Raw genomic sequence first — 240,283 nt, forward strand, 5'->3', positions numbered from 1 at the left:
TCTTTTCTTTTTCTTGCTCAAAATATCCTTTTACCATTAACGCATAATCTTTCTCATCTACACCTCATTGCAATACCCAATTCACCATGGCTGACTCCGATGGCGAGTTCGTCGCCGACATGTCCGACGACGACATCATGGATCATACCGTGACGGACGGCGACCCGAGCGCGGCCCGCACCAAGGGCTCGAAAGTGTCCAAGAAGAAGCGCGACCGCAACGCATCCAAAGCATGGGAGCAGTCCAGGCGAACGTGGGAGACGGACCTCCCCGAGGAAGACGATGGCATGCTCAACCTGGCGGGCTACGAGGCCGAGCGACGCCGGCGGCTGCTGCGCGACACGACGCCTCTGCAGCGGGGCATCATACGGCATCTGGTGCTGGTGCTGGACATGTCGTTTGCCATGGCGGAAAAGGACCTGCTGCCGACGCGGTATCGGCTGACGCTGAGCTACGGGGCGGCGTTTGTGCGGGAGTACTTTGAGCAGAACCCGATTTCGCAGCTGGCAATTGTGGGCATGAGGGATGGCGTGGCGGTTCGGGTCAGTGATATGGGAGGGAATCCCGCGGAACATCTGGAGCGGCTGCGGGAATTGGAAGGGCAGGATCCTCAGGGGAATCCGAGCTTGCAGAATGCGTTGGAGATGTGTCGAGGAGCGTTGTTGTGAGTTGTTCCCAAGCCATCTACTTTTCAGATTCGATACTCGATGTGCTAACTTGATGTTGGATGATAGCCATGCTCCTTCCCACGGCACGCGAGAGGTCCTCATCATCTACGGCGCCCTGCTCTCGAGCGATCCCGGTGACATTCACGACACAATCAGCAACCTCATTGCCGATCGAATACGGGTATCTGTGGTTGGATTGTCCGCCCAGGTCGCCATCTGCGCGGAACTCTGCTCTAGAACAAATGTGGGGGACGACTCACAGTACAATGTCGCCATGGACGAAACACATTTCAAGGATCTCTTCCTGGCGATAACAACGCCGCCCGTGAATCGGACCAAGGAACAGAGCACATCTAGCCTGTTGATGATGGGCTTCCCCTCACGGACGCTTGCCCCCGGCGGGACTACGAGCTACTGCGCTTGTCACAGTAAACCTTGCCGAGAGGGATATCTCTGCACCCGGTGCGGCGTCAAGGTGTGCAGGTTGCCTTCGGAGTGCCCCGCTTGTGGCCTGACGCTCATTCTATCAACGCATCTTGCTCGTTCTTATCACCACCTTTTCCCCTTGCGGAACTGGGTCGAAGTCCCTTGGGCCGAAGCCCCGCGGTCGACAGCTTGCTTCTCCTGCCAGTGTCCTTTCCCCGAACCCCCAAAGCCAAACAAGGAAAAGGGCAAAGACGAAGCGCCGGCAAAAGCGCCGGCAAAGGGTGTCAGCGAAAGCGGGAGGTACAAGTGTCAAGTGTGCGGCAATCATTTCTGCATTGACTGCGACGTCTTTGCTCACATGGTGATACATAACTGCCCTGGATGCCAGAGTCAATCCCTCACTGCTCCGACCCCTGATGGGGTGCCGCCTGTGGAGGCAAATGGGAATGGGTACACGAATGGCGGAGTCATGGCTATAGACGGATAGCTATCTGCTTGAGACTTTGTGGATGGCATTCCCGAGGCTGATTTTTTTTCTTTCTTTTCTTTTTACTGCAAGAAGCGTCATGCGGGGTGGATCTTCGGATATCATTGGATATTCTTTACAATAATGCCGCCTCTATTTATTGTTTTATTAATAGGCGTTTAGATGTGAGCGTATTACGGAGCGTTACGGTTGGAACCCTATTGATGGGGAGATACCATTCCAGCTGCCTCTACTCAAGGTAGTGTCATTTAAAAAGGATGAAAAAGGGGAAAGATGTACAAGATATCACAATGGAGAAAGCCAGTGAGCTTTTTGAAATATATTCAAAATTTCATTTCAGCATGATTTCGTAATCGTGGCTGCTAACTACCTGAATGCTCCCATTTGCATCATATTGGATGCCCGTTACATAAAACTCCCGAAGCTGTGTAGTAAGACATATAGAAAAAAAAATCCATAGATCGGCGGCTTCTCTTTCACGCCGTTCCTTTTAGGTGGTGGGTATTACAAGAAAAAATTACAAGTTTCCTCGCTCGGCCTGCTCGCGCTCAATGGCCTCGAACAAGCTCTTGAAGTTGCCGGCGCCGAAGCCCTCAAAGTTGTTTCGCTGGATAATCTCAATGAAGACGGTGGGGCGGTCCATGAGCGGCTTGGTGAAGAGCTGCAGGAGATAACCGGCCTCGTCGTAGTCGATGAGGATGTTGAGGCGCTGGATGGTGTCCAGGTCCTCCTTGAGCTGCCAGTTGCGCTTCTCGGTCTTGAGGCGCTGGCGCATGGTGTCGTAGTACGTGGTGGGCACGTTGATGAACTCGACGCCGCGGGCGCGGAGGGCCGAGACGGAGGTGATGATGTCCTGGGTGAGGAGGGCGATGTGCTGGACGCCCGGACCGGAGTTGAAGATGACGTACTCCTCGATCTGGGACTTCTTCTTGCCGGGGGCGGGCTCGTTGATGGGCATCTTGACGAGGTTGTTGGGCGAGGCCATGACGATGGAGTTGAGGGCCGAGAACTCGGTGCAGATCTGGGAGTCGTCGACGGACCAGAAGCGGTGGAAGGACAGGCACTGCTCGTAAAAGGCGCAGGCCGAGACCATTTCGTTCCACGACTGGTTGCCGACGCAGTGGTCGATGCGGGCAAGGGGCACGTTGGGCATCGCCACGGACGAGGTGCGCTCCTTGCCGGCGCGGAAGCCGGGCAGGAAAGGTCCCGTATAGCCCCGGCGGTTGATGAGAGTGTGGGTGGTGTCGCCGTAGGTGCAGATGACGGCCGTGGTGACGGAGCCGTGCTCATCCTTGGTGGATGTCGGGCCCTGGACGGCGATGGCGCCCTCGGCCACGGCCTTGTTGTAGACGGCCTCGACGTTGTCCACCTCAAAGGCAACGTCCTTGACGGCATCGCCGTGTCTCTCGAGGTGAGCGTGAATCTCCTTCAGGAGCTTCCGCTCGGAATCGGAGATGGTCTCATCTTCGGGGAGGTGAGCCTCCGACCGCAGGGGCGAGGTGAAGACGAAGCGGACGCCATTGTTGCAGACGACATACGAAGCGAAATACCGGCTTCCGGTCTCGAGGCCACGATACGCCGTGGTCTCAAAGCCGAAGAGGGAAGTGTAATAAGCGGCCGCCTGCTTGGCGTTGCCAACCCACCACGTTACGTGGTCATAGCCGGTGAAGTCGGCGGGAGGCTGGATGGCGAAGTTGTCGGGGGTGGTGCCGTTGTTTGCAGGTCGCTGCTCTGGGGAGTTGCTGATAGCAGAAGGGGACATTGCCACTCAGAAGGTATTTGGGGGTGAAACTGGGGGGAGACCCGGTTTGTGTATAAGTGCTTTGAAGCAAGTTGTGTTGACAAGTAGGTAAGAGTTGTTGATGTATGAGACTCGAGGGTCTTTGAATGGTGTGCTGGCTGTTTGATATATATCAGATTTCAGGTGTCCAATGACCAGGCCTGTGTGCCCCGAAGAAGGGCAACGCCGCTGATTTATGAATCCAAGCGACAACTGTTTCCAAAGTTACTCGCGAGCCATCGGAAAGCTCCCGCACGCCGAGCAAAGCCATCCAATGGATTCAAGCGGCTTTGCCCCAAGGTTTGAGAGGCGGCTTACGTTGGTTTCGCAGGGCTATTCCTTTATCCTGCCGTTAGCCCCGATCCCATCCCAATCTCCCATAAGCCAGCGCTCTCACTGGCTGCGATGCCCATGCGGGGGCCACCGCCTCGATCGCCCACTGCGCCCTTGAAGCTCCTTTTTTCGCAGCATCACCGGCCGTAGCGCCGGGATACAGATACGCTGACTGCCGTGCGGAATGATGCCGCCCCGGCGGTGCCAGCCGAGGAGAGCCGACAATGGCCGCCCCACCCGAGCCCGGCTTAAGTTCCGTTGCCACCGCCTGGGCTGGGGGATGACGCTGGGACTCCCTACAATCTACCGGTTGAAGCTTAGGCGATCGATCAGACGAGAAAAGTTTCCGCTGCGGTGTGACTTTGGTTGCTGATAAGCTCCGCTGACTGCCGAAGGGCCTGGTCGTAAACTTTTAGCCAAAGCGGAAGAGCCCAGTCACTTGACGCGGCTACTCAAGGTAATCCCAGACACCGGATAGGCTGTCCCGATTTCATATGAATTCTTGTCTCTTCCATGTCCATTTGATTTGACAGTTGCTCAAGTCATCTCATCATTGTGAAGCCTGTCTGCAAGTAATATTTGATAATTGATATCAACTTGCATTGATCATCATCTCCTCTTGTCTACCACAAACAACAACACCATCGCCAAAATGACGACAGTATCGCTGAGCCGGCACGACATCAACGTGCTCGAGAAGATCAAGGACCCCGAGTCCAACCCGGCCGCAGGCGTCGTGATTGACTCTGCGCTGCCCCGTGATCCTCAAATCGTCGACCACAGCGTGTATGAGAGAGTGGTGGAAAGAGAACGCGCCATCATCCGCACTCTTCAAGCCATCGAGATGCAGCTCGGCAGCTTCCAGAGCGAAACCGACGCCGACAAGGCCATTGAGAGCTACAAAAGCTGCGTGTCAGACTTTGGCAATCTCATTTCAGATTATCCTCTCTATGCTAGCGCCAGAAACAACCGCGCACAAATCATGCGGCGGCTGTATGGAGATTGCATGCTGCTCAACTACACATCGACCATGCCCATGCCGCTGATTCCCCAGCCAGAGCAGTCGGAGAAGAGAAAGGCGGCAAAGGATGCACTTGAGGATATGGAAACTGCAATCCGGCTGCTCACTCCACCTTCGCCAACAACTCCCATGTCTTCACAGGCTGCGCGGACGTTGTCCATGGCGCACACTCAACGAGCGGCCATCTACCTGAGAACCGCCAAGCTCTTGTCAGATCGCCAGTTGGACGTTGACGACAGCCGCGAGGAAGCCACTTGGTCCCGCATTGAATTCGAAGAAGCCGCCTCAAGAGACTTGGCTCTCGGAGGCAGATATGGAAACCAGATTGCAAAGGCTTTGGCCGTCAGCGTCAACCCAACGGCGAAACTCTGCGGCCAGATGGTTCGAGAAGCGATGAAGAAGGAGTATGGTCCCGCGTTTGAGATGTAAATTATGTGTTCCCCCCCTTTTTTGTTTGTTTGCTTAAAGAGCCAGCTGGGTACATGAGGTCCTCCTTGAGTTTATATGTCAGGAGGAAACGGATGAATTATGAAATTTAGCCAACCAGGGTCAGCTTTGAGCCCCGAATATGGCGTTTTTGTGTATCTAGAGAGCATGGAATGGTGGCGTTTCTTTGAACTGATGCCTTGAAACGGCGATGAAAAATTCTACTTCTTGGAGAGCCCAATGCGTCTATAACAAAATAAATCAGCGCACACGAAATGTTGTAGATTCCACCCGTGTCTGTCTCATACCGTAGACCAGTCTCTATTGTCTCATTGGTCGTCTTTCCCTTGGCCTTTTCTTCACGGTTGATCCTGGTTACCGCCGCCGATAATCCAATCACGACAGCAAAGATGGGGTCAGCGACCCGAGAAATGATGTACGTCGGCGCAGGCATTGCTTGGGAACTGAATGTGCTCTATTGCCGCAATCCGATTGAGCTCAAAAGCGGGTTATAACGCTCTTTTTATCTTATCCCCAAATATTCATCTGGATGGACACCCAGGAGAGCGAATAGGGAGGGGCTAATTTTTTTTGTGTGCACGGACCACCTCGGATAAGGAAGCGCAATCACCACGTGACATGGCACCTGCGAGTCGCTTGCCCCAAATCGTCAGCCCACAAACCCCAAATTTTGCACCAAATTCCCGATCACGGTTCTACGACGAAATCCTATTCCTCCAGCACATACCGACCACCCACAGGCAGGACAAAATGAAGTTCCTCAAGGTCGGCCGAGTCGCCATCATCACCCGAGGCCGATATGCCGGCAAGAAGGTACGAAACAATTACGAGTTTCTTCGCGCGCCCTCCCAGCTCAGTTCTCAAATTTGCATCGACGAGTTCTATAATTATTTTTCTTCTCTTCCCATTTTGGACGGCTCGCTTGTTGTTGTTCTTGTTGTTGTATGGGAAGAGGGAGGAGTATAGAGGGAAAAGAGAAAGGCCGAAATCGATTTTGAGAACGAGCGCTGTGGAAATTTTTCATCCTCATTTTTGCGAATTGCAAACTTCACAGTTTCCATACAGAAGTGCTGACACGCATTCTTCTTCTTCAGGTCGTCATCATCCAGCCCGTCGACAACGGCAACAAGCCTCACCCCTTCGGCCACGCCATCGTTGCCGGCATCGAGCGCTACCCCTCAAAGATCACCCGCCGCATGTCCAAGACCCGACAGGAGAAGCGCTCCAAGGTCAAGCCATTCATCAAGGTCATCAACTACAACCACCTGATGCCCACCCGATACACCCTTGAGCTCGAGGGCATCAAGGGCACCATCTCCGCAGACACCTTCAAGGAGGTCAGCCAGCGGGAGGATGCCAAGAAGACTGTCAAGAAGGTTCTGGAGGAGCGATACACCAGCGGCAAGAACCGATGGTTCTTCACCCCTCTGAGTATGTTTTTATCTTCTCCCGTCCCAATCCGGTTCCCCATCGATTCATCCCAAGGTGGCACGACACAATGGAGAATGCAGAGAGAGGAATTCCAGCAGCGATTCAAGAGCTAACAGTGTCGTTTCTTTCTTTTTAGGATTCTAAATTAAAAATCGTTTTCTCCATCACGGTTTGGGAGTTGGCGGGATGTAAAGAGCATCGATTGGTACTTTTAAGGAACCACGGTCGGTTCATGGGCTCAATATGAAGTTCATTATCAATTATTCACACAATAATTTCTTTACCACGTGAATGTCTCGTTGCCAGTGACGTGGGACTCGAAAGCGACAAAAACAAAAATTGAGCTCGAGGGAAACACGATCTACGCCAGTGTCCAAACCGACACTGCTCATGAATGGCAACGACGGAGGAGAGAAAGATAGACCGTTTGGCTTGTAGCTACCCCAATTGATTTTTTCTGCATCCTAAAATGACCATGGCCATGAACCAGTGCCGTTTTCCCCTTCGCGCGCAGTGTGTATGGGAAGGAATATTCAAAGCAGTCACGAGAGCTGATCCAATTGCTGAATTGATTGATTCTCAATCTAAAACTATTAAAAAGTTTTGTAGTGATTTCATCTCTACATCTCTCTATGAACTCGTCTCTCACGCCGTCTAAAGTACATCAGATTAGACCTTGGCGCAAAACAAACTTGATTTCGAGCAGCATCGACCTGGAGTGCCGCTCGACGCTCTATAATTATACACCAATAAAAAAAACAGGTCTCAACAGCCAAAGAATTGCATAGCCCCCCTCTTTGTCTCCAAGTTAGGGGGGGCTTCTTTTTTGTTTGCTGGTTTTTGGCGCGAAGAATGAAACAAAGCGCTGGGACCTCCTCAGGGCCCGTCGCTCACAAGAAACAGAAGATTGACCTTTTAGATTGTCTGTCCTTCCAACCAAACAACGCCGTTGACGCAATCGTACTTCGTTTTACAGTTTGGCCCTAAAAGAAGCCATGGTTTCATTCATGTGACGTCTTACTCGGCTCCCGCGGCGGCGGCGGCAGCAGCATTGCCCTTGAAGTGGTTGGTAACTTCAGTGGCGAGCTTGGAGGGGTCGTACTCAGGGGCGTAAGTGGGAGCCAGGCCACCAAAGACGACGAAAATGAAGAGCACAGCCATCACGATGATGGACAGCTTGCGGAGGATAGGCTTGCGAGCACCAAACTCGGCCCACTGGCGGCCGGCCTCACCAGCGTAGCCTTTGAGAGCCTCGAAGCCAAGCTTGTAGTAAACCATGCCGCCGAGGGCGATGGAGTAGCCAAAGAACTGGAGAGCAGTCACCTGGGTGCCCCAGATCATCATGGAGGCAACGACAAGCATGATGTCCTTGAGAACACCGCAGAGGGTGAGGACAACAGCAGAGGTCTTGCCAATCTGTATAGAAAAGGACCAGGTTAGCAAATCTGAAGCTGAATACACTTGATGCGGTGTAGACGAGTGATTTAAAGGGTGACATACCAAGAAAACGACGGAGACGTTGAGCATGAAAGCGCAAAGACCGTTGAGGAAGAAGGTGAAGAACCCGACGTTGTACACCTCAACCATGGAGACCTTGGGAACCTCCCAGATCAAAGCAACCACACCGTTCATCACGGCGCAGATGGGAGCGAAGTAGTACAGAGACACCAGGGGGTCCATCTTGAAGTCGGCAGAGCTCAGCAGTCTCTGGACCATGGTGAGTCGGAGAGCCTCAAAGATGACACCGGCAATCTGGTACATGACACCAATAACGACAAAGTGGATTTCGCCCATCGACGCAATGATGACACCAACAACGATGGCCGAGACATTGAGGAACTGCTTCAGGTTTGGCTGAGACACACCCAGAGCCCAGCCAGAGATGAGGACAGCAACGGGCGTGGTAGCCTTGAGCATCTGGATGAAGGCGACCGAGAGGTAGAGGTAGGTCAGGTTACCGCAGATCAAACTCAAGCTGAAGAAGATACCAATAGGCACAACAGCTCGCAAGTATACGCGGCCCGTCATCTTAACCGTCTTTCGGCCATCGAGCATAGTCGTCCAGCGGGCCATGACCTGGGTGACGACGGTGGCAAAGGTGAGGTGGTAGGTCGTGAGAATGACGGGATAGCCTGGCATCAGGGGCATCAATCAGTACACGCCATCACGAATTGGAACTTGGGGGGTCAAAGAGGGAGCAACATACGGAAGTTGAGCGTGTCCAGGAGCCATTTGTTGAACAGGATGACGGACGAACTGAAGCCGATCCATGTGCTGCGCGCGCATTAGCCAAAAGAATCCCATCACGTTCGCTCGCGATGCAGTTCCCAACTCACACAACGTAGAAGACGGGGTGTAGAGAAGCCTTTGCGGGAGCGGGCTTGTCGGCCGCGGGATTGATCGTGGGCAAGACAGGCTCGGAGCGAGTGATGTCGCCCGAGACTCTGGTTTTCTCTTCAGCAGACATGGCGGCGGGCAGCTGATTGCAATTCGCAGCGTGTATCGAAAGATAAAGGTGGTTGCGAAGGCAATGCTCGCAGGTTTGCTTTTTGAGGTTTAGGGGAGAGACGCGCAAACGAACGAGCGGACGGACAGACAGGCAGTCCTTTTTTTAGCAGGCAGGGTACGTAGCCTCAAGAAGGCGACAAGGGGGCACCGCAAACCAAGGTGGGAAGAAAAAAAAGAGTGTGAGGGGCGTCGAATATGCAATAAAGCGAGGGTTCGTATCAAGAAAGAGGAAAACAGGGACCGCCCGGAAAAAGAATGGTCTTGTCTTGCGCAAGCAGCCAACAAGTGAGAATTAAGTAAGCCGGCGCTTTCGGCCAAGACACGAGGAAGAAGTCAATATAAAGAGAGAGAGAGAGACGGAGAGAGAAAATACGAGTTGCACGAAAAGTAGGGATGGTGTGCTCGGGAAGAAGAAAAGAGGAAGAGACAGAAAGCAATGGCGTCGTGAGAGGGAAGGGGGACGTCAAATAGGGGACTAGAGAGAAAATCTAATGGATGCTACCAGACTACGAGCACAACACAGCCAGCCTGATTGACGGCACATCACATCGAGGCAATTAAAATCAATCCGACGCTTGTCCTGGAAATTGGCCCAATTCCTGCGTGCTGAGAGCGGACGTCGCTGGCCTGGCGCAAAGTACAGGTACGGGGCGTCCAACCACGGCAGCCGGCGCGGTCCAGGTACAAGAACCGATATATCAGCTCAAATTCAATGTTTGGCCTGGCTGGACTGGACGCTTCAGGGGGTTTCGCAGGGCCCTGGCACAACTTGGAAGAACAGAGGGAGCGCTACAGGGGGGGGAGGCGCCACTATCCCTCAGACCCCCTGGCGAATCAATCCACCCACGTTTGAGAGATAAGAGCCAAAAGATCATCTATGGAGTAACGGGGGTGCCAACAGAGTGCATCGCCACAGCCCTAGCCGTGTACAAGTACAGAGCGCGACGTGCCAGGCAAGTATCTGCCCTGTGAGAGGTCGTGCCGCGTAGGGATAATTTTAGTTGTGGATGGGTAATGGTAAGCTGGGGGGGGGGGGGCGCCGAGCTGGATACGGTCACATCAATAGAGCCTCTCTCTCATAAGCTAACGTCGAGCAAATTTCATCGTGTTCAGTAGTGAGGTGAAATGAATACCTGCTGTGGAAAAGAGAGCACAGAAGAAATCACGAAATAGAATAGGGCCACCCCGTTTTTTTGCCCTCGTATCAATCAATTTCCATGTCGGTTTCGTCTTATGCACAGTGCTGCAGCACAGCCTACGAGTAGGTACGGCACACGTAAGTACGAATAACTCGTATTGTCGCAGCACAGCCTTTTGAGATTGGCTTGGGTATTTTCACATGTTGTCTGCAAACAGCGCAAGTTCTGCACCCCTCCGCCTCGTCCTCTCTCTTCCATTGACAGCCCCGGACGCAGCAGCAATTTGGTCTCGACTGTTGTCATTCAGTTGCTTGTTTGTTTGTGAGGCGCTTCGCTTCGTATCGGATTCGTGCCAGAGGCGGGGCCGAAAAAGGGTACATGTAGAAAAGATAAAGATCGCGGGGATGCCAAGCGGTCTGGTGATGCGCCGCAATCCCTTTTTTTTTTTTTTTTTGCCGCGATGCTTTTATCTGATTGATGCCATTGAGGCGGTAACTTTTCTCCGCCAACTGTTGAACCTGGTAGGCCACGATGCGAGGTGCGCTAGGAGAAAGCTTGGCGCTGAGCTTCCTTCCGGTGGCCTTGCCGGGTCCGTTTAGCTTACAGGTCCGAGTTACAAGTGTGATACTGTACGGCTTCTATAATAATGGTCGTGATTCTGTCTAAATTGTTGATTTCCACGACAGTCTCTCAATCGTTTGTCCAAGCAGACATGGAATGTCATATAGACTGAAAGTAAGTACTGTACAATGAGGGCATTGCCGCTCTTGATCTTCACACTGTATTGATGTGGACCCAGCCGGTATTGAAGAGAAAAACCCTGCCTCTTGCTACTCCCTACGGATAGGTACCTGAACATGTATCATGCATTGGACGTGTACAAGTACCTACCTCCTCCTAGATGTACCTAAGGTAATACCTGTACCGACGATCCGTCAGGAGCCGGAGGCGGTATTCACATACAAGAGTACGAGTAATCGTCAAATATCCCGTATAAGTATTCCGTGCTAGCAAATGCCGTGCATCTGGAATGCTCCGTTGGGTCATAGATGGGATACATAGCACCAACCGACTATGACGCTCTCGCATCCCTTGAGAGCCTCCTTTGAACAAGCCAAGCGTCCATAGCTACACGGGTCCTCTACTCGGCTTTCCATCATCTCAGCCCAACGGAGCAGAGGACAGAATATTCATTCTCCTTGTTCATCGTGGCATCATGGTGGTGGGTCTTGTGTAAAACACGCGATTAATGCTCAGCGCTGTCTCCATCCACAGGACGCACGGCGTTTGGAATAACTACAAGACCTAACCTTACTTGCACTACCTCCCAAAACAAAGTCCTATATTCTAGTATTGAGTGCGAAGTGGTGCACCCTATGTACCCTTCGAAACTGCAGCCAATTAAAGAGCCAAACTTTGAAGATTCTCCCTCGATATAGAAAAGTGCACCACTTCGCACTCAATGGGATTGTATCCAGAATTTCAAATGTCTCTCTTGTTAGGTACCCCCAGCAAGTCTCCGTATGACAACCGTTTACAGAGATTTCGGGCGTGTTACGGAGCACGGAGCAGGTCGATCTTGATCTGCCATTGTTTCAGGATTAATACGGATACAAGAGTCGTGCAGCAACTGTGGAAACTAGGCTGCTTCTAGAGAGCGGGCCAGTTGATCTCACAAGGAGGCCTGGGATCCAATGACGTCGGGGGGGGCTCCAGAGAGGGTGACGACGCATCGCTCCGAGTCATCGAAGCTGAAGGGTCAGACTTCTGGGTCGAGGATCTGCAAATCTGACTGGAACTCACCGTCTTCTGGCTCAGGCACACAGAGATGAGCCGGCCGGCATCTCCTGGGCCTCCCTGAAGATCATTCCTCCGGCTGGCAGAATCTGCAAACCTGTTTGCCATTGTGGGTTTGGCACGAGCACGAGTAAATACCGTGCTTGTAGATCTATCTAAGCCAGGCCATCTGTACCGAAAGACGGCGACCGAGGGCGGCAACTAGCCTCTCCGGTATCACCAGCTGGATAATTGATACCGTATGTACGGAGTACTCGTACCAGTACCTGTGCTGCGAGCTTCCCTTTCCGTTGTGCCTCCTTTCCAGGAAGACGTAGGCCAATCAATTGCCGCTAGTCGCACGGCTGCAACGTTTGGTACATGTACATGCGGTTTGCGGTGAACGGGAGCTCAACGCAAACGGCCATGGACATATATTGCATTTGATTCGAATAGATTGCATTGGATAACGCTGCCCTCGCCCATTTGATAACGACCACGCAACACCATTACAGTCAAGCTTGTCCCGTGCAACAATGGATGGATTAGGCTCATGTCGCTGTGAAGCAGGTGGAGCGACCATTACAGATGGGTGATGGCATCAGCATGTTTGAGGAGTCCCCTGCTGCTGTGCAGCTTATTAGCGCCAGCGGCTTATTTGCAGCCATTGGCTTTTATCTTGACTTGAAATTGCGATGGCTTTGTTTGTGGATGCTTTTTGCTCGGAAATGGAGACTTTGTATATTTGGCCTGGTTAGCGCCCAAAGCTGTAATATTGAGTGAGGTGATGAATATAGTACCCTGTAGTACAAGTGCGAGTACAGTAGCTCGTGGTACAGTATACTACCAGGCAGTAAGGTACACAAATGATGCCCTCACAATCACGAACAAGATCGAGTCCCCTTGAGCCGGAGACCGTACGCGTGTCCTAGGTGAGCAAACCATTCATCTGCGTGTCCATCAGCTCGAATGTCATTCATCAGCCATCCAATATATCAGATGGAAAAGGCCCATTCGGTGCTCTATGGCGGGCCGCGACAGGCCCAGGAACGGCGTTGAATGTTGCGCGCTAGAGCAGTGGCCAAGACATGGAGCAAATTATGGATTCATCTCATACATAGGTACGGAGTACATGTGGACATCCATTGACCAGAACAGTGCAGAATGTTGGTTGCAATCAGGCAATGCTACCGACAGTATATATTCTCAATAGTCTTCAAAACCTCAATTAACCGGATACAGACAGTATGCAGAAGCGCCGCAAGCACCGTGGCTTCGACCTCGACTCGGCGGAGCCCCGAGTACTGCTACCTCTGCCTCGTAGCTCGCTCTCGTAATGGACTGGCCCAAATCTTTTTTTTCTCTCTCTCGCCTCAATTCTCTCGCAAACGGTCTCCAACACTGGCAGTGGGACCCTCCACCACGCCTCTTTTTTTCTCATTACCACTATCCCCCCTGGCCCCTCCAAGTGGCGGCTTGGCCACCCGCCGTTGGTCGAGGCTGGTGATACTAACGCCGTACGCGTGCTAGCACTTGTGCTTGTGAGTGGGATGGAGGGGTGGGGGATCGGGCTTGCCAGGGTCTCGAGAGGCCAGGTAAGGACAAGGACAAGAAAGGATGGGAGAAAATAAGAAAATGGGTGGGTTGGGCGTCGTGACAAGCCCCTGTCCCGTACTTGTACTGTACGAGTAGCCAGAACCGCTCCAGCCCCTCCATCACCGACTCCTTTCCCGGTTGCAACAGGCGTTGAAAAGCAAATTGCCTTGCTGCTGCGAACCATTGCCTCTCTCTCTTGTTGCTCCTCCATCCTCTCGCAAAGGCATCGTCTAATACCCCTTCTTCGCCTCTTGTTTTTGGCGTGTTTGCGGCTCTGTCCTGCATCTTCAGTTTCCAGCTTCAGCTTCTTCTTTTTTTTCCCACCAAATTTCCCCCACCATGCCTGCCGACATGTGCGTATTGCCTTTGCTCCCCCCTATTCAGCGCGAATAGCCAACGCCTCCTGCGATGCTACTCGCGTCCGAGGCCATCTGTGTAACGAGTTGCTGACCCAATTGCAGCAACGTTGACGTCCTCGTCATTGGCATGGGACCTACTGGTCTCGGTGCTGCGAAGCGTCTGAACCAGATCGTGCGTAGCTCCTTTCACCGCCAGGTTCTGGTACCCCGCGATAAGCTTCTGTTGATGCTAATATCCTCGCCAGGACGGTCCTTCATGGTTGATCGTGGACTCGTCTGACAAGGCTGGTGGTCTTGCCGGTACCGACACCACTCCCGAGGGCTTCGTAAGTCTCCATCTCGCGTTTTTGGGAATCTCGCATGGAATCGTTGCGCTAACAGCTGCTGTCTTTCTAGCTGTACGACGTCGGTGGCCATGTCATCTTCTCCCACTACAAGTACTTCGACGACTGCCTGGACGAGGCTCTCCCCAAGGATGACGACTGGTTTGTCCACGAGCGTGTCTCCTACGTCCGCTACAAGGGCCTCTGGGTCCCCTACCCCTTCCAGAACAACATCTCCATGCTGCCCAAGGAGGACCAAGTCCGGTGTATGGATGGCCTGATCGACGCCGCCCTGGAGCACCGCGTTTCCAACACCAAGCCCAAGGACTTTGACGAGTGGATTCTGAGAATGCAGGGTCCTGGCCTCGCCGACATCTTCATGCGACCCTACAACTACAAGGTCTGGGCTGTTCCCACCACAAAGGTAAGAAAAGGCGTTCTAGCCCGTATGCGTTTTGTCCGTGTCTCCGAAAACGCTGACATGGTTCTACTTTCCAGATGCAATGCCAGTGGCTCGGCGAGCGAGTTGCTGCCCCCGATGTCAAGACCGTCACCAAGAACATCATCTTGAACAAGGTCGCCGGCAACTGGGGTCCCAATGCTACCTTCCGATTCCCCGCTCGGGACGGTACCGGCGGTATCTGGATCGCCGTCGCTGACACTCTCCCCAACGAGAAGAAGCGCTTCGGCAAGCAGGGCGAGGTGACCAAGGTTGATGCCGAGAACAAGACCGTCACCATGGCCGACGGCACCACCATTGGCTACGGCAAGCTGGTCAACACCATGGCTGTCGATCACCTCGTTGAGAAGATGGGCAACAAGGAGCTCGTCACCCTGTCCAAGGGCCTCTACTACTCTACCACCCACGTCATTGGTGTTGGTATCCGCGGCGCGCGCCCCGAGCGCATCGGCGACAAGTGCTGGGTAAGATGTCCTTTACACACACGCAACAAATCATTTCCTAGGTTCAGATGCTAACCCCAATTCCGTAGTTGTACTTCCCCGAGGACAACTGCCCCTTCTACCGTGCCACCATCTTCTCCAACTACTCCCCCTACAACCAGCCCCAGAAGGGAGAAAAGCTGCCCACCCTGTACCTTGCCAACGGCGACAAGGCTGCCTCGTCTGAGGCCAAGGAGGGCCCCTACTGGTCTATCATGTTGGAGGTGTCACAGTCCACTCTGAAGCCCGTGGATGTCGACAACCTTCTCAAGGACTGCATCCAGGGTCTCATCAACACCGAGATGCTCAAGCCCGAGGACGAGATTGTCTCCACCTACCACCGTGCCTTTGACCACGGATACCCCACCCCCACCCTGGAGCGTGAGGGTGTCCTCAAGGAGCTGCTGCCCAAGCTCCAGGATCTCGGCATCTACTCTCGAGGCCGCTTCGGCAGCTGGAGATACGAGGTCGGCAACCAGGACCACTCCTTCATGCTGGGTGTCGAGGCCGTCGACCACATCCACAGCGGAGCCGTTGAGCTGACCCTCAACTACCCCGACTTTGTCAACGGCCGACAGAACGGCGAGAAGCGTCTGGCTCAGGCCTTTAGCTATGGCGCCCAGCCCCTGCCCACCCGGGAGAGGAACTAAGCTTCCCCGACATTGTTATGAAATTGAATAAAACTTTTAAAGGGCGCGCGTGTGCGCTGTAATTTGACGTGTACCTATGAGGGAGCAGCCATCAGAGTGGATCTTAGCTATCTTTGGCTTGCTATGGATGGGATTCTCAGGATCTGGAAATTCATGAAACGGCTCGAATGATTCGAACGCCCAGGGTTGTCTATGGGCAGTCGGGCATAGTATAGATTTTCTCGCTACTTAATAGCGAGACATGGTTACGATAGAAATAAGGAGAGCTGACCAGCTCTTTCAACAAATAAATGAAACTTTTGTTAAAACACATTCTCTCGTTCTACAGATTATCTTGATGTTGAAACAGGCATTGGAGGACACGAGAAGCCGGAACTTCATTGTGCCGCTACGCACATGTACTTGGACCCCGAGCATGTGCCGAACGTGCTAATTTGGTTCACTTGAAACATCGGGTACAGCTGCTGAAGATTTGTATCAACTGTGTGGTTTTTAGTGGGTTAAGAAACTCGGCTTGGCCACCTACATCATTCCATCTCAGGCACCAGACGCCAAAGGCGCTAAAAAAAAAAAGAAGATTTTTTTCTCTCTTCTTCCTGTCTCCATGGGAATAACACAGGAACGGGAATGAGTCAAAAAAAATTCTGGGTTTGTGCCTGAGTAAGGACAGCTGACGAAACCATTTGCCCAATTCCAATTCTAGGGTATCCATTGTATCATCATTGCCGTTTTCAGACGTGGTCAGTGCACTTTGAGATAGGATTGGGTTGCCAATGTCCGAAAGGTAACAGTACTTTGACGGCATTTTGATGAAGAAGAGCAGAAAAAGAAGAATGAAGAAGAGAAAAAAAGCCACGTGAAGCAACGTATGTCATCCACGGCGGGAGTATATGTAACTTACGGGTCAGATCCGACTGCTATACCGTGTGTCTACGCAACGCAACGTGCTTGTTGGTGTTTTTGTGGCTCAGAGAAAAAGACTGGCATCACGAGTTGGGTGGGGACCATAAGGTTAGGTAGGCATTTTCTCTGATACCTTGGCGCCTGGCAGTCGACGATCAGCAGACAGGCCCGATATGCCAAATTTCCCTCAGATGTGTCCGGAGTGATGTGGGCTTTGGGCTTGGGCTTGCACCGCGGCGCTGTTGGATCTTTGCACAGGATCCATAGCTACTCGTACATACATACATGTAGCCTTTGCCCTCAGCGAGGATTACATACCTGTACTCCGTAAGTAAGGCAACAATTTCATCCACCAGCAGTTTGCCAGCGGATCACCCGACGATGCCAAGGGGGGGCGATTGGCGGGGTTATATAACTGGATGGAGTGCTTTTGCGGGCAACCAGGCCCTTTCGCTCTGTGCTAACTGAAGGCACCGATCAAATTGCTGTAGCGAGCTAATGAAGGCGCGTTAAACTCGATAAAAGACGGAACTTGGGCGGTCTGTTAGCGCCTCGTTCTGGGATTTTCCCGCCGAATTGCTTTGCTCAGGCCCAAGCCGCAACGGGGCACAGCGTCTTCCGCGTTGCCGTTCCTTTTTTGGTGCGAGTTGAAGATATGGGCTGCGTGGCCGGGCAGATGACGGACCCGTTCAAGCAAATCACTCGTCCCCTCTTCCGGCAGAAAGCTTTTTGGCGTTTTGGCTGTTGCTCTGGCCTTGGAGGGGGATAAAATCGTGAGGAAAAGGAAGAGGAAACAGGCTGAAAAAGGCGGGAGACGTGCAGAGGAGGAGAGAGATTCAACATTCCAGCCCGGGGTTTTCTGATTCGATGCTTGGCCTGTCCGCCCTTCTGAGGAAGCGCTCGCCGATTTGTAAAAGTTGAGCTTGTATGTACCGTGGTAGTCGCGCGGGCTTCAAAAGAACCAGAGGTACCCTGTATTGGAGGCGCAGTACCTGTAGCCGTCTAGTGCGGTACCTGAATAGACCCTGTGTCGCAGCGGCAATCCACTAATAACTGCGGGCAACCAGCAGGTATCTGCATATCCACACGTCGACAGCGCAAGGTCGCTGAATCCGCGTATCAAGTACTGCGGCAGCCTCAAGCCGGGCGCAGTACAGAATGCGTCAACTCTGGTACCTGTGCCATACTCGTAGCCTCTGCCAAACAACCTACCACTTGCACCACTTGCACCACTGCGTCCGCTGCAACCACCAAGGCCGGGCCCCAGTTCTGCCAAAACCTCACACCCCGACTTTGCCAGCCCGCACCGACAACGCAGAAAATAGCAAAATTCCCAAAATTCCCACCAAAAGGTAGCCGGCCGCCCTGCCATTACCGGTCGCTGCGCTGCTCGCCGCAATAGCCATCCTCCGTTTGCCGATACAGCCACCGGGCCGACGATGGGCGCTGCGTGCGGGCTTGGATGACCGTCGACCAAGTGAAACGAAGCCGAGCATCTCCCCCTCCGCCAGAGCAGCCAGCTTGGGGGCTTCTCTTTTCTTCCTATGACCGCGCGCCATCATGGACGGTCCAGCCCTCGTGCCCGACGATGTGCTCGACCCGCCACCTCCGCCGCCGCCGCGGCTGTTCGAACGTCTTCGTCAGATAGCTGGGTATAGCTGGGACGAATCGACGCCGCCCTTCCACTCAACATATGACTTTTGGTGAGTCGCCCTTTTCTATCTTGCGGGCATCGCCGTGCGTGGTGCATGAATAAAAGTGGAAAAGCAAGGGAAAGAGGAGGATGAAAAAAAAAGTAAAGGAAGAAAAAAACATGACGAGATGGAATAAGAAATGCAGCGGGAACAGGAAGAAGTTGGAAGGAGGGTATATGCTGGAGATGATGACAGCAATCGCAACAACGACAACAACTTCCCACCAGATGGCCATATTGAGAGGCTAACCTTTGGCGTTTCTCCCGTCTCTCTAGGCACGTCTTCGGCACCCGATATATTTCTCCCTCGCTGCCCCCCTCCACCTCATCGCAGAACGCTTCCAGCCCCGGCTCCGTATCCAAGCTCCAGTCAGGTCGCCCAACTCCCTCCGATCATGGCGGCCCGCTCTCCAGCTACAGCTTTGGCTACAGCAGCGAACCCCCGGCCTCTCCACAACCTACCGCCCACTCCAATCCCCTCGCCTCGCCATCTACCGATGCAACATATATCGAAGAGCCCGTCGTGGCGCGCGTGTCGCACCATGCCCTCCGAGAGGAGAGGGCCTTCCAAATCGCCAAGAGCGTCTCCAACACGGCCGACCCCAACGGCGACCATATAGTAAAACCCCTTGATTTGATCCGGCTGAGCCCGGTGGCTGGCGACCGCGGGGCTATCGTCGTGGCCATATATCAGCACCCGGGCAACAATTTACTGCTTGATCTCTTGGACATGGGGCCCGCCTATTACCTTGCGCGCAAAGACGGCGATGCATACCGAGCTTACTACAGCAGACCGACCCTTCACCCCCCCATAAAGCTTGAACTCTTTCTCGACTTTGCGATTGGTGCGGCCCAATGCCTAGAGATTCTCCACCACAGCCGAGGCATGGTTCACGGGGAGATTCGGGGAGATGCGTTCCACTTCAACGCCGAAGAAAACAAGGTCCGGGTCTTGTCCTTCGGATCCGGCGTCCGGTCTTTCGAACATGGCTTGACAAGCACCGGCTGGTCGATGCTCTCGAAAGAGTTGGGAGGCAGGAACAAGCTGCTCTTTATCAGCCCCGAACAAACTGGTCGCATGCCCGCCGAACCCGATACCCGTACCGACATTTACTCGCTCGGTGTTCTCTTCTGGTCCCTCCTCACTCAGCAGCCCGTGTTCACCGGCGAATCAGCTCTCGACATAGTCCAGGCAGTGCTCGGCCGCAGAATCCCCAATGTCGCGACTGTGCGAATGGATATACCGGATGTCATTGGGCGGGTTATCCAGAAATGCACCGCCAAAAATGTTTCTGACCGCTATCACTCGGCCAGCGGGTTACGCCACGACCTAATCAGCATTAAAGAGTATCTTGAAGATGGCAACTCAAAAGCTCTCAAGGAGTTCAAAATCGGCACGAGCGATGTCTCATCCTTCTTCATGCTCCCGACTTCCATGATTGGTCGGCAAGAGGAAAAGGCCGCCGTTCTCAGGGTTATCAACCGCCTTGCTAGGAGCCATGCTGCCCTGCGTAAGGGCCCTACCAGCAGATTCTCGGACGGAGCTAGCCTCACCGAGATGATGGCGTTTGATGACATCTCCAGCGAAGGCGGCGCCAGCTCGGTTGATGGCCACAACCGCAGGAGCGGATCGTTTGCCCAAACCATATCGTCCGAGACTAGAGCAACGAAGAACAGCTTCTTCCCTACAGTTATATCAGAGACCATGACCTTATCAACTGATACCACCTCTTCGTCCCAATCTACTGCTGCCGCGTATCCCAGATTCACGAGGCCATGGGAACGATGGGAACGACATCAGTCTATTTCCTTGGGCTCGCTAGACTCCTCAAGCATGGTTGATAGCCTAAATGTGGAAGGACCCCGGGGTCCGCTCGACATCGGTGCGTCCAGTTTGTCTCGGCAGCTTGGCTCGTCCAAGTTTCGGCGTCATGGGCACTGCGAAGTCATCACCGTTGAGGGTGCCGGAGGCGTAGGAAAGAGCATTTTTGTGCAGTCAGTGCTGGCTGACGCTCGGCGCAATGGCTACTGCGCGACGGCCAAGTTCGACACTGCAAAGAGGACGCCCTTTGGACCGTTGCTGAAGCTTTTGTCGTCACTTTTCAAACAGGTGTGGGGCGAAAGGGATACGAATACTCAGTTCCACCAGGGCTTGAAGCAGTACATTCGTCCGGTATGGCCAATGCTGCACAGAATCTTGGGGCTGCCCGAGTTTCTACTTGGCCCACCCGACATGAATCTTGCACGGCCAATCTCCTCGTCTCAGAGCTCAGGTTCGCGCAAGGATATCCGGCCGGCGCTAAAGCGCAGAACGTCATCCCCTGGAATCGAATCTCCCGGACCATTGCAGCGGAATCTGGCGGGAGGCGGATCCCAATCCTCTCAAGACTACCTCCGTGCTGGAGCCTCAACCAAAACCATGCGTCTGATCAACACCATCCTGGACGTGCTCAGGGTCTTCACCACTCACAAATTCATCTGCTTTTGTCTGGAGGACCTGCACTTTGCCGACGACGAATCCCTGGAGCTCATCTCGCAAATCATAGCTGCTAGGATGAAAATGGTTGTCATCGTGACTTACAGACCAGAGGAACTCCCACCTGCCAAGCTTCAGGCTGTTGTACAGCCGATAGAAGTAGACGGTGAATATGCTGCTTTTCGCCCGGCCTTGCTAGATGCTGATTCCGTGGCAGAATATCCTCGCAGCTCACGGACACAGGTAACGAGAATCGTACTGAATCCCCTTAGTGAGAGTGATATTCTTCAATACGTGTCAGCAACCCTTTGTAGACCTCAAGACGAAATACTTTCCCTTGCTTTAGTTATACAGTCCAAGACAGCCGGCAACCCGTTTTACATGCGAGAGATGCTCAGCGCCTGCCACAGGAAGAGGTGTATCTGGTATGATTACCGCGACAGCCAATGGCACTATGACATGGATAGACTATTCGCGCAGTTTCGGGGCGAGAAAGATTACGACGTTTTGGATACCGCGTTCATTACCCACCGATTGGGCGAATTACCGTCAGCTGCTCGAGCGGTGCTTGCTTGGGCGGCTCTCCTCGGGGGCTCCTTTTCGTTTGAGCTGCTATGTCGGCTCATGAGTGGAGAGTTTGAGTATCATGATGAAGACGAATTTCTAGCCTGTCCGAATCATATCACCCAGCGCTCCTACACCGAGGGAGAGGCCATTGCAGGCTTACAAGCGGCCATTCAAGCTTATATCATCGTGCCGACCGAGTCAGACGACCGCTTTCGTTTCGCTCATGATCGATATGTGCAGGCTTCTTCGGCTTTAAAGGAGTGCAATGCCCGAAAAATGCACTTCATTATCTCACAGACTCTATTGAAATACTACGCGGTAGAGGCCAGGCAACGTGACAGCACTGCTTCGCATATTTGCATGGCCGTGGAAATAATCAAGCGCCGTGTACGCCGCCGCCGGGAGTTCCGCAAACTACTCATGGAGTGTGCTCGGGCTGCAACTGAAAACGGGGCCAGGCCTACGGCGGCGAAATACTACAAGGCCGCAGCCAGGCTCTTACAGGATAATCCATGGTCTGACGATGTTGAAGACGCATCTTACGACGAGACAATCCAGCTTTATCTTCGGTCGGCAGAGTGCCATCTATACATGGCCGAGGTGACCGCGGCTGGCGAACTCCTTTCCATAATCTTCGCCAACGCCAAAAGCCCGGTAGATAAGGCACCGGCATATGTCCTGCAATCGCGGATATATGCTCAGAGCGGCAACTCACCAGCGGCATTGGTTTCTCTGAAAGAGTCGTTGGCCTTGCTCGGCGTCTCGCTCGACGAAGAACCGACATATGAGAAATGTGACGAGAAATTTCACAAGATTGTTGCGCAGATACAAGAAATAGATCGACAAGAACTAATCGCCCACAAGAAGTCAAGCGATCCCGACATTGCATCCATCGGTGCTGTGCTTGCCGAGGTAACTAATGCCGCCTGGTGGAGCGACCGCTTACAGTATTATCATCTCAGCCTGGTCATGCATGATATCCATCACGATCGAGGGTCGTTTCCACAATCCGGGATGGTGTTTCTCAACCTGTCCGTTATAGCACTGGCGCGTTTCAACATGGTTCCGTTTGCCATAGATCTTAGCATGCTCTCCCAGGACCTGCTCTTCCAGGCCCGCGATGCATACTCGTTGGCACGGGGTGAAATGCTGCATCAATGCTTCGTTGGACACATGCACTGCTCCATGGGGCTGGCCATTTCTCAGATGGAGGACGCAATCGAGCTGGCGTCTGTTGCCGGCGACAGGATGTCGACTATTCACAGCTATGGACTGGCTGCGCAAATCAAATTCTTTGCGAGCGAAAACTGCACCGAACTCGAAGCATTTTGCGAACTAGCCTGCGAGGAAATCTTTAGATGGGCCTGTGATAGTAGGGGTGGAGTGATGCTCATTGCTGTCAGACAAGCTTGCCGAGCGCTGCAAGGCAAGACGCGCACCCATAACGCCCTGGAGGTCATGACGGACGAAAAGCACAACAGCGCATCGTATAAAAACTGGATGGTGGAACGAACAGGAGGCAGCAGTCGTCCTATGCTTTTCTATGAAAGCTTTGAAATCGTCGTGCTCTTTTTGTATGGTCACTACGACCGAGCCATCGAGATTGGAGAGAGATGTTTTGACCAACTCGCCGATTTGTGGTCAGCAAGGAATACGAGGATGATCATCTTCTTCTATGGATTGGCTCTTGCTGGGCGTCTGCTTCGACAAATGCAGGATCCGCGCAGTCAACCTGGAGATTTCACCGAAGAGATCGCGCAGGTTGTTGAGAAGCTCACTGGATTTTTGAAAATGATTAACGATTGGGCAACGGTGTCCAACGTAAACTACTTTTCATGGGTGAAGCTTCTGGAAGCACAAATGGCTGAACTATCCGACCACCATGGCGAGAGTGTCCAGGGCTACGAAGAGGCGCTGGATCATGCTGCCGAGCATGACTTTGTGCTTGAGGAAGCCCTTGGCAATTACCTCATGGCAGGCTTCTTTATCCGACGCAAGGCACGGCGATCTGCTCGGGCCGCTCTTCTTGACGCTTTGAGCTCGTTTAGACAAATGGCAGCTTCTGGTGTCGCTCATGCCATCGAGGACGCGCATTCTCTTCTCTTACACGGGCCGACTAGGAATCACCGTGTGGCTGATATGGGGGTGCAGACCGATTTCGTCACCGATGCACCGTCGGTTCCGTACCGACCCGTGGATGGAGAGGATGATGACGCTCTGACCCAAATTCCCTCTAATGCTTTGACTGAGTCCAAGGGGGAGCAGATTGGGGCATGGAGAAACTCAATGCACATGCAGCCGGAAGACAGCGGCGGGCTCCCTGCTCTCGATATGATCGATTTGCATGCGATCCTCAAGTCTTCACAAGTCATCTCATCACTGCTACAAGTGGAAGAGCTGCTCAAGACCATGTGTGATGTGATTCTGCAGACTTGCGGCGGCTCAGCTACCAACGCTGCCATCGTGGTTGATACTGACAGCGACGGCTGGTGTGTAGCCGCCAGCGGCGACCCGGAAAAGGGAGCTTCGGCGCACAAGCCAGCCTTGCCCCTCGCGAGCACGCCTTTGATTGCCGAGAACGTGGTACTGTATTGTACGCGATTCATGGAAAGCGTCTTCATACCGGATATCGTGTCCGACGAGAGATTTGGCAACGTTAGCGAGTCCTGGATGCAAAGGAACCCGACAAGCAAGGCCATCATTGCCATTCCGATTCGTCATGCGAACAAGCCGCTGCTAGGCGTCCTGTATCTCGAAGGCGTCCCTGGATCCTTTACAGACCGCAACGTGACTGTTCTTCAGCTTCTGGTTAACCAAATTGGCATCAGCTACTCCAACGCCCTGTCAATAAAGGACAATGAAAAGATCTCGGCCGAAAACCTTGCCATGTTGGATGTGCAGAAGCGCGCGCTGAAGAAGGCTCTCGAGGCGGAGGCAAAGGCAAAGGATGCGGAAGCGGAGGCAAAGCGAAACGTCAAACTGGCCGAAGAGGCCGCCAAGGCTAAATCCATCTTCCTGGCCAACGTCTCACATGAATTGCGGACACCTTTGAACGGAGTCATTGGAAACTCGGAACTTTTACGCGACAGCAACCTGAACAGGGACCAGCTTGAAATGGCAGATTCGATTAGGGTTTCGGCTGACCTTTTGCTCACCGTTATCAACGACATTCTCGACTTTTCCAAGATGGAAGCAGATAAGATGAAGCTTTACAATATCGCTTTCAACCCAGAAGAGATGGTTAGAGAAGTCGTCCGGGCAGTTTCCTATAGCAACAAGGAAAAGGCGTCCAAGAAGAATGTCAAGATCATTCAGGATATTAACCTGCCTTCCATGCTGATCTACGGCGACCCGATTCGCCTTCACCAGGTCCTCGGAAACCTCATCGGCAACAGCTTGAAATTTACAGAGGACGGATCCATCACTATTGGCGCGCGTCTAGACGAGGAAACCAAGGAGAGGGCAACTCTGACTTTCTGGGTTCGAGATACGGGAATCGGCATCCCACCCCAGCAATTGGCCAATCTGTTTCAACCATTCAGCCAGGCGGACGCCAGTACGGCTAGGAAGTATGGTGGAAGCGGCCTAGGACTGAGCATTTGCAAGTCACTCATCGAGATCATGATGCAGGGCAAGATTCAACTCGAGAGTGAAGAAAACCTCGGCACAACTGCCTGGTTCACAGTCTCCTTTGAGAAGGCCAAGCCAGATGTTGCTGCTGGGGATGCTCAATCACAAACCTCAGCCCCTGTCGACAGATACACGGCCAGATCTGCCGCGTTCGTGGAGCGAGCGGCCTCTCCGAACCCCTACCTTGACCTGACCAGGGTTCCCAAGGAAGACATTCGCATTTGCGTGGCGGAGGACAATCCCATCAACCAGAAGATTGCCATCCAGTATGTACAGCGTCTGGGATACACCAGCGTTAGTGCCTATGAAAATGGGTTGAAAGCGGTGGAGGGCCTCCGTCAAAAGGCCAGAGAGGGTATTCCTTACCATATTGTTCTCATGGATGTCCAGATGCCGGTCCTTGACGGATACGAGGCCACCAAGCTCATCCGAAATGACCCAATTGACGAGGTTCGCAAAATTCTGGTGATTGCCATGACCGCATCGGCAATCCAAGGCGACCGAGAGAAATGCCTGGCCGCTGGTATGAACGATTACCTTGCAAAGCCCGTTCGCGCCGAGGTACTCAAGCGGAAGCTGGATGCATATATGAGCAATTCCAGGCCGAGCCCTCCGTCTTCTACCCCTTCTCCTTCCAACGCGTTGACGTATCCGAATACGATGAATGGATACGCCAGCGAAACTATCTCGAACGTTCCAAAACTGCCACCGCCCCCGAGAAAGCCGCTTCCTAGTAGCGCGTCTAGCACAAGTTCTGAACCGGTGATTCGGAAACCGGTTCCTATCAGGTCGGGGTCGGGTTCATTGCACGAGTCGCTGTTCGACGGGCCTCACAACTCGGAGGATCTGGAACACCCTGGAAGTCCCATCTTTGACGTCGAAGAACTGGAGACTCCGTACGGGGATGATTCAGTAGCCAGCCAAGCTGATACCAAGAGCCCCTCGACAAGCAGGACCTCGAGCGATCAGGAATTCTCCGATTCTGGGGCAAGGAGAGGGTCTGGCCCGGGAGAGAACCACCGGCCTCGAAAACTGACCAAGAGTCGAGGGAACAGCACCACCGCCACCACCGAGGTCAAGATGGAGAACGGTGTCCACGAGAAGGGGCCTATCGTCAGAGAAGCCTAGGAATTATTTGCCCATCCTTGGTTCCGATTTGTCTTGTTGTTTCTCACCGTTATACTTTACATTTCTCTATTTCTTTCTTTCGCATCATATGTTCGACACATCAGCTACGGATTGGGATAGACGGACGATTTACGGGCGTTTTCCCACCCAACGCCTATGAATTTTTTGGGGGGGCAATCAGGGCCAGGCCAAATCAACGGATGAATGAAGCACTCTCGAGTTGACGGGAGCACCTCGAGATTCCCACACTGCTTCATCTCTTTTTGGCTTTCACGCATTGGTTGATTTCTTCTTTCATGATTTTATTCCTTCTCCCACCCCCTTTTTACTTGACTCTTTTCTTACCCCTCTTTTTTCTCTTTTCACTTCTTTGGTCTCTTCTTTATTTTGCCTTCGTTAGTCGCGTTTGGTTGATGCTGGAGTCCAAGAGAGCAACCGGCTAGCGTTACTCGGGGGCATGACATGAACATTTGATACGAAATGATATGGATGGAAACGAACTAAGGGAAAAGGGGCAACTGAAACAAAGAAAAAAAAAATGGCTTTACGAGTTGCTGGAGCTTGACGATATGAAACGATACAAAGTCGGACGAAAAAAGAAAAGATTTAACGTCAAGAAAAAAAGTATTTTGGCAAAGGGAAAATGGAACAGTTTGATGGCAAGAAACATTACGGAGGGGGGGGGGGAAGGGGGGAAGCGGACAAACAGCAAATCGAAATCAGGATGAGCTTTTTTCTCTTTATTTGCTTTTGATTCTTCATTATTTTTTAACAGCTTTGGCAAAGGGGGAGGGAAATGGGAAGCGCTTTGATGTGGTGGTGGTGGTGTTTTTTTTTTTACAGGATATAGCGTTTATCATGAAGCTCCGGTTTGTGACGGTTTGCTATTGTCAGTTAGATTTTTGTATCATTCCCTGTATGGTGAAGAAGCTTTTGCTAGCATTCGGCGACGATTGATTGATTGGTAATTCAACAAGTTTCTTTATTTGTTCAGGGGAGTGATTTCATTCCGCCCCCTTTTCATTTCATTTATATGATGCTGTTGACTTTATCCAGGTAGCGTAAACTAGCAGACGATCACACACTAGGTTCGGTCACCCACAGAGAAGAATCTCAGAGTCTAGAAGTTCTGCACGCAGTCATTCCTAGCTCTGCATTAGCCTTCTCTCCCTTCTCATCACAAAGTAGATCCAATATCTCTTCCTTTGTCAAATGGGAGAAAACTCATCCTCAGCCGACTCCACGCGCGTAAAAGAGCGGCGCTCGGACATAAAAAAAGCCAGCTGCGGATGATCCGTCTGTGGGCTGGAGGCGCAGCGCCTGCGACATTCTTCGCATCGATTACTAGCTACGGCCGCTGGGGGCCAGTTTCGTCTCTGCGTGCCATCCTGATTAGGGAGCGGAGCATCAACGCATCGTTGAGGCTTTAAACCAAAGATCCAACATGTTAGGAGCCAATAGTTCTTGGTGGCGAGGGGGCAGAAGCAAGGGAGGGGGACTTCAGCTAGCGATGTCCTTGAGAGATGCGGCTTTTGCAAGCGGCCAGTGGGAATAGGTGGTATTATCCCGAAAGCTGAATCAGTGCCCCTACTTGCGATGGTGCAACTAGATGAATATAGTATAGAGTTTGTCGGGATATTCTGTGTGGGTGGTGTGAGAGAAGACCCAACGACGACTAAACAAAAGCGTGCATGCCTCCATCCCGCCGGGCAACCTAGATGTAGGGAACATATGTTCCACACGCGGAAACAGCGCTTGCATGTGCAGGGAAGTAAGCCATCGCCCTACACAGAGCACCCAGCGGCTATTGCAAGGCGGCATGTGTGGTGGCGAAGATGGGCAACAGTTGGTTCTTTAGAAATCCGTTGTCTCCCACTAACAGCGTGGAGAACTATAATTTTCTCTCTCTTTTGATGCATGGGACGAAGAATAGCGGCAGTTCGGCTACTTCATACTGACGCACAACCAACAACATGACTGTAAGTGATTGTTCCTTTCTCTTGACCATCAAGCCGTCCCTTGAGGGGAGGGAGGAGAGGAAACGTCACGGCTGAGTGTTCGTTTATGTGTGATGGACGTACAATCTCGGCTCAAGGGCCATCGAAATTGTCCCCCTCCCTCCCATTGAGCCCTAGAGTTGTCACAAGCATAATCAGCTTAGCTGTGTCAGGAACCTTGACGAAGAAAGCTGAACCGGCAAGTGAAAACCTTGCTCTGTGCGGCTGATTGCCAGGAACCGCCTGTTGTTCTCGGCATTATGGGACCGAATTTAGGATTCAACGCCACTGTGTGATATTAGCCACTCTTTGTATGAAAGCCTGCCGAATAGCCACAACATGGTCTTTGACTCAAGACACTCCGTACCCGGACCTCTCTCGACTCGCCATGTCGACCTTGGTCCCGAGAGACTTCCGACTGCACCTACTCCATTGAGCAGAACTACAGATGGCGGATCCTCCGTGGCTGCGCCCTATGCTCTCCTAACAAACATGAGGGATAAAGGAATAAATACTGGCACGCAGTGTTTTTTTTTTTTATTTCCTCGAGCGCCGCGTGGGTCTTTGTGGCGGCTGGTTCCACGAGTCTAGCCGTTTAACAAATTGTGACGAGACGAGACGGAACGTAGCGGCCATCTGAGAATTTTATACCATGTTCCCATTTGGACTGGGCGTCGTACTTGTAAGCCGCTATTAAGGGTGCCGTACGCACCGTTTTTTTCTCCGTCCCAGTAGTGCCAGTGCTACGCTGTAGCACATTCAAGTATGAGGAGTTCGTTTGACTTGGGCCGCACTGTAAGCCGACTTTGATCGGCCGTCGCTGGTATTGCTCACAAATGCTCTTCAGCAAAGCCCAACATAGTTACGGCGATGCAACAATTTTATCTCGGCTATCTGCAGCTGAGCTCGTCGGGCCAGGGGTAGAGGACGGCTGAAAATAACCCTGGCTCCGGTGTGACTCCCTCCCCTTCCAGGCATTGGCTCTTGGAGCTGCTGCTGTTCCGCCTGGCCCGGCAATGTAAATAGGCCAACTTGAACGTGGTGCTTGATGCTGAAGCTTTTCAAGCTGCATATGTAACAGAAGCTAAAAGGCAGATTTGGGTGGATCCCACTAGCCACATCTTTTTCCTTTCGTAATATCAGACTTGCAAAAAATCCTGGTGTAATTACCAATGATGCATGGAGTATCATTAGTGACACTAGCAGGACGAAACGGCATACATCCTTCTGACGCCGTGTGCCGTCATATCAAATGTGTAACGGCAATAAGGTCATAACGTCAAAGCCGAAACCAACACAACCAATGCTAGGACTCTGGCCTTCGCGGGCCGCAGCTGAATGTGGTGACCCATATTCCCCAAGTAGGTAGTCCAAGGATGAAGCAGAAACTCGCTTTATCCCAATTAGGGCAATGACCCAGGATAAATGAAAATTCTTTCGACAAATTCAACATAAGTTCGCGGCAGTAATGCCTGCTCTGGGCACATCGCATCTGAAAACTGGTCCAATCGGATAGAGGCTGATCAGGCCATCCCCACGGGCTTGCTAGTTCCGGAACCGCGTTCAAGTGACAAATGAGAAAGGAAATCAACGGTTGCCTTAATATAAGTGAAACTCAGCCATTTCGTGGTTGAATTGCGGCACTGTGAGGTAGCTTCGAGTCTCTGCTTCAGCAACCACTCGAATTCGGCATGGTGCGTGGCTTGCTTGGCTTACTTTTCTGCTTCTTGTTTATTCCAGGTTAGGAGGGGCTCAAAGACTGCGAAGTCGAGGACAAAGATGAAAGTCTATTCAGCTGAGGGTGTGGCGAATGCGGGGGCAGCCGTCGATTCTCATTGTGAGCTATCTCGTACCCGGTTCTGCTTACCCAACAAGATGCCGTTTGTGAAGAAACTTGAGTTAGGGTGATAGCCTCACCAAGCTGAGTACGAATGACTTGTCAATAAACATCATAAGCCTTGAGCTGACCTTGGCGGCGTATTCGGTGGCTAGAGAAGGAAGACATCGTTATTACCAGCCAACTAGAAACAGGCCGTTTTAGATAACAGTTCAAGCCTCGGCTCATTGGTTGACTTGATTCTTATCTTTCTGCGTCTCGAGGCCGGCCAGCCAAGAGCAAACGGCAGCTGCTGGCGCCAGAAGCTCGATTTTTAGTGGACAGATTGCAATGTGTGGAAACTAGATGTGAATTGCTAGCCGAAGGCGAAGCATCCAAATACCTAGTGTTGCCGAACTGGTATGGCTCAGTAGGCCGAAGCGGAAGACGCTGCGGAAAGACTTGATTTGGGTGAACCAAATTCTTGCGTATTACCCGAACACTCTGGCAAGAAAGCCTTTCTTTCTGCAGCTCTGGGTTGCAAATGGCTCTGTCCACAACATGGCTCTTCGGACCACGTGCGGCTGTGCCGGTAGTTGCTGGGTGTGTCAAGTTGAGACAATGTTTATATAACCGAGTAGTAGAATCAGGGCTTTGTAGCCAAGCCCCTTTTCAAACTAGTCTCCCGATTCTCCAGAAGCCACCTTGAAACGAAAGGTTTGCAGAAAGCCAAGGTTCTCGACCTACATTTAGGTCGATGACCGACAGGAGCCTTTGCAGGATTAAGCTAATGGACCGAATCTGGCGCGATGAGGTTGGCTTGCTGCTAGTTTGGTCGTGTGCGTGCTCGGGGCTAGACGGTTCTTGATCTCGATCTTGGCTGCCAAGAGCATTAAAGCAAGAGATGGCTGGAAGAGAGCTAGGAGTCCCGAATCCAGCGAGGCCGAGGGCATGAGCGCGAAAGCGAGGTATCACAAGAGACCATTCCCGCCCTTTGTGAAACGAAGTCATCCCAGTTTCGGCAAAAGAGAACGAGCGGTGAATGTCTAGCACAAAGTGTGTTCACATTATCCACCCGGAGCCAGGCAAATTACCGTAAACAGGGGCGTTGCTGTAGAAGTCGGGAATTGTTCTGCGAGGTTGCGTTGGGTGATCCTTCGGCCGCCTTGGTTTCGATGTCATCTCCAATAGTCTCTCTGACCATGCTTGGCAGTGTTGTCAGTCCACACATTCCTCGACAGGGCAGAAGAAGGCGGGAAGAGACGAGTACCCACGATCTGCTCCTAGCCGTCCAGCAACCGCAGACAGCTCTGGTCAACAATAAAATCCAAACTTCTGGCGGCCTTGAGTACGGAGAAGTTGAGGTCTGCTAAACGATGTCTTGATATGACATCGAGACATCGAGGGAGGCTGCATCATTAGGCAGGTACTCCTTTGCCCTGGATCAAACGCTAATTCCAGAACTGCCGGGTTGCGACTGCCTAAGGTTCATAGTAGTAGCAGTAGCAAGAGACTCACCGCATGTACCTGCCTTGGAAGGCGTACATACGATGGCGCTGGATGCAGCTCTGCATCGTACCTGCACGGAGGAGTTGACGACGTGTTTGAGGCGCAGCACCCAATTGGGATCAAATCTTTTGAGTTTCGTGTACGAGGTGCTAGAGCAGTACTGGGTACCTCTGCAGTGGGGGAAGAGAGGTCACCTTCCCTTGCGCTAGTCGTGCCAAAGTACTCGGCTTCAGTTGCTTGGCCATGTATCGCCAGGATGGAGGTTACGGCTACGGCATTATTGCCGCTAGCGAGCATTGCTCGAAGCAGTGCAATCAAGGACAATCAAACACAAGCTCCCACAATATAGCAATCCTTCAACTAGACTAGGTACTAGGTAGTTACTTGTTATGTCCTAGTAACACTACGAACTAGGTAGGTAGATCTGCGGTATAGATGCACTCGCTTGAGGTCGCTCCAATGCGCAGCTCTCCATGTCTACAGCGTGAATTCAATGCTGGCCGTTAACAAGTGAGAAGAAGAGGAGATGCAGATTGCGCTAACAATGGCGCTGTCTCTCTACAAAGTAGGTTCATCGCACGCTCAGCACGGAAGGTGCCGACTGCGGAAAAAAGCTAAATCAAAGTGGGCCCGAGGAAGCTCAGAAGCGTTCCGTGGACCGTCATTGGCTCATGCAGCAATTGTCCTAATGCAGCCGTAGATGCTACGATGGAGCATCCAAGCAAGAGTACAGTAGCAGCAAGTGCTAGTACAAGAACCAGGCCAGTACTACTAGGTAAGTAGGTGCTAAGGGAGAGCATATGCAAGTACATGTATGTAAGGTGGCAGCAGCTTGACTCAGCAATGGGTATTGACAGGAGAGACGAATTGTTGGATGCAACCAATTCTGCAAAGGCTAGGTGAACTTGTTCTTCCTCTTTTTCTTCTTCCTCTTCTTTTCGTATTTTTAGGCATGTTCCCTTTTGTTGCCGTTAAATTTTCCCGCTGGGAATAGTCGTCGTACAGGCAGATGCGCGGCTGCTGATGCCTCTGATGAGCATTCCTTGTGTTCGGTACATGTATTCAAGGCATATGCGATGCGGCAATCCTCACATGCCACCATGCTGGGTGCCAAGTTTAGTAGAGATCCTCCGCAGGGCCGTCATCAAGACAATTGATGACATGTACAAGGACGAGCACATAATACGCCAGAGGCCTAGCAGGGGAAAGCGCCCTGGAATCTTACTGGTTCCATGTAGATGGCACAAGCTGAAATCGGAGCAGCAACATGAAGGGTCTAAGACACGCCGCCGCCTCTCGGCTCACAAGGGTGCAACGAGCTTAGTGCGGCGGTCGTTTCCCCCCGGCTGGCTGCTTCGTATCTTGCTTGAGCAACCTGTGTCTTAGATCATGAGACGGCTCATGGCGCGGCCGTGGATGCGGCCCAGGTTACGGAGCACCGAGTACGGAGTTTGGGGATGCGTGTTTGGGGATTAAAGTGGGAAGCCGAGGAGCTGAGGCTGACCTCGTGTTTGGCACCCGGACCTCACATGAACTTGGCTGACCAACAAGGGAGGTCGCACGGATCCAGATGATGGTATTCTGCCTGTGTAGGTAGGTACAAAAGCAAAAGACGGAGCCTCTGGTATCCATCTGCCCGTGCAAATTCCACGTCTACCTTAGTACCTACTTACTCCAGGTGGTACTGCAAAAGGACGAGGCCCGTCTTCTTGGTGGATATACGAGTACTTGCTCTGCACCTAGTGCCCCAGTGCTACCTGTAGGCTGTAGGTACATATCAATAGCCCTCTTATGCATTATGCGTACGAGGAGATGCAGATGCAAAGGCACGGAGAGCTGCTAGTCCTTTGAATGCTACCTGTACTGGTTAGCGGTGCTGTACTCTACCTACATATCTTACCTAGTAGGTACCAAGGCTTGCCCTGCCCCTCCCAACAACAGCAGTTCTCTCCGTTAGACATGCAGATCCAGCCGCCCGCATTTGCTCGGAAGCTGGAGCTTTGAGATGGTCCAGCGATAGTGGCAATGACATGCCTCCTCCCTAGCAGACCCTGGTCCCGGCTCGGGCAAAAGAAGCGGATTACATAACCGTACCGTTGCAAGCGGTGGACAGAATAAACAAGGCAGGCAGAGCGATAGGTAGGTAGGCAATCAGCCGTATCTGGGAGGACGAGGAGATCCGTATAATTCACGTTTTATGTACTATTGCGAAACGGCAGTGCTAGGGTACCGAGTCTACGGGTACCACCTATACTCTTTACAGGTACCTATGCTTCTTCTTCTTCTTCTTCTTTTCTCTTCTCTTTAATTATTTCATCTTCTCACCATTTCCCTGCCACAGATTATTTCTCTCATTCCTCAACAATCCTCCCCTCGTCTCGTCGTATGCTTTCTCGTTTTTTGTCTAGCGTTGCCCTCTCGCCCTCACTGGACGGACTGGACCAACGCCGAAGCGGCAATGACCAGCGGTTTGCAGGGTCCTCGCGTGCAAAGGTCTTCCGACTGTCTGCATCCGAAGTGCGCTTGTTCAGAGCACACGGCAACTCTGGATCATGACTGGATCAGGCTGACCGTTTGAGATGTGTCACCCCCGTCAAGTCTGGCATGGATCGGCTCGACTTGGTGCTTCCATGTAGCATCTGCTCCGTTCTCCGTACTTTTGTCTCCATGCTCTGTCCCTGCTCCTCGCACTTGGCCTCCTTACCTGCGCATAAGTGGCAGATACGCATGCGTCCTAGATACTTGTGCTAATGTGAGCCCGCGTTGTGACACGCCATGCAAGCCAAGGCAGTCGGTCGTATTTTGACCCTCCCTGGGCGGTTGTGTGTCGCGAGCCCGCATCGCAACGGCTCCTGTTAGTGGTCTTGTTGCAAGGGTGCCGGCTAACGACCAGTAGTAGTAGTTGTGCATCTGTCGATGCTACTCCCTTTGCAGTGTCTACAGGTAGATATGTAGTGCCGAGTGCTGTAGATGGCACTCGTATCGTATCGTAAATATATATATATAGTATATATAGAATCTGACTAGCATGGCGGCGGGTTTGCTATTTCCCGTCCAAGAGTGCTAGCGCATCGAGCATCTGTCGGCTGGAAGTCGGTTCTTGCATGGCGACGATGCCACACCAACGGCAGATGCACCAGGCTGGCGTTGTAATACTTAACAAAGACAACATGCATGGATATCAAACATGGCATGGGCCACCGCTATTCTGGTATTGGTAACCGTGTACAAGTATAGGCGGGAGGTGGGAGAAGAGGGAGGTGGGAGGTGGGAACACCGACCAATACAATGTCCGAGCTTGTAAAACACCAGCCTGGTTCTCGTACTCCGTACTCCGTACTGATATCAACAAACACGAGGCGTGTACATGTACAAGTACTCTGTGCTTCCGTACCTACATTGATCAACTCGAGGCTTGCTGCCTTCAAAGTCTGCGACCCGAAGACATGTTCACAGCCCTCAATGTCGCCGTTTCCCCAAGGCTGCTGCCAACCCTGTCTTGTCGTCATTGCAGAACAGCTTCTGCAGCACCTAGCCCACCCGTCTGGATTTTGTAAACCTACCTACAGCACGCTGTTGCTTCGTCTAAAGAAGCATAGCCCATACCCCAAAGTTCCCCATGGCTCTGCGGAGCTGACGGCGGTGACAGATCAGCAACAGGCCGTCTTTTCAGCCACCTAAAGTTAACCCATGTCAACGCTGCTCTTGCATTAACAGAGCTCGACTCGATTAGGACATGTTGGAGCTTCAGAGCTGCATCATCCAAGGTGACTGAGTCGTGGCTCCTCTCAACTAGATCCATAGTCGAATAAAACAGCCCCCCCTCTCCCTCATCCAGCCAAGCTATCCATTTGGGCAAAACTCACTGGCGGCTTTGGGGGAGGGGCGTAAGGCGAGCAGCAAGCCACACAGACAAGGTCCGGATCCCCATTGAGTCAGTCACACTTGTCTGTCCGCACTTCCGTCCCTGTTTGCAAGCCGAGCTTGTTCAATCGGATCGGCTTTTTAGCATCCCTGGCGGCGGGCGATGCTGCCCTGTTTTCCCTCTCGCGTCTCCCTCGTTGGAAGCCGATTGTGAAGTCACCCCAGCAGCCTTTGTACGGGTATAAACCTGGCTAGCCACGGCAGCCCTGCTTCGCAACCTGGCCTTGCAAGCATCTACTATCTGGACAAACTTGCTATACATAGCCGTTTGCGAATCGCCGGCCGGTAGTCGATAGGATGCGGCGCTACTGTACTGTACTGCAGAATCCGTTGCTGGGGGAGCTTGTGCTCCTCGCGATAAGCTCTGGGGCTGAGGTGTCGTTCCATATTCTTAGGGTGGGTAAATGGCAGAGGTACCTAGATACTTCCAAGTACGGACCGCAAAGGGAGGCTGCGAGTACTCCTACATGTGTCTAGACGGGCCTGGCCATGGTGTGCCAAGTACCGGCCCAATGCATATTTGGCCATGTAGGCGCCAAGGGCGGTAGCTTTTAGGTACTCCATACCTGGACTTGCCCATGCAAATATATGCACTCACGGCTCAGATTTCTCAAACATGCTCAACTATAACTGCTACCTTGTGCCTTGGATTGGCAGTGCTTGTAGTTTGTGGGATGGTAAAGATGGGCTCATCAAGAGAATGGGAAGGAAACCAACAAGGTGCTTGGTAAACTCGAGGTCGATACGCAGCAGCTGCATGTAAAACATTGAATTGAAAACGAGGCCGCTAGCCACTCATATCGATAACGAGGCGAGATCCGTTAATCGGTAGACAGGGCAATAACGTGACAGCGACGACATCAACACCACTTCGCCAACATCAACATCAACGAAAAAAAAAAACCGAAAAAAAAACAGCTTGGAAGAACAACAAAAGACAAACGGCGGACACGACATGCATACGGTGCGTGCACCTGCATATACATACACCGCATGGCCAGAGACTATCGAGTACTTGCGTGCGCACGGAGCACTGCCCAGGCGGAATGTAGCTACTGTGCTTCCTGCGTACATATGCACCGAGTATTATGGCGCATCCATCTCGTCCTGCGGACTTGAGATGAGAGCCAGCTCTGAAACGACCTGGTCCTAGTCAAGACACGGCATGGCCACAAGACGATAGGTGAGCTATTCAGCCTAAGAAACCGCAAGTCTCCGTCCGTATCTCTTACACCCGCCCGCTCTCAGCTAATGAACGACGACCTGGTAGCAGAACGAGCCATGCCCGCCACCAACCCCTCTCCCCCTCCACTCTTAGAGCCCTGTGGCTTTCTCTCAAGCGCAACATCTGCCTCATACAGAGAGGGTACCTCCGAGCCGATGAGTTTAGATGGGGCACTGAGATCGGGTTGTTTCTAGAGGCTGATGCGTACCGCTACGAGTGCGAGTACAGCACCAAGCTGGCATGGCGGACGAATCTCGCAACTCCAGCGCCCCATGCTCGTGGCGGCCACGGCCAAGGCCAGACCCGCGGCGTTTGGGTCGGGCGCGCAACATGTCGCCCATTTGCCTCTCTTCTAACACACACAGGTCGTTGCCTGCCTTACTGTACTGTGCAGTACGGAGCACTTCCGTGACCCAAATGCGGCGTAGCTGCCAGAGGCTTCCGTACCGCGGAAGCGCAGGGCAAGCTGCCACTTATTGGATGGCCCCGTTGCATCGTGTACTATTTTTTGCACATCTCCCAAGACGTGCAGCAGCCGCACACAGGCGCACAAGGATGCCGGAGCTGCAGAGTGGTGCTCCCTGCTTGCCTGTTGTCTGCCTGCCTGCCTGCCTGCCTGCCTAGCACATGAGTGAGTGTGCTTCTTCTCAAACTAGTCTTATCAAGGGATATCATGTTGGGACAGTTTTTTTCTCTGCCCGATGGCCGACCCTGATTTGCCCCTGCAATGGTGTTTTTGATAACGGCCGATTCGTTCGCGCGTCTCTTTTTCCTCGACAGCTTACCGTTACTTACAAGTAGTATACGTCTTACAGGTCCTCCGTTGGTATAAGCAACCCCCCCCCGCATTCGAAAGACGCCATCTCACGTTGCCCTCGATTGCGACAGCCGGCGGCCGCTCCTCTCCTTTGGCTTTCTTGCCTTGCGCTGCATGTGCGGGAGCATCTGAAATGTATGATAAGAATTCTATTTGTCTTGTTGTGGTTTTAATCTGATGTCCTGTATGATTCCCGTATCGTTGCCGGCTTGTTTGGCCATTTGTGGTGTTATCCCCCTGCAACTGGTATGCACCTTTCAAAGCAGCAAAGAGCAAACCTCTCTGCGCCGCAGCATAGGATCCAACTGATTTTCCCACAGCTTCATTCTTGATTGCTTCATTTTCTGCTTCCTCTATATTTCTCCCCTCAGGCTCGTCCCCCTTGTCTATTTCGGCTCTGCTTGCCGCCAATCCACAAATCTTGGCTGAGAATTTTATTTCTGGGATCTTTTTTTCTTTCCTTTCTTTTTTAGAACTCCCCCCTTCTTCTCGCACTCCCTATCTGAAACGCACACGCCCTCCGCCCACTTCCCTGTTAGTTGACGTCCCATCGATTCCCTAATCAGATCATACGCTCTGATACGTGCACGCTCTGGTGGAATAGACCAGGCACACCATACGCCTTCTCCACAGTGGCACGGTGCCCGCTCCGGCCCTTGTCTGCTGTTCACCCTCCTTCTAGCCCAGCCGATATTCTCAGGTCCGGTTTCTGGCTGTCTCGCCTCTGCCTCTGACTGTTGGCACAACCCCCCCCCCCCCCCTTGGGGCAAGCCCCTCGTTGGCCAAGTCCGTCCCGCGGCGCTCTGTCTCCATTCTAGGAAGCACTACGAGTACACAAGGAGCGGATGGACCACCATCTCTGATAGCCTACATGTGCCCGACAGGGTTGCTTCAGCCCTCTCCCATCTGCTTTCTCTCCCTGTACCCAGTACTGTCTGTTGACACCAAGACTACCCTCAATGAGGGTGGCTAGCTTATCCTCAAGCGTCATCCGTCCAGCCCCAGTTGACAGCCATTGTTGTTGTTGTTGTTGTTGTTGTTGTTGTTGAGCTGGGCCGTCACCTCCAGCCTACGCCTCGACTTGTTATAACAGACGTTATATCCACCACGTACGCCTCCACAACCTCCCATCCTGTCCTTCTCTCCTCCTCTCCTGTTTTCTTCCTTGCCCAACTTCCCCCATCCCCAGTCATCGTACTCTCATTTTATGACTTTGATTGTTACAAGTATTGTTTGTTTCTTGCATGCCCCGCAGCCTGGTTCTTTTTTGCACCATCCTCTGATGCCTACTTAAACACATGCATACACTCCTGTAACTCGCGGCATATGTGATGATGCTCACCATCAAGCAGCAATCGACGACATACGGCTACAAGTCCGTCCATGATTTGCCAACTCCGCCTTCCACCTCCCGGCCCTCTCCTCCCTTGAACTATCAAGACCCATCCTTCAAACCGTACCTCGTCTCTCAGAACAGCCCAGTGCAGCCCATGTCTTCTCATCGTGGCCTGCCTCCTCCGGCGGCCATGACTCTACCTCCACAGCAGCCTCCTTCCGTTGGCCCTCCGCCGTCACACCACGCTCAACCACCACCTCCTCTACCGCTATCACAGCACTCTCACCAGGCACAACAACCATGGCCCTCGCCTTCGGCTGGCCTGCCTCCGCCGCCACAGCAATGGCAAGGAGCTGAGGAGTCTATGCGGACTTGGCTCCAGGCCAAGACAGAGGAAGAGAAGACGAGGCAAGAAGAGGAGAGGACCAGGCAAGAGACTTTACGTCTGGAGCAGAGAAAAATCGAAATGGATATTTTGCGAGCCTCTCTTGGCGGCGGCATCCCACCTCCCTTGGTTCCTCTAGTCTTTGCTGGCATGGGAAGCGGGGGCACCCTTCCCCAGGCCGCTCTTGAATGGGCACAACAGTTCATGGCTCCAGCCCAAGGCCATCATCCCCAGCTGCTTCCGCCCCAGCGGCCGCATTCACCACCAGACCATTCGAGGGAGCCCGTAGGCCACGGAATGGTGTACGCCACTTCTCCAGCACAGGCGACTTCAGCTCAAGGCCCCGGCGGGTATGGGCCGTATCCAGGATCGCCAACGAGGCCAAGAGGCCAGACTGTCTCCGGCGCAATGGGCCGACCAATTGGAATGGCATCCAACATGGTGGGCGTCGCCAACCCTCCCCAGCCCCCGCAAGGACCTCCTCCTGTGATGCCGCCGTACCAAGGGCACGCGCATACGCAGTCGCAGTCATCCCAGCATGACACGAGCCCGTCGATCTATTTCCATCATTGGCAGCCCCCGGCGACGCAGAGCGGCAGCAGCTCGAACCGGCCCGGAACACCGTCTGGTTCGTCAAAATCCAAGAGAAAGCGAGACTCCCTTTAAGCTAACTTGGGGTTTGTGCGGCTGAAACAGGGGAGGCTCAGAAGAAGCGAAAGACGACTGGAGGGGCTTCTCAGCAGGTAACTAGAGCTCCGAGCGAAGACCGATTTCGATCCCCGCCGCCATTCACGCAGCTCGGCTCGTCGAATCCAGCGTCGCCCAGTCGAAAATCGCATAAGCGCCAACGGAGCGATGTGTCGTGGTATAGGCCTCCTGGCCAGATGTACGGTGAGGATCCTGACCGGCCTCGAGCGAGAACGCCAACACAAGCCCCGTCCTGGGGTCCCTCGCAACGTGAGAGGGAGGATTCGAGGAGTGCAAAGCAGTCGGTATCCTCGCTGCTATCCCGCGAGCCTGATGACTCGGGTGCACTGTCACGACAGAATGCGCAGCCCCCGCGGCTCGAGGCGCCGCCGCCGATACCACGAGCCAGGGGACCGGGAGAGCAAAGAGCTGGGGTAGATACGCCGCTATCTGCAGGAGAAGCCGATCCAAGGTCCCGAATGGCAGGGGGTGGGATGCACGAGAGAGAAGCCTGATTGGGTTTCTGGAGATGACTGCCAATGGGATGCTGCGGGTGACGGGCTCATTTGGCATCACTCAAGAACTGTGAGAGCATGACGACAGTGTCGCCAACTCGGGAGGCCTCTGTTTTTTCACAGTCTTACCACACTTGTCTTCGTTCTCACCCCCCTTTTTCCCACCTGTTGTTCTCACATTCATTTATTCACTCTGGTTCTCATTGTCATTTTCTTTTTCATTTTCACTTCATTTTCCCCCTACACTTTGTTCAAACAACTTCTTCATTTCATGATCATGGCCGACGGGTTTGGCTTTGATCGCCGCCCCCTTTTGTATATTTGTTTTGGTATACGTCATGCACCATCCGCGCAAATTTCCTTTCATCCTTCGAGGCTACCATAGGGGCAGGAAAGACCAGACTGGTCATTACATTTCACAGACTAGAATGGCGGTCGGATAGCATAGTTTGTTTGAGGGGAGGGGACCTGCACATATCGGCGTTTTTTCGTTTTACTGGGAAGGGAGGGGATTTTGAGCTGTTTCGCATTGCACATGGACAAAAAGTGTATTGATAGGATGGGATTGGACGGGGGATGCCAGAAACGCATCCATGGAGAGGAAAGGAGAAGAAGAAGAAGAAGAAGGAATCAAAAGCATTACCAAATGGCCCCCCCAGGTGCAAAAGTTGTCAAAGTACCTTTGATACATGTATACAAGTAGCATACAGATGAAGCATTACCCGAGTACCTTATTCCCGCCCAGTACCTTAGCTGTGTACTCGTACTCATACAGTACCAACCAGTACAGCCCGACTCGTTTGCCTGATGCCTATCGAAGCAACTAGCTGAGGGCAACCGAAATAAAAGTGCTATTGGGCTCGCCGTGGTCGGGGCTTAGGACTGATATCCGAGCGCAAACGGCCGCGAACGGTTGCACAGGGGGGCGCCTTTGGGTTGCCAATCACGGCATGTAGATGAAACAGACGACCCATGGGGATGGTGCAGGTCAGGAGCCGGCCTAAAAAAAGCCACGCAAGACGGGCAAGGGTTCGGGCCCGAGCAAGAGGGCACTCGAGCGATCGGTCATATGATATCGCGCGGTGCCGCGTAAGGCGCATCCGGATTCCGAGGCAGGGCTGATGTGGTGGTAGTCTTGACGGGTAGGATTTTGGATGGGATGGATGTTTGGTGTGTGGCGGTAAAGGCTGGCGGTCGTAGGTATAGCAAGTAGTTTAGTATTACTAACCAGGGGGGAGGGACACTTATGCAGGAGGCAGCATCATCTAAAGTTACTTGAACTGTACGTGAGAATGAATGAGTGTGAGATGCGGTTTTGGCAATCAGACGTGGTGCTACAGTCACAGTACATGTATGTATGTACCTTGTAGGAAGGTAACCAAACATGAACCAAATGCCATTAGCCCCGGCCGGGTCAGTTACGGTAGTCGGAGAGGAGCAACGTTTCGGATGATGCAGGTCCTGGAATGATTACATGTGCTCTGGCAGTTTGCATCGGCAGGGGGTTTCTTCTTCTTTGGGAGTACACGTATACAGCAGATGGTACAAGTACCTAGTAGTACTCATAAAGGCATATGAAGCACAGAGTCATGGATACTGGTTCTCGGTATTATTACCAGGTACAGGTAGGTAAGTACCTACGTGTCAGTGTCAGTGCATTGCGAGGGGGGTTTTCTGTTCTTTTTTTCTGATTCTCATTTTTTTCCCCTTACACGGTTTGCCTGAATCGGGCGGACGGACCGCTGTCTTTTCCTCGTCTGGGCAAATCCGGCTGCCGTTGTTGTTGCAAAGTTGCCTAGGCTGGCTGGCACGCTGGAGCGAGTACCGAGGCAACGTACCTGGCAGTAGCGGCCGATGGGATGGGATTTAGTAGGATAGAATCGGAGAATTGGTGGAGCAAAAAGGTTTCATGTACAGCACCAAGTTTGCGAGAGAGTTTGTGCGTCTGTGTGTGTGTTTGCCAATTCCCCTTTACGGCACGGGTTACGGGCTGCGGGTGCTTGGGACGGAAGAGGAAAGTTGCGGGATGGTGAAGAGCCCGTTACGGAGTGCGACTGGGATATGCTGCGGGCGTACGAAGCTGGGATTTTGATGCTACTTACGGAGTACTACAGTAGGAGGTAGTACTGGGCAAGCTGGGTAAGGTAGGGTGGTACTAGGTAGTACCTGGTAAAGGTAGGTAGGGGGGTAAATGATTATCCAGTATTGGAAGTAGCATGGAATACCGGTAACCTGCAACATGTAGGTATCCTTATTGGTATTGATTGTACCTCTTTAGCATCTCGGCAGCAAGTTTGGGTGCTGTACTCGTGCATACAGTATGCGGACCATTCTCTCCGCCTGTGCCTAACACGGAGTTGGCAGTATTTACGCATGGCCCAAAGGAGAAGAGACGACGGGAAACGGGAAGAAGAGCAAATAATTGTCGCTTGTTTCAGACTTATTGGGTGCATATACACATGTACGCAAGGCATGTGCGTGTACAGTACGAGTAGGCCCGGGTATCGCTCGAGGAAATATTATGGGGAACCGGAGCATCGCCGAGAAAGAAAGTCGAAGGGAGTAATCAAGGTCGGGCGGCTAGCACCAGCTTGGCAATACTAGCAGCTGTCTTGGAGAGGCTTCGGGGCTTGCTGTGGGATGAATGGATGGGAATCTGCCAAGGTTTTCTTCTTCTTCTTCTTCTTCTTCTTCTTCTTCTTCTTCTACTGCCTGGTGAATTCCTGAAACGTTATAGCACGCCTTGGCCATCCAAAAAGGGGGAGTGTGTGTGAGGCTTTGCTTCTGCTATAAACGACCACCGGTACTTGTACTGGTATATACCTACTTTGTTCTGAGAAGAAATAAGCATTGCGTTGATCTAATCTCCGGCTTTTTTCCCCAATGGCGTGCCGAGAGGTGAAGAGGGTGTGAATAGCACATCCGAAACTAACAAAAAGACATCATTGAGGGCTTTTATGGAACAATCTAGCTCCTACGGGGTATCAAGATGACAATCTTGGATCATGGACGACCCCCAAAAAAAAAACAATGCCCGCATACGCGTAGTTTCTTCAACAAGACAGGACAGGACAGGGGTTTCTCTGCTTCGTTGTCCCGTTTCCGAATGGGATTTTTTTTTGGGGGGGGGGGACTCGAGCTAGCCTACCTTAGTACCCAGTGATAACGAAGCATATTCCTCTTTCTGCTGTCAAAAAGAGAGGAAAAGAAGAAAGAAAAGCCCACTTGCAGAGTTGACAAAGATTCTCGGAACGATGGATTGTCCCGCGCGCCAAGAACCACGTCCCAGGGCCCCGGCAGAAGAAACAGAAATTGTGACTCGTCACTTTACCAAGATGAAGATGAAGAAAAGGGCACACGCTCGTCAAACAAACTCAAAAGGAAATTAGAGGTGAGACACACTTGAAGAATTATAGTGTGCGCGTGTGTGCTCTTAACGCCAGGTACCCGTGTAGTACAGTAATCACCACCAAATGCCTTTCCCACCACCAATCAAGAAAAAACAAGCAAGTACAAGTACACGGACCTACCGCTTTCTCACATGCATCTCCGAACAGACGCCCGAGTACCGCTACTTATTTTTTTTTTTTTTTTTTAGCAAGAAGCCGTCTTCGGTGCGATACCCGATTCGTAAACCCACCCGACCCGTTGACTTGAAATCTTTTCTTCTTTTCTTTGTTTGCTCTCGCTTCCCGGACATTCAAACCCAATCCGGGGAACCGGCAACAGGGGGAGAAAAAAACCTCCAGCTCCGTTTTTTCTATTCAGCACCGTTTCTCAATACGGAAGTACGGCGACCCGTTTCAGTGCTTCGCTCCGTACGGCACTTTCGAAAGTACCTTTACCTTTACCTTGTTGTATATACCTATAGTACCTACTAGGTAGTAGTTGTACTCCTCTTCACATGCCTCTTTGCTTCCCGTCATCTGGTCCCCCTTGTAGTATTCTTTTCTTTTCTTTTCTTTTTTGCGACAGGTGATGAGTGGATATAGAAAAAAGGAAAAAGCTTCGTCCTTTAGCCTGGCTAACCGTAGCGAGCAACTTGGCATGGTAGCATTCGGTCTGCCTAACGGGAAAAGCACAGCCATCTCGAAAGCGGAAAGTCGTAACCCCCATCTGCCGAAGCGGCTCCCATCAGGGGTCCTAGAAAAGGTTCCAAGTGGAAGGGTCTCATGGGGTTCCCGGTACGATGTTATGACCAAGCATGTGAAAGAGAAAAAGAACCATAAGACCAAAAAGAAAAGAAAAAAAGAAAAAAAAGGTCAATGCATCGTCTGCCCGTCTCACTATCCCACACAGCACATAAAAAAAACACAAAAAACACCAAAAAAAAAAACACGAAGAAGAATAAAAAAAAAAAAAGAAAAATAATGATTAGACACCCAACCCCCCCCCCCCCTCCCCTCCCCTTCCGTCAAAAGCTTACACTTCTCACATCACATCAGCTTCCAGAACCTTTTTTGAACATCCTCCTATCCACCCCTGGCCTCCTCGGGATTTCGCAATCTGACTCGGTTGTAACACTTCACTCTCGGCAAATCCCACTTCTCCTCACCCCCTAGCACACGAAAGCTCAACTAAAAAAAAAGGAAAAATTGCCGTCGTATCCAGAATAACTCACACTCCATTTCGTATTTATACGAGTATATGTATATACATTAGGGTATATATATATATATATACATATACATATACGCTCTTAGCCTTGAATAACAAACATCTGCTCTGTCCTCCGCACCTACACAAACACACATGTGAAAACAAGTTATAATCCCTCCCAAGTGGCAAGAAACCTAAACCGACTTATCGCCGATGCCGCGGGCGGACTGTAAGAAACAAGTACAAAGCCATGGGCAAGGATCTGTGACAGAGGAGCCCCCGAGCGAGACAAATCTCACGTGTGATATATGAAGCATATTCCATATCCAGGAACCCAGTTCCGGGAACCTAACTCGGGTGCCTTGCTGCCCAAAACACCACGGCCAAGTGCTTACGGGGGTGTAAATGTAAAAAAAAAAAAGGATCAACGCTCGTACTGTAAAAGGCCTGGCTGAACAAATCTCCGCCTGTATTAATAGTACTAGTAATGCTTTTTTGTTCCCCCCTTCCATCAAGCAACCATCTAGTTACAAACATCTGCCGGTGCCGTCCACCCCCAGGACGCCAACTCCGGCCAATCTGACAAAATACATCGCCAACCATCTCCAACCACCCACTGCTCAAAACAACAAAACGCCTCCGTGACGGAAGGGTATCCATAAGTCAGGGCGTACCGTACGCCCGCTCCGCGCCACCCTGTCCCAGATCCTGGTATATGAAGCAAGCAAGCAGACAGACACACAAAGACAAAGTAAAAAGAGATCAATATAGAGAGGGAGGGGCCGAAGCAAGATTAAATCAGCACGCATCAAACAAAGACAAAGGAGAGACCATATATGAAGAGGTGTCAAATAGACCATCTGTTCATTAATAGAGGGTATCAGTAGCTGAACAAGTAAAAGGAGGGGGTATCGGGTGGTACGGAGATGAAGAGGACAAGAGAAGGGTAGAGCCCCGGGAAGCTGAATGCTCCCGTTCCCCTGCGCCAATTTCAAAAGAAAACAAAGGGAAAACAGAATTTAATACAGTAGAATAAGAGGCAAGAATCAGCCCGTCGGAGTGAGTGAGAGTCGGGAGAGGCAAGCGTGCTACGTCTTCTTCTTGCCTTGGTGTGACTTCCATTCGGCTTTGGTCACCTTCATCAGGAGATCCTCATCCTTGATGGGAATCCATGACGTCAAGGCCTTCATGGCGTTTTCGAAGTCGGAGTCCAGGAGCACCTCGCGGAGGGCCTGGATCAAGGCGGCGCTCGTGGCGTGCAAAATATCGAGCCCTGTTGCCGGGCTTGCTTCGCCGTCCTCAACATGCGTGGCGATATTCGCCTCGGCTGCGCTATCCCCCAGTAGGAGAAAGACATCCCATACTCGCAGCTGGGCTGGAAATGGAATGGAGAGGTTGAAGAGGGTAAGGTACCAACGCGTACCATATGCCGTTATGTCTACGCTGAGCTCGGTCTACAACACAAGAGGGATGAGAATGTTAGATTAATACAAGTATTTAGATTGTCGTCGTCAAGACTCACCAGCCTGTTGGCCACGTCTTTATTCAGCCAAGTTTCATCAAACTCGTGCAGCGCCTTCATCAGACCCTCGAAGCCGGGGCGATAGAGGCGATCGAGCCCTCGCAGCTGCCACATGCGCACCAGCATGACGAAGCACTTTTCTTCGTCAAAATAGCAGAGCAGCGTTGCTGCCAATGACGCCATGCCTTGGACATAGCCCGTTTCTGGATAAAAGATGGACAGGCAGTGCAGCACGCGGAACAAAAGCCGCTGGCCGCCGCGGTACCTTTTGCGAAACATAATGTGTCGGCTAATGGTCCGGGGCACGTCGAGGTCGATCTGCACATCGTCCGGCGAGCTTTGCTCCAGCAGCCGGTGGAATGACGCAACAATCTCCTCTTCAATGGCGTGGACTCCGTGTTCCGTAGCCGAGTTGGCAAGAAAGGACCACCACGCGGCCGCACGCCAGCGATCGGGAATGCCTTTCCACGTTCGCTCAATGAGCTTAGGGTTCTTTCTGTCAAACTCAAACTCCATGCCTTCGCCCTGGCCGCCCCTTCGGACGACCTTGGCCATCTTGCGCCACTTCTCCGACCTCTCCCACTCCTTGCGCTTTAGTGTTTCCGATATCCTCTCTATATGGGCTTCCTCTGCGGCATCTTGGAGGCTTGTCGGAAGCGTCAGCATGTCGCCAGCCTCGTCCAGCCATCGCCGATCTCGGTTATGGGGTAGCAGATTGCTAGCCTGTCGAATGACGGATCGCGAAGATCGTTTCGAGGCGGTAGATAGTTCCGAGGCTTGGGTGTTGAGCGACCTGGCGGACATCTTCCTGCTCGGGCCCAAGGGAGATAGGCCAGCCAAGTCCCTCTTCTGCAGCATGTTCCTTCGCCTAGGCGAGTACTGGGCAGACTTCATTTCCGTGGGCGTGCCGAGCCGTGATCGCGGGGCGGTGATGAATCCATATCGATCGACGCTGGCGCCGTCAACGTCTTCCCAGTCCTCTAGGCCGCCAGCGAGCTCCGTGTCTCGCCTATAGTCAAGGTGAACCGAAGAGCTCGTAGACCTGACGGATCTCGGGGTCCCCCAAACTGGGATGGGAGGCGGCAGTATTATGCTACAAGTTCGAATGGCGCACAGCGTTAGCAACAAGATGCACAGAAGACGAGCAAGCAGACAACCCGACACGCGGCGCCAGGAAATCGTCAAGGGAATCCATACGAGTCATTCCCATCTTCCTCTGCTGGGAGCTCTGGGGTAGGCTCCAAGGGTTCGCAGTACGAGCGCCTTGCGCCATCCTCCCAATTGATGGCATCGCCGACTCCATAGAGCGATCTCACCTTTTGGGACTCCTTGTCGACGTCGGATGCTAGCAGGCGGATGTCGGGTGGCGGCTGAGCGCGGGGCACGAGGTTGGGGTTGGAGGCACTGGCGGCCAAGGACTCGATGCGGTCGACGCTGGTGCTGCTGGATCGTGCATGGCTGTGGGTGGGTGTTGAAGGAGCAGAGACATCGCCTCTGCCCAAGTCGCTGGTCCCGTCGAGGCCCAGCGCTCCAGCGCGTCGGCCGCCGAACATGATGCTGCCGCGGTTGGAGAAGGACAACGTGGCCATAAAATCATCCTCGAGCAGGCTGTGCGTTGGGATGCTGATGCCCAGAGGCGCAAAGCGGTCGTTGACGTCGCCCGGAGAAGCAGTGTCGCGAGATAGTGTCTGTATCTGCAGTAGCGGAAGAGGCGACTGTTCTGCAGTCGACCGTTGTGGCTGCTTATGAGTGGAGGCTTGCTGCGAGCCCCGCATCAGGGGCTGCATTGGCGCGTTTGCGGCAGCAGATCCCTCGTCAATTGCCAGGGCTTGCAGGGCTAATTTCCCCTTTGCCGACGCAGAGGAGCAGACGCTAAGGCGCTTGAGAATGCTTTGCCTCTTTGGCGACACTGGCGACACTGGCGACAACGGCGAGCGAGGTGGTGAGGGAGGTTGAGGTTGAGGTTGACCACGGCTCGGAGCGGCGGCGGCGGTATTGGGTTTTTCGAAGCAGGGAAATGACGCAGACGCGGCTGGTTGATGAAACTTTGTCTCACTTGTCGAACACTGCCAACCAGCCGCCACTGGACCGACAGCTGTTCCGTGCTGTGCTTGTGCTTGTGCTTGTGGGACACGATGTCGTGGTACCTCGTCGACCTTGGTTGGCTTGTCACCGACAGAGTCTTGGGCCTCTGCCGGCTGCTTGGGCTCCTGCTTGGGCTCTTCTTCCTCGCAGTCCTCTTCGTAAATGGTAGTGGCTGAGGTGGGCGTCGGTGCGAGCCCCGAGTCTCTCTTCCAACCCTCGTGGGCGAGCTTTGCCTGACGTACCGGCGTCCTCAACGCCGGATGCTGCTCAGTTGGGGGCGTAATGGGCAATAGAGAGAGCCGCGGTGGTGAAACAACCACCAGGCTTGGCGAGTACAGAGACACCGAGTACAGAGAGGGAGAGGGAGACGATGCTGACGATCGTATCGACAGCGTATGAATGGTGTTGCGAGATGTGTTTCTGGGAGGCAACGGGATGGGAGGCTCTGCCTGGACCGTCTTTTCGTAACGGAGGCCTATGATGTTGTCGGCAGAACGTCGCGATCTGGAGCCAGCTGCTGGTCGGATGGATGTGATGGCCATGGCTCTATCTGGGGCAGTTGGAGGAGCTGATCGGCCGCAATGACCTTGAACTTGAACTTGAGCTTGTGGGCGAGATGGATATGAATTGTTGTTGCTGATGCTGATGGCGGAGGTGCTAATGATGGCGAGAGTGCTGATGCTGGTGTTTTCGGTGCTATGCGAGCGGAAGCTCCGAGCCAAGCGTCGGAGCAATTTGGTGAAGCGTGAGGCAGCCAGCTTGAAAGATTGAGATGGTTGGGGCGGTTGGTATTTTAAAACTGCCTCTTGATGCCGAGTGTGCGGTGAGAAGCGAAGGTGAGGCTGGCAAGTGACACTTTGCTGTGGTCTTTCCCTCGGAATGTATATCGAGGCTTGCCGAGGCGATAAGATGTGAAGCGAGAGGAAGCGAGAATATCGCAGAGCAGACGAGGGTGGGTAATGATAGCGAGAGAAGTGGGAGGGACGAGAGAAGAGAGAAGAAGAGAAGCGATGGAAAAGGAATGGAAGAAAAAGGCGGCAAGATGAGAGAGAATGAGGGTTGACGTGGCAATCGTTCAAGTCATAAGTCGTAACTGCTGTAAACGAGAGGAACGGGCAGTCCGCAGCCCTAGCGGTGCACTATCACGGCGGGTAGGCGGGACACAGATGCAGATGCAGGTTGATGGATGTTTTCAAGACCCGACAAGTCGGTGTAAGAGCAACTCTCGGTTTCCTGCTGACTCTCAGCCCCTGGCACTGACAACAAAGCAAAACGACACAGCATTTGCGGGGGGAAATGATGGAGAGAACGGATTATATACCTATGGAGGAGAAGCAAGTAATTTAACGCCGTGAAGATCCGGGGAAGGCGTAGCGAATGCCCTTCTCTCTGTCTGGAGAAGAGCGCCGGGCCAAGGCGTCCCTTGCATCCAAGTCATGTACCAAGGCAAAAGCAAAGTAGAGCTGAGACATGCGTCTTGGACAGAGGGCGAATCAAAACGAGAGTGACTGAGAGCTGAAAAACTAAGAGGCGGGATAGGAAAAGAAACGAGACTGGGAAAAAAAAAGAAAGAGATAAAAGAGAGAGAGAGGGAGGGAGGATGTCGTTTGTTTCTATACCAATAGGCATTGCGCGTGTATGATCCAATGCTCATGCAGGGCAGAGGCCAGCGCAGTCAATATGGAGGTGGTTTGTCGGGGATGACGGGTGCGACTATTCTTTGATGATTGATATCACTGGTGCACTCGTAATACATTGATGTACCAAAGACTCTTTGAATTTGCACTACGGAATTCAACTGCAAGCCTCCACATCGCCCGCACATGCATACGAGTACATTGACGCCAAGTTTTGGACTCAACTTGCATGTGCCCGACAGGGATTGAGATTGAGATTGAGTTGAAATCAATGGCAACACAAGACGCCGTTTGAGTGGGAAATAGTCGAGTCGAGGTGCCGAGCTCAACTCAATCCCAGAACCCAATCGGGGACCCGCGATACAGCAGAGATCAAATACAGCTGGACGCACTAAGACGCTGGCTAGTGGCGGGACAGGGATCACCGATGCTTGACTTACAGGGCCTTTTCCAGCGGCATCCAGGCGGTCACGGCTTTCGGGCACCCGCTAGCAAGGCCAGGCCAGGGCAGACTCCAGCCTGCTGGGAACCGGCATCTTCCATCTTCCAGGTTGATTAGCGTCGAGCGGTTTGTTGCCTTTGGGCTCCATCGACTTCCGATCAAGGTCTTTTGGGCCTCGACGGATGTACCTTTCCATCATTATGCCTCATCTCCCTTGGTCCAAGTTGGTATGGCATGGCTGTCAGGCACTCGGAAAGCCCACCGCCTCCGCCTCCTTCGGCTACCTGCTGCGTCCGTTTCAAGTCGTTTGGCGAGAGTGCGGTCCAAGCAAACGAGCAAATGAGACCCGACGTCAAACGGGGGGAGGACAGGCGGGCATGTCAAATTGACAGACAGGGAGCACAAATATCAGTAGGTACGTGTATTACGAGTACTAAATCATGGTTAAACAGGTACCTACTATACCTGGGGGAAAAAGAAGAAGAAATTGACTGGAGAGATGGATGGAATTGAGAGCATCAACTGCCGCGGATTGGTGCTCGGGCTGTAATACTCATTGGTCATCCAGACCCAGCTCGTATATGCACCCTTGCGTCCGAAGCAAACGAATGAATGCATATGCAAACTAAATTGTATTCTTCACACCGGGAAAGCGAAAAAGAAAAAACGCCACTCCTGCTCACCCAAGCAGAAAACAAGAAGAAAGAAGAAGAAGAAAACAAGCCCCCGGTGCTAAACGAATAAAGGTTTCACTCCTACTGGTCCGCGGATGCAGGAACCGGCAGGACTATCACAAACCTGCATTTTGCGCACCGCCGCGCATCACATCGCAGGAATCAAATGAAGCCTCCCCATTCCATTGCTCAGCTCTGCATGCGCGGTGGGACACGTATCAGCCAGCCGGCTGCTAAATTTTAATTTTTTTCCCCCCTTATTCCTTGTTTTTTTACCCCTCAGCTGTATTACTTTTCGTTTTCATTCGCCAACCATCGTGACAAGCGACGAGCGAGAGGAGACGCCGCCTCCTGCAAGGGGCGTCACTTCTCACAAACGCCCTCCATCTCAACAGATGCAAGGTACCCGATGCCACCGAATGGACCCGATCCTACCTACTCTACTCCGTACCTTAGTAGGTATTCACGTCAACGCTGTACTGTACAGGGACACACGCTCTCGCCCTTTCCCGCCTCTTCTCCTGGGTGCATACTCGTACACACGTTGGGCACTTACACACACAAGGACGCACACACACAAGGACGCACACACACTGCAGATGCCATTGCCCAGCCCTTTCGGCTCAGACTCCCATCCGTCCGCACCCCTTCTGCCGATTCGGTTGGCCTCCTCTCTCTCTCTCTCATCCAAATTTTCTTCTCTCCCCCCCCCCCCCCCCCAAAAGCTCGGCACCGTGCAGTGCAAACGCCGACGCATCAACGCAATAGTCGCCCAAAGTCTGCCCACCAAATAAAACCTCATGCAAGGGAGAGAGAGGGGGGGATGGAAGGGACGGGACTCAGCTCGGCAATCTTTCTGCCGCCTCCCCCCCTCCTTTTCGCTCAATTGAATTTCTGCGTCTCGTTTTTTCCCCTCTCTCTCTCTTTCTTGACGTTTTGGGGGGACCAAGTTTCCGGTGAGGCTTCTTCGCCAAGCTGAACCTTGTTCTCCAGTTGCTGCGAACATGCTCTCCATTTTCTCCGCTTGAATTCGGCGGTACTACGCCCGGGTTACCCGTCCATTGACGGATTTTGTGGCCCTTTTTCGCTTTCTTTCTCTCCTTTTTCAAAGTGTAATCTGTGACCGTAGGAATAATTCAGGTCGGGTAGCTCTGGCCATTGATTGCTGCCTGCTTGTGGCCTGTCATCTGCCAAGTAGACGATAGTGCTACCTTGGCGCAACACCATGGGCTCCCGACTGCGAAAATACATCCCTCGTGCAAGGATTCCTAGCTATTCACGTGTCAATAGCTGTAAGAAACTCCTACGAGATCACACGTATGTGGACATCCTTGATGGCCTCGCATGCAAGCCGCCTCGTTACCAATCAACTACCTCAACGTAGGCCAACTCGCCGAAAGAGAAAGAGAGAGAAAAAAAAGCAAGCATCCGTCGCATCTCCAACAGTACTAGCTCTCCCTCGCATATCTAGCATCTACCCGGAGGGCTCTCACCACGCACAAAGCCCATCATCAATGCTTTGACTGGGTAATGGTGCCAGCAAAGAAAAGCCCTCTTTCTCCAGGGTATCCCGGCAGCAACACGCATCACAAATCAGCCCATTTACTCCCCCAATCGATCGTTCCCCCCCAACACCGCAAGGGAGCACAGTGAGAAGAAAAAGCAAAAGCAAACTAAAATAGATTAATTGACCACCCTCTTCTTCATCCTTCCGGGTTCAACGTGGCCATTTTTTCTTTTCTTTTTTTCTTTTTTTAAAATTCACATCCATGGCACAATCCCGCCAGCGCATTCCGCTAGTGGGGCCCAAGACGCCGACCCGACTAAGCTGGGGCCTGCTCCACCTCCCCCGGCCACGGACCCTCTCCGAGCCGATCGAGCCTTTTTTTCTTCTCTCCTGGCGCTCTCTCTACCTATGCTCTATTCTTTCTTCTTTGCCCTGTCAGATTGGTCTAGCCAAATACAGAGTTGACCGATGCAAGGCTTCTGCCTCTTCATTGTTACCATACTTCTTTAAGCATAGACTATGTGCCTTGTGCAGGTCAAATGGCATAGAGACCGTGGCCTAGTTCGGACAGGCTTAGAATCATTGGAGATACTAGCATGGACAAAGGTACTGTGTTGATATACTGCTGCTATTGGATGCTGGTCTAAGAGAGAATGCATTGCCACACATGTCCCCTTTTTTTCTAAGAACATGGAGAATTATGGTCGTAAAACAGCTTCAATGCCAACCGGCGAACATCAATAAATCAAAGGGCAGTGGAATGCTTTTAAACCTACATGGCAAACAAAACTACTCTCGTACGATCGACGGATGCGGACGGGACCTGCGTCGATACAGCACTCATCAAAGGATTGGTATAGTAGATCGGAGAGAAACCTTAAAAGAAGGGTGACTAGCGAAATGTTCCTGTCATCTAGGTTCATAATAGGAACATTTTCAGCAAACCGAAGGGCCGTCTACTTTGCCCGTTCATATCACCGATGGGGACAGGCCGAGAACTAGGTAGCATGCAACTCTTTTTACCCAATCCGCATATCCGCTACACATCTGCCGGGACAATACCTCCCAGCCTATATACTCACAAGTTTGAGCTTCTTATTGGTGGAGTGAGTTCCACGCCTTATGTTGGTAATATCAATCCAAACGTCTTTCAAGCTGTGCCCTCAGTTAGAATTTATCGGGAAAAAAATAAAAAGAAAGATGCCACTCGTTTCAGTTAGACCTATACCAGGTGCAGAAAATTATAGATGAATTAAAATCGTACAGTAAAGTATGTACTCCCAAATATGCAGTAGAAATCCCCAACAAGCTTCCAATTGTCTGTCATAATATGAACTTTAACCGCCCAATTACAACGTACATACATATGCAGCCTCGGACCTTGCCCTCTTTACAGACAAGAGTCATTCTCAATACTGCCAGTAGATCCAAAGCATGCGTTATCCATCAGCGTTTTCCCCTCGTAGCCCCCAAAGTCGTCTCCTTACTGCATGTCATGCTGTCGCTCTTTATGCGTCCCCTCCTTTTTTGCTTTGCTTTTGTTTTCCAAAGAATGTTAGAGACAGTTGTCCGCTGCGTCATCTTGCAAGGTTTCCGCGTCTTCACCTCCATCCACATGCTCTCTGATGGGTTGACCTTTGCTAGCCTATGAGCAACAGAAAGAGAAAGAGAAAGAGAAAGAGAAAGAGAAAGAGAAAGAGAAAGAGAAAGAGAAAGAGAAAGAGAAAGAGAAAGAGAAAGAGAAAAGAAAAGAAAATGAATTAGAAATGGAAAATGAAATGGATAAAGGAAAAAAGAATAAAGAAACAAGAAAAGAAAAATTGGGCCACCTCTTTCCCCCATCACTTCACATACCTGCACCTCAAAATGCGTCGGTAAACAAATTGCGGCACCCGCTCAGTAGGAATTCGTCATGTACTCGTTCAACGTGCAATAAACCGTAGATGTTGCTCTCTATATATTGTCCCCTCCCCCGTCCACCTTGGCCTTTTTGAAAATCAACGCTCACCGACGGTTTTGTGTGTTGTGATGCTGCCAACCACAATGATTCTCCCCTTTTCAAAGAAACACCATCACTGTTCCCCCAACCAGCACATCGGTTTGACTCTTCACACCTCTTCATTTTCCCAGTCCTTCTCCTGGAACATGGGTGGGTTCCGCGATCCATTCACTTCCAACTTTTCCAGAAACTCTGGTGGGACGGTCGGGATGTATTTGCGTTCCCTCTCTCTGTTGACACCTCCAAAACCTGCTCCGTATGATACCAACATGTCCGTGACTGATGGTAGTGCAAAAGGCAGCATGTAAGATGGATTCAGTAACAAGCTCTTGGGGGTGCTGTCCTCGTCATCCGAGTCTGCGCCACCAGGCGTCCTTATTTGAACGCTTTTGGGAGTTGACTGTCCATTTCCGTTGAAATTGCCCGTTACTGGCGTAGTCGGGACACTTTCCGACGCCTGGTTGCTCTTCTTGAGTGCTCCCTCCTTTTGGATTGCGAGAAGATACTTCATAGCACTGGCAGGTAGTCCTTTTTCGCCAACTTCGGCGCGGTAATGCGTGGCTGAATGGATCAATTGCTGAGGTGTCATTCTCTTCAGTTGCTGGAGAGTGTCGACCAAGGCTTCCAGGTCATCAGCATTCAGCGATGAAAAGCACTGCAGCCATTGCAAAAGTTGGATGACGGGCGCGAGGTGACGCTTGGCCGCATCCATTGTGGTTTCGCCGGTTGAGTTCATCTCGCCGCCTTCGTAGTGCTCCGCCTGTCTGTTGTTTGTTCGCGCCCAGTCCTCCACCATTGACACGTTCATGCGGATCTGCATTGCCTTTGTTCTGGCTAGATACTTACGGTTCGATATGACTCTGTTGAACAGCTCGCATCCAAGCCAGTAGAGGAGTTGAGAGATGATTTGTGATGTGATGACCGAGTGGATGTCGTACAAGTCCAACACGAAGAGCGTCGACGACAGTAGTGACGTGACGTTTCTAGGAGCGGGCTTCGCCCTCTGTTTTGGAGACGGCGGGCGGAAACGCTTCTCGAGAGGCTGCTCCTTAACTGTAGACTTCCTCTTGAAGATCTTCCATTCGTTTTGGAATGCAATGTCCTCGAATCCCGGGATCGTCTCATGTTCCAGCATGGCAGGGTCGAGAACTTTATCCAGTCGTCTCTCGGCATCTCGCACGATTAGCACAAATATCTCATTGATGAGCTCTGCAAGCTGAGCTTGGAATGTGGTTGTCGCCTCGACCAAGCCGGCATCTTTCTTGAGATAATGCAGCAGGAGCGTCGCGTTTGAAATCCAAAAAGCCAGGATGGTCATGTCCCACTGGGATTTTTCAACGACGGCGTTGATGCGAGCCATTGCAGATACGAGCAGTCTTCTCAGTAAATCCGGGCTAGCATGGTAGTGTGCATATCTCGCGCTGAGGAAAATCATATTGGCTGGAACTGGTTTCTGCGATGGCGACCGCTGGGGGCTCATCTTGGTGACCACAATATCCAGTATCCGATCCAACTCGTGCTCTTGGAAGACAAACATTTGGTCGTGGAGACAGCGGCTCCAATCGAACTCTGCTTGTTCTTCTTCAAAGTCATCCATTGGCTAGTGGAAGGGCGTGGAGAGTTAGCCAACAATACCAAACTAATATGAGAGGTGGAGAAACGAAATAAAAAGGGAGAGAGGCTATTCAGACATACCTCTGGCTGATCGTCCATACCAACGTTGCCCAAATCAACTTCTAGATCGCGGGCACTCTCCATCATCAGCCGTCTCCGCATTTCGTTTTCCGCCATTTCCTCCTCGAAGCGGTCCTGAGAGAAGCCGGGGTTATAGAAATCGCCCATGATACCTGCACTACCAATAGAATAACCATTGTCATGTAGGTAGAATGACATGTCGCTATCTGGGGGCACAAAGTCGAAAGCCGTCCGGCCGGAAGATGTCTTTTGCTCTGAAGATGCCCCTTTGTCCAGCAACAATTTCGATATGCCCTTGTGGCGGTTCGTCATTGCCCACATAAAAGGTGTCCATTGGTTGCGGTCTTGCTGATTCACATTGGCGCCCGCCTCAATGAGAGCCTCGACGACCTTCTCGTGACCCTAGAGATTGAGTTAGCCAGCCGTCACAAGCATCGATAATTTCTTCTTTTGGTATTGTGAGAGAGAGACGAACAAAGCAGCTGGCATAGATCAATGCCGGGGTTCCATCGTCGTCGGGAAGATTGACGTCCACAAAGGGCTTCGCATCTCCCTCGAGTAGCTTCTTGACCTTGTCGGTGTCGCCGTTGCTGGCCGCCATGGTCAAGGCCCTTTGCAGTATGTCCTTTTTCTCCGACTCCGTCATCTTGTCGTTTGTTATGATTGCATCTTCATCTTCGAGCGCCGCCTCGTTGCGATGCGCAGCCTGGGCCGCCAGCATCTCCATGAGTCTGGCGTCGCTATCCTTTGGGCCGCTACCGACGAAGTCGTCCTGGTTCGAATCGTTCAGGGACAGATCCCCAAAGTTGAGCGGCTTTGCGAGCACTGGCGAGGTGAGAAACTGAGACTGGCCTGTCCAAGAGTTAGCGAGCTCAATTCGATGCCAGCTATGCTACAGCTGTTGGCCATAAAGGGGGGGGGGTTTCTTTGTTCTGTTCGCCACACAGCCCAAAGCAACGCAACGCAACGCACCTTGCCAGCCGTCGTACATCTCCGTCTCCGGCATTGTGAATTCTCCCGCTGCGTGTCTTCGATCGTCCAGCGACGTGGGAAGATCAGCCGGAATGGTTCGCCGCTTCTCGCCGCCATTGTCGCTGCCAGAATCCCCAGGATCCATGGTGGGAGGAGGGGCAGGGCCAGAGTGCCTGGCTCATGGGATGCCGCAGCCGGTGGTCGATGCACGGGCGAGCTCGAGCTCGAATTCGGAATTGCGATCGGATCAGAAGCCTCTGTTTGTCTGCTCGAGCAAAGGCGCGTTTCGGCCGACGTCTGGAGTCGCGAGGGAGGTGGCCTTGACAAGAGAGCGGTCTACTATCCTACCCACTTTCAACGGTTGTTAGCTATAGGTCTAGGTTCGTCATCGGATACGATATCGACCGGGTGGTCCGTGCACAATCTCCTTTGTCAACTCGGTGCACCTTGTTGCACGATTAATTCCCCGTTGAAGAAAAAATAAGGTGCTCACGGACGGCTTCACCAAGCGGGCTGGAGAAACGATTTGGTTATTTATGCTTTTTAAAATGTCCAGCCTTGTACTTTTATTTTTCTCTTCTGAAAGCTTTTCCCCCTTCTTTTTTAGTGGCGAAACCACATGTTCTACCGCATCAACGTACTGGTGCTAAAATACATGGAAATCTCGTTAATGCCCAAGAGCAATTTCCCGCTCTACGCCACACGTTTACCAAAGGCCCGGAATCGCTTGACTCCTCCATCAGGTATCATGGTAAGCTTCACGTGCGTAAGGGGTATATCTCCAACCGCAGACACAAATTTGTGCTCTTGATCAGGCCCCGTCTTGCTGGGTGATACGGCCTCAACCCATCCCTCAGACGTCGCTTCGGGCTGGCCCTCTCCTTGCCATGACAGACCGTGGACAGCAACCTTTTGCGGGAAATTTCCTCTGAAGTGCGCCGTGTCCACGACAAACTCCTGGATATACCCCGGGGCACCCAGTTTGACAATCGTCCAGTCGACGTGGTCCTTGCCTCGCGAACGCTTCGTCTCCCAACCATCGCCCATGTCCTTTCCGCGGCCCGGCAGCAACAGGTTGTCCTTGGAGCCAAAGTGTTGATCGCTGCACGAGATGGCAATGCCGCCGTTTTGCGCCGCTGCAAGATCGAAAACGGTGTCCTTATCCTCGGGGAATACAGGCACTGCGTGTCCAAACAGACGGAATCTGGCAATGCCTCCATCCGGGTACATGTTGAGTCTCACGTGGGTGTATTGCTTGCTGGTGGGCGCGTCAAGCTTCCAGCCGTGTCTTTGAGATGGCCCGCACTCTCGAATGCCGAGGATGGTTTCCCAGTTGCCTCGGCCACCCTTCCATGAGACGACCTCTTCGTCGTTGTCACTGAAGCATCCCTCGACAGAGATGGCGGGAGCATTGTTGCCATTGAAAAAGGCAGTGTCTATTTCGACGCCCTTGACGGTACCAGAAGCGACACCGAGGCGGATCACAACCCAGTCGAATTCTTCAGAGTTGTGGCGTCTAGTCTCCCAGCCGTCGTACCAAGCTCCAGTATAGACCATCTTGCCCGGTTGGCTGATGGGGGCCGTTGGGGTTAAGAGGTTATTGGCCTCAGCAAACCATTCATCCGAGAATCCGAGAACCTTGCCACCCAATCCCGCCGAGACAAGATCTGGTGCATTGAAACTCGTGTCAGTAAATACATGCCCATGCCCGTACATGAGTAAATGGGAAAGATGAACTTACCGATGCATGCTGGGCGAAATATCTCGTCAATTTCCCCAGGGCCCCACTGTGTTGCCTTGACGGCATCGAGCTTATACTCGACCTCATCAGCAAACGAAGACATTGTGCAAGAAATCTGAGAGTAGACAGTCTGATATGCCGCTAGAGAGTAAATTCGCTCGGGAGACGAGAGTTTAGAGAAGCGGGATACGATTGATGTTGTTTTCTGTTGGAAGTCGCGTGCCCGACCGCCTGATAAGCAAAGCTGCGGCCCCCTCCTGTAGATACCTAATCGGCCACCTCCGAAGCCGGCCGGCGCTGAGACCCGGCGTCAACCGGCCAAATAAGCGGGGAAGCGCATCGATCCTTCAAGGGGGTATTAGATGGCTTATTTAACGTCTATGGCTGTCTAACCTCAGTAGGTCCTTGCCATCATAAATTGGTGGTTGCTGTCCTCTTATTGGAATGAGGCCAAAGAAGCTGGCTGAATGGGGTTTATGCTTGGCATTGTCTTTACGAAAAGTAGGCGAGTATCCCCTCTAGCAGATTACGGTAGGCGATAGCCACCCTAGATCAATGTTGAAATGATAGGTCAACAATACCATTCTATCACGTGGTGTATATCATCATAGGTACGGAGGGTGCCCTACGAGTACACGTATGAAGCCAGTCGTGGAGCTCGACCCCCTAGCCGCTACCTTTATTTTCCAGGCTTCCGGCAGCGTCAATCGGAGGATTGACTATTGGCTACCAATATCGTGGACCAGATTATCTAGCCCGGCAGCCTTCCAAGATGCACATACAACCGATTGTCTCCTTCTGGGCTTACACATGGGGGCCTGTAACCCGTCCGTTCGTTCTCGAATGGGACAAGGCAAATGTAGGGTAAAGATGAAGAAACCGGTCCCCAGCAATGTCCGAAGCCAGCCGGTACACTCGTTGCGGAGAAGAGGTGGCTGGACCTGCGCCTTCGAGTCCGGCAGAAGCCGACCAGCGAAGCAGTCCGAGAAGTTCATCTTCCAAGGCCATGCTGTAATGCATTCTAATACGGGATGTGTCACAACTGCATTTCAGTACCTATGTTGCAGCAATTTGCAATTGAAGTCCAACAAATGCTCCGTATTCGCTGACGGTGGAGGTACGCTCATGAGATGAAGGCATAGACGGGTTATTGCGCCGATAACACGCAGTGACACGGCATACTTGTCGTCTTTACTTGCACACTGCACATGGAGTTACACTTTTGCTTCCACCACCTCGTATCCAGGCCTCAGTGCCACCCAATTGACGTGCTGCCAAGGTACAATTAGGTATGTTTATTCGCTATCCCAGCGCCTGCTTCAGGGCTTCCCCGCGCTACGGCCCCCATATTTGGCCACCGTCGTGCTTGTGGTTTGCTAATCCGCGGTGCTGATTGGTCCAACTTCCCGATTGCTGCTATCCATCGTGTTCCCCACCGCGGCATCCTAAGCCGAATCGGTGCTCAAGCCTGGTCGCGCCTCCATGACGTGCTGCAATCGGAATCTACATCAATCACTCGTCACTGATCCGAACCGTCTTCATCTTCTCTTGGTTTTTCTCCTCTTCATCCATCGATGCCCTGTGATCAGCCGGCATAGCTCAAAGAAGTCAAGGGCAAAAGAATACCAATCAGAACTTCAGACAGCTCAGTTGCTGGATCATTACGGGACTTTGCTTTCCGAAGCTTTGCAGCAGAACTGCGTCGGAGCTCTGCACGCTAGCCTATCAAAACGTCCCATCCTTCAACATCAATTATTTGTTTTACATTGTCAGATCAACGCCATGGCGAGCGCTACGGGATTACCAGAACGATTCCCCAACGGCTCCGAGGAGGGGCTGGCAGGCCGCGAGACGGAGCCGCTTCTTGGCCGCCCTGGAGATGTTGCGCAAGAAGAGGGCAAACCAACCCTCAATAACCTGGCCCTAGGTATGTGTACCTCTTCGAGATTGCACCACCACCCATCGATCGGACGTAGGCTTCCCTAACACGAAGCAAACAAGGCACTGGAATCATCGCGCAGATAGGCATCTGGCTCCTCGTCGTGCTCCTCTGGGCTAGCGTCTTCACCAAGCCTCTCATCCTCTTCTCGGGACACCCTCTTGCCCAATCCTTCGCCGTGCTGGTGTTGGTACAGTCAGTTCTGTTCCTCCAGCCCACCCATACAAGCGACCAGAAGCGCCTCGGGCAGCGTGTCCACGGCTTGCTGAACCTGGTGGCATTCCTCTCCCTCGTCGCTGGCGTCACCATCATTGAGTACAACAAGGAGAAGAGTCACAACGCGCATTTTCACTCGGCGCACGGCTACCTCGGCGTCATTACTTCCATAGTGCTCCTGCTGCAATACCTTGTCGGCTTCACCATGTGGGCTACGCCGGGGTTGTACGGAGGTGAGGACAACGCGAAGGCTATCTGGAAGTACCACCGATACAGCGGATACTTTGTTTTGCTGCTTCTATTGGCTACCATCAACAGTGCTACTCAAACCGACTATAACAAGAACGTGTTGAAGGTGAAGCTCTGGGCTACCCTAAGTTTGTCGGCTCTTGTTGTTATTGGGATTTTCCCCCGAATTCAAAAGCAGAAGCTGGGCTTCAGCCGGCCAAGTGTGTCGCTTTGAGTTGGTTGAGAAAGTCTCATCTGTAGTCTAGCCAGCCTGTTTGAAAAGTGCTTTGCTTGTCATCACCTGCTCATTGCAATGTAATTGAGCTTCTCATCTCTCATTTAGTTGTACCTACACAATACATTTGATGTAAATTGGCCAAGGTTCGTTTCTTGATTAAAGTACTGATCCACCTCCAGGTACATGTATATAAACCGTGTGCACAGAATACGAGGCACCACAGTTTTCGATGAGGAAGATAGCACGGCTCAGCCTTGCAATGGGAGCGCATTTCTCGTCGAGAACCGCAGCAGCTTATTTTTGGCCATGCTAAGCTTTACAATCTCGAAGCACGAGGATCCGCCGACCCTTGGGCTCTAGTACGAAGAAGAGCAATTTCAACGGTGGAGTCTCTGGCAGGGAATCGACAAGGAAGCCTCAACTGAGCCGAACTGCAGTGTTAATATCACCAGACTCCCGAAGGTGACGACGGGTGGATAGTCCTCGTTTAGGCCCAGGTAGGACTTTTTCCACCCCCCTCCCCCCGGGTATGCATCTATTGCCTTCGGGGAAAAAAAAGAAGGGAAATAAATAAGAAAATGCTCGAAGCTTTTCGGCTTGAAGGCTGGGAAGGGGTCCCGAAGTGGATCGCAGAGTGCGTTGTCGTGGAAAACTAGACCTGTTCCTGACCCGTGGTGATCTTAGCAGATCGCCATTTCTGTGGAATTCGGGTACGATTCATTGTTGATCTCGGATATGCGGAGACGGCGTAGTCAGTCAGTGGTTGACAGCTTTTGAAGAGTGCGGATTTGCACATGTCAAGTAGGTGTAGCGACAGTCAACATAGGCGATTCTGAGTAGCAACAACTAGCATGCGCCTAGGCAGGGCTTAGGTCCGTTGGTCTTTAGATTAGAACCAAACGTACAAGTGCCCGTTGTCTTCAGTGCGTGCCTTGTTCACATGTTACAGATTCAATACCTCTATCAAGGCACTTTGTTGGTACCTTTGGCCCTCTCTTTTGTAAGCATCTCCCACAAGTTGATATCAAAAGCTGCCGCCAATAGCTATGACTACAGGCATAATGTCAGTTTGCCTCGAGAAATCGTCCATTCGCAGCGCCGTGCATTTTGCATTAGCCATTAGCAGGCTCAGAGCGACACGTGTCTCCGTCGTGTCCACTTCCCCAATACGGATTCGGCCAGGATCTCCAATGGTACGCCACCGACGCAATAGCGGGCCGCAAATTCAGTCTCGACGTCACCCACCCGTTGGGACCAAGGCGCCTTCCCGGTTTGTCGCCCGTACGGGTACAGTAGGGAAGGTACCTGTAGGGGGAGTTTCGATCGGTCGCTGCTGATGACAAAGACGGGACGCCTTTGGACCACGACCGTTTGAATGTTGCTGGAAATAGAAAGCTGTCGATTGTGGCGTCAAGTTTCCAAGGCTCTCTCCAGTTCCCGAATACCAAATGCTAAATGTTTCTTTCTTTCTTTTTTTTTTAACGGCCCTGCTCGTCTCCCCATCATCTCCTGCAGCAACATGTCACACCGTCCGAAACCCAACATGCTAAGGGTGAAGATGGGAAAAACCCGCCAGCGAGTGCGGCTGAAACCTCCCCCTTTGCTACCGCGACGAGTTGCTTTAGTAGCGGGTTACTACGTCATTGCACTCCTGGACGCTGTGCTCGTTCTACCTCAGAATGCCGCATCGTGACAAAGAGCCCGGGTAGCGGCATTGTGGCTTTCGCGATATCGGTCGTCCGCGTGTCTCAGTTGTAGCTTGGGGCCGGCTCTCTTTCATTTCTTGCGGTAGGTATGTTGGTGGTGGCGGCGTGATGCGGTGAAGAACAGACGGGAAAAGCCCCCAAGGGCCCGGCAAAGAGCATATCCAAGCCGCGAGCAAGCGATTCCGCTGGCACGGCTTGCGGGTCGTTTTGCCAACATTGAAATGAGCTGCTGTGGATACAATCCAATGTCCCGGACAAGATGCTCCCGCCTCTTTGGGATTGTCGTCGAAAGACGGAGAGCTATCAGCATGTACTTTGACGGGGGCCGTCCATGAAAGGGCCTTCCGAGTACATACGAGTTTCGGGGTTGCCACAATCTCATATGACATGTACGTGCGAGTCAGCGAATACTATTTGGATTAGTTGCACAGCCCTCCATGGTCTGGATACCTACCTAGTAGTCACACCGGAGTGGAAATATGTACCGTAGAGATACCCAAAGATGCTCGTGCTTTAGGGGTCAGCCATCGTCAGAGTTTCGCCCTTTCGTTTCGCCCTCTCCCTGGGCCAACTCTCTCAACTGTCGATGGCTCGGACCGATCACCCTTCCGCCAGGCTGTATTGCATTGCATCCAGTGCCAAGGTGGGTTTGGTTTTGGCAAGTTTTGCATCACCTTCCTGGCCACTTATATCGGTGGCCGATTCTTTCTAGCGGATAGCCCGTCATCCACTCCCCACCGCTACGGCCTACGACTACATACAGTACAGGGGGGGGGGGGGGGATCTTTCAAGATGTATCCTAAAGACAGATAGTTTGGGTTCCTATCAGGTGGGTGGGTATAGAGGCCGCGGACGCAGGTGAACGGTCCGGGTTTTGGTGGTCATGGGAGGTGTCTGCTTAGCTGTCAGGTAGGTAGGTAGTTTTTCTTTCTGCTTCTGTTTGCTGGATGCCTGTAGTATTGGCCGAAGAGTACATGTACTTGTACATGTAGGCGGCGGTCTCAAAGAAGGGCATGGAAGTTGAATCGAAATTCTCGCTTACCATGTAGGTTTGGAAATAATATGCCGGAGATTTTACCAATTATAACGGACTAAAAATAACCTCATTTGGCGAAGAGCTTGCATCCGAAAAAAGAAGTCTACCTACAGTCTACCTACGGCACGCACATTAGGACAGGGTCAAGTAAGGTAAGGACAGTCAAGGTATGCGGTTGTGGGAGCGGGGGGGGGGGGTGTTTCGGTTGAAGCTGCGCACAAGCGTTCAGGTGACCTCGGGGGAGGTGACGGAAATGGAACAAGCAGTACCTAATGAGATGATAATGAGTTCGCCAAGGATCACAAAGTTTCTTCCCTCTCGTTAAAAGAAGGGATAATACGAAGAATTTGCGGCTGCACCGGGAGACAGCCTTTTGCCCTGCTTCACAAATGACGTTGCCGCAGCAGGCCCCGTGGGGGAGATGTCACATACTGACTGGGGGGACTTTTTTCTTTCTTTCTTGCTCTTACGAAGCCGAGCCTGCCTGTGTCTTTGTTCCCGTTTGTGAGACATGATTGTGCGGTGATGCGCCGTCATCAGACGTACAGAGCAGAAGTTGAGCGTCGCCCGCCAACAGATCAGCGGTCGACCGGTCGGTCGGTCTATTCCCCGGAGGGCATCGCATGTTGTTCGCGTTGCACGGAGGACAAAAAGTATGTACAGTATCATTTGAGGTCTGCATGATTACATGTACGTCACAACATGGCCTGACAAACTTTGAGCGGCCGTGATTCGTCCCTCGTACCCGGTGTTGGCCATCCCCTGCAGGCGGTAGCACGGCGTCGGCCTCGCAGCCTTTGGGCCAGGATCCATTGCATGAATACCCTCTTCTCTCCCTTCCATGGATGGTGGAAGGGTACAGGCACATGTCATGTATGTACATACACACAAGCAGGGGAGCCGCCGGATAGGAGAGCCGCCGGACGGGGGACCAGTCGGCTTGAGCTGTGGCAAGCATGGGATTCCGGCTTGCAACACAACACAGCATGAGTGAGGCATTGCTCAAACGGCCAGTTCGGAGCTTCGTTGGATAGGGCTAGTTCCTGGCTGGCGTCCGGGGAAAGGTTGCGTGGATGTGGATGTGGATGTGGATGGAAGCTAGTCGAGATCAATTTGCAGGGCTCGAGATTGCTGGTACTTGTACGGTGCTGTACGATAGGTACGATACGAGTGCGGGCAAGGCCGCAACTTGGCTACATGTGCTAAGAGATCCTTGATGGCATCGAAGCTTTTTTGTTCGGCGCCGCTGTGGTCTGTAAGCTGCTAGCGTGCAATCTGCGTAACCCACGCGCCCCTGGCTGGTGGACCCGAGTCGAGCGAAGCGTCAAGGAGGCCATCGTGTCGTTCGTCGTGATTTCCGAGGGATCGAAGGGAAGGGCACAAGTGCTCATGTTCCTTGTTCGGACACGCCACCACCTTGTAGCCGCCCGGTCCCAAGCATGTATGTACAAGCACCATAACCTGGCTCGGAGCCTCCTGGCTATGGTGCCCTTCTATGAGCTTCGAGGGCAAGGTATCGACATGTATCCCCCCATCCTCCCTCAACCGCATGTGAAGCATCGGCATCAGCATCAGCATCAGCATCGGGCCGCACCATTGCATCGATACGGCGGTCAGCATTTTAGGCCGGACCGAGCAGAGATTTGTCTTGACTCCATGTACACATCATGTCCTACAGTGCTGGCGCTGAAGCCTCGCAGCTGCTGGCTGACAGATGGCTGTATTACCAGAGACATTTTGCATTCAATGTTGGCGTCAAGTGTCTGGTGTTTCACCTACTGGTACCTGGACACCTTTATCTCACAAGGTACGAGCACGTAGGTCTAGCTGTCCACGGCACGTTCAAGGTCCTTGAGCGGCTGAGTGGTTCAACAGGCGCCACGCAGCCAGCCAGCCGGCTCTGGACATGTAGGTACCTGTAGTCATCTGTCCATTGATATGGGATGGATCTGGTGTCTTCATGTTGTCAGCGGTCAGCGGTCAGCACCGCGCTGAGGTTACATGTAGGCGTTGCGTGAGCTGCCGTCGCTTGGATACACGTTGTACCTATGGCATCGACGACAGGTCTGTGAGCGGATGCAGATGTGAGTATGGAACAGACACGTCGACGCATATGCCCCGTTTCCAGACACGGAAGCGTCTAAAGCAGCCTGCCACTGAGGTAAGTCCCGTTAGCCTGGAAGCCAAGCCGGAGAGCTGAGATGCTCTGTACTCCATGATTTTGTAGACATTCCGCGTGGCCGCAATTTAGAGTTGGGGGGGCAAAGGCACGCGAGCTTCATGATGCCCGTTAGCACGCTTTGTACGAAACGGTCTGGCACAAACGCTCGGAGTCGGAGTCCTTGCTAACTTGAAGTTAATCAGCACGAATTTAGGTGCGGCTACGGGCACTGCTAGCGTCCATGTTCAAGTGGCTCCAGTGCTTGGATGAGCACATTGATCTCCAGTGCTCCTTGAGTGTCGAGTGCATGTATGTATCCACGACGTGCTTCAGGTGTGTTTGGCGTTTACAACGCAGGGCGTCCGTCGGTCGAGTCCTGCGTTTCCCAGTCCAGCGCAAAAGTAAGAAGCAGCCATCCAATGCATCTGCACAGCAAGCATAGCACAGTACAGCACAGGTAAAAAGGCAAAAACCCCCCGATACCCAGTAGACCTTGGTAATGAAAAAGAGAGAAAAAACCTCTTCACACCCCTTGACGTGGGGCTTCCTGGGATCGCTGGATTGGTTCACCGGAAGGGCCTTGGGGGTTGGCTGGTGCTTAGCGGGCTCTTAGTGAATAAGGCCTGGGCTGATGATGAACGCCAGCCTCCAGTTCCTGTCGTCACCTACGTCATAACTTTTTTTTTCGCTCCCCTAAGCGGCCTGGCACTGGCCCTTGCCGGGGGGGCGTTTCTGGGGGGGCGATGACATGGGGGGTTTTGTGGAAGCGCTTTTTTGGCATGCAGAGCCAAACTTTGCCCGCCAAAACCAGACCACGCCAATCCATCCATCCAGTTTCTGCGCCCCCCGTCGCGAGCCTCTGCAGTGTCTCCAAGTTTTGTTTTTGCCCCAAGAAAATCGAGGTGTCCAGCTCTGCAGCAGGCCCTTGGATCTGGAGCCTAAAGCAGCAGCGGCAGCAGCAGTAGTGACAGCCCTCAAGTCCTGTCCTGCAGCAACCAGACCAGACTGGACGGCAACGGCAACGGCACCAGCAACAGCAACAGCACAGCAGCAGCAGCACGACTTGGCTCCCTTGCCGTCTCCCCACCCCTGGCCCTGGCCCGTGGCTCGACTACCGCTACCGCTACGATACCAGAAACTGCACCGCACCGCACCGCACTGCACCGCTTGTGCTCGCTACTGTATACCTGCCGCACCGCTGTGACGTGTGAGGAGGCCCTACAGGGAAGCACAACCACCACCAGCACTGCGCTTTTCCCGCACCAGACACTTGACCTCCAAACCTCTCCACACAACCAACCCGTTTTGCCCGGTGTAGCGAGAACACGAGAGCGAAATAGAAGCCGAGGCCAAAGGGAAAACGGAGACAAGAAGCAGGAAACAAGACGGAGAGTGAGAGAGAAAGCTAAAGAAAAGCAAAGGCACAAAGAAGGAAGCAGAGTCACGAGTCACTCACAGACAGCAACGGAAAGGCAGGCGACAGAGAGCCAGAAGAAAGTAAGTGACAAGAGCCGGGCAAGACCAGACAAAAAAGCAGGAAATCAAGACAGGTAGACGGACAGACGGCCAGTCAGCCAGTCAAAGAGACCACGCAGCTGCACAGAGACCACGCAGAGGCCAGAAACAGACCCGAGAAGCCATCGCCGCACTGGCTGGCCCCTCCTCTCCGCCTTTGCTGCCCTCTCGCCAGTTACCGCTGCCGTCGTCTCTGAGCCTTTCCTGCGCCTTGGATGCTGCCGCCCTGTCCTGCGTATGCGGCATCCCACTTGCCGACCTGACCTGAGAGATCCACCGCCATCCCTCTTCTGTGAGAAGAGGCATGAGGCATGCCACGCCAGAGCTACTCGGCCGAAAAGAGAGCCCTGTTCTCGCCCTCTCTCCCCATCCCGGCGTCTTCTTCCTCAACCACAACCTCGACTGAGACTCCGTCTCCAACCTCGACGGGCCCCTGGACGCGTCGGCTGGAGCTGCCCACCGGACCCTTTACTCATTGGACCGTCGATGATAGTACCGACCCGACCGCTGCGAGAAATGGACGAGTGACGGCCAACACCTCTCAGGATCGATATGCGCATGCCAAAAGCGCAATGGCAGCACGCCGCTCTAGCTACCCGTTCTCTTCCTCGAACCCCGCTGCAGACTCGAGTCCCTCCAGGCCCTCGGTTTCGCGGCGTATAACTGATGTGAATGGCCGGGGTGCCAATGATGATGACCACCAGGATCAGGATCATGACCAGGAACAAAGTCGGAACCAAAACCAAAATCAAAACCAAAACCAGAACCGGGACGATGTCGATGCCAATCTCCATGTCGATACCAATGCCTACGCCAGTGCCAATCCTCTCAACGCAAATGTCGATGATGAGGACGATAGCCATAATTCCTCGCCCACTACTCTACGCTCCTCTGTAGTCAACGGTTCCGCAGAAGGTGAGACGCCAACGGCTGAGGGACCAAACCAATCGCAGCAGAAGCTTGATGAATACCGGGGCAAGTTGATCCGCGATCTGGAGCTGCGGGACATCTCCGCTCAAGACCTTCCCTTGGGCCAACCCGATAAGGCCCGCGTGGCACCCATTCTCGAGGATGCAGTCTTGAACTCCCCCTATCCAACCTCCTCTGCTTTTACCACCACGTCGACCGAGTCTGGAAACACAATTCGAGGAGGCATGACCCCGGCACCCATCGCTAGCACTCCGTCGTACCCTTTCCCTCGGATGGCTATGCCGCCTGGAAGCCTTGGCCCGTCAGGTTTTTCTCAGCCAGCCACTCAGCCCTCGGCTGCATCAGGTTACTCCCGTTCTCCCCAAGCGATAGCCCTCGAACATCGCGGCGTGTTCGATAGAGTCCTATCAGAGACGTCCACGCCGGCCTCGGTTTTGAATTTTCAACCGGGAGCCACCCCGCAACCCGATAACTTTGACTTCCCCACCCCTAATCTGTATGATCTCTCGTTAATGCTTTCCGCAGAGCCAGGCCTTGATGCCTGGTGGAGCACTGTCGTCCAGGTCATGCGAGAAGTGTACAAGGCCGAGCGTGTGACGTTGGCAATCCCGGCCGATACCACTGACATTGAGAATGTGCCGTGGGGACAAAAGGCTACATATAATGAGCATGAGCAGGATGACCTCAGTATGGAATACTTGGCGAGGGGCACCAGTGCCGTGCAAAGTACGGAGAACGACGCCGTCGACGATGCCGCTACCAGCCCTACCGCCGGCACACCCGTGGACGGGCCAAAGCGACCTGCTTTCGCGAGCCGTCACTCTTTCACTAGCTTCGAAGAAAATAAGGAGAGGTCGCAGGACGGACTGGTAATGGCGGCACCTCGTCGGCCTGCTTACTTGACGAGGAGACAAACCCACTCTGCGTCCATCCACACAGCGGCAGCACCCGAAAATGACCATACCAAGCTTAACAAGAGCACCCTGGAGCAGCATGACTGCATTGAAGAAGAGCAACAACAGCAACAGCAGCAACGGGACATTCCTAGCTGGGAGGCGCCTTTTGCGGCCAAATACAACGGCCATGGCAGAGTCCTCCCTGTTCTCCAAGCTCTCGATTATGAAGCCGACCCCCTGATTGACAATACCGGCGTCATGAGAGTGTTGGAGCGCGGACGGCCTGTAGCTTTGACGAGGAACTATCCTTACTTGGCGCCAGCGGCTCCGTCTGCACCACCGATGATGGGTCATACAGGAGTCCTCAGGTCTGGCCCAAGAACGCCCGGCCAAGAGCTACCGAAGAGAGCAAAGAATAAGAGATCCGACTCTGCAACCAAGCTGTCGTCCTTCTTTTCCGGCGCCACTGGCGCCGCCCGTGCCTCCATCAGAGCTAAGGTTCATTTTGGTGACACCATACTAGATGACGACAGCCCACGGCCACCCACTCCCAAATATGAAGAGTATGAGCAAACCCCTCCGTCGCCGTGGTCGCAGTCTCCGGCCCCGTCACCCGCAGTTAGACCCGATCCAAAAGAAAACCCCTTCTTCACCGATGCCACCGTTGACGAGGAGTCTTTCAACCCCGATCCCACGCCGACAGACTACACCACACTGCGCCCTCCCGAGGCCATTGGCGTTGATCACTCATGGACGGTTCTGCACATTCCCCTTTCGAATGTCTTGGCCTCTAAGCTGCAGCCCCATCCCTTCAAGCTTGATGCCACGACGATGCACCAGAAATCGCATTCGAGAAGCAGCCAATCGCCAGAGAGTACTCATCGTCAGCAATTTATGGAACCCGAGACTCAAAAGAGAGACAAGCCTGCCCCAATTGCTATCTTGTCCATTCTGAGCCCCGTCATTCCATACCCGGCCAATCTACGGCACTCGCTAGAGCATCTTGCACCCCATCTCGCCACGTCCTTTTCGCTGTGTCGGCACTATACCAATCTCGAGACAGAGCTTGCCGGGCTTAAACGAAGAAGGCCATCTACGGCTGGATTTGGTGCCGTCTCGGCATATGGGCGGCCCATTGAGAGCGCTGCGTATCTCGCTGCTGATGAGACGGCCGGTTTACAGCAGTCCTTGGCCGGGAGCATCACCAGTCCAAGCGACTATTCTGGCATTTCTAAAAGTACAGCTGATTCCCCGGCTGGCACTCCCGGATGGGATTCGGGAGCTCTGATCTATCTTGCAGAAAGACGGCAGCCTGCAGCGAGCCCAGCGGGCATCTCCCAGTCTTCGGGAAGTTATTTCAGCAGCAAGCTTGCGAGGCAGAACTCACAGCGGTCTCGTGCTGGGTCCAAGGACGATCCTTCGGGAGACGTGCGGCCGTCTCGCTTGTCTGGCAACAAAGTTCCCCAAACCCCCCAAACCCCCCAAACCCCTCAGGCTGCCATAATGGACACCGACGAGTTGGTAGATAGACACACAGGGAGCTCCGATGAACCTAATCCAAGAGACGTCCACTCCCGCAATAGCTTGGATGGGAGCGTTGACCTGGACCCCTTGGCGGGTGATAGATACCCTGAGTCTTTGAAGATCGAGCAGGGCCCGTTCAAACGAAGCCACACTCTTCTGCACAGCTACGGGGCAGACTTTGCTTCGACGTTCCAGTCCCTGCCCCCTGGCACCAGTTTGCCCGGCCGGCCCCCGTTGGCGTCTAATGTAGGCGTTCTGCATAGGAGCAGCTCATTCATCGCCTCAGCTGCTGACATGCCACCACCTTCTGATAAATTGAAGGGCCTCATTCTAGACTCGCTACCCGCTCAGGTATTCGTTGCATTACCGCAGACGGGCGAAATTGTTTGGGTCAATAGCCGTTATCTGTCCTACCGAGGACAGACAGTGGCAGATTTGTCCGCAGATCCATGGGGCAGCATCCACCCAGACGAGCGCGATGAGTACCTTAGCGCCTGGAGCCACTCACTGCGAACTGGGGAGCAATTTTCTAGTACCGTGAGAATCAAAAGGTTTGATGGCGCTTATAGGTGGTTTTACGCTCGTGCAGTGGCTTCCAAAGACAAGCGTGGGGCTGTTGTGCAGTTTCTAGGTTCGTATCTGGATATTCATGAGCAGCGCATAGCAGAAATCAAGGCGGCCCGCCAGCAGGAGGTCGAGGCCTCGGAAGCGAAGCACCGCCTACTGGCCAACCTGATCCCGCAAATCATCTTTACTGCGACCGAGGAGGACGGCGTTACATTTGCAAACGAGCAATGGCTGTCTTACACTGGCCAAAGCTTTGACGATGCACTGCGCCTGGGCTTCATGGATTTTGTTCACCCAGAAGACTTGGCCAGGTGTCGCATTCCTGCTTCCCAGCCGACATCTCCACCTTCATCATCAAATCGAAAAGATAATGGGAGCTCCGTTTCTAGCGATACCACAAACACTCCCACTGGCGCAACAAAGGAGCGTCTGGCGCAGTCTCAGGGTCATGGACGAAAACCGAGCAAGCAGGTTGACTCCAGCAAAGAAACTGGCTATCAGCTTGCCAATCCCGAGATAGCAGAGCTCGCCAAAAAGGGTGTCATCAAAGTTGGGACAGACTCCAACGGCAGACTATCCTACACGACGGAAGTGCGACTGCGTTCAAAGACTGGAGAATATCGGTGGCATCTCATTCGCTGTGTTGAGATTGACACGATTGACTTTGGTAGCGGCGCGAGTTCCTACTTTGGTTCTGCCACGGATATAAACGACCACAAGCTTCTTGAGGCGAAGCTCAAGGAGGCCATGGAATCAAAGGGCCGTTTCTTGAGCAACATGTCTCATGAGATTCGTACACCCCTCATAGGGATCTCAGGCATGGTGAGCTTCTTGCAAGATACCACGCTCAACGAAGAGCAACGCGATTACACCAATACCATTCAGACTAGCGCCAATAGTCTCATCATGATTATCAACGACATCCTGGATTTGTCCAAAGTAGATGCGGGAATGATGAAGTTGAGATATGAATGGTTCCACACTCGTTCGCTCATCGAAGACGTCAACGAACTCGTCTCGACCATGGCCATTTCCAAGCGGCTTGAGCTCAACTACCTGGTCGATGCGGATGTCCCAGCGTGGGTGAAGGGAGACAAAGTTCGGATACGCCAGGTTCTACTGAACGTTATCGGAAACGCCATCAAGTTCACGTCGGAAGGAGAAGTTTTTAGCCAGTGCAGAGTATACACTGGGGACGACTCAACCGCGGGAGAAAACGAAATCATGCTTGAATTTATCATCACTGATACCGGTCGTGGCTTCTCTGAAGAAGAAAAGGCTCTCATTTTCAAGCCTTTCAGCCAAATCGACGAGAGTAGCACTAGGCAGCACGGTGGCAGTGGACTTGGTCTGGTTATTTCAAGGCAGCTTGTCGAGCTCCATGGCGGCAAGATGGAGGGGACAGCAGTCATGGGCCAGGGCTCAACATTCACGTTCACGGCTCGCTGCTCGCTACCTACGCTCGAAGACCGGCCTATAATGCCAAGTAGTCCAGGGTCAACCGCGACACTCGTGCCTCCCACATCTGCCGAGGTCGAGCAGCGTGCCCATGATGCGATGCTCCCTCCCACTCCAGCCCACCGTGGGCACACCGGGGATGTTCCAAGTTTTGTGGGTGGCGAGTTGATTTCTCCTGTGGGCGATTCAACGGGAAGCTCCAACCAATCTCCCCACTCTGGCCAGTCGCTTGTTACAGATCGGTCGTCCATCACATCGATGAATACGGGACTGGCTCGTTTTAGCGAGGCTGCTAAAGCTAGCGGTCAAGACCTGTCACAAATGAAGCTTGAAATGCCATCGGATCGGAGTTCAGCAGCACGCAGCGCAACGCCGGACAAGAAGTTGCTGTCTGAAATCTTCCGCCCGCCAATGTATCTGATACTGATCATCTGCCCACAAACACACAGCCGCGAAGCTACTACACAGCACATCGAGATGACGCTACCAAAAGACGTACCCCATCAAATCACGGCTGTCGCTAGTGTTGAAGAGGCCGAAAATTATATCGGCGGCGATGACCCGATTCGGTTCACTCACATTGTCATCAACTTGGGCGAGGCGGAGGCGGTCATAAGCGTCATGGACCAGATTACCAAGTCTCAGAAGATGGATAGCACAATGATCCTGATTCTCTCGGACTCGGTTCAGCGTCAGGAAGTAATGAAATACTCATCCGGCACCAAATACGAGCAGCTTTTCTCGGATAACTTGGTCAACTTCATTTACAAGCCCGTTAAGCCATCGCGCTTTGCAGTCATCTTCGACCCGGATAGAAGACGGGATCTGAGTACCGACTGGAACAGATCGACGGCACAACAAATGCTGGAGAGCCAGAAGGCAAGCTCCCTCGAGCTTCAAAAGCGCATGGGCAACAAGGGTTTCAGGGTTCTTCTGGTGGAAGATAATCCGGTCAACCAAAAAGTAATGACCAAGTTTCTGATGAAGGTTGCCGTCGATGTAGACATTGCAGTTGACGGAGAGGAGTGTGTCGAGAGTGTCTTTTCGAAATCCCACAGCTACTACTCTCTCATATTGGTGAGTTGCTTATTGGCACATCTAACCCCAAGATGGATTTTTGTTCGACTAACATGTGTCGCAGTGCGACCTCCACATGCCACGCAAAGATGGCTACCAAGCCTGCCGAGAGATTCGGGAATGGGAACGTGCGTGTGGCTTTCCTCAGATGCCCATCATTGCGCTCTCCGCAAACGTAATGTCGGACGTTCAGGAAAAATGTGCTGCAGCGGGATTCAGCGACTATGTGACGAAACCTGTGGACTTTATCGATCTCAGCAGAGCGATGTCCAGATTTTTCTGACCCCCGGTTCTCTCTTCTTTACATAAAACTGGCTTTCCTTCTATTTCATAGCCCACAGCTTGTGCTGGGCAAATCTCATGGACGAAGGTTGACGGCCTGTAGAGGGTGTATATGCAAAAAATCCCTCTCATTAACACCTTCTTCTTTCTTCCTCTTCTTCTTCTTCTTCATCATCATCGCAATTATCATCACCTTCTTCTTTCTTCATCTCTTCATCTTTCTCTCTCGCTCTTCATGATTAACCTGAGACAGCTGAGCAGTCATGTGGCGTCGCGTTCTACAGCAGGCAAAATCATGTTTTGGAGGATCTTCTTAACGGGCTTCTTGCCCACTTGGCCCACTCTATGGGTGCTTTTAGGGTCAGATGGAAAGATGGAAAGGTTGTATTCATTTTCGGTTCCCTTCTTTATAGCCTTTCTTTTTTTCCTTTTCATAATCTTTTTCTACGGAATTTCTTCTCCTCTCTGTTCTTAGCACTGGCATCAGATTGGCAAGACAGGGGAAAAGACTAGGGAGGCAATTATTCAGGGCCACGGCTGGTAAAGACTGGGCAAAGGGTTAATTAAATAAAGGACAGGAATGGACGGAGCTCGTTTTGTTTTCTTTAGGCTTTCTTTTATCTCGTTTTTTCAAGGGGGGAGCGGGCATGTTGGTCAGAGTGACCGCTTTGTATGCACGATGGGGCTGTGTGTTTGTTGTTGTTTTCTACGCTGTTCATATTACGGGATTATATTCTAGCCTCTCATCCTTCATCCGTACCCTTCTTGTGTTCTCCTTCTCTTCTCTTCTTTCTCTTTTCACTTCTTGACCTCGTCGATTTGCGTGCTGCATGCTTGCTTTGAGTTTGGTCTTTTGTATTAATTTTTGATCATTGACATTGCTGTTTTTTCAAGAAATAGGGCGGGCGGAAAAGGGGGCGGTCCTCATGGCCTTTCCAATACTATGATTTGAAGGGAGGAGAGGACATTCGGTTTCTTACTATAGATGGATAGGGGGCAGTGGGGAAAAAAGGGTGAAGAAAAATGACTTTTTCTTGACATTTGCTGGATTACATTGGCTTTGGGAGATTTTGGGCTCTTTTTTGGCTGCGCTTTGGGGGGGATGGGATGGTATAGGTATTGGCGACGCGATGGCAACAGACGGCCGAGAACACGCAAAAGGGTTGGTAGTAAAAAATGGCCATGGGCACAAGGATATGGTTTAGCAAAGGCTTAGCATCAACGTTGATATTTGTGCAAGAACTGCCCCAAGCATCTCTCAACCAAGTCTTATTCGAAACGGTGTAATGTCAAAAGTCAATGGGGGTTCATAATCAATCTAACAATAAAGATAAAGCACAGCGCTTTTTGGTTTCCCACTCAGAAATGCCAGACAATCCAGTCTATATAGGTATCAAATCACCCAAAACAAAACAGTACCAAAGTCGCTTCGTCTGAACGCGTTTAGCCTAGCCCAATACAAGGACAGTTTTTTTTTTCGCTTCTTCTTAGTATACGCTTCCTCTGACACTCTTCTCCTCCCTTTCGACCTCGTCTAGATCCTCTAACTCGGGCTCATGGTCCGCAGCGCTGGCGTCCGGCCCGGGCTCATCTCCAAGGCGGTTAGCCAGTGCGCTGCCAGACTTGATTCGAGAATCCAGGGACGCCATACGGGCGCGACGCATGCTCTCGTCGTCCGATGCCTCGGTGTCACTACCCGCAATCGAGGGGTGGCCTGAGTACGTGCCGCCGGCATCCCGTCCAACGTGCAAACGCCCAACGCGCAAATGAGTAGCCTTGATGTGGCGTATCCGATCCTCCGCGGTGATGAAGGAAGGCGTACCGTCGGGAGAAGAAACGATCTCGTCAAATGCCCGAGCCGCTTCAATGTTCACCTTCTTCTTGGATTCCTTCGGGGATTCTTCGCCGTCGCCCTCATCGGAGCTGTTCGATACATGGCGCTGCTGTCTCCTCAAGGCGAGATTCGTGGCAGAGCCTTTCTCCTCGTGCCGCGGCACATGCGCTGCCCTCTGATGGCTGCTGTAATGAGCGGCGTGGTTGCAGCCATTCGGGCAGCCTCCCCACCGGCGAACAGCAACGAAGCTCTGAGTATGTTGCAGCTTGAAATCATCTTTGGCGTCCTTGGCATCCTTGGAGCCCTCGCCATTCTTGGAACCGTCGCCATTCTTGTCTTCGTCGTCCTTTTCCTTGTCTTGGAGGGCCTGTGTTCGCTCCCTTCGCAGCTCGGACCAAGTGCGTAGCTTGTTCTCTAAGTTGTACTTTCCATTGTCTTGCTTGCGCATGATGAGAAACTCGCAGTGGTTAATGTTTCGAAGGTCCTCAAAATACTCGACAGAAAAGTGATACCACTTCATGAGGAAGACACGGGACATGAGGCCGTGAGTGACTGTACACCGTTCGTTAGATGCAATCATTCATAGCGAGAAATGCCACGGGATGAAGCTCACCTAGGACACACACGCTGGCAAAGTCGTCCTCGCCAAACTGGCGCCACAGGCTCTCGTTGAAGCCGCTAACCCGATCGTAGGCATCCGCAGCACTCTCTCCGTCGGGGATGCGGTAGAAGAAGTGGCCGTAGTCGGCCCTCTCCTGCCACATGCGCTCCATCTCGGTGCTGCATGGCTGGAAGTTGCCAAAGTCCTGCTCCCGCAGACGAGGCTCCTCGTAGACCTTGATGCTGGACCGACGGTAGGGCGAGGGTTCGGGGTCGTCCGACGTCAGGGTGGCCAAGATGCCCTCTGTGGTCTCTCGTGTGCGACGATACGGCGAGGTGAAGAAGTGGAGGGTGTCGTCTGGGCGGAGCAGCTTGCGCAGGCGGCGACCGGCCTCGTGGGCCTGGGCCCAGCCATCTTGCGTGAGCTTGACGCGGTGATCGGGGATCGTCTGGTGTATCTCGCGGTTCTCTGGACGCTCGCAGCGGCGGTCAGTTCATGTTTGGGCCAAGGGCATCGAAGAGACGGGGGGGGGGGGGGAGAAAGGCCTACTGTTGCCCTCGGATTGGGCGTGGCGGATGAGGATAATCAGCCGCGGCTTTGCCATGATCGCTATGCGCACGTGCGGGAATCGAGTGAGATGCTGAGGCTCAAGATGGGAGGCCGAAATCGATCGATCGATCCGCGGGACTGGCAGATATTAATAGATGGTGGTGGGGTGAATGGTGTGTTTTGTAAGCGTTGGTGGGATGATAGTTTGGACGTTGTCTGTGTTTCGAAGTGCTGGCGTCAAACACCCCTTGTCCCGAAATCGGCGTCCAGAGGAAAACCAGGACTGGGCGAAGGAGGCAGGAGAAGATGAAGCAGAGGGAGATGAAACAAAAAGACGGCCAGAGTTGAGAAGAACGGTGAGTTGTTGAAAGCGACAGAGGCTGGGCTGTAGTAGATGCAGGTGGTTGGTTATAGTAGATGGGCATTGAAGGTGGCGGGCGGCATCGGGCTGTTAGTAAGGCTGAGGTACCGATCAATCACCTAACCATACGCAAAGTACCGGTCCCTATAAACTCGCTGGGAGCCGGCAGCGTTTGGGCGTACACGATACAGCAAGTGTGTTGATGGAATCAAACATGGACAATGGGATTGACATTAGCATGTACCCCGTGCAAACTGTAATCAGCGTCTCCTCCACGTGGCCGACGAGATTTTTGCCTCAAGTGACTCGGTTAGTGGTCCTTGAAGCTGTCTTGGAGATGAGGAATTGCTTAGAAAGCTGCCGGACGGGAGAAGCAGGAGGCGCTTCGGATGTGGCGCAGCTGAGCGATGGAAGTTTCGAGGCTGTAGCACATTATACAATCCTGGCCTTGGTACCTACGGAGGCAAGGAGGCTTGTAGCAGATGTATCGATAACATGGAGTCACTGTCGCTAGTATCGGATATTTGACGCAATAGTCTCTTCTCACAAGATTCAACACCATGGATGATAAATCACTGCATTCATGGCCTCAGAGATTCTACCGCACTTGGGCGCGCATTGAATCTTGTAGCGGCCCAGATCTCGGCTTCCGGCGCTACCCCTCCACTTCTTGATAATAAGGCCCCCAAAGTCCCTGTAAACTCTACTCGGCCTAGTGCCTTCAGCAGGCACATCGGCATTGACAGAGAGCCGTCATGGCTGCCTGTATTTTGTGATGGATTTTTTCTTCTACTACCAGCTCTCACCAGACAAACAACATTCCATCCTCCATCGCCAATTCGCTCCTCATCGCATCGAAATTTCGTCCACAGCTCTATTTAGACACTCGCCATCTCATTGAGCCCTGAAAACAAACCCTCGCCTCGCTTTGCATAGCTTCTGCCCACTCGGTCGCATCGCGTCGCAAGCATCACAAACCTAACTACCAAACCACCGCTTCTTTCTCACAAAAAAACAACAACAACAACAACATACCATGTCCGCCGAAGGCCCCGAGTCAATCCCAACCTCCGCCGACCCTCGCTCCAAGCGCCCAACCAAGCGACGCGCCCTCACCCCCGTGTCCGCCCAAGCCGCCTCCGTCGACGCCCTCTTCGCAAAGCCCGACCAGGAGATCCGCGTCCCGTCGACCCTCGCCCTCGCCCCCGGCAGCAAGCGCCCGCCGCCCCCCGAAATCGTCACAAACGTCCAGGGCTCCAGCGCCGGCGCCGGCTCCGGCGAGTTCCACGTCTACAAGGCCGCCCGCCGGCGCGAGTACGAGCGCCTGAGGGAGATGGACGACGAGGTCAGGCGGGAGCGCGAGCAGGACGATTTCGAAAAGGACAAGGTGGAGAAGCTGCGCAAGGACGAGGAGAAGACGAGGAAGAATCGCGAAAAGAGGGACAAGGCCAAGGCTCGAAAGGCGAACAAGGGCAAAGGAGGAGGCAACGGCAACAACGCAAAGGGACCCAATGGCAATGGTGACAAGATATCGGCGGCGCCTGGAACGGATGAAGCCTCCCAAGAAAACAGGAAACCAAACACGAAAGAGAGTGGAACCGATAGAAACGGCAGTGACAAGGCTACCAGCGCTTCCACGGAACCCGTGGGCCTCGTCATTCACGATGACGACTGATAAGGAGAACGGGCCCGGGGAAAGGCGGAGAAAGCAAAACAAGGCTGGATATATGACCCGAAGAGATTTCTCTCGTCGCCTTCTCGAACAGAGTTGGTAATGTTGTAATAATATGATAGATAGAAGCAGTGATACCCGTATAGAATGCCATTTCATAGATCTATGTGTCGCCTCTTCCAGCGGCCCTTAGTTTAATACCAATGTCTATTTTGAAAATTTTCGGTTTCCCCCTAGATTCGTCTGAAATTGCTCCCACCCAGTCCCAACAAGTGTGGGAACGGGCTTTGGCGCTTCCAAGCAAACCTGACATGCTATCCTCCCTGACCATGGCTTCTTGAGGGCGCCGTTCACGTCTTCAATCCTCAATCTTGCACCCGCTAGTTTAGTCCTCACCACCTCCAACTCCAGGAGCACCACCTCCCTGTATCTTCTTGGCACTGCAGATGTCGTCTACTCTTAGCAACAAACAGGCAGCCTAGGAATCACAAAGTTAGCTTGGGTTGCTCTGTTCGGGACAAGAGGGGGTTGATGAGCATCGCGGCAACATACCTCAATAGCGGTCTTCAGACTCTGCAGCTTAATAGCTTCGGGCTCCCACACGTTATACTCAGTCATATCCGCAATGGCACCAGTATCGCCGTTGACACCCCATGAGCTCTTGCCTTCGGCTTGCTTGGCGCGAAGCTCTGTCAGCACGCGAACCGGGCTCTTGCCGGCGTTCTGCACCAGCGTCCTGGGGATCACCTCCAAAGCATCGGCAACGGCTTTGTATGGCCACTGCTGGACACCCTCGACGCCCTTGGCCTTTTGGGCCAGCCGGACGGAGACGGCCATCTCGGTTGCGCCACCACCAGGTGATAGTCGGGGGTGGAACATGACGTTTCGAGCAACACCCATGGCATCCTGAAGGTTTCGCTCAATTTCGTTGAGGACATCTTTGGAGGGACCTCGAAGCAGGATTGTGCAGGCCTTGGGGTCCTCGCACTTTGTGAGGAATGTAAAGTACTCGTCGCCAATCTTCTCAATCTCGAACAGACCGCAGCGAGTGCCGACGTCTGACTCTTGGAGATCCTCCACTCTGTTGATGATGGTGGCGCCTGTAGCACGTGCTATTCTGTTGTTGTCCGTCTTGCGAACTCGGCGGAGGGCCGTGACGTTGGCCTTCATTAGGTAGTGCTGGGCGAGATCTGATGGCAACATTAGTTTTGAGTTCCCCGGCGTGTAGGGGTCATTGGATCGAACTCACCAGAAACACCCTTTTCGGTAATGACCAGATCGGGCTTGACAGATAGGATGGTATCACACAGTATCTTGATCTGCTCCTCCTCGATCTGCAGAATTCGGTTCCAGTCTTCCTCCTTTGTGATTTCAATGTTGGTCTGGGATTCACCCTTCTTGTACTCCAAGGGGCAGTCCAGCAGGACGATTCGGGGGTTCTCGATGCGTCGTCGCATCTTGGGGTGCGTGATATCCTTGTTCAACATGAGGCCGTCCAGAACTCTGCTATCCTCGATCTCGCCACCAGGGACCTTTTCGATACGGGCATATCGCTTGATGTCCACCTCGGTCTTGCCATTGCCAGCTTCCCAGGTAACGGTCCGCACAGCCTTGAGAGCAAGAGAGCACATCTGATCCATCCATCGAGAGACGAATTTGGTGCCGATCGAAGAGGAGATGAGCTGGGCCATGGCCTTGTCGTCATTGACATCGATCGGCAGGGAGATCTCGTCGATAATCTCGATGGCATCCTTCAGGGCACGCTTGAAGGCAGAGATGATGACGACGGGATGGATATTACGCTCGAGTTGAGGGAGCGCCTGTGCCAGGATTTCTCCAGCTAAGTCAAAGTCAGAACCAAACTTCTTTCTCATCTCATGAGTCTCCCCCCTTTTTTTGCCCCTCCCCCCTCTATTCGTTGGGCCATTCTTTTCAGCAAGTGGGAGAAACGAGAACCAGACATACCCAGTATAATGACTGTGGTGGTGCCATCGCCAACCTCTTCGTCCTGTGTCCGGCTGAGCTCGATCATGCTCTTGGCAGCAGGGTGGGAAACTTCGATTTCTCGGAGAATGGCGTGGCCGTCGTTGGTCAGGACGATGCCGCCCATGGGGTCGAGCAGCATCTTCAGCATGGCCTTGGGACCGAGACATGATCGAATGATGTCGGCAACGCTGGAATAGAAAACAAAAACAAGTCAGCTGGGTTTATTCGGCTTTGATCGACATGGCGGGTTGCATCAACACACGTTTTGGCGGCAGCAATGTTTGACATCTGAGCTCTCCGTCCGGTCTGTCTCTCACCAGCATTGGTGTCTGCGAGCAATGCGTCAGCTTACAATCACAGGGACCAACATCAAAATCCGTCTCGACCCGCGTGTCGAGCAGAAGTCACCGCCTCTCCCGTGATAGAATGGCAGGGCGGGCATTGGGTAGACGCACTCATAACCAACACAGGGGCCTGCATGGTGGGCTATTTGCTTCGCGCTCGGCGGCTCGCAACGGGGTGAAAAGAGGCTGTGAATGGGTGAAATACAAAGACAGCACCTGAAAGGAGCTTTGGATCAGACTGGACGCGCCTCCAAGAGCAACAGTTGGGAGTCAGGCCAGGAGCAGCTTTTGAGGTGGTGGAAAGTGGTGGTTTGGAGGGGCGCACACTAGAAAAGTTCCCACGATGCCTGGCGGGCTTTGGTGGGGAGGCTTGCAGTTGGCCAGCTAGAAGGTTCACCTAGGCGGTAGCTGCCAGCACTTGGCCTGGTGCAATGTTAACCCGGCCCGCAAAAGGGTAAAGGTACAAGTACACCGTCCACTGCATCAGTTGCCCCACGCAGGACGTTTCAATTTTGGTGAACTTTGCGATTATACTGATGCCTGTTGAGCCACAAGGATCGGAGCGAGAATTTAAAGCGGTGACGACGGAAGCTGTTTGTATTCCCTTTCTTAATTCGGTGTATCTATGCATCCAACCACGTAATAAATAGATCGGAGGCATCTGATCGGGGACGATGGAAGAGGCACTACCCAGTAACATCGCCTGTACCTCCTCATGCTCTGCGCAGGTACCGGTACTTGGAACCTCTCCTTGGATGCCCCAATCTGGCATTTGTCATCGATATCCTGAGGAGCCACCGGCCAATTAGAAGCGACCTCAGCTCCTCCATTTGCCCAACCAGGCATTCGCAGAGAGTGAAGCTCATCCCTCTCCCAAGGTAGTTGGCAAATATATACAAACGATGCATTTATCGAAGACTACATCAAATCTCCATAGGCTATGCATGTAGAGGCTGCAAGCAGAATTCCAATACGATCACAGGCGTCTCGTGGTACCACAGCAGCGTGTCTCAGGTGGCATACAAAGTTCCTAGTCCGCTCGCCATGTTCCCAGACTTGATCAGCTGGACATACGTCAACCCAGAGTAAACAGAAATATTTCATCTTTTGGGCACCATCGGGCCGAAGATTTCGTTTCTTGGTGTTTCCTCCTTATTTCTTACTCCTTTGGTGACACTGTTAAAGTACACTGACTTTGTGTTGAAGTTAAAGAAGCCCACGATGTCCAGCCGGTACTAAGACACCTGGCGTTCGTAGAATCAGGTAGAGTGATTGTCTCTGATGCAATCTATATATATATATGAGCATTCAATTCGTTTCAAGAACCTGTATCTTGCTATGTGACGGCAAGTGAATGTGTGTAATGACTCTCGACATGCACTTCTAGAACCATCGTCCAGTCACTTGATGCTCCTCGATGGCATTAGAAAACGAAGTCACACACCGGTGAACGCGGCTGAGTACATCACATCACATTGAGAAACTCTGAATTTATGACACAAACGACTAATTACTAGGTACTGCAGAGATTGGGAAAATACTCCACTCGAACAACGAGCTACAAGGCTCCAACGTCTTCACCGAGATGCCCAGATAATCAATATGTAGTCTTTCATTCCCTGGCGACGACGCCTAGCTTATGCCCGACTGCAAATGTTGCTCTTCCAAAGATGAGTCTAGAGAGAGCTCTTCTAGCGAGAGCTCATCCAGCGAGGATTCATCTGAGGATGATAGTTCCTCCGACAATTACTCTTGGCAATCTACAAACTTAGCATTCAATAACCATTCGGTCTGGCATCGTCTTCTACGGACGCTCATCACTTGCTCAAGCGACGTTTAATCGTATAAAAAGCAAAATGGTATATTTCGACCCCCCAAACTCAAGACCAACCCACAAGACAAAACAGAACCCTAAGCTACTCAATTAATCCATCCAACAAAACCAAACTTTCGACGCGGACAGAAAAAGCTAACAGTCCTCTGAATGGACTTCGTTCCTGAGGTTCGAACACCTCCGCACATCGCTTGATCTCTTCGCCTTGTGAGGCACCTTATCAGGCTGTCCAACCTTTCTGTCTTGCTTTGGGGCTACGTGCTCCCACTCGGCATCAATCTTCGGAATTGCGTGGACGAGACACGAGTTCTTTTCCATGTCTTCCTCTATCCTCTCCCACTGCATCTCGTCAACGTCAGTCCGGAATCCGAACCACATTGAATCACCGTCGCTGCTCTTCTTCGACGACGCTATACTGGGCACCCCATCCCGGCTGTACCGAAATGCCAGCCCCTTTCTCTTGTCGTAATTCTGTGAATCCTCCCGCACGCTATGTGGAACTGTAATGTCCATGATGTAGTCTCCGTGCGTCTCGCTCTCACGGACAGGACAGTAGCTCCAGGCATATTCTAGCGTCTCTATCTGAGACTTTGGGATTGCGATGATGACCCAGGCTTCGTCTTCTTCTTCTTCTTCTTCTTCGTCTTCTTCTTCTTCTTCTTCTTCTTCTTCTTCTTCTTCTTCTTCTTCTTCTTCTTCTTCTTCTTCTTCTTCTTCTTCTTCTTCTTCTTCTTCTTCTTCCTTGCACATATCTGGTGCTGGATGATGTCCTAGTTCGTATGCTCTGAGTGGTCTGCAGATTTTGAGCCACACCCATGTGGTGACACGGCCAAACCGGTCAGGCCTTCACAGAGCTCATGTTAGTCGAGCTCAAAATCACCATTCATAGCTGTACTTACACGTCGCATTCATATAAGGTGATATTTCCCTCGCTGGCATCGAGACACACACTGTCTGCTGGCTCCACGGTGGGCTCCCCAGGCACAGAACCAAGGGGCTCTCCTTTGAAGTCGTTGTGAACCTTGATTCTTATGAAGCCGCAAAAGTCCATCTGCAGCTTTCTGTAGCCATAACTACGGCAAGCAGATTGAAGAAATAGCCGTAACGTGTCTTCTGGTTCTTGTTCGCTTGAAGTTTCCACCGGAGGCGCAAACGGATTGTCATTTGCCTGCCTTAAGACTGCCTGCAGTCGTCGGCTCGTATCTCGTCTATATCATCAGCGCGTTAGCTTCAGCTTTCCTTTCAAACAAGCTTCAAACTGTAAGCTTACCTCTGGCTCGTTCTTTGGTGATAGTGGTCTCTGAGAATTTCTCTTCGTTGTTTCAGACTCTCCGCCCAGAATCTCTCTTCCACCTCCCCTGGAAGCATCATCTCAGGCTCAGGACCACCATCTAAACTCTGGCGCATGCTCGGTTTCACGCGAAAGGCGTCATCTACAGCTCTTTGTAAGCTAGCTACAGGAGCATAGCATGGCCGGTTGTGCGCTGGCTTCTTCTGTTGTTGATCCTGCTGCCTCCTGCCGAGGCTAAAAGACACACCCGCAAGGAGTTTTTCTCTCACTGACATCGTTTCCATCTCTCCGTCTGTTGGTAGGTGATTCTCTCTCAAGCTGCTTTCCATTTTTCTTTTCTTGCCGCTAGGGTCCTCGTCGTGATGAAGGGTGAGAGCGTGCTTGGGCATGATGATGGAGATGAACGATTTGATATTGGATATGTGGAGGAAGTATGAACAAGGTTGACTCAAGATCGGGATGATGGAGAAGCGAAGATTTCAATTTAATTTCCAAGATCTGGAAGGTGTTCAAAATATTGAGCAAAGTGAGAAGTGGGCAGCTGGCAAATCATCTGTCGATTCACTTTGGCATCAGATTGCCAGCTCGCCACTGTATTGAGGGGTATGGAGGGCGTTTTTTGGACGGCAGGACGGTTCAATAATCCGTCAGATGTTGTTCAGCAAAAGGCTTTCATATGCTCAGCTTTTTGGGTTGAACGACTAGAATCAAGCTGGGATAATCCGATTAGACTAAACAAAGAGCCGAGAGGTTAGTGATGCTGTATGTGTATCGTTCTCTGCTCTAATATTTCTCTACAATGAGGCATGTAACATTTGCAGCCATTTCCAAACGGCTCCGTCGATAAGATTTATAGATACATGTATTCTTCCGACTACGTCAACAGAACAGCGGCAACTTGTAAGTGTTAAAAGTTCCCGCACCGCGATGTCTCATCTTGCATGATTTACGGAACCAGGGGTGAGATTTTGCAATTGTCTCAAAAAAAAGGAAGTCTCTTCCTATGATAGCGAATTACATTTTGCAGCTAACTTGCTCATGGAAAGACATTCTCTTTGAACAGACAAGGATAGGCCATCTGATCGCATGTCCGTTCATTTCTTAAGGTGCGCTATTGATCCGAGCTGCGACTAGATAAATTGATGAATAGAGAATAAAAAGGGGAGTATGGCATAAATTATATTCAAAAAAAGGGGGGGAGGGATCCGTGCTATCGTGACCATCGTCTTGTTCGCTGCAGCAAGGGTTCAATGTTCTAAGAGGCTGCCCACTGACATCACCCTCTGTTCTATGTGTGTCACCGTCGTCTCACACTTCACCAGATGCTCAAATGCACGTTGGCAAAATATGACAGCCCACTAAAGCAATATTGAGATCTTATGATATATGCTGGTACACGGAAATTTATGCCTCAGAGACAATAAAGCAGAGCGTGACTTGCCAATCACATCACCCTAGCTGTGTGATAATGCATGTCCCAAAGCCACAACTGAGGCAACCTCACAGATGACGATCTCAACTACCGCCACCAGATCCCGCCTGTATATGACATATGACACAATGTACGTAGAATGTCTCACTCTCTTCGCAGGAGCCGGGGAGGAAACGAAATGAAAAAAGAACAGCAAGGCGTATTAGATTACGGTAAGCAAGATGTGTAAGGGATCATCCCATACCGTCAACAAATATACCGTGCCTAGATTTGAAAAATCATGAAAATAAGCCATCACTTTTGCTCCGAGGCGTATCCCCGCCGCACTGAGTTAAGCAAGGGAGAATACAAGAATATCCATGTGAAAAACCACAGTCCTCTCAGCTTCATACACGCCCCCCTCCATCATGTTTGACCTCCGTAGGCTTCGCTCTCTCCCGTCTTTCCGAATACCCGGTATCCGCAGCAATTATGCTTATGCATGTCTCTTGACGTCTCACATCTCCGCACATAAGTACGATTCCAACACGGTCGAGAACCTTTGTTTGCTGTCGTGTGCTTGACACTGCGTACCAGCAGGTGCCGTCATATTACTAGGTACATGGGCGACCAGTGTATGGCGTCCACGCAAAGGCCTCTCAATCACATCAGTCTATACCTATAAATTTCAGTATCGACCATAGGGGAGGCAGTTGGGGGGGCGAACTGCTGGCCTTTTCTGCTCAAATGTGCCTCACGTTGATAAGGGGACGATTTGTAGCATGGATACTACGTGTACTTGTATCGAAATTATCAAAAAATGCAGAAAGACATAGTACAATAAATGAGTGACAATATGAGGATTGATGAGGGGCCACCAAGGGAGAGGAATCAGCTGAAAGCTGAAAAGAATTGTGGCCCCCATCTACTAGAGAGCCAGGATGGGTTTCATGTAAATCTTGGTGACAAAAGCAAAAAACACAAACGCCAGCGCAGCAGAAAAAGCAAAGCGCAGCAAGGAAAAGAAAAATGACCCAGATTCGAATACGAAATCCTCCGCAAATTTGTCTCCAGCCCTCTCCTTTCAAAAGCCGCCGGGCTTGAATGGTGCACGCCACTTTGTGCCGCCTTCATTGCTCTCCTCATCAATGGGAGCTCTGAGAAGCATCATCCGCAAAAACAGCTTCATCTTGATCATAAACGCCATCATAGTAAGAGCTAGTATTGGGGTTGCCCATGGTATAATACCCCCCACCATAAAAAGGAAAGCCAAGTGGAAGACCGTACTGCTGCTGCATTTGCAGAGTGCTTCGCAGACTCATGCTAAGAATGAAGTTGGCAAGAGCCAAAACATCTCCATTTGCCCGCGCCGGTGTAGTGTCTGCAAAATCAACAGCATCAACCTCAGTCTGGGGAACGCTGTGAGTGCGACTGTGTTGTGGCATGGGGCCCTGAGCCGGCGACTGAGTCTGCCTCAGTGCCGTTCGCCGGCCCCGGCTCCCCCCGGCGAGGCTCAATCTCCGACGGAAACGCGCCGCCGCCGGGCTCATATGTCTGATCCTGATGTTTACACATTCGGTTTCGTTTCGGCCATCAATGATTATACATCGATCTTTGAATGGCTGGTTATCCATGTATGCTGAATCGTCCAAGGTTAGTTTATCACGCCATCAGCTCAAGGTCCTGTTATTAGACCCATTGAGCAACTCACTGAATGCGCTTCTAAAGTTACTCTTCCCCTTGAGGCGGATCCATCCCGAGCTACTGACTGGAAATACCTCAACAAAGTCGACATCACAAGATGCTGAAACCCAATCTTTGACTTGTTGCCAGGTCGAATTAAACGGCAACTGTTCGCCACCATGTTAGAAGAATACCAACACTGAAGATATGGAATAAGGCAAGCAAGATGGGGTCTGCTTTGTGACGTACATTGGAAAAGAGAATATAATAGTCCCCAGTCATGTTGCCTGGTTCAACATTCTTAAGGGACGTTGTAGAGTTCCCGCTGTTTGGCATAATGAGAGATAAGGAGGTATTGAGGCTTTGTATAGATGTGAGAGAGAAGATAGAGTTGAAGTTTGATAGCCCAACTATTGGGGAGAAGGAGTGATATTTATAGAGAAGTCCGCATACAGACAGCGACCTTTGGCTAGCAGCATAGTAAGTGTCATTCGTCATGTCTTAGGCTAGAGAAAGTAGCTTGCCGTATGTTTGTTCCAACTCCAAGCTAGCTACCGGCCATTGGCAGTCAAGCAGACCTCAACTCACAAGTTCGTCTCTCCCTCTTTGTCTAGGCACCAGTTAAAGTTCGTAAAGTCGTAGGCTCCATCCGACTGCTGATACGACGCCGGCAAAGCGGCAGCAGTCCGTCGACAATCTCCGACTCAGTAGTCCCGTCATGAATGATATGCCCCCCGGCTTGGACATGTCTCAAGTGACGACACTGGGCTGCGTAGCGTTTAAGTACGTGATCGAGGATCACCAGACCCAAATCCAGGAGGCTGGGATGGCATACGCTCACACTATGGCGTACTTGCATAACATCGGCTCATCGCCTGCAGGAGACAGAGCAGGCCCTCTCAGCCTATGCATGAACAAGAGGGCGAACAGTGATAACCCGGAGCAAACAAGAGCACTGTATGGCATCCATTGGCTTCATTGGTCAAAGAGCTGATATTGGAGACCGGGCCGCCTAGAGGGCTGAGACGCGGCGCTTTTATTCTTTCATAATTTGGTGTGAACGCACATTCCAGCCTTTGAAGCGGAAATCCCGGTCTCCTTTTTGGCCATGGTCTGTCGTGGCTTGTTTCGAGCTTGCTGTATGGCCATCCATGCGGCCCCCACGAAAAAAATAAATAAATAGTTTAGTATAAACATTCTCTTTTATTCTTCTTCCGCCATGCATATTCAGAGCACCCCCTTGCGCCAACTTGTCCTTGCAAGGTCTTACTATCATTTGGCACCCATGGCTGCCAAAACGCCACAACTCAGTTGGACGGAGCTTGGTGCCGTAGCGCATACGCATCGTCTCGTGCCCGTGTATTGCAGCTTGGTTGCCAGTGGCGGATATGTTGGTCATTCATTTCCTTTTAACTGAGTCCCAATAGTGATCAGGCGGAATTATACACCAAGGATCATCATATATTGCTCCAACATATTACGCCCTCTCAAATTTTCTGAAGGAAAAGGTATCATCTGCAACCGCTGTTTCATCTGCATCGACCATGGCATAGTCAGAAGATGTCGGGCTATCATACTGGGCGTTTCCACTGTGGTCCACGGCAGCTTGCTGCCAGGGATTCTGATCCTGGCCAGCATTAGACGGAGACAGCAAAAGGTAGTGCTGCGCGTCAGAGACAAACACGATGGGAAATTCAGTCTCGCGGTTGATCCATGCAACCTGTGCTTTGCCCACCGCTTTTCCCTCTGGCAAGATGTCCTCTGGTACAAGAGGCGTCGGCCCATTAGACAGGGGATCCCAGATGAACGAGGCTCCATGCTGCGCAGGGTCTTGCGAAGTAATTAAAAGGAGCTCACGGGAGCTTGCATGCCACCGGAAGGAAACAGTGGTGTGGAAGATGAGGACGGCTCGAAGCTCGGCCGCAATGACATCCCAGATCCATAGAGTGCATGGCGAGTCCTCCAGTCTTGTTGCTAAGAGGTTTGAGGATGCATCAAATGCAGCCAATGAGCAGCCGGATTTGGCTTCAGCGGTCACAGACTGAGCATCGGTGGCAGGCCCCGGGGGTGACAGTACCTGAGTAGCCCTGACAAAAGTGCGGGTGGCTCGCGCCTGTGGAGATTCGGCTTCAATCTTCTCTTGCCATACCTGAGATGGGCTTAGTATCACAAAGAAACTCTGGAAGATGCTGTGAACATGCTGTAGCTTACCTGGAGAGTATCCTTTGGTACTATGGTGGCCGGATGAGGCAACTTAAGGTGTGCCCTCCAAGACGGTGTACGGAGAATAGTAACATCCCTACTGTAATCTCCAATGGCACACAGCTCTGTATTAGGGCTCAACTGACAGATTTTGATTCCGAGTTCCAGATCGGCGTCTGGCCCTTTCAAAAGGTTTGACGCTGTAATGGTACGGAAATGCTCGCCATCAGCCGTGTAAATGAGGAGGCGGTGGCCCTGAGCAGGTGACTCCCAAAGAAGAAGCCACTGGCCATCCGGGGACCAGGTAACTCCCTGCGCATCAAGCGTCTCTGGACACCAAGACCTGAGCACTTGCCGACTGACGGGATGATGGAGGCTCACAATATCCCTGCCACCAGACCGACCAAGTAACGCCAAATGCCCGGATTCTGGGCGGAGGGACAGGCCTCGTGATGCAGACACAGATTGGTGGAATTTGGGACTCTCAATCTCAACCGCACCAGAGCCGCACACATCCATGACTACAAGTTTTAGTCCAGACGCGGACCAGGTTAGGATCTCCGTATCTCGAGCTCCAAACTGAACTAGGGACGGCTTCCCACCACACAGAGAGCTGTAATTGCGAACTGTTGCGTGAAACGTAGAAGGATGAAGCGCCCCAAATACATCCAGCTGATCGGCTGTGGAAATGAGAAACTTGGAGGACGACGGAGCCCACAGCAGAGTAGGTACACTCGCTGAACCGCCTGTTGCCGAAGGGGCGGGTGAAGATCCAGATCCAGCGGACAATTTTACGACATTGGTGACCTGCAAGGTCTCAGTTGAGCGGACAAGCACCTCCGAGGATGAGGATAAGAGGGTTGCAACAAATCGGCCATCCGGACTCGGCCTGCAGTGAGGCGAAGCTGCGATGTCCAACGATTAGGTCGTCATTCAAGCGGTGGAAAGCATTGGGAGTGATAGAACATGCTTACATACAATCTAAAGCTACCAGGGACTGCATTATGGGCGTTCAGATTGCACTGTGGCCACTTCGTGTAGTTCTTATACGACAGGTTGTCGTATATCGGTTCAGAAGCACAGAGAGAGGGAGACTGGCAGGGCGTCTCTCCCTCGCTCAATGTTCGATATGGGTGTCGTTGTTCAATGATTGAAATCAATGTTCCTCTCTAATTCCGTCGATTCAGTCCAAGTTTCGCCTGCACTCTCTCCTGGAGGTAATGCCAACTAGGTAATGGAGGCTGAATGCTGAACTGAGGGCTCACGCCTAGGTAGGTGGTTTTTCCCTCCCGAGTGAGAGGGACCAGCAAAGCGGCAAAGGGACTCCAGCAGACAGTCGTTTAGCCGAACAATATCAACCGGATACCAAAAGACGCTCACGCGCAAAGGTACTCGTACAAGTAAATTGGCGCGGCTGTGGGATTGTTTTCTTGATATTGCTCCGTTGGCGAGCGAGCGAATGAAAACGGGAAGAGGTTCAACTAGCGATGCCGGGCGGAACCATTGAAGCCAGAGGGTGTGGTGCAGACTGGATGGGAGTCTCCGGTACCCGCCCCAACGCCCGAAAGTGCCCTAACGCACAGGTACTTTGCACCTGCAAGCGCTGTAAACCTTCTGAACGCTTCCAGCTAGCGCCCGCAGCTCCAGCTCCAACTCGCCTGGGCTAGCCCGTTCCCCTCATCTGCTAGCACCTTCAGGTAAGCATCTAGGCTTTATCGTCATGGTTGCATTATCGCACTCATGACCGCGGAGGCGAAACTCTGTTCCTTTTTCTTTTTCCTGTCTCAACCCACCAGGTCGAAACAAATCCTCTGCTTTTTCTGCAACCTTTTGGATATACGAGTACTCGTGCAGCTTTGGGTCATACCACAGTCGTCCATTGATTTGGTTCGACCGGTTGTGCGGCGGAATCTTGCTACTCTCAGGCCCGGGTCCCGGAAGTGCACAGCAGCTCGCTCTCCAGCCCGGCTTCTTCTTCTTCTTCTGTACAAATATTTTCGCATTGATTTCCAACCAAGGTCTGCAGAAGCATGGCAAGGGAATAACTCTACAAACAGGCTACCGCATATTGAGCCTTTCTATAGACAACATCTACCGCCTCTGACCAGTTGGCCACCAAGTACAGAGTGCAGCCGGCAGCCAATACTTGCACTTCCACATGTCTCGGCGCGCTTTGCCATCAGCTCTGGGCCAGATGAAGTCCATACGCTACCTTGCGGCTCGGCTGCCTTCGAGCGTCTCGCTTCCACGGTCATCTGTTGGCGCCCTAGTCTTGACACGGCATATTGCGTCAACCTCGGCGGCTGCCGAACAGCCAGAGCCTCAGCCAAACCATATGATACCACCACCTCCTCCGTCTCCAGGCGTCCTTTCGCGCCGGGATCGCATCCGCGATGCTAAGCCCTTCTCAGACTTTCTTACGGACACCTTTCACCGGCAGCATGACTATCTGCGCATCTCCGTCACTGAAAGGTGTAACCTGAGATGTCTGTACTGCATGCCAGAAGAAGGTGTTCCACTGTCTCCTGACAGGAATCTCCTGACGAGCCCCGAGATTATCATGCTGTCTTCCGTCTTTGTATCACAAGGTGTGTCCAAAATCCGGCTCACAGGAGGGGAGCCCACGGTAAGGCGAGACATCTTGCCTCTCATGCACCAACTTGGTGCGCTACGCCCATACGGGCTCCGGGAATTATGCATAACCACCAATGGCATTTCATTACACCGGAAGCTGGACAGCATGATTGAGTCTGGGCTTACTGGAGTAAATTTGAGTCTTGATACCTTGGATCCATGGCAATTCCAAATCATGACAAGGAGAAAGGGATTTGATGCTGTCCAGAAAAGCATCGACCGCGTCCTCGAGATGAACTCGTTAGGTGCCGGCGTCAAGTTAAAGATCAACTGCGTTGTAATGCGTGGCCTCAACGACCGGGAAATCCTCCCCTTTGTCGAACTGACTAGAGAGAAAGATCTCGAGGTACGCTTCATCGAGTACATGCCTTTCGACGGCAACAAGTGGAACAAGGGTAAAATGTTCTCGTACGATGAGATGCTGGACGTAATCCGGGGCAGATATCCCGACTTGCACAAGGTTCGTGATGAAAAGAACGACACAAGCAAGACTTGGAAAATACCTGGGTTTGCAGGCCGCCTTGGCTTCATCACAAGCATGACGCACAACTTTTGTGGCACCTGCAATCGGCTCCGGATTACGAGCGATGGCAATCTCAAGGTCTGCCTTTTCGGAAATGCCGAGGTATCCTTGCGGGATATCCTGAGGAAATCCAACAGCGGAGATCCCATAGATGAAGAGGCGTTTGAGGCCATGAAGCAGATTGAGATGAACCGCCGGCAAGGTCTCGCCGGCAACGAACTTCCATTGGGCGTGGCACCAAACGAAGCTGAGCTGCTCGACGTCATCAGAATAGCTGTCAAGGGGAAGAAAGCAAAGCATGCCGGCCTTGGGGAACTAGAGCACATGAAGAACCGGCCGATGATATTAATAGGTGGGTAATGAAGCTGCATAGCATATCCCCTGAAATCAAAAGCACGACCAGGAGGGTACTCGTCTGCGCCGTTTCGTAACTCCTATGATGTCGAAGCGAATCGGAATGAGAATGTATGATATCACCTACCATCCATCATCGACCTTTGGTATAACATGGCGATGTATGCTAAGTTAATCCATGATAGATCCCGTTCCACCGACACTCACCACTATGCCGCCTAGAGCACGGCATCTAATCAGTCGTGCTATGCCATGGTCTGGGGCACCAGCAGCAGCTACTCCCGGCTATCTTGGACAACAGCAACAACTACGGCGACTGTCTAGCTCGCAGAGCCTGAGAAAAGACAAAGATGACAAGAATCAAAACTCAGCACGCCTCACGCATGTCTCCGACTCAGGATCAGCACACATGGTCAACATTTCAGAAAAGCAAGTGACGTCGCGCGTAGCCACGGCCGCGTGCGCAGTGCACTTCTCAGACGACACGGCCATCAAACTGATACGGGAGAACCAGATGAAGAAGGGCGACGTGCTCGGCGTCGCTCGCGTTGCCGGCATCATGGCGGCGAAGCGCACCCCGGATCTCATCCCCCTGTGCCACCCCATTGCCATTTCCCGCGTGAGCGTCGATCTGGAGGTCGTGGGGAGTCGCCAGATCGAGATCCGGGCGACGGTCTCGTGTGATGGGAAGACGGGGGTTGAGATGGAGGCGCTCACCGCGGCGTCATCAGCGGCCCTGACGGTCTACGACATGTGCAAGGCTGTGGATAAGGGGATGAAGATCGAGGGGCTCCGGGTCGTTCTCAAGGACGGGGGGAAGAGCGGCAGATGGGAGATGCCTTGATGTATGATGCGTGATGTGCACATTTACATGGATACGGGATGCAAGGAATGCTAGCAGCTATCCATTGTTGACGCCATAGTAATCCGTACTCTTTTCTCTTTTCCGGGGAAGAACAAGAGATCAGCATAGCAAAAGAATGGCGAGTTGAGTTTACAAGCAAGTGGGTGACAAAGAACACCGCCGCTGATCACATATAAGTCTATAGCGCCAGACCACCGGTGTTGTCTATCACCCACATAATAACAAGCCAGTCTTGGTTCTCACCTTGCAGTAGAATAAAATCACCAATGGATGCGGAAAACAATGTACGAGTACAAAACCCTCCCCTCCCATTGTCGAAGTAATTGCTCGTGAACGGAACAATGCCTCCGCCGTTAGTCCTACGCGAGACATCCAGCCAGACTGGAGCAACATGGGACACCATTGGGCATCTTTACCGTATCGGTGAGCACAGTTCTCCTGGCGGTACCTCGACAAAAGTAAAAGTCGATCTCTCTCGATAAGGTCGCCCCTCAAAAAAGACAGGCCAGGGCCCCCTTTTTTGACGATCATTGACCCCATGTGATTGACATACATCCATCTACAAGCATGAATCATAGACTTGTTCTGCAATGAGGCCCCCCCCATCTCACCAACCATCAAGACCAAGACGAGCCAACGGGCTCCCAACAACGCAGCAGCGACATGCCCGAATGACCTCCCACAGGACGCCTATAAATGAAAAACGAGGCGCCCGGTCTGCGTTGTCAAATATGCATGTCGAGCGGTGAGGAGGACTAAACAAAACAAGGTAAAATCCTAAGAAAAACATGCTCGCCAGCGGCCACACCTTGAGGCCAGTGTGGATGGCACGTTGAGACCCAACCGCTTTGAGGCCCTACAGAATGCATGTATGTACGAGTATTTCCCAAGTTCCCTCTTCCAGCTGCCCCTCCTCCGCAAGCTGCAGTGCGACGACGATGCGGGATAACGGGCGGAGAAAGTTGGCCCCCCCTTTGGCATTTTGGTTCTCAGCAAGAACGGGCAGTGATTTGGCATTCTCCAGCTTGAGGCTGCAGCGTGTGTGGCCAGAAGGCGCAGAAAGGGATCTGCCAATCACAGTGCTCGTCACTCGTATTATATCACAGACATTGAGATGACAGGTATGAAGCCTTGGTAAAGCATAGATGCACCAATAGCAGCGTGGCGATAAGGCGGGCATCAAGTCGTGCAGGCGATTGCCCCATTCGGCAAAGATCAAACCAACGGCAGAGAGTTACTTGAGGCGAAAGAAAGTGTGTGGCGTTTGGCCGGGCTGGCCATGATTGACAGCCATTCCGAATCCCCGTACGAGCATGTACGAGTACCTGTACAGTACCAGCAAGCAATACCGAAACTGATGCCTTGCAAACTTGCAACCACATGGCAGCCTAAGCTCTCCCGTGCCCGTGGCCCTGGATTTGGCACAGCTCTGCTCCGTACGCAGCACGACACCACCCCGTCGTTCCTCTCGCCGCCAAGGGGGCAGGGCAAGGCATATATCGAGCCGGAAGATTCATCTGCCGCACTGCAACGTCCTGGACGCGGTTCGTTGGGAGACGGCCCATGGAATGCTCAATGAGACGCTCAATGAGACGCTGGAACAAGCAGAACGATGCACGAAGCTTCCACACATGTCCACCGGAACGAAGGCGGGGTTAGCCCGCTTCTCCCGTGGCTCAGCGATTCGTGGCAGCTTGCAGCTTGCAGAGCGCAGAGCCCATCTCCACAGCTTCGCTTTGCCTCTCTGACTGGGTGGGAGATGGTCTCGAGCACGAGTCGTCCCTGCGGTGAGGCACGGGGCCAAAATAAACCATGATATCTTCCCTCAACAGAATATGTACCTGTATGACTGCATGTACATGCATATGCAGGCGGAGACTTATGACCGTAGTATGTACTCTGTACTCGTCCCAGTGCGTCCGCTCAAGGACAGAAGAGAGAACGTCCACGGCCGCCACGATACAACAACACTGAGTTTGTTGGTTGGCCCATATGGATGACGGCGTACCAAGTACGAGTGCCCAAATGCCACCTTTTCCGTTGATGCGGTGCCTAATTCAGAAGAGAGGCCGCCATATGTTTGTTGATCGAACTAGATTCCCACTGACGGGGCGCCCGTTGTGGCGAAAGGCTCTAGTGAGCTTCGAAGAACAAACCGCGAGTCAAGCTGGCTTCTGCTTGCCATTACTTTCTGCGTCCACTTGGCGGGGGAGAAAAAAAACCGTGAATACTGCCGCCGTATGGCCCGTGTGGGTTTGGCTTTTTTTCCCGGGTCCTGCCACTAGACCGGGTTGTCCGTGCCGAGGGTCGTCGACATGGTCGTTAAAACGATGACCAGGATTGGTTCCGTCTCTCAATAAAAGACCGGTAGGAGAATAGACAGGCACGGTATTATGCTGGCGGCAAATACGGTAAAGGTAAACACTTGTTCCTGGCGGGCTTGCGGCGGCCAGTGGCAAACTAGCCAGCTGATTTGGTTATGCAAGATCTTCGCAGAGCCGCGCTGGAATATTGTAGTGCTTCCATTTGACGCCCCAAATCAACACCGTCTTTCTGCATTACCTGGCGGTGTACTCGTATTCAGTGTAATGGACTAGCAGAGACGGTGAGAAGGCATGAGATGGGGGCCCTGAGCTGCAACGACGCTGGAACCGGAGACCCAAGCCGGTGCAAAGGACAGAGGATGAAGCCGACCAAGATGCCAAGCCGAAATTGTTTCACCGAGGTCGTCGGAGCTACAAGTATGCCATGGTTTGATGTTCCGGGGTTTATTTCCCTGGGGCATCAACCATGTACGAGCACCCGTAGCGCAGCGACTTGGGCACCCTACAGAACCTGGAACACTCCGGAGCATATCCGAAGCGAAATACTCGTACAATGTCGCGACGTCGGCTGTCTTGCGGCAAATACAGGAGCAAAAAGCAGTGAATCGATGGCTCAGTGTGTGTCGGCTGTCATCCGTGGCTGTGCTCCGTGCTCCGGACTTGCAGGGTCTCTATGCAGTTTCCCGCATAACAACCATGTCAATAAAACGAGACGAGCAAAAAAAGACTCAAGGTTCTTGTCCAGGAACAGGAGCCAAGAGGCTACGAGCGAGAAGATCAACACGCCGAGAACTTTGTGGTGGGGACTAGGTAGTGCGAAGGCCGTTTTGGGGTCTTTTTTCTTGGGGGTGGGGGGAGGAGCACTTTTGGGGCCAGAGAGTGGCATCGCCGAGAGGGTTCACGCGAAGGAGAGAAGACGTCTGTCTTAGTAGAGGGATGAGGAGGGCAGTGGGTGAAGTTATGATGATGAATGGTGTCGAAGTGAAAAGGGTGAAAAGGTAAAGCATAGGTAGCTGAGTTTGCTGCAAGTTTGGCTCGGGAAAGGAAAAAAAAGAGAGAGCATGTGAATGTGGAAGCTAGCAGTACCAGGCAGGTACCTTAGTACAGGCGTCTCAGCACCTAGCACTGCCGATGCTTGCGAGAAGCGAGAGCCCTAATGTCCGTGATCACAGACGCTTTAGCCGTGGCCCGGCGGTGACAAGACACATCCATAGGGTACGTTGCATTGCCATTGCCACAAGCCGATCGAGATGCTGCCGCTCCCTGATGCCAATCTTTGCCGATGTTGCTCGGCGTTGGCAGGACTGATGTGATGTTGTCTGTCCGTCTACAGAGCATATCAAGTATGTACTCGGTACATAAGGAACTCGTACGGTACGGCAACTTCCATTGCAGCTCCAGGACCCCTAAATCCCATCTTGGACAGCCAGGCCGCTTACATGCCAATCGGGCGGATACCAATGGGGCGACTCTCGAGTGCTAGCGGGCGAGTTGACAGAACTCAATGGCGTCTGCATTCTTTGCACGTTGCTTCTGCCGTTGGTGCTGCCGTTGGTGTTGCCGCTGGTGCCTGTGGCGCTCCGCTTCACGAGATTGGCGCTCGTGCTGGGAGATGCTCGCGCTGGCCGTAGGCGCTGGAACGGCTTAAACGATGGGCGATGGACGACAAACGGGGCGCGCGTTTTGCGCTGCAGCCAGGCGCTGGGGGAAGGACCAAGCAGGTAATTAGCGCTTTTCGTTGGTCGATGCCGTTTCTGGGTGATACTCGTACTGACTTGTACCTACACGAACGGGTACGGGGTACCTTTGCCAGCCTTACATTCACCGGCGCTGCAGACGGTATCCTGTACGCAGACCGGCAGCAAGCACCGGGTTCATCGCGAGGCAATCGAGGACAGGCTGAGAGCGCAAAAGGGAAACAAGGCACCTGCCACCCTGGCTCGTTAAGCTTACTATGACGAACGAGGTGCATTTGAGGCCGGGGACCCCAAAAAATCTTCATCAATTTTGACATGTCACGGCTTTGGGCATGAGATTTAGCACGGATGGGCCGTTTGTACTGTAGTGCAGAAAAGTGCTGTGCAGTCCGGCCGTTCTGGTGCCATCAGTACTTGACATGTAAGCTCAGCTGAGTGCTGATTTACCTTTGCCGGGTTATGCTTACTTGTTGGTATCGGCAGTTGCAACTACAGAGTGCGAGAGAAAAAAACATCAATGGATCAACAAACAATCGAAACTTTCGACGGCCCAGGCTTGGGTAAAAATAAATCTCGCCTTATTGTTAGCATGCTGCCTTAGCCCATGTGGGAGTGGCCGAGCGGGCCAATGGGCTGCCCACCAATTCAATCAATCCTCCCCAGAGGCCCAAAGTTCCGTGCCACACAACTGGAGCCAAACGCCGAGAGGGACACAGACCCCGAACAAGGCCTGGATTTGCTTGTCTGAGTGGCTCTCGCAGCGTAGGACGAGTTCGTACGAGTACACATGGATCAATATTGAGTACGGAGTATGGAGTATAGAGTACAGTCCAGGCGTTTACAGGACGGTGCTCTTCTCTGTGCTCCGTACGATTCCCTCATCCAGACCCAGACCCAGACCCGTCGTACATACCTACGAGTACAGGTAGTACTAATTACTCCGTAAGGCCAGGCCAGGTAGTTGCCTTCAATACTACCACGACAGAACGTACATTAGCTCCTCTGTGGCCTGGACGACGTGCATGAGACAGGGAAAGCGGACAGAGCTGCATAAGGTAGCAGTACTAAGGCAGTTGGGGGGGGAGGATACAGTACTGCTCGCAACTTTTCTTCTTCTTTTTTACCTCGCAATCAACAAGACATTCATATTCATGCTCCGGCCAACTGCTGCGCTTGTATTACCAGCACCAACCTTGTTCTTCCAGATACCTTACATACTTGTACAATAACCGGATCTACCTTAGGTACTCCACGCTCCATATTACTTACCACGCCGTCCACATACCAAAATCCGCGACTCGCATCGCCACCGGTCAGCGTCCGTCCAATTGCCGCCCTGCGATAGTCCGCCCCCTGTTCAAATCGCACCAATCCGGCCACTCGCCGACACACCCGACATAACTCAGAATAGGAGGACCCAGTGCGATTCTCAGAGGATCAATCTCGACTCGACGGACTCGGTCGGTACGAGTAACTACTCGTTCCAGCAAAGTAAGCTCCAGACCGGCCAAGTACCCGCCGGTACACGTACCTGGCACTTGCAGCCCTCGGTTGCTTTATATCCTCGTCTCGCCCTCGATCTCGATACCGAGTAACATCCCTCGACTTCATCTCCCCGAGCAGAGCAGTTGTCGAATCGACCTTTCTGTCCATCATCGCCTCCTAATCTTTAGCATTCTTCTCTTTTCCTGCATAGCGTGCGACACACACTTGGGGCATCCGCTCTGACATTGATCTCACTCATCACCGAACAAACTCTACACATATCCAAGCCACTCACCGCGCGGCGGCATCGACGTGGCACAACTCCGCCATTCACTATCCTCTTACATCAACCTGTGGATTATCGGAAATCCCAACAAGAGAAGAGAAGGACAAGTAAAGAACAAGTAGACACAATGGCGGCCCAGCTCATCATGCCTTCTGTACCGGGTGCTCAGCAACAGTCCCGGCACTTTCTGCCAAACAGCGGGCGCCCTCGTGGCCACAACCGCTCGCAGTCCTTCCAGCTGCCCCCAGGACCTCAGCTGTCGCCAAACAGCTCAAACGGCTTCCATGAGCACCCCCTTTCGACACCGCCGTCGCCCAAGGCTCATCACGCCACCCATGTACGGCCCGTCTACATGCCGGCTGCCTTGCGACCAAACGACGAGTTCCCACAACGACCCTTGACCAAGTCAAGATCTGGCGACTCGAGCTCCGACTCTGGCTCCGACGTGACGCTGCGCCGCTCCAACACTGGCTTCATGAGCCTCAGCGGCATCGTCGGCCAGCGCATGGGCCGTCGCGCCAGCGAGAGCGGCAAGAGCAGCATCGATGGCGAGTGGAATCTCGATCTCTTCCCCGACGTCACGGAGCCACCAACGCGCAAGCACTGGAAGGTTTGTTTGGACCCCAAGATTCATCCACATACAGGACAGATCATCGCTAACATTGCCCTGCTTAGCCCGACACCGAATCCACCATCTGCGACGACCCGACGTGCAAACGCAATTTCAGCTACTTTGTCCGGCGGCACCACTGCCGCAAATGTGGCAACATCTTTTGCGACTGGCACTCGAGCTATGCGCTTCCGCTCGACCAGAACGCAAACTTCAACCCACGCGCCATCCCGTCACGCACGTGCAACCACTGCTTCGAGCAGTTCAAGACATGGCACAGCCGCGAGAGCAGCCTAGTGTCCAGCCCAGCATCCTCGGATGCCCATCGCACAGTCCCTTCCACACCCATCGCTCTGCAGCCAGCGACGCCGTTTGGCCTGCCCCAGGGCCCCGAGATTCCGGCCAGCGTCCCGCGAGACTGGAACTGGAGCACCTTTTAAGAGAGAGACCTGGCGGCTGAGCCGCAATATCAACTTACACGGCCGATATGACCCCTTTTTGATGGAGAAGGTTCATCAGAAAAGCAGGTCAGATTTCCTATTACCTATTACACTCGTGTCACCACTGCAGCGGCATCTTCTTCAATACCCAGAGCGAACACATGAAGTTACGAGCAACTCAAATGACGATAGACCATTAGACCAGATTGATGATTTTTTTTTTCTCTTTTTCTCTTTTTCTTGTTCTTATTTACACAACCTCAACCGACTCCTTGATAATGGGACAAACTCGATCTACAGAGAATCTCTTCAGACATCTCAACCTCCCTTTTTCCCCATCTTCTCTTCTTTTTCTTGAAGTACTGCATGGAAACATTATTCATCTCGGACAAAAACTCGCCGAGCAGGACGGAAATTCAGATTCAGAGACACAGACACACTACTAGACTTGGGAAAGCAGGCGTTTTCTTTAGCGGGATACCCTCCTTGGCAGCTCAGTTTTATTCATCTATTTATTCTATTTATTTTTCTTCTTTTTGGGCACCAACAGCAGATCTTGGCTGCGAGAGAGAGAGAAGGGAATCTTTTGACATTTTTTTTTATATCCTATTTTTTTTTTTTCTTCTTTTCTGTGCGGGATTGTTTGGAAAGGAGGTAATACCCCGATGGCGGATTAGCCGCTTTGTTGTTTTGTGAGCCGGAGGGCGAACTCTATAGACAGATAATTGACTCTCTTTACACACATTTTCAAAAACGTTTCTCCTGGGTTCTGCTTGTAGTTCTTCTATCGTCTGGCCAACTACACATGTTTTGACGCAAGGAAAAGGGGACACCTCACCTGTTTGACGCAGGGAAAAGGGGCATTCACTCTACAGTACAAAAGCACAGGAATAAGGTCATCAGACACATCACATAGGAAATCCAAAAGCCAAACGAGGAAACGTCTTCTGATCCAATGATCCGGTCAGTTCTCAGATTCTATTTCGAGTCGTGTATCTCTTTTTTTTTCAACTTTGATCATTCCGACAAGTGAAAATGCAACACTATCCCCCTTGTCCATGCAAATACTAATGTGTGTGAGTTGAAACCAATATGAATAATTTTCCACCCCTCCCCAAAAGCCCATCCAGTTAAGGATTTTGAAAATAAAACAACGCCATGCCCGGGGCAACTGAAAGTTTTTGTTTCTTTCTTCCACCATGCCCGTAAGTTTTAAAAAAAAATTGATGTAGCAAAAAACCCAAATCTCACGAATTACCAAATCAAACTCATGGTTTTTGTGATTCAGCGTGAGTATCCTACAACTTTCAAACCCCCCTTTTTGCCAACTAGCCTTCTTGTCTTGACCTTTTTCACGACGAGGCCATTCTAAGCCCTGCGCTTGGTCTTGCCATTGGGGCTGCTGCTTCCCTCTGCCATCTGCTCACCGCCGTAGACCTCCCGCTCGACGTTACGGGCAGCCTCCCAGCCAGCCTTTTCGGCGAGGGTGACCTCGTCGCCCATGCCGCGGGCAGCCTTACCGCCGAGCTTCTGGGCGGCGCTGCTGCGCTTGACGTAGCTCGCGATGAAGAAGCTGATGAAGAGGTAGGTGAGAGGGGCGAGGTAGACGACGTTGATCCAGATGGCAAACGTCTCACCAGTGGTGAGAGTGCAGGGCTGGACGAGGTCGAACGTCCGGGTGACGGTGGTGGACTTGCTGATGGTGGGCGCGGCCGCGGCTTCGGCGGCGCCAGCGACCTCGGCAGATCCAAAGATGAGCTGCTTGAGCGAATCCAGGGCACTGACGGCGGTCGGGATGATGTAGTCGATCGGGGCGCTCCTGGTGACGGGAGACTGCTCGGTGACGACGTGGGTAGAGGTGATGGGGGAAACGTATGTGATGAAGGACGGGACCATGGCGAATGTGGCTCCAATGATGAATTGGGTGATTTGCATAGAGGTCAGGGAACGCTTCAGGGCCGTGGGGATTCTGATGGAGAAGGCCGATAGAGTGTAGTAAGTGTACTAGAGAGCAGGGTTAGCAAAAAGGAAGATGCGGGCAAGGCTGTAGGTCGACAGCAGGAGAAGAAACTCACCATCAAGGAGTGGATGAAGGAGTTGAAGAGGCAGAAGATCCAGATGGGGATGGCCATGTACCGCATGCCAGCCCACATGCACATCATGGCACCGGCGTGGTGGTAAGTCTGCAGAGTAGAGCTGTACTTGCCCTTGGCCAGGATGATGAAGGTGTCGAGGACCTCGTAGAACTTGCTCAGGTAGAAGAGCCAGCCGTAAAAGTTGAGGCCCTCGTTCCACATCCGGCCGGGCTCGGTGGTGCTAGGCATGCCATTGGAAGCAAGCAGATGCGCAACGGAGCTCGGCGAGGCGCTGTCCCAGCTCAAAGTGGTCTCGTTGAAGTAGATGGAGTTGCCCAGGCCTCGAGGTCCGTGGGGGCGGCAGAAGCCATCCGCAGTACCTGCGACGCCACTGGGGCCAAAGGGGTTCACGAAACTCCTCTGCATGACGCCGACCATGCCCCAGAAGGTCCAGGCAGAGTAGACGGCGAGGAAGATGTTGTGCAGGACGACGAAGACGAAGAAGGGGCGTGTCTTGCTGATGCCCCAGGGCTTCTTGTTGCGCGCCTTGTTGTACTTGTTGAGCAGCTTGGCCGAGATGGCGTAAAGAGCGGCAATCGTCAACGGCACTCGAGCATCCAGAGCAGACACATAGAGATCGTCGGGGATGTTGAAGGGCCTCAGGATAGTGGCAGGGACATGCGCCGGCGGGATTGGGGCCGGAGGGTTGGCAGGAGGGAAGTTGAAGAGGTGGGCTTCGGGCAACGAGGCCCAGACCTGGAGTTTGGACATGGTGAATGTTGGAGATGCCACCTGCCAGGTGCAAAGAAACCGTGCAAGACTTGTATAGACGAATGTCAAAATTGCTGCGGTGGTGAAAAGACAAAAAGCTCTGCTGCCAACGGGTGTAAGTCGTTTCGTTCAGCCACTGGGGGACCCTCAGTGTAGTTCGCAGGTACCTTTTTTTTTCTCGCTAACAAACACAACAAGCTTGGTTTTGCCCCAAAATAAAGTTCCAGGCTATATTGGCCAATGCAAAGCGCACGCCAAACAGGCTATGATATAAAACAAAGTGGGAAAAGAAGAGAGATTGAAGGAATCTGTCGATGACAAAGATAGTAAAATAAAATAAAAAAACACTCAAGAGTGCAGAGGAAAATTAATAAAAAGAAAAAAGAGGGCGCTCTGGATACCCGCTTCCGCCGAGGCTGGATCCAAGGGAGGGGTGAGAAAGAGAGGGCCAGAGAAAAAAATACACGCCTGGCGAATTTGTTGGGGCAACAGGCGGGTCAACGGAGCAGTTCAACCAACTCTCAATGATGCAACCGAGAGAGAAAAAATTGGGAATGGGAAAATGATGAACCACCCGAATGTAGATGGTGGTAGATGATTGCTCTTTTTTATTGGTGGCCCAGCAGATCAGAGGCTGCCAAGTAACTTTGTCGTTGCTGCTGCTCTCAGTTGATTGTATGTGTATGGGACGGGCAAAGTACCGCCGTTGATATGTGACGTCTAGTATCGTACAGTATTACTTGGTGTGCGTGCTTGAACAAAAGATACGGATGGAGTAGCAAATATTAAACAAACAGCAGGGCTGGCGAGTTGGGGCCAAAAGGGAGAGAGATAAGCCAGATGTGATCAATGAAGATATTTGGGGCGTGTCAGACAAGAGGCCATCTCGAGGGAGGCGAGCTTGGTGTTTATACTGCTAGTCCTCGGGAGCTTCATTTCGGCATCAACGCGATATGGACGTCGCCCGGTACTTGTCTCTAAACCACGAACGGCATTAATTTCACAGAATTCGAAATCTGTCGGTCGTTGATTATGGCTCCCTTGTTCAGCTCCAGCGGCCGCTCGGCAAGCCAGGGGGGTCCAAAGTCAAATACAGCTGCTACATATCGCGCGATAACCCAGCGGATGTCCTCCCCCCTGTTCGTCTCGGAGCCCGCGGAGCAGGAGCTCGATCGATTTTCGTTGTTGAAGCCAGCCTCGATGAGCAGCTGAGCCGAAAGGAGGGAATAGCGAGAAACTCAATTGCGCCGTAGGTTCTCCTGGGCGAGAGTTTGGGGATACCTAGAGCATCAACAAGTGCCGAGGATTACATACTAAGCTCTCTCACACAGCCATTGTCTTGTTATCGATTGCAATGGATGTCATCTGGATGGATTCTCTCCCCTCTTCTACTACTACTACTTCTTCATCTTCTTCTTTTTCCTCGTCCCATCTTCTCTCCCCTGCCACTTCATTCTCGCAACCAACATCGGCTTTCTCTCGCTTCTCTCCACGATTGCGACTCGTCGCCTACCGATCCATCCAACAACTCCCGCATCAGGGGCCGTGCCAGCCGAACCCGGGTCCAGCGGTCACTCGACCAGGCCAAAACAATACAATCCATTGGACGTTATCACGGCAGTGCTACCATTATGCTCGCGACCATGGCGCAACTCAACTCTTGGCCCAGCCGCTGCTCGCCCAGGCAATGAAGGCCCTGCGCCATGCTTGATCTCCTTTCGACAGTCGCCAGGCATCGTCATTGGCCGGCGCTCTCCCATGCCCAGCTTCTCTGGTCCCCCTTGCATCTCCGCCCCAGAACCCAACATCGGCTCTAGGCCCAAAAGGACGAGAATGCAGCAAATGCCGCCCGTTTTCTTCCATTCCAGCGATGCGAGTGCGATTGTACTGTAGGTACGAGTATATCCGTAGCACCTGTGCACGCATGCATGGGCTGTTCCCTTTGGTTCGGCTCAATCGGCGGAAGCACACAAGCAGATTCGCACTCGCATTCCCCCATTTGCCGTGCAAACCCGGCAATGATGCTCCGTGCAATACCAACTACAGTAACTGCTCGCAGCGTTGCCGAATCTCGCAACGTTACCGAACTTCGCACAGCTTCCCAGCTTCCAGGTAGTCGAACCACGGGACACACCCAACCCTCAAAAGGGGACCAAGAAAAACACATTCTCAATCAATGCTAGCCTCCCGTAATCGCCACACCAACTTTCCTCTGACCCTTTCCCGGCCAGCCGCCACCAGAAAAGACGGAGTGGTTGCATCTACTCTACCCCGTTTCTCCGTGCTGTGGCCGCGATATGCGGAGCCGGATGCGGCAAACGGACCCAAGTTCAGCTCTCACAATGCAGCCAGTAAGAGAAAAGTTTTTTCTCTATTTACTTTTTTGTTGGGGGAGACGGATTAGCGCCGCATCGCTGGGGTGCTACCCTGCCCTTACGACCACCTTGGCATATACCTTAGTAGTAACAGGCAGTGGTTATTTTTGTCTGCTCTCTATAATATTGATCATGACCCCGTGTTTAATAGGGTCTCCCCCCCGCACGGTAGATTAATGGATATTCATGCCGAGGAGCTTCACGAGGAGGGCACATGCGAGCACGTCGTAGGGAGGAATATCCTCGGCTCCCCCCGCGTACTTTGTTGCTGTATTCCTTGAAGGGCGAGAATGGGGGACCCCGAGGACACTCTTCTCCACAGCCCGTCTATACCAGTAAACTTTAGCAGGGCCATTCACTAAACACTTAGCGGCCGCAACGGGCTCAGCATTAACCGCCAATCAACCCATCAAGGCAAACCTCCAGATGATTGGATATACGTATCAGTCGTTTCTGTCACGTTCAATGTGCCGGCCGAGTTACATGCATCCAGTCAACCATCAAAGAGAATGCGAAAGCGACAAGACGGAGGGCGCAGCAAGAATCAGTCCACCTTTGAATGATCCCACCCACCCCATGCATTGTGTATCGGCATTTGGGCGAGGGCAAAACTTCCAAGAAAGCCAAGCTCATCGCCACACGACCTGCGTCATCAAGATATCTTCTACCTCCTTCTTTTTTTTTTTTTAGCCTGGTGATCGAGTAGCAACTAAGAGATGGAGAGGGGAGAAGAATAGAACGGAGTCAATTGCTAGCCTACCTACCTAGGTTTCTAACAGATACTACCCAGTACTTCCTCGCCGTGTTTGGACATGCTTGTTTACCCTGTACCCCAAGCAAATGCACCAAATTGTCTTCGCGAACGAGGAAACATGTGCTCCTAACCTCCGTCCGATGCCATCATCTCCGCACCGGAACTTTTGCCTTGCAAGGCAATGATTGGGGCGGGGGGTTGTTGGAGCACCTGCGGAGATCAACCATCCCATCGCAACATCACCGACAAACACCGCTCGGACTAATTGCTTCATTGCTATGCCATCTCCGAGACACGTAAACGTCAAAACACCAGGATTGCGAAACAAGCAAACAAAACGCAAGATGGCACGCCCAAGTAGCAAACTCGATCAACCGAAGATTATAATAATAATAAAAGTAAGTCGTTTATTCTTGATTCCTACCAATACTAATAATTCATGATAAAACATGCAATCCGCGCCCATATGTCATTTCCTGCCCGGTTATTCCAAAAACCCATCGGGTATCTTAATCATTCATCATTTCTTAGCAACCCACTCGCCGGCGATCCAGCGGTTGACAAAGTTGATGCTGCCCTCGGGCTCATCCGTTGGTGTCATGTGGCCGGCACCGTAGACCTGGATCCAGGTGAGGTTGTGCGATGACTGAACGTTGCCGTAGGTCTTGTCTCCAACAATGAGGTCCTTGGTCTTGGCGCTGCGGAACTCGTCGCCGTGCTCCCACTCGAGGGCGTTGACCCAGGCCTTGTTGCCGAGCCAGTTGCAGATGAAGTCGGCGTCACCGGCGTAGATGAGGACGGGGATCTCCTTCAGCAGATCGGGGACAAGGCGGTAGATGGGCTTCATCCAGTCACCGTGCATCAAGAAGTTACGGTTGATGTCAAAGTTGCAGGAATCGTAGGTTGACACCTCAGCACCGAGAGCCTCCATGACATCAGGCTTGTTCAGGTATTCGGCGATGTAGCCCAGACCCTTGTAGCACAGGTTGCCGGAATCCTCGCACTTGGAACGGATATCGTAGGGGTTGTAGCCAGTCTGCTGGTACGGTCCAATGAAGGCGTTGTTGCAGTAGATGGAAGCGGGCACGCAGAGCCAGGCGCTCTCAGAGTCGTAGCAGTTCTTGATGAGGCTCTGGCAGCGAGGCAGGGAGCTGTCCATGGCGTTGCACTGGCTCTCGCTCAGGACAGCGGGGTAGCCACCGTCACCGCAGGCCATGGGCCGGTAGTAGGCGTACTGGGTGAACTCATCCGTCAAGCCATTGCCAACTGCAATGCTCTTGAGGTTGATGTTGCGGTCCTTGTGGGAGAGGATCTCGGAGGCAAAGGTGGGGACGTAGTGTCCGCCATATGACTCTCCAGCAATGTGGAAGTCCTGAGTAGAATACTCGGGGAACTGGTGGAAGAAGAGGGTGAGGAGGGCGTAGACGTCCTTGCCAGCGGCGACAGTGTCGCTGACTGAGCCGCTACCGTATGAGTAGCCGACATTGACCGGCTGGTCAAGGAAGATGACGGAAGCGTTGTTGTTCCACGCGTGAGGGTTGTTGACAACCTGAATCTTCTGGTTGATAGAGGCCGGTCCCAACTCAAAGAAGAGACCGGTAAGGGAGGAGCAGCCTGGGCCGCCATTGAGCCACAGGATGACGGGGTCGTTCTTGGGGTCGTTGCGGGACTCGAAGAACCCTGTGAAGCACAACATTGATTAGCCACGGGGCCTTGCGTGTAGGAGAATTGTATTAAAAAAAAAGAAACTCACAGTAGAACAAGTGCTTGTCCTTCTCGTCGTCGTCGAGGTATCCGCTGAATTGCTTCACCTTGTCGACACCGAGCTTTGCGGGATCAACCTTCTTGGCTCGCAGGCTGTAGTTGGACAGCTTGCCGCCCACCAGACGGCGGGACTCTCCAGACTCGTCCTCAACCCACAGCTTCTGGACGTCGGCACCCTTGACGACATGGTCCCAGTCGCCATCGGCCTTGCGGTCGTGCTTCTTGGCCTTGATGCCCTTGGCCTGGGCCATGAAGGCCTCCATGGCATCCGGGGCGAGCAGAGAGACCTCTTCCCAAACGGCCTTGGCATCGGCAGTCAGCTCGCCAAACGTCTCCTTGAGGGACGAGGCAAGCGCCTCAAAGTCACCGCCGAACTTGACGGCCGGCTTGGAGTCACCGAGGACCTTTTGGTCCTGGTAGGCCATGGCCGACGAGGCAGCGCCCAGAACGAGGGCGGAAGTAGACAACCGCATTGTGGCTAATGGTAGTGATGTCAGATACCAGAGTTGTCGATGCGGATTGAGATGGAGATGAAGATGGAGATGGGTGAGGAATTGATGAATGAGAGATGGAAGAAGGACGAAGAGCCGGCTAATAAAGGGCGTGGCTGGCCGAGAGAAGCGGTCATTACGTATGCGGGAGTCTCCAGGCAGCCCAACCTCTTGGTTCAAGCCCGGGGAAACTCAACCCAAAGCCGCTCAAGGAACCTTGCCTAACGCATTCTTACTGTTAATGTACCTGTCGTTAGTGTTGCTGAGGCGCACTGTAGACCCTCGCTCCTGGCTACAAGGAGTCGGGTAACAGATAGTCGCTGCGGAAACGTGACCGATTGTTAGTGCGTCGCCCCTACGCCGGTCGCGGATCTCCTGCCTGGCACTGTCCGAGTCCCTTGATGGCCCGCAAGCGATCGCCTCTCGAGTCTCCGATGGCGATCGCTGAAGCAGCGAGACATTACAGAGGCAGGTACCCGGGTAAGCTGCAAGTACAGGTAGGATGAAGCCATTCTTGGTACTTGCAGGCCTCACACACCCGCCGAGTCTCACATCTCCTTGGGTCTCTCCCAGGACTTCATGCTCCGTGCTTGTATCTGTAACGCCCATAGACAAAGTACTCCGTGCTATCCATGCAAGACAAAGGTCCCCCTGGGATACTGATAGCCCCCACATATTGCCGTATCAGGTGTGGAGGCTCTCAAGCCCCGGCACGTACCGTTCACGTGGCCCCAATCAGCACTCAAAGCGAACGCGGTGAGGAGGTACGAGTACGAGTATCGCTATGGCTTCAGGCCTCGCAGTTGGGCAACTTAGGTATCTATACTTGGTGATGTGCCGAGATACTGTGTAGCCCCTATTCTGTCAGGATAAGGGAACCCAATGCTGTATTTCGTCTAGAATGGATATCCTTCATGCTGTGGAACTCTTTTACTAGATTGGGCCGAAGGATTGACGTGAATGAACAAGACACATCAGGTAATACAGCATTCTCAAGGAAGCAATTACTTTTAGGGAGTATCTATATCTTACCAGACACCATTACATCCACAGCTTGAGCGTCCCCCAAGCCTATGGAGTGAGTGATATTTGCAAGCAGTGTTTAACATTTTTTTCTTCTTCAGTTCATCTTATAACAATACATACCCTATACAGAGACGCAGTCTAGTTGGCCTCTTCCACGGCCTTGGCCACTCCCTCCTCCTTCTGTTTCGCCTTCTCAGCCTTCTTCGCCGCAATCTGCTGCTCCTTGAGCAGTTTCTTCAGCTGGTTCTTGGTCAATTTTTCGGGGCCACCTTCTGTCGAAGCAGCGGCTTCATCTGCCTTAACCACCGGTACAACGAGATCCGCGCGGGGCACGTTGGGGTTTCCCTGCCATTCTAGCGGTCGGACGGCCATGAATTGCTTTACAACCTCGTCCGTAACCTTGGCTCTTCTCTCTTGAAATGCGCCGACATACTCCTGGAGTTTCGCAATGCATATCGCCTTGAGCTATTTACGTGTCAGTGCATCGGCAGCTACTCATAAGGGTTCTACATGAAGCACCCACCTCGCCAGTCAGAAGCTTGCCGCTTAGGTAGTCTGCCCTAATCTTGGCCAATTCCTATAGTCATAGTATCAGCAAAACTTGTTCGTAGCAACATCTCACGGGCCACATACCTCGTCATCTTCCAGGAAGAACTGCAAGTATTGGTATGAAACATCGACATCCGGGTTGCCTCCCTTCTCGCGGTGCTCCTCAACAGTCTCACGACCTCCCGAGAAGGCGTATTTGTTGACCTTGTTCTTAATCTCCTTGGCCGAATCCTTCATGAAAATGGCAGAGGTGTCGTCACTGGCCGACATCTTGGAGCCAGGGCCCTGCAGGGCATCCAGGAATCTCATGTGCACCAGAGAGGGCTTGGCATAGCGAAGGCTCACGGCGCAGTCTCGCGTCAAACGGAAGTAGGGGTCCTGATCAATGGCGCAAGGAATCAAGCAGGGGATCTTGGCCGTCTTCTTCTCATCGTCACCAAAGATGTGGGGGAACGATGTGGCGAAGGATGTGGCACCCTGAATGCTAGGGAAGTGAATCTTGCCGATGTTTGAGCTAATGAGGTAAGAAATGCAAGTTAGTGACGTGTTGTTCCTTATGACATACGAGGCAAAAGAAGCACTCGAGCGACAACTCACCTTCCGTCGAAGCCAAAGACGGCCTTGGCCACGTTGAAAGTGACCCTCTTGGAGAATCTAGAAATGTTCCTGTAAAAAGCACCGCCCATGAACTCGTAATCCGAAAAGATGAAAGTCTTCTTCATGTCGAAGCCAGCAGAGATGATGTCCTTGGCGTTGGTTTGAGTGTAGCTCATGACCTCCTCAATTGTTCGCTTTTCAGAGAAGAGGAACTTCTCATCTGTATTAAAAAAAGACTTAGTTTTCTGCAACATTTCAATGAAAATATATGATGGAGACAACTCACCATCCGTCAACATGATAATCAGGGGAGCGTCAAGAACATCCTGGAGCCACCTGCGACAACACATTAGAACGCTCGCCCCAAGTCAAGGTCTCCATGAAATTCATACTTGACAAAGTCAAACACTTGGGTATGTCCAATGTGCATGCTGTCACTGCTAGGACCTCGTCCAGTGTAGAGGAAGAAAGGCTCATTCTGTAAAAATCGCGTCAGATACATAGTCTCATACCAAGGGGAGGCTCTCATGTTAAAATCCACTTCCTCTTACCTTCTCATAGCGATCAAGAATTGTCGTAAGGTCTCTGTGGCTAAAGACAATGCCACGGCGCATAAATCGATGCGGCTTGCTTCCCGTCACCTTCTCCCAGCGCTCCAGCAGCGCATCGTCAATCAAGCTGGTGCCGAACTCGTCAATGAGCTTCCGGTAGTCGATGGCCTTGACCTTGCCATCCTCGCCGACTTCTCCAGAGACGGACCACGGGTTGATGTCCTGCTTGCCGGTTGCGGCAGGGGCATCAACCGTCGTGTCCTCAACGGCCGGGGCAATCGTAGCGTCAGCCATTCTTAGCTATAGTTCTGGATGTCGTCGAACAAAAACAACAAGTGTCGTGAATAAAAATCTTGGACACAACAGATCCAACACGGCAAGGCTTATGCGGACTCTATGACTCTCAAGACCCTCTTGTGACTCCTTGTGACTCAACACACTCAAAGGCGGGGCAGTACCAGGCGAATATCAGCAGAGCAAGAATTCAAAGGCCAGGGTGTTTTGCAAGGCTGCTTCGCATTCTTGGTGGGGTAGCGCAAGAGGAAAAAAAAGTTCAAAGTGTGTGCATCAGCTTCCAAATATGACCGGGCGGCAGAAAAACACACCGGCAGCTAAGCTAGATTGGGACACTTCTACTACGACAATACAACCGCTCATCTGGCAGGTGTTTAACGTTCTAGTCTGAATTCATACCATGATGGCGGAAAATTATAAAGGAATAAAATTGTGATAGATAAGTTTTATCAAAAGCATTCACTCATGACTCTTCCCACCAGAGCGTTTGTAAGGCAAAAGCAAGGAACAGAAGTGGCAAAGACATCATCGCCCAGATTCAGTCTAAGCCAGGTCCGGATTTGTAATCCTCAGGTACGAGTCCATGGATGATCCCCCGCCAAGGCTCTGCCAGTCAGCTAGCCTTGACCTTTATATCCAACTTTGACGTCTTCTTCTTTTTTTTTCTTGCACGTCCTTCCAAACAGCAGCAACAAAACCAAGACCCATTTCTCTTTCATAAAGCGTTGATATTTCTCCTTTCTACTTGATATTCCCCCCCCCTTCTTCTCAGCATTTCACGACTGTAACCCGATAATTCTTCGCAAAAATGTCACGAATCAACCTTCCCTCCAACCAGATCAAGCTCACAAACGTCTCGCTCGTGCGCCTGAAAAAGGGCAAGAAGCGCTTCGAAATCGCCTGCTACAAGAACAAAGTCCTCGAGTGGCGCTCCGGCATCGAGACGGACCTCGACAACGTCCTCCAGATCCCAAACGTCTTCCTCAACGTCTCCAAGGGCCAGACTGCGCCCAAGGAGGATCTCGAAAAGGCCTTTGGCAAGGGCAAGTCCACCGACGAAATCGTCCTCGAAATCTTGAAAAAGGGAGAACTACAAGTTGGGGACAAAGAGCGCGCGGCGCAGCTGGAAAGGGTGCATAATGAGGTCATCAGCATTGTGGTCAGCAAGCTGGTCGACCCGCGGACGAAGAGGGTGTACACCCCCGGCATGATCGAAAAGGCCCTCGACATGCTGAGCTCGCAGGCGCACAGCGGAGAAAAGACGACGGATTCGGGAACCGCAACGCCCACGACGGCAGAGGCTGGCGAGGCCAAGCCCAAGGCCAGAGAACACACTTGGACGGGAGTTGTCACCACCAAGAGCGCAAAGAGCCAGGCCCTGGACGCCATGAAGGCGCTCATCGCATATCAACCCATCCCCGTCGCGCGAGCTAGGATGAAGCTCCGAGTTTCATGCTCGACCAATGTTCTCAAACAGGCAGTCAAGGCGCCCAAAGGTGCCGCAAAGGAGGAGGATGGCGAAGCAAAGGCAGCCGGCACAGTCAAAGATCGGATTTTAAGCTACGTCGAGCAGGTTGAGAGCCAGGACGTCATGAGCTCGGAATGGGAAGTTGTGGGCTTTGTTGAGCCGGGTGCTTTCAAGGCTTTGTCTGATTTTATTGGCAACGAGACCAAGGGCCAAGGCAGAGTCGAGGTTTTGGATATGGCGGTTACGCATGAGGATTAAAGCACAGAAATCAATCAGATAGGAACAAAAAAAAGGAACAAAATGATACCCTCTGGCAACTGGACTGCAACTTGGCTTTCGGAAGGATTAGAAGAAACAATTCATAGTCTGTAATTTATTTTTTCTCCGTATCGTAAAAAGCTGCCCATCTCGGCAGCTACGGCTACGGCTACGGCTACGGCATGATTTTTTCATTTTTCATAATTCAATCACAAATATCAACACCGTCATGGTAACGCTTTGAAAATGCTTTTAATTCATTTGACTCTGATCTAGAGTACAGCACCAGCTGCGTATGCCAGAAAGCAATCCCATGGAAATGCTCATCACAGTGATGAAAAACCCAGCCGTCACGCCTGTCCACCCCAGACCGAAAACAGTAAAACCATTAGCCACCCTTCTTCTTGGAGACACCGACAGTCCGGCCGCGACGACCGGTAGTCTTGGTGTGCTGACCACGGACACGGAGACCCCAGTAGTGTCGGAGACCACGGTGGGCACGGATCTTCTTGAGGCGCTCCAGATCCTCACGGAGCTTGGAGTCGACACCGTTGGCCAGGATGTGAGAGTCCTTGCCGTCAACGATATCGCGTTGTCTGTTCAAGAACCAGGCGGGGATCTTGTACTGGGTAGGGTTTTGGATGATGGTGACGATACGCTCGAGCTCTTCGGAGGTAAGCTCACCGGCGCTACAATTCAAACCACATGTTAGTTTTCCAAAACTCCTTTTCAAATTTTTGAGGTTTTCGACTCGCGGCCTCCGCCAACCAAGAAAAAAAAACGCATGAATTGGTGAATTATCGTACCGCTTGTTCAGGTCGACATCGGCCTTCTTGCAGACCAAGTTGGAGTATCGGCGACCGACACCCTTGATCTTGGTCAAGGCGTACATAACCTTTTGCTTTCCATCGACGTTGGTGTTCAGAAGACGGAGAATCTAGACGAAGACAATGACTGTTAGCCCACAAACGCCGCTCTCCTGTTTCCTCTTCCACCCTCTCCCAGCCCGCCTCAAAAAGCATCCCCAATGCTCCCGAAATTTTTTGTTCGTTGCGATGATGACATCGACACGCCGCGTAAAATTCCGTAGCAGCTGGAAACGTCTTTGTCCGGGATGAATTGGAAACCACTTACGAACTGAAAGTTCGTCTTCTCTCCCGTGACGAGCGACATGCTGGGCAACTGTATGGGACGTTGCCGTGCTGCTCGTTAGATTCGATTGTTCGGGTTGAAGAGAAGAGGGCGGAGGATTTCCCAGGACTCGCTAAACATGGTGGAATTTTCGGCCCTTGTGGGGGCACAAAGTAGGGCACACACGGCGACCTGCCAACGTAAGCAATCACGTGAAGCCTGCACGTGACTGACCAAACCGAGGACAAATTCGTACAGTACTTATGTACCGTGCGTGTTTTCATTTACACCTTTATTTTTCTCCAGAGCAGTAAAGCAAAGATTCTCTTTGCCCTGCTCTCTTCCACAGCCATTGCCCGCAAGGCTGGAACCCGTCGTTACGATATGGCGTGGAGCTCAAATGTAACGACAATGGTCTTGATCCTCATTTCAGTCTTCAGAAGTGCCTTGCTTGAACGGTAAGTGTCCTGTAGATTCTTCAACATGTAAATGCGCCTTATCGTCTTTTTCCATTGCTCGACCAGCGTGTCCTCGCCTGCTGATCTTGAGCCGGATGCCCATACTTTTGTATGAGTATAAGACAAGAACAACCACAACGTTTTTTGAGTACGAGGTCTTTCTTCTTTCGTGAAGGCTGTTCGTAATTTATCTGTTGTTACATGCTATGATTTACCGTTCTACAAGACTGAACCTGCGGGTCATTGTGGTCCATAAGCTTGACCTCTATCCATTACGACCACGCTTGTTGGCTCGGTTTGCTGTATCCGTTTGTCCATCAACCCATTGCACCCGAAGCTTAAAGACAACCACAACCAAGACTACCAAACCCACCAACCGAAGAAGAAACAGATCCCGTTGCTCAATCGCCATGCTATTAGTACCATTACCCGATTAAAACATTTCAACAGCCCCATTTTTGTCCTTGGCTCATTTCTTCTCTCATTACAACTCCGCATCATAGTTGAACTATCTGCTGTTAGATGGCCGCTCATCATAGAGGGTCAGGAGTTGTGGACTTACCTCCTTTGGCTGCGTCAGCCTGCCAGACAAAAGATCAAAGAGGTTTGCCCTGTCCATCTCATTTGATTGGGTACCACCTCTCGAGGAATGCGCAATCATGACTTCAACACGATTAAGCCCACGTATTTCCAAGAGCTCGTCCAAGCCGAGGACGTCTGCTAGTCGTGTATTCTTGTATGCCAAAGGAAAGTAAGACTTCATCAAGGTCGATCGCTCGTTGAGGTGGATGTATGTCAGTCTGGAGATTACGATGCCCAGGCTCTTAAGCTTGGGAACCTTTTTCAAGAGCTGAAACGTCTTTGCCGCCTCGGGGCCGCTCCACTGAACCACAATCTTCCTCACGTTGTCAAAGAATATGTCGTTGTTCATTAAATGCGATCGCAGCTCGCAGGGGCAGCGGAATCGAAACGTCTTTGTGCGAAAAAGTACTCGATAAAATTCTAGAGTTATTAGGTTGGGACCAAAGATGTGTCTAAGGTCCTTCATTTGCGCCGTCTGGAAGGTGTTGTCTCGGTCGAAACGAGGACACTTGCAGGTGCCTGGCTTGTTGCTTGCCGGCAAAATGGATTTGGTGTGAAACACATTATTTATCATCAGAGCGAAGATTCGCTCTCGTATCTCCACTGGCAACCGAAAAAAGGGGAACCCAGCAGCAGGAGATTTCCTGTCTGTAGACGCGTCGTTAATATATGATGGCGGGTCAGGGCCAAGGGAACTCGCAAAAACCGAATCGTGACTGACCTGCAATTTCCAGCAGCTCTGTACACATCTCAATGACATCGCAACACGTAGGAATCTCGCTAGGTTGATTCTTGATGATGTTGGCGCATTTTGTAATAGTATTGGCGATGGCCGCTCTGCGTTTTGGACTCAGCCGCACGAGTCTGCCAATCTCTTCGGCGTCGATAGAGCCGCTGTGGTGGTCATCGAGGGCTATGAGCAGGTCCTGTATGTTCTTCGACAGACCGTACCTGGCCGGCACGGCCATCGTCTTGAGGGCGTAGAACGACTTCATCTGCATGGTTGGTGACAGGCTGCTCACGATGAACTTGAAGACGGGAAGCTGATGGGAGCGTGTCTTTGTCGATGCAAGATGAGAGTCTCGCAGATCCGGCTGCTGCCGTTAAGAATGTTTTTTAGGTGACGAAGTCTCAAACTCTGAGCAGTGACGAGATTTTCCCAACCAGAGGGAAGGAGGGCAGAAGGAGGGCAGAAGGAGGCACCTGCCAGCTTTATGAGACGTCCGCCAGCTGCCTGGTGGCCGGTGGAGAACCGAAGTTTGCAGAGAAACAGTTGCATCACGAACAGGTAGTGAAAGAAAAAAAATGTGGAAGAGGAGACTCAACTTTTCGAGAGAAAGTAAAAAAAAAAAAAAAAACACTTATAAGATATCGCGGATACGGGGGAGGTGGTGGGATTAGACTGGGGAGATAAAGTAAGAATTCATGGTAGTTAGAGGCCTCGTGTTATGAATTCATAGCCTGTAGAGAATCATGAAACCAAACGCCGTGGCTTCCAAGACCCAATATTGGGAGAGTGCCTACCTAGGTAGTGATTAGTACTCCATAGTAACGTGCAGACGGGGTTCGCATTCACGGGACTCACGGACATGTAGAAGGAAAACGTTGGGGTAAGTTTCTGAGGCCGTCAACGCGAAGTAGCTTTCAAGAGTCCCAGAGTGTGGAGAGTACCTACTGCCCGAACTCTTATAAAAATCGGATAGATACAAGGCAGATACCGCTCACTTTCACAGAACGAACATCGCCGACATGTAAGTAAATACTGAACTGCATTAAGATATTTTCTAAAACTACCCAAATACGAGCACATGTTGTGTACTGTATATATGTAACCCAATTGCTCGAGCTGTGTCCAGTGCTCCCGTCCAACGCCGTGTTCCGTCTACAGCAAGTTTGATACTCCTGCAGAATGTGCCCAATTCCATAATAGACAAAAGAAAAGCCGGTGCGAGATGCCGGAATCCCACGTATCTAGCTGTAAAAGCCGCCCCCCCATAGTCATAGCCGTTTGCGTCGTGATAAAACATAACACAGGGTGAACGCGCACACCTCGTGCCGAAGCCGAGATGCGGGTTGCACGAAGAAGGAATATTGCTGAATCAAGGAAATAAAAAAAAGCAGCGGTCACATGAGGCTCGACGGTCTAGTAGATCTAGATCTGTCCCCCCCTCATGCAGGTACGCTTGGCACCGGTGTTTAGCGCGGGTGTAGGTGGCGTCTCTCCTCCGCATCGTAGTATATTAAAAACAGAGAAGGTAGGAGAAAAAGGGATGTCGAAAAAATAAGAGGTAAAATAAGACAAAGTCGAAAAGGATGTATAATGTATAGTCGTCGAGGGATGGCGATATTGATTTTTTTCCCAGTAAAGGGATTGTAAAATTAGCACGCGGTAATCGTGTGCTGGTTAGGTACCGAGAGTGTGAATCGATGCGCTGCGTGCATATAGCCATATAGCCGGTGATGGACTTGGCGAATGGGGAAAATTTCCGGTCGCAAGTCGCATAAGCATCGGTTCCCGGCTCTGCATCGTGCATATTGCAGAAAAGCTCAGATCAGATGGTGTCTGGCGATCCAAGGTCGAGGCTGCCGTTGCGAGTGCAGCACGGGCTTATGCCGTCAAAGTCGAGATCGACGACCTGGCTCGGGTCGCTGGCGCCAAACGTCATGGTGAAATGGCTGAGCATCTCCTGGTGCTTGAGGTTTTGCTCCGTCAGGGGCTTTTCGCTGGGATGCTTCCAGGTCCTGCCCTTGTTCTTCTTGCGGTTCTTTTCCTCGGCCTTGGCCTCCTTCTCCTTGGTGTCCTTGAACAGCCGTGAGAGCACCGAGCTCGTCTTTTTCAGCGACAGTTGAGGCGCCGATTCGGAGCTGGAGCTTTGTCGGGTCGAGTCTGTTGTGGCGTTTGAGTCTGTCTGAGAAATGGTGTCTGAGTCGTCAGATCTGCGCAGGGCGCGACGAAACCGGTCCCGGATGGCCATTGTGATGTGAAGAGGTGCTGCAAGTGTGCCGTAGAGGACAAAGTAGATTCGGGTCAAGTCGAGTCGAGTCGAGTCGAGAGCGATGAGAGGCTGATGTGTTTGTATGCAGGTGTGAATGTAGCCGCGAAGCAAAGCAACTCGGGTATCACAATAAGTAGCCGGAGACGGGGGGTGCTCGCTGCTTTTTATTCCGAGTACATCAAGGTGGTATCAAATTTATTTCAAGCCCAAGGCTTAGAGTTTGTAGAATGGCTGAAGAAGCTTTGGCGCCACGATGGACGGGAAAACCAACGCAGGCGCGGCGGGAGCAGATCGACGACTATTAAAGGGGACCGAGGGAAAACCGCTCACGGATCAAAGGGCAAATGTATGCGAACTACTGCTAGTCAGGGCTTTGTACAAGCATGCAATGTTCCAACACTATTGTACCGGCTCAGCATTACTGTGTACGTGTGCGAGTACTGTTCAGCACAGTCCGTGTTCCCTTTACGGAGCGCCCCCAGTGGCGACTCCAGCGCTCGGCCTTTCTCGAGCGAGCGGAGCAAGAAACCACCACACGAAGGCAGCAGCCAAACGACCAGGGCCCCAACGCGAGACTGCTTGCGGCTGCAATTGGCCCAGCCGGCGGGAAATTGGGCCCGGCCGACTCCAGAATCTCCAGGAATTCGTGCAAGCTGCAAATTCCCCAGCCCGGGGTTCCCGCAGTCCCCACTGAAAATGAAGTCAGTATGGAGCTGCAGCCCGGAGCATGGCCTTGTTCATGTTTGCAGCTGCCCGCCTGCGCAATTTTAGCGGCCTGTTTTAGAAGGGGGGCGCTGTTCTGGAGCGGGTTTTATTTTACCTAGCGACCTCCTGATTCTCTCTCCCTCAATCCCTCCCAAGCCTCCCCCCCCCCATGGCGGAACTTTTCTCAGCCTCTGGGCCAACCAAGAGCCCAATTCCCCGAAAATGCGCGCGCCATCGTCCATCGTCCAACCCGACGGCCATATTTGGGGTCGTCGAGAGCGCGTAGATTCGCGGGGGCGCCGCTAACTGTCCTCTCCGAGATTTTAATTTCCTTGGTTCTGCAGCCATGATCTGGCGCCAGAACCTTGGAACGCCACCCAGGGAAGGGAAATGTTGGCCACTGCCGCAGCGTCGTACCGTATGCATGTTTAATTACCACTTCGGCTCTCCTATCCTGTCCTCTCTTATCTTACTGAATCAAACTTTTTTTCTCTTTCCCTTCTCCTTGTCAGACGCTGAGGGTACCAGGATAGGTAATGTCAGAAGAGGGCGGAGACGGCGAGACACTTTAGTAAGCCGGACTTGTCCAAGGATTCGGACCCAAGCCCGCGGATGGGTGGACACTCACTGCATGTGTCTTGTCTCTCGTGTTCCGTTTTCTCACGAGCTTGTGATTGTGCTCGTACGCGGCCGGAAGCAGGCCCAGACCATCCATGGATCTTTTTGGCTGTGTGCGGCGTGTATCAACAACATGTCTCAACGAGATGCCTTTGGTCTCGCCCTCTTCCGACGTCCTTATCTGGCGTGAAACCTCCATGTCGCATTCCGTTTGGTGTGGCGTTTGATGTGACAGCGCTTCTCTTTAGTTCTGGCACCGACGCACACATGCCGAGTCGCCGAAGGAATCCGTCCACTTCTCGGTCACACTCACCAGAAGCTGACTCGCTGGGTGTCGCACACCATCTTAGCGTATCAGTACAAAGTAGGTAGCATGCGACTCTGCAAAGGCCCGTGACAGTCGCAAACGGAGCCGCCATGGATGTCAGTCGCCGTCGATCGGTCACAGATCTGGGCTCAGCGGGCATGGTTGATGTCCTGGCCTTGGAAGAAGATTCTGTCTTCCATGACTTGGACCTGGACCCATGCCCGAGTATCTACCTAGGTAATCCGCACAGATTTATGCACTGAAAACCAATCTGTTGCGACCTCGGCACTTCCGCCCCCAAAATGACTTCATCTTCTCCTATTGCGCCGGCATAAACCCGCATGGCATGCTCGTAGACATATAATTTGAAGTCTTTTACTCTGCACTGACCCGCGCGCGAGCCGTGTCTCTACCCCTTGGCGATCTGTATTGAAGGGCGCTTGATAATTCTTCGCCAATGCCTTCGACTCTGCGTCTTCAGCGGCTGTGGCGGGCTCCGGCGGTGCCACAATCTACTCGCACCCTCTTCTCGGTTGTGCCGTCCCGTAAAGAGCCGGCGATACAAGGCAGATCGCTCGTCGTCTCCGATGCGGGCGCCTCAATTTTTTGTTCCAAGTTTGTTCAGCCACAGTACCTTTCCCTAAGGTGGCAGCGCTAGCATCTACAACTTCGCCTCCTGGTTGTTGAGAGGGCGAAAACAACGGAAAGTTTTTCTCCGTCGAGGCCTTACCGGAGCCATTCAGGTCAGCATGTGTCTGTTCATCTACCTAGCGGGCCAGAGACCCAACACAACAATTGAAAAAAAGAGAGAGAAAAAGCACAATGGGTGGAGCTGAGACAGCCCTGTCAAAGCCTGTCCTCGCTATGCTACCATGTGCCCAAGGCGTTGATCTTGTTGGACTCGGATCATCCGAGATGCGCGGACTTGTACGATTATGGAACGTGCTTGGGCTAGAAGCGCTCTGGAATGTTTGGTCTGGAACGTTGCGTGCAGCCCATTCAATTTTTGCTGGCTGAAGCTTGATCTGCGCTCTCAATTGATGCTCCACAAATATCGGCAGTATGTATCCATGGACAATAAGGGCGGATGATCTGAAGATAGGCTCTTCATGCAGCTTTGACATTCCTGTGGACAAAGTTGTCTCTTAAGATTCATGCAACTTAAAATAGATTACAATGATTTTCCACGCATTTTTTGCCGCAACTTTTTAGATAAATTACCAACCTTGATTACCCAAATATTTGTGTATACGCTCCCAAGCGGAGGACGGAAAATCCAAGACCGAGAAGATTTCGAACACCCACAGATGAAATATACACCAGTTGCTTAAGCATCTGCTACTATATCTATAGTTCTTTATTAGTTGCTACTATATCCATAGTTCTCTAGTAACTGCTACTATATTTATATGTTTATAGTAACTGCCACCATAGTTATATATGCAAATTCCGGTGCTGGATAGGCGTTCTCTCACAAAAACACCACTTAATGAGCTGGTTGGGTGCTTATCTTGCTGAATTTATACACTTATTTACTTTGCGGTCTCGCTGTTTCTGACCTCCGCTTGGCCCATACTAAACATTCACCCGTCAACTCCCTACGGAGTACTTGAGCTGGTATTCTGCATCATGACACCAACAAAAACCATGAGAACCGCTGCGTAAGCAAATGTAGCTGCGAAAACGGCATCCAGTGATCCCATGGATAACGCCATGAGTAACCCAAAGGCAGCTACACAGCCCGTTGCCACGCCAAGGCTTAGATAAATCTCTTGTTTGAGCACCATCAGCCACATCGGGAAAAGAAGAAAAGCGCCGGCAACCACAGCCCCTCCAATCCGCGATGCGAATGCCTTCTTCTGAGTCTCTCCTCTCGTGTTTGCGATGGACTTTGCACTCTGTTTACGTCTGTCTTCCCATGGCACTGTAGGGATTGTCGTTTCCACGGGGGCTATGTCAGCGGCCTCTTTGCCATGCAACGTAACGGCGGATTTGGGATAGATGTCGTCGTGGACACGCTCGCTAGACGCAATGAATGGGTCGTCTGGGCTGCTGTAGAAGCGACCCATATACTCGTGATCTCTCACTGCCTGAACTGTCAAGCGTGTTAAATAGTCAAGTCCAGTCATTAGAGAAATTGTGCAGACAATGCAAGCGAATAGTCATACCGTATTTTCTTAAGGTTGGGTCTTAGGATTGGCCTAGTTCTGACAACTCACGCAGAGGCAAGTCATTTGTATTTTTTCTTCCAAACTGCTGAGCCGCCGCAATGTTTATGAGTCTAATCTGAAGTTGTCGCAGATACATTCTTTGCAAATTTGCAAAGTTGAGGCGGTATCCGGTGGAGATACGGTTGGACTGTGGCCTGCCCTGTAGCTGGTTGAAAAGGGTGCCCAGCCATCGGGGATATATGGTCGTCGGGAGTTGATGAGATGTACCTTACCTATACAGCCAACCTTGTAAATTTCACAGACATCATCCCAGCTCAGGTCGTCTTCTGTAGTGGAAGATACCTGATATGTAGTACAGTTCTCATCATTAATTCCGGGCTCCAGAATCATTGGCATCTAGTTGATCAATCTGATCTAAAATCAGGAAGCGAATACTCAAGTCCGTATAGAGGATTGAAAAAAATCTTTGGGATCTTCTTACAATGCTAATATATCACCACCATGCGTGAGGTACTCAGCCCAGAGCCACCACCAATATTTAGCATCAAGTCGGCCTTTGCCAGATTGACATCTGCTACACACGTCTCGGCTACAGCGGTTTCCAGCAAATTATGCAGAATTTTTACCGGGAAAACAAAAACTGAGCCAGCAAGTGCTCATGCAGTTAGTGAAACGGCGGTTCTGAAGTAATTGAAATGATGACTCCAGAAGTGATTAGGTGTTGCTTATAGCCGAGAAGCTTGATGTTTGATCCGTCGTGTAGCTACATCGATTAGCAACGCGGATCGTATTGAATATACCTAGGTATTAGGCCTATGTAATTTAGAACGATCCATTTATTCTAACCAAACCCTACAAGATGTCGAGCGAATATGTCACAGCGATGCCAGCGACTTCAAGTCTCAATACTCTTGATAGGTAGTGCCAATCCTCCATCGCTGTGATTGGTCGGTTCAAATATAGACCTCAGTGATGTCACTGCCCTATCAGCCTGACCTCCAGCGCTCTTCGTGCCTGAACATCAGCGCCTACGTCAGACGTTGACGAATCCATCTGATTGGCCAACGCCCACATGACGCATCACGATGCCCACCGACCTGCTCCCTGAGCTCGTGATTGATGCGACTTGACCTGGCCGTCATCTCAGCGTAACCAAAGGCCTCTTCTTCTCTCCAGGCTGTGTGTCTCACCAGTGGGACTAGCATCTGTGAGACCGGTACACCACCCCGATCGGTTGTCTCTCAGCAGTAACTGCTGTACCAGCTGTGCGGTCGCGTGGTCCTTCTCCCCAGGATCCTCCTCTTCACCGCATGATTTGTCTGATTTGAGCAAGGCGCCTGATTTGTTCGAGCTTCTCCGTCTGAATACCCAGCTGAAAGGCCTTCGAAACTGGTTCCAAACCTCGCCTTACTCGGCCATGGCCCTCTCGTGAAGCTACTGCCCGTAGCCATCATCACCAAATCATCACCACATCATCGCCTTGTCGTCTCCACAACGCACTCTCTCTTGAAACATCGCATGCTGCTCCGCTGATCGATCTCGACGGCGCAGCCGCATCTGAATACGAAATCCGCTCCCACGCGTCTATACTCCACTGGCCGCCGCCATGACGGCATCATTCCCCCACGAGCCTGACCATGGCGAACCTCATGTTTCTCGTCAGCAACAGTTTACTCCGAGCGCCAGCACGCCGTCGACTCCAGGCGCTGTTACCCCCCGCAACCGCTCTCTCGACGAGCGGCCAGAGCGGGAGCGGGAGCCTGTAAATGACGAACACTCGCCGCTGTTACCACCGGCCGACTACGATGCATTTGGTGCCAGATCGGGTGGACGAAGTGATGGCCACGATGATGACAGCCAAACCACCAAGAGCTTGTGGTACCTGACCATCTTGACCATCGGTATTGGAGGTCTGCAAATCGCGTGGTCCGTCGAGCTCTCCAATGGCTCACCATATCTACTATCGCTGGGACTGAGCAAGTCTCTCATGGCTCTGGTCTGGATCGCGGGGCCACTGACCGGTACCTTGGTGCAGCCATATGTCGGCATGTTGAGTGATAGCTGCCGCCTCTCATGGGGTAAACGGAAGCCGTTTATGCTCGGTGGTGCCACTGCAACCATAGTAGGGCTGCTCTTCTTGGCTTGGACAAAAGAAATTGTCAGCGGCGTGTTGAGCATCTTTGGGGCTGATACCGAGTCACACGGCGTCAAGACTACCATTATTGTGACGGCGGTGATTGGAGTCTATCTGCTAGACTTTGCCATCAACACGGTCCAAGCTGCCCTCCGAGCCTTCATCGTTGATTGTGGGCCTGCCCATCAACAAGAGGCGGCGAATTCCATGGCCAGCCGTATGACAGGTATAGGAAATATTATTGGCTACATTGCGGGATACGTTAATTTGACGACACCCCTGTGGTTCCTGGGTAACACCCAGTTCAAGATTCTTTGCGCAATCGCAAGTATCTCGCTAGGATCTACGGTCATTCTGAGTGCCTCCCTGATCAAGGAACGAGATCCTCGATTAGACGGCCCTCCACGCAAGAAGCAGAGCATCTTCTTGTTCTTCTTTACCCTCTTCAAGTCCATCAAGCGATTGCCGCTTCAGATCAAGCGGGTGTGTCAGGTCCAGTTCTTTGGCTGGGTTGGCTTCTTCCCTTTCTTGTTTTATACATCTTCGTACATTGGCGAAATCTATGTACAGCCCTTCCTTGAAAAGAATCCCCACATGACACCTGGTGAGATTGACAAGCTGTACGAGCAAGCAACTCGAATGGGTTCCTTTGCTCTCCTCATCAACTCCATTGTTAGCCTGCTGGTCAATGTGTTTCTCCCGTTTTTTGTTGCTCCGACCTATGATAGCCATCCTGTACTGGATAGTTCGGGATCCGGCGTCAAAAAGTCGTTCCTGGATCACCTGAGGATACCCGGTTTCACGCTTAGGCGGGCTTGGTTCGGGTCTCTCATCCTCTTCGCCATCGTCATGGTTTGCACCGTCTTTGTGAGATCTGTCAACGCAGCCACAGCCTTGATTGGGGTCGCCGGAATCACTTGGGCCATTACTCTCTGGGCTCCGTTCGCCATCATCAGCGCCGAAATCAGTCGGCGTGATGCTCTCGCCCGCGCTAGGCGCCCCCGACGGGACAATCGAGATGCTCTTCCGCCCTTGACTCCCGCCACTGGCCGCACGTCTCCAATGGAATTGGCAGAAGCACCCGAGGAGGAGGAGGTGGATCAAGCGGGCGTGATCATGGGAATCCACAACATGTCCGTTTCCGCTCCTCAAATCATTGCCAATGTAGGGTCGAGTTTGATTTTCAAGATATGGCAGAAGCCGAGGGGAACACCAGGCGACCATAGCATCGCCATCGTTTTAGCGCTTGGGGGTCTTTTTGCGCTGGTATCTGCCTTGTTTGTGCTCAGAATCAAGGACGACGTGTCTGTTCCGCCAGAGACTGTGGCTGACGAAGAACATGGCGATGCGGACCGAGATGACGACGATGACGATGAGTCCCCTGAGGGTAGAAGTACCAAGCCTGGCTACTCCGCGGTGCCAACGGGAGAAGCTGACGCCCCGAGGCTGGTGAGGAATCCCAGTTTTGGAGGCTTAGAAGTAGCGTCTGGATCTGATAGATGAGGCGATGACCGAGTTTGGAGAGCAACGGGCTTCATTTTCAATTGCATATATGGCATGCTGTTCAGCACAAGGTATGAGGCGAGTAGGCGTAGCAAATTAGTTTGGTATATACGTGACAGTAGATCTCAGTAAAGCAAAGTATTAGTTGTATTAGTTTGGATATGTGTATTATAAGCGCATTTGTCAATAATAACTCCGTCGAGCAGAAGCAGCCGGCTTCTAGCATCCACCTTGAACCATTTTCAGTCGTACGTCAAAACTGCCCTTTGGCATCAAACCCCCAAGGCCTTTTTTTAGTAAAACCCTGGTTCCTCCTTTCTCCCATGGTGAGTTCATTCTCTACAGACTGCCCCCTTGGTGGCTCGTTCTCAGGCCCCATGGCCCAGGTCCCATTCGAAAGCTCCCTTGAACAACAAACAAAATCCTATCCCACCTCGCTCCTTAAGCCGCGGTCAACCTTGCCTTGCCAACTTTGCAGACGCCCATGGTAGTGACGACTTCTCCAGGCGACGGGCCCGACATTTCCCACGTGCTGGCGCCGGCCCAGAAGTGGCAGAACGAAGTACCGTTGACGCAGTAGGTGATGTCGCAGTGGATGGCGGCGGCCGAGACGGTGGGCGCGGCGGTAGCTGTGCTCGTGTTGTTGAGAATGGAGGTGGATGTGCTCGTAGCGGGTAGGAAGGCGGCGGTGGCGGAGCTGGTGAGGAGGAGAGAGATGTATAGGATGGGCTTTAGGGAGAACATTGTAGGTGATTGTTTTGTTAACGAAGTTATTCTGTGTGTTGTTCTTGTTGCTGATAAGTTTCCTTTTTTTTCTTTTGTTGGTGTATAAGTTCAATGTCGGTGGTTTGGTGGTAACTGGGTTTTTTTTTTCTCCTGCTGTACCTATGGTTGCTGTTGGGGCAAGGGCTCGATTGTTCCTGCCCTCGGAGAATCAAGGCATATACGAGTTAGTACCTTGAGAGCACTAAGTACCTTAGAGGTATAGGTAGTGTATTTCTTACAGAGTCATGCCGGAGAGGAGAAGACAAGTCATGCCTCTTTTATGTTGACTTTGAACACTTTTCATCTCAAATAAAAGTGCAACGAAACGGCAGCCTCACCGACGGTAAGTGATTCATCAACACGTGCAGCCATACTATCAACATCAGCTGTGCTCGACTTGTGATTCAGAGACTTGATGGCGGTGAGCTTTTTTGCCTCCCTGGGCAGCTCTAGCCATTCTCGCTCTATTTTCTCCTCTCTCCTTCTTCTGTAAAAACATTCTACAACAAGATTACGCAAAGACTGTGTTCAAAGCCGAGATTATGCTCTTTGACGTCTATATAATTTCTTCGCGGATGCCAGCATACCGTCTCTAGAGTTTTGCACGCTCTATATACCCCGGGAGCAGGCTGTTTCTTCGATCAGTCTGGAGGCTGGCTCAGAAGAGTGTCGATGGAAGATGCCTCTCTCCGGGAGCCGACTTTGGTGCTCACATTGACGAACTCAGGCTTTCTCGCAATGAAAACGGCCTTATCAGGGTAATTGTCACCCAGCTACACTGCCAAAACAAAGTACAAAATCCAATTTTTATTAACGTTATTTTAGCAACTCCAAGAAATAAAACCCGAAAATCCAACTCAGAGCTTCAGATTCACATTCTGCCCAGCCATAACCCACAAAGACACCAAGATGGCCGATCCCGCCATCCAAAAAAGCGACCTCAAAGGAGCCAGCTTTCGGTTCTGGCACAGGACGACGTAGGCAAAGATGTACGCAACCCGGGAGACGAGATAACCAATAGTCAACGAATTGAGCATCCTCACGTTGACGCCCGCGTAGTTGGCCGCCAGCACGCCCGAGGCGTACAAGCCCACCGTCTCGAAGCCGTTTTCCTGAGCGCTCTGGGCTCGCATGATGCGCTGTTGTTGCTGTGTAAAAGGCGAAGAGTCAACATCAATTTCTTTCAAATCGTGTTGGCAATGGGACAAGCTGAAATGAAATCAGGCGAGAACTCACGATTTTGTCAAGCTTGTCATCGGCAAGGACAGTTGTCCTCGTCTGTCGCGGATTGGCAGGGTCAAAAGACTTGCCAGCCAGGGCATTGGCAAACATTCCGGGAAGCATGCATAGCACAAATGCTGCTGGAACCTAATATAGGATTGAGTCAGTTGCAATCCATCAAGTGATGGAGTCTCAGTTTGATGCCTCGTACGGTGAAGAACGAGTAGTTTTTGGAGAGATCCAGGCCCGCGAGGAGACTCATTCTGGCTGATGGATGGATGGTTTGAAGTGGTTATGGAGAGCACAACACCGACTGACGTTCTTTCTGTATAGACAAGAGATGGCGGCCTCGTTATTCCTCTTTGGCGGTTTTTTTTTTTCTCAAGAAGAATTCTCACTCGGTGTCCAGAGCGGGTACGAGTGAGCGGCTTGTACATGGATTTAAATGCAACGTCCTCTACGATATTACCCCATACCGGAAATCGAAGCTACCAGGATACCGCCCTCTCCATGCAGTCTAAACGCGTAATGCACGGAACCTAGAAAACAAAACCCCGGCGACCATCCAAAGCCCGATTTTCCTGGTCAAAACATGCGATTCACTGCCAAGAGACGCACAAACAAAAGGCCAGATTTTGGGGGCTGACGCGCGTGGGGGTTCTGATAGGACCAGAAACTCCTTTGGCCGACGACCCGAAGGCCGAAAGGGTTGTGTTGTGCCTCTTGGGAAATGGCCAAGTTGCATCAACGGGTACCTAGCCTATTTGACGATTTACTTTTTGTTTTCGGACATTTTCGCAATACCGAGGTAGGAGGTTTGTCTTTGTGATTGCAATTGCACACATGCACATTTGAACAAGCTTACGACTTGATTTGTTAGACACGTAACTACATGATACCTGGTAGGTTGTAAGTGCTGCATATTGATGTTTATGCCGATGGTTGTCAAAGTATCGATTCGACATGGTTCTTTCGATTGGATTCTAGTTTAGGTAAGAAACACACTCTGCACCAATTACGCCTTGTGTATAAGAATTGCTCAGTCTATATCTATGGCAAAGAAAAATAATGTACAGTTTCAAGCAAACTGTCCTCTTCAACAGAGCGAGAAGAGATCAGAAAAAGAAAAAAGAAATATTCGACCCGCGTATGTATCTAACCAAATCCAAGGGTATCTCCTCCTCCTCCATCTAGCTCTCTACCTCTGCACCTTTCTATCGTCCATAATTCTCCTTCTTCGCCCCGTTCAGGCCGCGAATCTCTTGGGAAGAGTCTTTGGCAAAGCATTTGCTCCTGTCGCAACATTGGGAGCCTGTTGATATACGCTGACCGAGTTGATAAGCCAAAAGGCCTTGGCAAAGGCCGCAGGATTGCTAGAGACGTAGTCCTCGCACGTGGCGGCCAAGGCGGAGCACTCGCTGTTGGATGCCCAGACCTGGCCTGCCCAGTCACCGCAAAACGTAGTGTCAAAGACGATCTGGTTGTTCTTGAAGTAGTTGTCGATGCTGCAGCCGTCGGCGCCGGTAAACTTGGCGAGGGGTTGGCCCCAGCCGGCCGGATTGGGCGTACCAGTGGTGATGTCGAGGGGGATGTTCGTTCGAGGGAAGAACCAGACGGCAATGTGCTCAGATGTCCACTCAGTGGCGTAGACCCCTCCCCGAATAGCATTGAAGCCATCGCCGTAGTTCTGGTTGTCCGCTGTTGTCTGGCCACATCCCGAGTTGCTCTCATCGGGGCCGCAGTCGCTGCTGACCAGTTGAGTAGACGAAATAGATCCACTGTTGCTAACTGTGAAGCCGGGGCCTGTATGAAGCGTAATAGAAGTGGTCGTCTGAGTGTTTACACCCTCGATAATGTCGATTTCGCCCGAATACGGCCAATTGGGGCCAAGCAGCCAGTAAGCAGGCCAGACTCCGCAGATGCTCTCCGGCATATGAGCAATATCGGCAATGAAAAGCCCGTGCGTGAAGGATTGTTGCGAGCTCACGCGAACTGACTTGCGGCCTTTGGGTGGATTCTGGGTAGTGTAGTCGACGCCCATAAAGACGCCTCCAATAGACGTCCCGGCGAGACCCAAGGAGTTTGCGGTTTGAGCGTCAACATATTCGACGAAGCCGTGCGTTGGGTCCGAGTCCGCGTAGAAGTCGAAGTGAGAAAAGAAGTTGGTTGCGTCGTAGGTGACGTCCAAGGCATATTGAGAGTATTGCGCGAAAGCACCTTTGCCAGCAAAGAGTGCGGCGGTGGTTAGGACGAGGCCTCTGGAAGCATACATGATGATGCGGTGATGGAATATAAGAAATTCAGGGTATTTCAAAGTCGTAGAAGAATATAAATCGTGTGTTGTCGATTGTTCGTGTGAGCCAGCCACAGGATACAACAACGATGAGAAAAATCGGCCTTGATATAATTATGGAAAAGAAAGAAATGGTTATGTGCTTTGGCGAAAAGGGCGGGAGAGAGAGAGAGACCAGGAGTGACTAATATGTCAAAACCAGATGGAATCTATTCATAGATGGAGTGAATTGTAATTGAACACGACTCGTCTAACCAACCAACAAAAGACGGTTTGTTATTCAGTGAGGAACAACCAGCGGCCGAAAGGATTGAACGGCCTAGGAGTGAGAAGAAAGTGAACCTCAAGGCCAAAAGGGGCGATGCTGCGTGTCAACGAGAAGCAAACAAAGGCTACAATCAAGGCCCATTTGGGGGCATGCGGTCATCTAAATACAGGCCGCAATGTTCCGTCTCTCAAGTTTTTTCCATGTCCTTGTTGCTCCATGTTTCTTATACTCTTCTTCCCGGTTCACGGACAGGGTCTTTGTGTGATGGCGGGAGGGAGAGACATTCTGGACCCGCCAATCTCAGCCCCAGCGCAGGTCCCCCCACGGACGGCAGATTTGGCCAGGGCCGCAAGAGTCGAGTCATTTCTCTGGTTCGATGGCCAAAAAAAATTGTTACTGACATGGTTCAAGTATCAAATTTCTTTGTGCGTGGTCCAGGTGCAGTCATTTCAAAACCGCGTCGGTAGGCGCCAGATGGGAAGTCTTGGTGTAATTGTGAGACGATGGTCCATTGCTCTATCAGCGCCTCGTGGCCAATCAAGGGCTGCAGTCGGGGATTTCTCGCAGCGCGCGGTGCCTGGCGTTGGCGCGGCTTTTCCCCCTGATCAGCGCGCTTTTATAGGGCACTTGTGCGGCCAGCTAGCGAAGGGGGCGGGAGAGGATAATATGGACTTGATATCCCATGCATCCATGTCAAATGGTCGGTGATTCGTGAATGAGTCATGCTTCCAAAGATGAATGAGATTGGTGTTTGCACATCAGAAACAAGACTGGAAGGAGGATATTCATATGGACATGTATCTGACCGATGCCCGCAAGCAGAATCCGGGGGACGCACATCAACGGATATTGCCCACATGCACTTTTGTCAAGGTGCAGCTGCAGCTGCCAGCCCCCCTCAAATAAAAGACGCAGCTTTGCTATTAAAATTCTAAATTCAAAACATACGTTTTAGTTTTTGAACGGCATGTTCATCATGTGCTCAAGTTTAGCCGCGCTGGACTACTACCACGCGGTTACTCGAAACGGCTTACTCGCCGAGTCCTGGTAGATGTATTCGCAGTTTTACCGCTGTAACGGGCAATATAAACCCAACCTCTCTCTCTATCTTCAGCGTCTTTCCACCATCTTTACAGGATCAATCAGACGGGAAATAGGCATTACACCTCTAAGAACAGCGGAATGCCTGCTGACGACCAAATGACCAGTCTCATCACATGTCACAGGCCACCATTCCGTCAACTTTCCTATACAAAGAGTCCATTTCCACCACTATCTTAGTAGTAGTACTTGTATAATTCCCACGCTCCTTTAAAAATTACAATGCAACGTTGATACATAAAATGACAACCTCACTCTCGCAAGAAGCCGCCATCATGACCAACCATCTCCCCCGCCCACCACCAAAACCCCCTTCTTCGGCCCTTTTCATCCCTCGTACACACACACAGACACACACACAAACCTCCCACCCCGAAACTCACTAAATCATGTCCATCCCATTCAATCAAATCGCTCGCCCTACCAGATCTTTCTCCGGCTCGTTTCCGCCGCAGATCATGTCAACTTGCCATCTCCGGATACCTTCATCGCCAAGCGAAGCCCCCTCCCATGTGAAAGGAGATGGCCCCGTTTGTGGGCTCTCGAGGCGAGTCGTGGAGCAGATAAGCGATGGAGACAAGGGGTATCGCCTGGACAAAAGATTCATCCCTGGCAAATTCACCTGCCGAGATCAGCAGTCGCTCATGCATGGCATATACTTGATCAAGATCCGAGCAGAGACTGCAAGATCGACAGCCCGTCAATTTTTTGGAGGGCCTTTTCTAGCTTTTAATCACCACATCACAGGCCTAAATAAACGTAAAGAAGATGTAAATCACTATTCAAAAATACAAAAAAAAAACATCTCTATAAATTATCTCTTTGGAATATATACCCAATCATAAAATAGGGGGGGACTCCGATGGATGTCGCCTTAAGATTTTTCCTTCTTTCTCCCTTCTTTTCCATTTTCAGAAAGAAAAAAAAAGAAGGAAGAAAATCACCAAATGTCATGAGTGCCCAACGCCAGGAGACAACCACGCAATGGCGCCCTATGCATCGTGAGCCTTGCCTTTCCCTAAATTTCTTCTTTCCTTTTAGAATATCCACCCCGTGTGTTTACCCCCCCAAACCCTGTATGTGTTTGACTCGGGAAGCAAATTTCTTGCTCCCTTTTTCTCCTTTTTGGCATCTCGCGTTCCCGGCCAATTCCTCCTGAAATCGTGAGGTGTTGAGCCGTTCAGCAGAGATGCTTATTGTGATTCGTCGCCTCGTCAGATGGTAGCCCCTCTCCCAGTCATTGTCAATTATATTCGTCCAGCCGTACAGGGAAAAAAAAGGGGGGCATGTTGATGCGTTGATACAATCAAGAAATATTAAGACCAACATCTATGCAACAAGCAAAAATCAAGATTAAAAAAAAAGAACAGATGATTTCTCAGAATGCTTCTGTGCTAGTGAAATGAAGCCGACGACAAAACGCCTTGTCGGGCTCGTGATTTGAAAAGTCGGGGTTGTGCCCAGCACAAGATGTGAAAAGGGCAAGCCAAACTGTCGACCCCGTTGCTAGTGCAAGATGAATGGCAGATTATAGCTTGACTCTCTGGCCAGTGAGTTTGTACCAGATGAGGGCCACAATCTCCTCCTTGAAGAGCTCCCAAGGGTTTCGGTTGAGCCAGTAGCTGAACTCCCGGTAGTGATACATCTCACCCCAGCAATCGCGGCCCCATTCGCAGCCAGCCATATTAACTACGAAGTCGCGATCTTTTTCATTGTAGTGTATCCTGGTGTTGTTCTGGCCGGATTCGTCTCCACACGCAGCGGTAGGGAAGCTGTTGATCAATCGCTGCGGTAAGAAGCCAGTGTGTTGTCGAATCCAGGGCTGAGTCCGGTACAGTTGCTCGAGAGCGTCTTGTTCCTTGTGCTCCCATTCCATGTGCTTTTGCTCATACAGCACTGGGTCCCACCAAATATCCAAAAGTTGTTCAGTCCAAGCGCTGCGTCGAATGAAGAAGGAACCCAAGTTGAATCCGGAACAATCCTGGGTGAGCATAAGGTTCACGGAATTGATGTTGCCATCGCCTACGGGGCTTCGCGCGTCTGCATCCAAATATTCATCCGTGAGGGGATGGGTGATGTTGAGAGGGTTGAAGACGTTGATGTCGCGGTACACGTGGCGGTCGAGGTGGTTAAACATATGATGTTGAAGAGAGTATGAAGGCTCCATGATGTAGGTGTTGAGATCCAACCACCAGAACCTGGTTGTGTTAGTCAAACTGCGAGACAGATGACAAGGGTATCCCCTGTGTGCTGGGATTTCTTCTTTTCTTGCTCACCATTCGGCATTGGGGTATTTCCGCATCGCAGTCCGTATAAAGTCGACCTTTTCCCAGCTTTCTCGCCATTCGTGGGCATACCGCTTCTTGGTCTTCATGTCGACAATTTCCAGGTCGTAGCCCCATCGTGTGGCATATTTCCGCTTGTTGCGTACGCTGTCTCGTTCAATGGCCCATTCCCGAGCGCCCTTCCATTCCATGACACCTCCGCCGACGTTGGCAGCCAGAATTATGACGAATTTCTCGCCGCCGCCGCCCAGAGTAATCCGTCGCCACCAGTGAACGAAGCCAGGGGCCTCATCTAGTCCCTCGTTAGCAAAATAAAGCTCATCAACTTGCAAGGGACGCAACGGTTCTGCTCACGGGTGCCATAATAAACCACAATGGTGGAAAGTATGATTAGGGGAAGAAGAAGCCTCCACTTGAGCCTCCTGCCAATGCGGGCAGCCAAGGATCGTATCCTTCCGCCGTTCTGGATGTGTCCTCCTCGTTCATACTTTTCCCTCTCGGCATAGGTGTTGCCCGGGCCAGAATTGAATCGTGGCAGACTACTGGATATGCGGCGCATGTGTCGGGTGAAGAAGCCCTGGTTCTGCGTCGAGAAGGAAGGGTAGCCGTTGGCACCTCCTTGCTTCCTCATCTTGGCGGATTCCCAAGAGCTGCCGGCGGCATTGGAAGGACTTGAGCGGCCGCTGTTGATATTCAAGCCGGGACTCGACCACCCCCCACCTGGGACAGGCGACGGGCTTCGGGACAGAGACATTGGGTCGGCGGGCGTGCCTGCGACGGGGACACAGAGATTAGCCAGCGAGCGACTTCAAGTTTGCGCGACACAAGATGACGCAGGGCAGGCGACGCGGGAAGCCTGCAAGGGAGCCGAGCCGGGCGATGGGAAGACGTACCGACGATAGGGGACAGCTGGGCCTGGTTGGCTGTGCGAGGATGGATGGACAGCAGGTTACCAGCGCGCACCTCGCTTAGAGAGTGGCTGCCAGCCGAAGAGCGCCGCCGGTGATGTGACGGCACAGGCCGGTCGTTGAAGGAGCTCGAGGAGCCGGCCGGGTGCCTTTGGGAAGCCAGGGTGAATAGCTGTGGTGCGGACGGCGGGAGAAGCTCGAGAGTTCGACAGGTGTCGAAATACGGAGTCGGGCGTGGCAGCAAGCAGAAGCGGGCTTCCTGATACGGAGCCGCACTAAGAGCTAGAGAGAGAGAGAGAGAGAGAGAGGAGGGAAAGAAAATGCAAGCAGCTCAATGCAGAGCAGAATGAGAGGCAGACGACACACAAACTGGCTCCAGAAGGGGGAGGGGCGCGGTTTCTGACTTCTGACAGGACCCGAGAGAGATCGTGAGAGAAGCCCCCAAAGCAGAGATCGAAACCCACACCGGGTACCAACTGTCGCAGGCGGCGACACAAGCGCTAGGCTGGCTGAGCAAATTCGCGTTCTGGCCAGATGTCGGTATGAGATATGGGATCGAATGGGATAGTCGAATGGGGGTCGAGGAAAAAAAGAGAGGCGGTTTATTGGCACGTCTGAATACAGGGTCCGTAGGGCCAAGGTCGGTTCGGGCTTGGCTTTGTACGGGTACCCAGGGGCGGCTGAGCGCAAAGTACCTCGCCGTGCCCCTGGCTGCTCAAGTGCCGCAAAAGAGGGCGACCTGGCGGCTGGCCGAAAACGACGGGGTACAACGCAAAGCGGGCCTGTGCGGTAGCAGCAGGACGGGGCTACTTGCGCTGCGATGGTGCTGACGATACTTGATAAGGCCAAGTGCGTACCGGGTACATGGCGGTACGATGTAGAGAGCCCCGACGGGCGTGGCGAGTCACAGTATCCAGCAGGTACAAGTACTGCTGCAGACTTGTTGCAACGGCGCAACCAAGAGAAGGGAGAATTTCGACGCCAGGGACAGGAATCAAGGTACTGTACTCCGTAGTGGCGCCAAGTATTACCTGACATTGGACATTAGACACATACAGGAACGAAAGATGAATGCTGAAAGACGACAGCGACAACGACGATTCTACGAGTGCTGAAGCCGAATCTCTCTCTCTCCCCATCTCGCTCGCTTACTCTGAAACGTTGCTGCAGCAAAGCGTTTTTCCCTTCTCTTTTCCCACGCACGGCCCTCGTGCTTGACTTGGGCGGTGGCTTAGTTCCATTGCATATGACACGGTGCCAATCATCGGACGGGCGAATCGAGATGGATGCTTTTTTGCTGCAAAAGGGGGCCGCACGCCTTGCTTGGGAACTTCTCGTATCTGCGCTGGCGATGGTACGGTGGCAGTTGCGAGAAGCACCTGGAATTAACAGTCTCATTAACCAAACAAGGCAATATCATGCATGAGATGGATTGCGTCTTTTGCTTATTTTCTTTTCTGTCTTTCTTTGTCATTGTCTCCCTTGGTTTGTCTGCTTGCTTGGTTTTTGTTACGGGCTGAACAATTCCGTCTGTTGGTTTTTTTTTTCTGGTAGCAGTTTTTTCATTCTCGCGTGTTCGGACACACAACTGCAAGCGGCCACAAAATCGGTCTCGAGTGCGACGGTTACGGGAACCAAAAAAAAGGACAGCAGCATTGATGTTATCTCGAGTCTAGCCCGCCTGCTGAATCGCCGTGCAACGAGCACACAAGACTCGAAGCTCGTGTCTCGTGTCTCGTACCTGTACCCGTACCCGTACCCGTGCGTTTGGTGCCTGGCATCGCGCGATAAGGAGGATTATTAGCCGCTACCGGGGATGAGGAAATTTTAAGATTGATGAACCATGCTCCTTGCGATTGCGATTGCGATTGCCACTGGCCGATGCACACAAGCAGCATTTTGGCCAGCCGTCCATCCATCCTCAGCTTCTGCCCTGCGTCTCTCAGGGGCGCACCGGCCAGCGAAGCCAATCAAGGAATTCCATTGCGAGATTTTCTCCTTCGTCCAATATTACTGCGGAGTACTTCGTACTTGGTAGGTTCGTACAGACCCAATAGTTTAGTGAAGTCTCTCGTATGCGGCCGGTCTTGTTCCGCGCCGGCGCAGGCACTCGATACAATGGATTGGATCCCCTAATCCGCATCCCTCCAGCAGGTAATTCGCACCATCTCGTAGCGCATGTGTCCATCCCACTCCCACTGCTTAGCTCAGAATCAAGGCGTTCATCGTGGGTCTTGATTGACTGCGTGAGCCAGTTCGGAGGAGACCGAGTCGTGGTTGCTGGCATGTCCTCTTGCGGGTTAGCGGTATGGCGTTAAATTTGATGTCAAGCCAAGCATTTTTCTTGGCTTTGACAGGACATGGATATCCTCGTATTACTAATCTTCCATGCCGGGGCAAGGTTTGACGAACACCTCGTTTCCAGGCAGTGGAAAGTAAAAACAGCCAGCTAGGGATCGTGTAATGCGTTTTCTTGGTCAATAGCAGGCATCAAACTGGGAAATGGACTTTTCTCGTATTTCTCAGGTAGGCGAAAGGTCTGTTCTCCGTAAGGTGCAAGTATGAGGTCTACAACGCTCTCAGCTGCAGCGCTCCAGCACCGGCCCTAACAACGGGGCAGACAACCCGTCAGCTTACATGTACTCTTCCAGGTAACACCGTCGATCTCATGTTGCCAATATTAACTCGCGCCACGGCGCTCAGCTGCCGCTTTTGATGCTGAAGAGCAGAGCTAGAGCTATACGAAGCCCCAGGCTGATGGAGATGCTTAAACTTCTTGATAGCGTACGCTAAATCATGCATCAAAGACAGAGTTCAGCCTTCTTCACGTCTGCGTGTGGCGTGAAAGCTTTCCCCCGCCTTTTTCTAAATGTTTATTGTGACCAGATCCGAGATCCGTCGGGAAGACGTCACTTTTTCGTTTCTTGTGGACGCTACTAATGGATTCCGTCATTTACACGTTTATCCTCGCCTGACAACTTAGGTACTTACGCAGAGTGCCTAGAGTAGCAAATAGTATAAGCGAACGAGAAGCAACCAGAGTTTAACGCTGCCTCCTCTACCTTGGTATCGCAGAGAGCACTATAAATGCCTGGCCAATCCAATATTTGATACCAGCTACATTCCCGATATCTCCGTGGGCAGTGATTCACGCACAACACAAGTACCTGCAGGTCCTGGGGTGGCTGAGACGTGTATCAAACGTGCGTACCTACGTGTGCCCTTCGTCTTGACTTGCCATTTCTGCCATGTCTTGTGTCGGGTCACGCTCATATTGTGGCACCAGTTGACTACTGTGTGTTGCTTCCATGATTGGCATTGGTTTTGCATATCTTTACACCAAGATAGCATCGTAGTACCTAGTTGATCTAATTACTTTGTTGCCGTAAAGTGTGGTTTGGTTATATTGACCGACATTTGTCTAGGTTGAATCCAGAGTAGACTTACGAGGATACAGCTTCTGTTTTTAGCTTGAACACCAGAGAATCGCATGTTTCAAGCGCTTCCTAGGTCAAGACGTGGATAAATGATGCATGGATATCCTGATTTTGCATCGGCCTTGCTCCAGTGTCGCATCGATCACACCATTGTCGTGCATATTCCCTACTTGTACGCAACCAGGCAGTTCCAGGGTAATGGACCTTCAAATTATTGGTGTTTTTGCCAATCCAGATTAGCAGCCCGCCACACCCCTGAAAGTCCCACAGCGGGTGTTGCGCAGTGGCCAAGCTTTAGCCGCCCAACAGGCGACAAGCGGCCAATCAGCAGACCCAGGCCTGTAGCGCAGACGTCCACAGCCAATCACCTCGCGCATACCCGCTCACACGGCGTCTATTTCATACTTGCAAGCTGCAACTCCACCAACCAATCCGCCAGCCAGAATCGCCATTGAGCTCAAGGCTCCGACAGCGAGCATGCGGAAACGCGCCACACGGGAGCCTTTACCAGGTCAACGAGAGATGGACAGGATCAAGAATGCAATGGAATGGCCAGATTTGGAACCGGGCCGGGGAGGCAGGGTGGAGAAGCTGCTGCTGGCCGGTTCCTGTTGTGCCGCTATTGTCCGCTGATTGTTCTTCTTTATCAATCATTCTGCCTTCACTTTCTTCCTTCTGTTCTATTTTGTACTCAAACAGATCCGATTGTCATCTATAGTTGACTATCGATTGTTGGGTGTTCATTATTGGGATCGGCGTTGTTTTCTGCTTGCTCTCGTTCACGTCACCTCTCTTGTGTTCTCTGTATATCCTGTTTCTTTGTCCCTGATACGTTGACGAGACTTATTTCGCCGTCACCTGCCTGGTGCTTGTGATAGCTATACCTTGATTTTTTCTTAATTTTTATTGCTCTTCAGCGCATCACGACTAATTACGACGTACACCACGACGTCACGATCACGCGTCCGCTCCGAATGCTTGCCCTTTACATCATCTAACATGTCCAACTACGGCAAACTTGCGGAGCCTGTGAATGGCAGCAGGTTGTCATCACGGGCTGCGATACTTCGTCACACCTCCTATACTTCTTCAAAAAGCCACCAAGCGGACGATTGGGAAGACTGGGAAGACGATGATGTTGTTACGCTAATAGATGTCGGCGAAACCCCGTCCGCTGATAACTCCGACAACAAGAAACTTCTCTTCAACAGCGCCTTTTTAGATATGAGCGCAAGCAATTCTGCTGCGAATACCCGCAGCCCATCTCCATTGGAAAGCGACAGCGTATCTGTCAGCTCTGACGAGGACATCACGCCCATCGATGCCGCTGTCCAACCCGGCCTGTTGGCTCCGCCACCTACTCCAGCTTATTTCCTCACGAACCCGCCCAAACACACAAGCGTAAAGTTGTCTATGAGACGCTCAGCTGGCAAGATCAACCGTCCAATATCAAGGAAACCTCCGAAACAGCGGAACGCAAAGCTGGGAATCAAGTTGATCACCGACATGACGAAGCTGAGGCGCCAAAATCACATAGCTGGACAAGCAAAGTCACCCGCAAGGCGAGCCCCAAAGTTTGTTGACGCGGCTGCTCTAAGAGCTCTAGAGGGATCTCCAAACCCGCAGTCCGTTGGAAATTGGAACTGGTTAAATAAAGATGATGCGGGTCGTGTGGCCGATTCCCCGATGCAGGCCGCTCGTTCTCCAGCCGAACAGCTTTCTCCAGAAGACAGGCCGATAGTGATTGGGATTACACTACCCTCCGATGAAGTGACAAGCCGAGGAATCGACCCTCTCACGGCAACAGTCAACAACATTGATACCCCAGGCGGCATGAGAAATCCATATCCCTTTACATTTCAGGCTAGCAACGACAGAGCGAATGCGCCCGCCGAATCTCATCAGCTCATGTCGGTCTGGTCGCCCGATACGCCTGAGACTGCAAGCTCGTTTAGCACAGTTAGATACCCTTCAAGTGTGTACTCGCAAGCATCTATGGCACCAGTCATGGGCTATGGTCCTAGAGATAACGAAGTACCTCCTGTTCCTGCTGTCCCCGACAATTATAAGAGAATGACGGCGGCGCATCAACGTTTCATCGGTCCAGAACGCCGTAGGAACGCGGAAGAGGAAGATGAGTCTGGAACACCATGCACACTGTTTGAAGAGGATGGCATCACTCCTTTGAAATCTCCTGCCAGTAAACTCTCTGCGCTCACTCCTCAGAGCGTGCGTGGCTGGTGGGACCACCACTTGGTCACACCATTTCTAGACAAAAAAATGTCTTTTGCGAGTCGAAGAACGCAGATGGAGTCACCTTTGGATGAAAGAGCCCACCAGATGGCCAGATCTGCGGACAACCAGGGTTCAATGTTGACTCCAAAATACATTGCGAGTCCACAGTCCTGGAAAACCCCAAAGTCCGGGATCGAAGCGAAACAGACCTTCTCGCCCGTGGAAAGGCAAGGGCAACAAGCAAAAGACACAGCTTCTCCCCTTGAAGGCGGCCGTGCTATCTTGGGGCTGTCAATGTTGGAAAGGGAGCAGAGTCCATCCGAGTCTTCTCCTGGAGGCCCCATGCCGACAAGTGTCAAAGGAAAGGGCCCGGAAAACCAATTGTACAGTGATGGATTTGGAAATTCTGATATCCTGATTACATTTGAGGCAGATGAGGAATTGAAGCCGTTGGATAAGCCTAACACGGTGGGCGAGAGCTCAACGCTTACATCCAAGTCCAGTGTTCACCAGCAAATGTCCTCCGAGAGTCGTGATGTGACTTCCCTGGAAACGTCAATTTCCAAAGAAGTCCACAGATATGACTTCACCTCTACCTCTATCGAATTAAAGGAGCACAAAACCTCATCAGCCGCCTCATCAACTGACCATCAGCCGAAACATGCCTCGAAACGCGATCTCACCCCTCCACCCAGGCCTCAATGGAAGGAAACCCAGACCCCAATTATCAGGATGCCGACACCTCGCCAGACTCCACCGCCAAGGGAGGTAGTGGTACGAGAAGCTGAACGACCCATCGTGGTCCATATTGAGATTAATACCGGGGAACAGAAGCAGAAGTTTGTTGTTGATCGTGTAGCGGTGGACTCGACGCCTACCATAAGGATTCCTACTCCCCGGCGGACGCCATCACCCCGCGGAAATGTCTCTAGGGCTGAGGTTGTAGCTGAATCGGTACGGGGTGATTTGAAGCACGATAGCTCAGATACCCGTGAGATGGTCCACGGCCTGGGGATAACCAACTTGGCAGCGCGTAATCCCCCTTCTTCTTCCCCAGAGAAACAGGCCGGGGATGGTATCAAATACCAAGCGGTCTTCCCGCCGGACCATCATTTGAATACCCAGTTCTCCCCGAGAGAAGCAAGGGAGGCGCCCAATCTAGCTACGTCGGCGATGTCAACAACGACAAGAAAGGCTGTAGCGTCGACCACGACATCGACCACAGCGTCAACCAAGTCAACAAAGACGTTGCCAATTGCAGCGCCAATCGCGGCAGCGGCACCCATCGCTGCTGTAGCACTCATAGCAGCAAAGCCAATCTTGTCTGCCGCAGCAACGAGAGAACCAGCGGCACCTTCACGAGCAGCTAGTCAAGAGTCTGATGTGGTCGCCACATCCCTCTCTCGCACAAGTACCATGTCCTCACAAGATGCACACCGCATCGAACAAGCTCAAAGATCTACAAGGGAAGCCCACAACACTACCAGCAAGGCTACGGCCTCGATGCGAACGGGAGATGTCTCCCTTTCCTCCCGTAATTTTGAGGGTGCCTCGACCGATATATCCCGATCAGCAGGAATTCAGCGATCAGAACACAGTCGAGAGACACAAGGATCTACTGTGGCCCAATCAAATCACAACTCAGAGCAACAGAGTAGGTTCTCCGTATCACCAACCTCATCGAAATCGCCTGCCATGGAGAGAGGCTCGCGAACGGCGCCGCGACATGTCCGTGCTGCAAGCAACTTTGTGTCGTCGGTGCTGTCTCGGCAGCGCTCTCCCGTTGATCAACGCCGCGGCGGCGGTGACGCTCGCTCTGTACAGCCGATCGAGATCATGCTAGAAGAGCAAAGAGGCCCCGGGCCTATGCCAGCAAGTCCAGAGAGAGCATATCTGACAATCAATGAAACTCACCCCGATAGTGGGCATTGGGCAAGAGTCGGATCTCCCGTTTTGGAGCACGGATACGCAGAGCCTCTACCTGCTCGCCCTGTTGGAACATCTCTATCCCAGTCGCATGCCGACCAACTGTCAGGCAAAGAGTACAAAATTGAGCGGAAACGGCGACGACACGAGAAGGAAGAAATGGCGGCAAGGCGAGCAGGTGGCTTCTGGAGAGGCCGAGGTTGCATGCCAAAGAAGGGCTGTTTTGGCCGCCCTGGGCCTGAGGGACGTAAAAAGAGAAGAATTTGGCTGTGTATCATTTGCATTCTTTTACTCCTCATCATTATTTTGGCTGTTGTATTGGGCGTCGTCCTTGGAAGGCATCACGGATCGGGTAACAAAACCGAAACGTCTGGACAGGACCCGCCGCCCTCGACATCATCCCCGACGCCCTCAGCTCCGATACTACCCTCGTCGATATGGGTTAATCTCACGGACTATCCCGCCATGCCAACGGGGGTGCTGACCTTTGTTGGCCCGAACAACACTATCGCCAAGAGCGACTGCACTGAGCCATCGACCCTCTGGAGCTGTTCTTTGCCGAAAGATTCCCAGGCGTCTGTCTTGCCCTTTCAGCCAAATCAACCAACCCTTATCTTCCAAATTCAGTGGGATAACAGTACAAAGAGGGGCTGGAACATTCCCAACGGCACCCCGCCAACAGCTATTTCTCAAAGAGACACGAGCGACGGTAACTCTTCAATTGATGGATTCAATCCAGACCCTAGCCCGCCGACTTTCCAAGAGATGTGGTTCTTGGGCGAGACTACCGATAATATCCAGTCCAGTCAAAAGGCAGGAGAGCCGACGCCCTTTTTCATCAGCATCCTTGAGTCGTTGAATGACACGGTCAAGTCGCCAACTCTGAGTCGACGAGCTACTACTGCTGCGGACGCCAACATTTCGGACATCATTTTCCCGCCGGACTTGCAGGAAGATGGCACACCTGCGCCTGCTGTGATGCTCCCTAATCCGGTTCAACAGCCTGTTCGATTGTTTGACCGCGGCTTGCCGACCGAGCATTATGGGTTTTACACATACTTCCAACGAACTATCTTCCTCAAGTCTGTCACGGTTCTGAATGGCTCGAGCCAAGGGAACGTGCCGGTGGATGAAGATGGTGGCAGCAGCGAAACCGAGGCCAACCACCTCGTCACTTGGGCCGAGACACGTATGCTTGTGCAAGTTTGGACGCGGAAACTGAACAGCACAGCGTCGTTGCTGACGGCGGATGGTACCAAGGGAATTGATAACTCCACCGAGCTCATTAAGCCTGGGACAATGCCATATCCGGTGACTGTGACTCTGGACACCCATGGCGGCGATCCCAACCACAAAGTCGTCTGGGAGTGGCCCATGGACGACCGTCAAAAGCTGAATACCAGTGCTCCAGATCTATTGGTCAACAAGATGGATGCTGGAGGGACATGGATCAACCACAGGGGCACCGGAAATGCCAAGTTTGGAGGATTCGATGGAGGCACTGGAGGTTGCAAGTGCGAATGGGTGAATTGGGAATGAAGCAGCCTATAACGACGACACTATGGACATGTGTATATGAACCAATGGCTTTCTTTCTTTCTTTCTTTCTTTCTTTCTCTCTATTTTCTTTCCTCTTTTCATTAATGTATTCTAATGGGGGACCATGTGATGAAAATGGGTTGGATATATGGAATATTTGCGCGTTGAGTTTAAAAAATGCATTAGAATGGCGTTGCTCATTTGAAGAGCCTTTAGTTATCGGATACAATAGTATAGAAAATAAATTGTGACTGCACATGAAAATTTGGTGCTGAACAGTAACATGATGATATTGTGTAAATGAATGTCGAAGTGGGATTTCCAGCAGAGAACAGCGGAGCCCCACCGCCCCGGGCTCCGTGGTGGAAAAAAAGAATGTTCTGCCGGGACGGATCCGAAATCCAACGTCTGCTAGATGCACCAACTTTCAACCTAAACTCCAAGTTTTCTCTTTATCGATGTTTATTAAAAAATTACATATTTAAGGTACATACTCGGGGGGCGCCTACAAGAGAGAGAGAGAGAGAGAGAGAGAGAGAGAGAGAGAGAGAGAGAGAGAGAGAGAGATGCTCCCACCAAGATGCCATCCCACGGCTTTCCCCCACCGGCTCACTTTACACGGCGTCTCAATCCTCAGCCGCTCCGTCTATGCCTCTAGGACCAGGACGAAACAGCGCTCTCTGGTCACTCTGGCGATTGAAACGTCGTGCGATGACACGGCGGTGGCGGTACTCGAGAAGTCGGCGGGAGGGAGGACGAGGCTGCTCTTCAATGAGCGGGTTTCGTCGGATAACCGGGCGTTCAAGGGGATCCATCCGATGGTGACGGTGGAGGGACACAATACTGCCCTGGGGCCGCTGGTGAAGAGAGCGTTGGAGAGTTTGAGGGAGAGTGAGGACGCCGTTGATGATGCTGGTGTTGGCTCTGGTTCTTCTAGAGTGGCGAGCAAAGGGAGCAGCAGCAGCGTCGTTGTGACGGATGACAAGAGGCGGAAGAAGAAGAAGAAGAAGATTAGGGTGCCGGACTTTGTTTGCGCTACGCGCGGGCCGGGCATCATGACCAACTTGTCGGTGGGATTGAACGTTGCAAAGGGGCTGGCGCTGGCGTGGGAGGTTCCCTTTGTGGGCGTTCATCACATGCAGGCGCATGCCTTGACGCCGCGCCTGGTTGACGCTTTGGAGATTGATCAAGGGGGACAAGAGATGCTATCAACATCAACATCAACATCACCGTCACCCTCGCCAACATTCCCCTTCCTCTCCCTCCTCGTCTCCGGCGGCCACACCCAGCTCATCCTCTCCACCACCCTCACAAACCACCGCATCCTCGCCACAACAGGCGACATCGCCATCGGCAACCTCCTCGACCAAACCGCCCGCGTCATCCTCCCGCCCGCCCTCCTCGAGTCCAGCCCGGACGTCTCGTACGGCCGCCTGCTCGAGGCCTTTGCTTTCCCCCCCGGGGCAGACACGCCGGCTGACTACGACGCCTTCTTCACGCCGGCCGCTTCTCGACAGGACGAGATTCAGGAGGTTCCGTCTGGGTATGGGTGGGCTGTTCCGCTGCCGTTTCGTAATTCGAGGAAGCTTGCGTACTCGTTTTCTAGCATCCATTCGCATGTTCACAACATTGCCGCCGCCGCAAACAACCGCAACACCACCAACGACGTTTGTGAAAATGCTCTCGACTCCTCCTCTGACAACATGCCCCTCGAAGAACGCCGCGCCCTCGCCCGCCACACCCTCCGCGCCGCCTTCCAGCACCTCGCCAGCCGCCTCATCCTCGCCCTCCAAGACTCGCCCTCTCTCCAGCCCTCCTCATCCTCATCCTCCTCCCCCGAAAACGAAGCAATCAGAACCATTGTCGTGGCCGGCGGCGTCGCAAGCAACCGCTTCCTCATGCACGTCCTGCGCATGACTCTCGCCGCGAGGGGCTTCGCCCACATGCATATCGTCTCCCCGCCCCTGGCGCTGTGCACCGACAACGCCGCCATGATTGCCTGGGCCGGCATGGAGATGTTCGAGGCGGGATACAGGACCGAGCTGTCCGTGCGGCCGATTGCAAAGTGGCCCATGGATCCGGATGTTGGGGGCGGGATTCTGGGCGCTGGCGGGTGGACGAGAGAGTGAGGAGGAGTAAAGTAGTTGGCTCTTTGTGTCAAATGAGAAACGAGCTACTTGTTTGAGATGATGGTGATGATACCCCTTGCGCTGAGGTGTTGAAAGTTGGATATATATAGCCTGTATGCGTGTTTCCCTTTGTTCTATATTCTGTACGATACGAGTTATATGGTGGCTATGCATATATTAGACAGAATTAACGCTCTAGCCATATCCCCATCATACTTTGAGCTTTCTTTCTTTTTTGAGTTGAGGACAGAAAATCATTTGTTTCTTGTTGATCTACTACTTTCTTCATCTTCTCTCATCACTGCAATACAAAGATTCATCGGGTCCCATTCAATTCTTATTCTCATGCTTTAAAATTAAAAACCCCCCATCTCTCACTACTTCTACGCCAGCGCGCTCGTGACGTTTGAAAACTCGCCCTTTTCCAGCTTCGTCTCCCAAAAGATGGGATTCGTGTCGAGGAAGCCGTGCTTGACCCAGCCCTGCTCCTTGACGTGGTACAGGTTGATGTATCCACCAGAGTACGCATCACGGTGCGTCGCGGCCAGGATACTCCGCTTGCCAAGCTCCAAGGCCTCCTCGTCGGTCAAATCATACTTGTACTCGGAATCCAACACGCCATAGGCAAACGTCTGTCCACTGCCCACGCAGAACAGGTTGCCCGACAGCCGCGTGCCGTCGCTGTCGACGTAGTACAGGGCCGGGCCCTCCTCCTTGGTGACGCCGGCGCACATGGTGCCCATGCTGAGGCCCATGCCCTTGTAGCTATAGATGAGGTTGGCCAGGATCTTGCTGGCGGCGGCGACGCTGATGCGGCGCTTGTGGCGAAGCTCGTGGAGGCGGCACTGCATGCCCAGCCAGGCCAGCCAGTACTGGCAGTCTGCGGCGCCGCCGGCCATGGTTCCCAGCAGCACGCTGTTGATCTCAATCACCTTCTTGACCGTCTGTGAGGCGATCCAGTTGCCGGCCGTGGCTCGCGAATCAGTGGCCACGATGATGCCGCCCTGGAAGCGGAAGGCAAGCGTCGTCGTTCCGTGGGCAATCTTGATGGGGCAGTCGGGGTTGGAGCGGTCGTCGGTGGCAGCGCGGAGCCATGCAGAGGGCTGGAAAGCATCAAGGGTCAGCTCCTACTCGTCATTGTCACACACAGAAGCCATATCACCGAAGCTATGGCTAGTAGAAACCAACAAACGTACCTGGGCAATGGGCGGCATGGCAAAGTTGAGCGACAAGTGATCGGCTGGGTTCATCAGCTCATTGCTGAGCTCGTCATCCTCGAGAGGCTCGTTCTGCGAAAACGCCGGCCGGCTGTACTTGGCCACGAGAGAATCCATCGTGCCGTGTCTGCGAAGAGAAGAAGACGGTAGTGGTTTATGTGCGATGTGATGCTTAGAAAAGACCCCTCCAGGCCACAAGTCGAGATCAAATCAGATCAAATCAAATCAATGCCCTCAGTTCCGCTGCGAGCAAATTCCGCGGACTCTTGCAGGCTGAGGCAGAATTCCAAAAGGGTGCAGCCCGCAGTTGTCGAGCTGGCGATTGTGATATTTGGCGGTTCGTGGTTGAGAATTGAAAGGCCAAAAGACGCCCCTCGTTCCGAGTACCTCTAGAGTACCAGGTCAGGCAGCTTCCGTATCGCGCGTCACTGCTCTCTTTCGAGCAACATGAGCTTCTGATTGGCCATTATCTCGAGCGTGCTGACTAAGTTACTCACAGTGATTTTTTTGGCGGCCTTGTTGCCTGACGACTTAGTCCATCGGCAAACAACGACAGTCTACAAGTACCTATGCATGGTTGAACGATAATAGATGCTGAATAAAAAAAAAAGAAAGAAAAAAAAGAGAACATTGAATCAAAAACTTCAGATGCGATTACTGGGACTGACTATCCAAAATTAAAATAGATAAAATAAAATGAATTCGCTGTCCCATTTGACCTCGCCTGACCCGCACTGCTTATATACATATACATTGAATCCCCATACCGATTCCCCCCATTCATCACCTCAGACTCCAGGCAGATAGACTATAACAAATAATACAGAGCTGCAATTTCATAAAGAAAAAGAGTCGAAACAAAACGACAAGAAGCAAGCGAACAGTTGAAGCCGACGTAGAGAGCGAAGATACGGCTGTGACATTGCGTTGGAAGCAACTTGTAAAGCAAATACAGATAACTCGGTCCCAAATGGAGACCCATGAGAGCCTTGGGAGGAACTGGAAGGATTAAATCAAGCTTCGTTGCCAAAAGGTTAGCTCAAGGATTTGGCGTTGGGTCCCGACTCCGCGCCTCTCGCTTGCTCAGAAAGCCCCGTCGTGAGAAAGACTTGGGGCTGTCGGGATATTTCTCCTCCGCAGGTTGGAAAGAGCTCTTGACTGTCACCGTGCCGGTGCCAACGGTGAGATCCTTTGCACCTGCGCTACCAGTCTCGTCAACAAAGTAGAAATGCTCTCCTAGACCATCATCGCTGCCAAACAGATGTTCGCCCCTAGCCTCAATCTTGAACTGTGCATCAGGAGTGCAGCTGAAGCGGAACGTCTCGTCAAAGGCCCACTGCCCCGTGGGCGACTTGTAGTGCTTCGTTTTGCCAACAATCTTCTCCCTTGGAGAGATCTGTGTGATGAGGATGTACAGGTCCGTGGACTGAGAATACCCAGAAGCGCCAACAACAGTAAACGTTGCTGTTCCGGTGGGAGTTCCAAAGCCCATGGCGCTGTGCACCGAAGAGCTGCCGAAGCTCCTGGTTCTGTTATGACCAGAACCCTCGGGTGTCAGATGCGGAGGGACATCCCGAGAGCTATCCACGGCGCTGGTTGTTGGCCTGGTGCTGGGGTTGGAGTTGCTGTTGCGGACGGCGAAATCACTGCCGTTGGTAATGATGCTTGGTACTGTAGGCACCTCTGTGAGCTCCGACAACGAGCCGTTAGGGTCATCTCGATCCTTTTTACCGAGGATGCCGCGCTTCAAGAACGAGGCGCCCCTGCCCACGCCGTGACCTACGGCGGTGGCTCCCTTGAACGGCACTCCGGCTACTCCAGTAACGATGCGAGAGGTGCCGCCAAAGGTGCCCTGGAATGTTGATGTGCCTTGTCTGGCGCGAGTAACGTAATCGGGACGGAAAACCATTCGGAGTTTAATGCTTCCCGACTTGCCATCCAGCGGGAAGCTCTGCTCCATCGCCTTGAAAGGCTGGAGATTGTCCAGTCTGATGACGGTGGCGCCCAGGAAATCAGGCTTGTCCGCAAAGTCGTAATCGTAGACGTTGCAAACAAACTGGGCCGCTGTCCTCGATGGCACAGAGACCTCGAAGAACTCGTTCCATACTGGCGACAACGTCTTTTTCTGCACCTTGGTCTTGTATACTTCCACATCGTTCAGCTCGAACTTGCAGTAAGGGTCGCTCTTTCCGTTCCTGTCGGCCGATGGCAAGTCTGTGCCGCTCAAGACATCGACACGGAGGTTGCCCATGTTGTTGATGCTCTCGCTGGGGTCCAGATCCATCTTGAGGGGGATATACTTGAGGCTAACCTTGACCCAGCTGGACTTGCCATCATCGCTCTTGAGCTTCAATGTTGTGGGGTTGTTCTGTATATGATGTCAACACATTTTTCTACACAGTATATTGTGATCATGGTCAAGGGGATGAGAATAGGGAGTACACGAGTGAAACATCCATCTGAGTGGGACAAAGGCACAACGCATTGCTTCGACTTACCAGACATTGCTTCAAAGTCTCCAACGTATTGCCAGACAAGTACGCCAGAGTATCCTCAGCATCATCGCCCTTCTTTCGCGCCTTGATCGTCAAACGAGAAAAGTCGAGCTCCCGGATGATGCAGTCGCCAATCTCGTCAAACTTGTGCGACTTTGATGGTACTATTGTGGATGTATAGGACGGGTAGGCCATGTCGTCTACGTAAATCTCCAGTTGGCTATCCCTCTCGGGCATCTCCGATTCCAATAGTCTGAAGATGAGAACGCCACTCTCATATCTAAGCAACTCTTCGGGGCTGAGCCGTATCTTGGGCGGTCCTTTCTTCTCTACCGACATCGACGACCTCATCGACGCCGGCGAGATCGGCCGGCCATCCTCTCCTGTAGCAGCGCTCAATTTAGCCGTATCGACCGATTTCCTGGACACATCGACTGATTTTCTGGATGCGTCGAGAGATGCCTTTGGTGCAGATTTAGAGGCGGAGCTTAGTGGTCTGTCGATGGAGGCTCTGGGCTCCGAGCCATTTTCTTCAGCAGCAGCTTCTGCCGCTTCCTCCTCCTCCTCCTCTGGATCGGCGATGTTGAGGCAGGGATAAAACGCAACGGTGTAAGTCAGTGTACCTTTGGAAATGCCCTTTCCGTGAATGCGAAGTTCACTTTGGAAAACGCGCTTTGTGTCATGCACGAGATACTCGCCAAGTTCATCTTGCTGAATATAATCCGCTGCAGAAACTTCACACAATCCGAGGGAACGATCCTTGCCAACCTTCTCCTCATCCATTACCTCAAGAGTGAGTCTGTCTCGAGCGGAATGAACAGGAACGTAGAGAACTTCATCCCATACAGGATTCAGGTCATTCTTGAAAGTTACCGTTCGCGCCTTGTCAATACCAGAAAGAAGAACTCGGACATATGGGTCGGATTTGCCAAAAGCTTCAAAGTTACGGAGATCATTTGCTTTCTGGAAGTGAAGCCTCATGACGCCAATTGGTGTGATGTAGCCACCGGTGCCAGCTACACCTGAAATGGCCACTGGCTTCCACTGCGCCATCATCTTGACGCGGCCGGTTTGAGCGCCTGCGAGGTGATACCATTCTTTACCTTGTTCCATGCATTCCAGTAGGTCATCGAGCTTAATTTGATATTTTCCGAGAGTCAAGTCAGAGGCAAGGTCTCGGTCATCCTTGATAGTAACGCCAAGTTTTGCCCTCTTGCGATCCGTGATGAGAATTTCCTTGGAACCATTGTCCCAGATGGGGTTGTTGACTCGCTTAAGCTTCTTTGTCTGGTGGATGACCTTACCATTGAGGAACATGACGGCATAGGGGTTGAGAAGGCCGACGAGACTTTTGGTACCGTCCAAGTCTTTGGCCTGCTCGACAGTGAAGCGCAGAATACCCTGGTTGGAGACCGGAGGAGGCTCCACTTTACCGTCTTCACCTTTCAGGCCTTCGAGGACTGGGAAGAAACGAAGGTCGCAAGAGACCACACCACGGTTTTTGCCGGCAGCGAGAACCTCGAGACGCTCGTTTTCGTATACGTGAAGTTCCTCAATTCTCTCCAAGGGAAAAGAAGCCACACCCAATTCTTTGGACTTGCGGAAGCCATTCTTGTCGAAGACCTGAATGTCTAGAGTGTCGTTGAAAGAAGTAACAATGATATAATGGGTCTCATTCCATCTTGGGTTGGGATTATCGTCGATAGTTTTGGTTCGTGCAAGTTCTTGGCGGCGGTTCAACGTCAGAACGGCAAAAGGATCAACGGTGCCCGCAAAGTTATCGGTATTCTTGAGGTTGTGCGCTCCGTGGAGTGTCACAACGAGCACACCGATGGCCTGGTCGACGGGTGATCCCGCAAGCATCTTGGCGACTTCAATAGGGAAGACATGAGGAGCATACATCATGGGCGCTAGGTTGCCATGGATCTGTTCCAAGATGAATTTTTCCAGACCCGGAATGAAATTGATATCAAAGCCAAAGCTCTCACCACCGAGGGGCTTGCAAACATAGTCAATGGTTGGCTGCTCGAGGAAACACATTTCAATCTTCTCGACGTGGGGGAAAGGAATCTGCAGTTTGATATTGAGTCGCATGATGCCCGAGAAGGCCATATCCTCGACAATGACGTCAAGGCCTTTACTGATCATGGCCTTTCCGACTCGGATTTCCAGCACGACCTTGGGGTTGATCTTGTTCTTGATCTGCTTTTTAGTCATATCGGTAGTGTCATTGGGCGTGAAGCTGAATTTCCAGTCCATTCTAACAATGTCGTCTCCCACATTGGGGTACGTCTTCACATGCTCCATGCGGGGGGGCTTAGTACCCAGCGTGAAGGTCTTGAGTTTGAGACTGTCCAAAAAGGCCGGTGTCGCAGAGGATAGCACTTGGTCGACAGTGTTGACGATGGTCTGGGCGAGAACGGGCTGGTAGATGGGCCAAAACTTGACCATGAACGAATTGATCCACTCAAGAGATTCATGATCAGCCTCGAGCCTCTTGAGGGCCATCTCTCGGGTGATGTCATCACGAAAGTTCCGGCGCACTCGTCGCAAGGAAGTCCGATAGTAGGTGCCGCAGATTGCCATGACCATGATTACCCAGCCGAGACCGCCACCGAGAACCGCTACAAGCCATGAGGCAATACAGGCGAAAATAATAACGCCGGTGTTGTGGTACCAATCTGTTTATGCGTGTAAGATAGCGCCATTGCTTTTATCGGGCCTGTGAAACCTACCTCCAAACAGATGATCCGGCAGCTGGCTTTCAACCCATGTAGTGTGATCGAGCAGGCTCTCAGCCTCAAGCGCGCTCTCAACAGGCCATCCAATCTGAGGAGCCCAGCCAGTTCGCGAGTACGGGACCTCGGGAGCATCCCCATTGGCTAGGGGTTTGCTTTGTTCATCCTTGCCCACTTCGATAACACCTTCTTTTGTCGGTTCTGGGAGTTCTTCATCCGGGCCAGTGCCGTCGTCGACATCAGTTGCGATGGCCGTAGCCTTATTCCGTCTTAGATGTTGAAGTTCGGGAGGGATAGCCTGGAATGGAGATGCAACGTCAGCATTCATCTGTCTATATGTATACGACTTGAGAAAGGGGGTCGCATCGTACGGCAGCGACTTGAGAACGCTTTTCCTCTATAGTAGCATTGGGGTCGAAGTGGAAGGCGGGAGCACCAGCATCTCTGGCTTGATCGACCATGAGCCTTTCAGCGTCGTCAGCCGAAACCAGAGTCTGGGGGTCTTGAGCAGCCTCGATGGCCCCCTGCAGCTTGAGTTCGCGCGCCTCCTGGGCCGACATGATGGCCAGCTATGGGCGCTGTTGCAACTATTGCTCGTGTGCACCAACTGGGCCGTTCAATTGATCGGGTTGCTTTGCGATAACGTCATTCAGAAGTCCGGCAGCTTATGGAGGGGCAGTGGCCAGATATGTGTCAAAAGCAACCGAGCTGGGCCACGATTGATTGATGAAAAGGGGAAGCAGGAAAGAGAAAAAAGGGAAACGGATCTCTATGGATATGTATTTTATTTTACGGTCAGCACGATTGTGTCCAAGCCAAGGCCCGCTTGAACTGATCGGGGCTATCAAAGGGAAGAAAGAACAAGGCTGGACGATGTCGGAAATCGAAGCAATGGCCCAAGGGGAAAAGAGGACAGCTAGTGGCAGAAGATCACACCTTTTGGGTTTCTGGACAAAGCCACAAACTAATGCACGTGTGGCTCGGCACCAAGGCGCGAAAAGCTGGAAACGAGAAGGAAAAGACAGTCAATCAAAGAAGTGGTGGGTGGAGCTGACGACGAGTCGATTGTCCGTGGCGCAGAGACGATTATCATCAAAAAAACAGGTGTGTACGACAAGCGGTACCTCGTTCGTGTGTACGGATTGCAGCGTGCGTACATGTACTCTGTGTCTAAGCTCAGCGCGGCAGGGTGCTACAGGTCTGCCAGACAGGAGCTACAGTGGAGCTAGGTGGTGAGCTTGGCTGCTGGACCCCACTGCAGCTTTGCTGGCTCTCCCCTGCACTGCTGAAAGCGTGGCGACGACGTAATTGTCGGTTGCTAGCGCGGGCCGGGCAGGGCAAGGGAACATGGAATGGCCACTCCCAGCCGGTGCGATTGGCGCCTGCTTAGGGGGGGCCGCTGCAGCTGGAGGTTTTAGCGCCTGGCTTTGGAAGGGGTGTCGTGCTGCGGGATGCTCTAGAGCCTGTGGTGGCCCCATCCCAGCGGTGGTTAAGCGCTATCGTGGCCGTTAACAGCCCGTGGAAATCCGGCAGCAGGAGGCCTCGACTATTTTCTATTCTGCCGTGCGCTCTGCATGCATCTATGGATCCCTTGATGCCTCTCCATGCATCATGAAGACTGCGAGTGAGCGCTTGTCAGCATGGAAACTTTCCCACTCCACCGTCGGGTACGGCTGCGTGACGAAGCGGCACGTCTTGGTCGGGTAACATGTGAGTGCAGTGCAGAATTCCATCAGCAAGGGGGGCACCAAAGAAAAGGAGACGGCATTGATGCCAAGTATATGTAATCTCAGGCAGCAAAAAAAAAACCTACATATCCATGGATGGCAAATAAGGATGCTTAAGATTGGTGCCACCGTGCAGCAAGCATCTCGCCTGCCATGGCTGCTTGCAGATGGTGGCACTTTTTGAAGAAAGGCCGCAATCGTCGGTTCTTGTGGGGCGAGATGGGAGTAAAAGGGTCAATGAAATCAAATCTCATTTCGGATCGAAATATCCGCGGGCCTGCAGCACTAGAACTGCTAAAGAAGTCTTGCTTGTGGAGAACCTCCTTGGCCGCCATCCACTGTCATCTCTTCAACTGAGGGAGCAGTTTGGCAGTATAGTAAACCGTTGTCTAGCCGAGGTCTCGGTATAGGAGTATGACATTGATGGAGTATAATAGGTAGCTCGTGGTTGAACCACGATGGGCAAGCAGGCTGAGTAGGCCACATGTCATGTACCCAACACTGACCATCCAGTGTGCTGTGCTTGTAGAATTTGAGTACAATAATCTGCAACACATGTGCTCTGCAAATAACAAAACATATTGACGTAATTGAGCCTTTGACGCACCCTTATCTGATACGGTATCATCAAGTACGAGTAGCCTGTGATATGGAAGACCCAATCTTCCTTAGACAGGGTGCGAGGACAACCTCAACCGGTATCCTTAAAGGTCTTTGGATATAGTATTGTTCCACTCAATCGAATGGCAATAGACAAATCAATCGCTTCACATCGTCCATGTGAACACGCCACTTCTCTCGCAGCAACCCTAACATCCGCTGAATCACTCGACTAGCCAAAACTCCATGCAACCACTGAGGTTCCGTAGATCAAACAAGCAAACAGGGATGCGACACTCGTTCCTCGTCACTAAACCACCTTCGTCCCTAGCGTCACAGGCCCCGATCGCTCGGGCTCTGGATATTTGGGAGATCTACATGGGATGAAGTCATTGCTAGAAATCTTTTCTTCAATGGAAGGCAAGAGAAGAATCTTTCATCTTTCCCCATCTGCCCCATACTTTGGAGATGGGCGAACACGAGCGTGCTAGAATGATGATCTACAAATATTGGAAGGACAACAAAGTTACACCATTCTGCAGCAAGATTGTGGTGATTAGAGTGATACATGTAATATACAAACACGAGGCCTCGTGGTGCAAAGCAACACGTCACCTCAAACACTGCTGTTTCAAGCTGTCAAAAATCAAGCCCCGGACATGCGAGCTGCCGTGTCTGCAATTGCGGGGTAATATATGCCCATATGTTCTACACCCAAAGAACCGGTGCGGCTGTACGACATTTAGAATCCTGGTTTGTTGATCGTCGTTGGCAGGCTTTGCCTTTGGACGAATAGTATCACGGCATCCCGAATGCTAATGCGCAAGCACTTCCGCATGTGATACCAAGATTACCGGTTTCTTACCTATTCACTGCCACCACCTAGGTCTACATGTGAACACACATTTAATGGATACGAGCGATTAAAGCACTGCCAGATGCCCAAGAAGATGCCGGTGACAACAAATTTTGCATTGTAGACAGAAAGGGAAGAAGAGAGTTCTGTGCATTAATTTCAAACGCTACCATACATGTCTGAAATTCGTTAAATTCGCTTCAGCTAATCCGAGACTGTTAATTGCCAGCAGCTCCATTTGGCCTGTAGTCTGTATGCTGTACGAAACAAGTGATATCATCAAAAGGAGGGGAATCCGGTATATGCCTGGGCAAGCAAGCTGTAAAATCTTTCAAATCTCTTCCCAAGTGCGCCGAGTTACTCCAATATGCAAACGAACGGATCTGTAAAACAACAACCAAAATGACCAGCCGTCCGCCGCCTAATCTTCCATCTAGTACCCGAATCCGTCGTGTTGATGCACGGGACATCTTCCCGGGTGGTTGACAAACCAGGCTGAAATACAAGATCGATGAAACCGACAAAGGCACTCAAGTCGCGCCATGGGAATGCCAACGGTAAACTCCTCTAAGCAGATGGTGCATTCCGCGTCATCAATGCAGTCCTTCTCCGTGGCGGGATACGTATACATGCCAGTGCGCCTGGGAGGGGGGAGCGGTGCAGTGCCATCCGATGCCCCACGAGGACTGCCATATGTGCTGTGTGATTGGATACAGGTAGTAATATGCGACTCTCGAAGAGCCTCGAAATTCGGCAGTTCCCGAGATGGCAGCTCCAAGTGGCAAATGGGGCACTCATCCTCTTCCGCAATCTGTGGGGGAGGGGGTAAAGCACGCTGCCGTGATGATGACCCAGGCTCTCCAGTTAAACGACGTCGGTGGATATGGTGCTGACTTGGCATACTGAAAGGCGATGGCCCGGCCGCCATCAGCCGGTTAATGGATGCCACTTCGTAGTGGGCGCTGCGCCTACGTGAGGAGGACGAAGAGGACGAAGCACCTCCTGCCCTTTGTCCAGTTGGATCCTAGCGAAACAACATGTTAGAAACAAGTGCTTTTCCCGTAGTGAATGAATCCCATCATATCTCTTGTGCTTACCATGGTGATACTCCTTGTCCTAGAGGTATAAAACTGATAAGGATCATTGCTCTGGCCAGCAGCAAAGACTCCCCCGTATCGATTTACAGGAGGCGGAGCAGGATATCCGGCCCCTAGGCTGGTCCGGGACCTGCGTCGTGCCTCACGCGGCGACGGGGCAGGAGAAGTTGGACTTTGTGGAGGTGCAGTATTGGGATCAGGGACGCAAGGGTTGCAGAGGCGCACCCGCTCGCCCCCGGAGAGTCCATTCATGTCGACATAGCTCGCGCCCGAGCCGTAGAGCAGTGCCGGAGGAAGCGGTACTTCGGAGCCAGGCGCTCTGACAATAAATTGGTGCGGAATGATGATCCTATGGGGCGAGCAAGAGTTGCAAACGACTCTCCCACATTTTCTATTCACCTATTGGTCAGTCACGTCGTCTCTACCTCTTCGGGCTATATCACGACGAGAGAGCATACCTGCAATGATGTTTGCGCACAAAGATACTAAACTGAGTGCGGCAAATAGGGCAGTAGGTCACCTCGGCATCCGGTTGCCACCTAGGAAGAACAACCGACCCTGTGCGCTCACGATCACGCTCGCGCTCGCGCTCAGGTGGTCCGAATAGCGACTGAAGTAAGCCGCTGCCTTCATTCATATCAGCGCCATACACAGCAGATAGCTGATCCCGAGCAGACATTCTGGGTGAGCTACTGCCTGACAGATCCGCCGCCGATGCGCTGGCCGTAAATGCTCGACCGCCGTGATCAGAAGACTCGCCCCAGATATCACTACCCGACGGATCGCTAGATCGCAAGTCGATGCTTCTAGAAGGAACGCGAGTGCGGATCGGTAAGGACGATGTTCTGGCGGGGAGAGCTGCGGGACTCGCTGCTGATGCAGTCCTCGCCGCGCTCTCTGCCTCTCTCTCAGCAGCTAACCCAGATGATAGGCCCGACAGTGGCGCTGAAGTATTAGCAACAGGAGTCTCGTCTCTCTGCTGTGGCTCGGTCGTCGTGCCGTCGTGGTCGGATACTGGGAGCTCGTCTTCGATAGAAGTCCTCGGGGAGATGGTATACTGTCGAGCTTCGGTCACCTCGACGGCGCTCTCTCTCGGAACGCTGGGTTCGCCGGTGTCATCGACAGAAAGCCGCCTCTCAACGAGATGAGAGGGACAGTCAAAGTATCGGCAACACTCCTGGTCGTAGAATTCCGATGTTCTCCAGCGACAGGAGAGGCCATGGGGATTCGGTTCTTCGTCGCTCGAGTATGGTGCGTCGAGTATCGCATCCGCACTGGGACTCGCCTCCCTTGCATCATGATCATGGGGCGCTCGGGCGCTCGGTCCACCTTGCTGGCTAGCCATGCTGGAATATGTCTTTAGACGAACAGTGCTCTTCAAACAGAGGCAAAGAAGTAAATGAAGACAACCGGCGACGCCGGGACTGCCTTGCGAACGAGGGATAAGCCGTGCGCGGGTGGGAAACTGGATGGCTGATATAGACCTCAAGCCCCCCTTCGAGCGCGAGACACTTTGAGCGATGATGCACACGGTACCACGCCTCCTGAGAGGGCTCAAGTCATGGTCAGGCCACAAACCTTCTATAAACGAGGCAGCCGCAACAAGGCGGAAAAATTCAAGCACAACAACAACGGGGCATGGAATCACGACGTAGTCGAAACCCCTTTGAGTTGAGGTCTGAGACACGCGATCACTTATCGGTCCAGCGGGCTGAAGCTTATCGAGAGGGTGGCGCCGGCGCTTAGTCAGTCACTAAGCCCGTGCACCTGACACTGTTGTGCGATGCTGGTTGGAGCAGGTTTTGACGTTGTAAGTCAATGCGTGGCGAGGGCTCGTAGAAGTAACATGAAGAGCGCCATGGATGCTTCATTTTATGTTAGAGTCAGCGTACTGGATATCGCTCTGTAGCTATTGAATATCTAATTTAACTACTTATACTTGGGGAATAGCTATTCGGCACCCTAATTTAGCTAGTATCTAGCACCCTAGCGATATCGTAGAGTCCAAGTCATGGAGTACGATGCAAAGCAAACCTGAAAGCCTCAGTTTTATTTCCTCGATTTTATATTCTACTACAAATCTCTGCTTAGGTAGTCAATATCTGACTCCCCATATGTCTGATATCGTTATTATCTTCGTCTAATATCACTACATTCCTCTAATATCTGTTACTCTAGCAGTAGCTACATGTACCTGTGTTTAGTGTCTACATGTAGCTTCAAATTTGAGAACGGGTCGCTGGATATGTAGCCACCCCCTTGTGTTATTGGTTTTCCGCAGTCGTATCATATTACTAGCATAAGAATGTGATAGTGCTTGCATGTTTTTATGGCCTTTCTGAATCGATCAAGGCCGGTCCGTACAACGACGATTGCCTGCTAACTGGTGTAAATGGGTATCTCGCTTAGTCGACTCCTTAATCAAAAGAGTCAATAGCCCGTACAATGTACATGTATACATGGAATCCAACAACAAGACATCTATCTATTCGCCCACTTCGCGATCATTATCCCAGTGTATGAAAGAGATGACTCTCCATTTCCACGAGTAATGTCTAATTTTCTTTCCCCAGAAATACAACGGGATCCACATGATGAGGACTCCCCCCGCAATTCCCGCCATGGCTCCAAACGCGTCTTGATAGCCAGACAGGTTGATCCAAGGGTTTGTTTCAAAGGAGAGAAAAAAGGCAAACAGGGCTGGAGGTTCTTTTTGTTAGTAACAGATTACGTCTCGGCGGGATGGTCATTGATGGACTCACCTTTGAATCCTGTAACTGCCAGAGTGATTTCACCTGCAACGGGCCGGTACGAATCGATGACATAGACAATACAAATCGTGTTGGCTTGCGTGATGGAGAAATTGACTGCATCTCATAGTTAGCGCCAATAAATCCTTTTAAGAAGCATGGACCGCCAAGTGGTAGTTCTCACGGAGACCGATTCCTATGGTGGGACATATCCAATGAAGCTTGTACTGGATGCCGACGCCATAGAGGACCAGAGCAAGCGGGGCGGTGATTGCAGATATCATGACTGCTGGTAGCCGCATCTCGGGTTCTCGAATACCGCCGTTTCTCTTTGTTAGAATGTCTGCAACTTTATCCCCGAGGTGACCCCCTGCAGGCAGCCCCAGCAGAGAGCCAATCACGCCAGCAATATAGCAAAGTCCAACCTGGTAAGATGCAAAGCCATACGTCGTATTAAACGCCGAGGCTGAGTTTGACGAAACAGCCACGAGAAATCCAATAGTAACGGCCAAGGCAAGAGCAGACCATAGCACCGGTGGAAGGACAATGAGGCCAAAGGGGCGAATCATCATCTTGACGAGGTTCTCCTTGGTACTTGCGGCCTTGAATACCAATAGAGTTTCGAAATAGCTCTTCTTCTTCGGGGAAGACAGCTCTCCTTGGGTCGTAGTTAAAGTTGATAGGTCGCTAGGTGTGTCTACAGGAGGCGAACTATAATCGTCGATCCGAGAGTAGCTGGTCTCAGGCACAGTGAAGAGTAGAGCAAGAAGAACAAAGCCAATCAAGGCAGAGCCAACCTGGTAGATGGTTCGCCAGGTATGGTGAATTGTGATGAGACCGGATATAACCAATCCTCCCGATGCCCCAATGGACAAGAAGCAGGTGTACGCGGACATGATCTTGCCTCTTTCGTGGAGGAAGAAGATGTCGGCAATGGTAATGGGAGCAAGCGTCTCCGCTGCACCGGCACCAAATCCCATGAGAATTCGGCCTGCCAGGAACCCAGCGTAGGATTTTTCAAAGATGAGCCAAACCGCCGTGGCAAAGTAAATCATGTAGCTCACGACATATACCGGACGGCGGCCCCATTTGTTGGCTACGGGCACCCAGATGATATTGCCCAGTCCTATGAGCAGAGACGTGGTGGTGAAGAAGTAGGCCGTCTTTGGAATGGCGGACGTGACAAAGGTGCCATCAGCCAAGGAATCTGGGAAGAACTCGGCTGCCGTCGCCGGCACTGCGATAGCCGGCCCGGCGGCAAGAAAATTGGACATGGCCATCGTCAAGCAAAGAACCCCGGCGACGTAGTACTTGCGCCATGTTGACCTGAGATGGACAGAATGAGGTGTTTAGCTGGAGAACAGATCAGCTGCAGTGGGTATTAACCTACCAGTTTAACGGGTCGTTGGGATCGGAGGATGGCGCGGGAACCAGAATCACGGCATTCGTCTCTGGATGGACAAGGCGTAGATTGCCGAGCGTTCTCTTTCGGGTCTTTTCCTTGAAGGATTCCTCAGCCTGTGGATCCAGCGCCGGGGCAATGATATCGTCTTGGACAGCCATGACTGAGGGCACAAAGACTGGCGAGAGGTGGCTCAGTCGACAGCTCCCAAGGGTATGGAGATTAGAAGAGAAATCTGAATCGGTGTCACGAGCTTGGCATCTTTGAAGACTGCCCGAGAAGCCGGTCCGGGGATCTGGTCAGAGGAGTCCCGTGAGCACCCTGGATACTGCCAGGTTCCGAATGAGTAGTGAATATTACTGCATACTACTTGGGACATATGCAGGTACATGTAAGAAGGTAGTACTACGATTATAGGCTCAAGGACGCGGGAGGCTCCTCAGGGGTTGCGTGCCGCGGAGTATCTCAAAAGGGAGGGTAGGGTTGGGGTGGTGTTGAACGAACTGAGACATCTTTGCCCTGTGACAGTCAAGTTGGATTTGATATGCCAATGAGAATCCACAAACCGCCACCGACGATGATTTAGGGAAAAGAGAAGAAGCAAGGAAAATTACATCTCGCAAGGCTTGTCGTGGCGCCAGTATTAGCATGTAATAGTGTCGGGGAGGGGAAAAAGAAAAGAAAAGAGAGCCCCGTAGGTGTAGCGTGTCGCCCACTTAATTACTGATATTGTACGTGCATTAGCTACAACGTGGAAGAAGATTGATAACTGAACTTGCCGAACCTCCAGTAGTACGAGGTACTCGTATGGGCCTATTCTGGTAATGCCACCTATTACTCCATACGGATAGATACCCGTAAAGGGGATCCCAATCTGGAGATTGCTTACGAGTCCTACAGGCAACGACGCGAATTGCTGGGGACCAACGTGTCTCGAGAGGTCGGCAAACTAACGACCGGGGGCGGCATCAGCCAGGGCCGTTTCAGCAATGGATCCCTGTACCCGCAGTCTGTTTGCCGATTGCTACGAGCACATGTATTCCGAGATGCGACGGCGCCACTACGTTTGATGTTGGTTCAAGTATTACCCGTACTGATGATGGCAGATAGGCCTCAATACTACCTCGAATCATTACTCGAAATAATATGTACCAGGCCTTCTTGGGCGTCTGAGTTACAACCATCACCCCCGTGTGTGTCACTGATTGGATGCCATACGTTGACATGTGCTTGAAGTAAACTAATCTCTTTGGCATCACGTTTGAGATTGACAACTTCCATCAACATGACATGATCACATGTATGTACCTACCCAGGGCCTTGCCATGTCAACTCCCGAGAACCTCTGCACTACCGGATATCTCCGGCTGCCCTGTTCCAAGCCGCAGACGCCACGAGCAATAGAGATTGATGGGAAATCCATTACCAGGCGGCAACGGGCTGCATGACATCGCACTGGTGGCGATTGCGACAGTAGTTTGCCAGAGTTGATTCAATTGCTTGTCCGAGCCCAAAGTTTGTCCCCAGCTTTTCCATCAATCTAGACCTTCGCGTGCCGAGATTCGGGTTAAGCTTTGCTAGGGCGCCGGCCACTAACAGAGTTTTGCAGCCCTGGAGCACATACGCCTAAAAGGCCCCCCCAGCTGAAGAAGCCGGCGTCGACAAATACCAATCAACGACGGACTCCATTTGTGAATAGACTTGATTTTTTAGTAGGTAGGTGACCAATTACTACCTTCAAAGCCTGCAATTCCGGCCAAGGCCCTGGCTCTTATACGGCGTATTGATACTCGTGCGTATAAACAGCCTATACATGTACTCTTGTACGGAGCAGGAGCTCCAGCCGCACCCCAGATTGGCCCCCACGCACCCTCGGACCGCAGAAATGGCCCTGAAATCTACCTGTGCGATACTCCAGCTGCGTCTTCAGCCCTGGCTTCGAAGCTCGTCTGGCCCCCTTCGACTCAACAAGTCTCCCCATGTTCCACCGCCCTCACCCTCATCAACTCGCACGGCACGGCACGGCCATGCCCATTGGTTCTGGTACGAGGTATCGATACCGGCACTTGTCCGTGCTGTCACCCGCTGTGGCGGTACTAGTACTACCACTAGCGACGGCTAGCACCCTCTGAAACCTCCATAGAGACGTACGAGTACCTTACGTACGGAGTACGCGTAACTCAACCTCGACAGCCACAAGTTGATCTCAGCAACACTAACACGACGACCAGGACCCTTTAGCAGTATGCCAAGCTTCCTCGCGCACACCAGCTCGCGCCAAACCTACACGCGACGTCTTGGACAAGGCGTCTAAAGGACCGCGTAGCGCCATCTGTCCCTCGGTAGCTCTGATCGGCTTATGCTTGGATGGCATCTTAGACCTCAGCTTAATATTGCAGCTTGCTCAGCCTTACCGGCACCGGCTCAGCCTTTGCTCCGGCCCCTCTGGTCCGGGGGTTCGCCTTTCAGCTTGTCGCAACCTTGAGCTCGAGGCAGCGCCTTCTCCTAATCCCCAATCCCCCAATCCTATTCGCGAGGTTGCCCTCCAATCTCATCCTCGAAAAGGGCCTTGATGTGGTCCTGAACCCTGCCGACCAGATTACCGGGTGGACTCGGGGCCTCCGCCGCTCCGTAGCCAGCACGCAATGGCCGGACCGTCTCTATCACACATCCTCGATCCCATGGGTCCGGGCAGCGATCCTCGGCCACTACCTGCGCCTGGCTCTGTCCTTGCGCCTTTGCCTTTGCCTGTGCCTGTTTCTGCGCCTTCTCCGCCCCTCCCGCTGGCACAGCAGCCTGTCGTTGGCTCCGATGCTACCGCTACAAGAACGGTAGGCTCCGCGCTGTCGAATCCTGCTGCTATGGCCCAGAATTACATCGCCATGCCAGCTGGGCCGCCGTCAACAACAGCTCCCGGTGTTGCCACTGCCGCTGCTGGGGTAACTCCTGGCGTCACTGCTGAATCCTCAGGATCAGGGTCGCGCCAGGGCCACCAAAACAACAATCCCTATGCTTGTCGCGACTGTGGCCGCACTTATTCACGGCCAGAGCACCTTGTCAGGCATGTCCAGACTCACACTCTGGGGCGACGCTTTGCGTGCGATATCTGTAAAAAGACGTTCGCGCGGAAGGATCTGCTGAGGCGCCATGTCACCAACCATGAGAACGACTCGCCCCTGAAGCGTGAACGGATGGTTTCGTCACCAAACTCCAGTCGCGTTAGTCAGGCTTGCCGTCCCTGCGCCGTTGCTCGCGTGAAATGCGATGAGGCGAAGCCGTGCAGGCGCTGTGTCCGCCGTAACTTGCCCTGTTCTTCTTATGAGGCCAGCCCGGGCAATACTAGGCATCTTGTCCACCTTCCGGCGGGCGGGCAAGATGTCACGCAGACTCGCCCAACCGTCGCTGCCTCTGTGGGATCCACAGACTCCAACTCCACACTTCTTCAAAATGCCTCTGCAAACTTCATCCGCGACAATACAGCTAGTAAGAGCAGCCCTCTGTCACAGTCTGCGTCATCAAGGCAAGGCGACAGCCAGCTGACTACTCCGGATACGGGGGTAGGACCAGGTAAGCCTCGTGATTAATCTTGGGAAAATGAATACTGGATCACACATGTATGCTGCTTTTTCGATTGGGGGCGCCAAGACTGACAATGAACACCCCCTTTCTAGGCAGTATTACTAACAACCCAGTTCAACCCCATGATCCTTCAAGAACTGGCTCAGGTCCTATGGCGTTCAATAACATCCCCTTCTTTGACTTCCTGCGCGATGTCCTCTACCCTCAGCCGGTGGATCTGTCACGGCCGTCTGAATCTCAAGGCCCGGCCGTGTTGGATTTCTGTGACAACATGGACATGGATCTGACAGAGATGGACTTTGGCCTCCTGGACCATTGGAACCTGAATCTGGACGATGGCTCTCTGATAACACCCACAATGGCTGATCACAACCCGCAAAACTCGTTGGATATGTCTCAAATGCGACAGAATCTTGCCAACGTCTGGGGGGAACTGCCATGGAAGTGGGACCCCACCACCAAGGACAACGCCTACACTGAGCAGGGCAATCTTCCTATATCAGCCACGGATGTTTCCAATGCTCAGTTCCAAGAGGTCAAGAGACAACTGGAGCGAGTGGTTGATCAAAGGCTGAATCTTCCCAGCCGCGACCAGATTCTCGCCATTGTCTTGAAGACGTGTCGAGATGCTTCCACAGCCGGCCGGGTGGCCGCCTCTTTTCCAACAGTCGATGTGATGGATACAATGGTGCAAGCCTTTTTGGCAGCCCACCTCCGTCAGGTATCGACATGGATACACTATCCTACCCTCAAGCTGAACTCGGTATGGCCTGAATGGATTGGAAACGCCGTGGCTGCTGGCGCTGTCTTGATGCCAGCTCCGACGTTGCGAAAGTTTGGTTTTGCCGTTCAAGAGGCAGTTCGTAAGTGGAACTCCTTTGATTCTTCCGCCTCCTCTGCCCTTCCTCTTCATCGATGAGACGGCAATGTGTTGAAGAGACATCATGAGCTTACACCAGAATCTACTAGGAATTACGATACCTGCACGGGTAAGATATATTTACACTCAGCCCGACGAATGGATATACACCGAAAACCCGTCCCATCATCTAACTCATGTGACAGTTCGAAGACAATAACACAGCCATACAAAACCTTAGTCTTGTCCAATCCCTCATTCTGGGGCAAGATATCGGCTTGTGGAGTGGCAACCGCAGGAAAATGGAGATTGCCGAGTGCCATTTGGTAATTCCGGTAACGGTATGGGAAAATTACACATTGCCGACTTTGTCTTTTTCGTGCGACTAACAGCGCTGCTAGATGATGCGATATCGTCGGCTGTTCCAGCGATGCATGTACCCCGTTATCACGGTCGATCCCTCCGACGAGGGCGAGATACTAGAACAAAAGTGGATGAAATGGGCGGCTGCGGAACAATGGAAGAGGTCAGTTTGGGATGGATCTGCTCCTCATCGATCTGGTGCTAACATAAAAGGGGGAAGGCTCGTATTCCACTGTTACATCCGGGAAGCCCAAATATCCATGACAGCGTTGACGAATCCATGCATGTCGTATGCCGAGTTGACACTACCCCTGCCGGAACAGAAAGACCTGTGGTCTGCGAAGACAGCATCTGAGTGGAAGGCCATCTATTTAACGAGATCTGTTGAACCAAATGCAAGAGCGCCATCAATCGCCGACATGTACAGAGACCCACGTCAACTTGCTGACAATAGCACGCGCATCGACATGCAGCTATCCGTCTCTGTTTTCCTTCACGGCTTTTGGTCAATGATTCTGGAGTACTCTCAAATGAGCGTGGTGCACCAGTTTCGTAGCTACTCCAAAGAAGTGTCTAACCCGATGCTTAGCTCGAGACGTCAGGAGCTCATGAGAGATTTGCAGTCGTTTCAGTTTGTTGCGTCGAAATTGCAGGATGTTTCTCCTCAGGAGCATGTTGTCCTGTATCTTCTCATGATGCACCTGCACGTATCCTTGGACGACCTGCAGATCTTTTCGGGCAAGCAAGGGGAGGAAGAGGCCCGTCGTATGTACCCCATTTTGCAGCAATGGACGGCTAGCCCCGAGTCCTGGTATGCAGTCTATTGCGCCGGTCAGATCTTTCGATACGCCAAGCTGTTTCCTGCTGGGTCCTTGAAGGATTTCTATGCCATAGCAGTCCACCATGCCGCGCTTGCTTTGTGGACGTACGGCGTTGTGTTCCGAGCCAGCCAACAGCAGGAGATGCCATCGCAGTATGGATATGAACCCATGTATCTGGACGACGGCAGCGATGCCACAACCATTCAACAGTTTTTGAGTTTTGGACAGGGGCAGCCTTTTATCCAAGGGCCTGCAGGACCGATCTCTGGCGCTACGCCAGGCGATGCATCGGTTTACGACCCTCGTGCGTGCATGGACATTGCACAGGAGATTTTACAGGCCAACTTTCGACGGCCTCAGGATGCCTTGCCGGCTCTTGTGGAGAATCTCTGCCAGCTAATTAAACAGCTTGGAAACGCGGCTTGGGCGGTTGGATTGGGATAGTCGAGTCGATTGTATTTTTCTTGCAAAGTGTTTTCCCTTGGCTCATCACTGAGGGGGGAGTAAATATCTAGCATCGTTTTATGATACCCGGGCGTGGGAAGATACTGGCGTACACTGGAGGATGGCATGCAGTGCAATGTAGATTGATTATACCATGTATATTAGATGGATGAATATTATATGGATGTTCTTTTTTGCATCACACAAGATGGCAGGCGAGTGTTGGATTGATTGGTTGTCAGCCAGTCAGCCAGGCAGAGCCACGTGCAGGCCCAAGTCAAGGCTTGGATCCATCAATTCGTCGAAAATCACTGACGCTCTGTAAATGTCGCCAATTGCTCGTTAGCTGCAGTGCTAAACATTTGCATGTGCTTTCAGCTGCCCACAAACATCAACGGAACTTCCCCCCCACCAAGCCTAAGCCTGAGCCCAAGGTAAGCTAAGATTGAGAAGACGGCGCCCATGGCCCGCTATCCTCGAAACGAACACTTTGGCAATCAGACTTCTGACAGGAGCAGCGAGGCTGGGCGAGGATTGGTCACCGGCATCTCCTGCTTACATGTATGCCTTTTCCCCCATTCATGAGCCATCGTCTGTAATCCTGTTGTATCTTGTGCTCTTGGTTTTCTTTCTTGTCTCTCTTCTCGACATTCTGCTGGGTGGGAACCTGGTGATTGACCGCTTTCCTCCTCCCTCCCCTCTACTGCTCAGCGATTTAGATAGTCGTATAATATCCTCGTCTTGTCTTCTCACCCCATCTCTCTTGACCACATACACATCATTTAGAAATCAGCACGCGACGGCTTCCTCCCCAGAGTCATTCATCTGACCGCGGCCATCAACAGCAAGAGCACCATACCATCAAATACGCCGACGCAGCACAACACACAACACAGAGAGGTTCAAATCATCTACGGCCAGCGGGGCATCTGTGGTCACCCCTACATGTGATCGCGACAGTTACGCAGGGTCCATGGATTCCACATCCAGCTTCCTCCGCTGGTCGTCGCTGTCCCAGACCGCCGTCGCAGTCACGACGACGGCCGTGGCCACAACGCTGCTCATCTTTGCCAGATCGGCGCTGTGGCCGCGATGGGGCAAGGCGCTCCCGAACCCGCTCAAGACGGCGATTCCGGGAACGCCGAAAGACGAGATCGATGGGCTCGTTTATCGGCCGGATGCCTTTCCGGGGGCGAGGGATGTTGATACACCGGTAAGTGGCTCTCTATGCATTATTTGGGGACGTGTTGGGCAGGTGAGATGTGGTGAGGTGAAGTGGGATGAAATTAGATGAGATCGGACCGGATGAGGCGAGACAAGAGAAGAATAACAGAGAAACAACCAAGCATGTAAAGGCAAGAGTTGAAGCTAAACTTGCCAATTTTCTTCTAGTATGGATCCATCCGCGTCTACGAATTCGGTCCCGAGAATGGCGAAAAGGTCTTGCTTGTCCATGGTATCAGCACCCCGTGCATAACTCTCTCCCGCATCGCTCACGGACTCGTCAACCGCGGATGTCGTGTGATGCTTTTTGTAAGACAAAACTCACCCCCCTCATGACCCTAAAGGGGTACCGGACTAATGACTGCTACAGGATCTCTTTGGTCGAGGCTTCTCGGACGGTGTTGGTGACCTCCCTCACGATGAGCGCCTCTACACTACTCAGATTCTTCTCGTGCTGGCCTCCAGTCCCCTTGCCTGGACCGGCAATGATGCTTTCCGTCTTATTGGATATTCCCTTGGTGGGGGCATCGCCGTACACTTTGCCACTTCGTTCCCTCACCTCGTTTCATCGCTTGTTCTGCTCGCTCCCGCCGGTCTCATCAACCCCGAGGATTTTGGTGCCATGTCTCTCTTCATCTTTAGGTCGGGCTTCGTGCCTGAGGGACTTCTCGCCTACTTGACACGGTCTCGTCTGCAGCAGCCCATTGCATCAGCCAGGAAGCCCAAGGAAGCTTCCCCAACTGCATCGATGGCGGAAGTCGCCATGGCAGAGGCCTCCGGCACTACCGAACAGACCGACGGCACCATTCCCCTGGAACAGCACGTATTGATGTATGTCCGATGGATGGTCCTCAACCACGCCGGCTTCATCCCCTCGTTCATGTCATCCATTAGACATGCGCCCTTGACGCACCAGCACGATAGCTGGAGGCTTCTTGCCCACCGGAAGCCTGGTACAACCATGGTTCTCTTGGCTCAAAACGACGAGCTCATTGATGTGAATGATTACGAGCGTGAAGCCCTTCCGCTCATCGGAGGGAGGGATAATGTGTTTTGGAAAGTTCTTCCCGGTACTCATGATTTTGTCATGACTCATTCCAATTACATTCTCAAGGAGTTGGATGAAGTGTGGAAATAAAGTGTTGGCAATATTCAAATGATGTAACAGTTTTGATCCCCCCTTTTTTTTTTAACAAGACTTCACCAGTAAGAGATTTAGCGAGAGAGCAAGAAATGTTCCCGAGGGGAAGGGTGCATTGATTTGAAGAAGAGGTTTGTATCCATGTCTGAGTAAGAGTTGCGTTGTTAGATTTTTTGCAAAACGAATGCTTCGATAAAATGAAAGAAAACCCCCAAAACCAAGTCGTCTATTTGACCTCAAATGCCGATTATGTATGTATAGTATATAATGTATGCTCTCCCAATAGACGCCGTATTCTTACAAGAATTACCTGTCCAAGGCCTGGCTTTGACACTGTTTCATCACGTCCGTTAGCAATCGTCCATTAAATGAGGAGAAACAAAAAGTCAAGGGAAAAAAGGAGAGACGACTCACCATTTGCCAGTAAACGCCCTTCTTCTTCAACAATTCCAGATGGCTCCCCTGCTCAAGCAGCTTGCCCTCTCCCAAAACGAAAATGACATCCGCATTCTGCACCGTAGCCAGTCTATGAGCAACCACAACCATTGTGCGGCCCTTTCCAGCTCTCTCAAACGCAGCCTGCACGAGCTTCTCGCTCTCGGAATCGAGCGAGCTGGTGGCCTCGTCAAGGAGCAGAATCTCGGGGTTCCGAATGAGCGCGCGGGCAATCGCGACGCGCTGCTTCTGGCCTCCGGAGAGGGAGACGCCGCGGGAGCCGATGTTTGTGTTGTAGCCTTCTGGGAGGGAGACGATGAAGTCGTGGATGGAGGCGTCGCGGCAGGCTTGGTGGATTTGTTCGTCGGTGACGGTGGTTTCGTCGACGCCGAGGATGATGTTGTCTCTGAGAGTGCCTGTGATGGGGGACAAGAATCTGTTAGCTTTGGGGGACTTTTTTTTTTTTTTTTTTTTTTTTTTCATGAAAAGATTTAAAGTGGTTGGAGGGGGAACTGACCTTGGAAGAGGGTTGGCTCTTGGGCTACAAGAGAGAGATGTTTGCGGTAGTCGAAGATGTTGACATCGGCGATGTCTTGGCCGTTGCACAAGATGCGGCCTTTGTCGAGATCATAGAACCTATTACATACGAAAAAACATTAGTTCCTGTAAAGAGACACTGTTTTGTTCAGGGGCTTCTTCCGCTTGACTGACCGTTCTAGGAGGGAAATGATGCTCGTCTTGCCACATCCAGATGCTCCCACAAGAGCTGCAAACTGGCCTTTCTCAATCGTCAAGTTCAGTCCGCGGAAGACGGGAATGTCTCGAGTCGGGTACTTGAAATGCAAATCCTGCAATTCAATCTTCATCCCTCCCTGAGAATCAGGGAGACTCTTTGCTCCAGAGCTCTTGCCTTGAATCATGGTATCCCTCGTGTTTAAGATGCGGTTCGACGCGGCCGTGACCTGTGCTGCGTTTGGTCCAAACCCGAAACTCTGGCCAGCCGACTCGGAAGCATTCATAATAGCCATGAAGCACACGAGATAATTCTCAATCTTGTACTCGCCACTGACCAAAAGGCGGCTTCCGTAGTAGAAGATGAGAGACTGGCAAGCCAATGTGCAGCTGTCGGCAAATCCAAATAGGAGACTAACCCAACGAGCCTTCTTGAACGCCGTCTTAACATGGCCATTGCACAACGTTTCGAAACGCTGCGATATGGGGGCCTCCAGGGTCAAAGACGTGACTGTTCTAAAGGCACCAATCGACTCGGAGGCGAACTTTGAGCTTTCTGCAAACACCTCGTTGTTCATCTTTTCAAACTGGATTTCGTACTTGAAGCGCCAGTACGACGAGGCGAGAAGAATAGGCATGACGACGGCAGCACCGACTAGGGCCAACTTCCACCCAAAGGAAAAGGCAATGGCAATGGACCCGGTGAGGTTGAAAATGGCGATGTAGACGCTGGCCATGTTGGCGCCCATGAGTTCCTCGAGTCGCTGGGGATCTCCCGCAGCACGGGCCGTCATGGTACCATGAGAATGATCCTCGTCGTCGAAGAAGGACGTCTTTTGGTACAGAATGGCTTCGAAATACTGTTGCTGATATTTGGCGCGAATAATCGATGCCATCCGGGTGGAAGAGAAGAGCGCTCCAAAGTAAGCACAGCCAACGCCGATCGCCAACACCAACCACATCAGGGACCAGAACCGGCTCTCATGTAGTAGTTCCTGTCCGGTAAACTGAAACACTACAATGAGTTTGGCAAACAGCCAGGCTTGCAGCGGAACCGCAGCTCCAGCGCAGGCGGCGAATCCCACCGTCAGGAACATCAAGTACCAGTGGCTCTTGGTCTCGTAGAAAAGGCGGCCGAAACTGTTGAAGATGTTTCGTTGCCTTTCGGTGCTGTCGCTAGTCTGGGCCTCGGCTTCGGTAACGGCATGGGTTTTTTCGCGGACCATGTCCTCGTAAACATCTTCCTTTTCATCGCTCTCGTCGGACTGGGGTGATCCTCCCAACGACAGTGCTTGAGCTTGGACGAGGCCGGAGTAGACACCGCCATCCAGCGCAATAAGGCTTTCGTGGTTGCCCTCCTCTACGACTTTTCCCTTCTTAATCACGATGATCCGGTCGGCTTTCTTGATCGTGGACAGGCGATGGGCTATCGTGATTGTTGTCCGGTTTTGAGCCACGCGGTCGAGGGCAGCTTGGACTATACGCTCTCCACGGACATCGATCGCGCTGGTTGCTTCGTCAAGGATAAGGATCTTTGGCTTTCGAACGATGGATCTCGCAATGGCAATACGTTGACGCTGACCACCGGAGAGTTTGGCACCACTATCACCAACCAAGGTGTCATAACCCTAGAATATCGAAGAGTTAGCCTTTGTAAGTTCAGAACTGGGAGAGAATTCTCAGCTGACCTGTGGAAGCTTGTCAATAAACTCTTCAGCAAATGCTTCAACACATGCGTCCTTGACCAATTCTCGTTTCTTCTCTTCAGACTCGCTCTCCCATTGCGTACCAATCAAACCATTCGCCACGTTTTTGAAGATTGTGTCGTTGAAGAGGAAGGGCTCCTGCTGGACTAATCCAATCTGTGATCTCCACCACTTCAAATTGATGTCGTCTAGAGCATGGCCACACGTTGTGAGTGTACCACTAAGTTTCACCGGCGGGCCCGTTTCTTCTAGTTCTTGCGCTCTGATCTCCTCTGCTTCCTCGTCGACCGACTTCTTGTTCTTCTTGTTCTTCTTGTTCTTCTTTTCCTGTTCCACAGCTTGCTCGATGACATATTGTTCCTTAAGCGTATACCATCTTTCGATCAGTCCTACAACTGTACTCTTTCCCGAGCCCGAAGGCCCAACAATGGCGTTGATTTTACCCGACTCGATGCGGAGATCCAACTCGTCTAGGATTTTGACATGGGGACGGCTCGGATAGGCGAATGTGACTTTATCGAAGACAATGTCTTCCGTGGCAGAAACATCGGTTTCCGTGAGATGACCTTTATTCGGCTGGGGAGCGTCTATAACGGTAAAGAACTGGGCAGCGGCAACCGTAGCTTTACTGACAGCGAGAAGAGGGGTGGTGGTTCGTTCTAGGGAGAAAACGACCATCATGACGGACATCAAAACGCTTTTTCAACTCAGCATTGGGCAATCCTACGTATAATAGAAGTAAATCAACTTACATGACAATCGTCCCAACATTATCAATTCGGCCTTCAGCCACGGACTTGGTTCCATACCAGAATGCAAGCGCAAAGGCGGAAAACACGCTGAAGAACTGCAATATGTTAACAAAGCTCTTTGTGTGCATTTTGGAGGGGGCTGGGGAATCTTTACAATGAGTCCAAACTGCAGGGAAATGAATGGAGCTGTACGCTGAGCGTGCTTTTTGGCTTCCTCAACAGATATTCCGTATTTCTTTACCATGCGGCTCTCGGCGCCACACGCTGCAATCATACGAATGCTAGCAAATGTTTCGCTTGCGACGGCAGAGGATTTTGCTTCAGCCTATTCAGAGAGGTTAGTTTACCCTTGACAGCGCTACCGTATCAATGAATTGAACTGCCACTTACGAGAGTTACTTTTCCGTGGCCCTTGACAATGATGGGCAAAAGCACCGATACAGTGAGGGCAATGAAGAGAATCGCCGAAGACGTAACGAGCGTGAGGGCCCAATTCCGAGTAAATGCAATGATGATGGCAGCAACAATGGTGGCATTGTACTCAAAAAAGACGCCGAGCTTCTCCGAGATGCCAAGCTGGAGCACGTTGCTGGTGGATGTAATTGTTGTGGTGGCGTAGCCGGGAGGCATTGAATCCAGCACATGTATGCTTTGACCCAACAGTGCTGTCAAGTAATGCAGTCGGATAGCTGAGGAGATTCGGATTCCAATCATTCGAAAAGCAAACTATTTAGGTGTAACACTATTTAGCAATCTCGCGGCTCGAGGGAAATAGGAGTAATAGTCGCAAGCCAACGACGGTAGGTCGCACCTTGTTGATATAGTTGAGCCCTAGTCGACCAAGAAATAGAGCAAACATGTATAGGCTAGTCATGATTTTGTTTAGCAAGTCGTAGAATAAGCATAGAAAGCAGTTACTGACGATAGTTTATCCGCCCTTTTGCGGAAGCCATCCTGACCTAGGTTGGCGGCGTTGGTAAAGTCGCTTATACTTCCAACAAAATTACCTATAGCAACACTGTGAGTCTCGTGTTCATGGCGACCTGCATGGAATGATGCACAAAACATCAACGCGACGTCGCAAGGAAACCATACCAAAGACTACGTTCATCAATGGCAACGTGACGCCAGCGCCAATGGAGGCAATGACGCCGGCGGCGTAGGCGACAAAGTCCCATTTCGTTGCGTATTGGAAGACTCGCTGTGAAAGGTGAGAAATCAGCGGTGATTAGCAGCTCAGAAGCTATAGTCGCTTTGCGCATGTTTGGAACATACCACATAGTCCTTGAAAGAAGCTATTCGCTTGGGGCGAGCCTTTGCTTGCCCCTGCGCTGACTCGGCGGTGGCGGCACCGTCGTTGGAGACGTGCTTCTCGGCCTCTACAGTTATAGGGCTGTCTGACTTCTCAACGTCGACCTTTTCCATCACGAAGCGGCGGGGATGTTGGAGCCGAAACGGATGAAAGAGAGACGACAGACGGAGGGCATTACATGGGATTTTGAGAATGGGGAGGAACAGAAGCACGGGCGATGATGCGAAGCAAAAGTACATGTACCAGGGTGTATGTTCATGGACCTGCCTGGTTAGCTGACCACTTACAAGCCGATGAATACGACTTTGGCGGGACTTGGCCGCGCTTCGGGCCCTTCTGGGTCCCGGAAGATTAATTCAAGGTGGTGGCTTGACGGATCAATGGATTCAATCGAGAACGATGAATGCGGGCGAATCGCAGTGGATACTTTGTTTGCCCCAGGTGTCTTTCCAATGGAAGCTAAAACGAGGCAGCCCATGTGGTGTGTATTTTGAGTTTGTCTCGTTACGTGTACACAAGTTGTCATCCCTGTATTGGATGCCAGGCAGAAGGCGATCGGTTGATTTGCATCTGATGCGACACATGTCTATGATGCTCGGTGTAATCCGCTGACGGTATGTGATGCGTGCCAGTGTTGCCACTATCTCCCTCCTATAAGCACTGTATCTATATACTAGGCTAGCTGCAAACTTCATCTCGACGGAATACTATCATCAATATCAGACCACATCTGCAGTAGGGTCTACAAGGCAAAGGACAGAGTGCACAAGTCATCAAAATGCTCAATAGGATTTGAGGCACATTCAGCAGGCAGCACAGCTCTGCAACGCTACGCTTAGTTGCTGTTAGGCTAGGTCCAGGTTTGTTAACATGAAATGCTGTCCTTAATTTCCCATTATAGCCAGGCTAGCTCGTTCTCGAAATTCCTTCGGCTACCCACGTCTGGGGGAGAACCATCGACGACGACCTAATACTCGTATCTATCTATCAATCTCAATATATGTCTTTATATGAAACTCTTCTGTTCGCAGTCCCATTTACCATACTAATAGATAGCCCGTAGTACGCGTAAAAGTGAGGCGCATAGGAATGGTATTCATACCTGAATCTCGCTAGCATTAGTGGCGCCTCAAGGCAACAGTTCTTCCTGCAGGCATCACCCCAAAATGTCTCTGCGCTGCTGACGTGGAATCACGCCAAGTGGTACATAGCACTGATTGATGGGCGTTGATGATGGAGTTCAAGGGTCGGTCAATTTGAGATTACGTATGAATACCATTCAGAGCACTTCGGTGGCTTTGAATCTCTGCGCTGTGTCGATAGATGGCCCATTTGAAAGCTTCATGAGAATGGCGCTATATTCTTCAGTCAGCAGAAGCTCGGTTACAGAGCCCGAGACTTATACTTGCCGTTTCAAGTAGGCGGTAGTGGAAATGACATGTACCAGATTGGCCAAGTCGTACCGGGGATACTGGGGACGTGACAGAAGACACAGGCATGCACACCATCCTATCGGGGGAGATGACATCTTTGACTCTGTCGGGTTGCTTCTTGACCCCGAAAAGCCGTTCATCAGGCGCCACATGGCTGCTCGTTTCGCTGAGGGTAACAGTACCCGATCCTTTGTAACAGCAGGCTTTAGGAGTCAAAGACATGCAGTCTTGGATTGAATCTACTGCAGCAAGAAGACGCTTGGGCTGTAAGTCACGTAGTATTAGTAGCAATGGTCCCCTTTCGCCCTCTTTACTTTCGAAGGTGCTTTCCCGACCCCAAGTTTAACGGGGCATTTGAGGCTGCTCGCAGAGTTGTAGAGTTCGGAGGTTTCCCCTTAATGTATAAAGCACCGATCAATAATTGAAAGATGAAAAGCAAGAAGTAGGATCACGAAGCATTAAGCATATATTCCTCATGTTCCTGGTTACCTTGGTACCCTGAATTGGTGAACATCTCAACACTGCTCTCGAATGGGCTTAGTTCCGCTGCGCTGCTAGATGACTTACATATCGGTACGTACCTGTATTCTGGAGAAGGCGGACCATCTGCCACTTACAGGTCGTCTCTGCTTTGATTTTTCGCCCATTCGTATTTTATACATATGGCAGATTTCCCCCCCCGACATACGGCTAATAACGCTCATGCGCAGCATAATGTGAAGCTCAATAAAGTAGCTACTGCATTGTGTTATGTTGCTAGATCACGCATTTCTAGAACTCGGTGTTTACTGCATTCCTTATCGATAACAAAATTCAGCACTTTCTGCCCCGCCTGTCGTGCCACCATCTAAACAGCGCTGATGACTCCTGCCACAACTCCAGGCCTAAATTTTCCCCTCTACCCCCTCGGATGAAGATTGCTTTGGCTGCATTTAGGTCTCTTCGACCATATCGGCCATTGTCGCAATTGCAAAGAACAAGACTTGCGACTCCTCTCTCCTTCACTCTCTCTCTCTATCACTCACAAGCACCAGCCGCCGGGATGGCTCCCAAGACAAAGTTCGAGCTGAAAACGGCCAAGGGCACCAAAGATTGTAAGTTGTGACTCTTCATCGCGGCGGAAGAAACCTCCAAGCTTACTCACCCCACGGGAATGGCAAGGACATGGTCATCCGAGACAAGATCTTCAGCACCATCACCGAAGTCTTCAAGCGCCACGGCGGAGTTACCATCGACACACCCGTTTTCGAGCTCAAGGAGATTCTGTCTGGCAAATATGGCGAGGATAGCAAGCTCATCTACGACCTCGCTGACCAGGGTGGCGAGATTTGCTCGCTGAGATACGACCTGACGGTCCCATTCGCTCGTTTCCTTGCGATGAACAAGGACATTCAGAACATTAAGCGCTACCACATCGCCAAGGTCTATCGCCGAGACCAGCCTGCCATGACCAAGGGCAGGATGCGAGAGTTTTACCAGTGCGATTTCGATATCGCTGGTACCTACGACGCCATGTTGCCCGATGCCGAAGTCATTCGCATCATCACTGAAGTCTTTGAGGGTCTGGGGTGGAACGGCGCGTACACCATTAAGCTCAACCACCGCAAGATCCTCGATGGCATCTTCCAGGTCTGCGGTGTCCCAGAAGACAAGATCAGGACCATCTCTTCTGCAGTTGACAAGCTTGACAAGCTGCCGTGGGCGGATGTCCGAAAAGAGATGACCGAGGAGAAAGGCCTCGCAGAGGATGTTGCTGACCGCATTGGAGAGTGGGTTGTCCTGAGAGGGCGCCACGAGCTGCTCGAGAAGCTGCGCAACGATGAGAAGCTTTCGGCAAACGAGTCCATGAAGCAAGGTGTTGCGGATGTTGCTCTCCTGTTTGAATATCTTGAGGCCTTTGGCGCCCTCGACAAGGTTTCGTTTGACCTGGGCTTGGCTCGCGGCCTGGACTACTACACCGGCCTTATCTACGAGGTAGTCACCGAGGGCTCTGCCCCTGAGGCTACCCCTGGCTCAGAGGATGCCGCAAAGCCAAGCAAGAAGAAGTCCAAGGGTAAAGGAGACGATGATGACCGGTCTGACGACCCCACCATCGGCGTTGGAAGTGTCGCTGCTGGTGGTCGATACGATAATTTGGTCGGCATGTTCTCTGGAAAGACTCAGATTCCATGTGTCGGCATCTCATTTGGCGTCGATCGCATCTTCTCTATCACCAAGGCCCGGATGGCAGCGGACAAGTCAGCCGACCAGGTGCGCGGCAACGATGTTGACGTCTATGTCATGGCTCTGGGTGGAAAGGGACTGGTCAAGGAGCGCCTGGAAATCTGCGCAAAGCTGTGGCAGGCTGGCATCAAGGTAAGAGACTATTCTCACTGATAACTCTCAGAATAGACGAGGCTAATGGGGCATCTACAGGCGGAATTCTTATACAAGGCAAAGCCCAAGATGCAGGCTCAATTCAAGGCTGCGGAAGCCAATGGCGTGCCCTTTGCCATCTTCATCGGCGAAGACGAGCTGGCTCAAGGCAAGGTCAAGATCAAGGAGATGGGTCTCAAGGATGGACACCCCGAGAAGGATGGGGTCCTGATAGACACAACGCGCATGACGGATGAGCTGAAATACCGAATACGGCGCAAGCGGGAACTGGAGAGCATTTCGATACAAGCCGAAGGCCTCAAGGTGGTGGGCGGCGTCAAGGGTGAGACGGCCAAGCCGGCAGAGGCGTCTAAGGAGGAGGAAACTCCAAAGGCAGAGGCAACTCCAAAGGCAGAGGCAACTCCAAAGGCAGAGGAAGCTCCAAAGGCAGAGGAAGCTCCCAAGACAGAGGACGCCCCAGCAGCGGATGCTACCCCCACAGCTACGACAGAAGCTCCGGCTTCATAGACGATCTTGACAAAAATGAATGAATGGAATAGCGTGCAATGGCGCAATTTGAGTAACATGCCCGGATAGCCTCATAGTGAACTACAAAATGACTGCGGCGCGGGCCCAGCTCTGACTGGAGTTGGTAGGAACCAGCAAATCGACCGCATGGTTGGGCCTAACCAAGTTGTCAAGTATTCAATGACGTTATACTTGTCATAACACCTTTCACAGCGCACTGTTAGGTCACGGAGTTGATGTGACATTTGAGATGACGCTTTAGGCAATAGATAGCAGGTAGTACTACGAAAATAAAGCATGGTTATGGAGAGTATTCTCATAAACAGAGTGCCTGGTTGTTGTTACAAAGAGAAAGAAAGATAAGAAAACCAGCCATCTGATTTACATGATCTCTACGACTAGCTCAGCGGTTGGGTTCTCAACTGATCGTGTTAGCTTGACTGCCTAGTGATGGAGATAAATGGGAAGTCCAACACGATAGATCCTCGATCTGCGGTTGGCCGATAGGAAGAGCAGTCCGTTACCTCGCAGACGATGGCGGGGTATTGGAGCGGCGGTGCCACCATGGCTCATTCCGTGTGGAGTATCTGGCAGCATCCGAAATGATGTAGAGAGGCATCGGCTGAGCGGTTTATGCGTGGGTAGTATCATTTCCAAGGAACTACCTACCGCGACTGAAGCCATCCACATACCTGGTGCTACTTGGTGCTACCAATCGCGATATACCGTACCTCCAAGGACCCACGATTCTCCTAAATCGGGGTACCCGGGCAACGGAAGACGGGCATGTCTAATTAAATAGACGCTCAAACGGATAACCCTGATGCTTGTCCCGTGGTAGACATGGACCGATTCCGCTTGGACGCCACGTTTTTCTCGATTTTCAATCTCACCCGGAGCAAAAATCCTGGGATTCTCCGCAGATGTGATTCATCAAGATGAGTTGCTTAATTTCCAGCAGCCCAACACTGAGATAGCGAGCTGAATTTGCTTGCACATGTGATACCCCATCTGCCGTTCCTGGTAATTAATATGAACACATCGTTGGCGGGACGAAGCGTTACGCAGAGACCGCGAGCCGTGAGAGGCGGTACGGCTTGTGCACCAGTGATACGGAGAACACAGGAAGCAAATACAAAGGTACCAAAGCACTCGTTTGGAGCCCCCTTGGTCGGTTGTTCGCACCTGAGATTGAGATGGATACGAAGCACGAAGCCGCACTCACCAAACGCGCCAAGTAAGAAGCACGGACTGCATCGTAAGAGAGAACGGCGAGCAAGGGCTGGCAAATGGAGCGGCCGAAACGAAGCTGTGACTGGGCGAACGGCCGACTAACGGGACGGGCTATCAACAGGTACGAGTACTAAGGTAATCCATCGGAAGCTGTGCGAGTACTCGTCTATAGTTGCATCATGTACCGATACTGGTAAGAAAAGGCGAAAAAGAAAAGTGTGGCTTTCAGACTCTTGTCTTACTTCGCGGTCTTTGTCCTGCAGGGATATTCGTGGCCGGTGACTTTTGGACGCGGTTACCAGTTCCGGCTTCCGGTGGTTTTGCTTTTACTCATTTCCAAAATTTTCTAATGCTTTCTTCTTTTGGATAAGCAATACTAGGTACTCCGTCCTCGCGGAGTTGGATGTTGATCGAAACGGTGGACTTTGGTGTACTTGTTGGTTCTTGGGCCTTCTGCGTTGTGAGGTTGGATCATGAAGCAAGAACGCGTTTTGCGGGAAGGTGGAAACTGCCTTGGGAAAAAAAGTTTCACTCCGGAACGGTATTCCGTGCATACCCGTACATTCCAAAAGAGAGAGAGACACGGTAGGAGCCCTTGCCTGCTTGGTTCAATGGGGGGATTTGTCTCATCAGCGCGGCTCCGTTGGGAATAAGCGTAACGGTCGAGCCTGCCATGGTTCGACGCAAGGATCCCTCGTACCTGCGCAAAGTCGGTGCCAGAATCCTTTGGCATACATGCTACGTTTGTCACGGGACATATGAATGCCTGGGGAATTGGGGGATTGCTTTCCGGGTGCTACCAGGTAATTACAATCACAACTGCAGTTATTTCCCGCCTGGCATCTTTGACTAATACAACAGCTCGCGGGCAACGCTCGATCCCCAGTCATTCATAATTTCACCGCAGCAGCTCATTCCCGCGAGAACCACAATTTCTCCCAGGCAAGGGCCCGGGGAAGCGGGATCCAGGGGGAGGCCCGTTAGCGCTGCGTCCAGTAGCCTGCCAGAACGGCCAACCGGTACGGCTACCGCAGCTGTCCGGGATTAGATTTTGCTGTGCAAGGGGGATAGGGGATGCGACCAGGGGGACTGACCGGGTGCGATTTAGCAGTACGACCTACTGTGCAGTCCGCATGGGGTTTTCACCAGGCTCCCGGGTCTCTATTGTCGTGGTGTTGCGAGAGCAATGAGATCGAGGGCATCATTGCTGCCAACCGGCACTCCGCACAACAGCGCTGCGAGAAGAGGCATAACGCGATGTGTTAGCAGGGGGGAATTAGACGCTGAACCAATGGCAAGAAAGTGAACCTAGTCCAGAGGTGACAGAGAAAACTCAAAGGCAGGAAAAAGAAAGAAAAGAGCCTTTCCCGTGGTGGCGGGACTCTGAACCCCTCTGAGACCCCCGGGATGCCGGCTGGAGTCTGTGTTGCATCTGCCAGTCTCAGATGCGCCCGAGCTTTTTTTTCCCTCTCTCTTTTTTTTCTTTTTCTTTACCCTCCTTCACGTACTCGACTGTTATCGCCATTTCCACGCTCGTTGTGCAAACCAATCCTTCTTTAAAAGCCCTGCCTGCAGTCTCTCCCTCCCTCGGTGGACCGGTTTTTGAAATCGTGTTTCTACCAAATTTCGATCCTTACTGTCTTGCATTCTGCCACTCTTTTCTTCCCTTGCCTGCCTCTCATTAGCATAACGAGTATACCTACTTAATTCTCTCACACTGCGGCTCGAGCCCATCCGAGTAGTTTCTTTTACGTGAATACATACTACTCTTCATCGTCCACTATCACGCTCTCTATCTCCTCTTCCAAAGCTATTCGTTGTCTTATACATACACGTTCCGGCTATTCATCACTTCTCCTATCTCGACCACGCTTCTACGACATTGTTCTTTGACGTACTACTTCCGATCTCTCGATACATCCCCTCGTCCACCCAATACGGCAAACCTTCGTTCTAAAAGCCGAAATCATCTTCATCAAGAATCAAACTCTCCTTCACAATGCCGGGTCTCATCCCCCTTCGCATGAGCACGCTCATTTCACCTTCAAAAATCACATTCTCTTTCTCAGACGATAAGTCCGACTACACATCATGGGAACCAACACCGTACAGACCAAGAACGCATGAGATGGAGCGTAGGCGAACAACACGGGAACGAGTAATTCCTGAGCCTCTCGTCATTCCCAAACCAGCTCCCACAACGCCTGCACAATGGAAGAAAGCTCTAGCTGAGGTCAAGAGGGACTTTGCCAATCGAAAACATCGGCAATGCGCTATGCGATGTAATGAGCTTCTCGATAACATGCAAGACTCGGTAAGATACAATGCACATTCCCAAGGGAAGACCCTTGTTACGGTTTCACTAACACGATAGCCTCCCAGAACAAGCCAGAGACGGCATGCCTCATCTACATTCGCTTCTATGCCGCCTCTGCTCTCGAGATGCAAGTGCGCTCCCTACAGCACAACTCTCCTTACAGGACGAAGCTCCTCCACCAAGCTCGCCACCACTATAGCGTCGCCGCCGATCTCATCAAAGAGGACGAGGCTGCTAAGCGACGCCCCTCATCACGCTCTCTCTCTCCAATGTCCAGCCTTCACACTCCTTTTGGTTCAGACGCCTCGGTCTCCACAGTCTCTACACGAAACTCCTCTCCCTCACTATCCATCAGCTCCCTGGATAGCTGTCTGAAGGGCCGCAACAGCCGGCCCAAGCCAAAGAAGCGCGTCGCCTTCTGCGATGTACCCTCTTATGAGCCATCATGCGAGCCATCTTACGAGTCTAGCTATGAGCCCCTGGTTCGTCCAGACTCTCCCACCCTTGGTTTCGACGACGACTGGGGTTTCCGCCAGCCCAGCCCTGAACCTCCGGCCCTCTACCCGCAGCCCGTCCAGCTCGGCCCCGGAAGGCCACAGTTCCCACTCCCTTCTCCCACAAACTCCGAGTTCAGCGCTGTCCCAGACGACGACGACAGCTATTTTGATACCCCTACCACTGCAGACAGCTTTCTCCACGCCCGCTCTGTCCACCACTACTGCACAGTGCTCTCGAGCCTGCAGCGCCAAATCGCCTCTCACCTGGAATGGTTGGAGCGCGACATTGCCGCTGCAGAGAATCCCAAGCCTGCCCAGATCCTCAGCGAGGAGATGCGCGCTCTAGAACTGCGCACGCGCATCGAGCGGCTCAAGGCCAACGGCTGGAAGAGACAGCGGTTCGACTTCCGACGGTATGAAGCCCTTCGGGAGAGTGCCATGGCGGATATTGTCTGAAGGCAAGAAATGAGGAAAAGGAAAAAAAGTAAAAAGTAAAAGCGAAGCAAAAAGTTAAAATACTGGTGTTCTGTTGTCGTTTATTGATTGGACTTTTTGCATTTGTATTGTTTGATTGCATTTGGTCTTGTTTCACTTTGAGCTATCTGGGTTTTTGATGTTTATTAGTGCTTTTGGAGCTGCGGCGAAGGGCATGGATAGATATTGGAAAGTGAGCCATGTGTGCTCGCTATGACAGGACTCACGGAGAAACTGGATAGATATCTACATTGGACAGGATAGAATAAAAGGACAAAGAATTACTTCAAGAAGCATGCATGCTATTGAGTATTGAGGAAATTGCCAAAAAAAAAATTCCTCGATTGCCTCAACGTAATTTGCAACTATGATGATTGATATTTCTGTGTTGTTGAAAGCATCATTCAATAATTAGTTACTGGCGAGAGAGAGAAAAAACAAGCAGGAAATCTCATATTTGGGTAACCCCAAATGATAATGGAAAGACCAAAAGTATATGCAAAAAAAAAGTTGCTGAACGCAATCCTCCTCTTTCGAGACTTTTAATTCTCGGTAAAGCTACGTCTTTTCGCCTCCTTTCCCATTTCCTCCTCCATTTGCAACGTCTCCTGTTTCTGCTTGACATCCTTGAGAGCAAAGAGACCAAGGGCATGCAATCGTGCGCCATCCTTCTTATCATCACCAGCTGATGCGTCTCCCATCTCAGAGTTCTCGGGGTCTTCTTCGTGCTCTCGGAGTTTGTTGATTCGGTTTTGCAGCTTGACAATTTCGATGGCGCGACGGAGGCGGGAGCGTCTTCGGAAGGCCTCGATTTCTGGCAACAAGTTGTGGTCGCTGGCGGTCTGGCCACTCAACCAGATATGACCCAAAGCTTGCTGTGGTTTTGTTAGCCTATCTGTCGTGTCTTGTGTGTAGCAATGGGGAATGGCATGGTACCTCGCTGGTCCATCTCTTGTTGGGTTCTGGGACAAGGAGACAGTTGATGAAATCCTTGGCATCGGAGCTGACATCCTTCCAGTATCTCTCATGGAAGATGACATTTCCTCTGGTGCACTCTTCAAGAAGATCCTGCAGGTTCTCACTTCGGAAAGGAGAGTAGCCACAGAGCAGGGTATAAGTAATGACACCCATAGACCACATGTCCACTGGCTTTCCGTGCCCTTGCTTGGCCATGACTTCGGGAGCTGCGTAGCCAAAAGAGCCGGCCATGGTCTTAAGTGTCTCGTCCTTGCTATCGAGGGTCTTGGCAATACCGAAATCGGCCAACACAAGGTCGGAGTCGTCGTCGGGAGTCACATAGATGAGGTTCTCGGGCTTGAGATCTGCACACATCATGTCAGCTTCGCTTTGTGTCACGCCTAGGAACATTTCGCACCTCTGTGAACGACATCATTCTTATGCAGGTAGTCAACAGCGTTGAGAACTTGCTTGATTGTTTGAGAGGCGTCTTTCTCGGTGAATTTGCCCCTGTCGCAGATACGATCAAAGAGCTCTCCTCCTGTGGCCAACTGAGTGACAATGTAGAACTTGTCCTATAGGCGCAGCTGTGGTCAGCAGGTTTTGTAAATATCCCACGAAGTATGTAGAACCAACACACTCTGGACTCAAACCAATCGACAAACTTGACGATGTGAGGATGTTTTAGTCGCTGCAGCATGGAAAGCTCGTCGTAGACCATCTGCTCATTGCCTTTGACATTCTTCTTCAGGATGATCTTGACGGCCACCTTGCCGGTAGGGCCATCTGCTTCACGAACGACACCATAGGTGCCAGCACCAAGGGTGCGTCCGAACTTGTACTTTGATCTGTATTATAACATCGAGCCGTTAACGTTGGATCATTCCATGTCGGTTATCTCAGGTATATATCGTACTTTTTCTCATAGCTCTCGGGTTGGCCATGGAGGCGGTTTAGCATGCCAGCGACTAGATTCGGAGGCGGCACTCGTTAGCAACCAGCATGTAACAGAACTTGGCCTAGGGAGAGAAGCGAATGCGGCAGAAGTCCAATATGTATCTGCTGGCCTCGCAGACATCATTGTCTCTTTCCATAGGCGGCGGTGTAAGAAACGCGACTTACAACTCATCTTGAAGTCTGGCGGGGTATCTCTGGGATGCGAGGAGCGGTATTCAAGCCAAGTTTGCGATTCGAGCACAGCTTCAACTGACAAGCGCAGATACAGCGAGGACGTGATTTAAACAGGCCAAGAGGCAGCCCGGGAGAAGCAGGAGAGAAGCAGCGGCCAGGAAACGACAGCCACAGGACAGGACAGCAGAGCAGAGCAGAGCAAGAGGCAGCTGAAGGAGCTACATGCGACGGCTGAGATTAAATACGACCGTCTACAGTAAATACCTGCTAAGTTCCCATGCTAGCCCCTCACCAGCCGGGCTGTCAGCCATAGGGGCACTAGGACATGTATGTACAGGTACTCGTACTAGCATTGCATAGTGGAGATACATATGGATAACATGGAGGTATTAGGCCAGGAGGGAAAAAGGGTGGGCGGACGATCCATGGCCTGCTGCTAGCAAGTAAGGCTATTTGCATGTGGATAGGGCCTGCAGGTATCGCGACTCTGGGCCGACCAAAGGTGTGGACGGTGCTTGTCAGAGGCCAACAAGTACTGGCCATGTACATGTATCCTTACATACTAAATAACGGCCGTGGGTACATGGAGGGGGGATATTGAAAGGGAGGGCTTGGAGGGGCACCCCTAACGCATTGAAGGCCTCTCTCTCGCCTTGCTGCTTCTATTTCGAGTTCACCGTTACTCATCCAGGTTGAAATGGAAAGTCTCTGGACAAACTCGAAGTAAATGGTCATATGCGCGCATAATGACTGGAATAGATTAGAACTAAATAGATACTTGAAGTGATGTAAATATAGTCGAGTAAATAAGTTGGTTGTAGCTTAGGTACTCTGGTGGTTGCGTACAGGTAGGTAGTATATGCCCTTCTCTATTCTACTGTCAACTTGAAGGCATCAAATGTACATTGGGCTCCTTAGATGACCCCCCCACACGCAAAACGACATGTACTCTTACCCATCATTACTCTTACCACTCAAAAGAACCCTGTTTACATACAGGCACAGGTCGGCAGTTCTAGCCAGTAGCAAGGCATCAGCAATTCTCGTCGCACGGCTGATTTGTGGCTGTGCAAGCCGGGCATCTCGTCTGGTCCGAGTTTTCACCACAAAACGCCCTGCTGTCGGTAAACGTCACTGTGCTTCAGACGAACCACGAACCAGACAGCAAAGACCACAATGCTGGGCTGCGGCTCAGTTCTGGTAGCATCCGGACAAGGCCGTTCCCAAGCAGCCAACCAGCAAACATGCCAATACAGATGCGTTGGGCTCTCAGTTGGATTTGAGACATTGGCCCACGCCCGAGAACATGGCGAGTAGGCGGCCTCCGTCACCTTTCCGATATGTTGCCAAGAAGCAGTTGCCGATTCATCCAAGGGCTCAAACGCACTACGGCTTATTGCAAGGCTGATTACCGGGCCGTTCCTACAAGTCAGTCGGGCCAAGGAGGACATTTGATACTGCATGTGGTAACAAGCACCATAACGAGCGGCCTCAGAGCGGGTCGCGTGCGTGGACGGATGACGGAGCTTATTGAATCTCTTTCCAGACTTGGACGGCATTTGATGGGTTTGTATAAACAGGCGCAAGTATGTTACCATTTGATCCATGTGAATGCTTGATTATTTAATATGCCTGCCGATTATTATGACCTTGTTGAGTTGAGGACGCCGGGCTGAGATTTAGGTACATGCATGTATGTATCTGGCGCAATAAGTCGTCTTAAGCATTGACATTAGGCGTACTTCTATAAGGCAGTACAAGATGTACCTGTACTTGGCATCAAAACATTTTTCTTTCAAATCCAATGGTTTTATGATCAAAAGAGATAAAGGGGAGAATTCATAAACAATTGCGTAGTCAGGCCAGGATTTGACGAACCACCCCATGGTCCGTCCCATCACGCGTCGCATAGAACCGCCCAGGTGGAGATGCCTGTGATACCAGCGACTGTTGGTTGTTGACCCTTGGTCGCTTATTCGTACTTGCTTGCAGGACTCTCATTAGGCTGGAAAGTGTTGTTTTCAAGATTCAAATCTTCGCTCTCGTGGAAATAATAATACAGATCCAGGCGAGTAACGACCTCCAGTCATGGAGAACGATTCAACTACCAGTGCGCTGGCATTGAAGTCTACAGCTACTGAGCTAAACCCAACGCTCCAATCGAAAGCCAACTTGGAGCCAACAGCAAAGTCTACTTCGCGTGGCCAAAGCTTATCCGATCAAACCCTCGCTAACCATGATACAACCGCGCCCAAACACCCTCCAGCAGACACAGACCAAGCCCGCGGATCATCCCTTGGCTCGTTCCGTGCCCATCTCTTCGCCAAGTTTGGACGCAGACATGAGCGCCCAGTCAGCATTTCCAGGCCCAAAGGACCAATGGGGCTAAACACGTTGTATGATCCCGGAGAGATTGCTCTGGTAGATGTCATCTTCGTCCATGGACTGGGAGGGGATTCCAAGAAGACTTGGTCAGGATCCCGTGATGCTGAGAGTTACTGGCCACGGGATTGGCTCCCCAATGATCCAAGCTTCAAGACGGCACGCATTCATTCGTTTGGCTATGATGCAAATTGGCGAGACCGAAATCTGAGCATTCTATCTATTCATGATTTTGGCCAGGATTTGTTGGGAGAGATGAAGAATCACCCTTCGATAAGGCGAAGCAAGACCAACTTCATTCTCATAGGACACAGTATGGGCGGAAACATCGCCAAGGCAGCGTATGTTCTAGCTAAGCAAGGCCACGACGAGATTGCCTCGCGGTTTCATTCCATCATTTTCCTAGGCACTCCTCATCGCGGATCCAATCTGGCCAAGGTCGCCAGAAACATTCTCCAGGTCATGGGTGTTTCGAAACCCTATCTTGACGATCTCTCCGCAAACTCGGCGTATTTGACTGAGCTCAATTCGCTATTTCAACCTTATGCTGAAGATCTACATATATGGTCTTTCTTTGAGACTCGTCCAGTAACTGAGCGCCCTGCGATCGTGTTGGTGGATAAATTCTCCGCTACGCTTGGATACAGCCATGAAGAAGTACTTCCTCTGGACGCTGACCACCGCCACATATGTAAATTCGGTGCCATAGAAGATCCAAACTATAGAAAAGTGCGAAATGCCCTAAGTAGAGCTGTGGATATGATCCAGCTAAAAGGTATTTGCATCAACACCCGTTCCAATATCGCAACGCATATCCATCACTAACTCGGAAAAGACGAGCCTTATTCCGTTACAGCATCAAGAGCTAGGCTCGAACAATATTTGAACACCGACGATTCTTACCAAGACGATTTATTTAACTGCCAAAACGCGAAATTGCCAGGATCATGTGTCTGGTTTACGGAGCATATCGTCTTTGCGGAATGGCTGGATTTCCACAAGCAGCCCGAGATATCAGCAACACCTCCAATCCTATGGCTGACAGGGCCTCCAGGGGCTGGAAAATCAATCATATTCGGCCATGTGGTTGATTTTACAAGAGCCAAAGATGCCTGTTGCGAGTACTACTTCTTTCGCAAGGGACAGGCAAACAGCAATGGGCTGGGACCCTTCTTGCTTCATATGGCCTACCAGATGGCATTGAATGATACAGCAGTGAGGCGGCGAATATTCAAGCTACAAGATAACTCTATTTCCTGGCAATTACATGATGAAAAATCTATATGGCGGAAGCTGTTTGTCGATGGTATCTTCCAAATTCGGTTCAAGTCACCTCATTATTGGCTGATTGATGGTCTGGATGAATGCGCAACTGTCTCGGCCTTTTTCAAACTAGCATCACAGATCCCCGATGCTATTCGAATCTTTGTTACTAGCAGGAATACTCCAGAGATTGAACGCGGCATTAGTTCTATAGGCTCCCGTGCTGTTCCTTACCATCTCTCCATAACTGACACAGGTCAGTATCTCATATACCTCGCATCTCGATTGATGCCTGAATAAGACGTGCTGACAGAATTGGAACAGCTGCGGATATACAAGCAGTTATCCACACAGGCTTAAAATTACTATCTCTCCATGATATCACCCGACTTGAGCCAAAACTTGTTGAAAAGGCGTCAGGTTCCTTCCTGTGGATTCGTCTAGTGTTACAAGAACTCGAAACTGCCTTTACTGACGAAGACGTCGAAGAAATTATAAACGACATCCCCTACGATTTATATCAAATGTATGAAAGAATCCTTCACACTATCCAAAACGAACGACGAAGGGCTAAAGTCGCAAAGAGCATCTTATTCTTCGTCGTCCTAGCAGTCAGGCCAATGACGTTGGATGAACTGTGCCACGCGATGCAGTACGAGCTCGGTCAGAACTTACACAAGATGGACCAGGTCATTATGCGCGCGTGTAGCCAGTTTGTCACCATCAATCACAGGAATAGAGTTCAGATTGTACACGAGACAGCGAGAGACTTTTTCCTCAGCGAAGGTCTCGACTCTCCATTAGCCATTCCACGCTGCCAAGGCCATAGTCGCTTTGCCGGTCTATGTATCTCATATCTGGAAGCTCAATTCCAGCATCCGTCTGGAACTTCAGAGCTGGGGGTCAACAGTGCACACCAAAATGCAACCGCATTCTTTCTCAAATATGCAGCGACATCATTTTCGCAACATCTACTCGAGGCGGATAACAATAGCCCCAAGCTCTTCAAGTCAGTCGTTGGCTTTCTCAATACTAAAACCCTGTTTTGGATAGAGTACCTTGCTTCGGAATCTCTCGTTACAGTTATTCCAAGGACCTCCATAGATCTAGCACACTACATCAACGAAGAAATGCATGATTTAATACCAGACAGATTCCGAGCACTCAAATCCTGGATAATCGATCTATCTCGGGTGGTATTTACCTTTCGTGATCAGCTACTTCTCGACCCTTCTATCATCCACGATCTCATCCCCCAGCTATGTCCCACATCCTCGGTGATTTCTCAAAGCGCGCTTCTTCCCCCGTCGACTATATCTGTTTCTGGGACACGGGATCCGACTTGGGACGACCGTCTTCTACGAATTCCAACAGACCAAGAGGTCCATTCTGTTGGCTATGGAGAGGCACACTTCGCCATTGGTCTGCACGATGGCGAGATTGCCGTATACGACTCTGCTTCCATGCAACTTCATGTTAGCCTCGTACACCCAGATTCCAGAGCATCGCAGTTGGAATTTAGCAATCAAGATATACATCTTGTTTCATTAGGACGGTGGACGGTGTCGATTTGGGATGTTAAGACTGGCTCTGAACTTCACCGCATAGCGTGTTCTTCGCCCCAGAGAATTCATCTTGAAAGTGACGACCTGCATATCGTTCTAGAGGATGGCAGCGTGATTTCAAGGTGAGAATTTTACTCGCGCGTATTGAAGCTATCTAGACTTGGTTTATTGACGGTGCGCCATAGGAACTTTTCGACCTCCGAATCAAGATCTCGCAAGTGGTTACCGTCCTCCACAGCCTCCAAACCTTGGCCATGGGAAGAATATAGGCTTCAACATGTTGCCTTCTCCCAGTCTTCTCCTAATATTCTGGCTGCGTCATTTCATACCAAAGACGTCTACTTGTTCGATATCGATGGCTCTGATTTGCTTGGAACATGCTGTGCGCATGAAGACAGCATTATCAGGGCCATGGAATTCAACCCCCGGCACGATATTCTCGCCATTTCACATGTTAACGGGTCTTTGACAGCATTTGACACTCGGACAATGTCAAGAATCCTGATGCTGCCGCACGTGTCAGCGCATGTCCTCAATTGGTCCGCGAATGGCAGACATTTGATCGTGGGAACACAAAGCGCTGCAGCCCATAAGCACACTATAGAAGTATACGAGCTCGGCCTAGATATCGATTCGATTAACCTCAGTGTTATATATCGCACCAATTATCCCCACAAAGTCATATCCAGGATTTCTACAGCCAAGGATGGACTCCGATTTGCCAGTATACATCTCACTGAATGTCATATTTGGGATGTTTCTCGGTCTCTTTATAAATTCGTCAATTCTCGGCCAGTCAATAAGTATAACAATACCTCGTTGCTTGATTCACAGCAGCCATCCACACCAGAGACGCGAGGCGAGATCTCAGCTATGGTTTTATCCCAGGATGGGACCACCGCTATATGTGGGAATGAGCATGGAGAAATATGGACATTCTCAACCGTTGACGGCTCTGTGATTAGTATCATTCATCGAGCTCCAGTCCCAAGAGTGATAAGCAGAATTACAGTCGCTGAGCGAGAGAGTGAAGACTTGGTAATCAAGTGCAACTGGCGTGGCCTTGTAACGATCTTAGAGTCAAGCCGCTCGCCAAGCCGGTGGACGAAGGCTACCGTGGTAGCCCATTATGACCTTGACCGTCATATGATTGAGCAGTTGCTCGTCAGCCCTGCTCAAGACCGCCTACTCATCATGACAACGATGAATTCCACGATGCTAGAACTGCCTTCCGGAAAGTTGATCACCTATAGGGACGTACCAAAATACAAGACCAAAATACGGGCCGCGCATAATTGCCCGTCGGATTCCTCTCGGTTTATAGTTTTCGAAGATGATTCTGTCCACCTACTCCATTGGGACGATGTCGAGTCGGATAAAAGCCAACAACTGGAGATTCTACGACAAGGAGATGCTACCTCTTCGCAGCCAACAAATACTCTTCATTTCCAAGGCAACGGCATTTACGTAGAGAACCTGGTATTTCCTCTAGAGGGAAATAAAATAAGTTGCTGGAACTCGTCCCAATTCGCCACTTCCGACGATCCTGTCACCATCACACCGTATCCTGGTTTACAGCGTCTAACGAACGTCCTTAAAGATATCCTCTTCGTCTTCCAGACGACGCTGATCTTTGTGGATTACAACTCTTGGGTTTGTACTCTGGATCTAAAGACTTTTCCATCTACTTGCGTTGCGAAGCGCCATTTTTTCCTCCTGCCTGAATGGACAGAGACATATGGGCGTCCCATGGCGGCCTTGACGCCTAATCAAGAGTTGGTATTTGTTAATTTGCACCGTATTGTTGTGGTTAAGAATTGGTTCGCGTCGGTGCAGACGCTTATTCTTGAACCTGATTCTGGTGACTGGCAAGTGATTTCGAGGAGGATGAAAGTTGGATCCGCGGTTTTAGGCAAAGGTTAGTGATACCTAGGTAGGTTTAGAAAATCAAGCCCATGTGGTATCATTAATACCAGAGCAGCCCTTTGACTTGGTGTTCGAAACTGAAAAGGCATGCGTGGCGTTGTTGGAAATGTTTAGGAAAGGAATAGTTAAAACGGCGCTGTATGAAGCCTGCATATAAATGAATAAGCAGGTATTATCTGTACAGCATCTACCTTATACAAAATCTCATTCGATACTTTACGGCATCCCGAAATCTTGCATATATATAAAGTCGGTCCTACTGGTCGGCCTGCACTCTGCACAAGATGCATGCGTCGACAAGCGCTTACTATGCTGCTCCGGTGACCTCGAGTCCTACGGGGACAATAGCATCCTTGGTAAGACTCCTATGCGGTTGGGCACAGAATGGCTGCGTGCGAAGTCTGATAATTGTTTTGCTTGTATGAAGCAATAGTTGACTCGATTCAATATCCGTGTCGCAAAACATTCACTGCAGACGCTGGTGGTTCAATAGTCCCGGGCCGCCACATAGAGGCTGCATGCGCTAAACTTTGGCAGTTGGTTCACTGTTCCCATTCCACAGCTGCTGCGCCTACGCGAGCGCCACACTTGAGCTGCCTCGGACCCCTCCGACGCATTTAAAACAGCCCGCCAGGTTGCCGCTCCGACTTGACCTCTTAGTACATATTACTCCATACCTCTGGAAAGCCTTGCTTGTTCGACCCAAACAAAACACCGACTCGTTATTGCTATCTGCTCTGCTTGGCGCCTCTCTACGGATCCTCCCTCGACAGACAGAATGGCCACGAGCATGCGAACAAAACGAGTGGCCAAGGAGCGTCAGAAGGTACATCCTTACCTCGTCTTCTCCCTCGCCCACTCCCATGCCGGTACCAGGCTCGTATCAAAGATTTAAGCGCTGACCATGGGCAGATTGATAAGTTCGGCCTGCCTCCTGGCATCGAGCTCGTAGACGGCAACGACTTGAAAGAATGGCTCTTTGATATTCGCGTCTTGGATAACAACCCTCTATATAACGGCAACATCTACCAGCTGAAATTCGTCTTTTCCGATTCTTATCCTATAGGTAATCCTGTTCTGCCAGCTCCCCGCATTACTTGCCATGGAATCGGTCGTCTAACAGGCATTTCAAGAACCCCCCGAGGTCACCTTTGTAAACGGACCAGCCCGCCCAGTGCCCATGCATCCACACATCTACTCGAACGGAATAATATGTCTTGATCTTTTGGGGAACCAAGGATGGAGCCCGGTCCAAAGCGCGGAGAGCGTCTGCATGAGCATACAAAGCATGCTCACGAGCAACAACAAGAACGAGCGACCACCTGGCGACGAAGAGTTTGTGCGCGGGAACAAGCAGCGACCCCGAGACATAGAATTCTTATACCACGACAACACCGTGTAACGATCTTATCTTTATGGATTATAAGGGTGGCCTTTTATTTTTTTAGTTCTTGGTTTTCTTGGTGGATTCTTGCATTGTTTCAGTAGCCGCGAGGGCTCATCGGCGTTTTACAATCACGTAAATGTGATACAGGAACAGGCATTTTTATGGCAATCTGAGGCTCTCTTCTGCTGATTCTCGAGGCTAAGCGATCTTTTCCTTTTCCTTTTCTTTTATGGTTTCCTTCAGCAGTTTCACGGGGCGGTGTGTTTTTTTATTCTCACGTCGCCTCCTCACACAAAATCGACGGCAAAAGGCATCGGGCGCATGCACGGCGCAACTGGGGCAACGGTTGGAGAGGAAAGCGCATGTAACCTTGTTTTCCCAACCTAGAAGATGCATTTACGTATAAGGTACTCAGAGTTTTTAGAATTGATTTCTCTGCTTAAGGATTTGTACTGCATCTCTGCTGTCACCAGTGTCCTTTTTCCTCTTCTTTTGCCTCTGTGATGGTCGGAAAGGGAAAAATTCTCATCATGGCATGACGGGCCTCCATCTGCCGACATGTGCCCAAAGGGTTGGTACAGATGACGTCGTCGCTCGGTCTCTGCCTCTGCCTTCTACACACATCGACCAACCTGCTAACTTGTAGCGGCCACAGTCACTAAAGCCGCAAGCTGCGGGGCCCCCCGCCGGCGCTTCACCGCCCGCTGACAAGGGGCCGAGTTGAGCCACACCTCGCCATCTCGTGCAACCTGCCACTAGAGTAGAGCTCTCGAGCTGCCTCATCCAAAAACCCCCACGAGCTCCCCGCTTGCACGGCCAGCAATCATGGCTCCGCGCGCGGAATTCAGCACCGAGCAAATCCGGGGCAAAGCGCGCAAGGACCTGCTCTACCTGCTCGAGGGTGTAAGTAAGGCTCACTGTCTCTGTCTGGGGACCTTCCCGGCTGCTAAACACACAGCTTGACGCTTCTTTAGGTCCGCGGCAAGAAGAACCTCGTGTTTGACCGCAGCCTGGTTGGCCCCATCGGCACAATCGTCAAGGTTGCTACGCTCCAAGAGTATGGCGTCGATAAGTTCTTCATTCTCGAGAATAACAACGTGGATGCGAGCCAGCGCAATGTCGTCTTTGTGGCTCGTGGGGAATGCGGTCGACATGCAGAGGCCATAGCAGGTAAGATACGGGTTGCGGTTCAGATCAGATGCGGTGCGGTGCGATATGGTGTGATGACCAGCTCTCACTGGCCACATCGAATGGCTGCCATCGTCTGCGTGAAATCGAAATCAGAACTACTAGCTACCCGCTGTAGTTCTTGTCCAGGTTGGGTGAGCTGACGCGCATGTGCCTCTACAGCTCAGATTAAACGAATTCAGCGGGAAAGCCAGACGACTCATGATTTCCACATATTCTGGGTGCCCCGGCGCACCCTTGTGTCCGACCAACTGCTCGAGGAAGCTGGCATTCTCGGCGATGTCAACATATCCGAGCTACCACTGCTCTTTTTCCCGCTTGAAGATGACGTCTTATCGCTTGAGTTGGAGGATTCCTTCAAGGACCTCTACCTGTCCAAAGATGTTACTCCAAACTTTCTCATGGCCAAGGCGCTCATGGAGGTGCAGCAGAACCATGGCTTGTTCCCAAGGATCATCGGCAAAGGCGACAATGCGAAGCGCGTGGCTGATCTCCTCGTTCGTATGCGTCAAGAGCGGCTGGCGGGCGAGGATGGAAGCGACGTCAAGACAGCACTCACACCCAGCACGACCAACGAGAGCGTCATAATTATCGATCGTGAAGTCGACTTTGTCACCCCGTTGCTCACGCAGCTAACATATGAGGGCCTCATCGATGAGATCTTTGAAATTCAGAATAACCAGGCCAAGGTTGACACGACCATTGTGGGAGCACCGGCGCAGTCTTCCGCAGCCACAACGCAGAGCAGGAAACGGACGGTCCAGCTCGACTCCAGCGATAAACTATACGAGCAGCTACGCAATGCAAATTTTGCCATCGTGGGCGGGCTACTCAACAAGGTCGCAAGACGCCTACAAAAGGTCCAAACTGATTACGAGAGCAAGCATAAGACCAAGACGATCGCCGAGCTCAAGGAATTTGTGGGCCAACTACCCGGCTACCAACAAGAACATCAGAGCGCGAGGATACACACCGGTCTCGCCGAGGAAATCATCAAGCACACGCGGACAGATCTTTTCAAGGGCCTTCTCGAGGTCCAGCAGAATCTAGCTGCCGGTGCCGATCCATCGTCGCAATTCGACGGCATTGAAGAGCTGATAGCCAGAGACGCTCCCATACGAGAGACGCTTCGGCTGCTCTGTATATACTCGTGCATATCTGGGGGTATCAAGCCCAAGGACCTGGAGCAGTTCAAACGCCTAATACTTCAAGGGTATGGCTATCAGCACCTCCTCACGCTCAACAACTTGGAGAAGCTGCAACTATTCTTATCGCGCTCATCTCCGCTTGCGGGTATGATCCCCATGGCAGGCAATTCTGGTGCTGATGGAAACAAAACCAACTACACGTATCTACGAAAGCAGCTACGGCTGATTGTCGATGAAGTGCAAGAGGACGATCCCAACGACATCGCATACGTGTACAGCGGCTATGCCCCTCTTTCGATCCGACTTGTACAATGCATACTTCAGAAACAGTACCTGCTGTCTATAACGAAGGGCAACGTCTCAGCGAATTCTGGTGGCGGAGCCCCTGGAGCAGGAACGCAAGGATGGCAAGGATTCGACGAAGCTGTCAAGCATGTTCGAGGGCAGACTTTCTATGAGCTTCAGAAGGGCGAAGACAAGGCGGTCAAGGCAAGGGCCCTCTTGTCCGGCAGCGGACAAAAGCAGACAGTCTTTGTGGTCTTCATCGGAGGAGTCACATTTACCGAGATTGCCGCGTTGAGATTTATCGCGAAGCAAGAAGAAGGTAAGCGATATCGAGGCGTGGTAGGCGTCTACCCAGTGCTCACGGCTAATATTCTTTTTTTCAGGTCGGAGAAATATCGTCATCTGTGCGACTTCTATAATTAGCGGAAACCGGATGATGGACGCTGCAATCGAGAAAGAAGCGTTCGCGCGCAAGGAGGCGGTGCTGCCCAACAGCCCGTAGGCTCAAGGTTATCAAAGTCGCATACGATGTTTTGGAGTTTGACGGCGTACTGGTTGGTGGGGGTTTATTCTCGTGGGGCGTGAGAGCGTCTTGGTCAAGGCCTGGCATGACTGCGTTTCTTCTTCTTCTCCTTTCTTCCCTTTTGAATCTTAATCGAGCTGCCTCGTCGCTGATGCATCAGTGGTCTGAAAGTTGATTCCTCGCGAGATACTGGCGGACTTAGTTCATTAGAGCGCGCCCCACACCAGGGAGCGTCGCGATTGGATTGCTTGCCTCACGTGACCCGTGCCTATGCGATGAACTCGGCGTTCTTGAGGGGCCGCGATGAGCTGATGGCTCTATTATTTCCTGCTCATTGGCCCTTCCTTGGAGTAAAATACTGGCCGCTGTGCCGTTTGAACTTGATTCATTCCAGCCTGAAAACCTTCAATGGTCCGACAATCGATGACAGTGGCCCATTTTGGACTTGCACCACAGCCTTGTAGCCGCTACTCCTTTAGATACACTCCTTAGCCAGTGAAGCTCCAAACGACTTATTGTTCCGCTTACAAAATAGGTATATACACCGCGAGTGAGAGCAATGGGGGTCTCTTGGCTGACAACCCGACCAGACAGACATTTTTGATGGCAGGCTCCCTCATCATATGATGCGTCTGCCCAGCGTCATGCTGTATGACTGTCATACTGCCGAGTGTCGTCGTCGATGATCCCGTCTCCAACCCGACATCCGTAGCCTCTCACATATCGACACCGACCCTACCCAATCGCTGTCAGAGCAGGTGCCTGGTCAGGCCATTCGCCATGGCAACTGTTGTCGAGAATCATCTCAGTCTAGAAAAGCAAGTGCCGATTGGGCCGAGTTTTGCGCACCCGCAAGACGTCGACTCCTCGTCGCCAATATCAAGCTTAGCGCCGGAGTCTGTCACCCAGAGCCAGTGCCAGAGCCAGAGCCAGTACCAGATACCGGCGTCGCCCAGCAGCAGTCTTAGCTATCCCCAGGTATCGGGGCAGGGCTCGTCGGATGAGTCTTCAGAGGTCGCACCCGAGATTGTTGTGTGGACGGAAGATATGGATTTGAGCAGCAGCAGCCTGTCCACCCATGACCCAGAAGATTCTTCTGGCATGCATCTTGACACGGAGTGAGTCTATGACCGCCGCCACCCTAAGAAAAGAAAAGGAAAATTCACATTGTTGGAAATTTTTTTCTTCTTTTTTTCCCCCTTACCTTTTGTTTATACTTGGTTGTTGAAGGTTTTTTCTAATTATTTTCAATCTTTGGGTAGCGATGAGAAGCATCAGCACCGCGATGATAGCCCGTTACCACTCGAACCCACAGACGACCCCATTGCTGAGTCGTTCTCTTCTTCGCATTCCTCCCTAACAGAACTTTCAGACGCATCGTCGTCTCCTTCAATCGTCTCTAGTAAGGCTACGACACCTGTCGAGACTGAAATACCCAGTCGCCCGCAGGTTGTTAGGGCGGCACAAAGTTTTTCGGCATCGTCGCACCGCCATGATATTGAGCGTCTGACCTTCAACGTTCGGCCGAAAGCATCTGTCCCGACAGACATTCCATCCTATCAATATGCCAGCGAGTGCATCGCTGCGGCCGAGTCATCGCGGCTGAATCCGTACGCGCTCCATCCTGAAGAGTATCATTTCCTGCGGCATCACATATCCCACTCTCAAGTCACGACATACCTGAATATCAGAAACGGCATACTGCGCATATGGATGAAGCAGCCATCGGTCGGTGTAACACGGCACGAGGCGGTCGGATGTGCTAATGCGCGCTGGTTCGATGCTGCGAACGTGTGTTACGACTGGCTCATCCGTCGTGGATACATAAACTATGGCTGCGTGCAGCTTCCTGAACCCCAATCTGAGTTCAGGAACGAGCCCCCTACAAAGAAGCGAAAGACTGTTGCTGTAATCGGAGCAGGCATCTCAGGTTTATCCTGCGCCAGGCAGCTAGATGGTCTCTTTAAGCAGCACGCTGGCCACTTCTACGCAAGAGGTGAAGAGCCACCCAAGGTGATTCTTCTCGAAGGCAGAGGTCGTGTTGGAGGAAGAGTGTATTCTCGAGAGTTCAAAACGAGAACAGCCGAGAGCGAAATTGAATTCAAGGGAAAGAGACATACCGCCGAGATGGGCGGCATGATTATCACGGGGTTTGATCGCGGCAATCCCTTGAACGTGATTGTCCGCGGTCAGCTGGGCATACCATATCATCCCCTTACTGCTGAGACTACAATTTACGACAGCAATGGCAAACCGGTAGACCCAATCAGGGATCTCCTGGTTGAAAAGCTCTACAATGATTGTTTAGATCGCGTCAGCGAGTTCAAGTTCAAGTCCCAGCCATCCAAGTTGATTGAGGGCCACCGTGACCTGATCGATGATGGTCGGGATAGCCTGGGAGACGGCTCCAAGACGATCATGCAGGCTGAAGAGGCCACCGCTGCGCTTCCCGATGCTCCATCAGTGTCCCAACAAAACGTACCCGAGACAGTAAACATGGTCCCAGTCTCCGCAGATAAGCTGACGGGCCGAGTACATAACGAGCCTGGAGTTCCCGCAACCATCAAGGCATCAGAAAAGGCAAGGCTGATGGGATGGAACATCAGACCGGGGGCGGCAGAGAAGGGCAACCTCGATTTAACACCTGCCACTACTCTGCAAGGGTCAACATTAGGATCCGTCTTGGACCACGCCATTACCCAGTACAAGAGCATTGTCGATCTAAACGCACAAGACCATCGACTGATAAATTGGCACATTGCCAATCTAGAATATAGCAACGCTACAAATCTTCATAAGCTGAGTCTCGGCCTATGGGACATTGATGCCGGCAACGAATGGGAGGGCAACCACACCATGGTTGTCGGAGGGTATCAGAGTGTCGCTCGTGGCCTGCTCCAGTGCCCATCGCCACTCGACATTATGACCAAGTTCCCAGTGCAGAAAATTACCTACAACGGCGAGGGATTTGATGGAGTAGCAATCATTGAAAGCGAAGATGGTACACAAGTAGAGGCCGATGCCGTCGTCTGCACCATACCCCTTGGCGTCCTCAAGCAAGGCAGTATTAATTTCGAGCCTCCGCTGCCTTCGCAGAAGGCGGATGCAATTAGTCGACTAGGGTTTGGTATCCTCAACAAAGTTGTCTTGCTTTACGACAAGGTGTTTTGGGATTCAGACAGGCATATCTTTGGTGTACTCCGAGATGCGACCAACCGTCATAGCACATCTCAACAAGATTATAGCACAAACCGGGGACGCTTCTTCCAGTGGTTCAATGTCACCAATACAACTGGTCTACCCTGTCTAATCGCACTTATGGCCGGAGACGCTGGCTTTGATACAGAGCATACGAGCAATGATAGCCTCGTCGCCGAAGCCACCGAGATTCTGAGGAGCGTCTTTGGCAAAGACGTTCCTTATCCCACAGAAACAGTGGTAACGAGATGGGGTTCTGATCGTTTTGCCCGAGGCAGCTACTCTTCGGCTGCCCCCGATATGCTGCCAGAAGACTACAATGTCATGGCGCAACCAGCCGGCAATCTTTTTTTCGCTGGCGAGCATACCATCGGCACGCACCCAGCGACCGTTCACGGCGCATACTTGTCAGGACTGCGTGCTGCATCCGAAGTCTTGGAAGCAATGGTTGGGCCCATCGAGGTCCCGACTCCTCTCGTTCTCCCAAGGGACTCACTTTTGCTGCATAAACGTAAGGAGGCGGCCAAGGATCCCCGGCAGGCACGCTTAGAAGCATACGAGATAGAGGTATGGGAGCACGTCCTCTCCAAGATTGGCGACCGGCCATTGCGCCCGAACAAGGTGTCCGGTAGTGCCTACATCTTATTCAGCAAGGCTCATTTCGAAGCCGCCAAAAAGAAATGCGAAGAAAGCCGCAAGCCAGGCAAGACACGGTCCCTACCAAACGAGGTTCGCATAATGACATCTCGTATGTGGAAAGAGGCCACGCCGGACGAAAGAAGACCATATGAAGAACAGGCCGCCGAGCAGAAGAAGCTTTACCTACAGGCGATGCAGGAGTATACTGAGCTGGCGGAGAAGTGGGATCGTCAGGCCATCGCGCTTCGAGCTGCCTACGAACAGGAGCATCCTAGCTTGCCGGGTCCGGAGGAAGGGCCGGAGGATGCGTCTATGATGCAGAAGCATCGGCGGGCGAGGAATGTGAGTTATGCAGAGGGCGGAGATAGCGACGTGGAATTATAAAATTGGCCACTGGTCTCCTCCTTTGTGGCATTATATACTTGGTGTTTGGATGCTTGGGTCCCGCAGGATTTTGTTAAGGCGTTGATAAAAGTCTTGCTTGAGGATGGATTCATACTTAGTACATGTCTATAGGACGAGATATATATATTAATCAATTGAAAGTCGTCTTCATTAAATTATTGGCGATTCTCAAGCTCGTCAATACCGAGCCAAGTACAGTATAGAGATCAATCATTCATTCATTTGTTTATTTCTTCATCGTGATGCAAAATTTCCGTTCGAGCTGGTATCTACTAAGAAATTTTATTTGTGGGTTTGATACACTGACTGGGGACACCGCGCTGGGTAACCTCTAGCTTTGTTATTACACAGTTGTAGTGTTTCTTCTTTTCACTTTTTCCGGCGTGCCAGCTCTCTGCTTTCGTTCTACCGACAAAAAAGAGATGTAAAAAAATCAAAATTATATTTTTTCTTTCTTTACATTTCTTCGGAGGCAATAGCACCAGTAATAATCTCGACCAGCTCTCCGGTAATGACAGCCTGTCGGGTACGGTTGTACAGAATCTGGTACTTTCCAATCATCTCACCAGCGTTCTTGGAGGCGTTCTGAGGGATATAATCAGCATCATTGAAAAAAAAAATGTGTAGAATAAGAAATTTTTGTTAGTGGAAACTTACCTCCATTGCGTTTCGTCGGGCAGACTGCTCGCAGGCGTGGCCCTCAGCCAAAGCCCAGTAGAGGGAGTTGGCAAGGGAGTACTCGCGCAGGTTGCCAAGGGCCTCATCCTCAACCTCAAAGGCGGAGATGTTGGCTATGTAGACAGTCAGCCTCATAATGCATTTAAAGAATCGTAAAAGCGGTAGGAGCGCGACATACGGGACTGAGAAATGGCCTCCTCGGAAAATGCCTCAATGAAGGTAGGCTCGTAGCTGGTGGCGTTGATGAACTTGTTGTACAGGATCTTGACATCCGTGTACTCAGTGGGCAGCAGGACGATCTGGTCGGCGATGGCCTGGGCATCGGCAAAGGTGGGAATGTCCTTGCCAATACCGGCGAAGTTGAGCTGGATGCCCTTGGCGTTGGTTCGCGACAGCTGAGCCTTGCACTTCTCGCCAATGATGACCAGGTCGAAAGGAGCCTCCTCGGCAGCCAGGCGGCGGATGGTACGGCTTAAACCAGAGTGAATACCACCGCAGAGACCCTTGTCGGAAGAGCAGACAATAATGAGTGACTTCTTCTCCTCTGCCTCGGCGGCAGTAGTCTCGGCGGACTTGAAGACCTCGTTGGAAGCCTCGCCGTACTTGCGGGAGTCGTTCATGCTGCGGGTAGCACGGGTGAGCTTGGTGGAGGCGACGACCTTCATGGTGTTGGTGATCTTCTCGATGTTTCGAATCGACTTCAAACGAGTCTCGATCTCACGGAGCGTCGCATAGGTGGCGGCAGTGCTGGGGCCAGCGGCAGCTCTGGAGCACTCATTGTTAGTCCAATATACGCTGCTTGTAATTTTATCTCTTCTCCGTCTTCTCTGTAGAGTATATTCCATATGCTCTCGGCCAACTCTGGCGCTGGCCGTCGTCGAGGCGCTCATGGATCGCAAATCTCGCATCGCAGGCCATTTGAGGCTCCCGCGGCTACAACAAATTTCTTATAGATGCTAGTCGGAGGGAAGAAAAACTCACCGGGGAGCTGCAACGGCAGCTCGCAGAGCCGGTCGGGCAGCCCTTGACAACATTCTGGCAAGTGTGAAAAGTCAAACTAAGCCCTCTGGCCAACGCAGACCCAATTGATCGTGACGTGGATCAATTGACGGGGTGTTCGTGGGGATGCAGTTCGGGTTGGTGAGTGATTGCAGTTTTGCTCACTTTGCCGGCAAATCGACGGGAAAGCTCGGGTCCGGAGTACCTTGTACCTTCCATCGAGATGCGGGCGGTGCAGCCTTGCTATTCACTAACGCCGTTGGCAGCGCATCATTAGCAAAAGTGTTATGCCGCCTCTTCCAGTAGCCCCCCGCTACAGAGATATTAAAAGTGGGGTATCTCGAATATTGCTGTAGCCCTCATTGCAGGGTAGGCATCGAAGCCGATTAGATGCATAAGGCTTTTCAAAGCCGAAAACACGAGGCGTTCCTTCTTACACTCTTTTCCGCCAGCTTTTCTGCGTTCCTCAGGCTTTCTCTCGCCCGGGGCTGTCGAGGTTCACTTCTCGCCAGCCTTATCTGATTCTCGCAGATCTGTTCTCTTCTCTTTTCCCCCGAGTTTCCCTCGGCTTTGCACTTTGCAATCGCGGCTGCAGCATTCCTTACGTCGCTCGCGCCTCACTCAGAGCCTTGCGTCCGCCGAGTGCCAGCTGGTCCTCGCTTCAAACCATGGGTACCGACAGCTCAGACGATGACATGCCTCTTGCGAGGCCAAACGGGCGTTGTAAGACTCCTTCATCCTCCCTCTTGATACTTTTTTTTTCCCTCTCCCAGTTTCCCAACTCAGGCATAACCTCAACACACGCGACTGCGACTGCGCCGGCGCTTACGGGAGACGCATCAATCCATGTCCAATCGCGCGCAAGTAAGCATTGGCATTTGGCTAATAGCAGCATCGATTCTAGTGTCATCCTCCAAGATATCCCGCGCCCAAGACATCGCCTTAGATAAGTCTGTGCCTAAGAAGGGTTCTGGAATGGCGGGACTGTCCATCCGTAACGGACCTGTCGAAAATGGCGACATGGACTTGGATTCGCCCTCTACAAACGGGGCGAAGCGTAAATCACGAGTCTCATTAACAAAGGTCGATTACAAAGATGGATCGGATAGCGATGCTGAACCTCTGGTAGGCGATTCCCTCCGTAACAACGCTGGCAAACGGTGTCATGGGTACTGTTAGCTAACGGATTGGTATTCAGGCAAAACGACCACGATCCAAAAAGGTCCAGCAATCCGATTCGGACGATGAACCCATGGTCAAAGCAAGAGGGAAGAAGCTACCTCCTTCTTACGAGGAAACTGCACTGCCTGAGTCCTCCTCTGATGAGCAGCCTCTAGGTGTCAAGCTGGCCAAGAAAAAGGCCGACATCGAGAAGAAGGCCGAGAAGGAGGCTAAAGCTATTCGTGCTAAGGAGGCAAAGTCAAGGGCTACGCCGAAGAAGGTCCCCAAGAACGAGTCGGATGATGACTTGCCTCTCGCGGCCAAAAAGCGGCAGTCAAATGGCTCGGCTGTTAAGAGAAAGTCCACTGGACTGAAGAAGGAGGAGTCTGATTCTGATGCACCCATTTCCAAGAAGTCGAAATCGGCCAGTACTTCCGCCAAGGGAAAGAAGGCAGTGTCGACAAAGGACACCAAAGACACTAAAAAAGCCAAATCCAAGGAACCTAGCGAGGAGGAGGAGGAGGAGGAATTCGAGTGGTGGAATGCGCCGAAGCGGGAAGACGACAGCATCAAGTGGAAAACCCTCGAGCACAACGGTGTTTTGTTCGCGCCAGAATATGAACCCCTTCCGAAACACGTAAAGATGTACTACGATGGCAAACCCGTCTCGCTCGCCCCGGAAGCAGAGGAGGTAGCTACCTTTTGGGTGGCCATGATGACTGCCGCATCTACTCATCACTTGGACAACCCTATTTTCCGCAAAAACTTCTTCACGGACTTCTCTGACATCATCAAGAAGCACGGCGCTAAAGATGCCCAAGGGAACAAGATTGACATCAAGAGCTTGGATAAGTGCGATTTCTCCAAGATGCTGGAATACACGACAGCAAAGAATGAAGCCAAGAAGAGCATGACCAAGGAGGAGAAAGCTGCTGCCAAGGCTGAGAAAGATGCGCTCGAGGCTCCGTATCTTTACTGTACGTGGGATGGAAGAAAGCAAAAGGTTGGCAACTTCCGAGTGGAACCTCCCAGCTTGTTCCGTGGGCGAGGCGAACATCCCAAGACTGGTAAGGTCAAAGTTCGAGTTATGCCGGAACAGATCACCATCAATATTGGCAAGGGTGCCAAGGTGCCAACTCCGCCAGCAGGGCACAAGTGGAAAGCCGTCCAGCATGATCAGAAGGCTACGTGGCTTGCCATGTGGCAGGAAAACATCAACGGCGCATACAAGTACGTTATGCTTGGAGCTGCCAGTGATGTGAAAGGACAGAGTGACTTCAAGAAGTTCGAAAAGGCTCGTGAGCTCAAGAAACACATTGACAAGATCCGCCGTGACTACACCAAGGATCTCAAGAGTGAGGTCATGGCAGATCGTCAGCGCGCAACAGCCATGTATCTGATCGACAAACTTGCGCTCAGAGCTGGAAACGAGAAAGACACGGAAAATGAAGCCGACACTGTTGGTTGCTGCTCTCTGAAGTACGAGCATATCACCTTGCAGCCCCCAGATCAAGTCACATTTGACTTTCTGGGTAAGGACAGTATTAGATACAACGAAACGGCCCGTGTTGATCCGCAAGTCTTCAAGAACTTGAAGCTGTTCAAGAAGGCGCCAAAGACGGATGGCGATGATCTCTTCGACCGCCTCAACGTAAGCAACAACACGCCTCATCTGAATTAAGAAGAGCTGAATACTAATTACCAATGCCAGACGTCTCAACTGAACAAGCATCTCAACAGCTATATGCCCGGGTTGACTGCCAAGGTTTTCCGTACTTACAATGCGTCCTACACCATGTCTGAGCTGCTCAAGGAACTCGCGAAAGATCCACGCTCTCGTGGCACGATTGCAGAGAAGGTGAAACTTTACAATGACTGTAACCGTAAGGTCGCCATTCTTTGCAATCACAAGCGAACTGTTGGCGCAGGGCACGAGCAGCAGATGCAAAAGCTTGGAGATCGGGTAAGTCTCATTCCCTTATTTAATAACCTCTTAAAACCGAGAGGACGAAGACAATGCTAACTCCTCGTCAGATCAAAGGTCTCAGGTATCAAAAATGGCGAACCAAGAAGATGATGCTCGACATTGATCCAACTCAGAAGAAGAAGAAGGGCGCGGCCTTCTTTGAGAAGGATGAAGATCTCGATGACGAATGGATCAAGGAGCACCAGCAATTCCTGATTGAAGAGCAGCGCACCAAGATCACGAAGAAATTCGAGAAGGATAACGAGAAGCTCAAGGCCAACAAGGAACGTGTTTTGCCTGAAAAGGAGCTTAAGGAGCGTCTCCAGGCAGTCAAGGAACTTGAGGCCAAGTTCAAAAAGGAGAACAAAACCAACAAGGTCGAGGCCGAGGGCAGAGGAGCAAGCGTAGAGAAGTTCTTGGGCGCTATTGACAAGATTGACGAGCGCATCCGGATCTTGGAAACACAGGCCGAAGACCGTGATGGCAACAAGGAGGTCGCCCTGGGCACTTCAAAGATTGTAAGCCACCTCGACAATACCGCTGCTAAGAATATGAAAATGCTAACAATGAGCCGTAGAACTACATCGACCCTCGTCTGACAGTGGTGTTTTCAAAGAAGTTTGATGTTCCTATTGAGAAGTTCTTCTCCAAGACTCTTCGAGACAAGTTCCGATGGGCTATCAAGTCAGTCGAGGACGCCGAAGACTGGGAGTTCTAGACACAGAATCAGCTCAAAAGACAGATATAAGAGGCGAAGCATTCACGTTGCTCTTCCTTCGCTAAAAGTTGTTTTTTGCTTTTTTCTTAATTCTTTTCCCTTTGCTTTTTTTTTTGTTTTCCGCACTGGTTTTTTCCCTCTCACGTTATATATACATGTCACGGTAAAGGTGGTACTTCCACCTCAGAATACGGCCATATCAGGTAGACGCGGCGCAGCAAAACGACACTTATAAGTATTTATTTTATTATCACGGCTCCACGAACATTGTACGATGGAGTTAGAGGTGGACGGCGAAACTTGGAACATGGACGCACCCGGCGGAAAGGGAAAGGAGGGGGGCGGTTGGGGGCTCACACAAAGTGCTTATTTCAGAGGAGTCTAGGACGATGGATGAGTGAAGGGTAGAAAAGGGACAGAATTCTTTCTTTACGACTGACAACAAGATTTTCTGAGGGATGCATTCAAAGAGTGAGGGCGATGAGGGGGTAGGAGATAGCGAGGAATCATAGCGAGGAATTGAGAGAGAGGCCTGAGCTTTTTTCTTGAAGTTTCGGCCATGCTGTCTGTACTGTTTTAATGGAACTTTTTTTTACTCCCTCTTGCTTGGTACCTAGATGCTTACGAGTCCTCGATTTGAATGTTGTCATGTGATACAAGCTTATTGATACTTTTTTTTGCTTCTCCTTCTCTGTCAACGATAGAAGCTTTGTTGTCGTTTCTCCTTTTGCTCAGGTGTTTTCGTAAACACCTCTTACTCAAGGAATAAAAGACGTGTTCATATTGGCGAAGTGATATTATGTGTCATCAAAAACCAAATTGTGTTGGTCTCTCTCATACGTCGTTGAGAATTTGTGATTCGTTCATCTTATACCCGCAGTTTGTATACAAAGATAATATATCATCATTGATGAGTAAAAGATAGCATTGACTCATTAGAAATGCTAGGGAGCACCTCTACATCTATAGAGTATATATACATATTCAATATCAAGACAACGATATATGATGCCATCTATAATAGTCCAAAACGCATGATGCAATGCAACGCCATAAAAAAATGCAATCCCCGTGTGGAGCACATGTCTGTTGCTTCTTTGCCCAATTTATAAAACCGTGGTAGGAGACACTCTTTTCCCAATATATACACCCATTCATTAACAACACATCAGCCATGAAACCCCCATTTACCTCGCCCATAAACTCATTATATCCTTGCCACAAAGGCCAACACACCAATAGCAAAGTGACTCATCAGAAGCACCAACAGCGACGGCAGAGGCACGCGGGAGGCCGCACCCGCATTGCGTGCAATCTTGCCGTCTGGGTTCATATGCCAACCGCTAGGAATGCTTCCGATAGTGGCACCTGCAACCCACGGCCAGCTCTGGGTGGCCGTAGCTGAGCCTTTATTCGTGCCGATGCCACCAACGGGAATGGACAGCACGGCTGTTGGGGTACTGGCAGCATTGCTAGCGCTGGCTGTGATGGTGAGGGCGTTTTCATTGTTGGCGTTGCCGTTGATCTTGCCGTCGACGGCTTGAATGGACTGCCACGAGCCAGAGTTGTCGCTGTAGACGTACTGCTTACCAGTAGAGTAGTCTGTGACAGTGATGCTCTGGACCAACATGCTGAAGGGTCCCTTGCTGAAATCCGTAGGCCCCTGGGCCCATTGTACAGTGCCTGGAGCATTGGTGCTTGGATCACCGCCGGCCCAAGAGCCGAACTTGATCTGCATTGGCGTCTGCGGGTATTGATTCGCCTCAGCATTGGCCTGGGTCAGAGTGCGCAACACGGAATTGCCTGCCGTCCACACGATCCTGTCCTGGGTCCAGTCGATGGTATACTTGATCCAGTTTGCTTGGGTGCCCGAGACGCTGTGGAACTGTCCGCGGTTATACGTCGTCGTCTGGCCTTTGCCAAAGTAGTTGGATTGAACCTGGTCGGGCTCGGCACCTAACCACTCCAAATCGATCTCATCAAGATCGTCAGATTGCAACACCAGCGACGAGACAATACCTGCTCCAGGGGCGGCTTTCATGGTGACTTCAACACGGCCAAACATGATGTAAAACACAGATTCGAGCTGTGGAGCGTCACCACCACGGGCCACCGTGAATGAGACGCCATTGCTGTCATATGTCGGCGCACCAGAAGCGACAAAGGAGTTAACGGAGCCCTTGGTGAAGTCCACATTGATAGTCATGCCCAAAGCCGTGTCAGCAGGACATGAAACTGTTGCGTCGCAAAGTCACTTCAGTCAGCCAAAAAGCTCCATGTTAAAAAAAATAAAAATAAAAAATAAAAAAAAAATAAAAAAAACCCCCGAGGGGATAGATCAACTCACCTGTTGTCAACGGATTGCACCGGCTCCAGGTCTGCCCCAAAACACCTCCGGGCAACGTCAATGCAGCTATAGCCGCGCAAGCAACGCTCGCCGCGGGTCTCATGGCTGCAAGGAGGGCCAGGAATCAAAGTGAGTGACAGCAAGAGACGCGAGGGAGAAAAGGGACGGGAAGGCTGCAAGTGATGCAGCTTCGTGCAGCTTGTGTGGCAGAAGGTTGTTCCTAGCGCCACGCAAGGGAAAATAAGAAGCTCCAATAAGATATAGACAAAGAGAGGAAACGGTGTTGGAGCCGTTGCGTTGCGTTGGAGTTGCTGTCACTTGCAGTAAGGAGTTGGCGTATTTAGTTGAACTAACAACTTGAAATAACTCAAGCCGCCAAATAGACGAAAAAATCAATGCAAGGGAGTGCCCGTGAAAGTTTGTTAGTCACTTTGGCCTATTTCCAGCATTCCAGAGCGCCGGAAAAAAAAGCAATATACAAGTAGAGAGGCCGCGATAGGGCAGTTCTTGCAAAAATAAAATTGAGAAAAATGAAGCCGCAGCTGAGATGCAGGTTTAAGCAAATGGCTGGTTATAAGCGGGGGCTTCGCACCTTCCCAGCCACTCGACTTGCCAAATGTCCTCGTCATCGTCATCAGGGCCAATTGCCAAGGCAGGCGCGTACGAGTATCCAAGATATCGCCTCTTGCGGAGCAGTCGCGCGGGTTTCTGGTGCTTTCCTCTCGTATCTCTTTCGTTCAACGTCCTCGCCGCTGGCTGCTTCCTTCTCTCACTTTTCGTCCCTCGCAAGGCACAGTTCCATGTTGGTGCGTCTAGGCGCTGGGAAAGTCCTCCCTCGCATACATGACCCCACCGCCTTCCGCCAATTTTCTCAGTTATGTTTGACCCGTTTAATCTTTTTTTTTTACTCCGTTGTTTTTCTTTTTTATTTTGCTTTTGTCTTAGTTATTGAACTTCACTTTTCCCAATTCTGTGCATAATGCATATGCAGCCAACGGTAGTTACTTTTTGTCCTCTTGCTTCCCTACCTTACCTAGACCATCCCCAATCCCTCCCCCCATATCTCCAACAGCGCGCTTTTGGCGGTCAACCACTCATGCGCTGGCCGCTGAAGTGACAACTGGCTCGCGCATGCTTGCTTCTGGTCCAATGTACCTAGCACCATTAAAGCGGGTGGTTGGGACCTGGCGCAGTAGCACGTCCGGCCCCTCTAGCCGCGAGCCGATTGGACGCACTCACTTGGAGCCTAAAAGCGGGGCCCGGCGCCGGAGCGCGAGAATTTCGGTCAAGCTTCCTGCCCGCCGGTCTTCCGGCCTACCCTACACGCAGAATGGAGCAATCCATAATCATCTCCATTGGGCTTCTGACGTGGCCGCCGAAGGTGGAGGAGAGCCGGCAGCGTCGTGCGGGACATGCGGTGAAGGACCGTCCATTGTGCCGTTTACCAGTGGTAGCCGATGACGGCCTGTACCGTACGGGCCCTGTGCTTGTTGCTTGTACAGCTGGGCTACGACTCTACGAGCATGGCATGGAGATGGCCCTCTCGCCCCAGTCGTGACGTGTGCAACTTCAAGACGCTACAGGCTTGCTCGCATGCGTTGGAATGGCCGCACTAGGAATTGCTTCTCCCAGATCCGACGGCAGCTAAGATCACGATGCTTGACATACTCGTACGAGGACAACACCAACCGTGATACAAACACACCCCAAAAGCAGGGCACGGGCCCTTGCAGCCTCACGGACACGGCGTCTCGAGTCCGCCTCTGTCTGAGGGAATGAGCTAGGCGTACGGAGTACGAGCGGACGGCATCGCATCGGGAACATTGAGACAATGACAAAAGTTACCCAGACACGGCTTCGTATGTAGGGAGAGCTTTGCATTGTCACATCCCCGCTGCCGCTGCAATGCCCAAGACCCCTCCTCCCTTAGGACCCGAAATCCCCCATCACCAATCAGCCAACCGCAATGTCTGTCACTGGTCGAGCCGCGCTCGTATCGCTTAATTCGTAGAGGGCACTTTTTCTTCCAACATTGACATCACAGGCGGTAAAAGGCACAAGTCGCCTCGTCAATTAGACAAGTGACATGCTCGGCACACTAGCCGTTGTGATAACCACGCCACAAAAGAAGAAAGGAAATGAAGAGAAGGGAGAAGAAAAAAGAAAAGAAAATCAAGGGAGTCAGACCACTCGGCCGTTGAACTGTTGGTCGTACATACATACTACTAGTATCAGATGCAGAAGAAGCAAAGTTTTTTTTTTTCCTGTTTCAGGCCTCAACCAACCACAAGAGAAAATTCGCATGTGCTCCAAGCGCATAGGATGAGTAACATGACAGCTTCTCCATAATATCGCCCACAGTCTCACGGGCCAAAGCTAAAAAGCACCGACTTGATCATGCACGTTGCATGTACGCAAGTCCTCTGCAGGAATATAGGCCCAACCGGCCACTCGCAATGCGCTTCCCCGACCTCCAGAGTGGCAAAATTGCAAATGCAAGGCAGGTTTTGCTTTTGATTACACGCAAGTTAGGATTGGCCCGATCCGCAAGTATGGAGGCAGTCACATCGTAAGACGCACGGGAGGCTGCCCACGTTATCAGGTGCTAGCGTCCAAGTGTACGGAGTAGAGGTGATCAAGATCTGTGTCCCCCCGCATCTTACCCCTCCAGCCCAACGGCTGGCTATGAGAATGCCGCCTGTCTCATGCGGTTGCACAACAATGCCCGTGAACAACGGCCATTACATGGCATCAGTGTTGGGAGGGGGACGCCGGAGTGTCGCGAACCTGTGTGTCTCCCATCAGCATAGTGCAAAACGATGGGATCAGGCAGTATAACGAGTAGAGGATCTGAACTGCATACAACTTGGCTGAATCAAAAGTCTTGGCCTGAGCCGTGTCTGAGCTTATCCTCCGCTGACATCGGCCGAGATGCATGGGCCTTTTTTTATTATGTTGTCGTGCTCTTCTTATTGTCCAACCTTTTCGTACTCCATAGCCTCCCTTCATTTCTCGAATCGACTGATGAGATACCATTAGCCCCATCTCTTGCACTAGAGTGGTCCTGAAGTGATCTAATGCCTACAGTCCACGTCTTACCGCGTGAGCCGATTAAAAAATAATAATCAAGAGGCCACAAAAGACGAGACAGATAAACTGTAGCTTGTACGGTAGTGTAGTGTTGCATTGGAACAGGAGCGGCTAAGCCATGCTCTGCGGGCAACTCAAACATTGGTCATTTCCACCAGGCATGATCCGCAATCATGGCGCCGGCTCCTGCCCTTGGATACGGGAGGAAACGCAATAAACCATAACGCCACAGACATGAGGAGGGGACCAAAAAAGATGGAAGAATTGCGAGGCAAACAAGAGATGTCAGAAGTCATAAGCTGTGCTCCTTAGCTTGCTTTAGCTCAACATTGAGACTTGTTCCTTGTCTCAGCTGCCAGTAGGGCGGCACGCTATATGGAAGCATCTCATATTAGTGACATGTCAGAACCAAGGACGCGTGTCATGTCTTTTGTGAATGGAGGACAGTAAAAAAAAAAGTAAGTTGGAGAGGAAGAAGCGAAAAAAGAAAAGCAAAGCAAAGCAAAGAGTAAATGTGCATCATGCTTCCCGCTGGTTCACGCTTGTTAGGCGATCCGCGAGACACTACCGTAGTCAGAACTCATCGTGCAAGAGTCTATATTTGCAAGTAGAGGAGGCAAGAGTTGGTATCGGAATCATAATCACAATGACATTCATCACAACACACGGAGTGCCGCTTGCCACCGGATGCCGTCAAGTCATTCGCAAGCCGGTCCGTGCTCGTATTGATGTCCGTGCCAGGTAATCCAGCGGGCATCGGTAATTGTCCACGAAGCACAGTGACACTTCCGAGAAAGGCCGCCCAGAGACTCGTGCACAGCCATTGCTTTTCTTTCCCTTCTAGCTCAGCTGGACCACTCGGCTGTGCTGCCGCGCCGTGCCTCTGAAATGAACAGTCCACCCCGAGCTCAGCCACTGCCTGAGGCGAGAATTCCATCACCAGATATTCCGGAGCGACATTAACAGCGTAATTTCAGAGAACCACCAAGCCGTTAGCTGCTGGTCTCAGTCATGGCACCTTGATGGAGACCAGACTTCGTATAAGCCTCAATATCTGGAGATCCACCGCCGGAATGGTAACTTGTCAGGTTTTTCTAATTTCCACAATACCCAGTCCGAGGGCCCATCAGAGTGAAAATAGAAATATTGAATGACATTCTTCAAGCGGATTAGAGCAATTCGCAAGATTGACTTCACCTGAATGTTTCTATTCTGGAAAGCAAGAGGACAGGGCCATAGAAGAAAGAGAGAGAGGAACGGCCGAAGTGAAACATTGCGGCCCGCAGGTACATGAGTGATGTGGCATATCGCAACATCCGGTCTCCGTACGGCGTGCGGCGTGCAAGCACCCCGTAGTTGCGAGAAGTATGTAGGTAGTACAGTAGTTGAATTTCGTCGCCCGTAATTCGTAGCAATAACCCGAGTAATCGATCGACCATGCATGAACACTCCTGTGTCCGATGCCTGTCTGCGGACCTAAAATGCCGCTCCCTCACAGACCGCATTCCGCACTTTGCAGTCAACGGCCCCAATCGTCTGATCATATCACTGGTGCCGCATACTAGCCAGTATGTACATGCTCGCACGCCATGAAGCTCGGGGCGAGCCTCCTCGAGTTCCGTACGACGTAGCGGCGTTAGCAGCACGGAGTACTCCGCGGCGGTAGCACAATGAGATGTGCTGAGACATTTGGTACTACCGAACGCCGGCAGGGTAGCCTCGAACGACTGCCGGCAGAGGGATGGGGCGCCTGTGCCAGCGAATGCCAGCACGAGTAGAGGCACTACCCGCGTGTGGCATTACTAGCGATACTGCTGCCAGCAGCAAAGCCGACTTGACCGATAGCGGCTGTCCTATCTGGCGCCATTTCATTGCCGCGGAATCGCCTGTTGGAGTCGCGAGCGAGCATGGCCGCCGCTGTACAAGTAGAACCTTGCCTGCGCATTCTGGAATCGCCGACGAAGCAGGCGCGATATTGAGGCCGGGAATGGATACAGAAATGGATACGCCATACCGCCGTACCACCTTCCGGGACCTTCGGTTCCAGTGATGAGGGCCTGGTACAAGTAGGCATAGCGAGGACGACGAATACCGGGGAACAATGGGCTGGATGGAAGCTGGATTTGTGGGCCATGAAACCTTCCAGAAGCTCCATGGGCTTGGGTTGCGGAATGCCCAATTGGCTCTCTGTCCAAGCCCTTGCTGGTTAAGTCGTACCTGCGCTAGCCCGGGGGATGCCCTGGCTAGTCTTTGCCAGCAAATATCTCCCCACTGGCCGCTTAATATGGCACAGCGCATTCTACCATGGTCCTGGTAGCGGGTCGGCCATAGGCAGCGAACAACCGAAGCATTGAGCCCTTTCCCCCCCAAGAGACGGGCCCCCGTGCCGGCATGAATTATCGATATGCCGTGAGGATGCAACAATGCGGTCTGTTAAGGTGAAGCCATGCTGAACCATTTTGACAAGTGGCGAAACGGACGGGCAAAATGCCAAAAGAAAGCGCGGTGACGAAGCCGGCCGTAAAAGGGCCGTGCCGTTTCTCACAAAGATGACAGTGATTATGGTTGCATTGGAGAGCATCAAGGCCTCTTTGGGTAATGGCAGTTCGTGTTTTGTACCTGTCAACCAAAGGGCATTTCGGGCGAGTTACGGCGTCCAGGATTGGCGGATGTCAGCCACCAACCTCTCCAACCAGTCTTTGACTTTTGGAGGAGGGGAAGCGAAGGATGGAGAGAAGACTGGCAATGTTCTACCCGGTGGACCTCGAGACAAATTGGCCGGGCATGGTAGTGCCATGGCCAAGTAGAAATCCGGGGAGCGGGTAGACCGCTAGGGTCCGGTGGCAAGGGCCATCTGATCCCGGTCGAGCAGGCCTCTATGGTATCAGGGCAAGATGCTGGCCACACGGCTGTGAATCCGGGCCGTTGCTAGCCCTTGCGCATTGTACAGCGAGCTCGTCCGCCAGGGCCCTGGTCGCTCTGATCCGAGAGATTAAGTCCTGACTCGTCCGCATCCGTCAAAGTCACTTGACATCGTCCCTAGAATTCGACGGTGTAAAAGGCGGTGGCAAAATATGTTCAAGTTTTTTTCTTCTCCCTCTCTCGGCCTCGCGGCTGCGACGTCCGTGACCCGTAGTCGATATGATATTGCCTAGTAGACCTTGGGTATACCATACCGGACCAGGTATTATAGCATGCCTTACTCGTAGATGGAGTGCGTGAATGGCATACAGGTGAGTTATCTCGATTTGCCGACCATGTTAGCGCCGTTTGCCATGACGGCCGACTTTTCTCCTGTCAAGGTTGGGGGATCTTCGTTTACCAGCTCCTGTATTCTTGTGTCGTTGGCTCGACACAAAGGAGCAAGTTTTTGAGAGGCAATTTGGCTAAACGTTAGACGAGTAAGGCGGTGGGTAGCTGCAAAAGGCAACAACATACAGGCACTCGCACATAGGGACATACCTAACCAACAGGAAGACAGACCGCAGAGAGCATACCTGTATCATAAAACGCCTCGCGGTGGGCAGAATGCTGCTGGCAGCGCCCATATATCAACCAATCAGAGCCGCAGAAACGATCCAATCAGAGCAAAAGTTGGTGAGCAGCCAACGTTTGCCCAGGTTAACGAGCTTCACAGCAGACCATTGAGGCTGCCGATAGTACCACGCCTGCAGCACTTGCCGGTGTATCCCCTGTGGGTATGGAATATCTACAGGTAGGTATTCGTGGGCTCTCGCTCGAGTCCGGGGCACGCTGTCGCATCCATCCGAAAACCAGTGACCGGAGCCACAGGTCGCCAGGGTCAATTGTTCGAGTCAAGAAGACGGTCTGCCAGCAGGACTCGCAACAGTTACGCCCGGGACCCTGGCCCTTCATCTGAGGCCGTGTGCCAGTAGTGCGATCTATCGTTTGCAGATGCCAGAGACGCTCGCCTAGCAAGGGTGCTGCCGAAATCTTTTCTCAGGCGGTGGACGGCTGCCGGTTCCGCGAATGTTTGGCGAGGAGGCAAAAAAAGCTTTTTCCCGCGCAACCTGTCAAATCACCGCCATCCTGGCTACTGGCGGTGTCGGTGGCCACTCGGCTCAAGGGCTGCCAGTTGAGTGCGGCGGTAAGTACTCCGTACGAGCGGCGCATCTCTGAGATTCAACCCGACCGGGGGGGGGGAGAGGACGACAAAGACATCGAAGAGTCGGTGGCCGTGCAGAAGGGCGGAATAAGGATCGGTGGGCCTTTTGCGAACGAACATGTGTTGGTGCTCGCTCGTACGGGTACTTGTGAAATCATCTTGCCTACCCGGAGCACTGCAGCAATTAGGCTATTAGCTCTAGAGCTCAAGTTTGCGGAGGCGGCAGCGACGCTTGGCTGCAACGGCGTCTCTTGTGCTCTGAAGGGCAAGGCGATGAGCTGACCAAGTTGGCCGGCGGGTGGAGAGACCTGATGCTGGCTAAGCCCGGGGAGTGATGATGATGCAGCTTGCATTGCACAAGTCCCAAGTAACCCAGGTGCTAGTGCAGGATTGCAGTTGCACAAGAGGTCTAGCACTGGCATATGTACTCTGTACCGCGGACTGCAGCAGAGGCCCGCGCGCGGGTGATGTGGCAGCTACTCCAGCACCTGCTACCTGCTCGGGAGAGGGCCCTAGTCCCCCGGCCATGATCCAAGGCGGAAAGAGCCCTGGAAAGCTGTGGGCGGTACCTGCATACAGCGGGTTCCAGTGGCCGCATTGGTTCCTGCATGGCTGCGTCTGCAGTGGCGGTCTCTTCGCACTGCAGCGAGTGACCGGGGTTGATGTTTGATGGCTAGAGCCTTCAGGTTAGCAATTGGTGGGGGCCGCTGTCCAGTCACGGCGGCGGGTTATGCATGCGCGGGCTGATATGCTGGAATCCGTGGGACCAATGCAAGTTGAGCGCAAAATGTGATGTGTACTTATATTCGATGCCACGATTAATGACCCTTGCCGCGGCTTGTTTTATTCGCCAGCCGCTTTGTCGGTCAACCACTGCAGTGCAGTGCTGGGCTGGGCTGGGCACCAAGCCGCATGCTGGTGCGGTTGCCATGGTGCCAGGCACTCTACTTGCCACTCACACTTGCGCACTCAATCACTCGAATCACACACACCTCGTTGGACGCACTCGGTGGCTCATCAAATTACTCGGTCGACGGGGTGGCGGTTGGCGTCAATTGAGTGACCGGCACAATGTCGGTACGGAGCGGAGCGTGGTCTTGTTTTCATTTAGCAACACGGGGTCTAGCTCCCTCTTGGGCGTAGCATCTCCCTCCAACGGCGCGGCGCAGAGACGGGCCAGCGATAGTGGCTCGACTTGGGGCGATCCGCTGGCTTCGTTGTGCCTGATCGTTTGACGCTGTTTCCCGTTGTGGCTAGAGCTTCATCGTGACGGACTGCACTTGTGTTTGGCGCGGTGCTCCCCAGGTGCTCTTCATTGTCCCGTTTCGTCTGCACGTGCTGCTCAGGTCGGATGCGCAGATGATGGATAATGGAGAATCATCCCATAATTTCACTGCATCAGCGAGTTCTGCCCGGGTGTTCGCTTATTCGAGTTTGTCGGTGAAGAGCACAAACACACTATGGAGCAGCAAGACTTCGTATTACCCTACCTACGACCCGGGCCCGCCGTTTCCAGGGCCCGAAGTTGGGTACGTGGATTCTTTCCGAGAGTCGCAGCTGCTGCATTGGCTGCCGCTGGGGGTGCAAGTACAGCTGCCTGCTTGTACAGCGCAGAGGTACATACATGCATGTCTGGGTACTAATCGATAAGAGACGACTAGACGAGACCAGACCAGACGAGAAAGAGAAAAAGAGAAAAAGAGAAAAAAGACGCCGCCTCTTGATCCCCTGTTCGCTTGTGCAGCCGCTCTTCCCAAGGTTCAAGGGTCTGTGCAGTTAATTAATGCATTTTCCATTCTCGACTCGTTATGCAGCGCTAGAGTTTCAGATTAGACCACAGCCAATAGGACCGCTGCCACCAGCCCAGCATCTGGCATAAGTCTGTTTACATTAGCGACGGTGGCAGCCAATGCTTGCATCTCGTGTGTGATGATCGGTGGATGTGCAGGCACAAGATTACGACTCGATACTTTGTACATTGTACCCAGGCAACCAAGTCAAGTCACCAACACCGCTCCCAAAGCACCGCCCTGGATGAAACCCTCCACATGCGGAAGAGCCTGTACATCACATCACACACCGCACGCAGGATGCTGACGACTCTTGCCCCATGGGATATCACATGCTAGGCGGTGCTTTGCTTACCCGGTATACAAGTTGGGAAATTGGAATCAATGTTATCAACGGGATGCAATCAATTGATGGCAAGTGCCTGGAGGTGGTGATAGCAAAGATTCCAGTCCTCAGTTCCTTTCCGGGTAAGTAGGTACAAGTACGAGCACTATCAAGGTCGATTCGATTCGTTAGCCTGTCCTGGCTATCATCGCTTCCAGAGGCCTTCTTCCTCTTTCTTGCCTCATTCGTAACCACTACTGAGTAGCGGATCCCCCAAGTAGGTAGTATCAATCTATCTTAGCCAGTGTCCACCACAAGCTACGAGTTCAGACTACAACCTTGGCTGATACCGATAGCAGGAATAGACGCTTGTGCTAACATGAAAGCCACAGAGCTAGTCGCCGGCGATGCGTTCTCATGCCGTAGCTCTTCCCCGGGCTGTCCAAAGTCCGGGAATGGGGCCAAATGGCTGGCACGGCGTTTTGGCTAGCGTTACATGGCCAGGATGGAAGGATACCGCAACTGTCTTGCAAATTGAAACCTCTTCCCACCATCTCACGACACACCGTTAGATGTCGACTGGAGTGGTGGCGGCACATGCCTGTTGTCTGGCAATAGTACGGGGGAATAGCAGCATCCAACAGCCTATCGGACGTTTACCAGTCCTCGCTTAAAGCACACCGTAAAAAAGAAAAGCGGGGGCCTACCTGCCAGCCGCACATTCTTGTAATTGCGGTGACACTTTTTCCTTCCTTCGAAGCTCTGGGTTTTCCATACGACCGCGTGCAAAGGTCCGGCTATCGGTAGTACGTACCTGTACCTCTGTACCAGTGTACTTACAATCGTTGCAATCAGACAAAAGGCACCGTCAAAGTGCGGGTAGAATGTTTCTAGTAGAGCTGCCCCATGTGACTTAGTAGAGCCGAAGATGGTGCTCGACTTTGGGTGCCTTTTCCCCTCTTTGCCCGCACCCTCTAGGCATATTGGCATAGTACATATGACTCGCCCTCGACAACCATGATGGCCATGGTGAAACTGGCGATTCTCGAGGCTCGACGAGCGGGAAAAGCCACCGGGCCTGGAGGGGAGTTGGGCTCCGTACGGAGTACAGTAGTGCTCTCAGTAGCTTAGCGGGCCGGAGAAGCCACCGTCGACGGCCGTGGCTCGATTCTCAGCCCAGGCGATGGGTAGCCTGGAGCCCCAATGGGGCATTTTGCGGGAACGCGCGGGGCCACCAGGCGATAGCGAGCGCGGTTCTACGTTGGCCGTCCTGGAGAGGCAAGTTGGAGAAGCTTCACCGGAATCTTTGGTCGAGGCGGTATACAGCCTGGGAGGGAGGTATTGACAACGCAGCGCGGCTTGCAGCCGGGGGGTGGACGGCATGGGGATGCTACGGTACTCCATGCAGTGAGGAATTAACGAGACAACAAGGAAAAAGAAAAAGAAAGGAAAGTAAAAAAAGGGAGAAGAGACAAGAGACAAGAGGAAAAAGCAAAAAGCAAAAAAAAAAAAAAAGCAAATACGGGCTTTTTAGTTTTGGCGAGCGGGGATGCATCTCGTTTCACCCGCGAGACAGTTGCCACAACTGCCGTATTTTCATTTCCATGTTCTTTTTTCTCATGTATCCATTTTGTTTCCCTCGTGTGTGCGTGTGCAAGCGATTCCCTCTAGCAAAAGTCTTGTTATCTATCCAACCATCTAATAAAGACTATGATTTTTTTTCCCACCTCCGCCCAGGTGTTTCGTATTTGGTCTTGTGTGTGCCTCTCTGGTGGCCATTGGCTGTGGGCTACTGTCCTGGCCAGTACTAGCGCGCAGCACCACAAGCAAGTTGACACAAACAAAAGTGTCTCCATGCATAAGCATTACGGAGCACATACGAACAGACTATGAAACGGATGACGAAAAAGCCCTTGGTCTTCACAAGTTGAGGTGGAGACGGGCTATTCTTGTACGAGGTAGCACTACCTGCACTAAGCAGCATCCAAGACATAAAAATAATCCACTCATGCAGCCCGCTCCTCTTGGATTGTGATCGACGCGCTAGGCCTGGTTCTGGCAATTGGCTAATATGTCAGATCAAGTTTGACTGAGCTGCCCGTTGATGACCACCGTAAGACGAGATCATTTGAGCCTGTGCTGTGCGTATGAAGCAAGAGAATGCTGATAGTACCGCCGCTACTGTATGCCATCAGATAGGTTTTGCCGTCCAATGTGCCAAGGTATAGACTACTTTGGACCTTGTGTGACGGCTGCTGGATATGTGCTAGCGCGACAAGAGGACACAAACACACATGCATCGCACATTCTGACCTGACAAACACACCATCAAACAGCCTGGGCGGCAACATGCCCAAACACATCAGCTTTTTGGCCCTCTGCAGTGGATGCGACACCCGCCCTCCGGCCGGCCAATCTGGGATCCGCGTTTGACGTCTTTGCCTCCGAGATGTTGAGTTTCCCACTTTCTGGCTAGCGACTGACGGCAGGTTTCAACTAGCAGGTCGAATGACTTACAACCACTGGACAGCGTGATTGATGGCTTGAGCGCATCGCCCATCAGGATATCATGTGCCTTGCAGCGGTGGAGTTTTGTCGAGGTCTCGTAGGTGTGACGCCAGAGACTCGAGGTCCAATGGCTGTGCACAGTCGAGGTGTGCGTCAGTGTGCAGAGCTGAGACGGCGGCTTTTTGTGCAAGCTGGGTCATCAAGTCGATACTAGCACGCGCTTGTATCCTATCACGACACGGCATTCTGCAGGGCTTGTGACGCGCTCTTGTGTGCCCGTGCCCGGCTGTGAGTGGCCAGCGCCGGAAAATGGCGCGCACAGAGCGAGCCTGTCAACAAGAACAGCGAGCCTCGGGGCTAACAGTAGCACTGTATTTAGTGGTGGTGGTACCTGTTAGTGGGTGGTTAGCGGGTTGGCGCCGGCGCAATCACCGCAGGCGAGCCGGCATTCTTGGTGACTGACGCTGATTTCATAGGTGGCCTCTCGACGCTCGAGTGTGCGTACAGTAGCATCAGCACCGAATGGACGAGCAAACTTGGACGAACGAACGCCATGGGGGCCAGGAATCGGCACAGATTGGAGCATTGCAGCATTTGCGCCTTGAGAGGTTCCGTGACCCAATCAGCACCTGAGCCGCCGTGCAGATGTCATTGTGAGGCATCCATCTCTCGTTGTCCATTCTTGGATCCGGCTTTCAGTATTGGAGGGGATGGATGCCGTCTTTTTTCTCTTCTTTCCTTTTCACTCTTGTCTCTCTATCTCTCTATGGACGCCCCCCCTTCCCTCCATCCCACTCCATCTCCAGTGTGATATGCGCGCGACTACCACAAGCCAGAGGGAAACCAAAAACGAAAAACGAAAAAGAAAAAACGAGACAAGAGAGACCACAAGCAAACGGGCACCACCAGCAATTGGCTCGGCTCACAGTGGCTTTTCGTACCCCAAGCCCAGTGGAGAGAGAAGCGCTGCGCTGTGCCAGTCGCGGTGCATCCGAGAGGTGGCGGCGTGTCTCTGTCATTATGCTTGTTCCTCGCAAAAGCCGTGCCTGTATCTGTGTGGACGGATGCACTTCGTATGTTACGCTCGTATGGACAGGTAAGCCCACAATCCAGAATTAGAAGGGTGGCTGCGCCATGCTCGCCCGCCGGTTTGACTCAAACCGGGCCAGTCAAGTCATCACGGTACAAACGCCCAATGCCAAATGGCGAATGGCGACCATCCATGCGCACGTTGGTGCTGCCATACGGACGGCCGTTGGCATTGCATTAATCTGCCATGCCATCTATTCTATTACTTGTACTCGTGCTAGTCGAACGCCGGCAGCAAAGAAAACAGAGGCTCTCTTTTTGATGCTATACTGCAAGTGGTACTATTACCTCTTGTGCTAGTACGAGGACCAAGCAGGACCTGTCGTCGTGTTACATGTATGAGTACCTTGGGCAGGCCCACCGCCGTTGTACCCACCTCGACTCGACTCGGCTCGACTCAACTCGACTTGGGGGCTTTATGAATTGGCAGCTTTTTTTTTTTTGTCACTTCCCACTTTGGAGCCCTCTTTGTACAGTTGTACTCAGACTACCAAGCATCACCGTCAAAGCCGCACCCTGGTCGCTTCTTAGGCTGGCCGTTAGCCTGGCACTAGGTACGTACCGCCTCCACGGACTCGACAGATGGACTCGACCAGGATCACTGGTGCTAGCAGGAGACCCATGTCGAGCTCTTGGAGTTGGGTCTCTCTCAAGGTTCACACACCCCTGGCCGTCCCAGACATCCCAGACAACCCTGGACTCACACACCACTCGCCCCAGACACCTCACGGACGACAGGGGCCAGGGAGGAAGCCTGTCCCGTCATGTCCGCGCAACGGATCCTGGCTCTTGGCCAGGTCGAGTGAGACAAGTGGAAGTGGACAGGCCTGCGTGGAGGCGACGGAGCGTTCCCACTCTGGTGGGCTCTCTTGCCTATCGGTCGATTTGCTCGTCGATGATCTTGGGCTTCATCGTCCTACTTATCCTGCCACGGCCCCCCGCCGTTACCATCAACTCATCCATATGATCGGCCACCCTTGAGCTTGTATATCTTGTTGTTTTATACCCTCCATTCTCCCTTCTTTTGCGACTTCGTCTCCATCGGAAACTCGTTATATTTCTTCGAGATTCCTTCCCTTCTTTTGCTCGAACATTCGCAACCCTCAACCTCATCCCTCCCACCATCGCAACAGTCTAATAGTTAATCACCACTACTACCCAAGACTGCCATCCATTCTTTGCGCCGGATCTGAAGACGACCTAACGAAGAACCAACCACTCTTTACGTGCCTCACCAATTGCCTGGGCAATTGTATAATACGCAATACGACTTATACAATAACAATAACGTTTAATAACTAAATACTCTATTCGAAAGCCACCGCAAGCTCTTCTCTCACGAGGTTAGACAAGCCAGCCAAAAAAAAGAAACAAGGCTTTACAGAGGACATGTTGAAGAGCTGACACATTCTTTTGGTTCAGCAGAATACAATGGACGGCATGATGTCTCAAGCTATGGGACAGCAGGCGTTCTACTTCTACAACCAAGAGCACAAGATGGCTCCCCGACAACTCGTTTTCGCACAGCAGATGGCCGCTTTCCAGATGGTGCCTACACTGCCTCCCACTCCCATGTACTCGCGACCAAACTCCTCCTGCTCACAGCCCCCGACCCTGTACAGCAACGGCCCTTCAGTCATGACTCCCACAAGCACACCTCCGCTGTCCCGAAAGCCCATGCTGCTGGACACCGAGTTTGGCGACAACCCCTACTTCCCCTCTACACCTCCTCTGTCCGCCGCTGGAAGCGCCATGGGCAGCCCCAAGACATGTGACATGCTGCAGACTCCCATGAACCCCATGTTCTCCGGCCTGGAGGGCCTTGCCGTCAAGGACAACATCGATGCCACTGAGAGCCTCGTCCTGGACTGGGCCAGCATTGCCTCTCCACCCCTGTCGCCTGGTAAGTGATTTTGAAATTAATTTCCGCGTCGAATATTCCTCTCGCCGTTCCAAATTTAAAAAAAGAAACTGGAGAAGACGCTTTAATGAATACTGGGGCGGGGCACAAGGCTAATCCACTTTGGGCAGTGTACCTTCAATCTCAGGCTAAGGTCCATTCGCTTACCTCAAGCCCGAGCGACATGCTATCCACAGCTTCATGCCCTTCTCTGTCTCCCTCGCCAACTCCCTACGCGCGGTCTGTCACTTCGGAGCATGATGTTGACTTCTGCGATCCCCGCAACCTGACCGTCTCTGTTGGCTCCAACCCCACCCTGGCTCCGGAGTTTACCCTGCTGGCCGAGGACATCAAGGGCGAGCATATGCCCGCCGCCGCTGCCCACCCAACCTTTGACTTCAACCCAGTGCTGCCCAGCGGCCTGCCGACCTTTGAGGACTTCTCTGACCTGGAGTCGGAAGCCGACTTCAGCAGCCTCGTCAACCTCGGCGAGATCAACCCCGTGGACATTTCCCGCCCCCGCGCCTGCACCGGCTCTTCTGTTGTGTCTCTGGGCCACGGCAGCTTCATTGGCGACGAGGAGCTGAGCTTCGACGACAGCGAGACCTTCCACTTCCCCTCTCTGCCTAGCCCGACTTCCTCCATTGACCTCTCAGACGTCCACCAGGACAAGAGACAGAAGAAGGACCGCAAGGACGTCAAGCCCATCATGAACGCCGCTGCCAGCGGTTCTCAGTCCGGCAACGAGCAGATTGGCGCCACCGAGGCTGCCTCTGCCGCTTCAGACTCCAATGCTTCTTCCGCTTCTGATGAGCCTTCTTCCTCCATGCCCGCCCCCACCAACCGCCGCGGTCGCAAGCAGTCCCTGACCGAGGACCCTTCCAAGACCTTTGTCTGTGATCTCTGCAACCGACGTTTCCGTCGCCAGGAGCACCTGAAGCGACACTACCGCTCTCTCCACACCCAAGAGAAGCCTTTTGAGTGCAACGAGTGCGGTAAGAAGTTCTCTCGCAGCGACAACTTGGCTCAGCACGCCCGCACCCACGCTGGCGGTGCTATCGTCATGAACCTCATCGAGGACTCTTCCGACGTGCCTACCTATGATGCTGGCATGATGACTGGACCTGTAGGGGATGACTACAACACCTATGGAAAGGTCCTCTTCCAGATCGCATCTGAGATCCCCGGAAGCGCCAGCGAGCTCTCCTCAGAAGAGGGTGACCAGGGCAAGAAGAAGCGCAAGCGCTCGGATTAAATGGATAACACCTGCTTTCACAGATGGTCATCGATCATCTTTATACACGCCTGACATGATTCACTTTTATCACACACTTCTTGCTTCGCTTCGGCGCAAGCCCTATTTCCACACATACACTTTTGCTAGAGGAGGACATCGCACTATACAGGGAAAAAGCTCAAGCGGATATGATTGCATTTTCAAAACCTTCAGTTCTTGTATCGACTTGCAACATCATAACTGATGATATTTTTTTTATACATATCAAGGAAGACACTTCCTTGATATCTTCAACAATTTTGCATCATGACAAAAAGTTCGACAAAGGCTCGAACTCGGAAGAGGAATTTTCGGACATGATTTTGTTTGTTTTGGCGCGCATGGCGGACTATTAGATTTCTTACTTTTTTATATCTGGCGGAAACAACGACGGTATGCTAATCAGTTTGGCTGCCCCTCTTATTGCACACTTTGGTGTGATAATCCATCGCGAGCGATGGCTGGAAAGGTCGTTTGCCAATGGCGGGAATAACTGATACATTAGAGAGGGCACTTGGGAAGCATTTAGGCCAGTGGGAGGATCGCACCGCCCTTCATTGGAGGCTGATTCCTTTTTCTTTTAGTACAAATATTTGTTTGTTTGTGCTGCTCACTCTTGTGAGCAAATGGGTTATGGCAGGGTGTGCGGGTCACATTTTTTTTAGAAGTTTTACTTGACGCTATGCCAACCAATAAGAAAAAACACTGTTGCCAATTAATACTGAATTGTGCCTTGAAGATGGTGACATGTTTGCCCTTGGCCAGTGAAGTGTTATGTGTGAACGTGGAGAAAGATATGGGATATAGATTTTAGACTTGGGACTTGGGATTTGGATATTTAGACTACCTATAGAAGACAGAAGAAATTCACATTTTCAACAGAACTGTTTTTGCTTGCCATTGTGATGTTTGCGACTATAACTGTGGTGTTAATTGATACTCGTGCTACTTTCAAGCTACTGTGAGCCATCCCGCAGAACTTGGACCAACCATCACATATACGTGCCATTGCGTGCGTGCTGGGGTTTCACAGATAACGTTCTTACCATGCGGCTTGGCCATACCTGTATGAAACGAAATGCCTCGCAGCATACGAGCTGGTCTAACAAACAACCTGAACCTTTACTCGGCCGACAAGAGTTACGCTCTCAGGCCGTTTACCCGACAACCCCCCCTTCCAATGAGACTGACCGGCAACACAACAGACCCCAAACCCTCGACGCTCAAGGGGAGGGCATCAAGGGGGGGGATCGTTTTGACAGGACTAATCTGTGACATCTCTCGTCTCGGACAGGACGGGTGAATGGAACGGCCAAAAGAACGTTCATGGAACAAGTTGGCCGGCGAGAGTGGGGATTGCGGCATTACTGTTGCTTGCTTTCTCCCTTATCTGGGGGGGGGAGGGGGAGCAGCCATATTGGGAAACCATGCCTGCCTGGTTCTCTCTAGGTGAGGCGTAGAGTTCAGCTCACATTTTGGTTTTCCTTCCACGGCGCTTCTATACATGTGGGGATGTATACGCTTCCTCTAGTGTTTGTTCTGCCTGGGGGTGGAAGACGAACCCTTGCCTCGAGTTCTCCGGCCCCATTGCCGGTCAAGGGCCTGGTGGCACCGTTTGAGGCCGGTATTGGGGGTCCCTGCCAGGCACAAGTTGCTTTGGGAAACGAGCAAAAAAAATCTCCTTCGTGGTGTGTTTGATCCATTCCGCGGGGACGCTACCTGGAGTTTGCCAGAAATGTGAGTCGTCACATATTTGCTCAAGGATGGGCTTGGCTCGGTGGCTTTTCTTGGAGAGCGAGATAACGCTAACGATGGCCTTTCTTGTCCCCTTCGGCGTAGTATGAAATGTACGAGTACAGGCACCGGAGCACGATACGTGCCTGGCACAAGTAATCCGCGCCAACTCCATATCTGCGATGGAGCTAATCTCTCGCGCAATCTATCCGGGGCCCGGGTATGGCCCGTCTGGTCCGTTGAAGAGGGAACGTGCCTGGTCCAGGGAGTACTCTTTGGGAAACGCGGACGCCCTAATTTGGGAGGGATCATGACAAGAGAAACCCCCCCAGTCGACAAAAGGTACATGGAGTAGCACGTAACTAGACTACCGAACGGTCCCTGGACTAGCTCGAGTTGTGAGGGAGCTTCGAATTTAGGCGTGGGGTGGCTCTCCGGAAGGTGGAAATGAACAGAGTCAAGCTGGGCTACTCCATACTTGGACAGGCGAAAGCTTGGCCACGACCTTGACGAAAGCACCGGTGGCGTTCCACGGTGGCGGCAAATTAACGAGAGGCGAAGCAATGGTTCCTATTTCGAGTGATAGTTAATTAACTTGACGGCGACTCGGTCAATGGTCGGTGGTGAATTTGGGTGCCTGGACCGTGGCGCCGGGCCTGCCAAGCGAAAAAGAACAATGTTCTGTCGTCTTCGCGTGCAACACGTGCGCCCGTATTGGCTCCATAGGCAGAGAAATACGGAGTTCGGCGTGTGTTCGTGGGCTGTACGAGGGCGTTCCTGGATCCAGCTGGAAGATGTCTTATGGCGAGACCTTCTGCGGAGCCCTTTCCTTGGTGAACATCCTTCGAAGATTGTTCTCTGCGGGCGTTTTGCTAGACTCGGCCGATAGCAATCGCTCAACTTTCCCATCGTCAGCTCACCGGGCGAACACCATAAGCACCAATTGGCCTTGTCTCCGTCCAAGCTTCCCTATGCTGTACAAGTACTAGCACTCTGGTACTATTTGCTAGCATGAAGCAGCCATGGTATAACCTGGTATTTGGAGCAAATCAATGGATACCCCCCACAGAAGGCCAAAGGGCCGTAGGACAGGGCTTGAGGGCGTCTCTCATCACATTGCCTGACTCGGTGCCTCATAGCAACGCGAGTAATAGTTTAATAGAGAGCGACTGCTAGCCTGCGCACGTGCTCTCATGGCAATCTGCCGTCTTTTTGGCCAGCGTATACTAACGCCGAGAGCGGGTGAAGCGTCGTGTTGGTGGTAGGGAAGATCGCCGTAACTATCGTAGCTTCGTGCGGAGTAGAACCACGCTGATGACGGAGGATGTGTCGTTAGTTTGCCAGCCATGATAGAGCCATCTTTTGGCGCGCCTAGTGAAGAATATCTCCCCGAGCTGAATGAGTAGATTGTGGTAGTTTCCCTGCTAAACATGTTAGCGTAAATGGCTTTATCTTCGTGTTGAGATTGGGGGCTTGAAGTGATGTGCGAGTCGCGGTTATCAGCGGGACGCCGTTGATCTACGGCACTCCGCACAAGCAAAGGGAAATCGAGTATCAAAATAAGAGAACAAATTCCATGCATGTCTTATCTAGTATATTTACATACAAAATATGGTAGCAGTTGATATTATGCGTGCTCGTTCAAGAGTATAATGACCATGTTGTTTGGTAAAACGGCGTAGTGTCGGTGGAGTGTGTAGATGTGATAACCGTTAAGGTGGACGAAAAAAAAAAAAAAAACTCCGTGCTCTGGCAAGGCGTAAAAAAATGCACGTGAGATGCAAGATGCTCATTTTCCCACAACGTCGTAACGCCGCTGCAACCACGGGATTAAATGCCAGCTCTTGAAAAAAGATGACGTCCGAATCACTCAATGTAATTGCGCTTATTTCAGGAGGCAAAGACAGCTTCTTTAATCTGGTTCACTGCATCCGCCATGGGCATCGCATTGTGGCCCTGGCGAACTTGTTCCCAGCTGTCGACGACGCCAACGAGGCTGTAGAGGATGTCCAATTCATCGACCCAGAGCAGCAGACTTCAACAGCTGCTGAAGATGAAAGCGCTCATGAGGAGGATCTGAATAGCTTCATGTATCAGACGGTTGGCCATGAGGTCATCCCGCTCTATGCAGCAGCAACTGGCATACCCCTCTATCGACAACCTATCCGTGGCGGGGCACAGCATCACGAACGAGACTATGATTATTCGTCTGGGGGAGAGAAGGCTGATGAGACGGAGTCAATGCTGCTTCTGCTAAAAGCTATCAAAGCTCGCCATCCAGAAGCAAACGCTCTCTGCTCCGGGGCCATCTTGTCAACTTACCAACGCACACGAGTTGAGTCTGTTGCGTTGAGACTCGGCCTCACTCCACTGGCATATCTCTGGAAATATCCCGTTCTTCCATCTCCTGAAAACGAGGTTGCGGATGATGCTCAGTTGCTGCGTGACATGGCTGTGGCCGGGCTCGATGCCCGAATTATCAAGGTTGCAAGCGCCGGACTTGATGAAAGCCACCTATGGGAGCGAGTGTCGAGCGCCGAAGGAGTACATCGAGTGAAGAGTGCTCTGAGAAAGTTTGGTGCTCCTCAAGGGGCTGCACTGGGCGAGGGAGGAGAGTTTGAGACGCTTGTCTTGGATGGGCCGGCTTGGCTTTTCAAGAAGAGAATATCTGTTCCCGAGGAAAGGCGGCGAGTTGTCAACGAAGGAGGGGGCTCAATTTGGTTGATGCTTCGGGGAGCTCAACTTCAAGACAAACACACAAACATCGATGGCGATACGGGCCCGGAGTCGTCGGTTAGGATTCCTGAGCTGTTTGATTCCAAATTCCATGCCATCTTGGATACGGTTCTGGGCACGAACCTGGCCGAGGATAGCGGGGATGAAGTGTCAGAAGCTCCCACACCACGAATTTTGGGCAAAAACTTCTCCACGACGCTGGAGGAAGATGATGACTTTCTGCGATTTTCTGTCATGGCCAAGTCTTCTGCAGACTGCATTTCGATTGAGACAGAAATGCAGTCCATCGTTGGCCAAATTGACGGACTCCTTTCCTCCTCATCTCTTGATGCGGCTCAAATAATCAATACCACCATCATCCTTCGCAACATGGCAGACTTTCCAAAAATCAATACAGAGTATGGCAGGCTGTTTACAAAGCCAAACCCACCATCACGGGTCACTATTTCGTGCGGTCATTTACTTCCATCTGGCTGCAATGTCATGGTGTTCCTCACAGCCCCGAAATCAGGGTTAAATTCGCATAGAAATGGGCTCCATGTTCAGTCTCGGTCGTACTGGGCACCGGCGAATATTGGCCCATACAGCCAGGCTATTGACGTTGCTCTAACGGCAAAAGCAGAGGATACCAGTCTTCGGGGCATCTACATTGCCGGCCAGATCCCCCTAATACCCTTTTCGATGGTTCTACCACCTCCATCAAAGACCAGTCACGATATGCAGATTGTCCTCTCATTACAACATCTCTGGCGAATTGGGCTTGAGATGAAGGTTCAACTTTGGACAAGCGCGGTAGCTTACTTTGCTAAATCATCGTCGCCTGATGAGATGAAACGCAACGCCCAAGCAACTGGCCTTGCGTGGAAGCTCGCTCATGGCTCACCGGAAGATGACGAAGATGACGGAAACGAATTGGACCCTTGGGATCTTAAGTACAACTTTCAACACATGACACTGGCGGGCGATGAACAGAAGACTCGTGCACGACTGCCTGACTGGTCAATTTTTACGCTGAGACGGCAGAACGAGCCGGAATCGTGCATCCCTCCCGTCTTCGCGGCCGAAGTGGAAGAGCTGCCTCGACAGTCTACAGTAGAGTGGCATGCCCATGTTGGCCTGTCGCGAATCGAGGAGAGCAGTGTAGAGATGATCTATCATCCAGAAACTCCATCGTCTTGCTGGAGGGCATGGCATGTGTTCATTCGCTCTCCAAAGGCTGCACTGGTGTATACAACTCTAGCCCGTGTCCCGTCACGGGATCACAGCAGCACCGATTGGGAAGCTCTGCAAAAGGAACTTTCAGCCTCATATGCGGGCTCAGTTCGGGCCCTCGGGCTGACACCTCCAGAGCCTTCAACCCCTCATCTGGCCTATGTAGAGGTCACCAGCGTCACATCGCCGTGGTCGGATGTCGGCGATGCTGGGCCGTCGGTGCCTTTTGCGATGGTTCCGTGCCATACAATCTGGTCCGCCAAGGGAGAAAAGATAAATTGCGTGGCGATGTATAAAATGGCTCTTGGACTGGCTCTGAATGAATAAATAAAAGAAAAAAGAAAAGTTCTCAATAATTGTGTCGACAATGGCACTTGCTGTCTGTTGAGTCTGTTGTGAAGGCTTACACCGAGAGCCCCGACGAGCCGACGACCATGGCATCCAACCACCAGAGCACACATTGGCATATGGGCCCATTGCTTGTCAGACGATCTACCGGCCAAGATACAATCTTCTCTATATCTGGATTTGCGGGCAACACTAATAGTTCCTTGTGACCTCTTAGTTGGGACTCCTCGGGCTCCCTGAGCGGCGTGGTGTTTGACTCAAACCTGCCTCACAATTGCCGTTGGCAACCCACGATTTATCATTGTTGTGGCGGAAGAGACGTGCAAGGCTGAAGCCAAAGCGACGTTGATAGTATTTACTACTACAGCCATGTTTCTCTGGTATCTGCGACTATAGATAATGCTGCTCTAGTACCTGCTACTATGGCTTTCGTCCACAATGACGCAGCGGCGGCTGGGATCGCGGGACTGCGGATCTCGCTCTTCAATTTAGCTGACGGAGACCAAGTGGCCACTACGCCTTGCTCGTACATGAACTTGACTGTCCCGCGCGGGAGCCAATTTATTTTCTCTTTATCTCCTCTTCCTGCTCCTCTGCTCCTTGGATTCGGGCGCAATGCTTCAACAGCGTCTCCCGCACCGTCTGGCTCTGCCCGTGCCGCCACTCTGAACTACAATCACGCAACCAAACCTTAGTTTAAATGCGCCGCTCTGCGCCCCCACAAGAGATTGTGCGCATGTGCTGTGGCACTGAGTTCAGAGTAGTACTGCCGAGTCAAGTGAGACGTGCACCCTGGTCGAGGCCGTGACCATGGCTTCTCACCCTCAGACCAACGAGCTCGACGCATCTGCCTCTGCAGTGGCATTGCCGAAGAAGACGCTATCGAGGGCTGACCTGCACCGCCGCCGGTCGACAGACGAGCGGATTAACAACATTCTCGAGGTGAGACGAGGCCACCCTGTGCTGTTTTTGGTTGAACCCTTGGTTTAAAGGCGGTCTTCTTGTGCGTGTTCCCCCCCATCTCGTTGCCTCCATCCCCATCTCCAACATCGTCTGTTCCAAAGCTCCGGGGATCGTCTTTGACAAGGAGGACTGCACTGCGCGCTACAACTTGTCAATTCCGCTACGTTTATACGCAGAAGAAAAACAACATGTCGCTAACGGCAATCGCGTCGACAATGCAGACGGCTCTACAACGAGCAGAAACGATGGATCCCGCCTCTTTAAGTCTTCTCCAGAAAGGCTCTTCCCACAATTCTTCTCCCAACTATGGAGCCTCCGGAACGGCGACAAGAGGAATTCTGCAAGACTACCAGGCGGTACCGACCAGCGATGAAAGCGATGCCACCCGTTCGAGAAAGGTTTCATACGGCGATGCGGCGAGGAAGGCCGGGAACCATACAAAAAGCCAGAGCTCTCTGCGGCAGCGAAACGGAGTCTCCGGCTCGGAGGATATAGGATCGCCAACAAAGGCAAGGCCGTCATGGACGAAGGAAACATTTCGAAAGTTTCAGTCCCTTCAGTTGGAAAACAAGGGAAGCGTGGCTAGAGATCACCTGGCTCTTGGTATGTCGCATGCGTATACGGCAGCTGAGCTGCATGTCTCAAGAGTACCAATTGGCTGACTATTTTTTTTTTCTCTTTCTAGAACGTACATTTCTGGCATGGCTTCGAACCTCTCTCGCCTTTGCATCGATTGGCGTCGCTGTGACGCAGCTATTCCGCCTCAACACTGATAACGCTTCCGCCTCCGGATTCGACCACACAAGGCTACAAAAGATGGGACGACCGTTGGGTGCGACATTCCTCGCCATTAGTATTGTGACTCTGCTCCTCGGTTGCAGACGATATTTCCATGCCCAGGAATGGATCCTTCAGGGCAAGTTCCCGGCAAGCCGAGGGACCATCATTATCATGTCACTGATTGCATTGGCCCTCATGATTTTGTCTCTAGTGGTGGTCATTGTCATCCGACCATCATAGAGGCTTTAAGCAGCTATGGAAATCGCCGGCTTTTGGTTATTAATTTTCCGCCGGCACTCTTTTTGGAATGAAGAATGACTCATGGGCTAGGGACTTGGGATTTGGGATAGCATGGGTTTCAAAGCATGTGATTTATGGATTTTTGGTGTTTTGGACTTTGCAGGGTAAGATGTTTGGATCATGCCTGCATCGATGCGCATTTGCAATGGATAGAGGGAATCTCTTCACCGATACCTAATTGAATTTGGACGAGAATATGGTAATTAGTTTTCACAGCAAATTGACACCTTATCAATTGGCTCATGTTGAAGCTTGTGCAACTCGAGTAGAATCTTGAATATGCGCTGGTCGGCTTACCGACTCTGATCGATAAGCTGCGATAAGTCGCTATATGGGTAAAACTGCCTACCTAGACCAACACTCCAAGTCTGCTCTCCAGCAAACCATGTCTCGAATTGAAAGCGATATAAGCAATTAGTGATGCTATTAGAAAATAAAGAACATACAGCTATAGCAGCAGACACTAGAACAATATAGCGATAGTAGCTTTTACTTGAATAAACCTCACTTTGTCGTTGGAGTGGGATAGTTAACTTGGGGTTGCTGGCTAAGGTAGTACAGCACATATTTGGTGGGGTTGTTAAGCTTTGTCACCAACCGCATCTCATACACTTCAATACACACCTTCTCGAGCTCTCCCTCTTTTCCTACGGCTGCCCGTTGTAGCTTTCACAATGTCGCCTCAGGAACCAATAGACGTTCCCTCATTTGCGACGACTCAGCTTGCGCTTCTGGATCAAGAGCTGCAGAGCGAAATCCAGGAAACGAGCTCTCTCATCTCCAACCACAGCCCTACGGGTCTGCAGCGCGCTGGTCTGGCCATCACGAATCTTACCATCGCTTCGCAGAGGACAGGGTTGGGAGGCAAGACGGTGCTGGAACTGAGTCCTGATAGTGCAACCTCAAGCACGGGAGAGCTGCCCGAACATGGCATCCGGACGGGAGACATCGTCCTGGTTGCGGAACAGCCGGCGGGAAGCGCAAAGAAGAGAGAAGTCAAGGAGCTCGAGAGAAAGGGCGCCAGGGGTGTGGTGACGAAGGTGCAGAGGGCAGCTGTGAATGTTGCACTGGATGAAGGTAAAGACGAAGTCGTGTTTGCGGGGAGAGTCTGGATGGTGAAGTTGGCAGATGAGGTTACATATCGACGGTAATGAGAACGAGACACGCAGGTCGAGGACGACGAACTGACAGCTGCCAGCATGAACCAGACAATGGAAAAGCTACAGAAGATGGGGGAGGCAGAGTACTCGAGTTTTATAAGAGTGCTGTTTGGGCTGTCAAGCCCTTCTCCAGTGCCGCGGGACCTGACGACGAGTGACGAGGTTGGAAATATTGAGTGGATAGACCCAACATTGAACGATTCACAAAAGGATGCCATTCGGTTTGCTTTGGCATCTCGAGAGGTGGCTCTCATTCACGGCCCTCCTGGGGTAAGTTGTGGCTGGCTGTTTTTCTTTCTCTCTTTCTTTACGAGGTGCTGATCGATCTCAGACAGGCAAGACTCATACGCTGATAGAGCTGATTCTGCAAATGATTAAGCGTGAACAGAGAATACTAGTCTGTGGCCCATCCAACATTTCTGTTGACAACATTGTGGAACGACTTTCTCCACACAAAATACCCATCCTTCGTCTGGGCCATCCTGCCCGGCTCCTGCCCTCCGTTCTCAACCATTCTCTAGACGTTCTCACGCAGACCTCTGAGGCTGGGGCGATAGTCAAGGATGTCCGTGTTGAGATGGATGCAAAACAGGCATCGATCAAGAAGACTAAGAGTGGCAAGGAGCGAAAAGCCATATACACTGATTTAAAGGAGCTACGCAAAGAATATAGGGAGAGGGAGAGGAGATGCGTTAGCAATCTCGTTGGTGGCAGCAAGGTTGTCCTCGCAACACTTCACGGGGCGGGAGGTTTTCAGCTGAGGAATGAGCAATTTGACGTGGTCATCATTGACGAGGCGAGCCAGGCCCTGGAGGCACAATGTTGGGTTCCGCTGCTGTCGGCGAAGAAGGCTGTCTGTGCTGGTGACCACTTGCAGCTGCCGCCAACAATCAAGTCTCTCAATTCAAAGGTTAAAGCAAAGACTAAAGGGGGAGATGATAATGCGTCGCCTGTCATCAGGGGCATGACTCTCGAGACAACTCTCTTTGACCGGCTTTTGGCCCTGCATGGACCGTCCATTAAACGCATGCTTACGACGCAATATAGAATGCATGAGAAGATTATGCGTTTCCCATCAGACGAGCTGTACGACTCGGAGCTTATAGCGGCCGATGCGGTAAAAGCACGACTGCTAAAAGATTTGGAGTATGACGTTGAGAACAGCGAAGACACATCTGAGCCAGTCATCTTCATCGATACCCAGGGGGGCGATTTCCCAGAGCGCAACGAAGATGACGATAAAGAGAACCCAAGAAAGGGTAGCCTGCACGGGGAGAGCAAGAGTAACGAGATGGAAGCAGCGCTGGTTCGCCTGCATGTAAAGCAGCTGGTCGAGGCCGGCGTCCGACCCGAGGATATCGCCGTCGTCACCCCGTACAATGCACAGGTACGTTTGTTGAGACCTGGATCCAGTATAGGAGCTACGAGGCCAGGATGGTTACATGTCGGAACGATGCTGACTGGCGAGATCAGCTTGCTGCGCTTGCCTCGTTGAAGGAGAAGTTTCCGGGCATTGAACTCGGGAGTGTGGATGGCTTTCAGGGGCGCGAGAAGGAGGCTGTGATTGTGAGCCTTGTGCGCAGCAACCCTGATGGCGAGGTGGGCTTCTTGGGAGAGAAGCGACGACTTAACGGTAAGTCTTTGAGCGAACATGGGATTTTTGCTTTTTCCATGGTTATTTTTAGTCATTACGAGGAAGGCAATGGCTGAGCAAAGGGGGGAGAGTGCGAATTCACATGCTAATAGTCTCAATTACAGTCGCCATGACCCGTCCTAAGCGGTCATTAACCGTCATTGGAGACTCCGAGACGGTGAAGAGGTGCGTTCTATCTATTCTGTTGGTCTTCCAGAGAGAGAGGTGCTGACTTTGCTCTTCTAATTTTTTTTCTTCAGGGGGAGCAAGTTTTTGAAAAAGTGGATGGAGTTTTTGGAGGAGAATGCTGATCTGAGGTATCCTGATATTGCAGAGGTTAACCGAGAGTGAACGAAGAATGAGGCTATACCAAGCTATACTACCCATGCAAAGAGTACGAAAAGGTACAAAGGCTGGAACAATCGGGATATAATTTTCTCTACAAACAACCGCGGCATCATTATTCAACACTTTTACAACTCTACAGGCATGACGTACGACTGAGTAGTACAAGGCCACGTCGAAGAAAATAGATTAGATAACCATGGTGACATTGGACGACCGGCGCGGCGGTTACGTGTAGATAACTCTCACGCTGGATTAAGATTAGAGTTAATTTCACGTGGCTCGTTTGTTTGCGATACGACGGCGAGCGGCGTTTCCTGTTTCCGACGGGCATTGGGCCTGTTTGCTGTCAAATCTTGGATCAAGAGCACCCAGGCAACTTTTTCATCCGAACATCCGGCCTGCGTGTAACCGTGCAACATACCGCAGTCGTGGGTATGAAGAGGGATCTGAGAATCATCGATCATTCCAAGCATGCTCCGAATGGCTCTCGTACTAGGCAGCAGGTTCTATGACTTCCTGTTACCCGAGATGATTGTGGACAGGGTTTCGGTAAATGATGGCTGACAGTTTCTAGTGGCGGCCGGTATTCTCTCGAGAATCGCGAATCGCCCCAAAGTTGGTGATATGTCATGTCGGTTAGCAGAAGCGTCTTCTCAGCAGGGGAAACTGAACCCTGTCGGCCTGTCAACCTATGTCGAACGGAGGTCGGAAATAGGCAGCGGCGATGACACAGGTATTTGTGAGCACCTGTACAAACAAAAGATTCACCTCGCAATCTCAAGCTAGCATCTAATAAGAGCATGGCCGTCGCGTGGTAGGTGAGATGAGTGCGGCCCTCCCTTGCATTCTTTCCAGAAAAGAGGCTCCAAGAGCACGCGGATCTGCGCATGAACCACACGCATCAACCGCCCCCTGGTCCAGATCTCCAGGATGGCCTGAAACGATTGGGCAGCGCGACCAGTGCAACAGGGCTGGCTGCCACTTTATGCTTTGCATAGTGCTAAGTCGGATAACGGCCCCGGCTCGGGCGCCCGCATGATCAAGGAAACAAGAGGGAAAAAAAGCAAAAAAGCAAAGGGAAAAGGGAAATGAAACGGGCTAAGAAAAGAGGCATTGGGGGCCATGATGCCGTTGCCAAGCACTTTGCTGAGTTGGTATCTGCAAACGCCAACGGGGAAGAGTCACATCCTCCACCTCAAAATTTGTGGCATGCATGGTCTGACCAGGGGGTTCGTTTTACTTGGGTTCCTGGGGAGGTTTGCCTCGATGCAACTCGCGCGAATTGAGGCACAAAACGGCCGGTGCCTCGAGCATCAAAGAGCCTGCAACTTGGTCGGAGCAGAGCCTCGAAGAAGGGATAGACGTCCGTTGGCAGCCGTGGAACGAACCAGGCATGCATTCTGGCACGGTAGCGCGGCTCACTTTGTCAGTTGTCACATCACCCTGGCGCCAATTTGTGAGTCGATTTGCTTACACGCTGGTGTTGTCCCGCTGGCCGTTGGTACCTGAACTGTATTTTAGTCCGTGGTCCGCTGGCCGGGCCGAGTACTTGCAGGACAGCAAATACGCTCAACTCGTATTAGCAGGCGGTAATAAGAGAGAGGTAAAATTGAGCAGTGGCGGAGTTTGGGGAATGGAGTTTGGAGTTTGAGGGTATCCGGAGAGGATTTTTTTTTGTTTGCCTGCTTTACCTACCTACCTAGGTATCTGTACCAGCAGATTTGTAATCCTCCTCTGCCTCATGGCAAGTGTAGCTCGGTGGTTGTCTGCACTTTCCATGGTACCCTTCTCTAGGTTCCTTCCACTGACCTCTGGCAGGTACCTTGTAATTAAGGCATGGGGAAATACCACCCACCGCATTCACCACTGACATGAAGCTTCGCAGATCATCGTCTCTCGCTTTCATCCCCCCTCCCTGCATTCTGCATTACGAGTACTGTGCTCGTACTTGTTTGTATCATGCCATCTGTTCTTGATCCATCTGGCAAGCCACAACGCAAGCAGCAGCTCGACTAGCGGCAGCTTTAGCTCTGCTGGTCTCAATAGGCTGTCAATGATTGCGGTCCCGTCGGCTTCAGCCGCCTGCTAGTCCTTGCAGCTACTGAGCGACTACGAGTAACTGCTGGAACAGCTCGTTGCTACCGCAAGCGCTATTGGAATCCCGGCGTTCGTTCGTGTCTGGTCGCTTGCAAGCATTCGTA

General features: G+C 51.9%; 59 protein-coding genes across 59 annotated transcripts; 29 read left to right on the top strand and 30 right to left on the bottom strand.

The window, feature by feature from the left end:
- Positions 1-86: 86 nt before the first annotated feature.
- Triagg1_1162 (uncharacterized protein) lies at positions 87-1,581 on the top strand (the record flags this gene model as incomplete). Its single annotated transcript, XM_062895202.1, has 2 exons — positions 87-664; positions 735-1,581. The coding sequence occupies 2 exons, from the start codon at positions 87-89 to the stop codon at positions 1,579-1,581; spliced, it is 1,425 nt and encodes a 474-aa protein (XP_062759501.1).
- A 517-nt stretch (positions 1,582-2,098) lies between these two features.
- Positions 2,099-3,343, bottom strand: Triagg1_1163 (uncharacterized protein; the record flags this gene model as incomplete). The annotated part of the gene is made up of 1 exon (XM_062895203.1): positions 2,099-3,343. One exon carries the CDS (start codon positions 3,341-3,343, stop codon positions 2,099-2,101), a length of 1,245 nt encoding a protein of 414 aa, XP_062759502.1.
- A 1,003-nt stretch (positions 3,344-4,346) lies between these two features.
- Triagg1_1164 (uncharacterized protein) lies at positions 4,347-5,144 on the top strand (the record flags this gene model as incomplete). Its single annotated transcript, XM_062895204.1, has 1 exon — positions 4,347-5,144. One exon carries the CDS (start codon positions 4,347-4,349, stop codon positions 5,142-5,144), a length of 798 nt encoding a protein of 265 aa, XP_062759503.1.
- A 768-nt stretch (positions 5,145-5,912) lies between these two features.
- Triagg1_1165 (uncharacterized protein) lies at positions 5,913-6,706 on the top strand (the record flags this gene model as incomplete). The annotated part of the gene is made up of 2 exons (XM_062895205.1): positions 5,913-6,104; positions 6,257-6,706. The coding sequence occupies 2 exons, from the start codon at positions 5,913-5,915 to the stop codon at positions 6,704-6,706; spliced, it is 642 nt and encodes a 213-aa protein (XP_062759504.1).
- A 904-nt stretch (positions 6,707-7,610) lies between these two features.
- On the bottom strand, positions 7,611-9,060 carry Triagg1_1166 (uncharacterized protein; the record flags this gene model as incomplete). The annotated part of the gene is made up of 4 exons (XM_062895206.1): positions 7,611-8,009; positions 8,094-8,725; positions 8,800-8,867; positions 8,930-9,060. The coding sequence occupies 4 exons, from the start codon at positions 9,058-9,060 to the stop codon at positions 7,611-7,613; spliced, it is 1,230 nt and encodes a 409-aa protein (XP_062759505.1).
- Positions 9,061-13,951: 4,891 nt separating this feature from the next.
- On the top strand, positions 13,952-15,886 carry Triagg1_1167 (uncharacterized protein; the record flags this gene model as incomplete). The annotated part of the gene is made up of 6 exons (XM_062895207.1): positions 13,952-13,965; positions 14,074-14,143; positions 14,217-14,297; positions 14,368-14,718; positions 14,793-15,218; positions 15,287-15,886. The coding sequence occupies 6 exons, from the start codon at positions 13,952-13,954 to the stop codon at positions 15,884-15,886; spliced, it is 1,542 nt and encodes a 513-aa protein (XP_062759506.1).
- A 2,463-nt stretch (positions 15,887-18,349) lies between these two features.
- Triagg1_1168 (uncharacterized protein) lies at positions 18,350-26,283 on the top strand (the record flags this gene model as incomplete). The annotated part of the gene is made up of 2 exons (XM_062895208.1): positions 18,350-18,492; positions 18,759-26,283. The coding sequence occupies 2 exons, from the start codon at positions 18,350-18,352 to the stop codon at positions 26,281-26,283; spliced, it is 7,668 nt and encodes a 2,555-aa protein (XP_062759507.1).
- A 12,619-nt stretch (positions 26,284-38,902) lies between these two features.
- Positions 38,903-40,494, top strand: Triagg1_1169 (uncharacterized protein; the record flags this gene model as incomplete). Its single annotated transcript, XM_062895209.1, has 2 exons — positions 38,903-39,920; positions 39,989-40,494. The coding sequence occupies 2 exons, from the start codon at positions 38,903-38,905 to the stop codon at positions 40,492-40,494; spliced, it is 1,524 nt and encodes a 507-aa protein (XP_062759508.1).
- Positions 40,495-46,181: 5,687 nt separating this feature from the next.
- Positions 46,182-49,242, bottom strand: Triagg1_1170 (uncharacterized protein; the record flags this gene model as incomplete). The annotated part of the gene is made up of 3 exons (XM_062895211.1): positions 46,182-46,547; positions 46,616-47,624; positions 47,813-49,242. The coding sequence occupies 3 exons, from the start codon at positions 49,240-49,242 to the stop codon at positions 46,182-46,184; spliced, it is 2,805 nt and encodes a 934-aa protein (XP_062759509.1).
- Positions 49,243-55,068: 5,826 nt separating this feature from the next.
- Triagg1_1171 (uncharacterized protein) lies at positions 55,069-57,771 on the bottom strand (the record flags this gene model as incomplete). The annotated part of the gene is made up of 4 exons (XM_062895212.1): positions 55,069-56,559; positions 56,655-57,056; positions 57,130-57,506; positions 57,627-57,771. 4 exons carry the CDS (start codon positions 57,769-57,771, stop codon positions 55,069-55,071), a joined length of 2,415 nt encoding a protein of 804 aa, XP_062759510.1.
- Positions 57,772-58,319: 548 nt separating this feature from the next.
- Positions 58,320-59,470, bottom strand: Triagg1_1172 (uncharacterized protein; the record flags this gene model as incomplete). Its single annotated transcript, XM_062895213.1, has 2 exons — positions 58,320-59,293; positions 59,368-59,470. The coding sequence occupies 2 exons, from the start codon at positions 59,468-59,470 to the stop codon at positions 58,320-58,322; spliced, it is 1,077 nt and encodes a 358-aa protein (XP_062759511.1).
- A 1,679-nt stretch (positions 59,471-61,149) lies between these two features.
- Triagg1_1173 (uncharacterized protein) lies at positions 61,150-61,985 on the top strand (the record flags this gene model as incomplete). The annotated part of the gene is made up of 2 exons (XM_062895214.1): positions 61,150-61,294; positions 61,369-61,985. The coding sequence occupies 2 exons, from the start codon at positions 61,150-61,152 to the stop codon at positions 61,983-61,985; spliced, it is 762 nt and encodes a 253-aa protein (XP_062759512.1).
- A 6,732-nt stretch (positions 61,986-68,717) lies between these two features.
- On the top strand, positions 68,718-75,141 carry Triagg1_1174 (uncharacterized protein; the record flags this gene model as incomplete). The annotated part of the gene is made up of 2 exons (XM_062895215.1): positions 68,718-74,858; positions 74,923-75,141. 2 exons carry the CDS (start codon positions 68,718-68,720, stop codon positions 75,139-75,141), a joined length of 6,360 nt encoding a protein of 2,119 aa, XP_062759513.1.
- Positions 75,142-76,627: 1,486 nt separating this feature from the next.
- On the bottom strand, positions 76,628-78,179 carry Triagg1_1175 (uncharacterized protein; the record flags this gene model as incomplete). Its single annotated transcript, XM_062895216.1, has 3 exons — positions 76,628-77,526; positions 77,588-78,043; positions 78,125-78,179. 3 exons carry the CDS (start codon positions 78,177-78,179, stop codon positions 76,628-76,630), a joined length of 1,410 nt encoding a protein of 469 aa, XP_062759514.1.
- Positions 78,180-79,521: 1,342 nt separating this feature from the next.
- Triagg1_1176 (uncharacterized protein) lies at positions 79,522-80,160 on the top strand (the record flags this gene model as incomplete). Its single annotated transcript, XM_062895217.1, has 1 exon — positions 79,522-80,160. One exon carries the CDS (start codon positions 79,522-79,524, stop codon positions 80,158-80,160), a length of 639 nt encoding a protein of 212 aa, XP_062759515.1.
- Positions 80,161-80,542: 382 nt separating this feature from the next.
- Positions 80,543-82,623, bottom strand: Triagg1_1177 (uncharacterized protein; the record flags this gene model as incomplete). Its single annotated transcript, XM_062895218.1, has 6 exons — positions 80,543-80,635; positions 80,710-81,347; positions 81,407-81,997; positions 82,123-82,331; positions 82,406-82,472; positions 82,599-82,623. The coding sequence occupies 6 exons, from the start codon at positions 82,621-82,623 to the stop codon at positions 80,543-80,545; spliced, it is 1,623 nt and encodes a 540-aa protein (XP_062759516.1).
- A 1,833-nt stretch (positions 82,624-84,456) lies between these two features.
- Triagg1_1178 (uncharacterized protein) lies at positions 84,457-86,001 on the bottom strand (the record flags this gene model as incomplete). The annotated part of the gene is made up of 3 exons (XM_062895219.1): positions 84,457-85,165; positions 85,221-85,529; positions 85,592-86,001. The coding sequence occupies 3 exons, from the start codon at positions 85,999-86,001 to the stop codon at positions 84,457-84,459; spliced, it is 1,428 nt and encodes a 475-aa protein (XP_062759517.1).
- Positions 86,002-88,168: 2,167 nt separating this feature from the next.
- On the bottom strand, positions 88,169-89,042 carry Triagg1_1179 (uncharacterized protein; the record flags this gene model as incomplete). Its single annotated transcript, XM_062895220.1, has 3 exons — positions 88,169-88,662; positions 88,735-88,873; positions 88,956-89,042. 3 exons carry the CDS (start codon positions 89,040-89,042, stop codon positions 88,169-88,171), a joined length of 720 nt encoding a protein of 239 aa, XP_062759518.1.
- A 1,141-nt stretch (positions 89,043-90,183) lies between these two features.
- On the bottom strand, positions 90,184-91,911 carry Triagg1_1180 (uncharacterized protein; the record flags this gene model as incomplete). The annotated part of the gene is made up of 3 exons (XM_062895222.1): positions 90,184-90,855; positions 90,918-91,813; positions 91,887-91,911. The coding sequence occupies 3 exons, from the start codon at positions 91,909-91,911 to the stop codon at positions 90,184-90,186; spliced, it is 1,593 nt and encodes a 530-aa protein (XP_062759519.1).
- Positions 91,912-93,066: 1,155 nt separating this feature from the next.
- Triagg1_1181 (uncharacterized protein) lies at positions 93,067-95,263 on the top strand (the record flags this gene model as incomplete). The annotated part of the gene is made up of 2 exons (XM_062895223.1): positions 93,067-94,417; positions 94,605-95,263. The coding sequence occupies 2 exons, from the start codon at positions 93,067-93,069 to the stop codon at positions 95,261-95,263; spliced, it is 2,010 nt and encodes a 669-aa protein (XP_062759520.1).
- A 3,751-nt stretch (positions 95,264-99,014) lies between these two features.
- Positions 99,015-99,486, bottom strand: Triagg1_1182 (uncharacterized protein; the record flags this gene model as incomplete). The annotated part of the gene is made up of 2 exons (XM_062895224.1): positions 99,015-99,309; positions 99,434-99,486. The coding sequence occupies 2 exons, from the start codon at positions 99,484-99,486 to the stop codon at positions 99,015-99,017; spliced, it is 348 nt and encodes a 115-aa protein (XP_062759521.1).
- A 1,717-nt stretch (positions 99,487-101,203) lies between these two features.
- On the top strand, positions 101,204-102,126 carry Triagg1_1183 (uncharacterized protein; the record flags this gene model as incomplete). The annotated part of the gene is made up of 2 exons (XM_062895225.1): positions 101,204-101,686; positions 101,752-102,126. 2 exons carry the CDS (start codon positions 101,204-101,206, stop codon positions 102,124-102,126), a joined length of 858 nt encoding a protein of 285 aa, XP_062759522.1.
- A 1,368-nt stretch (positions 102,127-103,494) lies between these two features.
- On the bottom strand, positions 103,495-104,972 carry Triagg1_1184 (uncharacterized protein; the record flags this gene model as incomplete). The annotated part of the gene is made up of 2 exons (XM_062895226.1): positions 103,495-104,130; positions 104,202-104,972. The coding sequence occupies 2 exons, from the start codon at positions 104,970-104,972 to the stop codon at positions 103,495-103,497; spliced, it is 1,407 nt and encodes a 468-aa protein (XP_062759523.1).
- Positions 104,973-105,925: 953 nt separating this feature from the next.
- On the top strand, positions 105,926-107,165 carry Triagg1_1185 (uncharacterized protein; the record flags this gene model as incomplete). The annotated part of the gene is made up of 4 exons (XM_062895227.1): positions 105,926-105,939; positions 105,979-106,221; positions 106,304-106,848; positions 107,032-107,165. 4 exons carry the CDS (start codon positions 105,926-105,928, stop codon positions 107,163-107,165), a joined length of 936 nt encoding a protein of 311 aa, XP_062759524.1.
- Positions 107,166-108,621: 1,456 nt separating this feature from the next.
- Triagg1_1186 (uncharacterized protein) lies at positions 108,622-110,338 on the bottom strand (the record flags this gene model as incomplete). The annotated part of the gene is made up of 2 exons (XM_062895228.1): positions 108,622-109,781; positions 109,855-110,338. 2 exons carry the CDS (start codon positions 110,336-110,338, stop codon positions 108,622-108,624), a joined length of 1,644 nt encoding a protein of 547 aa, XP_062759525.1.
- A 1,182-nt stretch (positions 110,339-111,520) lies between these two features.
- Triagg1_1187 (uncharacterized protein) lies at positions 111,521-113,373 on the bottom strand (the record flags this gene model as incomplete). Its single annotated transcript, XM_062895229.1, has 7 exons — positions 111,521-111,847; positions 111,906-111,959; positions 112,016-112,445; positions 112,529-112,748; positions 112,815-112,864; positions 112,921-113,006; positions 113,080-113,373. The coding sequence occupies 7 exons, from the start codon at positions 113,371-113,373 to the stop codon at positions 111,521-111,523; spliced, it is 1,461 nt and encodes a 486-aa protein (XP_062759526.1).
- An 808-nt stretch (positions 113,374-114,181) lies between these two features.
- On the top strand, positions 114,182-115,099 carry Triagg1_1188 (uncharacterized protein; the record flags this gene model as incomplete). Its single annotated transcript, XM_062895230.1, has 1 exon — positions 114,182-115,099. One exon carries the CDS (start codon positions 114,182-114,184, stop codon positions 115,097-115,099), a length of 918 nt encoding a protein of 305 aa, XP_062759527.1.
- Positions 115,100-115,487: 388 nt separating this feature from the next.
- Triagg1_1189 (uncharacterized protein) lies at positions 115,488-116,272 on the bottom strand (the record flags this gene model as incomplete). Its single annotated transcript, XM_062895231.1, has 3 exons — positions 115,488-115,788; positions 115,906-116,036; positions 116,234-116,272. The coding sequence occupies 3 exons, from the start codon at positions 116,270-116,272 to the stop codon at positions 115,488-115,490; spliced, it is 471 nt and encodes a 156-aa protein (XP_062759528.1).
- A 900-nt stretch (positions 116,273-117,172) lies between these two features.
- Triagg1_1190 (uncharacterized protein) lies at positions 117,173-118,271 on the bottom strand (the record flags this gene model as incomplete). Its single annotated transcript, XM_062895233.1, has 3 exons — positions 117,173-117,196; positions 117,251-117,918; positions 117,992-118,271. The coding sequence occupies 3 exons, from the start codon at positions 118,269-118,271 to the stop codon at positions 117,173-117,175; spliced, it is 972 nt and encodes a 323-aa protein (XP_062759529.1).
- Positions 118,272-119,822: 1,551 nt separating this feature from the next.
- Positions 119,823-120,245, bottom strand: Triagg1_1191 (uncharacterized protein; the record flags this gene model as incomplete). Its single annotated transcript, XM_062895234.1, has 1 exon — positions 119,823-120,245. The coding sequence occupies one exon, from the start codon at positions 120,243-120,245 to the stop codon at positions 119,823-119,825; it is 423 nt and encodes a 140-aa protein (XP_062759530.1).
- Positions 120,246-123,494: 3,249 nt separating this feature from the next.
- Triagg1_1192 (uncharacterized protein) lies at positions 123,495-124,203 on the bottom strand (the record flags this gene model as incomplete). The annotated part of the gene is made up of 2 exons (XM_062895235.1): positions 123,495-123,991; positions 124,116-124,203. The coding sequence occupies 2 exons, from the start codon at positions 124,201-124,203 to the stop codon at positions 123,495-123,497; spliced, it is 585 nt and encodes a 194-aa protein (XP_062759531.1).
- A 1,470-nt stretch (positions 124,204-125,673) lies between these two features.
- On the top strand, positions 125,674-127,704 carry Triagg1_1193 (uncharacterized protein; the record flags this gene model as incomplete). The annotated part of the gene is made up of 1 exon (XM_062895236.1): positions 125,674-127,704. One exon carries the CDS (start codon positions 125,674-125,676, stop codon positions 127,702-127,704), a length of 2,031 nt encoding a protein of 676 aa, XP_062759532.1.
- Positions 127,705-128,145: 441 nt separating this feature from the next.
- On the bottom strand, positions 128,146-128,448 carry Triagg1_1194 (uncharacterized protein; the record flags this gene model as incomplete). The annotated part of the gene is made up of 1 exon (XM_062895237.1): positions 128,146-128,448. The coding sequence occupies one exon, from the start codon at positions 128,446-128,448 to the stop codon at positions 128,146-128,148; it is 303 nt and encodes a 100-aa protein (XP_062759533.1).
- An 878-nt stretch (positions 128,449-129,326) lies between these two features.
- Triagg1_1195 (uncharacterized protein) lies at positions 129,327-129,952 on the bottom strand (the record flags this gene model as incomplete). Its single annotated transcript, XM_062895238.1, has 3 exons — positions 129,327-129,617; positions 129,706-129,837; positions 129,902-129,952. 3 exons carry the CDS (start codon positions 129,950-129,952, stop codon positions 129,327-129,329), a joined length of 474 nt encoding a protein of 157 aa, XP_062759534.1.
- Positions 129,953-130,936: 984 nt separating this feature from the next.
- Positions 130,937-131,962, bottom strand: Triagg1_1196 (CAZyme family GH16; the record flags this gene model as incomplete). The annotated part of the gene is made up of 1 exon (XM_062895239.1): positions 130,937-131,962. The coding sequence occupies one exon, from the start codon at positions 131,960-131,962 to the stop codon at positions 130,937-130,939; it is 1,026 nt and encodes a 341-aa protein (XP_062759535.1).
- Positions 131,963-134,880: 2,918 nt separating this feature from the next.
- On the bottom strand, positions 134,881-137,684 carry Triagg1_1197 (CAZyme family GT34; the record flags this gene model as incomplete). Its single annotated transcript, XM_062895240.1, has 8 exons — positions 134,881-135,550; positions 135,629-135,929; positions 135,992-136,408; positions 136,531-136,827; positions 136,912-137,071; positions 137,241-137,327; positions 137,403-137,547; positions 137,602-137,684. The coding sequence occupies 8 exons, from the start codon at positions 137,682-137,684 to the stop codon at positions 134,881-134,883; spliced, it is 2,160 nt and encodes a 719-aa protein (XP_062759536.1).
- Positions 137,685-140,981: 3,297 nt separating this feature from the next.
- Triagg1_1198 (uncharacterized protein) lies at positions 140,982-145,682 on the top strand (the record flags this gene model as incomplete). Its single annotated transcript, XM_062895241.1, has 1 exon — positions 140,982-145,682. One exon carries the CDS (start codon positions 140,982-140,984, stop codon positions 145,680-145,682), a length of 4,701 nt encoding a protein of 1,566 aa, XP_062759537.1.
- Positions 145,683-146,248: 566 nt separating this feature from the next.
- Positions 146,249-147,811, top strand: Triagg1_1199 (uncharacterized protein; the record flags this gene model as incomplete). The annotated part of the gene is made up of 1 exon (XM_062895242.1): positions 146,249-147,811. The coding sequence occupies one exon, from the start codon at positions 146,249-146,251 to the stop codon at positions 147,809-147,811; it is 1,563 nt and encodes a 520-aa protein (XP_062759538.1).
- Positions 147,812-148,194: 383 nt separating this feature from the next.
- Triagg1_1200 (uncharacterized protein) lies at positions 148,195-149,145 on the bottom strand (the record flags this gene model as incomplete). Its single annotated transcript, XM_062895245.1, has 2 exons — positions 148,195-148,938; positions 149,008-149,145. The coding sequence occupies 2 exons, from the start codon at positions 149,143-149,145 to the stop codon at positions 148,195-148,197; spliced, it is 882 nt and encodes a 293-aa protein (XP_062759539.1).
- A 922-nt stretch (positions 149,146-150,067) lies between these two features.
- Positions 150,068-154,821, bottom strand: Triagg1_1201 (uncharacterized protein; the record flags this gene model as incomplete). The annotated part of the gene is made up of 4 exons (XM_062895246.1): positions 150,068-151,396; positions 151,527-154,204; positions 154,259-154,559; positions 154,633-154,821. The coding sequence occupies 4 exons, from the start codon at positions 154,819-154,821 to the stop codon at positions 150,068-150,070; spliced, it is 4,497 nt and encodes a 1,498-aa protein (XP_062759540.1).
- A 3,056-nt stretch (positions 154,822-157,877) lies between these two features.
- Positions 157,878-159,886, bottom strand: Triagg1_1202 (uncharacterized protein; the record flags this gene model as incomplete). Its single annotated transcript, XM_062895247.1, has 3 exons — positions 157,878-158,468; positions 158,542-158,890; positions 159,000-159,886. The coding sequence occupies 3 exons, from the start codon at positions 159,884-159,886 to the stop codon at positions 157,878-157,880; spliced, it is 1,827 nt and encodes a 608-aa protein (XP_062759541.1).
- Positions 159,887-161,268: 1,382 nt separating this feature from the next.
- Positions 161,269-162,854, bottom strand: Triagg1_1203 (uncharacterized protein; the record flags this gene model as incomplete). The annotated part of the gene is made up of 3 exons (XM_062895248.1): positions 161,269-161,408; positions 161,476-162,617; positions 162,682-162,854. 3 exons carry the CDS (start codon positions 162,852-162,854, stop codon positions 161,269-161,271), a joined length of 1,455 nt encoding a protein of 484 aa, XP_062759542.1.
- Positions 162,855-164,578: 1,724 nt separating this feature from the next.
- Positions 164,579-168,759, top strand: Triagg1_1204 (transcriptional regulator family: C2H2 zinc finger and Fungal Specific TF; the record flags this gene model as incomplete). Its single annotated transcript, XM_062895249.1, has 8 exons — positions 164,579-164,786; positions 164,837-164,862; positions 164,925-165,141; positions 165,292-166,260; positions 166,386-167,135; positions 167,242-167,261; positions 167,338-167,472; positions 167,533-168,759. The coding sequence occupies 8 exons, from the start codon at positions 164,579-164,581 to the stop codon at positions 168,757-168,759; spliced, it is 3,552 nt and encodes a 1,183-aa protein (XP_062759543.1).
- A 973-nt stretch (positions 168,760-169,732) lies between these two features.
- Positions 169,733-171,121, top strand: Triagg1_1205 (uncharacterized protein; the record flags this gene model as incomplete). The annotated part of the gene is made up of 3 exons (XM_062895250.1): positions 169,733-169,972; positions 170,152-170,292; positions 170,354-171,121. The coding sequence occupies 3 exons, from the start codon at positions 169,733-169,735 to the stop codon at positions 171,119-171,121; spliced, it is 1,149 nt and encodes a 382-aa protein (XP_062759544.1).
- A 309-nt stretch (positions 171,122-171,430) lies between these two features.
- Triagg1_1206 (uncharacterized protein) lies at positions 171,431-176,174 on the bottom strand (the record flags this gene model as incomplete). Its single annotated transcript, XM_062895251.1, has 12 exons — positions 171,431-171,457; positions 171,539-171,975; positions 172,077-172,195; positions 172,271-173,919; positions 173,980-174,694; positions 174,750-174,844; positions 174,904-175,074; positions 175,140-175,475; positions 175,561-175,615; positions 175,672-175,792; positions 175,845-175,950; positions 176,025-176,174. The coding sequence occupies 12 exons, from the start codon at positions 176,172-176,174 to the stop codon at positions 171,431-171,433; spliced, it is 3,981 nt and encodes a 1,326-aa protein (XP_062759545.1).
- A 2,362-nt stretch (positions 176,175-178,536) lies between these two features.
- On the top strand, positions 178,537-180,377 carry Triagg1_1207 (uncharacterized protein; the record flags this gene model as incomplete). Its single annotated transcript, XM_062895252.1, has 3 exons — positions 178,537-178,588; positions 178,630-179,849; positions 179,910-180,377. 3 exons carry the CDS (start codon positions 178,537-178,539, stop codon positions 180,375-180,377), a joined length of 1,740 nt encoding a protein of 579 aa, XP_062759546.1.
- A 3,232-nt stretch (positions 180,378-183,609) lies between these two features.
- On the top strand, positions 183,610-184,880 carry Triagg1_1208 (uncharacterized protein; the record flags this gene model as incomplete). Its single annotated transcript, XM_062895253.1, has 2 exons — positions 183,610-183,924; positions 183,993-184,880. The coding sequence occupies 2 exons, from the start codon at positions 183,610-183,612 to the stop codon at positions 184,878-184,880; spliced, it is 1,203 nt and encodes a 400-aa protein (XP_062759547.1).
- A 560-nt stretch (positions 184,881-185,440) lies between these two features.
- Positions 185,441-186,815, bottom strand: Triagg1_1209 (uncharacterized protein; the record flags this gene model as incomplete). Its single annotated transcript, XM_062895254.1, has 5 exons — positions 185,441-185,773; positions 185,835-186,220; positions 186,274-186,430; positions 186,496-186,703; positions 186,772-186,815. The coding sequence occupies 5 exons, from the start codon at positions 186,813-186,815 to the stop codon at positions 185,441-185,443; spliced, it is 1,128 nt and encodes a 375-aa protein (XP_062759548.1).
- A 2,259-nt stretch (positions 186,816-189,074) lies between these two features.
- On the top strand, positions 189,075-194,119 carry Triagg1_1210 (uncharacterized protein; the record flags this gene model as incomplete). Its single annotated transcript, XM_062895256.1, has 4 exons — positions 189,075-190,143; positions 190,204-190,887; positions 190,956-192,318; positions 192,382-194,119. The coding sequence occupies 4 exons, from the start codon at positions 189,075-189,077 to the stop codon at positions 194,117-194,119; spliced, it is 4,854 nt and encodes a 1,617-aa protein (XP_062759549.1).
- Positions 194,120-194,900: 781 nt separating this feature from the next.
- Triagg1_1211 (uncharacterized protein) lies at positions 194,901-195,524 on the top strand (the record flags this gene model as incomplete). Its single annotated transcript, XM_062895257.1, has 3 exons — positions 194,901-194,948; positions 195,035-195,188; positions 195,256-195,524. 3 exons carry the CDS (start codon positions 194,901-194,903, stop codon positions 195,522-195,524), a joined length of 471 nt encoding a protein of 156 aa, XP_062759550.1.
- Positions 195,525-196,334: 810 nt separating this feature from the next.
- Positions 196,335-198,632, top strand: Triagg1_1212 (uncharacterized protein; the record flags this gene model as incomplete). The annotated part of the gene is made up of 5 exons (XM_062895258.1): positions 196,335-196,412; positions 196,484-196,679; positions 196,816-196,831; positions 196,888-198,449; positions 198,514-198,632. 5 exons carry the CDS (start codon positions 196,335-196,337, stop codon positions 198,630-198,632), a joined length of 1,971 nt encoding a protein of 656 aa, XP_062759551.1.
- Positions 198,633-199,433: 801 nt separating this feature from the next.
- Positions 199,434-202,874, top strand: Triagg1_1213 (transcriptional regulator family: HMG; the record flags this gene model as incomplete). Its single annotated transcript, XM_062895259.1, has 2 exons — positions 199,434-199,771; positions 199,916-202,874. 2 exons carry the CDS (start codon positions 199,434-199,436, stop codon positions 202,872-202,874), a joined length of 3,297 nt encoding a protein of 1,098 aa, XP_062759552.1.
- A 477-nt stretch (positions 202,875-203,351) lies between these two features.
- Positions 203,352-204,607, bottom strand: Triagg1_1214 (uncharacterized protein; the record flags this gene model as incomplete). The annotated part of the gene is made up of 4 exons (XM_062895260.1): positions 203,352-203,480; positions 203,553-203,686; positions 203,752-204,338; positions 204,555-204,607. The coding sequence occupies 4 exons, from the start codon at positions 204,605-204,607 to the stop codon at positions 203,352-203,354; spliced, it is 903 nt and encodes a 300-aa protein (XP_062759553.1).
- A 633-nt stretch (positions 204,608-205,240) lies between these two features.
- Triagg1_1215 (uncharacterized protein) lies at positions 205,241-208,417 on the top strand (the record flags this gene model as incomplete). Its single annotated transcript, XM_062895261.1, has 6 exons — positions 205,241-205,295; positions 205,477-205,697; positions 205,771-207,384; positions 207,445-207,696; positions 207,768-208,217; positions 208,277-208,417. 6 exons carry the CDS (start codon positions 205,241-205,243, stop codon positions 208,415-208,417), a joined length of 2,733 nt encoding a protein of 910 aa, XP_062759554.1.
- A 1,207-nt stretch (positions 208,418-209,624) lies between these two features.
- Triagg1_1216 (CAZyme family GH16) lies at positions 209,625-210,867 on the bottom strand (the record flags this gene model as incomplete). The annotated part of the gene is made up of 2 exons (XM_062895262.1): positions 209,625-210,652; positions 210,765-210,867. 2 exons carry the CDS (start codon positions 210,865-210,867, stop codon positions 209,625-209,627), a joined length of 1,131 nt encoding a protein of 376 aa, XP_062759555.1.
- Positions 210,868-225,123: 14,256 nt separating this feature from the next.
- Triagg1_1217 (transcriptional regulator family: C2H2 zinc finger) lies at positions 225,124-226,847 on the top strand (the record flags this gene model as incomplete). Its single annotated transcript, XM_062895263.1, has 2 exons — positions 225,124-225,595; positions 225,724-226,847. 2 exons carry the CDS (start codon positions 225,124-225,126, stop codon positions 226,845-226,847), a joined length of 1,596 nt encoding a protein of 531 aa, XP_062759556.1.
- Positions 226,848-230,456: 3,609 nt separating this feature from the next.
- Triagg1_1218 (uncharacterized protein) lies at positions 230,457-232,877 on the top strand (the record flags this gene model as incomplete). The annotated part of the gene is made up of 1 exon (XM_062895264.1): positions 230,457-232,877. One exon carries the CDS (start codon positions 230,457-230,459, stop codon positions 232,875-232,877), a length of 2,421 nt encoding a protein of 806 aa, XP_062759557.1.
- Positions 232,878-233,708: 831 nt separating this feature from the next.
- Positions 233,709-234,881, top strand: Triagg1_1219 (uncharacterized protein; the record flags this gene model as incomplete). Its single annotated transcript, XM_062895265.1, has 3 exons — positions 233,709-233,840; positions 233,891-234,464; positions 234,547-234,881. 3 exons carry the CDS (start codon positions 233,709-233,711, stop codon positions 234,879-234,881), a joined length of 1,041 nt encoding a protein of 346 aa, XP_062759558.1.
- A 734-nt stretch (positions 234,882-235,615) lies between these two features.
- On the top strand, positions 235,616-238,085 carry Triagg1_1220 (uncharacterized protein; the record flags this gene model as incomplete). Its single annotated transcript, XM_062895267.1, has 6 exons — positions 235,616-236,088; positions 236,140-236,371; positions 236,433-237,488; positions 237,575-237,734; positions 237,860-237,920; positions 237,995-238,085. 6 exons carry the CDS (start codon positions 235,616-235,618, stop codon positions 238,083-238,085), a joined length of 2,073 nt encoding a protein of 690 aa, XP_062759559.1.
- Positions 238,086-240,283: the final 2,198 nt, after the last annotated feature.

This window comes from Trichoderma aggressivum, assembly GCF_033847375.1.
Source record: "Trichoderma aggressivum f. europaeum strain CBS 100526 chromosome Unknown scaffold_003, whole genome shotgun sequence".
NCBI lineage: Eukaryota > Fungi > Ascomycota > Sordariomycetes > Hypocreales > Hypocreaceae > Trichoderma > Trichoderma aggressivum.